The sequence below is a fragment of the Lissotriton vulgaris genome, unplaced genomic scaffold (genome assembly GCF_964263255.1).
Source record: "Lissotriton vulgaris unplaced genomic scaffold, aLisVul1.2 SCAFFOLD_3088, whole genome shotgun sequence".
NCBI classification, from domain to species: Eukaryota; Metazoa; Chordata; class Amphibia; order Caudata; family Salamandridae; genus Lissotriton; species Lissotriton vulgaris.
The window spans coordinates 1-276,220 of NW_028252834.1; the positions used below are offsets into that span (position 1 = coordinate 1).

Below are 276,220 nucleotides of genomic sequence, written 5' to 3' on the forward strand. Positions count from 1 at the left end.
ATTGTGGCTCAGAGCAGGTTACCCTCACACACGATGTTCTTCTGTTCGATTTCACCCACAATTCTCACCGTTGGAACCTTCTCTGGCCATATATAACCTGACTCGCTCTCCCCCTATTTCCGCATTCTATTCTCTTGTTCTAAGGTTTAGTACGATCTAATCTATTTCCTTCTGCTCTCTCTCCCCAGTCTTCTAATAATGCCTCCCCTCACCCATCCCCCCTCTATCTCAGCTTCACCCATCTCGAAGCTTGCCCCTAACTCTTGGTCTATCCTATACCCCTCCCATCTCTCCAAACATGGTAAGAAAACTTCAAACGCAAAGTTCTCTGCCTCCATCCAGAAACCTCATTTGCTGATCACCATAATAGGGTAGAGGGGGGGCGAGGGGGGTTGCTTTCCTATGAAAAAAAAACCTCAGTGTGACACAGGTCGTAGCTGAAAATTGTGATAGCGCGGAGCTTCTGGGGATAAAAATTTCTTTCAAATCCTCTTGCATCATGCTGGTGGTAGTGTACCGTCCACCACAGAGCTCTCCAGACTTCAATGAAGCCTTCTTGGAGTTCTTAACGGATCTGGGCTCCGGATACAAATCCCTCATGGTGGTGGGGGACTTCAACTACCACTGGATAAGCTACCCAGAGACCCTACAGAGGTGGAGTTTGATAGCAACCTCTCCTCGCTTAACCTACGGCAACTAGTAGTGGGACCCACGCATGTGAAGGGCCATACGCTGGACTTAATTTGGTCCTCCATGTCTCAAACAGAAATAACCGAGGTTAGCCCTTGTATATGGTCAGACCACTCCTTGATCAAGTGCTGGGTCCCAGGGGACCTTTCACCAGTAACGTCCAATCCGTTGCGGAGAAAGGTTCGACCATGGAAGGAGGTGGAGGCAGACTCTTTAATCTCTACGCTTCTTTCCATCACACCACCTGAGAGGAGTGAGAGAAGCTTAGACTCTGACCCACAGCCCTTATGGTCTGGATCCGCGCTGCTCTGGACATGCTAGCTCCTGAGCGGTTGGAGAAGACCAGAGCCAAAGGAAAGGGAGCACCGTGGTTTGACGCCTCGCTCAGGGAAAAGAAACAAGTTCTTCGCAAGGCGGAGAGAAGGGGGAGACTCAGTTACAGTCCAGCTGAGTCGGAAACCTATAAAATACTTCTGTCAAAATACAAGGCGGACATCCTGGCGAGGAAGGCAGCCTTCTATGAGGACAGAATTATAGGTGTTGTGAACATACAAAGGGAGACATTTGCGATCCTCAGGGAGCTAACGCAGCTGGATGGGAAAATTCCTGCAACCGACCAACCGGACTGCGAACCCTTTCAGAGGTTTTTTCTCCAGAAAGTGCAAGACATTATCAGGGATATTAGGGAGACCCCAGCGGATCCTCTTCTGCCATCTCGCCCTGCTTGCCAGGAGCTGACAGGGATGCTGAACAGTATCCCATGTTCAGATGAGGAGAGCTTGGCTGTCATCGCATGCCAAATAAAATCAGGATCTAGCACGGATCCATGCCCTCTGCGAATTTTTCAAATGGCCTTGCCCGGCATTCAAAGTCAGCTGTTGAGCCTATTAAATGAGTCATTAGAAGCGGGCTATCTCCCGTCAAATTTGAAGGAAGCTAGGGTCACACCACTCCTGAAGAAAGCAGGAGCGGACACCAAGGTGTTAAAGAACTATAGGCCCATCTCTCAATTGCCATTTCTGGGCAAGATCCTTGAAAAGCATGTCCTGAACACGCTGGCCGGCTACCTGGAGGAACATGGTCTACTCCGCTCAAGGCAGGTGGGCTTTCGGCCTCAACATAGCACAGAACTGGTAATGGCCACAGTTGCTGAGAGTCTGGGCAGACAATAAACAGCCTTGTGCCCTGATTCTATTGGACTTGTCTGCGGCGTTTGATACGGTCAGCCACACCATTTTGCTCGACCGTATAGTGAAGCTGGGAATAACAGGGCACGCGTTCAAATGGCTTGAATCTTTTCTTACAGGTCGGACCCAGAGAGTGCAGTTGGGAGACCAGCTATCGGAGGCAGGTGCTGTGGCCTGGGGTGTACCCCAGGGGTCAGTACTATCCCCCCTGCTATTCAACATCTACCGCTAACCTCTTGTGGAGGAGTTAATGCCTAGGAACTGCCAAATCTTTAACTATGCCGATGATACCCAGCTACTGGTTCAGCTGGAGGATTCAAGGGAAGCGCAGGAATCGGTAAGGAATCTGCTTAGATTCACTGTAAACTGGATGACCAACAACCTCCTGAAAGTGAATGCCGAACAAACTAAGGTGCTGGCTGTGACCAATCAAGCAAACCCCTGGTGTGATTTGTTTTGGCCCCCAGAATTAGGGACTACACCTATTCCTGGAAGGGTGGTCAAAAGCCTGGGGTTGAAGATTGATGCAGACCTTTCTATGGCTCCCCAAGTCTCGGCAGTGGTTGGGTCTTGTACTGGGGTGCTTAGGCAACTCCGGAAGTTAGTACCCATTCTATCGGTCCCCACACTGCAATCCATAGTGTCAGCCACAGTCATCTCGAGGCTGGACTATGGTAATGCCTTGTACCTAGGCCTTCCGCAAAAGCTTTTGAGGAAACTGCAGGTTGTACAAAACAACGCAGCCAGGCTGATCTACTCTCTACGTAGGAATTCGCATGCAACCCCCTTGCTCCGGAAGCTGCACTGGCTGCCCGTCAAATTCAGAGTGCAGTTCAAATGTCTTTGCATGGCCCATAAAGCCATTTTTGGTAAAGCCCAGGAATATATTAAACAGCGTTCGAGGAAGTACATTCCAGGTAGAGCTTTGCGCTCAAGTAAAGCCTCCAATTTGATTCAACCCAGATTTAAGTTAAAATCCAAAGGGGGCAGAGCTCTGTCCGTACTTCTCCAGCAAATCTGGAACGAGTTACCAGCCAGCCTGAAGGAAGACTCGCAACTTCTGTCTTTTAGGAAGAACTTGAAGACCTATCTGTTTAAAAAGATAACATCCACGCCCTAATCAGGGCCGAGGGCGGAGTGATTCAGGAGGCAGCAGGTTATGTACCTTTTCTGTGTGAGCGCTTAGAGACCAGTGGTGATTTGTGCTATACAAAAACGTTTTAACATAACATAATAGTCTTAACTCCTCCATCATCACCAACTACATCTTCTTCACCAAACGCCCATCTAAATGGAAAAGCCAATTCTCCGACACCCCCCTATCACAAATACCCGCAATATCCCATACGGTCTGAAACTCTCCACCACTCCCTCTCCCTCCTTTCATGGTGAGATATCTCCATCTTCAAATCTGGAAACATTCTCATCCAAGTATCTGAAAACCAGCTCCACATCTTTGAACACCACTTTAGCGCTCTATCCCAATCCCTCACGCAGTCCTTTAACCCCTCCCTCTCACCCCCTCCACCCCTAGACACATCTCCTCCCATCCCGTCCTCAGCCCCCCTGTCACTTCTCTCTGATTCTCTTCTCCCTGTTTTACCTTCCTCCTCTCTTACACTGTTACCCTTTCCCAACCGCATTCTACCCCCCTGCCTCTATCACTATTGCAAACACTGACTCCCCTCACCCCCTCACTCTTCTCCTCACACTATTTCCCCCGACTCTTCCCCAATCATGATTATATATCCCAATCCATAACACAGTCCTCTAACCCTTCCCTCTCTTCCCCTCTTCCCCTAGACCCATCTCCTCCCATCTCGTCCCCAGCCCCCTGTCACTTTCTGATTCACCCCAACTCCTAGTTCCTTCATCACCCTTCATTTCTCCTACCCCTATCTCTTCTCCCTGATTTACCTTCCTCCTCTCTTACCTCCAACACTGTTACCCTTTCCCAACCGCATTCTACCCCCCTGCCTCTACACTATTACAAACACCGACTCCCCTCACCGCCCCTCTTATTCTCAATCACTACTTACCACCCTCGCTCTCACTGCCCCCCACACCCTGTCAACAGCTCCCACGTCTCCTCTACCGATACCCCCTCCTCACACTCCCTTGTTCTCTCTTACAACCCACAATACACCAGATACATCAAACCTCACTGTCCCTCGACCCCATTCACCCAATGGTCTGCCGAATATGTATGCCTTCCCTATGTCTAACTCCTGTAAACCCCCTCTCCACAAAAATGTTCCTCCCCTACCTATTAATTCCACCCTCCTACCCACCCAGGATCCCCCCCTTCCTCACCACATTATCCCCATCCCAGATAACTCTTACTCTACCAACTTCCAAAAAACTAACGATCCACTTCATTCCTCACTTCTTACACAATCTCTCCTCAAGGTTGAACTATTCCTGTCGTCCCTCGTCTTAGAACTCTCCTCTCTCAGAATTGATATCTCACTCCTTGCTAAAGCCCACTCCTCAGATCAGGCACACTCATCGATCCCCTCACAATACACCTTATCGTCGCACATCAACTCCCCATTTATTTCTCCCACAAACTGCCCGCTGAGCGTTATTACCAACACCAACACTCCACCCCTCCCCTGTATCTACACAACCCCATCCATACCTGCTGAACCTACCTCAATTGTGCCTCCTTGTAATGACAACACAACTCCCCCTCCTCAGCTCGATACCTGCCCAATGACCTTAGAAGCTAACTTTCCTACTAACCCCACTGTCTCTCCCACACCATCCTCGCCCAATATCCCCCTTACCCGTCAGTCTACTATCCCAGTTCTCTTAGGAACGAGCAGACTCCCCCTTCTTCTGGCATCACCCAGACCCCGCCAACTACTTAGACCTATCCTCCTCTGTCCCCCCACCCAATTGCTTGACCCCACTCCCCTCTCTTGCATGTTGATTAACTGCTGATCCGCCTCTTGCCACGCTACTGAATTTGAGGAGACCATTCTCAGTGAAAACATAGACATCGCTTTCCTAACTGAAACTTGGCTCAACACCCACTCCACTCCCATCCTCGACTTACTCATTTCCCCAGGCTATTCCATCATTAAGAAAGAAAGGATAGATCAAATAGGAGGAGGCATGGCCCTAATCTTTAAAGATGAACTTAACATCTCGCCAGTCCACCGACAAGACCCTTACACCTTCGAATACCTTTGCGCCGATCTCACTATTCCTGGCTGCCCCACCATTTGGTTGCACACTATTTACCACCCCCCTGGAAACTGTATCTCCTTTACTGAAGAGATGTCTGATCTTATTATTCAAGCTTCGCTCTCCCACTCCAAGAATCTCTTCTTTGGGGATTACAACATCCACTGGAATAAAAATGATGACCCTGCTGTCATCCTATTTAAAGACGCCATGGACATCACTGACCTTACCCAACTCTGCCATTCCCCTACTCATATCAAAGGTGCCACCCTCGATGCCATTTTGTCTAGCAAAGATCTGGCCTCTCTCTCTAATATCCTTCCCGTTGGCTGGTCTGATCACCACCTTATCCTCTTCTCCTTGAATAGCTCCATCACTCGCCCACCCCTACCGGCAGCCTACCCATGAAACCCACTCGCAACCTTCACCTTATTCCATCTGGTGAATTGGAGTCCACGATTAAAACTCGCTTACTTCTCCCCCCTGTCTCTCACAGCACCAACGACCTAACTGAACATTACAATAATTCTATTCTTGAAGCCCTCGACCTAATTGCCCCAATCGAACTCCAACAACAACTAAAATCCCTCCCAAATCCTAGTTCAATGCTGAACTCAACAATGAAAGACGGGCCCTCACACAATCAGAACATGCCTGGAGGAATCATCCCACCCGTAATAATCTAGCGCTTCTTAGAAATGCCAGAGCCCAATACAAAAAACACATCTTCAATGAGAAAGCCTCCTTTCTCCGGTCACAACTTGACCAGGCTAGAAACCATCCCAGAGAACTCTTTAATATCATTAAAAAATAAACTTCCTCAGGCCCTCCTAAAATATTGGCCCCTGTTAATAGATGCGAAGAAATTGCCAGCTTCTTTACGAATAAAGTTAACAAGATCGAACTATCCTTCTCTTCCCCCCTCTCTCACTCCAACCTCCCCTTAACCAACACAGCCTCCCTAACATGCCTATACACCTCTGTCCTCTTTTACCCCTCATCACGATCCCTCTCAACGCTTCTCTACTCTCCCCCAACTTGACTCCACTCTTATGGATCACCTTGCTAAAAATAATGCTTCATGGAGTGAATTTAGTCTAGTATCAGAAAACACTATCATCAACATCATTTCTAAACTCAAACCATCCCCTCAGTCCAAAGATCCTCTTCCCGCCCACTTAGTTTAAGAACTCAAATACATTATTGCCCCAATATGGACCAACATCATCAACTCCTCCCTTTCCACTGGCTGTGTCCCCGCCTCCCTTCAGCTAGGTCAAATCTCCCCCATTCCTAAAAATACCTCTGCTGACCCTAATGACCTTAACAATTTACACCCTGTCTATAACCTTCCCTTCCTCTCCAAAGCCTTTGAAAAATGTGTCCTGTCACAATAAGATAACCACATCATCTCCTTCAATCTCCTCGACGCCTTCCAATCCGGTTTTCGATGGGTGCAGTACCGAAACTGCTATGCTCAATATTACAGATGACATTCATTGCTCTCTAGACAAAGGTGAATCCCCAATACTAATCCTCCTTGACCTCTCGGCTGCATTTGACACTGTCCGCCATCCCACCCTTCTTAACACTCTCAAAGTTCGCTTTGGTTTTGAAGGCACTGTACTCAAGTGGTGCTCCTCGTTCCTTCAAAACAGATCTCAACAAAATAAGCTCAGTCACCGCCTCTATAAACCCCAACCTGTCTCACTTGGTGTCCCACAAAGTTCTATCCTCTCCCAAACCCTATTCAATCTTTTCATGGAACCACTCACCCTCATTCTCAAACAAGCTTGTGACGGGTGGGTAGTGAGAGGCCGGAGACGTCGTTTAGGTAAAGAGGGCTTTATTTTCCACAAAGGGTTTCTGTGTCGGAAAGTGAGTCTCTCTCTTGCAAACTAGGATGGATCCGTGGTGACTCTGTCCTTTGTCTCACTCCCACTATCTTCGCCTCTTCCATCCAAGTATGCTCTCGGGCGGCTGGTACCCTCTTGTCGGTTTTGCAGTGCAATGGGGACACAAACAGAAGGACTGTTAAGTCTCACGTCCTCGTACTGTTTACACCCGGGGAACCTGGGGAGTGAGGGGGTCACCGCTGGTTCGTGCTAAACACTTCAGATAGTGAGGGTTTCATAGTGGGGTTAGAGGTGTATGGAAAAAGGAGGTAGACGAGGATGGAGGGTATCGGGGTTATTTACACGCTATGTACAGCTAAGACAGTAGAGAGGGAGTGTTCCCTTGATCTATGGCGGTGCAACACCCCGCCCAACTCGCAATCCTCTGCCGTACCTGTCTGAGCTACACTCCTCCCTCGGGAGTGTGGCATGGCGAAACGCGGGACCGTTGGCCTCCTGGCTCGTCTGCTTCTTTTCCTCGGTTGTTCTGTTTTCCGCTCTCCTCTCCGTCCAATCTTCTCCTCACTCCGTCTTCCTCCTCGGTGTCGTCACACGCCGTCTGCTGGTCTTTCTGGATTTTCACCAATGTGGAGAAGCCGACGTCATGCAGGGGTGTTTCCTCCTCTCTGGTATATGCCCACTTAAAGGTGCCGCTTTCGTCCTCTCCGCTGTCTGACAGCAGTTGCCATGATTCCTGATCGTCCTGAAGGGAAGGACGGGAGGGGTCAGTGACCCACCATTCAGTACCTGGGTCGTGTTCCTCCACTTGGGGACGCTCCGTGTTACAAAGCTAAAATCAGCTACCACATCTACGCCGACGATACCCAACTATACTACAAGATCAAATCACACAATGACATACTTCACATCAACGATACCCTGAATAGAGTCCAATCCTGGTTCCATCCTAATCATCTCAAACTGAATCCTAAAAAAACTGAAATCATCAATTTCACCCCCAAAAACAATTCCCTGCCCATTCAACTCTGGATTTATGAAATCAAAGCTCTTAACTGCTCCCTCTCCACATCTCATTCTGTCAAATCCCTAGGCATCAGCATCGATCAGAATCTTACTCTCATCCCCACACATAAAAAATACAGTCAAAAGTGCTCTTTTCACCCTACACCACCTCAAAAAAATTAAACCTTTTATTCCAGCCGATGACTTCAAAATCGTTGTCCAATCGCTGTCGCGCCGCGCCCGGGTTGAGTAGGTACCAGGGAGCCCCTGCGGCCCCTTCGCCCTGCAGGGGCATGGTTCCCCCCGGTCGCCCTGTCCCTTGTCCCTCACTCGGCTGAGCCCTCGCACCCCCCGTGTTCTGGACCCCCAGCCCTTGCAACAACAGTGGCGCCATTGCTTTGCAACATTCTTGTATGATCGTGCTAATATGCTCACCATTGGCTGGCGTGTCGCTGGTCCCCTTGTCTGCCCCCGCTACCGCCGTGCTGGCTTCAATTGGCTGGGTTCTTTTTGGCGCTTTCTTGGTCGGTGCTGCATCCGCTAGCTTCGCGGGTGCCTTCCTGCTTCTCTTAGCCGCGGGGGGCATGGTCGCCTTGCCCCGTCCCCCGCTCGTTCCTTCGTCCGAGTCGCGGTTGAGATGCTCCTGCAGCCATCCGTCCCCGTGGGCCTCTGATGCTGCGCGGATCTTCCGCAGTAGGTCGTTCAGGTCGTCTTGGCTCTTCCTTGGGCCCCCTTTCTTGCCCAAGCCTTATTGCTTTGGCTGCCCTTGTTCCTGTTGTTTTCTGTATGTAAAGCGGGGTGCTGCCGCTAGCAAGTTATGCACCAACGCCCCCTCTTGTTGCTCTCCGTGGCGGGGTGCAGCCGCCGCAAGTTATGCACCAATATCACTGATCCTGCAGGAGCTGCCCTGCCTCCGTTGTTTGTGCTCTGCCTGTAATTCCTCCTTTCCGCCACCAGAGGGCGCCCACCGGTTTCCTTGTCTGCTCCCCGGCTGCTGAGCGGACACTCGGTCGGCTCTCGGATGACCCGGGCGGGCTCCGGGAGTCTCCCCGTACCGGTAAGTCCGGGGACGCAGCTGGCGGTGGGCCTCACCTCACCTCAGCTCACCTCTGATTTGCCTGTGCCTGCCGGTGCCGTCGGGTGGGCTCCGGCGCGCACCGTTGTTGTGAACTGGCTTCGGGGCACGCCGGGTGGCTCCGGTCGTGATGCTGGCCTGGAGGCTGCGCCTGGTCGTAGGCCGCGCCGGGTAGGCTCCGGTCGCGGTCTTCTGTTATGTATTGCCGGGCGGGCACCGGCTGTGCTCCTGTCCGCCCCTGGCACCGAAGGCCCAGGCTAGGTGCAGGCCGCGTCGGTTGGGCTCCGATCGCGGTCTTCTGTTAGGTGCAGGCCGCGTCGGGTGGGCTCCGGTCGCGGTCTTCTGTTAGGTGCAGGCCGTGTCGGGTGGGCTCCGACCGCGGTCTTCTGCTCTGTAGTGCCGGGCGGGCACCGGTTGTGCTCCTGTCCGCCCCTCGCACCGATGGCCTAGGCTAGGTGCAGGCCGCGTCGGGTGGGCTCCGGTCGCGGTCGGGGGCTCGCCGCATGGTTATAGCGACGGCTCCCTAGCCCCTACGGGGGTCCGCCTCTGCAGAAGCTGGTCTCTGGTCCAGCTAATAGAGCCTGTGTTATTCAAATGAGCAGGGGGACTGGCCCTGGGACCGGGCCAGGCGCGAACGGGCGCAGACGGGCTTTCCTTTGGCGCGCCTTCGGCGCGCCATCGAGGCACCCGCTGCGCCAGCCCGCTGCGCGAACGGGGAGTCCGTCGATTTTTATACATAGCGAGGAGGGTGGGAGTCGTCCAAGAGCTGGACCGCTACCCTGCCTTCCCCTAATATGGCGGCAGCTGTTCTCAGCGTACCGGCGTCAGCACCTCAATTCGGCTGCGCCGGTAAGCAATGCAGTGAGGGTGACCCTGGAGGCGACGTGAATCTCACCTTCAAGGGTCGTGTTGCCAGGAAATTAAAAATGCACAGGGTAAAATATTTACAATTTTTAAAAATAAATGTCAGCACTAATCAGGTACAATGATTATCAGAGAGGGGAAAGAGAAGATCGCCCCCGGCTTCCGCCTCAGGGGAAATGTGATACCACTTCATGTGATTACATTTGGGGCAGTGGGCGCTTTACATCATATCTGCCACGCCAATCATTTGATTAAAATTATACCACATGTAACAGGAGGAAATAAACGGTCAGATTCCAAAAATCGGCACTAATCACAATAGTATTATTTCACTGCGTGAATATTAGTCTCTGAAATTCTTGCCAGTTGTAAGAGACACAAGTAATATAAAATTGTTGCTCCAAAGAGCATTAAATGGAAATAAAAAATGAATATGCGGGAGATCACGAGCTTGGCTTGTGTTGTGTAAAGGTTGTAACCTGCTTCTGTAATACCCAGATGGCTAGCAACATTAACCTTAATTACAAAGTCCGGACCATGCATGCTGTTCGGCGGCAGTGCAAAGATCCCGCGCTCTAAGCAAACGCCTTATAGGCTGTGGGACTCAGCTTTTCTGCTGGCCAGGTGGAATAGGCGATGGGTCTGGCTACATCTTGAAAGCTTTTTCGAGACAGGTTAATCATGCTGTGCCACTGTCGAGTCACCCCACTGCATTGCTATGTCATGCCGTGAAGTGGCCATTTAAAAGTGTATGGCACGATATGAGAAGCATGGGCCTCGGGTCTCCCATAAATAGCATTCACTTTGGGATGCACACAATACTTTAGATTTGAGGATATGGGCTTTTGTAAGTGTCTTTTTAAAATCAGGCAGAATGCTTCACACAGGTTAGCCCAGTCTTTCAGATGCTGTTTCAAGGAGGAAAAACAAGGTTTGCTTGTAAAGTTTAAATGCTGCACAAAAATGAGGCTTTCTTGTGGATTTTGAGTAATGTACAAATGAGGCTTTCCAATGCACTTTCAAATTGATACAAAAATTAGGCTTCCTTATTAACTTTGCTGCACTTTGAAATCCTTTCACTTTCCCCAATTGTGCAGCTCTGGAGTTTAAGGGCAGTTGGACTTTCTAGTCCGATGTGGCACAGTGCCTGTTGATGCGCGGGCCCCACGGGGTGCTGGACGGACTCGGGACGCTGGTCGGGCAGAGCCGGTCCGGCTGGGGGCAGACGTCCTATTTGTGGCAGGCAGCTCCCCTAGAGGCGGCAGCGGCACAGGGCGGCCTGTACTCGAGTACAGTGCGGCCCTGGGGTGCGGTGTGGCCTCGGGGACACGGTGCTTGTCAAGTGGTACTCTTCACGCGTACAAGGGCCAGATGGTATGCTTCACGCGTACGGCGCGAACCTCAGCACACTCCCGGGCAGTGCGAGTTGTACCCGGCCGAGCGCAAACACCGGTACGGCTCGCAGGATCAAGGGGGAAAATGCAGCTTGTTCCTTAACGTTTGCAGGAAGATGCGAGGCATACGGCCCCAAGGCAAGGCGGTACGTCTCTTGGGGGTCACAATTAAAATAGCAGGCAGATGCAAGGTGTACGGCCCCAAGGCCAGGCAGTACGTCTCGTGGGGGTCACAGCAAAGGCGGGAGCCGTTGGGTATGCTCCTAGCATAAGATATGTGGGGCACTGGGGCCGTGCAATGATGTACGCTTCAGGCGTACGGGGGGCAATTGCTGGGCTGCAAGGCGGAGTGCGAGTCGTACACGGCCGGTCAGAAGACGCCGGTACGGCTCGCAGGAGTACGGGCAAGGCTGGTTGTGGCGCACTCGTAGGACTTGAGGCACGTTGCGCACACGGAGTGCGGGAAGAACTTTAGCAAGAGTGCGGGGCGAACTTTCAAGGCAGGTACGAGGCGTACGGCCACACGCACAGGGCGGTATGTCTCGTAGGGGGCAATGAAGGCTGGTGCAGGGGCGGGACTTAAAAAAAGACCCAGAAACGCCCACGAATCGCGTTGTGATGGGGGAAAGAGTGATTGACAACCATCTCTTCCAATGGCTAGCCTCCATTTATGGAGCTAGCCAATGGAAGAGAGAGGCGGGACAAAGCCCCGTACTGTCTAACATAAGATTTCGCCTGCGCGAACACTGCTGCGCAGTGGGCGCCAGGCGAAACCTAAAAAGAGCCACGGTAGAAAAGTGACAAACTGAAAAGAGAGTTGTGACAAGTGTGTGTAGGCGGCAAATGGGAAAGAGTGTGGAAGGAGCTGCTAAAGGGACATAGCAGTGATGGGAGCCAGGGACAAGGCAGCAGAAGTGCTGGGGGACAATAAAGGAGAAAGGGGGTTTGGGACCTAGGAGGAATCCCGGTGAGATTGGGCAGAATAATTTAAGGAAGGTTCGGGGTATCTACACAGGATGAACCACGTTCAAAAACACAAGCTATGAGACTTGGGTGAATAAAAGAGGGGAAGCATGAGAAAACTGGTAACACATAGCAGCAATGGCCTTTCCATGTATCCAATGGTAGCGAGAACCAGGAAAAAAACGATTGGGAGAGATTTAGAGGGAAGATGAAATAAACACGAGGAGGAAGTAGTTTGCAGATTGTGACGCAGATCGGAGAGTGAACATTTTTGGAAAAACAGGGGACCCCTACTAATAATGCGTTTGCTACACGTAGGGAATAACAGTCATTTGAAAAAAGGAGAACTGTAGCAAGCAGATTATATCTTATATGCCATATCCTATAAGGTGGACTTCTGTATCAATACAGTACACATGACAACATGAAGAAACAAACAATAACTAACTAAATTTTATAAAAATATATTCTGTTTATTTATATTTTCTTATTTTATCTTCATTCAATTATACTAGATTTCAAAAATTCATGTCATATCAAGTAAATCTGGTCAACAATAAAAAACATACAAAAGAAAACATAAATCAACATCAAATGACTAGTTGGTTAAGGGACTATTGAAGTTGGCAATGCGGTGGGTTGGAACACTACGCGCGTTTCGGCCACTGCCTTCATCAGGAGACCGTCATTTGCAACAAAACAAAAAAGACAACACTGCAAAATGTATAAAAAATATATCAAAAATTCAGTTGTGTACATTCATGTTAAACAGTATTAATATATACATTTGTATTCCACCTCTAGGCATGGTCATTTTTTTTTAATATAAACAGCAAGGCAATATTTATAAGTTTATATTTACAACAAGCAGCTAAAAGTTTCACAGTCCATTTTAAATTGATACTATTTTTTTAGGACTAAACATTCTTGATTTTGCAGTTATAAGGTAAATTGAATTTCCATTTTGATTATCATTTTCTGTTTGGTGTTCGCTTAAAACAAGTTCTATTTGTAAACATGGACTTATTGGAAAGTACTAGAAAATAGTTCATTAACCCCTTCGCTGCTGGCCCGTTTCCGCCGCTGTGCGGTAAACAAACGAACAGGGGCGGGCCATGACGAACCCCAGCCGTCATCAGCACACGAGCACTGTAGTGCATGACGGCTGGGGTTCATCACCAGCATACAAGGGGTTAACATGACCCTCACATATTAGAACTCCATCAACAAAAATAATAGTGAATTCCCAGAGAGAGATAAAAGAAACGAAAATAGAAAAAGAACAAAAGCAATCGTGAGTTCATACTGCTGAAAATTTCTGCAGATTCCTACTATATGGCTGAATCGCTATTACCATTGAGGCATATTTTAAAGAATTTCTAGGTTTTTATTTAGTTTTATATGCTTTAAGGGGAAGAATTATATAGCGGTACAGGGTAGATTTACTCGTGACAAGTGTAAGATTGATATACACCCGCATATATCATCACAAGAGTTGTATTTAATATATACAAATTCATATATGATAAATGATCATTCTTGATTATAGCCTTATAGCCCGCCGTAGAGGGCTATACCGACTATTAAAGGCCCTCTCCAGCGTTAAAGGCCCCGAGCCGAAGGCGAGGGCCTTTAACAAGGGAGAGGGACTTTAATAGCGTATAGTCCATATACGAAGGGCTATAAGGCTATTAAAACATTCCATCACTAGTGGACAGAATGTTCTAACAAAAAAACAAAGCCTTTTGGAACCGTGAGGGGATTGGAATCCCCTTATGCTCCCTGAAGCCTTTGTTCACAGCCAGAGCTGTGAACAAAGAAACATTGGAATGTTGGAGCTCCAGACTTATACCAGCCATTATAAGCCCAGAGCACTCCATTGTTTTCAATGGAGCTCCCAACATTCCAATGTTCTAATATTTCATACATATTATCTGTATAACGACAGAGAGAGAGTAATGACATACCATTATAGCATTTCAGATTTTAACGAGGTAAGAAAAGAGAGGAATATCAAACACTGATCAGTGACTTACTCGGTTTTTGCCCCAATTATGTGTGGGCTTTCAATGATCAAAAATTCGGACTTCCTCTTTAGTTATACTGGACTGACTCCGATAATGTCTAGGAGTAAATAGTGCCTTAGTTAACACCTGATTTGTGGGCTAGACATTGGTGTCTCAAGAAGTTACGCTATAGGTTGTTAAGAAAAGTTATTTTGATTTACTAGTATATTGTGTTACGGCATACTGCGTGTTATCGATACACCAGATGTGATGAAGCGCGGCGTCTGAACTGCTAGATCACCAGTCAATTACTAAATTACTTTGGATGATTTCCTATATACAAATGACATAAACGAACATGCCTAACTGCATGATATTATTTAGTTAAAGAACGGTTCAGTCACGTTATGCTAAATGACCGAAATATATACCTGCAATGAGTAAAAATTATGTATATATCTTTAAATCGTCCAGCATAATATCATTTCAACAGCTCTAACGTATTGAGAACACGGCGTCAAGGCAGCTACCACGTCGGTCGATATTTGATTAATGGGTATGATTCCCTATATAGATGACATAAATAGGAATACCAATATTAGCGATATATGCGGTTAACTGTATGGTATAACCACTGTGTGTCATAAGTGAAAAACTCCAAAGACATATACCTTAATTAAAATGGTAGCTGACTTTATGAAGGATGTCTTCTAATAGTTATTTAGCGACCGCCGTCGTTTGTGAAGGCCATCGTATATATCGCGGTGTTCCAGACAGCTGGCATACAAATAGAAAGGTATATTAGAAGATAAGAATCTCTGAGGCGATATCTGTCAAGAAGCTTATATCGTTAATCTTACCTTGTAATTATATTCTATGTAGCTGGGATTCTAAAATGCAGGCGCCACCATCCGCAAACGAAAAAAGTGACGAGCGAAGCCAAAAACCCAGTCTATTTAAATGCTAAACTAGGATTACAATTGAAACCCGGTGTGAAAAAACTAAAGCTCGATGCAGTCGCTTTGTTTGTGACGTACCCAACTATGTTCAAAGACCACGATAGATATCGACATAGAAATAGGACTGATATGTGGATGGTTCGCTCATACAGAGTTCTTTCAAGACATTTAATATTACCATCATTAAAAATTTTGAAATATTAAGTGGAAAAAATATTGGTAGTAATTTTAAAAAAAAGGCTCATAATGCAGTTAAAGAACGAACCTATGGCGTGTCCTAGATATAAAAAAAGGACTACAACTTGCTGTTATATTGGATGCGAAAAAGAGAGAAGACGACTGTTTATATACGGGAAAATGAGCAACCATAGTGCAATTGAAACACGTATGGTTATATGAAAATCAGCCATTAAGGACGAATGCACAGTCATTAAGTATACAATGTAAATGATGATTGCAAATATTACAGATGAAATCATGCAATATACGCTTCATATAATTGCCTGCTCCCATGGGATATCTAAATTCAGCCCATTTGCCACTGTGTCCAAGACAAAAACCAACTAAACTTCTCGCTTTTTTTGGATTTTATCTGGGCAAAGTCCCTCTCTTGTTTGTATATTTTCCAAAATGAACCATTGTAGGTCTTCTGGTGAGTGCTCATTTTCTACGTAATGAGATACTATAGGTGCACTCATCTTTTTTGTTCGCACTGCTGACTTGTGTTCTGTGATTCTTTTTCCTATGGCCCGTGATGTTTCGCCCACATATCCTTTGTTACATGGACAAATTAGTAGATAAACTACATTTTGGGTCTTACAATTGGTCATGGTTTTAGATGTGACTTTCACATTGTTGAATATCAATTTGCTGCCTTATCTTACTTGTGGGCATGTTTTACAATTACCACATTTGTAATTCCCAATTATAGGATTGTCACCTATGATACTTCTCTGTACAATTTTTTTGGGGCCCGGCATTCTAGATCTTACTACCAAGTCCTTTATATTTTTGTTTCTTTTATAGGCAAAAAGGGGTCTGGGAATCTTTTCATGTTCAGATCTATTAACATTAAGTATTTGAATATATAATTTGGCGTACCTTGTCATTCAAAAGTGAATGCCTAGTTACAAACACTAGATGATCATCCTTTTATGGGTGAATAAAAGAGGGGAAGCATGAGAAAACTGGTAACACATTGCAGCAATGGCCTTTCCATGTATCCAATGGTAGCGAGAACCAGGAAAAAAACTATTGGGAGAGATTTAAAGGGAAGATAAAATAAACACGAGGAGGGAGTAGTTTGCAGATTGTGGCATAGATCGGAGAGTGACAAGCTAGGAGAGAAAAGAACGCTTCCAACAAGCTCTCGACATTCCGTGGTGGGGGCGGGAGAGCGGCATTGGGTGGCGGGGGCCGGGGAGCGGCTACCTTTGAAGTCTGATGCCGAGGCTCAGACAAATGATTGGGGGAGCGGCTTGCTTTGAAGTCTCAGACAAATAGTGTGGGATGTGGCTGGCAATGGTGTGGGTGTGCGATGTGCGACGTGCACGCGCCTGGCTCACATGAACTGTATGCGATCACAGCTAGGTAGACTTTTCGGACCGCTTACTAGAATCTCGCCTATTATCCCTACAGGATATAATAGCCGAGACCTAAAAAATAAGTGGGGGGACGCTGTCACTGGAAGTGACGTCACAACAGGAAGTGTCGTCACGACAGGGTGGCTTGCTACATTGGGCTCATTTGGCCTCTCTGGGACGAGATCGGAGCTCACAGCACGCTGCACATGTGCTGGCTTCTCAGATGCAATCGCCTTAGATGCGATTGCATCTGAGAAGCCAGCATGTGTGCAGCGTGCTGTGAGCTCCGATCTCTTCCCAGAGAGGCTAAAGAGTGAAGTCCAGCTGTTTGGCAGGGAGGACGGTGTCCGCCCGGTAAAATAAGTGGGGGGACGCCGTCCACCCGCATGGTACCCCGACTCGAGCCCTGCCTTGTGGCCAGTTTTAAAAGCCTTTAAGGAAAAAAAAGAAAATCTGAGATATTTGATGCCAAATGCCAAGTCAATTAAAATGTCTTTTTTTTGTTGTACGTAGCTCAAGGTAGACAAGGCATGTCTCTATTCACCTCATTTTAGAAGAATTGTGTTCCATTTCAAAGAAGTAATGGGTGTACAAATTGCTAAAGCACCTTTAATTTTTCTTCTCTGTAAGGGTCTGATTTAACTGAATAAACTGCACTTGGTCCAGGTGAAAGATTTAATATGCATCTTATGCATATCTTTAGCATTATTTGAAAACAACAGAGACCATACAAAAGTAGACTCGCCTGACAAAATGTTGCACCAGGGGCAGTAAATTGATTTCTAGCCCTGACAACTATGTCAAAACGCCACACTACTAACGGCTCTCTGACACTACTCACAGGTAAGCAGGCAGACATTACTGATAGCACTCTCACCCCCCACAGATAAGCAGTCTCACACTACTCTGATCCAGAATTGATAAGTAACCCCATGAGCCTTCAGCCTGCCCGCACATGTTAGCTACCGGTGGCGCTCACAGTCACAGCAAACATTCAGACACTCCCGCCGCACAGGCAAACACTTCTTGCTCTGCTGCACTCGCTCCCACCTACAGATGCCTCCGTCTTCTGTTAAGTTAGTTTTGTTTTTAGCGCCAAGGTGCCCTCTTGGGTAAATGTTGTATTGTCATAAATATGTTGTACTCTCTTACACTCACAGCACAGACCCCAAAACTCACAGAGGTGGACACCCCCATAACAGACTCAGACATTGTAGGGTCATCTGCAGACACCCAGTGGCGCAGTCATGTGTAATACGGCCGGCCCCCAGTGGTGCAGCGCAAACTGATGCCCACTCGAACTTCACTCCCCCCAATAAAAATTAAAGAGGCCACCGAGCCTCCCATATGATATCTGACAGATATTCACTGCTAGATGTATACAGGTTCTGTCACATATGTAAAGGTGCACTACTCATGCGCATGTGCAAGGAGGAGGAGGAATCGCGTTAGTGGTTCATGGATCACAGCAGCTCGTTAGCAGCTCGTTAGCAGTCCCAGGAGTATCGGGAGTATCGGGAGCCGCGGTAGACGCGCCAGTCGCGGAAAGGAATGCGGTTAAGTGCGGAAGAAAGCCTTGAAGCCGCAACAGTATACTAACAAAGCGGAGAGAGAAAAAAACAGACGGACTTTCGATCGTCCGATCCGCCGCGACGCTGTGATGGAGGAAGATCGAGTGAGCAATGGCGGCAAAACAGAAAAGCAGCAGTGGCTGTGAGCGGCACCAGTGTTGGTCCAGGCTCTTGGCACTCACATTACCGCCTCACTGCCTGGGGTTTCACTATATCGCCGTGCCACGTACGCCTCTGCATGCCCCTATACCCCTGCATGCCTCGCAAGCTCTGCTCAGCCGGGTACTATCGATAAAACATTACCTGCCTCCACGATCTCCACGATCCTGCGGCTGTAAGAGGTGACCCCGCCCTGCCCGGACCTGCGGGAGCACGGGAGTACGGGTCCACAGACCATCGGCCTTTCTTGGCCCACGGACCCCACTGAGCAAAGACGTGCGAGTGCGAGGTGAGAGCCGGGAGGCCAGCGGCATTCAATCGGACTGCAATCAGCAACCAGTTCCTTGTGCCCCCGGTGACAGGGGGGCCTCGCAAGTTTTCAAGTTGCCAAGGTGCTAAGCTGCCAAGCCGCCGAGAGTCCGCTGAGGCTGCTGAACGATTCACTGGAGCCTCCTCGGTGTCCTGGTGTCCCGGAGCTGTACTAAGCCAGATCACAGAGCCATAAGGAGAGGTGAGTCCTCGGTCTTGGGACCGCGAGCGCGGCTGCCGTTAGAGGCAGCTGCCAAGTAAGAGCCGGAGGACGGTGAGTCAGACAGGGCTGACTAGATCAGACTCTGCCCGAGACCCGCCCTTGTGCGCTCCGCTCGCCCGCACCTCGTTTCGCCTCTGCGGTTTGCTAGCGCTACCTCCGCTAGAAGGCCTGGTCTCTCACAAAAGCTTCTTTACAAAAGTTTCTTACTAAAGCCCCCGAGCACCAGAGTAACAGAAAACCACAGAAAATCACTAGCAACCACCAAAAATCACCGGAAATTTCTATAACTGCGGGCAGTAACAAGATTTCAAACTTATTAATCACCTCTTCTACACCTTTAATAACTAGAAGTGACACTCGCTCCCTCTTTTCTCAGTAACGATGCGCACTAGGAGCAGCCTTCAACTACAAAATATTCACCGTCCCCATAAGTCCGCCAAGCGCCAGAAGTCTAAGCTGCTACATCCACAAGAGGCAGGACGGGGCCTTCAATCTCCTTCCCACCAATTGCACCTTGAGCGAACAGAAGAGGTGGATGAGAGCCCCTCAAAGCCTTCACCGGGGCCTCTGAAGGGTGATAAAATCCCAATTACTGATACACAACCTGCTTGTTCTCAAAATCTCCCAAAAATAAAAATAAAAAATAATAGCTGTCGATATTAGAGAGCACTTTTTTCAGATTAGCAAACTAAATCAATTTGTTCCTCACTTCCTACGTGACGCGAATGCAGCATCCCCCCAACAATCAACAATCTCATCAGCCACCCCATATCTGATCTCGCTCTATGCCGAAATAAATATTCAATGCAAGACCCCAATCATTCCCACCGCTTCTGAGCTGGAAAAATGAACATTAAGACGCTCTGACCCTGATCCGACATTATCTCTGCCCCCCTCAGAGTACCAACCCCCCCAGCTAAGCACCCCCAAATCACCCGAAAATCTTTGCCCCTTGGCAACGCCAGCTTTCTTTGCTTTGCCGCCCACTAAGAGCCGAGCCAGCGTCTCAGAGCCTGAGAAAGAACGTCCAACTCCAGAACTAGAAAATGGAAACTGTAAACATAATGACCAAAGCGTGGCACGTGGTAACGATGACTCTATAATCTGGGTCTCATCAACTAACCCTATAACCAGGGCCTTAAGAATTTCACCATTGAAACTCGGACTAGAGCGTGAAGACGCAACAAGCCCACTGAAGGGCCTTTTGAGCGCCTCTCCACAAACAAGCAGTTTCGATCTCCCATCACAAACATCTACTCCGTTTCTTAGTGGGGTACCAGACTTTGCCTTTCTAAGAAACAATGTTCTGCCCGAGGGGGTCCACACAACGAGCTCACTAAAAGTGCCATCACTAACTAGCAGCGGCCGCAACGCCGCCACCAAAGACTGTAGTTTCCCCTTAAGCCCTAACAAAAACAATTCAAAGGAACAAACTAACACATTCATCAACTCACCCTTGGACCATAATTATCCCATTGGAAAAAATCTACATGCAATGGATCCTGGGTACGAGGTCTCCCAATCCAATCCAGGAATGCTCAAAATTGAAGGACTTCTGGCAGCTACCAATCGAGCCCTGAGCGTAATGAACAGTGTTGCTCACATGCACGATGATAAACTCGATACCCAGATATCCATTTTACAATTAGTCGCCGACTCTATAATGGGAATAGATTCAAAATTAGATCAACTAAACTCGCTAATACGAAGAGCGCAAAAAAACGTGGCCCACAATCATGCCCTTGACGTGAATCCAGCCTGGAACCAACTGGAAATGCAACTGCTCACTTAAATCATGTTCAAAGTAGCTGCATATACGAGTCTCTTTTAAAAAAACTTGAAAATGTACCCAAAATTATGTCCACACTAATAGAAGACCTGAGGCTAAGAACCAACCCAGATCACAAAGTCTTAGTACTCCCTCCATTCAACTCCGTTGTCCGAATACCCCTAGACTACCAGAACCTATCTCCAATGACCAAAACTGTCTCAATAACAATAGCATCGGTTCAAAATTGGAACAGCTTCCGCTTAAAGCTGCATTTAATAATCATCTTGAACAGCCCTCCCAAGTACCTCCGGACTCTATTACCAATCACCCTCCACAAACATTGAACGTTGCAAAAACAACTACGCAACCCAATATTGAAGTATGTCCATCTACTTGACCAAGCCATTGCATTCCTATAAGCAAGACCAATCAAGATCCACAGGCAGGAATTTTCCTATCCAGAAAGAAAAAGAAACTGAAGAAACTAAACAAAGCAAAGAAAAAGGGTAATGCGCTAACACAATGACTCGGAACAAACACGAGCGAATCATCCACTGACCTGACTAATCAGGCCGAAAAACCAGCTGTACCCCAAAAAGACAAAACTGAAAACCAGGTAACCCCATCAACTTATGCGCAGCAATTAGCAGACCACTAGTCTCCCGGCAATCGCCTGAAGCAATCTGAAAATTCCATTAAACCCTCTGAAAAAAAGTTCTCTTCTCACAGTTATTGAAACACACAATCTCGCTCCCCATGAGTCAAATCTAAAAGCAAGAATAACCATCGTGGAAATCTCATTGCCACGATCAGAAGAGGAAGAGAATCGCCATACAGCAAGCATGGGCGTGGTTAGTATTGGTAATAAGACGTCCTCCCCCCAAGAACCTCTAAAGGGAAGAGATCAATTAAGAGGGGCTTGCCCGTGAATTACAAAATCAAGCACACAAAACAACCTGGAGCTCCCGGGCAACGACCCCGCGGTACCCAGTATTAATCAGGCTCCATCGCAACAAGTCCCCTATCCCGGACAACAACAGCACAGAAAAATACTGGCTTATCCGGAGTATGAATCCCAGGGACAATGGGACATTTTAAATAGGGGTAATATCCTAAAGTTATGCTCGAACCTGCCAGGCTTAGAAAGCGTGAACTCTATGGACATTGAGACAGTGGCCTTTATAGACCCAGCTCTGGGACAAAGAAACGAGTCTACATTGGTAACCTTCTTCAATCCAGAATGGGGGGAAACACTGATGAAGAACACAAAACAACTGAATGAATGGGGCATTCAAGCTAGCCCCTATATTGTTACCAATTACCCGTCTTTTTTAAAAATCTCACCTGACATTACAATGACCACTAAAATCAGACAAGATTTAAAACAAGAAAAGCACTTAACACAGCCACCCCCGATGTTGCGGGCCCTACGACAGGAGCCAAAAACAGCTTTATGGATTGGGAATCCACTTCAAGTAACTGCCTCTACATCAGGAGGTTCACACAAATGCATATTAAAACCGCACAAATCTCAAGATTGTTCTTGGCGTTCCCAGGCGTTAGGGTAGTGTGCCGCCTTTTACCCATGATGACAACCCCTCTCAAGAGAAAGTTCATCACTTAAACATACGCTCCGGGAACACCCGAGGCCCAACTAAGGAGAAAGTAGAACGCTTAACTTCGGGCCTGCAGAAGACTCACGATGAGAAGGTTCACCATTTAAACATATGCTGTTGGAACATCCGGGGTCTAACAAAGGAGAAAATAGAACGCCTAACCGTAGGCTTGCAAAAGACCCATGACATCTTCGCTTTCCAAGAGAACTGGGCCTTGGAAAATACCATCTGGGAGGATTTCACCGTAATAGAATCTACCGCTACTCCATCTAAAGCAGGTGGTCAAGCATGTGGGGGTGTGCTGATCGCCGTAAATAACTCACTGACTGCGAAGATAGAAACTCTCCACAGCGGAGCTGGCGATTATATTTTCATCAGAACTGAGATCGAGAGCCAAGTAAATGGGACCTCAAAGCAAAAATTGATCCTTGGATGTATCTATCTACACCCAACAAAAATGAGACAAGAGTCTACTTTGAGTAACATATTACCACTAATGAATAATCTTGAAGTCCTATACCCAAATGATCTGTGGTTGATAATGGGCGACTTCAATACAAATCTGATGGAAACCGATCTCACCCAATCCTCTCAAATAACATCACTTAACGTAATATGGGCAATCCCGGAGATAAAATCCCAGTACCACCGAAAGGATGTCAACGGAATAAAACTAGCAACAAAGTTGAATCATCTTGGTTTGCGCATCCTTAATGGAAGGATCGTCACAGATCAACCGGCCGCATATTCTCATGTATCCCCTTCTCGAATGGCCACCCTAGACTACATATGGATATCGCTTATGGCTTTCCATCTGGTATGCCATTTCGCGGTAACACCGTCTCCTGATAGCGATCAAGCTATTTTAACATGTAGTATTGCGCTTCGCCCATTACACCGTCCAAACACAAATCCGATAGGGTTAGCATCAAGTATGCAGAATGTAAGGAAACTCCGATGGTCTGAAAGTAACAAGGATGCAATTGAAGAAAAGGTAGACAAGCTTATGACCGGATGGCCCCCGGCTGGTACCAGCCACGCGACGGTTCCCAGTTGGGAAATTATACTGACCAACTTTAGAGAACATTTTACTTCAAAACCCATAAATAATCTTTTGAATGACACTTCAACTATGACAATTTTGTCAGTGCAAAAACAGAACAGAATCACTGCAAAGCGTAAATTAAATAAGTTACAACGAACAAACGCTAGTAATGAAAGTGAACATAAATCTTTGAAGGGGGCCATTACGGCCGCACGAAAAACCTATAGGAAGGCTCGATTTTCCTTAAAGAAACTGGAAGAAGAGCGGCATTGGGTAACAGCTTTTGAGATTATAAAATCTAAAGACCAAAGGAAATTTTGGAACTGGGTCAACAAGGCCAGCAAAGCTACTAAACCCCCTACCGCAACTAATATTACCCCCGAGGACTGGGAGACCTATGTCAAAAGGCTCTATACAGCGCCGCATGACCAGATCATCAATAGCACGGCCTCCCTTGATCATCTAGTTAGTCAGGACGGAACCTTCCCCACCGCTAATATATTAACAGACCATATAACAAGAATAATAAAGAACATGCGCTCTGGCGGTGCAATTGGCCCTAACGGTATTCCGACCCAAGTACTTAAAGTCTCTGCTGGAAAATGGGCCCAGATACTGACACCTCTTTTTGAAGCCGCAATATTGGGCGGCCCCATTCCGGCATCTTGTCAAGGCTCACTTCTTGTTCCCTGCCATAAGAAAGGCTCGGATGATAGCCCTTCTAGATGTGGACGGGAAGGCATATGCCAGCATTCTCCTAACTGCGCTCACTAGGTGGGCGGAAACTAGCAATCTAGTCCCCTTCACCCAAACCGGCTTTCAAAAAGGGTGCCACATCGAAGACAATTTGATCTGTATTGCTCACCTGATGGAAACCACCCAAGCTGTAAAAGGGAAATCGTTACATCTTGGATTCATTGACTTTCGTAAAGCATTTTACAGCGTAAGCCGGCCAAAACTTTGGAAAAACTTGTAAGATGGGGCATTCTGCAGTCACTACTGAAAGCATTAATTGCTTTACACACTGCCACCTGGGTCAAAGTGAGGGTTACATCAAGATGGTCCACCTCTAACAAAATCTATACCACCAGAGGTTTGAAACAATGCTTTTCAACTTGTACCTCGCAGACCTCCCCGAATGGTTGTCACGTACCCGTGCTTTCCCTCCGGAAATAGAATCAAGGAAGATTCAAACTCTACAATACGCGGACGACACCATTCTGCTAGATCAAACTCAGGTGGGCCTCCAAAGACTGTTTAATTCCTTCGCCCAGTATTGCAATATGAAAACGCTCGAAATAAATGTCAGCAAAACTAAAGCAATGATAATATCCAAGGGAAAAACCAAAAAGAACGCATGGTTTATTGAAGGGAAGAGACTGGAAACTGGAAACTGTCACTGCTTATAAGTACTTAGGTGTGTGGATCGATCATGTGGATCGATCATCCTCTGTGCACATAACTGAAATGCAGGCTGTTGCTCGAAGACTAGGAGGGGCCTTCATAAGAACGAAAAGCACTTTGCACTCCCAGGATTTAGTACCATTAATAAAATTGATTACTGCAAAACTACTCCCCACAATCTCCTTTGACGCAATAATCTTCAAGGATAAAATAAATATTTGGCTGGACAGAGCGCAATCGTCTTGCTATCGCAGGGTTTTCCGACTGCCTAATTCAACTGCTCATGCCCAAATTAGAAAGGAATTCTTGCTATCCTCCCAGCGATGGATTATGAGTGCACGCTTCATTAGCTATTGTTTGAAAACTAAACATGCCAGCCTTCATACCCTAAAGAGCTCCCTATGGCTGGTCTTCAGTAATCCAAAAACATCCCGGAATAAATTCTTAATGTCATGCCTCGAATCCCTTAAAGCAAAAGACATATGGCTATCCTCGCTGCCCATCAAGGCGAAAACTAAACTTTTAACAAAGCAAGCAAAAATTCTTTCAAATGATCTTGATGAGCAACGGGTCAACCAGCTCTTCCATGGCTCCTGGGCCGCCAAACTATACACCTCGAAAACCCTCCCGTCGTACTTTGCTTCTGCTGTGAAAGTTCATATAAAACTCCAATTAATGAGACTACGCTTCGGATTATTCCCGCTGATGGCATACAAGTTTGGCCATGGTTACAGGAAAGAAGCCCTCACACAATGCCGCTTCTGCAAACAGGACGAGGAAAATCGTATTCATATCCTGTGCATTTGCCGAAAACTCTGAGCCCAAAGAAACTTCTGGCTGCGCCAAATTTGGCTTTTACTAAACATCAGGACTTGTCAGGAAGCACTAGACGCATGCATGAGGGGAGACTCACCGCAGTTGGCAGCTCGCTTTGTTAAGTTTATCACAGAAATCAACTCCCCGAATTTTCCTACTGTTAAAGCTTGAGCTCCCTTCTCCCCTGTGACTTTCCTGCGTCTTTTTAACTACATTTGCAATCTCTCTGTTTTAAATTGATTTTATATTGCCTCCTTTTTAAACTTTTAACCCTCAAACGTTATTTTCCTACTGTGTATCGTGCAACGATTTTAATTAATTGTGAAAATAAAATTCTTTACTTTTACTCATGCCTATGTGGTGCAGTGATTTAAGTAAACAATTTTCTATCATTTTTCTTTTTTTTTAAATTTCGTTAGTTGCTCAATGCATCAGCACAATTATTTATAATAAGAACAACGAACTGAAAAGGGTTCTTCTCGACACGTTTCTTGTGTCTAATTCATTGGGAATGTAATATATTTTGATCATAATATTCTGTTTCTCGTGAATTCAACGTGAAGTGTCCAATGCGTGTTCCCAGTGCATTTCGGGAATCCCTTCGCCAGGGGAACTCCGGTCATCACTCGACCCGAAGTATCAGGTTAATGGGTGTCTTCAGCCACGATCCACACGTTCGCGCTGCTGATTAAACCAAGAAAGGATTGTGTGTGACTCCCTATGTTTCGCTGTGCACTGTGGCCGCGGGTCCTGAAAGTTTTAAAAGATCTCCGGCCACAACCCACACGTCCGGGTTGCAGTTTAAACCAGGATTGGGTGACTCCACGTGTTCCGCAATGTGGTGTGACCGCGTATTCTGCTCGCGTTTTTTGACTGCTTTGACAGATATTGCCCCCCCCCCCAGAGTTTGTGAGACTAAAAGGTTGGCCCTCCACCGCAGGAGCTGCAGGGGCCTGGTTTACACATCTGCAGGCACCTGTAGGGGCCTGGTTTACACATCTGCAGGCACCCCCAGTACTAAGTACTGTTGCTCCCAGCTCAGATGCATACACTCTGAGGTCATATATTGATAATCCCAGCTCCGCTGCAGACACGCCTTGCTCTGCTGCACACAGTCACTTCTAGGGTAGGTGAAGATCTGCCGAAGCCGATCGCAGCTCCCCCACAGACACTCCTTGCTCTGCTGCACATAGGCCCAGGTTAGAGGCAGACGCTTCGGCTCTGTTGCACGCGACCACAACTCCTCCACAGACACATACTCAGCTGCGACACTCTCGGTGCAGGTGCAGCAGCGAGTGAAGGTGGGAGGGGCGTAAGGAAGGCGGAGGGACAGACACTCCCACTTCACAAACTGAGAGAAATAAATGAAACGTAACTTCACCACTTCCTCTCGGGCAGGAACATGGCTGCAGCAAACCCGCTCCGGAGCCTGAAGGAGGAGGCTACTTGCTCCATCTGTCTGGAATATTTCACAGACCCGGTGTCCGTGGAGTGTGGACACACCTTCTGTCAGTCCTGTATTACTCGGTGCAAGAAGGGGATGATGAAAGACTTCTGCTGCCCTCAGTGCAGGAAAATATCTCAAAGTAAAACCCTCCGACCCAACAGACACCTGGCGAACATGGTAGAAATCCTTAAACAGCTTCAGGTACCGAGTGCGACCCCCGAGGGGGCGAATCTGTGCCGAGAACACGAAGAGAAACTGAAACTCTTCTGCGCAGATGACCAGGAGCCCATCTGTGTGGTCTGCAGTGTGTCACGTGATCACAAGCAGCACAGGGTGCTCCCCATTCGCGAGGCTGCCCAGGAGCACAAGGTATGTTTGCTGCAGAGCTGGGTCAGGGCCCAGGGTGGAACCGCGCTACTCGGTACTCCCATTCTAGAGGTTATTGTTACTAACAGCTCATTTTCTATTGAAATAGTCATTACATTTGCACAGCCATGCAGTTTACTGATAGAACTATATAGCACACAAATGATAATTTGCGGAAATCGAGTTTGTGAATTTTTATTTCCTCATCACCAAGTAAAGTGTCTTGATCCCATTAAAATCTATGTTTCCATCACTCTTCAGAATTAAAACAATGCGCTTGATAGGTGCTTTCCGAACTGGTGATATACTTTGAAACATTTGTACAGTTAATTTACATGTGTTAATATTGTCTTATGTGTTAGAAAAATAATTGACCCTTCTACAGCCTTTCCTTTCACACCCCCTTGCACCCTAGCAAGATTGTCAGATAGTTGATTTTACAAAAGCCTCTCACTTTGTAGCAGAAGAAAAAAGTAAACACCAATCTCCATGTCCACTTTAGAACAGGGAGTGGGGTGGGGGCCAGGCTTCCCATTCGAGGTGCTGCAGAGGAGTAAAGGTATGTCCACAGCTGCCAAGATTCCCAGGGCCATGCGTGACTAATCACTAGTCCTTGATCCAGGAAACTTGGCAGCTTTGTATAATTTGTGCTGGAGGGGTGGTTCCGGGACAGGAGGAGATTCAGGATGTTCTCTTCCCCATGTGTTTAGATAAAGAACAAGTATAATAGTAATTAAAGGAACGGAAATCACTGCATCTGCAACCCCTTCCTCATGGACGTGCCCTGCACCAGTGGTCTTTAGACTGTGAGGCGCCCCCTGCGCCGAAGGACCTGAAGATACTTGAGTGGGGGCTCCAGGCTTTGGCTAAGAGAAGTACATTGTCGGAGGCCATATTCACTGGGCCTTGGGGCAAGCAGCAGTTACTGGGCAAACCAGGGGTGGTTGAGGCCTTTGCCTCCTGATGTCCCAGGGCCCGGCCTAGTATGGAGCCTGCTCACCTGGGCCAAGCACCCTTTCGGCATCTGACCGTCAGTTCTGTAGTGTCGGACAAGCAGTCAAGGCTCCTTTGAGGGGGAGCGCAGATACAGATCAGAAAACGCAACTCATAACTCAACGTGCAAGCAGTGCAAACAATAAATCAATGTCCAATCAAATACTTGTTTCTATATAAAAATGAATGTTTTAATTCAAATTATACACATGCAACGAAAACCACATTCAAAAGCAATAATACAATCCTATACTTATCTAGTAGTTGTCAAGCTACTGTCTGTCGGACTAACTTTAGTGCAGTGGGGGGTTTAATGTTATTCCCCATTCACTGATGACCACATCCACGGAATGCAAACTATAAGGCATATTCAAGAGTTTTCTCCTCCAACTCCTTTTGGAAGTTATGTCACAAGAGTCTAGGGGTTGCAGTACCGACAGCAATATGTCCCCTGGGGACCCAAAGGTCCAGTTCATGGCTTACCTGCTCTGGGGGTATGGAACCCTTCAGTGGTGCAGCAAAGTCCTGCTCCGGATTGGCTAAGTTGGCTGCACGCTGTCACAAGAGACAGCACCCAGCAGGCACAGCCTCTCTGTTCTGAGCCACGCTACCAGCTGGTTCTAGCTCTCGGTGTTGTTCCCAGTCGGATGATTGCACTGTAAGGAACACTTCCCTTTGCAGGGAGGTGGGGGGGGGGGGGGGGGGGGGGTTGGAGAAGGTTGATCTTGCTCTGACAGGGCTCCCGTAATGTTCTTTGGTCCTTCGGTGCAGTTCGCAGTACGTGGACCGGACCCCTTGGTCACAGGAGCAGTTTCTTGGTCCCGGGCAAGGGCCCAAACTCTTGGCCTCCGCATCTAAGGCGGACCCTCCTAGCATACAGGGTCTCACAAGTCCATTCATACTGCTCTAGATTTGATGTTCATGGTGGCCAGCTCTCTGGCACACGGGCCACACATTCCACTGGGCCATGCACACAACCCTCTCTCCTCAGCTTAGTCTCCGACGATACTTCCTTGAACATGGGGGTTGCAAAACAATCGAGCTCACAGGCTACGAATGGCCCGATCAGTGCAAGAGCAGATTCCTCGCACAGGAAGTCTTCTCAATAGGATTTCTCCCTGGACCTTCCTCCTTGCAACGCTCTTCTCTTTCTCTCAGGCCACACTGGTTTTGGAGAGCAGCCTGGTGCTGGTCCTCCAGGGCTTTAGGTCTTGGTTTCCTCGGGTGATGTCCCCTCATCCAGGGTTAAGATTCATGTATAGGACCATAACACCTTTTGTATGATTGATAGTAGGGGAATAGAATACTTTGCCCACTCAAAGCTTTTGTAAGGAATGTATATATTTATAACAAGGTGTGTTTCCTGCAATAAAGCAATGTGACATTGCAGCCTAGTTAAACAAGTCAATACTCTTTGTTTTTTGATAGACCTTTAATATCCCATGAAACACTACAAAGACTGCTCATTGTAAATACTTCAGAGTAAAATGTATATCAGCAAAGCAAGGACACAGAGAAAAAAAAGGTGAGTAACTAAGAGACAGACCAAGATTGTACAATAAAAAGTGTATAAGAATACATAGAAATTATCAAATATATAGGCTGTGAACAAAAGGCCAAGAAGACCAGAAGAAAAAAGTGGAAGAAGTATTTTAGAGGGAAAAACAAGGGGAGGAAGGAGGGAGAAGGAAACAACTGGGGAGGAAGAAACTCCCCTTGATAAGTGAATAGTAGATGGTCAGAAGTTCAAAGACTAAACATGAATGGGGGAAAAAATAGAAAACAATAAACGAAGAGCTGCGAAGTGCAGAAACTGAGGGCCTGCCAGGAGTCTGTCCCTCCGGAACGAAGGGGCATCCATAATAGAAGAATGGAATAAGAAGGGGCTAAACATATGAAAGATAAGAGATGCCAGAAAATGAGGGAGGAGAGAGGAAGCTGAGGAGGAAACATTGAACAAAACAATATAAGGAAGAAGTTTAACACCTTGGCTGCGGCTGGAAATCCGCCGCAGTGCTGGACAGTCCAATCGCGGGCGTGGTCGTGACGGCTCCCGGCCATCATCAGCACACGCCCACCGTGACTCATGACGGCCGGGGGCAGTTATGAGCACCGAAGGGGTCAAACACTAACCAGACAAGCACTGGCGTTGCCAATAGGTCTTGCAGTAGGAAAGTTGGAGCTATTGGTTTTGTAAATGACATTTTATATTTGTTTTATCATTTACAATGCCAATACTTTTAACTTTAGCATATATGACACTTTTAGTATTTGTAATGTCACATGTTTTGTATTGCCTTTACTTAGATGTCTTGATATTACAATTAACATTGGCTTTTATATTTTTAAAATAATTAATACTTAAATAAAAGTGATTGTAATTTTTAATGGCAATTGCTTAAACTTTTGTTAATAACTGTTGTGAGGATTATGTTCAGTGACTAAAATCCAAGAACAGAAGTGAAATATTAACATTTTTTTGTGACATTTGCAATAAAGCTTCAAACATTGAGAGAACATATTTGAACCAGTGATGCTGTGGTAGTGCTGAGTGATGTTGTGGTGGTGCTGAGTGATGATGTGGTTGGGCTGAGTGATGTGGTGGTGTATTAGAGTGATGTGGTGGAGTCCCTGAGTGATGTGGAGGTACCCCTGAGTGATGTGGTGGTGTCCCAGAGTGATTATCCAAAAAGGACGGTGCGCAAAGGAGTACAGTTCAACCAATCTCCAAAGGTCTTCAAAAAAACGTTATTGTTCAATTTCTTGTTTGAAAAAGCCTCAGCATCAGCCAACGCGTTTCGTTCCTGTGAAACTTCGTCAGGGCTCATGTATAGTATTGTGAGATTTAATTACAGGAAATCACTAGTCATGGTAGGCCACGAAAATTGATATGTAGACAATCTATATCCCTTTATTCAGTTTTTATGGCAGATAAAAGGTGAATGTACACCACAAAATTCTTAAATCACGGCAGGTCCTCTCATTCGAATTCGTCAGATCAATGAAAGTTATACTGGGACCAATAATTAAATCGTTAAAAGGGTAGCAGAGCGAGTTTTGAAGGTAGGGTTTGTTCTGTATATTGGTATTCAAAATCCCCGGTATTTGCACATTTACACACCAGCACCTTCTAACATCACTTGTGCTGGAAAACTTTTTCGGTTCTGTATTGAACGCTCTGCAGGCCCAGATGTCCTCGAAATGTAATGATACTATCGGATTAATAGATCCGAGTTACATCCAGAGTCTAAAGAGGTATCCCCAATCTGGTTTGTTAGTGCTTTCAAATTCTCAAGAGGAGAAGAACATCAATTGACCCCTCATGTATATGGCCATTGTTCCTTAATATTGCTCCACGCGACCCCTAATATTAGTACCTGGTGTCTGTGAGTGATGTGGTGGTGTCTGTGAGTGATGTGGTGGTGTCTGTGAGTGATGTGGTGGTGTCTGTGAGTGATGTGGTGGTGTCTGTGAGTGATGTGGTGGTGTCTGTGAGTGATGTGGTGGTGGTGTCTGTGAGTGATGTGGTGGTGGTGTCTGTGAGTGATGTGGTGGTGTCTGTGAGTGATGTGGTGGTGTCTGTGAGTGATGTGGTGGTGTCTGTGAGTGATGTGGTGGTGTCTCAGAGTGATGTGGTGGTGTCTCAGAGTGATGTGATGTGGTGTCCCTGAGTGATGTGATGTGGTGTCCCTGAGTGATGTGATGTGGTGGTGTCCCTGAGTGATGTGGTGGTGTCCCTGAGTGATGTGGTGGTGTCCCTGAGTGATGTGATGTGGTGTCCCTGAGTGATGTGATGTGGTGTCCCTGAGTGATGTGATGTGGTGGTGTCCCTGAGTGATGTGGTGGTGTCCCTGAGTGATGTGGTGGTGTCCCTGAGTGATGTGGTGGTGTCCCTGAGTGATGTGGTGGTGTCCCTGAGTGATGTGGTGGTGTCCATGAGTGATGTGGTGGTGTACATCAGTGATATGTAGTCTGTGAGTGATGTGGTGGTGTCTGTGAGTGATGTGGTGGTGTCTGTGAGTGATGTGGTGGTGTCTGTGAGTGATGTGGTGGTGTCTGTGAGTGATGTGGTGGGGTCTGTGAGTGATGTGGTGGTGTCTGTGAGTGATGTGGTGGTGTCTCAGAGTGATGTGATGTGGTGTCCCTGAGTGATGTGATGTGGTGTCCCTGAGTGATGTGATGTGGTGTCCCTGAGTGATGTGATGTGGTGGTGTCCCTGAGTGATGTGGTGGTGTCCCTGAGTGATGTGGTGGTGTCCATGAGTGATGTGGTGGTGTACATCAGTGATATGTTGGTGTCCCTGAGGGCTGTGGTGGTGTCCCTGAGGGCTGTGGTGGTGTCCCTGAGGGCTGTGGTGGTGTCCCTGAGGGCTGTGGTGGTGTCCCTGAGGGCTGTGGTGGCGTCCCTCAGTGCTGTGGTGGTGTCCCTGAGTGGTGTGTTGGTGTACTTGAGTGCTGTGGTGGTGTCCCTTAATATTTAACACAGAAACTGTAGGAATGGCCCGGACTAGTGCTTTAAAGACTAAAACCTACCTATTTATTAGATTAATTACGATGTAATACTTGCTGTTTTACAGCTGAGTTTACTGGACTTAATATGTATTGTTAGTGTTGCTGGGGCTGTTATTAAATTGTTCCTTGTAATAATAGCAGAGATCCTATTAACAGCATGGGCATAGTTCACACAGACGATTTACATGCATGCATTAGTGGTGCAGCAGGCGCAGTGACACTAAGACGCATAAGGACAAGGGGCCTGGCCAACAGTATTTTAAGTAAAGTTAATGTTTTAATGTACATTTTTTTTGGTGATGTATTTTACGGCTTTTGACAGAGTTTCCTGGGTTTGTTCTATTTCTAAAATATCGGTAAACATGACATTTTATTTATCTTGACGACTACAAAGTAATAGCATTTTCCGTGCATTTAAAGGTATGCGAAGAGGGAGTTGTGTTTTTACCCCTTACTTCAGCAGTGACTTTTTTTTTTTTTTTTTTTTTCAGAGCTTATCTTCCTGCTGTTAGTTGATGTACATCTCACAGATGCTGCCAGGCAATAGATTACAATCTTTACAACGCAGCTTAAAGCTCTAAAGTATCCTGTTCTGGTTTTGTTTCCAACTGGGGAAAACGTGTGATATTTCACACGTCTTGCAGTCTTTCGGTCTGTGTTTTCTGTCTGAACTAAATGGCAATGCATTACAATAGCTTAGCCCAGTTACAAAATGAACATACGCAAATTTGTTTATTTAAATTGTTTAAAACTTATAGCGTAAAACATATTATTTATTCTGAACACAAAACTGCTTTTTTTCTTTCATTACACGTTTAAAAAAGTAGCTACAAATGTTTTTATTAGTACTGATTTTGTCAAGAGAAAAAAGTGCCTAGGTTCTAAATATTTTGCAGCTTAACGCAATGTTTTCAGCTTCATGGATTATATTCTTTTGGTTAGTTTATGCTATGGAGAGCATATAAAGTATACATAATGTGGTTTTAATTAAAATTAAAGTGTTACAATATTGGCTGAAACTACAAATAAATAATGGCTTTGTTCCATTTGTTTTTATAGTGCTTAATTTGTAGCTATAGTGGTGCAGGGGCTAACATAACAAGAATGAGAAGCGGCGTCTAATATGGCCGTTACGGGAGGCTTAGGAACGAGAGGTGAGCTGTGACGCAGTTATCAATGCAGAGGGATGAGGTGCTGTAATGCCACATGATGGGTGCCCTGGTAGGAAACTGAGGGAGCTGGCAGCATTAAATACACTGTTGGTCTTTTAAAATAACGCGTGCGAGCCAGGAAGTCTGTAGCTGAGATGCAACCACTTGTGAGGCTCAGCAGGAGCAAGTGGGAGGAGGGAGTAGGAGAGGGGAAGAGATCTAGATCAAAGCGCTTTCCTGGTGTCAGTGCCACAGGCTGCCAAATGGAGAGCGCGTGCCCGTCACATGCACTGTGTCTGATCCGGAGCAAGACTGTTTACATAGAGCGCATGAGGGATGTAAGCAGTACACAAACAGTGGGCTGTGGTTGAAACCAAACTACGTAGACCTAGGAAAGATGAAGGCTGAACACGGAGCAAGACTGCCTGCAAAGAGCACATGAAGACATGGGTGTAGTGCAGGAAGAGTGAGTGTGTGTGCAGTCCACTTTGGAATGCTCAAAATAAATAAAATCCTGACCACTAAATGATTCTCAAAAATATTTTATGAGGCATGTAATGCGCGGTTCGAATTTGAATCACAACTTTAGTGATACAATTTCAATAACAGTAGAAAAAACAGCATTTTTTTTAAAGTGAGTCGGAATGGCGATGTTCCTTAAATTTAAACGGAGTTCACAAAGGGGAGATTCTTCAATGTATGTAATGAAGAAAGAATAATATACGTGCTGATCGGTGCACAAGCACCATCCAGAACAAGCAACTGGCTGTCTAGAACAAGGGGGAAAAAAACGAGTCTTTTCCATTTTTGCCATCCGGCTGGAATGAAATACGAGACAGAGCAAGAAAAATAAGTTTAAAAACAAGGTAGAGAGCAACACGAGTGGTGGGGGAAAAGCACTCTTAGTCAAAAATAAAGACAAGTAAGGGAAATGCAAGCGGCGGGGGTTCAAAAGGGAGAGAACAACACGAGTGGTGGGGGAAAACCACGAGGGAGACAGCAACACAGGAAGAAGTACGCAAAGGAGGCAGCAACACAGTGAGTGGGCAAAATTCAGACATGGCAGACAGCAACAGTCAAGAGAACAGCGTAGGGGAGAGAAGCATATGGATGTGAAGGAGAGAGTGGGGGCAGAGACGCAGACATACGAGGGAGCGCAATACGGAGGAACAGGAGAGATGCACACAAGGGAGACATCAGGCAAGCACATGCACTCTTGTGGACTTAGTCAAAAATAAAAAATAAGCAAGTACGGGAAATGCAAGCAGTGGGGGGGTGGGTTGGGTTCACAAGGGAGAGAGCAACACGAGTGGTGGGGAAAAGCACGAGGGAGACAGCAACACAGGAAGAAGTACACGAAGGAGACAGCAACAAAGGGAGTGGGCAAAATTCAGACATGGCAGACAGCAACAGTCAAGAGAACATCACAGCGTAGGGGAGAGAAGCATTTGGATGTGAAGGAGAGAGTGGGGGCAGAGACGCAGACATAGGAGAGCGCGCAATACGGAGGAACAGGAGAGAAGCACACAAGGGAGACATCAGGCAAGCACATGCATTCTCGTGGACTTCTTAGTCAACAAGTTGTGATTGTAAGAAGGGACAGAGAGGAGGAAAGGTGGGAGGGAACACGGCCTGGGGGAAGCTGGCTGGGGAGGGGGAGGAGAAATGCAAGTAAAGGGTGTGCGCAGGGAGAGAGAGGGGAGGTGCTGGAGCTGGGGAACAGATGGCCGTGCAAGTTTATGGCCCAAAATCGCGTGCCTGTGGCCACGTGAACTCGAAGAAAACCGCACGAAAAAAACAGTGGTTTCACGAGTATTTTGAGCACTTGAATTCTCGCCATTTTCCATTCCATCGGAATGGAAAAGGCGAGACCTAAAAAACAAATGGACACATATGTTTGACTAGACAGTGGGGCACTTAAGAGAATATTCCAGAAACCATATTGTATATATGAAACCTGTGAAAAAAGACGAAAGGGTTTTACAACATCATAAATAACAGGACTCAAGACAGTCAAGTTAACAGCAAGGAAGTTTTGTAAACTCAATGCGACAAAATGGCACAGCAGTTCAGGTTTGGCAAGATCCATTGGCTCTCCTTTATGCACTTCAAAAGTATGGGATCATTCCTTGTATGTAACTTTGAAGATGCAGGGGTGTATAGGACAATATTGTGCGTTCATCGATCTCAGGGCTTAGCATAGATCAGGAATTCCCCTCCATCTTAGAGCCGTTCAGCAAGCTATATCGTGGGTGATCAATCAATCATACATTTGTAGAGCGCACTACTCACCCGTGAGGGTCTCAAGGCGCTGAGTGGCAAGGGGGTTGCTGCTACTGCTCGAACAGCCAGGTCTTGAGAAGTCTCCTGAAGGTCAGATGGTCCTGAGTCTGATACAGGTGGATGGGGAGGGTGTTCCATGTCTTGGCGGCGAGGTGAGAGAAAGATTTGCCACTGGTGGTCGTTCGGTGCATGCGTGGACAGCGGCGAGGGCGAGGTCCGCAGACCGAACCTGGTGGTTCGGGGTGTAGAAGGTGAGTCGTTTGTTGAAGTATGTATGTCGGGCATTGTGGAGAGCTTAGTGGGTGCGGGTGAGGACCTTGAAGGTGATCCTCTTGTTGACGGGGAGCCAGTGCAGGTCTCAGGTGGGCAGTGATGCAGCTGTGGCAGGGGATGTCGAGGATGAGGCATGCGGAGGCGTTCTGTATATGTGAAGTCTTTTCTGTAGTTTGGCTGTGGTTCCTGTGTAGAAGGCATTGCCGTAGTCCAGCCTGCTACTGACGAGGGCCTGGGTGACCGTCCTTCTGGTTCCAGTGAGGATCCATCTGTAGATCTTGTGAAGAATGTGGAGGGTGTTGAAGCAGGAGGAGGAGACGGCATTGACTTGCTGGGTCACTGAAAGTGATGAGTCCAGGATGAACCTCAGGTTGAGTGCTTGGTCGGTTCGAGTCGGTGCAGCTCCTAGCGTGGTCACCAGCAGTCGTCCCAGGCAGAGGGGGTGCAGCCAAGGATGAAGACCTCCATCTTGTCAGAGTTCAGTTTCAGGCGACTGTTTTTCATCCATTCGGCGACTGCCTTCATTCCTTCATGGAGGTTGGTTTTGGCGGTGGCGGGGTCCTTGGTGAGGGAGAGGATCAGCTTGATGTTGAGGTCGTGTGATCGGACAATTGTTGGCAAGTGGTGCAAAGGGTCGGGCTGAAGGATGATCCTTGGGGTACGCCGCAGGTGATCTTGGTGGCTTCGGATCGGAATGGAGGGAGGCGGACTCTCTGCGGTCTGACTGTGAGGAAGGAGGTGATGCAGTTCAGGGCTCCAACGTGGATCCCTGCGTTGTGGAGGCGTGTGCATAGGGTGTGGTGGCAGATTGTGTCGAAGGCGGCCGAGAGGTCCAGGAGCATGAGGGCTGTGGTTTTACCGTTGATGTCGTCGGTGGTGGCGATGAGGACGGTTTAGGTGCTGTGGTTGCTGTGGAATCCGGATTGGAATGAGTCCATGGAGTTGTTCTCCTCGAGGAAGTGGGTCAGTTGCCTGTTGACAATCTTCCTGATGACTTTCACCGGGAACGGGACCAGGGAGATGGGCCGGAAGTTCTTGAGGTCCTTTGGGTCCCCCTTGGGTTTCTTGAGTAGGGCGTTGATGTAGGCGTGTTTCCAGCTCTCTGGGAAGGTGGCGGTGTCGAAGGAGCTATTGACTATCCTCTGGAGTTTGGGCGCGATGACGGAGCTTGGTTTGTTGAAGACGTGTTGAGGGGAGGAGTCGGACGGTGAGCCGGAGTGGATGGTCTTCATGATTTTGATGGTGCCGTCATCATTGACGTTGTCCCAGGAGAGCAGGGGGCCGGTGAGACTGGAAGGCAGTGAGTGTGGGGAGTCGGTGGCTGGTGGGGTGGGGGGGTCTGGGTGTTTAAGCTGTTGTGGATGTCTGCGATCTTGCGGTCGAAGAAGGTGGCTAGGGAGGTCTTTCGGCAGCGGGATGTCGCTGGAGTCGGCGAGTTCCTTCATGATGTTGAATGCATGTTGTGCATGTTGTTGTTGATGCGTTCCTTGAAGGAGGTCCTTTTGGCGGTCCGAATGTGTTGGTGGTGCTTGCGGCTGGCATTTATCGAGGGCAGGGCAGTTGTCTGGTGTCCTCGTGTGGCGCCATTTCTGCTCTAGTATGCAGCAGGTCTGCTTGGATGCCTAGTGGTCGGTGGTGAACCAGATGGCCCTCCTGTCGGTGCGTCTGATAGAGGGTTTCTTGATCAGGGCAAGAGTGTTGGTGCAGTCGTCGATCCAGCGTCTGAAAATGCGGGCGGCTGTGTCGGTTGGTGGGTCTCTGGCTGGTGTGATGATTAGCTGGTCTTCTGTGACCTTGTTCAAGCTGCGGTGCGAGATTCGTTGCATGTGGTTGTGCGCAGTGTGTTTCTCGAAGGAAAAGTGGACGCAGGGGTGGTCAGTCTAGTGGAGTTTGGTGGTGTGGCTGAAGGTGACGTGGTTGCTTGCGGTAAAGTTGGGGTCGAGCATGTGTCCGGCGGAGTGGGTGGGTGTTATGACTAGCTGTTTGAGTCCGAGGTTGTTGAGCAGGGTTGTGTAGTTGCTGTCGTAGGCGTTCTCGAGGTTGAAGTTCAGGTGTCCGAGGAGGATATAGTCTGTGAAGGCAAGGGCGTTCGTGCTGACGACGACTGTGACGGAGTGGCAGAATTGTGGTCAGGGTCCAGGGGGTCTGTAAACAAGGGTTCCTCTGAGGGTGGTGTTGGGATTGATGTGGATCTGGAAGTGCAGATGTTCGGCAGTGCTGATGGTGTATCCGGTGCTAGTCGAAATTCTGAGGGTATTCCTGTAGACGATGGCAATTCCTCCTCCTGGTCTGTTGGTGCGGTCTCTGCGGGTGATCTGGATGGCTATGGCAACGTCGGGCGCTGAGGAGGGGTTCAACCAGGTCTCCGTTAGGAAGGCGACATCTGGGGAGGATGAGTCGAGTAGGTCCCAGAGTTCGATGGCATGCTTGAGTACGGAGCGGGTGTTGAGTAGTATGCACCTGAGATGGTTGCGGCCTGCCCTGGTGGTGGTGGGGAGGCAGGACATGCAGGTGTTCGCTGACTAGTGAAGCTTCTGCTTCGGCAGGTGAAGGGTCCATGGGTGAGCTTTGGGGTGGCCTGGACGTAGGTGGGTGATGGGCCAGGGTTGAGTTTGTGGATGATGTTGGCGTCGTAGCGGCATCGGGCATCGTGGTGCTCGTGGCGGCCAGAGTGATGAAAACCCTCTGGCTTGACCAGATCATTTGTTTGTGTTGTTTAGCGGCAGAGAGCACTGTCATTAGAAAATAGGCAACCATACCTATTGAGTGGGCAGCCAAGGATTTGGATGGTGAGCCAACTCGATACTTTCTTTGAATGTGGAGCAATCCTTTAGACCCAAAAGTTTAGGAATAGTATGTTAAAGGTAGGTAATCATCTCTGATCCCTCAAGTCCATCAGGTAAGTCATAGATTCTGAGGTTCTTGCGCCGATTGCAGTTTTCCAAGTCTTCAGTGTGTTTTTTAGGTTGGGAAATTTCCTTAGACATGAGATTCACATATGCCATAATATCCTGAGCATCACTGTTTCGCTGTTAAATAGCAGATACTCTAGAGTTCAGATGTAACCACTTCTCTTCTATCCTCTAAAGAGTAGCATTTGTTTCTATGACAAGAGGTTTCAAGTTCTTGGTTTCATTCATAAGGTTGTCTAATGTAAGAGTCAAAGGAGACTTAAAGGGAGAAAGTAGGTCCTTTTTTGCCTTCTTGTTCATGTTTCCAGTTCTAGTTCTTTTCTAGGTGCAGAGTAGGGGATGGGCAATGTAAAATGCTTACAGCACCGGTGGGTCCATGATGAAGGACAAAGGCAAAAAGCCTGATAATGTATGATAGCACCATTCAGTTGAGAAAAATGAAGATCAGCAATAAGAAACAGTGAGGGAAATGAATAAATGTGGTGGCAAATTTCTAATGAGTGAAGATGAAAAAGTCCAATAATCCAGAAATGAATGGGAGCATATATAAATGAATGCTTCAAAAATTGCACTGATAAACGTCTAAAATTGTTCTTGGGTGAAGGTCAATGAATTGTGAAATTATAAAGAAGACCCCTCCTCCACATCCATCCGAGGATGTAAAAAGATTGTCTCAGCACACTGCCAAGTCTGCAGGATGAATCTGTAGAAAATGGCAGCCGCAGATGCCCGGCATGAGGAATGGTGTCAGATGTGGGTAAGCATTGAAAAAGACCATGAAAGAGTCTGGAAACGTACCACTCTGCTCCCCTGCTGCTATGGTTTCACCACATACCACTATCAAGTTGGTAGATGCAGTAAAGCGCCCCAAAATTGACCTGCGGCTACGGGGATAGTGGGAGGCTCCAAGTCCAGCTGCCGACTTATTGCACTTACTGCCTTGGGTGCGTTTTAAAATCGGTGAAAGCCATAATGCCTCTTGGAAGGTCTTAAACACAGGTCTAAAGCATTTTTAATGTTTTGGCTACCAACATTAGATTGTCTTCCAAATGGACATCTCCCAGTTCTGAAATTGTGTGTAGATGGTGTAAATATGCTTCAGAGACTATCACTTATGTTTTTTATATGACCCGCACTTTTTAACAGACCGAAGAACGCTGCTGTACCAGTCTTTTAGCTTAATATATATCCGCATTTGTAGACAAGCAGTAATCTAATCATTCAGCACAACAATTATTAACTTGAATTTTAGAGTCTGGCAGAAAAAAACTAACCGGCTTAAATTTGCTGACTGCTACCGATACTTATTTTTTAAATGCACAACTTTGAATAATCTCTTGGAAAAAAACACTTTTATTGTATTGTTAAATATTTGGCTTTTAAAATGAACTGCTTCCAAGAGATTAACTAGAACATTCCTTCTACTTTTGTATTCGTACATACAATGGTTTTAAATAATTATGCATGAATAAAAAAAACTTTGAAAACAATTTAATAACAGTACTTCCTCAGAACAAGTGGCAGTGCCAGATCTTTCTCTCGCTCTTGACCTTTGCAGTTCACCTGTGCATCTCTGCGTATGATGTACTCTACCTTACTGGTTGTCTGCATCGTGCCACAGTTACGACTGCCTGTGACTTGCTCTACTGTGAGTCTACTGTCTCAAACAGGAGATAGAACTTCTCACTTGGGTGTCAGTCATGAACCAGCCAGGTAATTTTAGTTCAATACCGTATGTCAATGACCGAATCAATGCAGCATTTGAAATGCATTTCTCAAGTGTTGATCTGTGAAAAGAGGAGTCTGTGAAAGGCTAAAGAATAAAACAAGTACACATCTGGAAGCCTAAGGGCTAAACATCATTCTTTTGCTCATCATGCCACCCCAGTTTAGACCCTACCATATGCAAATCAGTCTTGATCCTGTGCCTCATGGGAACAGTCCAGCCAGAACCACCAAGCCAGGTCCTCCGTGGACCGGAAACAAGATCCTAGGGCCAGTTTTAGGGTTTCATCCCTCATCGGCTAGGATAGCTTGAATTCAGTGGCACAGTGAGCCTGGGACCAACGTGAGGGTATGCCCTGCGCATGTAGGGCGAGAAAGCAAAAGATTTACAATTGATGGACGGAATGCAGAACAAATCAAAGCATTCACCCCCAATCAGGAGATCTGGATTAAATCCAGCTGGGTCTGAACTGGGGGTGAGTGTCTGAAAAGTTTCAGCACTCCATCCATAATGTCCATGTGTTTGCTTTGTTCGCCCTAAGTTGGCAGAGTATGCCCAGATGTGGGTCCCTTGCTCACTTTGCCACTGGATTCAAGGTAGTCTGGCTGATGAGGAGTGTTATCCCAAAACCGGACCCAGGAAGCTTGTTTCCAGTCCAGGGAAGAGCTGGCTTTGCACTTCGTGCTGGAATGTTGCCATGAGGCATAGGGTCAGGACTGATTTGCATATAGCTGGGCTGAACTGGGGTGGCGAAGTAAGCTAAAGAACGATGATGGATTCAACCCAGATCTATGACTGGGGGTGAGTGTCTGAAAAGCTTCTGCTCTACGTCCATCAAATCCTTGTGTTTGCTTAGAAAAGGAAGAGGCAGCAAATAACAAATCATTAAAATATGCATACATTGAACATCCTTTCAATTGAAGATATGCTAACACTAGCTCCAGTACCTTTGTGAAAACTTTCAGGAACATTGCTAGACCAAATGTCAGAACTGTAAACTGGAAATAACAAGCAGCCACAGCAAAACGGTGGATATGTTTGACTGTCTTTATGAATAGGGAAATGGAAGTAAGCATCTTGCAAGTCCATTGTCACCAAGAAGTCACCTTCCGCTATCAGTGGAATTATTGACTTTCATCGGGAGGGGGGTGAAGGTGGACCATCTGAAAAATGTTTTACAGGACATACTTGTTCAATGGTTTTAGATTTAGCCTTGTTCGAAAAGCAGAAAAAGTGTAGAGTAAAACCCTTGGGTTTTCTTTTGTGGTGGAACTGGTATAATAGCTTGCTTCTCCAATAACTCCTGTTCCCCCATGAGCATAACTCTTTGTTTGTGTTCTTTTCTTGGCAATACGTTAGAAACATACTGGTCCTGTGGGGGATTGCTCATAAGTGGGATAACATACCCGATTTTTATGTTTGTAAAAACCCACATTTCATTGATCCATTCCTTCAACAGATGGTAGAATAGTTGCAATCTTTCCCCCACTCTGATATAGTCACTTTTGTGACTGTGACTGTCCTGGATCCTAAGGAGGGTCCATGGGTCCGATTTTGATGGTGATCACAGTCCCTGACCACTGGCTCTGCATCAGAAAGGATGCAATGCTTGTCTTGGCGTTAGAATAGTTTTTTATTCAAAAATGGTTTATTTCTCAATGCGAGGTTTGAAATGATGCAGGATCTTCGTATCCTCCACTGCTTCCCAGACCATCACATCCAGATCTGCTCCAAATCTTTTGGTCCCAAGTGAAAGGCAATTTTGGAAAAGAGATCTCTGTGCTGACTCCAGTTTCAAGAATTTCAACTAAAGTATGCAACGCCCCGTAATGTTTGCACCTCCAGATGATGTAGCTGCCCATAAATTGTCAAAGGGTACATCTGAAAGAAATTTGGACAGCTGTTCCATATGTGCTTTACGAGTGGTTGGGTCCTCACTAACGTATATGCAAACAGTTGCAAAGTGTTTTTTCAGAAGAACTTGTGTAGCATACGCTGTGTAGGAACTCTACCTGATTGAAAAATTGTTTGCAGCACATGCTATTTAAAGGCAGCTTCTAACTTTCTGTCCACTACATTCAGAAGAGAGTCACATCTTCAGAGGCCAGGTTTGAGGATGATGCCAGAGATGCCAATATAGGGTTCATTTTGGGGGTTGGAAGAAAATCACCCACAAAACCTTGCTGTAGGTACCGCTTATTCAAAAAGCAAGGTATAGAGGCTTTAAGAATGTCCTTCCATTCTTTCTACACCATATTTTTAAGGAAATCATGTAGAGATAAATCATCCACTGGTGTTCTACTGTATTGGGAATAGAACTTTAAGGTTTCTCTTCAAACCCCTGTGAATCTCTAATATGCTTAAGGAGACCTTTCATTTGAAGACCTTGAACATATTTTCTCCTTTAATCTGTATCTTGATCCTCCTCCTGATCCTTTCGGGTGTTTGGCCTGGGCCTCCACCAAAGTGGAATCCACTTATTTTTCGCGTAGAACTCTCCACCATTTGGTGTAGTGTAGTCAAAGTGGAATCTGAAGTGCACTTCCTCAGATGAGTATACCTGCCTCTTACTCAATATATTGACACTCTTTCTTTTGACATGTTCCACACATACGGAAGCAAAAGCCTTTGTTTAATGAAGACTGGCAAATCTTTTACATGGGTGAGACCTGGATATGCACTTCCCCCTGGAGGAAACAGGGGGAAAAGATCTAACCCTTCACTACTTGTCACACTGCCACCCCCCACCAGTCCCACAAAGCCCCAGTAGAGAAATTGTAGCAACTCTAAAAAAAAATTTGGGGCATTCCCCTTGACTTCTCCAGGGTCTCACATTGTTAAAGCAGGGACTGCCCTCATTGGGCTTGTGCAATTTAGACGACCATTGAGTAAAAACTAAAAGTGACAAACCCCCACCGGGTAGGGCAGCAAAAGTACAAGGTAGGCATAATGCATATGTATAGTCAGTAAAACACAAAAATAAGGAAAGGCAGAAATATCGCCAAATGCATGAAAACAAGAGTATAAAATAAAATTTAAACAATTAAAAAAGAATAGTAACATAAGGTAGCAGTTGCCAGGTAAAACATTGTGTGACCCTAGTGAACAAGATGACTAGCAAGCTAAAGCTAAGTAGAGGAAGGAATGGAGAGCATAAAGAACTATACACCAGCTAATGCATAAAAAGAGGGAGGATCATATTTTGCAAAGCAAGCAGGGAATCCTTAAAAAATAAGTGATCAGGTAAAATAGTATGATAAAGAGGGAAGCAAGAAAGGGAGAGGGGAAGGCGATGAAGCAGATTAACATGCGTCCTGGGTAAGACCGGTGAGAGTCTGCCTAACATGGAAAAAAGATTGTGGGAAGTTCAGCATCACCCCTAAATGTCAGCCACGAGGGTAATGGAAAGGCAGAAATCAACCACTACAAATCAGTGAAGCATTTTAAAAGACTAAGGGGCACATTAGGATGGCGGGTGGGCTTTGCCCGCCCGCCCGCCACCCTAGCGCAACTCGGGACCGCCCGCCTAAAGGGCTGGGGTCCCGACATTGCCATTAGGATGCGCCCGCCACTGTGGCGGGCTCATTCCTCAATTTAACATTGTGGCGGGCGGTGCTCACTGCTCCGCCCGCCACAATGTTAAAAACAAAAGCGCGCCTTTGCACAATCGAAGCGGCAGGCACCGCGCGGTGCCTGCCTCTTCGATTATGCAAAGGCAGGGGGGTATCACAGGTACCCCCCCTCCTTGTGCCACCCCCCCTTTGGCCTTCACTCTGGGGGCCCACACCGCCTGCATGTTACTTGTTTTCCGCCCCGGCCGCAAGGCGACCGGGGCGGAAAACAGGCGGGCGGTATTTTGCACCGCCACCTTCCCCCTCCGCCATCCTAATATGGTGGGGGGGATTTGGGCTTGCGATGTCGGGCGGTTTGCCTCCGCCAGGCCGGCGGTGGCCACCGCCAGCCTGGCGGAGGCAAACCGCCCAACATCATAGTGGACCCCTTTGAATTTAAAAAGAACAAACTCATCATCCCAAATCATGTGCTGGAGAAGATAATCATAAATCCAGTGATTGCTAAATAGTCACCACAGAATATCACAACATTCTGAGGTTCCGTGACAAATGTAAGTGGTGCATTTGACTCGCACGAATATAGTCGAGTCTGGTATCTATGAACCGCAAATGACGAGTTTGGTGGGTGTGTGCAGTTTCGCTGTGCTAACCTAAACCGTTCGTCTGTTACGTGGGTATTTCTATCTGTACCCACGGGTTCCATCTTAGATACGGCATCCATTTTGTCTCTTGCCCTCAAGTAGCCAGCGAACGGACGTTGTCCGCTTCGCGACCCTGGGACTCCCAAGATATTTGCGGAAGACACATGTTCTTTGTAAGTGTCTTTATGACGAGGGGGATGCTACTGTAAGGCAGATGGCGCCGCTCGAGGCTCATCTTGCCGCACTGACTTATTGTCTCAGCCGTGCATCTCATTAGGCACGTCCCTTTGATGCCTGTATCTCGTGTTTCCCGATACCTCCCCTTTTACACCCTTTTCGATCTCCCCACTGTCTCCGTCTTCCTCGGCACCTGTCCTTGTTCCTATTTCGATCTGTTTTACTGTTGATTGGAATTCGCTAATGATGGGAAGATGGGTTTTTACAGTTGGGAACCGCCAAATGTTTCCGCACTTATGTTCCGGACCTCATGTGTTTCAAAGTGACCAAAGCGACCCCTCTGGGGGATGATGGTGGGAACCGGGTTGTAAACCTTTGTGTATCATGTTGTCGTATGGGTAAAAACTGTATAAAAGGAGCGATCCACAGAACCAATTTGAAGCAGTCTCCCCAAGTTGCACGTGGTGTACTTGTCGTGACTTCTGTGTTCCCTGCAGCAAATAAACCTTGAATCTTTGACGCCGAAGGAAGTGTCCCGTGTCTCTGTGATTCGTACGCCGGAGCAGGTTACCCACGAAGGTTTCAGGTGTTGTGCCCTGGCACCGCTGGGTCTTAAAGAACCCAGTCCTTCAGTTGGCGCCCAACGTGGGGCTGCATCAGTGGTACCGGTCCAAGCCCGACGATCCTGAGGAACTTCGTGTGAAATCTCCCAGGGAAGGTGCACTCCGCTTCATCGATCCTGTTGTCGAAATAAGTGGCCCGAAGACTTTTCCCGCGAAGATTCCCGCCTCCTGACGGCTGCGACGGACTGCTGCCCTGACTGTAGACCTGTTTTGGCACCTGGCGTAGACCTTGGTATAGCGAGACGACTGACGGGCCTTCCTGGTGACGCCATCGATCTTTGAGTTAAGTATTTGTGGGTCGCTCCCAGAGTTCTTGGTTGTGGTTACTTAGTGGTTGCATGGTTCCATTGCATTTGTGGTTCTTGGTACTTTGTTGTGTTGTTTGACGACTGCAGCCGCCAAAAACCGAGGGTTTTGTTCTTTGCTGGGACTTGGTAAATCCCGTAACCCTTGAAGTTTGTGAAACTCGGCTAGTGTGCAAGATGCCTGGTCGCAGTACTTTGTTTAGTTGTTTCAGACCTTGTGGTGCGGATTCCCGACTGGAGGACTCGTGTCCGATACCTCCGGTTGGAACTCCTACTTATGACCTGTATAGTAAACATGGGCTAGGCCCAATTACCTTTAACGATTATTGGATTAAATATACAAAGAAGGACGGCGACCTTCGTTGGCCACCTCACGGTAGCTTCGACGCGCCGATCTTAGATAATCTAGAAATTAAATTATTCGAACGAAAATCAAGGCCGGCCATGTTTGATGCCTTTCGGTTGTGGCGCAAAGAAGCCCGACAGAAAGAAATCAGACAGAATAAACGTACTCCGCGAGATAATGTTGCTACCATAGTGAAGAAAGCTGAGCAGTTCCAGCGTGATAAGGAGGATAAGGATAAGGAAGTGTTTGATAGACTACAGCGTATGACTATAGATAAATGTTATCCTGCTTTGCCTACGGAGTCGGAAAAGAAGGAAGAGGCAGTTGAGGATCCTTTAATGTCTTATCTTATGAAGTCGCCACCTCCGTACGTACAGGGTACCGCAGCTCCTGCGGTCCCTGCCGTACCTGTTCTTCCGCCTATTCTTCCTCCGCCTGTTCCTCAACCTGCACCCGCTCTTCCGACTGTTCCTGCTCCTTTGTCTGTTGCTATCCCTACTGCTCCTCCGCTTCCACATACTCCTGCTCCCGCTACTGCTCCTGTTTTGTTAACCCCTGCTGCCATTACTGTTTCTACTCCTTCTCTTGTTAGTCCTGTGTCGTATCTCTCTCCCTCTACTCGTGGTCGTGATTCTCCCCTTGCAGCTAGTTTCTCTCATTCACTCGGACCTGTTCCTGGGTCTGCTGGTTCCGATGGTCCTCAAAGACATAGTCAGCTTCCTGGAAACAGAGAACGTGTTGCGCTCTATAATATGGCAATGGGTTGGATGGTAAACCCTCTTAGAAATCCACCCCGTGTTGTCCTTGAAACGTTTTGTCAATTCAATATACCAACCCAGAGATATGTGTTTAATGAAATGTGTAAATTCCTTCATGATCAGATAGCGGCCGATGCGCCTGACGAGGTGCTGACCGCCCTGTCTGAGCTTCAGCTTCAGTTCTCAAATGGACTGATATTAGATACTAACGTTCGACGTGCTATTGAGCGGTTGCTGTCTTTTCGTCCCGCTCCAATACCTCATGCATTGTTTGTCGAGGATATTGAAAACCAACCAGACGAGTCTGGCCAATATCCTATGCGTGAAGTTCCGCCGGTTTGGATACCACCTAATCCTAATGCCGCTCCTCCGACTACGGTAGGGCATTTCCAGAGAATATGGATACATCTCCCATGGAAACGTTCGGAAGTGCTACAGGTGAAGCAATCTTTGCCTGATCCGCGCAAAAATCCTACTGGGTATTACAAGGAATTATCGCAGCTCGTAGATGCTACGGTAATGAATCTTGCCGATATCGACATGTTGTTCGGCAATGTCGTACCGCAACCGGTATGGGCAAAGATTCGGCAGGAGAATCATGCGACTGAATTAGGCGGTGATTGGGCTGCCATTATAGCGGCAGATGCTGGACAAGTGGCTGCTACCAAACCCGACCAATTGATTACTGCTCTTCCTCAGCGAATAATTACGTTAATGAAGACTCTTATGCCAGCTATGAGGGTCAACTGGGACAAATTGTCAGCTTGCAAACAAAAGAAAGATGAGAGTGTTTCCGACTTCTTTACGAGGTTTGAGGAAGCATTCATTGACCATAGTGGACAGGATATGGGTACCGAGGGTGGACAGAGGTTGTTTGTGGATAAATTTGTTTCGAACTTATTGCCCGATTTGAGCAATAAATTGAAGAATTCGGAAAGTGCATGGGCCGTTTCTACCTCAGCTCAGATATTGGCTACGGCACAATATTATGAGAATAGGGAGAAAGAGGAGAATGACCGTGCTGACAAAAAGACGAAAGAGCTGAAAACTAAAGAGCTGTTGCAACAAGCGTATCCTCCGCGTTCGAATCAGAATGCACCCCAACAGAATAGATCGCAGTCGCAATCGAATCGATCGCAGCCGCGTAATGATTCCTCTTCCCAAAGATCATCGTTGGGGTACAATCAATGTGCTTATTGTAGACAGGAGGGACACATTAAATTCAACTGCCCTGTTTTAAACGAACGTAATAGTGGTAATTCGTCTAGAGGAGGCCGTGGTGGTTCGCAGCAGGCATCACGTGGTAGAGGTCGTGGTGCTCAGAACGATCGTTCAGACAACTCATCTAATTCTAATAACTGTTTTGATCAACGTGGATCGTCGCAAGGGCGATCTGCGCAGTACAATGTAGACGATTATTACGTCGATCAGGGAACTGACGACAGTAATTACTAGGACCGCCAAAGACAAGGAGAGGGAGTGGTATCAGTTCCGGTTGATCAGAGAGGGCCTTACGTCGCAGTTGCTACATCGGGCGTCGTTGAGCCTTTTCTGTTGGACACTGGTGCAGCGAAAAGTTCTATCATGCATTCGAAACTCCCTGGCGCACCTTTGTCTGGCTTAACAAATGTATCCGTTGGATTCTCTGGCGCCCCCGTTAGCAATCCAGTCTCGCGCCCTTTGCCCCTTACCATAGGGCCACGTGAGCTAGAAGCTCCGTTGATTTTGACTACTGGTTGTGGTGAAAATCTTTTGGGCCTGGATTTGCTTAAACGTTTGTATGCAACTTTGTATTGTTCTCCTGCGGGTGTAAAGCTTACGTTAGGAGAGAGGGTTGTCTCTCCTATGTATCTGTCTCTCGATAAGCTTCCACCGGAATTGAGTTCTCTTCCTGCGTCTTTGTGGGCGACGGGTCCAAATGACGTGGGCCTACTTGATATCTCCCCCTATGTTGTTCAGTTGAAAGCTAATGTGCGATTGCCACGTATTCCCCAGTATCGTATCTCTCTTGATGGTGAACGAGCATTGTTAGCGATCATTTATGATCTGATTGAGAAAGACGTTATTGAAGGGACTCGGGGAAACGTGTGCAATAGCCCTGTACTGCCCATTCTTAAACGTACTGATCCTTCAAAACCGCCTGTTTATCGTTTTGTTATCGATTTACGGGAGGTGAATAAAATTGTGGTTCCTCAATTCCCTGTTGTGCCTGACATCACAGCGCTACTGACTCTGATTCCAGCTACTGCATCGTGGTTTTCGGTGATTGATCTGAAAAATGCGTTTTTCAGCATCCCGATTGCCGAAGAGAGCAGAGACCTTTTCGGTTTCTCTCTCGGTGGACGTAGCTTCCGGTTTAAACGCGCTCCTCAGGGCTACTGTGAAAGTCCATCGATTTACAGTCAAGCCTTGAAGGGTCAACTGGATGCGTTTCGATTGCCGGTTGGTGCGGCCTTAATCCAATACGTCGATGACTTATTGGTGGCTGCTGATACTCAGGACATTTGCAAAATCGCTACGGTGTCATTGCTGCAACATCTCTGTAAGTTGAATCATAAGGTGTCCCCTTCTAAACTCCAATATTGTTGTCAAGAAGTAACCTATCTAGGTCACTTATTGTCAAAGGAGGGAAGGAGGTTGACCCCAGAGAGAATTGCAGCGATTGCGCGAATGACTGTGCCAAAAACCCAAAGAGATGTGCGTGCCTTTCTAGGTATCACGCCGTACTGCAGGCAGTGGATTCCTAATTTTTCATTGCTAGCGAAACCATTGGTGGCTCTTACGTGCAAGGATGTTTCAACTCCTTTACCATGGACGGAAGAATGTCAGAAAAGTTTTTCTGAATTACGTGATTCATTGTGTTCGGCTCCTGTGTTGGGTACTCCCGACTACAGCAAACCGTTTACATTATATGTTCACGAGAGGGAAGGTTGTGCTTTGAGTGTCTTAACGCAACCGTTTGGTGGTAAACAGCGTCCATGTGCATATTTTTCCTCGACCTTGGACCCAGTAGCTAGAGCATTGCCGAGTTGTTTGAGAGCAACTGCGGCAGCTGCGGTCTCCATCCGACAATCAGCAGGATTGGTCATGGATAATATGCTTACGGTGATGGTTCCGCATGCAGTCGATACTCTTTTGAATCGTACGAAAACTCAGCACTTGACGAGTGCGAGGTTGTCTGGGTACGAGTTGACGTTATTGGCAAGTCATATTCAGATAAAACGTTGTAATGTTCTGAACCCGGCAACTTTATTACCGATTCGTGCAGAGTCAGATGAAGTAGCAGAACATGATTGCTACTTGAGGACCGAGGAAGAAACAAAAGGTCGAGTGGACCTTAAAAACACCCCATTGGAAGAACCAGATGGTACATTGTATGTGGATGGGTCATGTTTTAAGTTGCCGAATGGCGATGTGACTACCGCTTATGCTGTTGTAACGTTGAATACTGTTGTTGAGACTGCAAGATTGAATCAGAATTCTGCCCAAGCTGCGGAGTTGATTGCTCTCACTAGAGCATGTGTGTTAGCAAAAGGGAAACGTGTTAATGTGTTTACCGACAGCCAATACGCTTTTGGCGTCGCGCACAGTTTTGGACGATTGTGGCGAGAGAGAGGTTTCTTGACGTCGCATGGTACGAAGATTCAGCATGGACAACTTGTGAACGATCTTTTGGATGCACTGACGTTGCCTACGCAAGTAGCGATTGTTAAATGTAGTGCGCATCGTAAGGTGACGGATGATGTTAGTCGTGGTAATGCGTTTGCGGATGAGATTGCTAAGGAGACTGCCTGGAACCTTAACACTCGAATGTATGTGACGAGTTCGGTTAGGTGGCCTACAGAATCGAGTTTGTGTGAAGACACTATTGAAAGCGTGAAAGAAATTCAGAATGAGGCCACCGAGACTGAAAAGGCGAAGTGGAAAGAAAGCACCGGAAAGTTGGATGCGAGTGGTTGCTGGATTGATTTGTCGGATCAGAAAAGATGGTTGTTGCCCGATGCTTATGTGCTGGCCGTTGTGACAATGGCACATGGGTTAGCACATATCAGCGTGAAAGGTATTTGTAAATTGTTGTCGCCTGTATGGAAGAATGATGGCATTACGAAATGTGCTGAACGTCTGGTGAAGAATTGTATGGTGTGTATGATGTACAATCCTGGCAAAGGAACCCCAACTCCTCCTGGCAGTTTTGCTCCCCCTTCGTATCCCTTTGAGGTGATTCAATTGGACTTCATCCATATGGAGCGATGCAATAACCTGAAATACGTTTTAGTTGTGGTTTGCGCATTCTCCCGATGGATCGAGGCCTATCCTCTCAAAGACAATACTGCTTTGTCGACTGCGAAAATCCTACTGAAGGAATATTTTCCTCGGTACGGAATGCCTAGAGTCGTGTGGTCAGATAACGGAAGTGAGTTTGTTGGAAGTGTGATGAAGAGTGTGTGTAAGGGCCTTGGAATTAATCAGAAATTCCACAGCGCCAATCATCCCCAGTCAGCTGGATTAGTTGAGGGGTATAACGGCACCCTTAAACTAAAGCTAGCAAAGATTCAGGCTACGACTGGTCTTTCGTGGCCTGACGCTTTACCCTTAGCATTACTGTCAACTAGAGCGACTGTACACTCCCGAATAGGGCTCAGTCCCTATGAAATAGTGTTCGGCCGTCCTGCGAATGTGTGGGGGGTTCCTAGGCCAGGAATGTTTTCTGATCTTGAGTATCCAATGTTGATTGACTATTTACATGACTTGACTGCTAAACTGAGGTTAATTCACCAACAGGTTTACAACGCATTGCCGACGCAGCAGGAGGGTCCAGGCCACCAGCTCCAACCCGGAGACTGGGTGGTGACGAGAAACTTTTCACGCAAGAATAATCTGGACCCGAGGTTCACCGGACCTTATCAAGTGCTCCTGGCCACGAGGACTGCCGTTCGTCTCGAGGGACGTAAAAATTGGGTGCACGCCACCCACACTAAACGAGTCCCCATCCCTTTGCCGGCAGACCCGTGGGTAAGGAGAGGCATTGCGTCAATAGAAACAGAAACATTGCCGGCGTTTGTACCTTTTAGTGACGCACAGCCTGTTGGAGAATCCTCAGCGCAGCAGAAAGGCATTGTTGAACAATTGTCATCAAAAGACTCAAGACCAGAACAATCAACTGATCAGCAGGACGCTGTCTCTTCAACGGATCCTTTGTTCGACGAGCAGACACGTCCTGGGAAAAACCGATACTCTTTGCGATCTCGCACTAAGGACAAATAAAATATTTTGCTTTGCTGAATTGACAACTGCATTATCCCCGTTTTCCGTGATCAGTTTTTGAACATTCGTATTATTGTAATTATTCCTGTACATATATATTGAGCTTCCTTCCTTGTACCTTTTTTTGCTTCCACAGTTGAGAGACTTTGTGCTTGCATATACATATTGTGCATTTTAAGGCCGTAGGGCCGCGCGCGTACTTCCTTCTGGATAGTAGGTCTTGACGTTAGGTTAAAGGCCGTCGGTTCCTGGGAACTCCTAGGGATTGACTATTGCTACACAGAACGAAGTGCGTCAAGAAACGTTGCGGACGGTCGTAGGGAATGGCATTCTCGAAGCTGAATGATTTGGAGGGAGCTAAGGCGCACAGATTCAAGCTGCAGCGACTCAGTCGTACCAAATGTTTTATATTTCAACTGTTTGTATTATTTTTGACTGCTTCTGCACTGTTGGCGGGTGGGGTGTATTACACGATGTCTTACTTCTTACCTGCTACACCTACTCCTACTCCTGACCCTAAACTTGTCTCTACTGTTTCTCCTCATTCCTTTCACATGTTACCGGAACACGAGCAGGCTAGACGTGTAGAATTCCGCAACAATTCCTTTATTCAGCTCCTTCATCAGCATCAGTTAGTGGTGAACACTACTAATTGTTGGGTGTGTGGGTTGATGCCACATACCACGGATAAGGGAATTCCATATCTGGTGTTACCGTATAGTTCCCAAGGGTCAGCTCGAGCATTCCAAACAATGTTTCGAAGCGCACTGGGTTTCCACCCCATTCGAGAACCACGTTCCCCCTACTCTGGTCCTACCTCGTATCAAAAGCCTTTGTCGATAGCAATAGAGGATTTGGATAGCGATATCTATGATCCCTCGCTCATTCCCGAAGAAGAGGTACAAGCCTATAGAGTCCTAAGTAGAGGTGAATATAGTGTGTTCAGCAGCGAAAAACAGCTTAAAAACTCGCCTCCAATATGGGTCGTACCCCACACTGGTAATTTTTGTCTCATGGGTCGCGGCCGAAGATCGAAAGCCCGACTTGGAGAAAGTGCTTGCACCGAAAATTACATGCTGCCGATGGTCTCGTCCCCTGTGTTTCTGGCTGCCAAGGGTACATACTTTATCTGCTATGATCGTGCATATGCATGGTTGCCTGCTGACTTCATGGGCTCATGTTTCATTGCAAATCTGTTGCCTCCGACGTTCACTGTAGATGCCGATTATCATAAGACTCGAGTTGTACGAGGCGTAATTAGCGAAGAGGATACTGCCGGTCAAGAGGCAGGAGACTTTTTCAAGGGTTTCCTCCCGTTTTGGGGACCTATGGTTAATAGTAGGAACCTGAGACAGTTGACTCGAGTGGTAGAATCAACAGCTAACATTACCGCCAGTGCCCTTGGTAATATCACCACAGAACTTCAGGCGGATAGACTTATGACGTTACAAAACCGTATGGTTTTAGATGTCATCTTAGCAGATCGAGGTGGGGTATGTAAGGTGATCCATTCGAGTTGCTGCATTTTTATTCCAGATAATGCTCCAACTGTCTATCAAGCCATCTCGAGGTTGCATAAGATCTCCGAATCCATACACGTGGATGTAGGGGATTGGACGCTGCTTGGATGGTTTTGGGGCCTGATGTCGACTTGGGGTTGGAAGATTCTGATGATCATTGGAGTTGTTGTAGTGTTCCTGTTCACGTGTTGCCTTTGTGTGCAGTGTGGTCCTGCCTTATGTGGCCTCTGTGCTACAACGTGTATGAGACAGCCGCCTGTTACCAATGGGACTCGGTTGGACAGAGCTATGCTACAGCAACATCTCGATGGTCTGATGAATATCGAATATGATTCCGACTAGTGCTTGCCTACATGAGGGCAAAAGGAGCGTCTGAGGTTCCGTGACAAATGTAAGTGGTGCATTTGACTCGCACGAATATAGTCGAGTCTGGTATCTATGAACCGCAAATGACGAGTTTGGTGGGTGTGTGCAGTTTCGCTGTGCTAACCTAAACCGTTCGTCTGTTACGTGGGTATTTCTATCTGTACCCACGGGTTCCATCTTAGATACGGCATCCATTTTGTCTCTTGCCCTCAAGTAGCCAGCGAACGGACGTTGTCCGCTTCGCGACCCTGGGACTCCCAAGATATTTGCGGAAGACACATGTTCTTTGTAAGTGTCTTTATGACGAGGGGGATGCTACTGTAAGGCAGATGGCGCCGCTCGAGGCTCATCTTGCCGCACGGACTTATTGTCTCAGCCGTGCATCTCATTAGGCACGTCCCTTTGATGCCTGTATCTCGTGTTTCCCGATACCTCCCCTTTTACACCCTTTTCGATCTCCCCACTGTCTCCGTCTTCCTCGGCACCTGTCCTTGTTCCTATTTCGATCTGTTTTACTGTTGATTGGAATTCGCTAATGATGGGAAGATGGGTTTTTACAGTTGGGAACCGCCAAATGTTTCCGCACTTATGTTCCGGACCTCATGTGTTTCAAAGTGACCAAAGCGACCCCTCTGGGGGATGATGGTGGGAACCGGGTTGTAAACCTTTGTGTATCATGTTGTCGTATGGGTAAAAACTGTATAAAAGGAGCGATCCACAGAACCAATTTGAAGCAGTCTCCCCAAGTTGCACGTGGTGTACTTGTCGTGACTTCTGTGTTCCCTGCAGCAAATAAACCTTGAATCTTTGACGCCGAAGGAAGTGTCCCGTGTCTCTGTGATTCGTACGCCGGAGCAGGTTACCCACGAAGGTTTCAGGTGTTGTGCCCTGGCACCGCTGGGTCTTAAAGAACCCAGTCCTTCAATGCGTCTCGTCATAAATGCTCCGCCAGCTACTGTGCCCATCATCACAAATTGTATATCTGAGAACATGTCAATCCTCACGATTCCTTTGCTATAAAACATGCACAGCATCATAGACCCTATACTACCTAACCCGTGCATTGTAATTCCTTTAGTAACAGACCAATCACCATATCCTCGGTGCAGAGAACATGCCAATGATAGAAATTCTCGTCCCAATGACTATACCTGTCATGAATAATCATGTGCCTGATATGAAAGCCCATCATCAACTTTCTTATGCTAGAAATATATAAAATCACCCCAATATGGCATCTAAGCATGTCGGTTATCAAAAAAACGAAAAACTTTTCTGGTGAATATCAATAGTCCCTTGCAGAGACCAACATGCCATGAGAAGTGTTTGCCCAGAGACTATGGCTTACAGAATTACTGCCCAGATAAAATCTTGTCAGATGTACTGCCCAGATAACATGCCACAGGCGTTACATTCCCTCTGATAGAGGCATCTTCATGTGGTTTGGCAGTAACAGATAATTTTATTAAAAGACCAATATAAAGTATGCATCTCAACCTCTGAAGGATAGTTGCACAATATGTTTATGGTTTTGAACGTGTGGACTTTCTTGTTTTAGGAGAAGTTTCTGAGTGATCTTGATGGATTGAAGAAAACGATGGAGGATATTCTTGAACTTCATCGCTACGAAGAAACGAAAGTGACAGAACTGGAGGTAAGGGAACAGGAACTGATATATCATTAGGGGGGAGCAAGCACCCTATCAAATGCAATCATTACAGTGGCAACACCCTGCAGGATTACTAGTAGTTATCAAATGTCATACCGAAATATCATATCCAGGATATTGACTAACATGAAATGGTGTAGGAATAAGTAAGTATAGATGTACCATTCTTTACTCCATTTCTACATATATCTGAAAAATAAATAGATGTGGAGTTTAGAATGTAAATAAAATTATACTCGCCTACAAATAGTTACCACTCATGAAGTGGCTAAACCTTCTGTATTACTTACTGTCCTGCTGTGGTATTGGGTTCTCCAGGCCTACATACTCCGCATAATACCCGCTACACCATAAGAACAGTTGGCACGGAAACTAGAAAATGTAAAAGACAAGTTTATTAAGACCCCATGGGGTGGTGGTACATTCCTACAGCACCCTTCGGCAATGCAAGAAGTATCACCACGAACATCAGTGTAAGTCCTTCTTTTATACAGTTTTACAGACATTAAAAGATGGGAGGTACATGGTTACAGAGTTTTAGGTACATATATGGTCATTTTTGGAACACAGACAACTCATGGGTGGGGTTACAACACCACTGGTCAGTTTGGCGGAACATTCCTAAGTGATGACTGGTCAATCGGAACTGCGCATGTGCGGGCTTGACCGTTACTAAAAATAGCCTGTTGCTGGGCAAACTCAAGTGGTCAGTGGCACGGACAAAGGACTAAAGGGCACGCTGACCACGAGGCAGCCCGTTCTCTAAAATGGCCGCCGTAATCATACAAAATGGCGTTTAACACTAAGGCCAAGATAAGGAAAATACGTGTAGCAAGAGCTTAACGCTAACCCAGTCATTGTCAATTTACGACAGACGACCCTTTTAGCGTTTAGCTACCTCATAATGGCATAATCAGGATACTCCTCCTATATCGATAGACATAATTTGGGCCACTTCTTTACGAATTATTTGTTCATTTTGGGCAAAAGCTCGCCTGGATGGAATGTAAGCAGATAAACACATAGAACATAATACAGGACCACATTGAATACATAAGCATAAGAAGAAGAATATCCCAATTATTATACATAAGATTGTCAGTAGCTTCCAGCCCCATGTACTAAGCATTGACCAGAACCACCCCGAAAAGGTCCATGTACCATTGTCCGGATGTATCTCCGCAGCAATTTTATGTAATTTGGATATGGCATCATATACGGATGGGGAATTGTCTGGCACGTAAACACAGCAACTACTTCCGATAATTCGGCATGCCCCCCCCCCCCCCCCCGATCGGCTAGAACTACATCTAGAACCGTTCGGTTCTGAAGCGTTACAATTCTAGATATTTGAAGTTCTTCAGTTATATTCCCCAATGCAAAAGCAGTATCATTGGCAACAGCTTCAACAACACGAGTCAGTCGTCGTATTTTCCGACTGTTCAGAGCAGCTCCCACAAAAGAAAACAAACCCAAATTGAAATCTACATATTGTTGCAGTGCGGTATCTGTCTGGTCTATGTCTTCATGGACTACTGCTCTTTTGACTCTGTTCAATACAAAGTCATGATACAAAACATAATCATTATGATACATTGGCGGGGCAATAAATACAGGGGGCAATACAAAAGAGATGTAGCATGTTCCTAACCATCCTAACGGGAGACGATGATAACCTTTATTGCCACATATGCAGTATGTATTTCGGGAGGCTACAAATGAAATGCCATTCGGGCTATCAAAGGTAAGTGTGGTGTTACATTCACTTCTGCCAACTGGGATTGTACCTTTATTACGTATACAGAGATCAGCCTTTGTATCAATGACATTAATAACATGAGAATTGGACATGTTAATATTTCGTTGGTTGCTGTAAATTCGTGGTGCAGATACATTATCAGGGCGGTACTCCTCCCATTCGAACCTAGTACCCTCAGCTTGTGGATAGCCGTCCCGATCATTGTAGCATATTTTATTTAAACGGAAAAGCAACCCCCCTTTTGTTGGCAATCGCAAAGTAAACAGGAGAGTGTACCAGGCATTGCAAGACCCGTTGTGGGAAAACGGGAGTGGGATGAGCGGTGTGCCTCCTTTCTTTTGGTGTCCAGGCAACATCCCGCATACCCAACAGTTAGAAGTGTTCGTCATATTGTGGGTGTGATGCAAGATTTGAATGAAGCTATTGTTCAAGTAAGTCTGTTGGTGCCGTTCTTCATGATATGGTAAGGTGAAATGAAAATGTTCAGATGGAGCCGGGGTAGTCGGCAACAAATGTTCTCGCACAGGTATCACAAGTTCTACTACCCAGGCTATCGCAGCTATTACCACAATTGTCAACACAAATAATACAGCACCAAGGATTCTTTTGTCTCGTGCTGCAGAAGACGCCATAGTTCAAAAGTTCACAATGTCTCAAAATGTACAACTAAAAATAAAAATATGAGTGCTGAGCTCCGAGGTAGCCGTTGTTTTCTTCTCCGGGGTCAAGACGGGTGTCGCTACTCTTGGCAGAACTGATTTCCCCCCCCCCCCCCCCCCCCCCCTTGAGATTCCCGGCTTCCATTTCACAAACCCCAGAGCGGTAACTCAACCAGTCTCGCACCAAAAAAAAAATCTTCCTCTTATCGTGGTCGCAAATTGTATCTTTGTCGTCCAGAAACAGTGTGGTCCGGGAAGGCTCCCTCCAATTCGGCCGACGTCACAGCTGGGCTCTTTTCCTCATCCAAGATATCTCTGTAGTCAGATAGCACAGTAGGATTCACTAGGTCCGGAGAGACACGGCGGCAGTGAGTAGAATGCACCCACCGCTTCCTGTTGGTCACTCGCACCGCCGTTCGGGTTGCCAGCAGTACCTGCTCGGGGCAACGCCACCTCGGTTCCAAGCTGTTTGTTCTCTCGAAGGACTTGATCATCACGTAGTCCCCAGGACGAAGATTGTGAGCCTCTCCAATGGAGTTGTTAGGGAGCGCTTCTCGAACCTGTTGATGAATAGAAAGCAAATCATTTGTTAATCGTGCCAAATAATCGTTCATCATTATACAAGGCACATCATGTAACAATCGAGGCTTAGGAACTCCCCATATATTCATCGGCCTTCCAAACACCACTTCATAAGGTGTGAGGCCAGTTCGAGAGTGCGGCACTGATCTGATAGAGAGTAATGCTAACGGCAAGGCATCCGGCCACTTCAAAGACGTGGATGCCACAATCTTAGCCAACTTTAGTTTCAAAGTAGCATTGTACCGTTCAACAAGACCTGCGGACTGAGGATGGAACACAGCATGAAACTTTTGCTGGATCCCCAATCCCTTCAACACGTACTCCACAATTTTCCCAACAAAATGGGGACCATTATCGCTCCACAAAAATTTGCAAACGCCATATCGAGGGAAGTACTCTTTGAGCAAAACCTTAGTTGTTGTCAACGCTGTATTATCCTTCGTGGGGAAGGCCTCAACCCATTTGCTAAAGGCACACACCACCACTAAGACATGCTTAAGGTTATTGCAACGCTCAAGCTGGATGTAATCCATTTGTAGTACCTCGAATGGTGCAGAAGGTGGAACAAACCCTCCTTTCGGAGTATGCGTCCCTTTTGCAGGATTGTGCTGTAAACATATCAAACAGGTCTGCACTACTCTCTTGGCCGTGTTAGCAATCTCAGGATGCTTCCAAACCCGCATTAACAATCGAAGGATTGCAAGAGCTCCAACATGTGCCAACCCATGTGTCATCTGGACCATCGCTTGCAAGTAAGCTGCAGGCAATTTCCATCGTTCCATATCTTTACTCCTCCAACAACCTTCATCATCCAACACTCCCTCTGTTGCCCAGGTTGCGAGTTCTGCTTCAGACGCTGATTTCTGAATGTCTAATATCTCCGCTCTAGCATCATGCCATCGCTCAGCCTGCGACTTCACTACATACATTGGGAAGTCATTTCGTGACATAGCCGTTTGTCTCGCTATACTGTCTGCAAAAGCATTACCTTGTCCCACTTTGTCAGTGACCTTTTTATGTGCACTGCATTTAATTATCGCCACTTTCTTTGAACAAAGTAACGCGTTTAGGAGATCACGCACTAGCTCTCCGTGCATAATATGTACTCCATGCGAAGTCAAAAACCCACGTTCTCTCCAGTAGGCCAAAGTCATGCGCTACTCCGAAGGCGTACCGGCTGTCTGTGTAGATGTTCACACATAAGCCAGCACTCAATTCGCAGGCTCTGGTCAAAGCTATTAGCTCCGCTGCTTGGGCCGATTTCTGTGGTATTGGTGCTGTTTCTACCACTGTCTTAAGTGTCGTGATCGCATATGCTGCAGAAGTTGTGCCATCTGGCAGCCTCAAACACGATCCATCAACCCACAGTTCCCCATCCACATCTGGAAGTGGCGTATCCTGCAAGTCGACACGACCCTTTGTTTGTTCTTTGGTCAGGAAAACACAATCATGGTGTTCTTCCTCCTGGCCCTCAGCAACCGGATACGGCAATAAAGTGGCTGGGTTCAGGGTAGCGCATCTTTTCAGTGTGATATGTGGCGCCAGAAGTGTGAGCTCATATCCTGTTAAACGTGCGCTCGTAAGATACTGGGTTTTCGTTTGGTTTAACAGAGCGTCCACTGCATGGGGAACTAACACCAACAGTTTGTGTGACAAAACTATTCCCTCACTCTGCCGTATAGCTACTGCTGTTGCTGCAACTGCTCGGAAACACCCAGGTAACCCTCGTGCTACAGGATCAAGAATGGCTGAGAAGTACGCACATGGCCTCTGCGTATCCCCGTGTGTCTGCACTAACACTGATAACGCGCACCCATCTTTCTCGTGCACGTACAACGTAAAAATCTTTGTGTAATCTGGTGTACCTAACACGGGTGCAGAGCAGAGGGCCTGTCTCAATTGTTCAAAACGCTTTTGGACATTCATCTGTCCATTCAAGGGGCATTGGTGTAGTTTTGGACAATAAAGCTAACAAAGGTTTGATAATGTGCGAAAACCCCATTATCCACTGTCTACAAAAGGACGTTAGTCCTATGAAGGCGCGTACATCTCTCTGAGTGCGGGGGACTGGTGTATCTAAAATCGCTTGAATTCGATCAGATGTTAATGCACGCCCCTCCTTAGACAAAAGATGACCGAGGTAGGTCACCTTTGGTCTACAGTATTGTAGCTTTTTCTTAGAAACTTTATGATTATTCTGAGCCAAAAAGGAGAGCAAGGCAAGAGTACTTTCCTCACATTGTGCATAGGTGTCTGCAGCCAATAGGAGATCATCAACATATTGAATAAGGGCTACTCCAGATTGCAATTCAAATGAATCGAGCTGTCTTTTTAAAGCCTGGCTATAAATGCTAGGGCTCTCTGTGTAACCTTGAGGAACACGACAACATCTATACGATTTATTATTTAACGTGAAGCCAAATAGGTATCTGCTGTCAGGATGAATGGGAACGGAAAAGAACGCATTTTTAAGGTCAATAACAGAAAAAGTCGTTGCAGTGGGGGTGACCAAAGTAAGTAATGTTGTGATGTTAGACACCACCGGGTACTGGGGAATTGAAGGACTGGGTTTTTCTAAGACCCAGCGGTGCCAGGGGACAACACCTGAAACCTTCGTGGGTAACCTGTTCCGGCGTACAAATGACAGAGACACGGGACACTTCCTTCGGCGTCAAAGATTTCCAGGTTTATTTGCTGCAGGGAACACAGAAGTCACAGGAAGTACAACACGTGTAGGTTCGAGGAGACTGCTTCAAATTGCTACTGTAGGTCGCTCCTTTTATACACATTTTGCTCATAGGTTAACATGGTACACAAAGGTTTACAACTTGGTTCCCATCATAATCTCCAAGAGGGGTTGCTTTGATGCATTCAAGGCCCGGAACATAAGTACGGAAACATTTGGTAGTTCCCAACTGTAAAATCCATCTTCCCACCATTAGTACATTCCAATCGGCAGTAAACAGATCGAAGAAGGAACAAGGACAGGTGCAGAGGAAGGCAGAAACAGTGGGGAGATCGGAAAGGGTGTAAAAAGGGGTGGTATCGGGAAACACGAGCTGCAGGCATCAAAGGGACGTGCCTAATGAGATGCACGGCTAAGACAATAGACCGGCACGGCAAGATGTGCCTCGAGCGGGGCCATCTGCCTTACAGTGTCATCCCCCTCATCATAAAGACACTTTCAAAGGAAACGTGTCTTCCGCAGAAGTCTTGGGAATCCCAGGGTCGCGAAGCGGACAGCGTCAGTTCGCTGGCTACCTGAGGGCAAGAAACAAGATGGATGCCATATCTAAGATGGAACCCGTGGGTACAGATAGATAAACCCACGAAACAAACAAACGTTTTAGGCTAGCACAGCGAAACTGCGTACACCCACTAAACTCGTCATTTGCGGTTCATAGATACCAGACTCGACCATATTCGTGCGAGTCGAAAACACCACTTACAATCGTTACGGAACCTCAGACGCTCCTTTTGCCCTCATGTAGGCAAGCACTAGTCGGAATCATATTCGATATTCATCAGACCATCTAGATGTTGCTGCAACATGGCTCTGTCCATCTGAGCTCCTTTGGTAACAGGTGACTGTCTCCTACACGTTGTAGCACAGAGGCCACATAAGGCAGGACCACACTGCACACAAAGGCAACACGTGAACAGAAATGCTACAACAACTCCGATGATCATCAGAATTTTCCAACCCCAAGTCGACATTAGGCCCCAAAACCACCCAAGTAGCGTCCAATCCCCTACGTCCACGTGTATGGACTCAGATCTTATGCAATTTGAGATGGCTTGATCGACAGTCGGAGCGTTATCTGGAATGAAAATACAGCAGCTCGAATGGATCACTTTACATACTCCACCTCGATCTGCTAAAACAACGTCTAAAGCCATACGGTTTTGTAGCGTCATAAGCCTGTCCGCCTGAAGTTCTGCGGGGATATTACCAAGGGCACTGGCAGTGATATTAGCTGTCGATTCCACTACTCGAGTCAACTGTCTCAGGTTCCTACTATTGACCATAGGCCCCCAAAACGGAAAGAAACCCTTGAAAAAGTCTCCTGCCTCTTGACCGGCAGTGTCCTCTTCGCTAATCACGCCTCTCACAACTCTAGTCTTGTGATAGTCTGCATCAACGGTGAACGTCGGAGGCAACAAATTTGCAATATAACATGTGCCCGCAAAGTCGGAGGGCAACAATGTATACGCACGATCATGACAGACAAAGTACGTACCCTTGGCAGTCAGAAACACAGGGGAAGAGAGCATCATCAAGACCTACGTCTCGGAGCAAGCACTCTCTCCAAGATGAGCTCTCGGACTTCGGCCACGACCTTTTAGACAAAAATTACCAAGGTGGGGTACGATCCATATTGGAGACGAGCTTTTAAGCTGTCTTTCACCCACGAGCGCACTATACTCAGCCTCACTCAGGACCCTATAGGCTCGCACCTCTTCCTCTGGGATGAGCGACGGCTCATAGATATCCCTATCTAGATCGGCAATCGCTATGGCCAAAGGCTTGTGGTACGGACCAGGACCAACGTGCGGAGGACGTGGCTCTCGATTGGGGTAGGAATCTAGTGCACTTCGAAACATTATTTGCAATGCTCGAGCTGAACCCCTGGGAACTATAAGGAAGGACCAGATATGGAATTCCCTTATCCGTGGTATGTGGCATTAACCCGCACACCCAACAATTAGTAGTGTTAACCACTAACTGATGCTGATGAAGGAGCTGAATGAAGGAATTATTTCTGAATTCCGCACGTCTAGCCTGTTCGTGTTGGGGTAAGATATGGAAGGAATGAGGGGACACAGTGGAGGTAGTTTTAGGTTCAGAAGTAGGAGTAGGTATGGCAGAAGGTAGGAAGTACTGTATCATATAATACACCCCACCCGCCAATAACGAGGAAACAATTAGAAACAGAAGGAACACTTGAATCATAAAGCATTTTGTACGAGTAATCTGTTGCAGTTTGAATCTTTGCGCCTGAGCTTTTCCCAAGTCCATCAGCTTTGAAAACGCCATCCCCTAAAACCGTCCGCAACGTTTCTTGACGCACTTCGTTCTGTGTAGCAGTAGTCAATCCCCAGGAGTTCCCAGGAACCGACGGTCTTGGACCTAGTGTCCAGACCTACTAACCAGAAGGAAGTACATGCGCGGCACTACGGTTCACCTGGATGCAAGGTATTCTAATTCACAAATATATATACAAAGTCTCTCAGCTGTGGAAGCAAAAACATATGTATGGAAAAAACTCAATATTTACAAAAATCACAGTTATACGTGTGTTTTGACTGATCGTGGCAAAGGGGTAACGTATATGTCGAGGGACAGAAACGAAAATTTTATTTGTCCTTTATTTGTCCTTGGTATTAGATCGCAAAGAGTAGCGGCTTTTCTCAGGACGTGTCTGTTCATCAAACAATGGATCCGATGAGGGAACAGAGTTCTGTTGATCAGTCAAGTGTTCAGATCTTGAATCCTGTGATGGCAAATGTTCAACAATGTCTTTCTGCTGCACTGAGGATTCTCCGACAGGCTGAGCGTCGCTAAAAGGTACAAAGGTCTGCAATGCTTCAGCTTCAGACGAGGCAATGCCCTTCCTCACCCACGAGTCCGCTGGTAAAGGTATTGGGACCTTTTTGGTGTGGGTGGCATGCACCCAGTGTTTTCGAGCTTCCAAACGGACAGCAGTCCTCGTGGCGAGAAGGACTTGGTAGGGTCCAGTAAAACGAGGTTCAAGGTTTCTTTTCCGGCCAAAGTTCCTCGTCACCACCCAGTCTCCGGGCTGGAGCTGGTGGCCTGGACCCTCCGTCTGCGTCGGCAGTGCTTCAAAGACCTGTTGGTGAATTAACCTCAGTTTAGCAGTCAGATCATGAAGATAATCGATCAACATTGGATATTCAAGATCAGAAAACACACTCGGTCTAGGGACCCCCCAAATATTCGCAGGACGGCCGAACACTATTTCGTAGGGACTAAGCCCTACTCTGGAGTGTACAGTCGCCCTTGTTGACAACAGAGCTAAAGGCAGAGCGTCAGGCCACGAGAGACCAGTCGTCGCCTGAATTTTTGCTAGTTTTAGTTTAAGGGTGCCATTATATCCTTCTACTAAACCTGCTGATTGGGGATGATTGGCGCTATGGAATTTTTGAGTAATTCCAAGGCCCTTACACACATTCTTCATCACACTCCCCACAAACTCACTTCCGTTATCAGACCATACAATTCGTGGCATTCCATACCGAGGAAAGTATTCCTTCAGTAGGATTTTCGCAGTGGACAGGGCAGTATTGTCTTTGAGAGGGTAGGCTTCAATCCATCGGGAGAATGCGCAAACCACCACTAAAACGTATTTCAAGTTATTGCATCGCTCCATATGGATGAAGTCTAGCTGAATGACCTCAAAGGGACATGAAGGGGGAGCAAAATGGCCAGGAGGTGTAGGGGTTCCCTTTCCAGGATTATACAACATACATGTCATGCAATTCTTCACCAATCTCTCAGCACACTTCGTAATACCATCATTCTTCCACACAGGAGACAACAACTTGCAAATACCTTTCGCACTAATATGCGCTAACCCGTGTGCCATCGTCACAACAGCTAGCACATACGCATCTGGCAACATCCATCTCTTATGCTCCGACAAATCAATCCAACAACCATTCGCATCCAACTTTCCCGTACTCTCTTTCCACTTCGTCTTTTCAATCTCGGTGGCCTCATTCTGTATCGTTTTCACACTCTCCATGGTATCCTCACACATACCAGTCTCTGTAGGCCACCTTACCGAACTCGTCACATACATTCTAGTGCTAAGGTTCCGGGCAGTCTCCTTAGCAGTCTCATCCGCAAACGCATTACCTCAACCAACATCATCCGTCACCTTACGATGCGCTCTACATTTAACAATCGCTACCTGCTTAGGCAATGTAAGTGCATCCAAAAGATCATTCACAAGCTGTCCATGCTGTATCTTAGTGCCATGCGATGTCATAAAACCTCTCTCTCTTCACAATCGTCCAAAGCTATGAGCGACGCCAAAAGCATATTGGCTGTCGGTAAACACATTCACACGTTTTCCTTTCGACAACACACACGCTCTAGTCAAAGCGATCAGTTCTGCGGCTTGGGCAGAATTCTGATTCAATCTCGCGGTTTCCACAACAGTATTCAAAGTTACCACAGCATACGCAGTCGTCACATCACCATTCGGCAATTTAAAACATGAACCATCCACATACAAAGTCCCATCGGGATCTTCCAAAGGAGTGTTTTTAAGGTCCACACGACCTTTTGTTTCCTCCTCAGTCAGCAAATCTCAGTCGTGAGGTGCTACTTCATCTGATTCCATACTAATTGGCAATAAAGTCGCCTGATTTAGGACATTACAACGTTTTATCTGAATATGACTTGCCAACAGCGTTAATTCGTACCCAGACAACCTCGCACTCGTCAAGTGTTGGGTTTTAGTACGATTCAAAAGAGTGTCAACTGCATGCGGAACCATCACCGTAAGCATATTATCCATGACCAATCCTGCAGATTGTCGGATGGACACCGCAGCTGCCGCTGTTGCTCTCAAACAACTCGGCAATGCTCTAGCTACCGGGTCCAAGGTCGAGGAAAAATATGCACATGGACGTTGCTTACCACCAAAAGGTTGCGTCAAAACACTCAACGCACAACCTTCCCTCTCGTGAACGTATAATGTAAACGGCTTGCTGTAGTCGGGGGTACCTAACACAGGAGCCGAACACAATGCGTCACGCAATTCAGAAAAACTTTTCTGACCTTCTTCCGTCCATGGTAAAGGAGTTGGAACATCCTTGCACGTAAGAGCTACCAATGGTTTCGCTAGCAATGAAAAATTTGGAATCCACTGCCTGCAGTATGACGTGATACCTAGAAAGGCACGTACATCTCTCTGAGTCGTTGGCACAGTCATTCGCGCAATCGCTGCAATTCTCTCTGGGGTCAACCTTCTTCCCTCCTTTGACAATAAGTGACCTAGATAGGTTACTTCTTGACAACAATATTGAAGTTTGGAAGGTGACACCTTGTGGTGTAAGTCACAGAGATGTTGCAACAACGACACTGTAGCAATTTTGCAAATGTCCTGAGTGTCTGCGGCCACCAATAGGTCGTCGACGTATTGGATCAAGGCTGCACCAGCCGGCAACACAAATGCATCAAGTTGGCCCTTCAAGGCTTGACTGTATATCGATGGACTCTCACAGTAGCCCTGAGGAGCGCGTTTAAACCGGAAGCTGCGACCTCCAAGAGAGAAACCGCAAAGATCTCTACTCTCTTCAGCAATCGGAATGTTGAAGAACGCATTCTTCAGATCGATCACTGAAAACCAAGATACAGAAGCTGGAATCAGAGTCAGTAGAGCCGTAATGTCAGGCACCACAGGGAACTGAGGAATCACAATTTTATTTACCTCCCGTAAATCGATAACAAAACGATAAACAGGCGGTTTCGAAGGATCAGTAAGTTTCAAAATAGGCAGTACAGGGCTGTTGCACCCGTTTCCCCGAGTCTCCTCAATGACATCTTTCTCGATCAGATCATAGATGATCGCCAACAATGCTCGTTCACCGTCAAGAGAGATGCAATACTGGGGAATACGTGGCAGTCGCACATTAGATTTCAAGTGAACAACATAAGGGGAGATGTCAAGCAGGCCCACGTCATTGGGACCTGTTGCCCACAAAGATGCAGGAAGAGAACTCCATTCCGGTGGAAGCTTATCGAGAGATAAGTACATTGGAGAGATTACTCTCTCACCCAAAGTAAGCTTTACTCCCGCAGGAGAACAATACAAAGTCGCATACAGACGTTTTAGCAAATCCAGGCCCAAGAGATTTTCACCACAACCAGTGGTTAAAATCAAAGGAGCTTGCAGCTCACGTGGCCCAATTGTAAGAGGCAAAGGGCGCGAAACTGGATTGCTAACGGGGGCGCCAGAGAATCCAACGGAAACATTTGTTAAGCCAGACAAAGGTGCGCCAGGGAGTTTCGAATGCATGATGGAACTTTTCGCTGCACCAGTGTCCAACAGAAAACGCTCAACGACGCCCGAGGTGGCAACTGCGACGTAAGGCCCTCTCTGATCAACCAGAACTGATACTACTCCCTCTCCTTGTCTATGGCTGTCCTAGTAATTACCATCGTCAGTTCCCTGATCAACGTAATAATCATCCACATTGTACTGCGCAGACCTTCCTTGCGATGAACCACGTTGATCAAAAAAATTATTTGAATCTGACGAATTGTCTGAACGATCATTTTGAGCACCACGACCCCTACCACGTGATGCCTGTTGCGGACCACTACGACCTCCTCTTGATGCACTGCCACTATTTCGATCACGTAAGACCGGACAATCGAATTTCAAATGACCCTCATGTCTACAATAGGCACACTGATTGTACCCCAACGAAGGTCTCTGCGAAGAGGAGTCATTTCGAGATTGTGATCAATTAGACTGAGACTGCGATCGATTACGTTGTTGCGAATCATTCTGATTCGAACGCGGAGGATACGCCTGCTGCAACAACACTTTAGTTTTGAGTTCTTTCGTCTTTTTATCGGCGCAATCATTTTCTTCTTTCTCCCTATTCTCATAATACTGCGCCGTAGCCAATATTTGAGCAGAAGTAGAGACAGCCCACGCACTCTCAGAATTTCTCAATTTGTTGCTCAAGTTAGAGACAAATTTGTCCACGAACAACCTCTGACCACCCTCGGTACCCATATCCTGACCACTATGATCGATGAATGCCTCCTCAAATCTCGTAAATAAATCAGAGACACTCTCGTCCTTCTTCTGTTTGCAAGCTGACAACTTATCCCAGTTCACCTTCATAGCTGGCATAAGCGTTTTCATTAGGGTAATGATTCTCTGAGGGAGATCGGTAATAAGCTGTTCAGGTTTAGCACCACCAACTTGCAAACCATCCGCCGCTATAAGGGCAGCCCAATCACCACCTAATTCGTTTGCATGATTTTCCTGACAAATCTTTGCCCATACCGGTTGCGGCACGACATTACCAAACAGCATATCGATATCGGCAAGATTCATTATCGTAGCATACACGAGCTGCAATAATTCTTTATAATACCCTGCAGGATTTTTGCGAGGGTCAGGCAAAGATTGCTTCATCTGCAAAACTTCTGATCGTTTCCATGGAAGATGGATCCACACTCTCTGAAAATGTGGCAAGACTGCAGGATTTCGAGTAGCATCACCTGGCATCCACACTGGTGGAACTTCATGCATGGGATACTGACCAGGTGCATCTAGCGGTCTCTCAATGTCTTCTACGAACAATGCTCGAGGCATTATAGAGGGACGGAGAGATAACAATTGCTCAACAGCGCGTCGAACATTAGAACCTACTATCATTCCGCTCGAAAACTGGAGCTGTAGATTAGTCAAAGCAGTTAATACATAGTCAGATGCATCAGCCAATATTTGGTCACGTAAAGCCTTGCACATTTCTTCAAAAACATATCTTTGTGTCGGTATATTGAATTGACCAAACGTATCCAATACCGAACGTGGAGGATTCCTAAAGGGGTGTAGCATCCATGCCATCGCCATATTATACAGCGCGGCACGTTCCCTATTACCGGGAAGCTGACTACGTCTTTGTGGACCGTCCGAACCAGCGGACTCAGAAATAGGTCCACGAGAATTAACAAAGTTAGCAGCAACTAAAGGGGTACGACGTCGGGTAGATGGAGAAGTATAACATAGGGTATTAACAAGAGAAGAATCGGGAACAGAAGAAACAGCAGGAGTAAGTAGAACAGGAGCAGCAGCGGGAGCAGGAGTATGAGGAAGTACAAGCGGAGGAGCAGTAGGAACAGAAGTAGGCAAGGGAGCAGGAACATTCGGAGGAACAGGTACAGGTTGAGGAACAGGTTGAGGAACAGGTACAAGAGCAGGTACAGGAGGAACCACAGGAGCTGTGGTACCCTGTGCGTACCGAGGTGGTGACTTCAGAAGATAGGACAGTAAAGGATACTCAACTGATTCCTCTTTCTTATCCGACTCCGTTGGCAAAGCAGGATAACATTTATCTATAGACATACGCTGAAGTCTATTGAAAACTTCCTTTTCCTTTTCCTCCTTATCATGCTGAAATTGATCTGCTTTTCTCATCATGGTAGCAACTCCATCTCTCTGATTACGTTTGAACGATCTAATTTCTCTTTGTTTAGCTTCTTTACGCCATATTCGAAAAGCATCAAACATGGCCGGCCTTGATTTTTTCTTAAACAATTTAGCCTCGAGGTTATCTAATATCGTGGTCTCAAAACTACCATGAGGTGGCCAACTAAGGACGCCGTCCTTCTTAGTATAGCGAATCCAATATTCATTAAAGGTAATCGGACCTAACCCATGCTTGCTGTAGAGCTCATAAGTGGGAGTTCCAACCGGAGGTATCGGACACGAGTCCTCCAGTCGGGAATCCGTACCACAACGTCTAAAACAACTGAACAAAGTACTGCGACCAGGCATCTTGCACACTAGCCGAGTTTCACAAACTTCAAGGGTTACGGGATTACCAAGTCCCTGCAAAGAACAAATACCCTCGGTTTTTGGCGGCTGCAGACGTCAAATATTACAACAAAGAACCAAGTACCAAGAACCACAAATGCAATGGAACCATGCAACAACTAAGCAACCACAACTAAGGACTCTGGGAGCGACCCACAAATACTTAACTCAAAGATCGATGGCGTCATCAGGAAGGCCCGTCAATCGTCTCGCTGTACCAAGGTCTACGCCAGGCGCCAAAACAGGTCTACAGTCAGGGCAGCAGTCCGTCGCAGCCGTCAGGAGGCGGGAATCTTCGCGGGAAAAGTCGTCGGGCCACTTGTTTCGACAACAGGATCGATGAAGCGGGGTGCACCTTCCCTCGGAGATTTCACACGAAGTTCCTCACGATCGTCGGGCTTGGACCGGTACCACTGATGCAGCCCCACGTGGGCGCCAACTGAAGGACTGGGTTTTTCTAAGACCCAGCGGTGCCAGGGGACAACACCTGAAACCTTCGTGGGTAACCTGTTCCGGCGTACAAATGACAGACACGGGACACTTCCTTCGGCGTCAAAGATTTCGAGGTTTATTTACTGCAGGGAACACAGAAGTCACAGGAAGTACAACACGTGTAGGTTCGAGGAGACTGCTTCAAATTGCTACTGTAGGTCGCTCCTTTTATACACATTTTGCTCATAGGTTAACATGGTACACAAAGGTTTACAACTTGGTTCCCATCATAATCTCCAAGAGGGGTTGCTTTGATGCATTCAAGGCCCGGAACATAAGTACGGAAACATTTGGTAGTTCCCAACTGTAAAACCCATCCTCCCACCATTAGTACATTCCAATCGGCAGTAAACAGATCGAAGAAGGAACAAGGACGGGTGCAGAGGAAGGCAGAAACAGTGGGGAGATCGGAAAGGGTGTAAAAAGGGGTGGTATCGGGAAACACGAGCTGCAGGCATCAAAGGGACGTGCCTAATGAGATGCACGGCTAAGACAATAGACCGGCACGGCAAGATGTGCCTCGAGCGGGGCCATCTGCCTTACAGTGTCATCCCCCTCATCATAAAGACACTTTCAAAGGAAACGTGTCTTCCGCAGAAGTCTTGGGAATCCCAGGGTCGCGAAGCGGACAGCGTCAGTTCGCTGGCTACCTGAGGGCAAGAAACAAGATGGATGCCATATCTAAGATGGAACCCGTGGGTACAGATAGATAAACCCACGAAACAAACAAACGTTTTAGGCTAGCACAGCGAAACTGCGTACACCCACTAAACTCGTCATTTGCGGTTCATAGATACCAGACTCGACCATATTCGTGCGAGTCGAAAACACCACTTACAATCGTTACGGAACCTCAGAATGACAATTTTGTTAATTTCTCTCAAATCAATAATAAATCAATAGACTTTGTCGTCAGTGTTTTTCTTAAGGATCGTAAGAATAGGGCTGTTACAGACATTGTAAGGAACTTCCTCCACTACTCCTGCAATAATCAAATCCTGAACGATATGCGTCAGGGCAATTTCACCTTCTCTAGATATCTTATACTGCGGTACACGTGGCAAAGATACGCCCTCCTTGACAGTAATTCGAATAGGCGGGATGAGCATCTGTCCCACATCCGTATCTGATGTCGCCCATAACGTGTGCGGGAGAGAGGCTAATGCTTCAATTTCCTACATGGTACAAAGTCTGCCTGAATCTGGGTAATTGTCATTCAAAATAACCCGCACTCCTTCTGGAGCGCAGTGTATCGTTGCTCGAAAATATTTGAGCAAATCAATGCCCATAATGTTGTCTGGAGTATGGGGTGACAACAAAAATGGACAAAAACCAAAAAATTTATCAATGCAAAATGCAAGAGGTCGTGATAATGGGCTTGGAGAGGGTGTGCCATCGAACCCTGTACATGTAATCGTTTCACCAGACAGGGGAGCCCTTGGAACCAAGTTTTTAGACAAAGCACTACAAGTAGCTCCTGTGTCAACTAAAAACTGATCAGTAGAACCCAAAACGCCCGCTGATACATAAGGACCTCTTTGATCTACTGGCACTTCAACCGATTCCACACCCCATCCTACGCAGTCCTATGCATGCACATAATCCTGACTCTCCACGTTCTCACTCTCCGATATCTGATACTGATTTCGCCGATCAAAAGCATTTCGTTCATCCTGACCACGACCCCTTGCTTCAAACCTACCACGATCACCTCCGCCACCCCTCGCTCCAGAATAACTATTCCGTGACCTTCCACCACCTCGACTACGTTGCTCACGGAGCACCGGACAGTCTTCAGCCCAATGCCAAAACTCTTTACAATATGCACATTGGTCCTCAGCAATATCGGTACGACCATATGACGTATTACCCCCTCCTCGCCTGCCTCTATCATTCCCTCTAGATTGTGCACCACGAACCTGTGCCAACATCACCTTCGTCTTCAACTCCTTCGCTTTCTTATCAACACTTTCTTTAGCCTCTAATTCCTGCCGCTCGTAATACTGAGCCATAGTTAACAAAGACGCAAGGGTCGCCGTGGTCCAGGAACTTTCACTTGTTTTCAACCACTGTGCAATCTCCTTGAAAAACAACACACCTGCCTATGCTGAGCAGTTTTTTTCGGAACAATACTTAGAGAGATGTGCATGAACAATAATCATGAACAATGGCTTTAGAAATTGCAACGTTTCTTTTAATTCTTTTGCAGACTATTTTGCTTTTTAGTCTTTGCTTGTTTTTTATGGCATGAGAATACAAAAAGTTGTGAAGAAAAATACTATACATTTACATACAAACAGGAAAAAACAAACTTTGGTATGTACATGATTCACTCAAACTCACATTCAACACATTCTTGGCCATCCAGTCATACAAAAAACATTCATACTGGTCCCATCATCATAACACAGTTTGTGATAATGCAAGAAAAATAATAACAATTGTGAATTTCAAACGATAGTAAAACTTTTTTTCAGTTCTTTAAAAAGAGTAATAATCCATCAATTGAATGGCACAACCATGACAAAAATGATGACACGGGACCGGGTCAGGTCGACGCGTTTCGAACCCTATCCTTTCACGGGTTCTCTTCAGGACCACAGTGTTACTAAAAGGGGAAGAGGAGAGCAACAATCACTACACCAAACCTGAGAGATCACCGTCTCAACCAAAGCACCGCTAGACTCAGCCTACCTCAATACGTGGGTCAAAGCTCCTCAAGTGGTATAGGAAGACAGATGTATTCCCAGCATAGGGGAGCGAAGAAGTGCTGCGAAAAAGAACACATACACTCAATCATACAGAGTCTCAACAGACTGACTGTGTCTAGACTGGAACGAAGCTAGTGAGATCAGAGGAAGGTTGCGTGTGCTCACCTTGCATGCAGTGCGTGTGCGCTCAACCAATGCTTGTCAATTTGATGACGCTCGGTCCGCGGAGAGTGTGGATCCGGCGCCTCTGGAGATTGAAAAGTGGAGGTATACATTTAAAATCCGGCATACGGGGGGAAGCGCATAGTCAGCCGCCGTAAAATCGCGCTCCGGTGTCGGCTTACCGTGAAAACAATTTCGAACACTCAGAACAGTGTTTCAAACGTCCTCGCTCCTCACCCAGCGATCAATTGCGGGTTACTGAGGCCGTGCTGCCGTTTCTCAAGTAGGGGTATACGGATTCTTGCTCGCGAGGTTCTGGTGGGCAGAGAAGGAGCTGCCACAGGACTAATCCTGTTGTACCAGTATTTCATTTTGTGTTTGCGGTGTGGGGTGTAGTTTCCCTCTAATTTTCTTCATTTTTTTGCACATATTTTCCTAAATCCCTTTTCCGCACGTGTGTTCAGTGTGGGTATGGCTGAACAGGACACGGTAGCTTACACAGAGGAACATATTCAAAACCTGATCAGAGATCCGCCTCCCTTTGCTTCTGCAACCCTCAGTGTTGCGGCCAATACCGTCAACGAATCTGATAAACTTATACGCTTACGAAAAAAACAAATTAGGACGGACCTCCATGGACATTTTTTACTCCAGCATTTAAAATCAGGCACAATCCCCGCAGGACTTCAAATTCGTAACATCCCGGTCGTGTTTACGGACGACCCTGAATACAAAAAAGGATTCAGTGGGGTTGAAACAAAGTGCAGTAGGGACCTGATGGTCCTTACTATTGAGACCGCGCACAGAATTTCAGTGAAAGAACTCGAAGAAATTACAAAACTTGAGAAAGAAATTCAAGACAATCAACTCATAACTGATTCTAAAGGATTCCTGGAGAAGGTTGAAAAAGAAATCGGCGAATTTAAGGATTTCACGGTTTCCCAAAAAAACAATAAGTTTGAGCTGGACAAGAAAAATTTCTCTTTGGAATCCGTATACCCCTACTTGAGAAACGGCAGCACGGCCTCAGTAACCCGCAATTGATCGCTGGGTGAGGAGCGAGGACGTTTGAAACACTGTTCTGAGTGTTCGAAATTGTTTTCACGGTAAGCCGACACCGGAGCGCGATTTTACGGCGGCTGACTATGCGCTTCCCCCCGTATGCCGGATTTTAAATGTATACCTCCACTTTTCAATCTCCAGAGGCGCCGGATCCACACTCTCCGCGGACCGAGCGTCATCAAATTGACAAGCATTGGTTGAGCGCACACGCACTGCATGCAAGGTGAGCACACGCAACCTTCCTCTGATCTCACTAGCTTCGTTCCAGTCTAGACACAGTCAGTCTGTTGAGACTCTGTATGATTGAGTGTATGTGTTCTTTTTCGCAGCACTTCTTCGCTCCCCCATGCTGGGAATACATCTGTCTTCCTATACCACTTGAGGAGCTTTGACCCACGTATTGAGGTAGGCTGAGTCTAGCGGTGCTTTGGTTGAGACGGTGATCTCTCAGGTTTGGTGTAGTGATTGTTGCTCTCCTCTTCCCCTTTTAGTAACACTGTGGTCCTGAAGAGAACCCGTGAAAGGATAGGGTTCGAAACGCGTCGACCTGACCCGGTCCCGTGTCATCATTTTTGTCATGGTTGTGCCATTCAATTGATGGATTATTACTCTTTTTAAAGAACTGAAAAAAAGTTTTACTATCGTTTGAAATTCACAATTGTTATTATTTTTCTTGCATTATCACAAACTGTGTTATGATGATGGGACCAGTATGAATGTTTTTTGTATGACTGGATGGCCAAGAATGTGTTGAATGTGAGTTTGAGTGAATCATGTACATACCAAAGTTTGTTTTTTCCTGTTTGTATGTAAATGTATAGTATTTTTCTTCACAACTTTTTGTATTCTCATGCCATAAAAAACAAGCAAAGACTAAAAAGCAAAATAGTCTGCAAAAGAATTAAAAGAAACGTTGCAATTTCTAAAGCCATTGTTCATGATTATTGTTCATGCACATCTCTCTAAGTATTGTTCCGAAAAAAACTGCTCAGCATAGGCAGGTGTGTTGTTTTTCAAGTTATTATTGGCTCAGCCTTGCTGAGTTTTGAGTCAAGACCCTCTACTGTTATTTAAACTGTGCAATCTCCGGCAGGAGATTAGCCACATACTTGTCGACAAACAGATGCCTACCCGTATCATCCGTTAACAATTGCCCACTGTAAGCATGAAATGCTTCTTCAAAACGTGTGAAAAAGTCAGATACCGACTTGTCTTGTTTCTGTTTACACGAGGCTAACATAGTCCAATCAATCTTTTTAGGGGGAACAGGCGTTTTCAATTTATTCAAAATAGCTGTTGGAAGATCTAAAATCAATCGACAAGGTTTGCATGCAGGCTCCCTGTCTAAATCAGCTTGGCTTATATCTTTCCAAGTTGCTCCGAACATGGTTTGATCATCGAACTTACGGATCACTCTCCACATATCAGGGGGAAGAATTAATCCGAAGAAAAGGTCTATATCAACAAGCGTCATAACACAAGAAGAAATAGCCCCCTCCACTCCTTCATAGAAAGCTGCCGGATTTTTACGGGGATCAGGTAAAGCATTTTTCAACGCCATAACATCCGCTCTATCCCAAGGCGTACACACCCAATTATATATAAAATACCCTTTTGCATCCCCGGACGTTTTATCATCACTGGTACCTTGCCCTTTAGGGGGAACATACAAAGGTGCAGCTTCACGCATGGGCATAACATGCACTTTAGAACCCTTATCTGTTCCAAGGATAGAACACTGTTTGGACTGCTCCGTCGACTCCGGCACGGGCTTCTCTGATGCCTTTCGTACTTCCCGCAATCTGGACGCCTCATCCCGTAGCTGGACCAATCGTAAGAAAAAGGCATCTGCATCTGCAAGAACAAATAAACCTTTACGCATATTCTCATGATGGACTGACATATCCTTGGGTTCTAAATCCTCTGAATTCTTACGTAATCGTTCAATAACTTTGTGACGGGGCACGGGAGCCGGAACCTCAGACTACTGCAGAATGGTGGACAGCCACACCTCTTTTACCCCGCCCCTTGTCCCCACAGAATACCGCGGCCTCATGGAGTGAAGAGGATGACTCAGGCTGGATTCCGATTAATGCTCCGGAAGGCCCCTTTAAAACTTTTGAGGCAGGTAACGAGACTCCACCCCCTGTGGGCGTAGCGGGGTCAAAAGACGGAGAAGCAGAAACCTCGTCGGACGGCGTTTCCCAAGGAGCGGAAGCCCACGTGGAGGACGACAGGAGATCCCAAGACGCGGAGCCAACGGAGAACGACAAGCCAGGAGGCCAACGGTTTCACGCTTCGCCCCGCCACGTTCCCACGGGAGGAGCGTGGCTTCAAGAGGTACGGGGTCGGGTAGCGGGTTGGGTCGGGCGCAAGAAACAGTAGTGAATGTTTCTGTAACGAAGCCCTCTATCCTCTGCCTCTGCAACTCCCCTACCCTTGCACGAGCACTTCTCTCTTTCCTCCGCAGTTAGGGGTAACGAACTATTGCACGAATTCACGACGGTTACTCCCTCACTCCCTGACCCTTGAACGTATTAAATTATTATTTGGTCCTGATCCTTGTTTCCCTTCCTTTACCGGTACCGGAGCGGAACCAACCGACGAATCCTCGGTGAGGAACTCTACCACCTGACGCCCCGAAGACGAAGAGTTTAAAACCGGAGGATTCCTTTCCTTGTTTCTATTCCAAAGACTGAGTTTAATGAAAAAGACTTACGTCCCAATAAAGCCTTCGTTAAAACCGTTATTGAAGCGCCTGTGTTCCTCTTTTCCTCACCCCCATCGGTAGAACCGATAACCCAGAGTGCAAACCCCAACGTCCCAGCACCCTCGGGACAAACTTCATCTGCAAAGGTATTTAAAAAACACATCTGTTCTCGTTCCGACCACTTATCCCTTTCAGCTATAACCTCTGACATAGTTATTCTATTCAAATTCAGTTTTCTGGCTAAACCACGTAATTCCGCGGCTCTATTAGCAGTTAACCTCGTACTCGCACTATCTCGGCCATCATCACCAGAGTCCTCTTCCAGAGCCGTAGGTTGAACATACGGAGGCGGAGATCGATCTAATAACGAAAAATCATCAATTTCATTAGTAAGGACAGGATAAAGCGGACGTCGAATAGGAAATTGACCGGTCGTTTGCAAATTACGTTCCCGTGCCTCCCTCTCTTTCTTCTCCTGTAACTCCTTCTCCTCCTGCTGTAAAGCTTTATCTCGAGCAGCCTTGTGCTGCTCTTTTTCCGCCAAGGCAATCTCACGCTTCATACGTTCACGCACTGCTTTCTCCCACATTCGCACACAATCAAACATATCCTGTCTAGACCTGCGCGGAAACCAACATTGCTCCACAGACTGAACCTTTCGTAAATCAAACGACCCATGTAGTGGCCATTGCGACTCGGGATCAGACTTGGTTTTTTTTTTTCCATAATTTACTGTACAGTATAGGGGGAAGGCAAAACTTTATATACATCTCACGATTAGGGGTCCCTTCTGGGGGAGCCGGCTGATATTCATTTAATCTATACGTGGTACCATTTCCAAGACAGCACATCCCTCGGAGCGTGCTTAAAACAGGCATGTTCAAAAAGTACCACGAAAACGTGATACTGTAAAAATGGCACTTACTATACTTCACACAAATGTGCCGCTCAAAGTACAAACTAAGTTAGAGAAACATCTCTACATGCCTGCCTATGTGAAGTGCACTACACATATAAAATCAAAATCACAAACTCAAATGTTAGCTAACTCAAATCATAGTCCTATTCATAGAACCACAGTAAGCGTCCGCAGACTACCTTACCAATCACAATTCTTACCCAAATCTCAAATATCCAGGTTCCAACTGCCAAGGTCTTTGATCAAATCAGCCAAACAGGCACTGTACAGCAACGCAGACGAGCAGGATCTCAGTCGGGGACCGGCGCCACCTGGAAGGTCAGATCAGAAGGAAGGGAAGAAAACACCGTGGGTGCCAAGACTCAGGTCACTCAGTGGCAGCGTACGCGTCCATGGCGAGTTTCCAATCCTTCGTCACGACCTCTCCTTCGGGCATCCGAGTCGCCGATGAGTCCCTTCGTGGTCGCCAATTTGTGGTATTGGGTTCTCCAGGCCTACATACTCCGCAGAATACCCGCTACACCATAAGAACTGTTGGCACGGAAACTAGAAAATGTAAAAGACAAGTTTATTAAGACCCCATGGGGTGGTGGTACATTCCTACAGCACCCTTCGGCAATGCAAGAAGTATCACCCCGAACATCGGTGTAAGTCCTTCTTTTATACAGTTTTACAGACATTAAAAGATGGGAGGTACATGGTTACAGAGTTTTAGGTACATATATGGTCATTTTTGGAACACAGCCAACTCATGGGAGGGGTTACAACACCACTGGTCAGTTTGGCGGAACATTCCTAAGTGATGACTGGTCAATCGGAACTGCGCATGTGCGGGCTTGACCGTTACTAAAAATAGCCTGTTGCTGGGCAAACTCAAGTGGTCAGTGGCACGGACAAAGGACTAAAGGGCACGCTGACCACGAGGCAGCCCGTTCTCTAAAATGGCCACCGTAATCATACAAAATGGCAATTAACACTAAGGCCAAGATAAGGAAAATACGTGTAGCAAGAGCTTAACGCTAACCTAGTCATTGTCAATTTACGACACTGCACTACAGGGAGGAGCTACTTGAAGCCTGAGCTATGCGTTTGAGATCCCTGTTTTAAGAAATCTTAACGGTGTGTCTTGTGCAGTATCCAGTTCCCTCCTTGTATTTGGTGGATTTTCCTGCGAGTGTAATTTGACCGTGGTCACTGGGGCATTCTGCATTCCTCCAGCTTCCACCGCACCTCCCTTTCGTAACCTCCAGTATTTTAAAAGATAGGTTTATCCTCCTTTGGTGTAAATTCACCCATAGGTGTTAGTGAAGGCAGGTGGCCAGCAGGTGGGTACTTTTCGTCGTCATACCGGGGCTGCAAAAGGTCACTTTTGAGGAGATCTTGTTAATTTGGTTGCCGTCAGATGAGTGCGAAGATGTCCAAAGTGGGGTGATGAGTGAACTGTGGTAGTGGTGAAGTAGAACTGACTAGGCATCTTTATTTTGTAGACTCCCCTGTCAGATTAAAGGATTGTGAGTGCTACTTCAAGGGTTAGTTTGATTCAATGTGGGTCAACATGTTTCGTGCCTCTCTGGTCTATGCAAGGTCTGCAGCGCTTCTTCAGGCCCAAAGGAAATGGTGAAATAGTTTCCCCACTTTATATCAACATGCTAGGTTCCCCCTATGTGGGTGGTATCTATATGGTCTGTGCATAGATATCGTCCCACCGTGAAGATGGGCAACCAAGCCTTCTGGGTAGAGGCAGGCAACGTTCACTCTATGCGGGGTGCAGGGCTCCTCGTGTTGTACACCTTCCCTGTTCCTCTGCTCCTATAGGAACAGTGACCCCCAGGTCTTTTTTCCATGTCACCTGCTGTTTCACTGAAAAATATTTCTAATTATCTTGTGTACTCTTAATAGGCATTCGAGATTCATCAGCTATCTGCTCATATTAGTTTATCATGTATATAATTTGTGAAAAGTTACTTGGAAGGTTTGGAAGTTTTTCAGTAGTAGTTTATTCGAAAAATATATGGTCATAAAACATATTAATAATACAAGTACATCAAAGTATTTACAGAGAAAACGATACAAACAACATCAGTTTAAAACATATTTCCAAAAACCAAGTCATGAAATTCTCACTGGGATTTCTTATCTAAAATGTAATACTTTCCTACCGTTAGAGTGCTCGTGCTTAAGGTACATACAAAATAAACCATACGTCAATGGTCAATAGTGTATGAGGAAACTAAACATTTTTAGACCAAATAGTTCAAACCATTAAAAACTTAATTACTAAAACTGGGTTACCAAGGTCGAGTGTCCTTCTATACAAAAAAGTGTCTCCCTTATAACATCAGTTAGAATTCTGGCACAATGTTTCAGTCTCTACTTTAAACAAGTTATACATTGGAACGCGCACTGTTAGTCAAGACTGTCCTGGCGCGGAAGAGAGACCTAGTGTCAGCTGAGAGCAGGGGAGCTAGAACGCTTGCTGAAATAGATGAGTTTTGAGAAGTTTTTTGAAACTAGTCCGGTTCGGCATGTGCCTCGGAGCGTCTGGTAAGTTGTTCCACAAGGAGGCAGCTCTAACCGCCAGAGATTGACCACCTAGACGAACCCTCTTGAACCTAGGAATCCCCATATGTTTGAGGGTGGCCGATCGCAACTGACGTGTTGGCTGGTAGAACGCAAATCTGGCCCTTAAGTAGGATGGGCACGGGCCATGTAAAGCTTTGTGGGCCAGTACCAGGGCCTTGAAGCGCACTCTTTGGGCGACAGGAAGCCAGTGGAGCTCGCAGAGCTGCTTGTGCACGCTTAGCCTCCTGGGGATATCAAAGAGGAGCCTCACTGTCGCGTTCTGGACCACTTGCAGTTTGCAAATCAGAAAGTCTGGGGCACCGATATAAAGGGCATTAGAGTAGTGCAGGCGTGAGAGTATAAGTGCCCGAGTGTGGTTAGGGTGCCAAAACATGTACCCGACAGCCTCGTGATTTGTTTGCGAAAGCACAGATCAGCTCCGAACCCAATCCCCAGGTTTTTTGCAATCCCACAGTCACCCTTGGGGCCACCGGGAATTGGCCGTACAGGAGTATTTCAGACTTGTCCTCATTACACTTGAGGCTGGCCCGGGCAAGCCATACAAATACCGAGGACAGGCATTGCTGGACACCCTCCGTATGAAGATCACCATCGTCCCATGTGAAGAGAAGTTGGGTGTCATGGGCGTAGGCCATTATTTTGGCCCCAAACTCTCCGCCAGGTAGATGAGAGGGGTCATATAGACATTAAAAAGCAGGGGGCTCAAGGTGGACCCCTGGGGGACTCCTGTTTTCACCTTATTGGATGAGTGGAAGGGGGGCATCCATACTTGTTGGAAGCGGTCTGTGAGAAAAGATTTAGCCCAGCTTAAGGCCGCGCCCGTGATGCCAACATCCGACAGCCTAGAGAGGAGCTGGGAATGGGGTACCGTGTCAAACGCGGCAGAGAGGTCCAATAAAATTAGAGCCGCCCTGCCGCCCCCGTCCAGACATTCTCTAATGGCCTCTGTGACCTCCACGAGCGCTGTCTCTGTGCTAAAAGAAGTTTGGAAGCCAGATTGGTCAGGGTGAAGCGCCCCGGAGGACTCCACGAACTTCTCCAGCTGTCTGAAAGCAGCCTTCTCACAGACCTTAGCTAATGCTGGGAGCAGTGAGATGGGCCGGTAATTGGAGGGAATCAAGATCTGCCAAGGGTTTTTTAATCCGAGGGAGGAGCTTTGCGTGTTTCCATTGGTGAGGCATTGCGCCTGATTGTAAAGAATCGTTAACCAAGGCTGTCACCAAAGGAGCAATTCCGCCACTCCGCTTAAAACCCTGGCAGGTCAAGGGTCCGCAGGGGAACCGGACTTAAGTGCTTTTAAGATGGACATCATATCCTTCACCTCGACAATGTTAGAAGTGGACATCACGTCCATCGCCTCCGCAATATTAAAAGTGGTAGGGTGCTGGAATGGTTCATTATGGTCCTGGTCAACCGGAATGGGAGGAGGGTAGACCAAAGCGGGAAGCTTAAGGCTGGCTTGGATCTTTTGAATTTTTTCTATAAAGAACGTGGACAACTTCTCGCACCAGCCGGCAGATGTAGGGGCCGACGAGGTTTCTGCCGCTGGGGCCGTAAAACTCCGCACAATAGCGAAGATTTCTCTACTATTGTTTTTGGCCTTGCTAATTCTAGCCGCAAAGTGGTCACCTTTGGCGGACTTAATGGCGGCATAGTACTCTTCTTGCGCTGCTCGGAGTTCCGCCTTGGCTGCGGGGCAGTATTCCCGCCGCCAGGCCCGTTCCCGCTCCTTACAACCAAGCTTTAAAGTTTTTAAATGTTCCGTATACCTGGGAGAGGATGGAGAGGCTCTAGAACGCCTATTCCCTGATGGATGAGGTAAAGTGTTTATAGTGGAGCTTATCCAGGTTAAGAAGTTCTCAACTGCTTCCTCTATATTATGGGCCTCGGCAGGGTGAGTGTGTGCCAGTGCATCTGCTAAGGCAGGGATACTAATTTTCGGCGGGAGGGGGCCATGATACTCCTTTCCCCGTATGCGGGCGCTGTCAATATCCCATGAGAAACAAATCAAAAAGTGGTCAGACCAAGTGACTGGGCGTGGGGTTTCTAATGTTATATTAAAGTTGGAATGGACAAGATCTAGACAGTGGCCTCCTAAGTGGGTAGTGTCATGAACCTGCTGGATTAGGTGAGTAAAATCACAGAGGTCCCTCAGATCTTTGGTCCCTGGGGCTGTCAGGATTTCCGCGTGGATATTGAAATCTCCTAGTAGTAGAAATGTAGGGAACCTCAGTGCTCTCTGGGTGATCACCTCCTCTAGTGATTTAATGAAGGAGCCAGGAGGACCTGGGGGGCAATAGATCAACATACCACCCAAGGTAAATTGCGGAGAAAGAGCTATCGAAAATTCCAGAGCTTCTCTTTCAACAATAACCCCTGTGCATTCCTTCATCAAAGACCATTTGTCCCTGTGACAATTCTATGTCAACAGTGCCTAATACTCAAAGTGAATATGGTTGAAGCCTATGTCAGTCATATAGGTGCTTACGACCGCTTGACTGGAAGAAGCGTAGAACTGTACTGTACGAAAGTTACATACATGCCGAACAGTCCTCATGTGTCGGTCAACCTTTTCAGTCTTTAGACCAAGTAGTAGAAACAATCCTGCTCCGACTGCCCTGTATATAGTTTCAGCAAAGGGCATGTGACCTATATTTCTGCCTTATTGAATTGTTACAGGTGAAGCCTTCTACAGGACCGGGTTGTGAACAACAGCATTAGCGCAGTGTAATTGCTTTTTTGCTGCTGTAATCCTGTAAAAGAAAGAGCTATATTGGTATTTGAGGAATAAGAGAAGATTTCAGAGTGCAGTGTGCACAGGGTAGGAATGTAACCTTTAAATGCCCATGCATAAAGCCAGGAATATGAACATTTATGATGTTTTATCCTTTTTTAAATCTTTTTTTTCAATGAATATATCTTTATTGTCATTTTAAACAAACATGACCAAAACGGCAAGGACATTCTCAGAATTATACAATAGGAATCATGAAATACTCATGAACACGAAGTTGAGTGGGGCAGGTACATTCTATACGTATATATTTAACTAATCTTTGAGAGCCAAGTCCCATCATCAATAATTTCTCTTTACCGATTCCCGTCCCCATGAGGCGTCATTTCTTGGTTCATGTCTCCACAATGTCCGAAATCAATCCTGCGATTTATAAACCAAACTTCAACCTCCCTCAACATAAACTTACGTTTTTTAATCTTAATTTCATAATAATGTCTTTTAAATATTTCGGTAGGACGTAATGGTTGAATTCTGGTATTCCACTACCCTAGTGGCTCACCCTTAGGGGTGATGCAAGTGGAAATTTGTTTAATATTCTTAAGCTGTTTTGAAAGTCCAGTAAAGATACTCTAGATACTATGTAGCAGAGAAGATGGCAAGTGCTTACCATACAGCTTGATTACTGTGGGTGGGAATGATTTCAAAGTTCATTATTCATGAGACATTTGCATCTATATAGTGCTTACTGTCCCCTGACAAGGCGTTGGCATAGAATTAGTGCATACAAACACATACATCTATTATCCTTTCAGGGTTTGGCCATTAGGACCTGGATTGGAAAAGTATTAGGCAAACCAATCCAGAACTATTTTCACATCATGCAAAATGTTGATGAAGGAGTAAATCCTGAGTATTTTGCTTCTTTCTCCTCTGCACCATGTCAAAGGAGGCACCATACCCTTGAATGGCTTTGAATCCATCCTTTAGACTGTACCTTCGGGACCATCGGGAGAATCTGCATTGTATGAGCGGGTTCCAGCTCCTTGAGCCTTCCTGTCCTCGTTGATGTATTTCCCAGGGCCTGGACATTTTTTTTCTACAGACCCCTTTAAAACAACTAGTCGTATTTTGTTGGAGAAATGAACAGTGTCTAAAACTCTATGCGTATATAGTGGAAGCAGTCCGCCTTAATCAGTCACATAGGTGTTTGTAGCTATGTGTTTGAACAAGTGTAGAACTTTACTGAACAGGGGTGAAGTATCTACCAGGCTGTTATCATATGTATGTGGTAGCCAACTGATTCAGTCTTTACCCGAATAGCAGACCCAATCCTGCTCCGACTGCCTTGTCTAAAGCCTCCCTAGTATCTCAAGATAATAAGATAATAAAAAACCCTAAACGATGTAGAAAACAACATAAAATGTAATAAACAAAATTATATCAAAATGACAAATCCAATAAGTAGGACTGGAGTTAATAATTTTAAAAGTTTTAAGGAGAAATATCACCAAGAATCACAAAGTGCCAGTGATAATCGATGGTCGTGGAAGAACAAGACCTAGGCGCAATTAGACACTGATTGTGAGGGATCGCTTGTTTGATACGCTAACTGGGTTCAAACAGATTCATGATTTTTTTTTTTTTTAAATTTTTTTTTTTTTTTTACAGAGTTTTATATAGCGCGAACTTGACCAGAAGGTATCGGGTATCAGAGTGCTTTACATAGCACCAGTTGCGTTACATGAGGACCATTCATTTTTGTTAGGCACAGGGAGATTAAGTGATTAGCCCAGAATCACAGGATGTTCAGCGACATTGCCGAGACTCGAACCTGGTTCCCCAGATTCGAGGTCGTCCGCCCTAGCCAATCCACCACAGGAGTACACAGGAGTACACTTCTAAAAAAACACTTTGTCAGACAGAGACCAAAGTGCAGTGTTAAGTCCTGGTCCAGTTGTTATTGGGTAGCTGCAGTGAAAGGCCTAAAATAACTTGTAACCCCGTAGTTCATATAGAAGGTCAGCCAACTGACCATTGAAGTCACTTCTGGGGCCCTGTCTCCAGGGCAAGCAGGTCCAGTCTTCCTTCAGGGCTTTCAGACAATAGGGAAGAGCCCCCAGCCCATTCTGCCATGGGAACAACAACACCTCTATGTACCAATTCTCTTTGTCCTAGGACTAGAAGCAACACACATTATCTAATGGAGGAGCCATCAACAGTCCAGCGGTAGCTGGCAACTGACAAAACCTTTCCAGAAACTTTAGGCAGGGAAATTGCAACTTTTTAGAAGTGTAATTTCCAAAGTAGTAAATGAAAACCTTACTTTACCATTAAAGTAGTTTTTACATTTCGATTCAAATGAGTCCTTAAAATATTTTCCTAGCTGCTCTCAAACTGAATTTAGCATTTAAAACATGTAATAAGATAAACCAGTGTTAAACTATGGGAGAGCCAGCCTTAACACCGTGAAAAACATTTGAGATATTCCACTGCCAGGACATGTAAAACATTAAACATAATGTCCTAATTTGTAAATACTTTGCACACCACTGTTGAAATTCAGGGCCTACCTTAGGAGTGACTTATAAGTATTAAAAAGGAAGGTTTAGGCCTGGCAAAAGGTCTATTTTGTCACGTTGAAATGACAGTTTTAAACTACACTGCAGGCTGCAATGGCAGGCTTGAGACATGTTTTACAATGTCTATGTGCTTCTTCCCTAAATTGGACCATGGTGAGTACTTAGGTACACCACAAATTAGATAGTGGTGTATCCGTATTGGATGTATGACGGTACATAGTGAATAGTATAATTTACTATTCTAACACCAGTCCCCGTGGATAGTAGGGAAGGTGTTGGAATAGTAAATCTACTATTCCTTATCCTTTAGCGCCCTCCAGTGCACGTTGTGGTTACGACTTGCGTTGTAAAGGATGCGCCGTAAAAGCACTGTGGGGTAACATCCGCGTTGAAAAGGATGTTCCCCATCCCTATTATTCCCTAGTGTATGCTACTAAGGTACCCAGGGCATACATACACCAGGGGGCCCCCAATGGACTGAAGCATGTATTGTGCCATCCTTGGAAGACCACTCAAATTGTGACTACAGGCCTACCATTGCAGCCTGTGTAAGCTGATGCTAGCCCCACATACCGCAGATATTAGTTTTCTTATATCTGAGGTCACTGCACTTAAAACCTATGTCACCCCTAAGTCAGGCCTTCCAATCCTGAAGGCAGTGAAGAACCGGAATAACCCACTCACTTGGTCTCGGCGACGGGGGAACCGCCCTAGTCTTCCATACCTTGCATACTTAGTAGAAAGGAGACACAGGAGCCTTCGTCTGCAGGAGGAACCCAGATTTATTTCAATAGCCCGGGCTATGGAACAGCGTCCCAAGCCAGCCAGAGACAAAATCCAGGAGGCTGCTACTTCACTCTGTAGCTTACAAGCCTTTTATACATTTCTCATACCATTCTTTTGGCTGTCAGTCCATTGTCCAATAAGGGCAGTGTTTGTAGTTGATAGCTTGATCAAGGTGATGCTTGTAGTTGGTGACCTGGTCAAGGCTTGGTACACAGAGCATTGTCCACTCTGCTTTGATCGGGGCTCTTACTTTCCGGTCATTGTTCAACTGCCTGATCAAAGCCGGGTCTTTCAAGTCATTGTTTACTCATCCTGATTAGGAGCCAGCAGTCAGACCATTGTCCAGATAACCCGATCACGGTGTCAAGGATGTTTATCGGGCTGGGAGCAGGAGATGGAAAATGAATCATTCACTTAGTGTGTGAGTGTCTTGTGGCTTTCAGTTGACCTGCAAAGAACAGGGGGGGTTGGGTGTGCGACAGTTCCTGGGCAGAAATGCAGGCTGCAAGATGGTTTTTGTCGTGTCAGTTTAGAATTTCCTCAGGCATCAGCAGAAAATGACCAGGTGGGTTGTGTGGAAGTGTTTGACACGAGATGGCAATGAAAAAGCAATGGAGTCCTGGTACAAATTATGCCGATCAGAAGAACACTTTTCCTCAGCAGGTTGCTTGGTTGTAAGTGTGAGGGCGCCCTGCTTGAAACTGGACAAAGGACATGGGAGTATCCTCCACACTGTCCAGCCCCTTCTGTGGGAGGGATCCCTGAATCGTCCCAACCCTTTCCTTAGGGTACTTAAGGGCTGACCTGTGGGTGGTTCCTTAGATTCGTCATGCAACAAGATTCAGATCCGAAATCACTTCTTCTTCAACCATCCTGTGTTACAAGGGGCTCGGAGCCTAGTCTAGTCTTCCCACCCACTTCTACTTAAAAAACCATGCGAACGTACAGCGTGTGTTACCAGGGGCTCTGAGCCTCTGACCGAATGTGTTACTTTTTGCTGCTAGTGCGCTGGTTCTTGCTTTTATTTTAAATTGGATCTGAGCTTTTATCTACTTATTTTAAATTGCTTTGTGTGCATTGCTTACATCTAAGCTGTAATTTCCCGCCGACCCGCGGTGTCCGTCTCTAAGAGCGGGCCCGCCTACACCTGGGTCAGCGTTCTAGTATTCCCGCTAACTTCTACTTTAAAAACCACGCTGGCGCGGACACGCAGATGGCGCGCCAAATGCAAGCCTGTCGGTGCCCTGAGCGCGACCAGCGCCAGAACCCCTTGTTGTTCTGGGGTTCAAGTCTACTCTAAAGACGCACTACTGAAACTTAGTGGAGCCGGCTGCGGTACACGTAATATGTCTCTCATGGATGGTAAGAGGGTAAAGCCTTTCTGTACAAACTGTACCTACCAGTTGAATGTGGGTTCTGATAACAGTATCAAGCAGAAGGGTGGCGTAGCGGGGGGGCAGAGAGGGGGGAGGCGGGCGGAATCTCAGCTTTGTGATAGAACACCACCTACTGTACAAAAAGCAGATTTTCCCCAGATATCCTCAAGCACTGCTTGGCGGTGGTCGCCTTTAATTCTCTCAGTAATTACCAAATAAAGAGGCGGGTGCTGGACCTGGAAAGCAGGCAACAAGTTTATTTATTCGAAGGAAAACACGTCAGATCGGACAAGCAGGGTGTCGTCTCGAGGTGCTCTAACTGTACCTCTGTGGCCTGGCCTTTTATACACATTTGTAACGTATTATTGCAGGGTAACACATTCCTGACATTTCTTTAATGTATTGTAAAACATCTTTGGAATCCCCGCTTCAGGCCCGCTCCCACATACCCAACAGCAAAGGTCCCCCACCCCAATCTCAGCAGGGGATGGCTATTGCGCAGCTGGGCATTCCGGCAGGAGCTGAAATGTGCGCAATCAGTCGGATCTCATGGGGTTGTGGCATTGATTAATTCCGGCTCCTTTGATGGGAGGCGAGATCCTACTGTACAGGGGCAATAAACTGTATCCGCAGGTGTTGGTTATGGCCTGTGATCGGATCGAACAACCAGGTGCAGGGGAAGAGGTTATCAAAGGGGCCTGTCCGTGCGCGAGGGATGAAAGGGCATGTGGGTTTGGCACAGGAAGAGGCTCTGGGGCAGGGTCGCGCTGAGGATATTTTATGGCTCTAGCAGGGATGCTTGGGGGCTGCCAGCGCGCGGGGGATGATGGCGAGGTCAGGGAGACGTGCAGGCGATCGGCAATGTACGAAGTGGCCATGGTGTCTAAAATGGCTGCCGCTTACGCGCTCGTACGGGCCTAGGTTGGACAAGATGGCGCCGGTAATCTAATTTTCAACAGTGCACCCTTTGATATAAACTGACAAGCTGGCTACGATATGTTCAATGTCCATGATACTCTGTACCTCTCTGTCATACAGAGCTCTCGTATTTTCAAATTTAGTGTCCAAAGTCTTAGGGCAAATAGAGTTCAAAAAAACACAGCACAGATGCGGTATGCATTGTATCCCCAGGCAACAACCACATATTATAAAAACTGGCACCAATATTATCATTAACAGTTTCCCACCCAGTCTTTCAAAGTGTTCCAGAACCAACTTCCAAGTGTCCAGCCTTCTTGCTCTTGGTGGATGTCTGATGCCAGTCGGTGAGTAGCGAGCTATCAGGGACAAAGGTGCAACAGCTGGCTCCGATGATGCGGCATGCTCCTCCACGATCTGCTAGTACCACGTCCAAAACAAGACTGTTCTGTAGAGCCACCAGGCGGACCGCCTGTAGCTCAGCTGTGTTGTTCGTGAGGATGCCAGCCGTGATGTTCAATGCTGTTTCGATTGCCTGGGTCAGATGTTGGATGGCTCGACTGTTTGCCATTGGACCCCAAAGAGGGATGAGTCCTTTTGCTGCATCGAGGAACTGTGATGCGGTGGAGTCTGCTTGCTCTGTGTCTTTGTAGCGCCTTTCTCTGTGGTTGTCTGCCAATGCTATGTACATTGGAGAAAGGACAAAGGCAATGTAGCAGGTGCCGCCCCAGCCTTTTGGGAGCCAGGTGTAGGCTTTTGTACCGCAGACAAAGTACATATTCGGGGATGCAAAAAATGATGGGGGATCAGCAGTGTTCAGAGTCCTTTTTATGGGGCAGGAGCTATGGCCCACCATTTTCGTTCCATGGCCCTCAATGCAAACAAGGCCTGAGACGTTCACCACAGACAGGGCCACAGTCGGGGTTGCAGCAGTCCGTTTTCGCAGATATGAGAAGGTGGGTCTGGCTGGATTGTTGAACACTTGCATTTCGATTCGCTCTTTTTCCGGAATGTTCATTTGAAAGGTTGTGTTTGAGGTCAGAGGGCAAAAGGGAGCAGAGGTTTTCCCAGTTTTGTTCAGCCATAACTCGTTGTAGAACTGCGTGATCGCTCCATCGGATGTAGTATTGTCTTTGTAGCTCTCTTTCAGGAGCATTAACCAGGCAAGGCAGGACCCAATGAACCGAGAAGGGTAAAGGGATGAAGGGAATGGAGTGCTCAGTTGCATGCGGTAGCAGCCCACAGATCCAACAGTTCGTGGCATTGGCAGCAAGATTGTGTTGGTGCAGCAGTTGTACAAAAGAGTTATTCCAAAACTATTTGCGTCGTTCTCGGAGATGGGGTGACAGTGAGACCAGATACTGTTCCTTCTTGGTGGTGGGCTGCATTGTGGGTATCATTGTCTTGTGAGCGGGAGCACTTTCTTCCATGATCCAAACTGTGACCATTAGCAAGAGGCAGAGGAGGGATGAATGATAAGTACAATTGTCTTTGAGCCACGCAGTTTGGCAGTCTTGGGGTCTTTGTGGTGGGTCTTCGGTCAACCGGGATCTTCCATCACCTTCAAGAGGCTCAGTGACTGGCAGGACCACATACTTTGTCTGGCGTCTCTCCTGGTAGCCTTTGTAGTGTTAGCTACCGCTCTGAGAATTTTTACTCAGTTAGTGGTCTGCTTCGCCGAGGCACTCTCCTTTCGTCGCAAGTTGTACCCTTTTCTGGATGGCACAGTGGGATCGAGAATGTCTGCCAATTCGAGTGTCTCTGTTTCTGGGTAACAACTCAAGGCTGGTCGATCTTTGGTCAGGAACTCTTCCTGGACATCCACGTCTTCGTTCGTTGCCAGTGTTGGTGATATTTTCTTACAATGATGTGTGTGCATGCAGCAAATTCTTCTTTCCTTCCACTCGGAGTGCAGTTTGGGTGGTGATCAAGACTTGCCAGGGGCCCGTCCACCGGGGTTCGAACGCTTCGTCCTCTGGAAGTTCCGGATCAGGACGAAGTCCCCAGGTTTGATATTGTGTCCTGGGCCCCTGGATACATCTGGTATGGCTTGCTGCACCTGTTGGTGGATAACAGTTAGTTTGTTCATTAATTTGTGCAAGTAATCGGACATTAGAATGTCCGGGACATCATGGATGGAAGTTTTCTTCAGCGCGGCCCAAATGTTCATTGGCCGGCCAAAGACAACCTCGTACGGAGTCAATTGGTGTCTGGTTGGGGTGGAGCTCATTGATAGCAATGCCAGTGGAAGGGCATCGGGCCATTTCAGTCCAGTGGAGGCGACTATTTTGGCCAGTTTCAATTTCAGAGTGGCTTTGTGTCTCTCTGCCTGCTGACTGAGGGTGGAAAACGGCGTGGAACTTTTGTTTTATTCCTAACCCTTTCAGTATGAGTTGGATAACTTCGGCTACAAAGTGGGGGCCGTTGTCGCTCCACAAAATCCTACAAAGGCCGTAGTGTGGGAAAAACTCTTTCAACAACACCTTGGCAGTGGCGGTATTGTCACGGGTGGGGTATGCTTCCACCCATTTGCTGAATGCATACACAATAACTAGGACGTATTTCAGACCATGGCACCTTTCTAACTGAATGTAATCCATTTGGAGGATTTCAAAGGGATGGTCAGGGACCCCAAACCCTCCCCGTGGTACTACTGTCCCTTTCCCCGGGTTGTGTTGTAGGCATACCATGCATTGTTGTACTAGGCGTCTTGCTGACTGCTATCTTGTCATTATGCCATACCCTAGTGATCAGTTCGGTCATGGGGGTGGATCCTATGTGCGTGGGTAAGTGTGCCATGGTCAATATGGGGATCAGATAAGCGTTAGGTAGCAGCCATTTGTCTTTGTCTTTAGTCCTCCAGCAGCCTTCGTCTTTTAGTCCAACCCGAGCCCATTCAGTCAGTTCGTGTTGTGTACTTGTCAGTTGGATATCTCTTATAGTGGTCCTAGCGTCTGTCCGTTTCTCTGCTTGTGACCTGGTCACATACATTCATGTCGTCATTCTGTTTTTGGCTGTGGCTCAGGCAGTAATGTCAGCTAGTGCATTTCCCTGTCCTACAATGTCCGTTACTTTCTTATGTGCTTGGCATTTGATTACTGCTAGCTGCTTGAGGAGGAGGACTGCTTCAGACTAGATCTCCATGTAAGATCGGTGTGCCATGCGAGGTCAGGAATCCTCTTTCTCTCCATAGGAGCCCAAAATGGTGAACTACCCCGAAGGCATACTGGCTGTCCGTGTAGATGTTTACTGTCATCCCTGCTGCTAAGATACATGCTCGTGTGAGGGCAACCAGTTCTGCTGCTTGTGCGGATTGTTGGGCAATTCGGGCTGTTACAATAATGGTTCGGGCTGTGGTGACGGCATATGCCGCTGAGGTGGTGCCATCGGGGAGTTTGATGCACGAGCAATCTACCCATAGATCTCCGTCAGATTCTGGGAATGCAGTGTCTCTGAGGTCTACTCTACTCTTGGTTTGTGCGTCGGTAAGGGTTACACAGTAATGAGGGGAGTTACATTAGGGTCGTTTTCAGGCAGTGATAACAATGTAGCCGGGTTCAGAGTGGTGCATCGTTTCAGGGTAATGTGTGGTGCCAATAGGGTCAACTCGTATCCAGTCAGTCGTGCACTAGTTAGGTGTTGGGTCTTGGTCTGGTTCAGGAGGGTGTCGACAGCATGGGGTACTAACACTGTAAGGGGGTTGGAAAGCACAATTCTTTCACTTTGTTGTATCGAAACTGCTGCAGCTGCTACAGCTCGTAGGCAAGCTGGTATTGCTCTGGCTACGGGGTTAAGGGTGGCTGAGAAATAAGCGCAAGGGTGCTGTTTAGGGTCAATTGATTGTGTCAGGACAGATAATGCACATCCCTCTCTCTCGTGAGTGAAAAGGGAGAATGGTTTGGAGTAGTCTGGGGTTCCTAGAACGGGTGCCGAACAAAGGGCGTCTCGCAGTTCCTTGAAAGACGGGGGTCCAAGGGAGTGGAAAGGGAACATCTTTGGCTAGAAGGGAAAGTAGGGGCTCAACAATGAGACTAAAGTTCGGCAACCACTGTCGGCAGAATGAGATGAGGCCTACCAGAGAGCGGACTTGCTTCTGGTTCTTAGGGATGGGGGTGTCTAGGATAGTCTGGATTCTGTCTGGTGTTAGTTTCCTTCCTTCCTTTGATAAGAGGTGTCCTAGATATGTCACTTGGGATTTACAAAACTGCAACTTCTTTCGGGAAACTTTGTGGCCATTCTCTGCAAGGAAGTGTAGGAGCTGGATGGTGGCCGTGACTGCAAGTGGAGTGGTGTCAGCGGCTAAAAGGCTATCATCTACATACTGTATCAACACCACTCCGTCTGGTAACTGAACTGGTGGCACGACTATCTTTTTGATCTCTCGTAGGTCGATAATGAAGCGGTACGCTTTCTCATCTCCCTCTCCTTGTCTTTTGATGATCAGCAGAATTGGGCTGTTGCAGATATTGCTTACTACTTCTTCTACTACTCCTGCGTCTACTAGCGACTGTATTATTTCAATTTGTGCCTTCTGGTGATATCTTGTACTGGGGTACTTTCGGTAGGGTTGCGTCTTGTCGTACGGTCACATGCACTGGGTCTATCATCATTCGACCTACGTCTGAGTCAGCTTTCGCCCATAAGTGCGATGGTAAAGTATCAAGTAGGGACATGTCAGCTTCAGTAATGGGGTACATGTGTCGTGAAGGGCAAGATCTGAGTAGGTTGGGGTTGTCCTGTAGGATGACTCTGACTCCATCGGGCGAGCACCTGATAGTGGCTCTAAAATGCTTCATTAAGTCCAGACCCATAATTGCATCTGGGGTATTAGAGGAGAGGAGGAATGTTGTGTCAGTGATATTGTTTTCAAGATCAAAAGGGATTGGTTTGGACAAGGGGTTGGTGGAGGGCGTACCATCAAATCCTATTGATGTCACGTGTGAGCCAGACAAGGGTGCCCTTGGAATCAGTCGTTTGGATAATGCACTACGTGTTGCTCCTGTGTTTACCAAAAATTGAGACTTCGTGCCTAGGACCCTTGCGGTAACATAAGGGCCTTGCTGGTCAACATAGAGCTCGACTGGATCCCTCCCTTGCCCTTGGCAGTCCTATGCAAAGTCATATGCATTGTCGCAGTCAGATTGTTGGTACTGATTCTGTCGGGGACGTTCAAATGTATTCGTTCTACCTGGCCTTTCGTCACTAGCGTCGTTTGTGTACCCTCGTCCGCGTCCTCAAGTTCTCGGTCCATTCGCTAATTCTCTTGTCTCTTTATTCCTATTAATTTCTAACAGGACCGGGCATTGAGATTTCCAATGTTCGTGCTCTTTACAAAATGCACATTGGTTCTCGCCTAAGTCTCTACGTCCAGCGTAGGGTGCGGGTGCGGGTGCATGGTTTCTGGGCGGTGGAGTTCTAGGAGTATTCTGTTGATAACCTCCCTTATACTGTTCCTTCCCTATATTCACGCTTTGTAACTGAGCTATCATAACTCATTCCTTTAAATCTTTCTTTCTCCTTTCAGAAGCTCTATCGCTTTCATTCTTCTGGTGTTCGTAATACTGGGCCATCTCGGGCTTTGAGGCAGCCCAACTGCTTTCACTAGTTTGCAATTTCTGCGAAACCTCCGGTAACAGACCTTTAACGTAATTCTGCACAAACAAGTGATGTCCGGTTGCAGTGGTCATGTCTTGTCCACTGTAATCGGAGAACACCGTTTCGAACCGGGAGAATATTCGGAAACGTCTTCTTGGAATTTCTGGCGGCAAGCTGTTACTATAGACTAGTCTATTTTTTCTCGGGGATTAGGGTCTTTACTTTTTGTACAATCTTATCTGGGAGGTCTAGTATGGCTTTCAGGGGTTTCTGTCCAGGGTTTCGTTGCTTATCTAGGACATTGAGTTGTTCCCAGTTATGTCCAAGCAGATCAGTGTGGTCGACTTTCCGGATTTGCTTCCACACATCAGCTGGCAGACATAGCCCAAAAGAATAAATCAATGTCGGCAAGGGTCATGATCGTCGGTAGGGGAAAAAAAAGCAAAGTTCATAGGTTGCAGGGCGTGCTGCCTCATCTCTCGGGACCAGTTCCACTCACAGCATGAAGGCGCAAGCTCCCGAGCTCGTCAGCTCAGCGGCTTTAAACTATTAGGGGTGTGGGAGCGCACCAGACACGCCCCAACGTAATTACCTCTTGCATGATGGTTCATGTAGTTCATAATTTCTTGCTTGATGCTCAATTCAAAGTGTTCATAGCCAGTGCTGTCTTATTTATTTCCAATTCGTATCCCTAGACACGTGTTTCATGATTCCTCAATCGTCAGTAAGGAAACAAAAAAGCAAAGTTCATAGGTTGCAGGGCGTGCTGCCTCATCTCTCAGGACCAGTTCCACTCACAGCATGAAGGCGCAGGCTCCCGAGATCGTCAGCTCAGCGGCTTTAAACTATTAGGGGGGTGGTAGCGCACCAGACACGCCCCAACGTAATTACCTCTTGCATGATGGTTCATGTAGTTCCACTATTTTAGTATATGGTTTCGTCTCCCCTGGAGACCACAGTGTATTTGTGCTACTTACTTGTTATATTACTAAAGGTTTGTGATTATATCCCTGGGTAGGAGATATTGCAATGTGTTAGTGAGTGTTTATAATAAATACATATTTTTATAACTACTCTGTGTGGTTCTCTTTCACTTAACCTACACTATATGATTAGTACTGGTAAGCAAGCTGCCTTACACTCCTTCTGGGCTAGGCCTGAAAGCCGCTCTCCATAGCTGCTACTTAGAGAGCTTTCAAAGGTTGTCTAAGACCACTATAATCACCATAAAGGTTATCTGGATTAGTGCAGGGTGCTACACTTACATATATGAAAACAACAGTTTCAAAAAGGGACAAGCAGAAAGCAGAAGAAAAAGAAACATTTCATACAAACGTAAAGAATAATTGATACATTTAAAGTAAATTCAGCAACGTAATACACAAATCATAGAACATTCAGGACATATGATAGCAAAAAAAAAAAAAACAAGTATTAAGACATTAACATTCCCCAAATCCTTTCCACTTTTAATTTAGTTTGGAGACCCCTTATTGTTGCTAAAGCCTGTTCCATATTATATATTTCCTTTACAAGACTCCACCATTCCAGAACCGTTGGTGGGTTATGTTGAATCCAGACCCTAGCTATTATTAGTCTAGCACATGAAATTAAAATATTCGACAAATCACACGGAAAGCTGTCCGCCCGGGAGTGCCCACAAGAACGTCAACACATGTCGGTACTATTGGACTTGCCAGTTTTGTAGACCTAACTTTAGTTACACCATTCCAAAATCCACTCAGTTGCGGACACGTAAAAAACATGTGAGTAATATCAGCTGATCTTAAATAACGTTTTGGACATTTCGTGCGTTCACTAATACTATTACCATTTACCCATTTAAGAATCCTGTCTGGCGTATAGTAGAGTTGACAGATGGTTTTAAATAACTGCAGCTTTAGACTAGAGGAGTGAACGGAACAATTTAAACTATCTAAAGAAGAAGTGATCAGGTTAGGGGTCACATCAATACCCAACTTCCTACTACATTTCTCGGCTAATTTTGTAGAATCGTCTTTTCTATAACGAGTAAAGATTTTATATCCAATGCTAATCCATGCTTTATCAGCTTCTCTATAAATACAGTTCCATAAATCAGAATCCAAAATATTAGTGAGTCCTAGTTTCCTCAACAGATAATCTCTAATTTGATAATACTTAAACCGGGCCCCCTCTGTAAGATTATAGCACACCTTCAGCCTTTCAAATGTACAAAACCCCTGATGGTCATATAAATCTCCCAATTTTTTAATACCGGAATCAAGCAACGCTAAACCAGCTGTATCATAGATTCCTGGTAAACCCGGATTAAGCCACAAAGCGGTGCTGCAGTGGAAAAGAGAGGCTTTGCACTTAACAAGAATAGAGCGCCAAATGCTAACAGTATCTCATAGCGTCTTGAATTACACGCGTTTAAAATAGTTTGGGGTCATTTAGTCTGTAAAGGAACATATTAACATCCTCACCCAACATAAATTTGTGAAAGTACAAACATTTATCGGGGATTATCAAACTTCAAAATCGAGTCAAAAAAGTGGACCAATAATAAGATTAAGGGCCTGATGTAGGTAATTCTATTTTACCGATTTTCATAAATACCGAATTTAAAATAGAAATGGGGAGATGTAGGTGAAATCGGTAATTGAATTACTGATTATGTAACAATCGGTATTTACCGAATCGGTAAATACCGATTCGGTAATGCCCATTGATTCCTATGGGCATTGAAGCCCATAGGAATCAATGGGCATTACCGAATCGGTAAATACCGATTCCGGCAAGGGTGCAGGGGGTGTCACTTTGACACCCTTTAGCACCCCAAATACTGGCATGTGTGCCATGTGGCACACAGACATGCCCTAAGGGCATGTCTGTCTGTCACATGGCATAGGTGTGCATGCACACATGTGCATGCACACCTGGATTCGGTATTTTACCACCCAATTGGATTGGGTGGTAAAATACCGAATCTGTAAGTCCATTGGGACTCAGAAGAGTCCACCTACATCTGCAAGTTACCGAATCGGTAAAAATACTGATTCGGTAAAATAGGGCCCCTACATCACAAATGACCATTTACCTGTCGGTAACGGCCGCAATCGGCCGTTACCGGTCGGTAAATGGCCACCTACATCTGGCCTTAAATGTCTGGTAAAGACAATCCTCCCTGATTGAATGGGAGTTTGAGCAATGTAACAGCCCGGTGAGCTTTCTTATACCCCCAAACAAAGGTACTAATAATACCATCTAATTTATTGAAATAGGAGTTATTAATCCGTAAAGGAATAGATCGAAAAAGATATAAATATTTAGGCAGTATCTTCAGTTTGAACAGATTTATTCGGCCAATAATACTTAAAGGTAACTTGTGCCATTTCTTAAACAAAGCAGTAGTTTCTTTTAGTAGCGACTCATAATTTAAAGCAAATATTAAATTATGATTCGAGGAAATTTTAACCCCCAACTAGGTGGCTACATCACATACCCCTGTCACTAAACTTGGTGGTTTATAATTCATAACAATTTGGGTCTTACCTGTATTAAGCCTGTATCCCGAGACCAAGCCGAATTCCCCTGCCTCTGTTATAATGCCCTTCATTGCTTCAGAAACATTAGTGGAATAAACCGCGACATCGTCAGCGTAGACGGTAATTTTAAGGGAGTCTGCGCCATTTACAAAGGGAGATATCTGATCTTGGTTCTGCAGCGCAATCCAGAATGGTTCTATTATAAGGGCAAATAATAAGGGTGATAAGGGACACCCCTGTCTTGTCCCACGTTTGATCGAAAAGGTGGGAGAGCTTTTGCCCAAATAACAAACTTTACCAATAGGCTCATCATATAATGATTTGATCCACTTCAAAAATTGACCTTTTATACCAAAAGCCAATAATGTGGCCCACAGAAAGCCCCACCCCACTCGGTCAAATGCTTTCTCTGCATCTAATAAAATCATACCGAGTGGGGTTGACTCAATCCGTACAATATCGAAAGCCATAATGGCCATATTAATATGCACCGTAGTATCTCTCTTAGGGATGAACCCGTGTTGCTGGGGTGAAACCAATTGTGACATTAATGGTGCCAACCTATTTGCTAATATCTTTGCAAATATTTTAGCATCATTGTTTATAAGCGATATAGGTCTGTAAGACCCTCTTTCATACGCATGTTTGCCTTTCTTTAGAAAAAAAAATAATTTTGGTAGAATTCCAGGACTTTGGCGCTTGCTCCCCATTACTAATAGCTTGAATAACCTTAACTAATAACAGTATCAATTCTTCCGTACAGGTTTTAAATAATTCTAAAGGAATCGAATCTTCTCCAGTAGCTTTGCCAGATGCCAAAGAACTAATAGCCATTCTAATTTCTGCCGGTGTAATATCCCGCGTTAATTGATCCATTGTTCTTCCTCAATAGTAATTACTTTATTTAATGTTAGATATTTTTTAATATTATCTTCGCTGACCGCACATTCCGGTGTTTATAGCTCTTGATAGTAATGAGCAAATTGCTGCAGTATTGATTTAGGCTCCTGGAATATTTGATTATTAGCCCCTTTTAATTTCTCTAATAGCCATTTGAAGAAGAAAAAAAAAAAGAAAACAACAGTTGATGGACAGAATGCAGAACAATGTCATACATTCACCCCAGTACAGAGATCTGGGCCTAAATCCATCGTTTTTTTGCTCACCATGCCATTCCAGTTTGAACCCAGCCATATGCAAATCAGTCTTGACCCTGTGCCCTATGTGAACAGTCCAGCCTGAACTGCCAAGGCAGGTCCTCCATGGACTGGAAACTAGCATCCTAGGACCAGTTTCGGGCTTTCAGCCCTCATCAGCCAGGATAGTTTGATTCCAGTGGCATGGAGAGCATGAGACTCACGTCTGAGCATACCCGTCCCACTCGGGGTGACAAATGCAAAAACAACAGATGTTCTGCATTCTGTCCATCAACTGTTCTTTTTGCATTCGTCAACCCGAGTGGGTCTCTGTGTGTGGTGCAGGAAGGGAGGCAGGCCAAGAAAGAAAGAACGCTTTGTGGGTCACCAATGCAAACGAGACACACCTATAAAGCCAGCTTCCTTCCGACACATTGCTGAGGAAGATAGAGGTTGAACGGAGTGCACTGAGAAGAGGGTAGAAACAGCAGCAAGTGTGCGGCTCAGTGAGGCTCCTGAGCTGATTATGTCTCAGCAAGCGCACAGGTGACTCGGACTGCAAAAATCAAGGGGATTAGTCAGGTAAAATTATCTATTAACCAACGCACAGCACAAATTTAAAGGATGATAAGTACTTATCTTGACTGCGAGCAGCAAGAAACGAGAACTTGTTGCTCCCAGTCAAGAATTTAAGAGTTGCTTTTACATTATTGTTGTTGCCTTTGTGATTGCATGCTGTAGTTACCTCTAAGCAAGATGGGAACTGTAGTTTATCCTTGGCTGCTATTTAAATAAATGCAAGATAATAAAGCATAATAGTGGCCTTCGGTCTTGTAATTGAATTTGGGCAAATACCACACCAAAGATGGCAATTTGTAACAGTTGCTATGTGATTTATGGTTCAATCTCTGTTCTCAGCCATTTGCTCTTTGACGGGGTGGAGCCTTAGCTTTAGCCTTACAACCACCTCGATATTGACTTCTTGCTCCACCCCGCCCACTAGCCTGTCTGCCCCTCTGAGATTATCACCCTCACTGTGAAGTACAGCCAGGTCTCCGAGGACTGTCCTATACCAACGGTCTGACCAGTATGCACCTGCTCCTTTTATGCTGCTGCTCATAGGTCTAGTCCTGCTTGGTGGCAAAGTGAAGTGTATTGCATCTGGACATTTGAGAGGCAAGATATACCATCTGGAGCAGGGGTCTCGAACCAGTAGCTCGTGATTCTAGAGGCACACACAGACAATATGTAAGCAGCATTCTTAAAGCAAAGTTAACAAGCGTTTGCAATGCAATAGGTCTCGCATTTGTAATGTTTAAAGTTGTTGGTATTGTAAATGGCAATGTTTTTTGCATGGTCTGGTCTGTTGTGCACCCTCAGACCCATTGAAAAGCCCCCCCACCCAAGAGCATGGTCTGGTCGGTGGTGCACTGGTTCACTCAGACCCCATGAAAAGGTCTTCTCCCACAGAGAGCATGGTCTGGTCTGTTGAGCACCATCAGACTCCCATGTGAAGCCCCGCCCCCCACCTGAGAGCATGACGTGGTCTCTTGTACACCCTCTGCCCCATGTGAAGCCCCTTTCCCCATCTGAGAGAAATATAATGTGGATATTAACGTTCACCCCAACGGGGTCTCTTGGCACTGAATAACAGATGTTTATTGCTAAAAAAAAGTAATAAAAGCGCCACTTGTGAGGTATCTGGCGCCTACGTCTAGGCCTTCGGATTCAGAGCTCCTTGTGGCGCAGAATAAAAAAGCAAGTGGGTGATCTGGTGCCTTAGTCTGTGGATAGACCCGCTCTGCCCCTCCCCCTCTTAGCAGTGGGTGTTCCCAGAACTGGGTCCACGAGGCCTGGAGGGACACCCCCCCCCCCCCCCCCCCCCCCCATAAACACACACACATGGTTACACAATACCTATTTACTTATGACAGCGCTGAGGAGGGAGAAAGAAAGAGGACGGATCAAGAGATGGTATTGTATGGCGTAAGTGATAGTGAGGCAGGAAGCAGGAGACTGGAGTACGGGGATTTGAGTGCGCTAGAGGAAAGAGGGTAGCCAGCAAGAGACAGGGTAGAGAGCAAAAGATAGGGCTAGATAGTATGAGACAGTGGGTAGGGTGCAAAAGACACTAGGATGGAGAGCAATAAAGAGGTAGAGTGTAAGAGAGGGGTGTAAGGAGCAAGGTACACTGGGGTAGCAAGAAGCAAAGTGTGGGTAAGAGACGAAGGGGTAGAGAGTAAGAGATCGAGGGAGGGACGAGAACGGTCTACCCGAAGCTGTATATAATGTCCTTTCAGTTGTTACACTCTGTCCTTCAAACCATTGAGGAAGAGGAACTCCTGGAAAGAGGAGACGGGACAGGTGGGCACCACACTTAGCTTTTGGGGGGAGGCTGGTTTACTTAACTCTGGCGTGCAGCCTGAGGGCTCTTCACCAAGGAGAGCATGTGAGCACTGTGGAAATGCATCCAGCTGAACTTGGGGCATGTGGGTGTGGGGGGAGGGGAGACTAGGCACCTACAGGATTTGGATCAAAGAGCCTGCCGAAACCTACCACAAGATCGGGTGCAAATCTCCCCATGCGAGGATGTTGCGGCCTGTAACTTGACCCACGCACCACACAACCATGAGGCTCTTCTGGAAACTTTCGTCAGAGGGAGTTAACAAAAAAAACTGAAACCGAAAGCGCGTGCCCCTGAAGTGGACACTGCCACCCCCCAAACCAGTAAGCCAATAACAGCCTGCAGGAGACATCTGGGGAAAGAGGAGTGAGTTGCTGCAGCAGAATCCAGGAGTTTGAACCAAGCAGGTTAGGTCACCGGAAACCTCAATGGTCAATGCTACAGGTCTTGTATACCAGCCAATACAAGCTCAGACCTGCAACGCATCGCCCACTACCTGTCACCCGCCTGAGACCATCCGACCAGACAGGACGGGCAGCCGACTGACTCTGAAGTGTACCACCTCAAACACCGCTCCTGCGCATGCCTCAGAGCGCTGCTGCCCCATACCATGCTGTGATCACGGCCATGCTTAGTAAGACGGCTACAAATTCAGGCAGAGCTCACGGTCCATGAGCAGCATTGCAGGGAGTATTGGACGGTTGACAGAAATCCACAAGTACACCAGCCCGGGTCTGACCATCATTCACTCACCACATGGGGTCAGCCATGCTGTAAAGTGCAACTGCCTCTGAACAGCCTCCACTCCACTCCCAGAATGAGCAATATGAATATGCATACATAAAAGAAATAGTAAGAAGCACCGCGCGAATACACCGGTTTTGATGTGCACCGTAGGAAAGTTTGTGGGGACCCAGTGGCAAAAACAATAAACATTATTTCTTAAGAGCACACAAACTTTGATGCGCAATTAAATTATGCTAATGAAATGGCGAGGCCATACACAAAAAAAAAACTGTTACTGAAGAAACAAACCTAAAAAACCTGGAGACTGTTCGCAGCCTGGCGAACTGCCATTAGGAACATAACACGAGTTAAGGCAATTAATAGGACCAACAACAAAAAGAAGCATCGCAGCACCCGTGCTCCACATCCCTGCCGGGGGGTAAGGGGGGGTGCGAGGCCTGCTCGCGCATGCGCTGTCCCTGGATCTGCGGCTCGTGCCCAGTTGCGGCGCGGCAGACTTTAAATGCCGCCGTACTTCAGGGAAGATGCTCGACTCATGCGGCCTAGGGAGGTGGCCGCTAAAGCACCCATGGAAAAAATAAAGCAGAAGGCCAGCGAGAGCCTACCCCGCCTTCGTGAATGCCGCACGGCCAAAGCAGGATTTCTGGCGGGGCTTCTGTGATCAAGACTGAGCCCCGCGTGGTGCTGCAGTATGCCGATAAAGACACGAGACCAGCGCAAAGTCCCCACAAGAGCTCGTAAGCGGGGTATGCTGTACATTTAAAGCATTTAAAACAAAGCTTACATGTTGAATGCTGTGTTGTTTACATGTGCACTAAAAGCTTGGTGTAAGTGCAATGTCGACTCGAAAGTGAAACTGCATGCTTTTGCCTGGGAAGCGGGACAGGGGATGTGCGCGTGCGCATCCGCAGACCCCAATTGCTGCGCGTGCCCTGGTCTGTAGCCGCATGAGAGGCAAGTCGATAACAATAAGTCTCGCTAGCGACAGTGCTTCAAGCTGCGTTGCCAGGTGCGAAACCTAAAAATCAGAACTACTGGCCAGATTGGTAGAGTTATGCATACTGTCTAACACTTGTGAATGCTGACAGTGTATGACATCTTTTCAGCTAAAACAGACCCCATGTGTTTTCTTTATAGACTCCTACACCCAATCCAATAGTTTTCCGCACCCAATCCAATAGTTTTCCGCTGTTAAAGGTCTAGTTCTTTTTAGGCCTACATACATGCCTATGCAGGAAGTGTACAGCATTCTCTCCAGAGGCTCCATAACATAGATGCGCTGGTCCTACCAGTTTTTTTTGCGGGACCTGTCACAGAAGAGTTTGAGAGATCGACAAGACTTATGGCTCGATAGGCAGTGGTACCACACAGTGCACTTTACAATCCAGCATTAGAGAATGTATAAACACTGTGGTCTGTGTATGCATTCGTTCTCCAAATGATACCAATAGTGTAATTGAATTCATTGAGAAAAATATTATATTTTTTCACTCATTGGTAATGGGTCTCCCTATCAATGATACAAGATATGCCATGTTCCCTTCATACATACTAAGGGGTCGATTCCGATTCGGGAAAAACCGCTCCGAATAGCCGTACGGAGCGTTTTTCTCGTACGAATCGTACCCGTAAACGTCCCCGTACCTATGACGAAGTACGATTCGTACCAGGAGCCGGACTCCGTACGAATCGTACAAAGACCGCACGACTCCAATCGCCGCATGATTCCCCCTCGGAACCTGCTGTACGTGTCATCCGTATGGTTTGAAGCAGGTTTTCCCGAGCCAGCAAGTACGATCCGTGTCGGGTACGCACCGTACGACAGTGCGTACACCCCATGATCGCAGGGGTACGGTGCGTACCCCTACGATCTTGGGGGTACGCACCGGACTGTGTGTGTGTGTGATTGTGTGGTTGTCCATACGTTTCGCCCTTACCTGACGGTGTCCGTACGAATCGCATCCTCGTACCCTGGTCTGGATCAAACTTGTCGGGTCGTACGGCCTTTGTACGAATCGTACAGTAAACTGTGGGTGTACGGTTCATACGGATTTGCTCCTGCTTCTCGTACAGATCGCACAGATTTGTACGCATTTGCTCAGTACGAATTGTACTACGCGAGTCGTACTGACCTGTACCGCGTCGCGGTTTTTCCCGAATCGGAATCGGCCCCTAAGTGTGTAAATAGTTTTTTTCAATGCAAATAAATGAATGGTATCTGAGGCATTGACTATATTTTACCACTTGTTTGTAGGTTAATACCTAATGATTTTTTAAGAGCCTTCCTGACCAATAGCGAGAGGCATCCGAAATGGGTTGAGGCGATATTTAAATGAAAAAAACAAATTGGTATTTGTTACAATATTTAGATTCTCTCTTAAAATCCCACAATAATATGAAGATTATTGAAAACACATCGAACAATCAACATAGGAGTATTATTGCTACAAAATAAAGACACAAACTCAAAACTAGATTGATCATCACTAATAAAAACTCCTTAGCACTTTGCTGTGTATGAGGTGACACAGCACGGAGAGTTGTGTTGTGATACGATTTACATCTTGACTACACACTTAGCTCCAGAGTGTTTGTCCCTGTTGCAGGAGCCAAGTAGAAATAACTCTTTCAACTCAAAGAACCAGACTGACAATTCAATAAGGGTGTGCATGAAACAAGGGATGGCAGTTTAATTTACTCTGAAATATATTAACCAGTCCACCAGCCCTACCAGACATAGTGTAGCCCACCCTGTCTTTGCAAAAACTAGACTGGCAGAGGCCTCAGAGCTTTACGCATTAACACATTGTATTCCAGAAGTACAGGAATAGGACTGTGGCAAGCAGTAGCTGCATAAAACACAACCATTCTCTTGTGTCTTCTACTGACTTTGGAATGCAGCAGGGAGGGTTCAAGGTCGGAGAAGGCATGGCACTGCCTGGGCTGCTCTGTGCAGGAGCAGTATTGAAGACGGTGCAGGATGAAGGAGTGGGATGTTTAACCTTTAGTAATAAAGAGACTCCTTCCTGCTGTGAGTTAAGCTCCTTGATGTGGAACCTGAAGGCCTTTATTGTGAGTTGGGGGGGTGATGAACAGAGTGTCTGAATTAAGCAGACCACTCTTACCCAGTCCAAAGATCAGGGCTTGATCCATCACCGTTATTTATCTCACTGCACCATCCCAGCTCAGAACCTGGCTATATGCAAATCAGTCTGTCCCTGGCCCAGTGCATCATGGGCGGCCCGGCTTGCTTGAATCCTGATGGTGCAGTGAGAAAGGGACTCATGTCTGAGTATACCCTACCACACCTATAGTGGCCAAAAACACTTACATACACACTCACACTCTTTAAAGTGCAGGACCTATTAGCTTTGTTAATGCTTGCCTCATGTAGCAGGTGCTTAGGTTTGTCTATGACCTGGATTTGTAGATGGACTTTTAAGGGATTCAACTTGTAGCCCATGTGGTTAGAAATAATTAATTTACTGTGAAATCTCTGAATTTTTGCCAGGCATGGATGAGTGCAGATCCATAGGATGTGAGGTTTTTAGGAAACAGATCGCTGTCCTGAGTCAGTTTTTATCTGGTATTTATCATGTATTGTAAAGTGTGTATGAAGAGAAGAACAGGTGAGCTTCATGTAGGTAAAAACACTACTTCTATGCCTTCTGCTGTCCTACTGGACACCCCTGTCTCTGGTATTACAGATATGATGGCCCTCAATCACCCAGTTGATGGCAAGAAAACCTATGTCACCCCAGAGTCCCTTGATAAACGTATTACACATTTCTGAGGTGCTAGCAACGTGAATATATGAATTATTGCTATGTTGCAGGCCAAGTTCAAGAGCCAGAGAGAGCAAATCACTAAGGAGTTTGAGAAGCTCCAGATGTTTTTGGAGAAGGAAAAATCTCGCCACCTCAGGAACCTAGAGGAGGAAGAGAAGAAAAGTCTGCAGAGCATCAAGGAGATAGTAACAAAATTAGAAGAACAGCAATTTGTCCTAAGAAGTTGGATTACTGAGATTGAATTGAAGTGTCAGCAGCAGGATGTGAAGTTATTGAAGGTAAGAAAAGGTTATAAATCTAGAGAACACGTAGATCAGCAAGCCTTCATTAGTGGCAGAGCACCAATACTGTAAGCCTGATCTAGTGGGAGCGATGTATGCTTCCACAACTCTCTGAACCCACTACAAAAAATACACAAAGGAATATGTTGGTTAGATGTAAACCCAGGGAAAAGGAACTGGGATAAAAGATAAAACAGATCACAGGATATTGATACTCTGACATGTAACACAGCTGTATACTGTCTTCAACTGGAGCAGCATTGCAATCTGAAGATGAGACAAAGTCTTTATCAATTTTATCAATAATGCTTCAGCACCTAATATGTTATATGGTCTACCTTTAAACAACCCATATGTCCAAATAATGAAACTCTTGGTCCGATTTACATTTTGGCAGACTGAGTATTCTCCTTTGGCCTGGTGGACGAGTTAATGACCACCAGACCGAGCGTACTCCACCCACCAAATATAGATATTTTTAAAACATTGGTAGGGGTCTCTGTCGCAGCAGTTCCTGCCAATGCTTTTTAAACTTGATGCACAGCTCCGTCAACATGACAGTCATCCGTCTAACTCAGTTTTTTATTCTTCCCATATGAGATTTTTTGGGGGGAAAGAAAATGCTTCCCTTGCCATGGGAGTTCTCTGCTATGGTGAGGGAGACATAGAGCAGTTTTCACTGCCAGGGTTTTCCTGGCAGTGATGGGTAGTGAAAACTGACCTGAACATCCGGCCATCTAAATTAGGTGGGTGGACATAGTAGAGGTCAGCCTTCGATGGCCCTTACTCTGTCGGACCATTGAAGGATCATAACCATGGCAGATATGGAGTAGTCTCCTCTGTGGTTTCACCAATGATCTGTTTGCTTCTAAATCTGTCAGCTGTAGTGCCAGGGTTTCTGCTCTGCAGAGTGAAGCGAGGCTGCCACATGTATCCACACGTGGACCTTGCCTGACCACCACGGTGGCTCCTGGCACTGTCTTCGCTCAAGAATGTGAACTGAGTTCCCTTCGATTGGTGGGGATAATTAGGACTGCACCTGAGCTTCATTCATGCTTCTGCTGTAACTACTGGGGGAACCAGCCATCAGGAGTCATCCAGGTTGGGATTAGCTGGTGGGGGCTTGACAGATGTAAAGCCACAAGGGAGAATTGTAATCAGATCACTACCTTGTATATCAAGTTCAATTTGTAGTATTTAATACTACTCCGTGATTAAAAAGTACTCTCTTTTCTTAAAAGACAAGTACTTGACTTATTATGTCTCTGACACCAGTGGCAGACGACCTCAAACCCTAAAAGGAGACCCAGAAGCCCCGGTCTGCCTTGTGACCTTCCCGAGTGGGTCTGAGAACCTGTAACAGAGGCCTTTAAAAAAGGAACTAGGTAAAAGGTTTCAAGTCCAAATGAGAGGTATGAGGCTCTCTAGGGATTCCTGTTCTTTAAAGGTCCAGTAGTATCAGACTATGTAGATTGATATTGGGAGATGAAGACAGAGTCTGTGGTCTGCTTCTAGCATAACATCTAGCTGCAGCTGTGTTATCAGAGTAAAGATTCAGACGTCAACATTACCGTTCTGTTTACAAAGCAGTGCAATAATCTGACTTTCAATTTTCATGAAACTTTACTGTCCATTTGTCACTTCCTCTAACACCTCCGCACACAGGCAACATTGGCATTAGTTGATGTTGGATGGGGCTTGTAGCTTAGTTTGTCTAAGAAGTTATGTCACCCTTGCTCAGTCCATTGTTTGTAGCACAAAGCCTTTTCTCATTGAAGCATTGACTAAGGTAATAGCAGCCGGTCCTGTTGACTTTCATGAACCAGGCTAGACCAGATCATGCAGTGACGAGGAAACTTTTAAGGAACAAAAACGTAGCAAAACTTGTTTAGTGATTAGCAGAGTGCTCAAGGATTCCAGCGCACCAGGGTTCAGGATTTTGTAATGATCTTATCAATTTTCTGATCTAAAGATTCTGCTACCCCTTCGCAAATCCTGGGATGGATTTGTCTATTGGCTGCTTTCAGGACTGTGATTAGGTTTGAGTTTACTAGCCTAAGATGTCTGGATTAGGATAGGTCTAATGTTTCTTTGTTTCCTCTCGGGATCGAAAATTTGAAAGTTTTTTTTATTTTTGGAAATGCCAAGTAGATATAATGCACCCCAAGGGAACTGTGTTAAGCAGAGTAATGGGCAACATGTATGTCCAGTATTCCTAGTGCAATAGATCTGGAGAAAATAGAACATTCTACAGTGGTCCGGGTTTCTTCAAGGTGTGAGAGAGGGCCTGGGACACTCGTTTAGCCCAGAGAGAGCCCTGAGAGGTTTCTGATTGAAGAGAGAAGAAGAGATGTTTCTGGCCTGGAGCAGAGTAGGCACTCACAGCTGTAGAGTCTGGACCCAGTAGTAACTGTGAGGTCTAAGGCCCTCTACAGCAACACCATTCAGGTAGAGGAGCACAGATATGGAGGGGACTTCTCAGCACATTTTGTTTTGATAGTAGATTGAAGCACAGAAGTTATGGGACAAGCAGAATCTTGTATGCCACTGAGAGCTGCCTAGCTCATAGAGACCAGACATTCAATCCTGTCAAACAAAAGAGAGGGGGACCAGGAGCTGTTATGCTCCAGTGCCCGTGCTCTAAAAACAAACGTTTTAATGAAAAACGGGGCCACTGTTCCATCGGTGAATGTGCAGTGACATTACATACACACCCCGAGCTAGGAAAGGAAAGGAAGAAAGACGGGAAACCTTTAGAAGGAGAGGAAAAACTAGGTTCGGTTTAGGACCCTCTCAGTGTACACCCAAGGGAGGGAGGGGAAAGACACTCTTTGTCTCTTGTTGCCCTCACACACCCCGAAGGATGTCATGTTTCATCATCGGGCGGTGCTCCTCGTTGGGCCCTCCCCTAGCCATTTTTATTAACTCACCACGTACACCATCACTTGATAGGACCCCCCTCCATATACCTGCACACATCTTACGGCTGTTCTCTTAAAAGATCTCCACCAAAGCGACCCTTCGGGGGACCCGTTGGGCATTTCAGCGCCTGCCCAACGAGGAGCACCGCCCGATGATGAAGCATGACATCCTTCAGGGTGTGTGAGGGCAACGAGACAACGAATGTCTTTCCCCTCCCTCCCTAGGGTGTACACTTGTGACATTGGCCTTACAAACATACCCCTTCCTGGTACGGGCTGCCAGTAAGGGAGTTTTATGTGCACATGAAGCATGTGCACATATCTTTCTCACTGAGGAAGTATATATTTGTCTCTCCCTCACATTCTAGAGATTGCATTGTTTGCCCCACCAATGTCTGTCGCTAAGAACGCAAATCCTTCAGGTTTCTGCCTAAGAGTTATTAGTGTTAAGTGACGTGTTGTTAAGTTCTTTTGTGTTCTTTCGTGCTAAATTACTGAGATGTCATTGGCTTTATGTACATAGAGAGTATCTCAATTCACCTGTATTGCATTACTGTCAAAGGTTTGTTTACCCTTTTAATCCCAGTGTGAATATTCTTCATGGGACCATAGTCCATGATGTTTATTGGTATAGTCTGGTTGTCCACCCCACTGACCAATGTGGCACAAACATTGAGTAGTTTGGTTGCAGAGCAGTCTTAAAATTTCCACAGTTGATTACCACAAATGTACTGACCATTCCGACTGCAGGATCGTGAGTGGGGCCACATGGAGCGGCATTGGAAGGCTTAGATACCTCATGCATTTATATCCGAAATCCGTGGCTGCTCCTGTGCCTAGAGAAAGAGGTGCCCTGCTCCATACGGAGTCCAAGGGTCCTGGAAAGGCTGGGATACTGATTACACATCATTTACTTCGCCTCCATACAATCTTCTGCTTTTAATGTATGTGGTCTAATTTTATATTCAGGAAGGACCATTTAACACTTAGGTAAAAGTAGTGTACTTTACCATTACAGTAGAGCTCCATTGGATTGAATGCTTTCATGGGTTAATCGAGTAAATCTGTGCTTGATACTTCATAAGCGAAGGTCAGTATTAGAAATGTGTGTTCATTATTAACATATTTGTTTATATTTTGTATATAGTTACTTGTAATTAGTAGTCAAGTCCAGTCCAGAAAATCTTGATTCACAGCATTTCTGCTGTATAAAAGAATAAACATACAAATACAATTCACAATAGAAGCATACATTAACATTATTTAAAAGAGCTACAGTCTCTGATGTGCAATAGAACAAAGCCAATCAAACAGTATCTTATCATATAAAAATGTTATGTAAGTAAAGAACTTGTGAATCTTTTCAAAATGTTAATTTTACTGTGAACGTAAATTGTATTGTCACTTGTTGATCTGTTTATGTTTCACTCCCTAGGATGCAAAGACCGTATTGAGCAGGTACAATTATATCTTTTATTAGCTCACAATATCAAAACATTAAAGGGGAGTCATTAAAATGAATTATATCACACTTCAGTCTTTATGTATTTTTGCCCCTCGTGCGAGCCCATTTTTCAATAGCTCACTATCTTCTAATTGGGTGCGAAGAGCAAAGCGACCATGCTTACTTGGAAACACGCTATTCAACAGGGAGATGTAGGATGATATTTTTTCTTTATAGTTAGTTTTTTTAAAATAATTTTACCGCCCTCCATAGTTTTTGTTTTCTCCATCTCCATCTTATTCATTTTCTTTTTTTCCATTTATTTGCCCTTTTTGTGTTTATTTTTCCATTTATAATGTTCTTTTATTGTTTCATAGTTTCCTTTACTAGTTTATATTCTATTTTACTGTCTCCTTTATGTGCCTCTGGATGTTTTGGTTTTTTGTTGCATTCTGTTTCCTTTAAATTCATGCACTAATTTCCATTCTCTTAATGTGGTCCATAAACGTCTCTTACAGAGGTCTGCAAAATAGTGAAAACCTGGCTCTTCAACTGAACCATCTTGCATAGTCTGCACCTACTCAGCGCCTGCGTACCCTCATGGGTGACACGCTCAAGCTCTACAAATCCACATTACATTTCAATACAGTACAAAGATCAGAAAGGGGCAAATAATGTATACAGTGGGGATAATCAAACTGTCAATTGATCTGTACAACACTAAATATGTTAATGATTTATATGATATTTAGTAAATGTGAGTAAATAATATATCAATGCTCTCAAAGTTAAACAGTAAAGAAAAAGTACATGTTAGAAAACTGACTAATATTACTGTTAATACAGTGTCATTATATAGGTCATCATAACACACTTCTACTGTTTCTAGGTGCTGTAATAATTAGGGTTAGGAACCATTTTATTATTATTTAATTTCCCAAAGCCATAAGAAGGGAAGCCTGAGTCTGTGGGTATTTAGAATACTGCATGGTTCAGCATCAGCCATTCAACCCATTAAGCCATATAATGAATATTTAAATACTGATTTATAATATAACATATGCAAATTGAGAGGAAAAACACAATCCAAGGAGATAATTAATGTAGAAAAGAGAAAACTGAAGAAAGAGGTCAAGAAAAACAATGGCAAAAGATAGACTAGAAACAAAGAAAAAGAGTAGTGTATAAATGAAGGTTGAAAAAGACAGAAGTAAAAAAGCAATATAAACAATAAGCAAAAAGTAATGGCTGTCCTAATGTTCGGGGTGAGGTCATTCCAGGATTTGGCTGCCAAGTAAAAGAAAGCCCTGCCTCCTGTCTTGCTTCCATGGATACAGGGATGTGTGTGTGTGTGAGGGCGAGTGATGTCGAGTGGAGGTTCCTGGTTGGTTAGTGGAAATGTAGTCGTGGTTGAGGTAGGTGGGACCCAGGTTGTGTAGTACCTTATAGGGTTGGGTGGGCATCTTGAACTGGCTGTGTTTCTGGAGAGGGAGCCTGTTAACTTGCTGGAGGAGAGGTGTGATGTGCACGCAGTGAGGACATTTTGGTACTAGCCTGGCTGCGGCGTTTTGGATGGTTTGCAGCTTGTGCCGTAGGTGTTTGGAGGTGCCATTGTAGAGGGCATTGCTCTAGTCCAGTCGGGTTGTGATAAGGGCCTGGGTGATGGACTTTCTGTTGTCCGGAGGGAGCCATTTGATGATTTTTCTGAGCATGAGGAGTATGTGAAAGTAGGCTGAGGTGAGCGCAAGGATCTGATGTCTCATGGTAAGGGTAATGTCCAAGATGATGCCCAGGTTTCTTTTGTGGTCGGAGGGCATGGGGTGGGGCCTAGTTCTATGGCTGCATCTCATTTCTTTATTTGACAGTATAGATTCTCAGTCATATACTTCAGTTTGGGAGATCCTTCTGTTTATTCCATTGACCCCAGTGAACTCCTTATGCATTCCTTCACAATCCGAGGTCATATAGTCCTTATTCATCTCACATCACAACCAATACCCACTCTTATCTTGCAGAGAAGCTGGTCATCTTTGGTGGTTCTCAACACAACCACAGCCGGACACCATCAGACTACAGATTAAGAAGTGCAAAAAACCATGTTTTTCAAACAAGGCAGCAAGCACTTTCCATACCCGCACCCAGGTTCTGGAACAAAATCTCTACATTCTCCTATTCCTCATTGACTTTATTCTTGTCCTTGACCAAGTACTGCGTTTCGCTTCCTTTTGGCTAGGATTATGCAATGGAAATACCATATACATACATACATCTCTTTTTGTTTCTGCCTTGGCATTCCACTCTTCGTTTTCCTCTGAGTGAATAGCCCTTACCTTTTTTTCATATTTATTTGACTCCATGCATAATTACTCTTCTATCTATACTTTCTGAGCAGATATGAATTTCATAGCATTTCCACCTGTCTCTTTCCAAGGTATGAAGATATGAAAGATCAGCAAACTGACTTCTATACCTTAGCAGAGAAGGAAGAGGAGGCGGAGGAGGAGGTAGTGGAAGAGGAAGTGGACCTACAGATAAAGATAATTGAATCATTGGGTGAGAAACCACAAACTTGTCATTAGTGTTAACTATAAGAATGTCTAGTAAACTGCGAATATTTACATTTATAAGCTAACTCTGACTGAACATATGAAAGGTGTTGATGAATGCCTTTCTACCTGAGCCTCGCTTGTAGTAAATTCTGGACAGCCAGGCACACCCTCGAGATACAGGAGTGATACAATGACTTTGGAGTTATGTTGTGCAGCCCTTCAATTTCACGTCAGTAAGAAATCCAGGCTTCAAATGTGATTCTACCTGTCTTTCAAGCCGCAGATTCGAGCTGTTTCCAATAGTTGTTTCCTTAAGTTAAAATCTCCCAGGAAGAGGCTCCATCTGGTTCCTGAGGACAATCTCAAGACCATCATCCATGCCTTTGTTACTTCCAAATTTACTTCACATATAGTCTGTACCTGGGTCTACCGGCTTACTTGCTGCATCGCTTGCAGATCCTTCCAAATACGGCAGCACGTCTGATTTTGAAGATCCCGGCTCGCTCATCTGTAGCTGCCTCCTTACGCAGTCTACATTGGGTGCCCATTGTCAGCCCCAATACATTCAAGGCATTCATCTTCGATCATGGAGCCTTTGAGCAAAAAGGCCCTTTATATTTATGAAGTAGATGGTCTGCTACCACCAGGGCAGATCGTTGCGATCCAGCACTCTAAAGCTTCTGCGCCTTCCCAGGGTTCGCAAGACACGAAGAGGTGGCCGTTCCTTTTCTTTTTTGACTGCCAAACTCTGGAATTTCCTGCCGACTGCTCTGTTTCGCGACTTCAGAATCCGTTTTTCGTAAACTATTTACGGACTTCATCACCCCACACGCCCTCCCCTCCAAAGATTACATCCTTCTGGGAGACCTCAACTTTCACCTTGAAAAGAACAACGACCGCAACTCCACCACCCTTCTGGACAACCTCGCCAACCTCGGACTTAAACAACTGGTCACTTCCCCCACCCACATCGCAGGTCACACTCTCGACCCTATCTTCACCTCCAGCAATCATGTCTCCTTCAGACACACTACGGCTCTCCTCTGGACTGACCACAGCTGCGTTCACTTTACCTACAACAAGCCCAAACCCAACAACCAACCCCAACCAACTCTGCAAAGAAACTGGAACAAAATCACCATCGACCAGATCTCCTCATCGCTTCTTCTAAACCCCCCAGCCCACTCCTCAAACCCCGACCAAGCCGCCACCAACCTCACCCTACGGCTTTCCAACAGCGCCGACATCCTAGCACCACTGAAAAAACGACAAAGCAAACTTGGCAGCAAGAAGGCATCATGGTTCAACGATGATCTTAAGAAATCCAAGAAACTCTGCCGCTCCCTTGAGAAGGCCTGGAAAAAAGACCCAACCACCAGCACCAAGGACGCCTTCAAAAACGCCACCCGCATACACCACCAACTGATCCGAAAAGCCAAGAAAACCGCCTTCAAGGAACGACTAGATAACAACGCCCACAACAGCAAGGAACTTTTCAACATCGTCAAGGAATTTACCAATCCCTCGGCCAACTCTAACGACATCACCCCCTCTCAAGCACTCTGCGACTCCCTAGCCTCATTCTTCCACAACAAAATTGCAGACATCCACAACAGCTTCGACAACCAACCCGAAGACCAACCCACCCAACCATCTACTGAACCTCCACCCCCCTCGAACATCCTTAATGACTGGAACCCAATCTCCACTGAGGACACCATCCGCCTGATGAACTCCATCCACTCAGGATCCCCCACAGACCCATGCCCTCACCACATCTTCAACAAAGCAGACTCCATCATAGCACCGCACCTCCGAGACGTCATCAACTGCTCCTTCAAATCCGCCACCTTCCCGGAAAGCTGGAAACACGCTGAACTCAGCGCCCTTCTGAAGAAACCCACAGCAGACCCCACCGAACTCAAAAATTACCGCCCCATCTCGCTCCTTCCATTCCCGGCCAAAGTCATCGAGAAAGCTGTCAACAACCAGCTCGCCGCCTTCCTCGAAGCCAACAAATCCCTCGACTCCTCACAGTCCGGCTTCCGAGCAAAACACAGCACTGAGACCGCCCTCATCGCAGCAACAGACGACATTCGAACTCTACTGTACAATGGAGACACAGTCGCCCTCATCCTCCTCGACCTCTCAGCAGCCTTTGACACAGTCTGCCATAGCACCCTTCTACAGCGCCTCAGAAACATCGGAATCCAAGGAAAAGCTCTGGAATGGATCACCTCGTTCCTCACCGGAAGAACCCAGAGAGTCCGCCTTCCACCATTCAAGTCAGTGGCCACTGAAGTCATCTGCGGCGTACCACAAGGATCCTCACTCAGCCCCACCCTTTTCAACGTATACATGAGCCCTCTCGCGGCCATCGCCCGCCAACACAACCTCAACATCATCTCCTACGCGGATGACACTCAACTGATCCTATCACTCACCAATGACCCTAGCACCGCCAAAACGAACCTACACGAAGGAATGAAAGAAGTAGCCGAATGGATGAAACATAGCCGTCTGAAACTGAACTCAGATAAAACAGAAGTCCTCATCTTAGGTACCTTCCCCTCCGCATGGGACGACTCTTGGTGGCCAGAAGCCCTTGGAAAAGCACCCATCCCGACAGACCATGCACGGAACCTGGGCGTCATCCTGGATTCCTCACTTTCAATGAACAGACAAGTCAACGCCGTCTCCTCATCCTGCTTCAACATTCTGCGCATGCTCAAAAAAACATTTCGTTGGATCCCCACCGAAACTAGGAAAACGGTCACCCACGCTCTGGTCACGAGCCGACTGGACTATGGAAACACCCTCTACGCCGGGACTACCGCTAAACTCCAGAAAAAACTCCAACGAATCCAAAACGCCTCAGCCAGGCTCATATTAGACATCCCGCGTAAAGAACATATCTCTGGTCACCTGAAAAACCTCCACTGGCTTCCCGTCAATAAGAGAATCACTTTCCGGCTCCTTACCCACGCACACAAAGCACTCTACGAAATCGGACCAGAATGCCTCAACACACGACTGTCCTTCTACGCCCCCTCCCGCCAGCTTCGATCTTCCAACCAAGCCCTTGCCAATGTACCTCGCATCAACAAGACCACCATGGGAGGTAGATCCTTCTCCTACCTGGCAGCTAAAACCTGGAACTCACTTCCCACCTACCTTCGCCTTACCCAGAACCACCTAGCATTCAGAAAGCAACTTAAAACGTGGATATTTGACAAGTGATTCCCTACCCCTCCTTAAGCGCCTTGAGACCCTCTGGGTATGTAGTGCGCTATATAAATTCTCTGACTTGACTTGACTTGACTTTTATTTTTGATACTTAGGCTTTCTATATTGGGGTCGGTTAGTTCTTGTTTGTTCCGCTCTTATGCCGCTAGCTCCGGGACCCTTCTTCTGAAGCAGCCGCGTGCTTTACAAATTCTATTGTATTGTATCAGTGGGTGTTGCAAGCAGCAATGCAGCAACAAGATATATTCTTGGCAGTTGTAGAGAGAAGCCCAGTGTGTGGCTCCATGCCATTCAGCTCAGACTCTTAACAACGTCTCCCCCTCAACATAAAGTGGGATGGAATCGGCAAGCTTCACTGACCCACCTCACACTGTCATGATGTGGGGATGGCAGACTTCAGAAAGGGGTCCCGCCTCCAATGAGAGGAGAAAGGTACAAGTGCCATGGACATCATATCTAGGCAGCTGCGACCCCTGGCTTCCTACTAGTGACCCCTGCCCTGCTCCCTGGGACCCCTAACACTGCCTTTCCGACCCCTGGTGTGACAGGTCCCATAGGCAGTGACAGGAACTAAAGGAAACGTGGTTATATGTGCCGTTTAGTTTTTATCAATCAATCAAGGAATTTATAGAGTGCACTACTCACCCGGAGGGTCTCAAGGCGCTTGGGGGGGGGGGGGGGCAGGAGGGGGGGGGGGGGTGCCGCTACTGCTCGAACAGCCAGGTCTTGAGCTTCTTCCTGAAGGAGAGGTGGTCTTGGGTCAGGCGAAGGTCGGTCGGGAGGGTGTTCCAGGTCTTGGCGGCCAGGTAGGAGAAGGACCTTCCTCCTGTTGTCGCTCTTCGGATGCGGGGGACGGCGGCGAGGGCGTGGTTGGTCGATCGGAGGTGGCGTCTGGGAGCGTAGAAGTTGAGGCGGTTGTTGAGGTAGCTCGGGCCTTGGTCGTGTAGGGCTTTGTGTGCGTGGGTGAGGAGACGGAAGGTGATTCTCTTGTTGACGGGGAGCCAGTGCAGGGCTCTCAGATGTCCGGAGATGTGGCTGCATCGGGGGATGTCGAGGATGAGTCTGGCTGAGGCGTTCTGGATCCGCTGGAGTCTCTTCTGGAGCTTGGCGGTGGTTCCGGCGTAGAGGGCGTTGCCGTAGTCCAGTCGGCTGGTGACGAGGGCCTGGGTGACCGTCTTCCTGGTCTCGGTGGGGATCCACCGGAAGATCTTCCGTAGCATGCGCAGGATGTTGAAACAGGACGCGGAGACGGCGTTGACTTGTCTGGTCATGGAGAGGGAGGAGTCCAGGATGAAGCCCAGGTTGCGTGCTTGGTCTGTCGGTTTGGGTGCGGTGCCCAGGGCGGGGGGCCACCAGGAGTCGTCCCAGGCGGAGGGCGAGGAGCCCAGGATGAGGACTTCCGTCTTGTCTAAACTGGGGCATTTTAATTCATTTGTTTATATCCTCAGTGTCTCTAGAAGGGAGTTTCTAGGGGGCACACAAGGAGGCCACAGATTCAACTGAGTGGGCCCCCTACAATGTGAAATCATGAGGATGATGCGCATGTGCATTTCATAAATATATTAATTTATTGATCAATAAAATAATGCAAAAGGTTTCTAAAGCAGTTACTAGAAATGCATTTGTTTATGTACTATGTGTGTGTGTGGTTAAACAATAGATTAATATCTGCTTTAGACTCCTGTTGCAATATTTTATTAACCTTGCTTCAGCTGTCACTACTTTAATGCCATTATGTCAAAGGTCATCCAGCAGCCCCTTCCCTAACATCACCAGGGTCAAAAATAAATGTGCCGTCACTTCCTGTGATGTCATCAGCAGCTGAATGTTTAGATGATGTCACTTCCGGTACTCCTGGCATTTTTGTGAATCAACACCAATGACTAGTGCACGTCAAGCCTGGAATGAAATGAAAAACACAAGTGCTGCGAAGCGGAAACAAAAGTCGTACTGCCTGCTTGAATGTAGAGAAAGCGGCCATAATGATTCTAGGCTGTGGAGAGAACCAAGTCTAGCTTGAGACGTCTGCAGCTGCTAACCCGTGCTAAGGTCTGGAAAAGAAAATGCACAATAGACCGATTTTACATTAGGGAAAAGTAACACATTTTGCAACAATTGCCATTGGCTTCGCATAGACAGCAAAGTTGTTCTGTCACACCCACACCCTCTATGATATGGCAGGAATATTAAGTACATAAAGAATACACACCCCCATGACCATGTATTACAATTTAATGCTGCCCATGTCTGTTAATGCCCCTTCCAAAGTTTACCAGCAGCCACTGCTATGACAAGGGATGTGTGACGTCAGTTCCCATAAATAAAATGGACATTGCACTACATCTCTCAGATAGTCTTGCAGCCAGATTTAGGCGAGGGCTGTCCCATCACCCTCCTTTCAACAGGTCGCCTCATTGGTCTCGGGCAGAAAACGTCCACAGATATCCACCCAAACTGTGGATAAAGCTCCCGGCGTATGGTGGATATTATTCGTCGAGTTTTTTTTCCCCTCAAAGCGGCAACTTGGGGCTCGTTAATCCTGAAGTTATCCACTTCTAGCCTGATGCATGAAAGCATTTCACACTCACAAAGCCTCCAATGCACCATATCTCTGGCCTAAGTGCCAGGTTTGGTGACCCCATTGTTGCACAGAGGGACTTGCAGGATTGACCCTTCGAGGCCGCTCAGCGGGAGGCCGCTCAGCGGGAGCTCTGCACGTTCTAGAGGGGCCCAGACAGACATATTCCTTCCTGGTTGTTGACTTCTACACAGTAGTCCTAGAGGCTGCACAGAGAGGCTGATGGGTGTTCAAGAGCGGTATAGAAGATGCACTTCTGTTGAACTTTGAGAAAACCGTCACCCATTATCTAGTGCAGATGGAAAGTGCCATGACTTGCGGAGTCCCTATAAGATCTTCTGGGGACCTTCTTCTGGATTTGTCCACTCGTTTTCACCGGTCTAGTGCACCTATACTCATGTGTGTTGTGGTTGTAAAAAGTACGCATCAACCTTGTTCCTCATGTTCTTGAAAGCCGTGTCCTAATTCTGGAAGGAGTTTCTGCAGTGGGTCACATAAGGTGCCATAGTTCGACGTCTTCCTTTTGTTTGTTTTCATGTAGTTCTACCCCCTTAACGGTATGCTTGTATTTGTGGCCAGATGTTGTTAAGGGGTGACCTCCTTGGGGTTCCAGGGATTGGAGCTTCTGTTTTTCTGACCTGTTGAGGTAAATGACTGGACAGATCATTCTTGTTTTTTATTTTATTTACCTTTAATTATAACAAAGCATTAAAACGGGCATTCCATTACAGTTGTTGAAAACACGACTAAAGATTATTACAGTTAGTCATAGGTTGACCTTCGTTTGTTATCTTCTGGCCCAGACACTGTTCGCCATCTCATAATCATGTATCGCATTCAGATCATTCCTGTTTTGAGTTTGATGCTGTTCGTCAATCGCGTCCCTGGTGCTACTTGTTTCATCCTAATCTGCATATTCTGTCTGGCTGTAGTGGAAGGATGTGGCGCGCCAGTGCTGGTTTGGTATGTGGTGTGCTGCTTCAGCTGATCAATGTATACATTTTAAAGCCTTCTTGGCTTTCTTCTGTGGAAAACCTCGACAGTTCTAACTGATGACGGCTACAGTTTGTAATAATAACGTTAGGCAGGTCATTACTGAGTCTTGCTAACTGATCTGTGGTTACTTCAGAGGCCGCTTTAGTTTAGTTCTGTTGTCCATCGTTCCTGATTGATGCCTCCCGACCTGGAGGCAGGTAACCTCAAAAGGTTCACTCCCCAGCGTGCTGTGTGTTTCACCTGTGGATATATGGTGTATTGGACATTCACATTTTTATTTAGTTTAGTAAGTGATGTTGTCACATTGTATGACTGGCCATGGTAGCGGGTTCTTCATCTTTCCTTTTTGTTTCGCTAGTTGCTATTGTCCTTTGATCAGAGATGAAGGGTACTGGGATGAGTTCAGCCTAAGATTGGCTCTTTTGCATTAGAGTGAGCCAGTGAATCTTTTAACATTGGATGCCCTTGTGCTCAATTTTCTCTGTGGCTGATGGCGGTCCATCACTGTTCTTGGTGGCCCACTTTCCCCAGGTGGTTCTGTAGCCTTGTGTTCACATGATATTTGCTGCCATTTTCTGGAGTTGATGCTTATAAGTTTTGGCATCGTTTTGGGTATGATGCAACTTCCTTTAAACATTTATACAGGCCAATAGATCCCCATTTGCGTGCATCTTTGAGGGAGCAGTTATCTTGACTCAGTTACCAGGATGCTGTTTGTTGTGTGCAGGATTGTGGACTTTGCCTGCTCAATGCAAACATCCTTGACTCTTTGGGCTCTGTTGAATGTTTGAGGATCTAGCAGCTGCTGTATTTTTTCCTTGTTGCTTTCTGGCTTTCCTTTCTGCTGGTTTTACTTCATGTTTGAACCTGTGTTTGGTCCACCATTGAGATTCCTTTTGTTGGTTGCTGCCTTTTGTTAGCATGACCAGGCTCCCTGCTGGTTATATGTCATACCTTGAAGTAGTGATTGTGATTGTGTTTGACATTGTCTTCTTCCGATTGACACCAGCCGAAGGTTTATGCTGCATCTGAATTTCTGCCTCACTGATCATTGCGCGTTTATTACTATTTTGAAACTGAATTGGAAACTGAATTTTTTAACTAATTCGTGAATCTTTTAACACTGCACCTTGCACTTATTTAGTTGTTATATTTAAATGTGTTGGACAGTACTTAAATATACTAGCACTTCCGTTATGATTGCGCTTATGACTGCAAGTTAAGGAAGCTTTCTCACCTATTTTAGTCTCCAGCACCGGCCCCGTTCCATCGCGGCTGGTGCCGTTTGTGTGGAGGGCTTGGTGAACCGGAAGCAGCTCTGGGTCACTTCTGGATCAAAGGGGGCAGCTGGTAGTCTGCGTGCCACTTCACCTGCTCGTTGCTACATAAGCAGGATGCCAGAGCGGACGCGCGCAGCGGGCGCGCCGCCGGTGCGCCAAAGTCAAGCCCGTCTGCGCCCGTCCGCGCATGGATCGGACCCAGGGCCACCCCCCTGTCTGTTCGTCACCAAGTATAGAACCTATTTTAAAATATACAAGAGACACGCTTATAAATCTTAACCCCCAAATATAGGAACGAACCTTGTCCACAACTTGATCTACTGAAAGAGCCTGAGGCCTGTCCTCTGTGCGGCATAAAGTTCTGCTTTACAAAAACCAGATGCAACCTTAGAGCACATCGGGCCTCCCAACAACAAACAGTTGCACAAAAATCCCTGCGAGGCTTACTCCTTAATACACGTTCTTTGATCAAACACAACACTGTTTTTGCTGAATTACTGGAAGCTCACGATATAGATGTGGCATTTGTTACAGAGACTTGGGCAGATGATACATCGGATTCGGAGCTTTCATTAACTATTCCCAAAGGATACCTTCTAATTAGGAATGATACAGGATAAAAAGGGAGGGGGCATAGCGATCATCATCAAGGATACTCTGACGTTAAATAGCCCTACTTTAGGAAGTGCCCCGATTGCGAATTACTCTAATTTGGAATCACTATTAGTGAAAATTATACATTCAATGGCGTATTGCTATTTAGGCCACCAGGAGCTAAGAATAAGGTTGTAGAGATAATTGGTCATATCATTGAATCTAGCGTTGACTATCAGGAATTTTCTATTTTAGGTGACTTTAATTACCATCTTGAAAATACCAACGTTCAACATACAATCTCGCTTTTAGAGCTGATGGGCAGTGCCTCGATGACACAATTGGTCAAACATCCTACTCATAAGGCTGGATACATTTTAGATGGCATATTTACATCTAACCCTCAACTGAAAGTGCAGGAGATCCTGCCAATTCCTTGGTCCGATCATAAGGCTATCCAGTTTCTACTTACTTCATCCCATCATCTCACTCGCCCTCACTCTGCTTATAGGTCCTTTGAAGGGAGAAACTGGAAGGAAATTAGTCCACAGCAATTGCAATTAACCTTGTCTGCCTTCAAACCGATACGCCTGAAGTAAACACAGCCACTAATATTTTTAATAATTGGATAACGACTGCGGCAAACACTCTAGCCCCTGAAAAAACATTTACCAGCAAATGATCGAAGAAATCAGAACCTTGGCTCGATGACTCATTGCGTATTCAGAAGCAAAAATGTAGACTTGCTGAGAGGCGCTGGAGAAAATCTTATGTGGATGCGAAAAAAGTGAGTTATACCCAGTCATTGACTGTCTACACAAAAATGATTTTAGACAAAAAATGTCGTTATTTTTCTAAAAAAATTGAGCAGGCGGGTAAATCAAGTAAAACACTTTTTTCAATGCTAAAGGAACTAGTGACGTTTCCTACTCTACCCACACCGAACAGCAATACTGTCTTCTGCAACCAATTGGCAGATTTCTTTAGGGACAAGGTGCTCTCTATCAAGAAGACCTTCTGTGGAAAAAACAAGGAGTCCCAAGTGACCCAACCTTCCCTCCTTCTGAGACAGTCTGATCATGGCTTGAATGCCTTTATCCCCCCCAAATATAGAACAGGTTTCGCAAACAGTCAGATTGGTGAAATCAGGGGCTCGTACGGATCCTTGCCCTCCAAAAGTATTCCAACATGCAGTTGAGGAGATCAGCGAACAACTCTGTCTGCTTTTTAAAGAGATCTTCCAATCCGGTACTTTCCCAGAAGCTAGGAAGAGGGTCCCTGTACTTCCCCTGTTGAAAAAACCTGGTCTGGATTGTAGTGATCATAGTAATTATTGACCTATAGCTAGGATCCCGTTTCCAGCTAAAGTTCTGGAAAAAATCATAAACCTCCAACTTACGTCCTTCGTCGCCTCCAAAAATTTGCTGGACTCTTCACAATATGGTTTCTGGAAGGGGCACGGCACGGAGACAGCCCTGGTCATGGCAGCGGAGGAGCTTCGCTCTCCGCTGGATTCCGGTGCAAAGGCCGCCTTGATCCTCTTGGATCTTTCGGCGGCCTTTGACACCGTGAACCATGACATTCTCATTCTAAGGCTTCAGAAGCTGGGAGTCTCAGGCTTAGCTTTAAGCTTGATCAAATCCTATCTTAACAATAGGCGACAGTTTGTTCTGATTGATGACTCGTGTTCGAAGCAATTCTCACTTCCTTGTGGGGTCCCGCAGGGCTCATCTTTGAGCCCTACATTGTTTAATCGGTATGTTAGCCCCTTAGCGGATGTCATCAGGCAGTTTGGCTTCTCTCTAGTGTCCTACGCCGATGATACCCAGATCGTAGTTTCCATCTCTGGCAAACCAGATGAAACAGTGGCTCGCTTCAATCGGTGTATGACCTGCGTGGATCACTGGATGAGCACGAACTACCTTAGGCTGAATGGAAGTAAAACCGGGGTGCTTCTCCTGGGCTCTGACCCTCCATTTGGTCTGAGAAATGATGGCCTCAGATGATGGGAATGCCTCCCAACCCAGTGAAAAAAGCCCAAAACTTAGGAGTCATTTTTGATGACAGGCTCACGTTTCGATTTCAAACCAATAAGGTTGCCTCGCAGGTGCATTTAACTTTAAAACTAATTCAGAAGGTGAAACCTTATCTTCCGCCCGCCGCAAACTTCTTCAGGTACCCAAGTTCAGGAGGGTGCGCTGGGAAGGAAGTAGCTTCTTTTTCCACACGGTCAAATTGTGGAACACACTTCCTATACTCACAAAGAACAGCACAACTCTTCTTTCCTTTAGAAAGGCGTTAAAAACCTGGCTTTTATCGACCTAATCTATTTTCATTTCTGGCATTTTTTCCTCCGCTGAAGCGCCTTGACGCCCTCGGGCATATGAGCGCTATATACATTTTAAATCCCTTCATTCATTCATTAAGAAGGGTTGGGGTTTAGAGTGTTCTGCTTTCCTTCCCTTGGAATAACTTTTGCTTTGTTGTTGGCTTGCTGACTCCTTCTGCTTATTATCTGCCAGACCATTGCTTCTGGGTATTACTGAGCATTACTGTCGAAGTGTCTGACTGTTTTTCTCCTAGGAGTTTCTATGTTACGGCTGTTATTGTTCTGAGGTGTGCAGAGGGTTGTCCGTTGGGTAGGCTTCTGGCTTGTTTTGCAGTTGGTGGGACCGCTACCAATCGATCTGATATCCAGTTGCGTCTTCCACAATCTATTTCTTGTCTGTCAATGCCCAGTGTACTTCTCTCCTCAGACCTGTTTTCAGGGTTTACTCTTGAGTACTGATTCATAAGGTGCAGGATCCGCAGGTCCCTCGCTGCCCCCTTGCCTTGGATAAAAAAATTCATATTTTTGGTAACACACTTTCTGATGGCTGCTGTATCTACATGCAGATTTCTTATCATTTCGCCTGTGACTAAGGAGTGGTTACCGTGCTGGTTTTGTGCACTGCATTTCTTTAAGTTTGTCAGGTTTGTTCCTGCTTCTAAAGGCGTGGGGAGAAGGGCAGAGAACTGATATCAGCTTGTTAGATGGCACTAAATATGGTTCTGTGCCTTCCCATCCAGGGAGGTGCAGGAGTGGGCTTGGTGTCATGGCGCCCCCTTTTGTGCAAGGGGACTTTGCAAATTTTCTAGATCGAATCCGGCACCTGGAGAAGACTCATAAGGTGAAGAATATGTAGGTAGGTAAAGAATCCACCAGAGCGATGGTTACCAAAGGTAAGAAATATTCTCTTCAGGCTCTCAGGAAGTTTAGGGAGGCAGAGCTTAGCTTCCAGCGTTGCCCCAGGAAGGGTATAAGAAATTAGCTGGTTAGCGTCCTGGTCTACCCTGGCATTTTCTTGTGCCCACACTGTGGGGGATTGTCTTGGGCACCTGGACAGTGGTATAATATGTTAACTACATGCGCCGGCCAGTAGGGCAGAGACAGTGCGTGTTTACTCCTGCCATCCCAGACACTAGTTAGGAATACATTTTCATATACCTGGTAGTTTATGTGCCTCAAGACATCAAAAGAATGTATAATCTCAGACCTACATAAAAAGATACAGTTGGGCATGTTTATTTTTCTGTGTACTGCACACTTCTAGGTGCTTTTGAAAAACTACCAGGTTACTTTTTTATGAATGAAGGTTCCACAAGACTTATTAAGGCAAAAATTGGGCAGATATTAGCTGTGCGCACCACCCCTGGCCGAAACCTCCTCTCATCATCCGCTCACGTTATAGATCAACAATCATTCAAGAACAGGAAACAGATTATGGAATGGCATCGCCTCTTCCTTGAGATCTGATCCCAGCCCTTTACAATTCTGGAAACTGTTAAAGCCAGAAATATCCAGATGTGATTTCTAATTGAACCCCTCACAGACCAAAGGTTGTGATTGTTGAACTTCGGATACAGGATCCAGTCTTTAGATTGGACTCTCCGCTGTCATTTCACTTGTTTTTATGCTGTCAGCTGTGAAGTATCCGAAAAGCAACACACAACACTATAGAAAACGCACAATAAATTAATAATAACTTTGTTACTTTAGCTCTCAATGTCACTACAGATTTCCAAAGACATTTGTCTTCTAGGCATGGTACTTGAGGTTACAATAAGCTTACCTTATGTAACAGGCTCATTTCCCAAGAACTAACGGCACAGATGTCATTCGTAGTGATAAGTAGGGTATATTTCTTAAGCACGCATGAGACCATCTCTGTACCGGGTGAGCACAGGAGTTAATAAGAACTTTGTTTTACTCTGCAGCTTATGAGACTTTGGGTGCAGACATTATCCAGTCAGAGACTATTCTAGAGGCTTGGGCTGTGGCAGTGAAGTGTCCATCTCTTCTGCTCTTGCATTTGCTTCAATAAACCACTTGCAGGTTGAGGAAATATTTATGAAAGAGTTGTCGTCCTTGCACCACTCAGTGGGACACAAAGGCGGCGCAACTCTTAAGTTAGATTGATCAAGCCACGCTAACCCACCTTGCACAGCCTTGTGAGGCCTGATAAATTGGGACTAACACAGCGCAAATAGCTGTTACGTTACTGTGCCCCAGGGAGGCGTTCCATGGGTGAAGCTTGGGTGTTCCCATGGATTTTGCCACATTCCCATATTTATAATTTCTGGTAGACCTGGGAATGCCTCCAAAGGCGAGGCGTAACAGGGAGAAATATCTTTATTTCCCCTCGTTGCTTCCTCTTTCTATATGCGCTGCAGTGTGCAGTGTCGTCTTCTGCAGTGCACATAGGAAGAGGAAAATGCCACAGAGGATTGTTTTTGTTCAAGAAGGTGACCCTTCCTGCATAACAACAATCCTTCTTACATTGCAGACACCCGTGCACCATGCTTCAAGAGTGCCTGCATTGGGGCTACGCAGCATATTGTGCAGGGAAAAGACAGGAATGCGCTGTATAATGTTATTTTTTAATAAATATGCCCCTTAGTTCAACTGAGTGATAAGTGATGGAGGCAGACACTTGCATATGATGCACAGGAGCTCAGATGACATTCTGGTCTTGATTTATATGTTTGCGGCAAAGGAGTTCCTTTGCCTCAAAATTCCAATGAAAATAAATCCTATGAAAATTAGGACCAAGATAAGTCAAAGTGAAAATGCAGAAATGCACTAGCAAAAAAACCAGGGGATTCAAGGGCTACCCCCATACAGCTAGGCGCCCAGCCGGAGTGCCAAAGTGCAGCCGTGCATTGGTGTGCACAGAATTGATGCAGCATCATGGCCCAGGATGGCGAAGAGCCACGCTAAAGTTAAACATGCCTCTTGCTGATCAGAATATTACTTTCTGCTTATGTTTATTCACATGAGTCAAAAGCCCAACCTGAATAGAGTTAGGCTAGTTTATGTTTATGGATTGGGATTTGACTAAGGGGTGGGGAGCAGTTGGAGTTTGGGATTGGAGTATTGGTTAGGGGTAAGGTCAATTGCCTTTTTAGTGAATTAGATTACAGAACATTTCCACATAAAATATATCTTTATAATTGTAAACCCTAATGTTTATCCAGATTTGTGTTTTTTCCATGTGCGTTTCTACTGTTTTAATTTCCTTTATTTGTATTCTAGAGTGGAGATGGGCCCGCGGCTTTGCAGGTAACTACAGATTGTCCTTCTTTTGGTTTCCTCACTTATTTCTCATTTGTTTTTTCTTTTTCTTATGTGAGTGTTTTCAAGGGTTTGAATCTTAGTCTCTATGTTCATTCGTTTGATATCATTCAATTATTAACAATGTGCAGCATGTCGGAGGGTCTCTGCTGTTAGGTAGATGGACTCTTCTTTCTTGCTTTGGTATTATTCGTGCTTTGGCAGTAGAGCACATCAGATGTCGCAGCAGCTCTTTGGGAGAGAACAGGCAATGAGCACTGCTGTAGGAGTCTGTAACTCTGCTGTGGTTTGTGTCATTGCTGAGGTTTGTAGCAGAGTAGGGTCTGCTTCCTATGGTCACCCCCACTTTTTGCTCTGGTACCCTGGTTTTTCGACTTTAGTGTGGCTGTGGGCCTGCTAATCAGACTCTCAGCCCAGCTGTTCTCTCTCTGAATTGATACCATGTACTTTAGGTACATACCTAATTGGGAATTGGGTCACCTTTATAAGCCCCTCTATAGTGTACCATAGGTACCCAGGGCATAGGTGCATCCAAGGCCTACCAGGGGCTGCAGCATGTATTATGCCACCCCTTGCTGGCCATCCAAATTGACACCACGGGCTGATCACTCAGCTGGGGCAAGGTGGTGTAATCACGCCTTGCTTAGGTATAGTATACCTATATTTATCTTATATATAGACACATAGTAACCTATAAGTCACTTCTATGGCAGGCCTTAACAATCCTGGAGGCAGAGTGCTTGGTTTTATGTGAGAGGGTGCCCTAGCATGAGCTGAGTCCCTCTGCAGCTTTCGGAACCATGTCCTTATAGCTGTTCTATGATATAGCCATACCATATACTCTTAAGTGCATTATAATCCTCGCGGTTAATGCGAACTTTGGTTTGGCTTTATCAAAACATGTTGTGTAAGTTGTCAAACACTTTCGAATACAACCCCCTCGCCAGTTCTGGCGACGGGGGTAACATTCCACCCTACTAGAGGGAGAAGACATGTTGCAACTACTTTACCTGGTTAAAGTTAAACAGAGCCTCGGCATCACAAAATGGATGCTGCTGCCACAGACACGAGTCTGACCTCCTGCAGCTGGACAAACCTCCCGCAAGGGAGGCCTGGACAATAGGTTTCCTGTCGAGGGAGGTGCTTGCAACTCCCCAGACAGCCTCATGTGTATTGGGGCAGGGTGAGTTGAAAGGAAACTGCAATTCCAGACACTGCCTGGGGCACACAAGGTGTCTCATGCATATCCCGGTTCAAACCAGTTGCTGGTGAGCTCCAGCCCCAGCTCTGGCGTGAAACTGAACAAAGGAAAAGGGGTGTAACCACCCCCTTCCCTGGTTCCACCCATAGGAGAGACCTAGCAGGTAATCCAGCCCCTTAGTTTAGTATATAGGTAGGAGCTGAGTCTATAGACTTGAGATTATTCTGGAAGAAACTCTGAAACAAACTCTTGGACCTTCGACGTTCCATTTTGACTGGAAGACTTAAGACATCTCCCTTGTGGTCAAGGAGTGACCACCATGTGCAAACAGGCACCAACAGTGACCAGCTGGTTTGCTTTGTCGAGGCTCCCGCCGGAACCCGAAGACTTAGCAGCACAAGAACTGGACTTCCAGACTTCTCCGACTCCGACTCACATCTGCAAGCTGAGACCCGTGGTGGACACGAGCGACGTGGGACCGGACAGCTTGATCAACTTGCTTTTTGCTAACTGTGCAGCTTCTGAGGTACCCTTGAAGTTGTGCATTGGGGATTGAGAAGCCCCAGACCCGAGCAGCATTTGCACCGAAGCCTAGCCCTCCACACTCCACGAGTGTCGCGTGGGGCCTGTTTCTGCATTTCAGCTCGACGAGCCCTTCTGGTTGCTAGCCCGTTGGCTAGTGAGCCCTCTGAAGGTGCCATTTTGAAATCACACCGCTTGCCTGGTTGCTCCGGGCTCGCCCTAGCTTCTCTGCAAAAGAGAAGCTCCCCAGACCTTGCTGGTCTGAACTGAAGCCGATCTCCACATCCTGCGTGGGTTGCGTTTACCAAGGCTTGTTGGGTCAAATCCGGATACCGACACCGCAGTCGACAAGATCCTTCATTGGACAGCTCGAATCCAGCTCCTGGTCATCGTCAACGCCTCCTGGTCCTCGTGCCTGCAGAGACAAGCTTCACCTTCTTCACTGGAAGCACTCGACATCACCTGGTTCCATCCTGGTCACTGGCTAGTGACCCAGACTCTGTCCCCTCTGCTTTCAGGTTCTTCACATCCTCGATCCACTCTTGGATCCACCCGGACACTTTTCTTCTGGTCACCTGCAGCACTTCTTTTGCAGCTCTCCATAGGAAACAGCGAAGAAACCCCACACGAAAACACACCTATGCACCCGGCTTCCCTGGGTGAGGTAACTCGAGTACTCCGGTGCTCCCGTGGGTGTTGACTATCCTAGTGTTCTAGTTTAAAAGGGTTTTACCGTAGTCCATCAGGAAGTGTCCCGAATCAGCACCATTGTAACTCAATGCTAACTTGCGTCTGTGTTTAGACACTGCACGCGTCTCCCGTGGGCCTCCTACTTCCAAGCCATTTTTTGATCAGTGTAGCCCTAGCGATTCCCTAGGCCTATTTAGTATTTCCTCAGTGGTCCTTATACCACTAGTATATGGTTTTCGAGGCCCCTAGGGCAAAACTGTATTTGGGCAACTTAGCGTATGCTATTTAAGTAACTTGTAGTGTGCTTTGACCTCTGACCTCGTAAAGAGTGCAGAGGGGTTGTGTTCAGAATAAATACATATATATTTGATATATACCTTGTGAGGTGTCCTTTCATTTGGTATTCAAGGAATTATTATTGGTAAAACTGGCTTCACATGCTCTCTGAAGTGTTAGCCTAAGACTGCTTTGTCCATGCTACCACTAGGATAGCTGGTCTATAAAGTTGACTTTACAACCATCACCATAAGGGTTGCTTGGACTTGTAAAGGGTGCCCACTAGAATAGTGGACATCACATACCAGGCCAACTTCTCACAGGGTTTTCATTGCTTCTAGGATCTGCACCATTGCTTGGATCTGCACCTCTGCTTGCATTGCGCCTCTGTTGCTTCTGCATTCTACTGTGGTCTGTGCCACTCCTGGCATCTGCACAGCTCTGGGGTCTGCACTGCTGCTTGGACCTGCACCTCTGCTGATATCTGCACCCTTGCTTGGATCTACACCTCTGTTGCGGTCTGCATTCTGCTGTGGTCTGTGCCACTTCTAGGATCTTCACACTTCTGGGATCTGCAGCAAGGCAGAAATTGTGATCTGTTGATCTGTAGAGCTGCTTGGGCCTGTGCCACTGCTGGGGTCTTCTCTTCCGTTGACATGTGCACCTCTTCTGGAGTCTGCACTGCTGCTGGGATCTGTAACCTTTCCTTGGTCTGCACCTTTTCTGGAGTCTGCAGCACTGCTGGGATCTATACTGCAGCTGCAGTTTGTGCCCTCCTTTCTGGAGTCTGCACTGCTGCTGGATTCTGTAGCATTTCCTTGGTCTGGACCTCTGCTGGAGTCTGCAGCACTGCTGGGATCTGTGCTGCTGCAGTTTGTGCCCTTCTTGCTGGAGTCTGCACTGCTGCTGGGATCTGTAGCATTTCCTTGGTCTGCACCTCTGCTGAGGTCTCCACCGCTGCTGGTGTCTGTAGCACTTCTGGGTTCTGTATTGTTGCTGGGATGTGTAGTGCTGTTGGCAGGGCCGGCTTAGCATTAGGGGTGCCCTCTGTGACAATCTTTTCCACCCTCACCCCCATTGACCTCCTTCTTCACAGGTTCCCTCCCTACCACCCTCCACGGGTGCTCCTCGTCTCCCCTTAGCCCCTCTCAACTGCTCCCTCAACTCCGCCACCTTCCCGGAAAGCTGGAAACACGCAGAACTCAGCGCCCTTCTGAAAAAACCCACAGCTGACCCCACCGAACTCAAAAACTACCGCCCCATCTCGCTTCTTCCATTCCCGGCCAAAGTCATCGAGAAAGCTGTCAACAACCAGCTCGCCACCTTCCTCGAAACCAACAAATCCCTCGACCCCTCATAGTCCGGCTTCCGAGCCAAACACAGCACTGAGACCGCACTTATCACAGCAACAGACGACATTCGAACTCTACTGGACAATGGAGACACAGTCGCCCTCATCCTCCTCGACCTCTCCGCTGCCTTCGACACAGTCTGTCATAGCACCCTTCTACAGTGCCTCAGAGACGTAGGAATCCAAGGAAAAGCACTGGAATGGATCACCTCGTTCCTCACCGGAAGAACACGGAGAGTCCGCCTCCCACCATTCAAGTCAGAGGCCTCTGAAGTCATCTGCGGCGTGCCACAAGGATCGTCACTCAGCCCCACCCTCTTCAACGTATACATGAGCCCCCTTGCGGCCATCGCTCGCCAACACAATCTCAACATCATCTCCTACGCGGATGACACTCAACTGATCCTATCACTCACCAAAGACCCTAACACCGCCAAAACCAACTTACACGAAGGAATGAAAGAAGTAGCCGAGTGGATGAAGCACAGCCGTCTGAAACTGAACTCAGACAAAACAGAAGTCCTCATCTTAGGCACCTCCCCCTCCGCCTGGGATGACTCTTGGTGGCCAGAAGCCCTTGGAAAAGCACCCATCCCGACGGACCACGCACGGAACCTGGGCGTCATCCTGGACTCCTCACTCTCGATGACCAGACAACGCCGTTTCATCATCTTGCTTCAACATTCTTCGCATGCTCAAAAAAACATTTCGCTGGATCCCCACCGAAACTAGAAAAACGGTCACCCACGCACTGGTCACGAGCCGCCTGGACTACGGAAACACACTATACGCCGGTACCACCTCAAAACTCCAGAAAAAACTCCAACGCATCTAGAACGCTTCAGCCAGGCTCATACTAGACATCCCGCGTAAAGAACACATCTCTGGTCACCTGAAAAACCTCCACTGGCTCCCCGTAAATAAGAGGATTACTTTCCACCTCCTAACCCACGCACAAAAAGCACTTTACGAACTTGGACCCGAATGCCTCAACACACGATTGTCCTTCTACACCCCCTCCCGTCAGCTACGATCCTCCAACCAAGCCCTTGCCACTGTACCTCGCATCAACAAAACCACCATGGGAGGTAGATCCTTCTCCTACCTGGCAGCTAAAACCTGGAACTCGCTTCCCACTCACCTTCGCCTTACTCAGAACCACCTAGCATTCAGAAAGCAACTTAAAACTTGGATATTCGACAAGTAATTCCCCACCCTTCCTCTAGCGCCTTGAGACCCTATGGGTATGTAGCGCGCTGTATAAATCTCTTGACTTGACTTGACTTATAGCTCTACACATCCCAGTGTAGACTGTCAAAGCACTTTCCATCACAAACCTATTATACTGAGACAATGAGTCATACAAGTGTGTAAATCAATGTATAGGAAATATCTCTTTAGACAATGAGGACGGCAAGGTGTAGGAGTCACGTCATCCATCCTGGTATGCATGGTTTGTTAAAAGTGGTTCGCCTGTAGAAAGAAGGGGACAGATTGACTACGTTTCCACGATGCACAGTACCCAGAGTTGCTGTGCTGCACTGCATGAAAAAGACCGAGCACAACAGCACCAAATCTACTAAGATATATTGCTGTTGTTCTCTCCTTTGGTGCTGGTATACTGTAGTCTACCGTGCCCCAGGACACACGTCCTTGCACCATGGAGGCGGGTTGTGTGTGTGATGTCAATGCATAGGTTTTAGACTGGAAGGATACCCCTCCAACACACAATTCTATGCTTATACAAAGTTTAACACTTTACCAGTTTGCACAGAACACATGTAAAGTTGGAAAGGTTTGAAGAAAATAAACTTTACACCTGCATCGAGGAGTTGTAATTGTTTTTATGCAAAACCCCTTTCAATGAAAGTTAGTAGATAGGGATCCACATCCATCTAGCACCCATGGGACACATCCTTGATACAGCACTTTGTACCAGGTGTGCGTCCCTGTTTTACCGCAAACCAGGCCAAAGTATCAGTAAATCTACCTGTAAACTCGGGATTTAAAATGTAACACAATCAGTGGGGGTGTCGTATTTGTTAAATTGTATTTCTACTCAGCCAACATTTTCTGGCAACTGTTGGATAACTAAACACTGAGGTAAATAACAATAAGATTCTAAACCGATGCCTTTCAATTTCTATGCAGCTCACTGTGCTATAGTAGAAGGATTCTAACTGGTGAACTCCAACTAACAAAAGGATCTCTGTCACTAAAGCAATAATCCAAAGAGTTATCTACATAAAATTCTAATCTGGGATCTGCATGTTACACATTGAACTTTGCGGTAGGAACAGATAAGCCCTACTTGCAACTTTATCACTAGTCAAATGTATGACTAGACAAATGGTGCATTAACCAACATGATGTTGCAACTACACCCTGAAAAAATGCCATGCACAGAAACATCTCTGCAGACTGCCTTATCTCGCCAGTCATACAAAGAGCGTTCACTTGAGCTTGGTGTGTGGTGCTGCGGCACCGGTTGCAATGCCCAAAAGCCGACCCTGCCTGCTGAGATCTACATCGCTGCTGAGCTCTTTACCACTGCTGGGGTCTGTAGCACATCTGTGTTCTGTAGCACTGCTGGGAGCTTTAGTGCTGCTGTCGTATGTACTGCTGCCGAGGTCTGCACCATTGCTGGCATTGCATATTTGCTGCAGTCTATAGTACTTCTGGGTCTGTAGCGCTGCTGGAATCTGAGGTGCTGCTGGGATCTGTAGTGCTGCTGAGGCCTACGTTGTTGCTGAGCTCTTTACCGCTGTTGGGATCTGTAGTACTGCTGGGATCTGTAGTGCTCCTGGGATCTGTAGTGCTCCTGGGATCTGTAGTGCTCCTGGGATCTGTAGGGCTGCTGGGATCTGTAGGGCTGCTGGGATCTGTAGGGCTGCTGGGATCTGTAGGGCTGCTGGGATCTGTAGGGCTGCTGGGATCTGTAGGGCTGCTGGGTTCTGTAGTGCTGCTGGGATCTGCAGTGCTGCTAGGGTCTTTAGCACGGCTCTGGCGGACAGCGCTTGTGGAGTTTGGAGCACTGCAGGGTCCTGGTGCACTTCAGGGATCTGCATGGCTGCTGGGGTCTGCACAACTGCTGATGCCTGATCTGCTGCTGGGGTCTGTAGCACATCTGGGGTCTGTAGCATTGTTGGGCATTACATTGCTGCTGGGGTCTGTAGCACATCTGGGGTCTGTAGCATTGTTGGGCATTACACTGCTGCTGGGGTCTGTAGCATTGTTGGGCATTAAGTTGCTGCTGGGGTCTGTAGCATTGTTGGGCATTACATTGCTGCTGGGGTCTGCACTGATGTTGGGGTCTATAGCACTGCTAGACCTGTGGTGACTGGTCCATGGAGCTCCTGGTATAAAACTTTGATTGCAGCCATTAGAGCCCCTGACATTTTTGGCTGATGTTATTTTATTTTATGTCCCCGGTGGTAAGTTAAGGCAGTGCTTGGTGCAAACATCATCTACCACCATATTATGAAGGAACGTTTCTGGATGTCCCAATGTGTGAAATTAATGTGTATGCATATTTGCTGTGTGGCATTTTGTTGTGGCGGTGATGTGTTCTGTTCTTTGTACTGCCTTCTTTTTGTGCTGCATTACTGCAATGTGATGTTATTGTGTTGTATTGTGGTTGTTGCATTGCATTCTGCTTTGACTGGTTTTCTGTGTTGTGCTGTTATTTGTGTTTTATGTTGTTGTGTGTGTGCTATTGCTGTTACATTTCCAGAAAAAACAACACGCTTTTAACTTTCCCATACTAATCAACCACCCACGGTGCCAGAGGTAGTAAAATAGCGCTGCTTCAGCTCTTCAACTATTCACGACATTATCCAGGCCAAAACTGTGGCGGAGACTGTGTCGTAACTTAGCACTTGCAGGGTTCACTTTATGGAATATGGTCCCCACTCTCTGCGGGGCTCTACGCTCCTTCTAGAGCTCTTTCTACCCCTCCTCTCTTTGCCCAGCCCTTCCCTCTCTACACTTCCTGTAGAGCTCATCTCTCTGCACAGCTGTCCACTCATAGATCTTTTTCTCATCACAGCCCTTTACTCTCCACACTCCCTCCAGTGCTCCTTGATCTGGACAGCCCTCCACCTTCTACACTCCCTCTGGAGCGCCTCCTTCACCTGCACAGACCTCCATCCTTTACACTCCCTCTGGAGCTCGTCCTTCACCTGCACAGACCTCCATCCTCTCCACTCACTCTGGGGCTCCTCTTTTACCTGCACAGACCTCCATCCTCTCCACTCCCTCTGGAACTCCTCCTTCACCTGCACAGCTCTACACTCCTAGAACTTTCTCTCTTCACAGCGCTTCATTCTCTTCACTCCCTCCAGCGCTCCTCTTTCTCCTCAGCCCTCCACTCCCTCTGGAGCTCCTCCTTCACCAGCACAGACCTCCATCCTCTCCACTCCCTCTGGAGCTCCTCCTTTATCTGCACAGACCTCCATCCTTTACACTCCCTCTGGAGCTCGTCCTTCACCTGCACAGACCTCCATCCTTTACACTCCCTCTGGAGCTCCTCTTTTACCTTCACTGACCTCAGTCCTCTCCGCTCCTTCTGGAGCTCCTCCTTCACCTGCACAGACCTCCTTACTTTACACTCCCTCTGGAGCTCCTCCTTCACATGCACAGACCTCCATCCTCTCCACTCCCTCTGGAACTCCTCCTTCACCTGCACAGCTCTACACTCCTAGAACTTTCTCTCTTCACAGCGCTTCATTCTCTTCACTCCCTCCAGCGCTCCTCTTTCTCCTCAGCCCTCCACTCCCTCTGGAGCTCCTCCTTCACCTGCACAGACCTCCATCCTCTCCACTCACTCTGGGGCTCCTCTTTTACCTGCACAGACCTCCATCCTTTACACTCCCTCTGGAGCTTCTCCTTCACCTGCACAGACCTCCATCCTTTACACTCCCTCTGGAGCTCGTCCTTCACCTGCACAGACCTCCATCCTCTCCACTCACTCTGGGGCTCCTCTTTTACCTGCACAGACCTCCATCCTTTACACTCCCTCTGGAGCTCCTCCTTTACCTGCACAGACCTCCATCCTCTCCACTCACTCTGGGGCTCCTCTTTTACCTGCACAGACCTCCATCCTTTACACTCCCTCTGGAGCTCCTCTTTTACCTGCACTGACCTCAGTCCTCTCCGCTCCTTCTGGAGCTCCTCCTTCACCTGCACAGACCTCCTTACTTTACACTCCCTCTGGAGCTCCTCCTTCACATGCACAGACCTCCATCCTCTCCACTCCCTCGGGAGCTCCTCCTTCACCTGCACAGACCTCCATCCTCTCCACTCCCTCTGGAGATCTTCTCTCTGCACAGCCCTCCATCCTTTACAGTCCATCTGGAGCTCCTCCTTTACCTGCACATACCTCCATCCTCTCCACTCCCTCTGGAGCTCCTCCATCACCTGCACAGACCTCCATCCTCTCCACTCCCTCTGGAGCTCCTCCATCACCTGCACAGACCTCCATCCTCTCCACTCCCTCTGGAGCTCCTCCTTCACATGCACAGACCTCCATCCTCTCCACTCCCTCTGGAGATCTTCTCTCTGCACAGCCCTCCATCCTTTACAGTCCATCTGGAGCTCCTCCTTTACCTGCACATACCTCCATCCTTTACACTCCCTCTGGAGCGCCTCTCTCCTCAATCTCCTCTTTACATTCAGAGTCCTTCACTGTCTGCACTGTCATTCCTCCCACCACAGCACTTCATTCTCTATCGATCCAATCAGTGACCAGCTAAGCCCATTCCAGGCCTGGCTTTTACTGTTTAACCCTTCCTCCTCTTCAGACTCACTCAGACCCACTCTGCACAATCTTCTGTTCTCTGCAGAGCTGCCCCCGTACAGGCGGCCCTGAATCTGCCCAATCTACTATTCCGAGCCCAGCCCTTCACCCCCACAGTTCTGATACGATCTGGGGGTGTCCTCAGATCCGAGGTGTCAGATTTCTAACCCTCCGATGCAAGGACTTCGTTCAATGCATCAACATTGAATTAGAAAGCCAGTTGGACTGCAGCCTGAGCCTCGCCCACTGAGCAACCCTGTGCACGCAGAGTTTTCTGGTTACTGTTGGTCACGTGAGGTGAGTTCAAGGGACACACTGGAAATCCGGATAATCTTTTGTTTATAAACAACACCAGCAAAGAAAGCAGCAAGAAACGGACTTGTAATGGTAAAATGTTATCTGAACTCGACCTTAGAAGCTTAATACCAACCTGTACGACAATGGGGCATAACGTGATGTCAGCGTTCACTACTAAAACAGTCAAACGTCAGCCTAGATAGCAGGCAGCCCTGATATCCGCATTTTGCGTGTGTCTGAGAACTTTACACTTTCTATTAAAGATAAAGAAAAGCTAAAAGCAGCCACGGCATGACTAAGATGGGAGCTGTGTCTGTGTTCACGACAGTTCCTTAGACTCTGCATATCTCTCCCCTCTATGCAGGTCCCCACCTCCAGAATAGCCCACCACATAATGTACACAAACATCTAAGCAGTTCTGCGCTCCCAGCACAATCACCACTCTCTAGAGGCCATCTGCACAGAGCCCCAGTCCCTGCACACCCAGAACACCAAGCAACCCACTGTCCGCACAGCCCTACAATCCCAGAAGGGGTCCACCCTGTATGCATCCCTCTATACTCGGGCATACTCTTTGCACAATGTAACACTGTCCACAATTCTTCGCAGTATATAGTCCAATCTCTGCACCACAGGCTCATTCCCAACAAAACTATCAAATCGCTGCAGTGCCTCAACCCCAACACAGCAGGATCAAGTCTCTGCAGTGCCTCAGCCCCACACAGCAGGATCAAGTCTCTGCACTGCCTCAACCCCAACACAGGTATAAAAGGATAATTGTGCCGTCAAGGGTTTTGTTGAACTGTAGAGTATTCAAAATTATATATTATTTTGTGGTCCTAAGCATTTGACACCACTGATGCACAATTTGTGTCAGACAAAGTTTTTAAACAAATAGAGCTAATACCAAACGGTAATAAAAAGAGAGAGCAATAGCAGGGTGTATGCAAAAGTTCTGTTTGTTTTAATTATTCACAAAACAAAAATAAAATGTACATGGGTATACCATTTGTTGCAAAAGCTACAATAGGAAAAAATATCAATAAAACAGCCTATTTGCAGCAATTGTTGTAGCTTATCCACCTATTTACAAGTTATATCATTAAAAGCAGTGGAATAAGCGCAGTCGACGTTTCGGTCTCTAGACATGCGTTATGGAGACCATCCTCAGGACAGACAAATCAAATCATGAATACCCTAAAAAACAGTAAAAACGATAATTAAAAAACTGTTTTATTCCCATTCAAGGGATTTGCATATATTATCCAAAAAACCCTAAGCTCTCTACATGATTTAATAACAAACTATATTGCTTTTTGATTCATAATATTTCATTCAATGACACCTTAATACTCAGAAGAAAGGAGATTGTCAACATAATTCAAGACCTATTGCGGCATCATTATCTTTTGTACAGATTTCATTATTATTTTTTCATTCTTGATGGTATTGTCAGTTAACCAACAACATTGTTCGGTTATACATTGTAACACTCGATTCATCATATAGTGGATATGGTCTGTATAGAAACACAAAACAATCCAATTGCAATTAAGAAATAAAATTCTAATCCATTTAACCTGGTCACAATTAGTAGATTCAGCGGAAACTTTTACCTTTCTTATAGATAAATGAAGCTCAAGGAGTTTTAATGGGCCTCAAATTCAAGTAGATGGTAGCGATGAGTACAATCATCTGTTTTCAGAAAAGCAAAAATAAACCATAAGTTGTTTATAGAGTATATATTATATGTAACCCTTGTTCATGGTAGAACAAATATCAGGATAGACTAATTAATGCATTCATATCGATCCTTTAATTGAAGTGTAACTTGAATGCATTATTTGAAGATTAGGGCCAAACTATTGCTGATAAAAAGTTATTTTATTTTTATTAAAGTTGAATGAAGGAATCAACACATTAGATTCTCAAAAAAATCATATTCTTGGCCTTATTTTCTATTTACTGCAACAAGGGTATGGCTACCTCTCGACATTATCATGTGTGTTTGGTCGACCATATATTACATTCTGGTCCAAAGGATCTTCAATATTTGTCACATCTGTTTGTTATGGTGGGCAAACTGATTACATATCTGTATACATATATGAAACAACAGTGTTGTTGCTGTAAGAGATGCAGAGATTCTCAACTGACACATACGGCTCACATTAAAAATTATCATGTCAGCCATTATTTATATCAGCCACGACATGGGGAACAAAGGTTTACCTGTAAAGACAGGAATCTACTGATTTTATATCTCCCTGTGTGACTTTGGAAGTGGCGCTGCTGATGAAAATGCACAGATAGTCTATACTTCAGTTTTCTAATGGAGATAAATCAAGGAGAACTTGTCACATATCATTTCAACTAAGACTTTTTATCTCAAATGTTAAAGTTACCACATACGGAAAACTAGCCTAGTAAGATATCGATGTTAGAGGACTAACATACCTGTGTATTTAAGCGATTTGCAGGCCCTCGATCACTTTTAAATGAAATTCACTTAAAACGGCGGTCCTACAAATGATAATAAGGAGATCACCATAAATATTATGAGGTGCCCAGGCTTAAACTAGCTCAGAGGACATTAAACTAGTTTCTCAACTATAGATCCTCATTTGTACAGATATACCATTTACCTGGTTAAACAAAGGTCGAAGGCGATCCTCGCAGTTCAACAGGCAGCAGCAATTCGGCAGAGAACTTGTAATTCTCTCGCCTCATGGTTTTTATACCCTGTTCGTTTGGTAGTGGAAATAGGACTAGCGAGTTGTGAAACGGTTGCCGATGCACTCAAAACACAGTGATTAGATTGTTAAGTAACAATACAACAAAATTTTAGCAACATAAATGACAGAAGTAATCCAACAGAACTCCAATGAAGGGTAACTCGTGGAGTCTTTATTGCAGTATACAGCCAGCCGACACGTGTTTCATCGCACTCGCGATTCCTCAGGGCTGAAACAAACAGATAGTTGACAATAGAACATGTGTCTTGCATGGATATAGTTACAACAAGACCTCGGTGTGTGGCCTGTACATGCTTATTCTTAGCTTCTACTGCAGTGAACATATAATGATTCACCTTTATAACGTATCAGTGCCACCACAACACATCCGTGTCGAAAGTGTGCTGAATGCCGATATTATCAGTCAACGTGTTGGTGACTAGTGAGTCTGTGCTGACACGTTCCCTGAGCTGAGTGATATATAACATCATAATTGTCGTAGCGGAAAAAGTGTTCTATCCGTGTACGACTCATTCATACTACATGCTTAGTGAGTTGTGTAAAATACTGTGACTCAATGCACAGAAAGGGCACATACCTAGATGGCTGTGTCAAAGTCAGAAGGTCTGTGTATTCAACATAAGAAATAAACAGGAACAAAAAGGGAAAAACCTCATCACTAAATATCATGGTTGCGAGTAATCAGGCAAGAAGCACAAAAATAGTGAGACTGTAAAGTAAAAGAAAGGAAGCTCACCGCTCAGCTGGTGATAATTCCGACCCAGCCGGGCCCTTGACCGATGATACTCGGTATGAGTGTATACGATGACGAGTAAAATTCACGATTCTGTAACTAGACCAAATGTACTGAGTTACTATACGAAAGTCCGAATTCAAAAATCAGAACTAAAATCAACGGTCATCCAGTTTAAGGATTTGGTATCATGGCTTATGTCAGAAATGCGAAAATCAAAAAGAACATCGTAACAGATTATTAACGAGCATAGATCTGTGGACACTTACGAATCATACCCCAATATTTCAGTTGGGTAACGTGACATATTTGTTAAGTTAGGATCCGGTATGTCCTTCACAAAAAGTATTTAAGAGTTTGATAAAAGACTTACATGTCAGTACTATAGCCGTTTCTTTAAGGCTCGGAGGTCTCCGTATTTAATAGCTCCAATGTTGTAGGAAACGTCGAACAGGGTACTGTTCTGAAAAAATTAGGGGGCCCGGTAAGAGTAATGCCCAATTATACTATATTCGACAGGATCGTGACGGAGGTAGGAAAATTTCACTGGCTTACCTATTAATTGGTTCAATCCTCGTTTTAATGCCGGGTATGGCTCCAAAACGACCGGATACCCCAGGCTGAAATGACACCAAATTTACATGGGGTCAGGCTCCTCGTGTGATTCAACAAGACCAATTCCTAGTGAGGAATGTCATATACGGTATCGATTCTATCTCTCTTTCTTACCTGTGTAGAGCTCTGGAGCGACGTGTAGCGCTTTCTGACCTCCGAGCTGTGTTCCTGTTTGGACACGTGACCGGGTCTCTCAAGACCTTATATACGTCACTGCGCTGCGTGTTCGGTCGACTAGACCGGTTGTGTTTGTTGCGGTCGCGTCCATGTTGGGTTCTCAATTGAGCCCAGATATTCTCATTGTGAAACGCTAGTAAGGAGATGTTGTTATTCAGAAATCAGTATTCTGACGTTCGTGTTTTCGAGAGGTTAGTGGATCGTGTTACGATGTCGAAAGAAGAAAAAACGATCTTGGTGAACCTCCAGATGAGCTGGATTGTGAGCACCGTGAATAGAACTGGTAGTCTCCCGGTGCATATCCCAGTCATACGTGAATATAATTGCATCCAACATACAAATATAAATCACACTCATAGTTGTCAATTCACATATATAACATCACTTAATTGCTCTCAGAATTATATATTCGGGTATCATGAACAAAATTATAGTAGAGTACAGGAGAGTTATCATAGCCTGAAGGATTGTCAATTTTAACATAAGCAATGTAGCTTATTGACAAACACAGATCTACATACAGTGCGGATGTATCACAGTATTTCTTCAATGCCATAGAATTTGACCACTTTGTTGGTCTTATCCTTTTGGCAGGAGGCTACGTGTAAGGCTACTGGGTATTTAGGATCACAATTCAAAATTGCCCTTATGTGTTCCATCATTCTCTCTTTGAGTTGTCTGATGGTGCTTCCCACATAAAACTTTCCACATTCACATTCTATAATGTAAATCACGAATTTGGTAGTGCAATTAATGTTATTCTTAATGACGTAGGTAGGAAACACCATCTGGACCATTGAATTGAGTTGTACCATGTTTGGCCCATTTGCACATGCTGCAGAAACCGCATTTGTAAAAACCTTGGCTATGTTGTGTCATCCAAGTGGTGCGTGTTGTGTCCCGAGGCACGGTAGGACTCAATTTGTTCCTAAGCGTATTGCCTCTTCTGAAAGAAATTTGAGGTCTATCTGCAATGTGATTAGTTAGAGCTCTCTGATTTCAATAAACCCCAATGCTTGGTAAGACTCTTCCGTAACACATCATGGAATGAATTAAAGTCAGTCACCATTCTGATTTGTTCATTTCCAGAAACGGATTAGCTTTTTTATGTTTGATAAAAACTGGTACCGCCAGAAGAAGGGAGTGGCCATGGGCTCAAAGATATCACCCTCGTTTGCTAACCTATTCATGGGCGCTTTGGAATCCGATCTAATCTGGGGCAAGAAGGGTGCTCAGTATATCGACTCCATTATATTCTCGGGTCGATATATTGATGACTGCATCCTAATTTGGTCTGGCTCAGAGGAGCTTTTAAATGACTTCTTCAGACATCTAAATGAGAATACTTGGGAGATCCGATTCACTATGAATTGGAGCAGGACGAGTATTGAATTTCTGGACATTGAATTTTACATATCATCTAACTGTCCACATAGCAGACTTTTCAGGAAATCCACAGCATGCAATGCTGTCTTGCATGCCTCGAGCTCACATCCCCCACATCAAATAAACGCCATACCCTATGGCGAATTCCTAAGGGCGAGAAGGAACTGTAGTGAGGACTGTGAGTTCGGGAGATGTTTGAAAAGCATGAAGGAGAGATTTTACACCAGAGGCTACTCAACTAAAACAATCAAGAGAGCCGAGAAAAGAGTCAGAAAAGTTAAGAGATCCCACACTCTCACCACTACACACAAACCCACCGTTTCTGGAAATGAACAAATCAGAATGGTGACTGACTTCAATTCATTCCATGATGTGTTACGGAAGAGTCTTACCAAGCATTGGGGTTTATTGAAATCAGAGAGAGCTCTAACTAATCACATTGCAGATAGACCTCAAATTTCTTTCAGAAGAGGCAATACGCTTAGGAACAAATTGAGTCCTACCGTGCCTCGGGACACAACACGCACCACTTGGATGACACAACATAGCCAAGGTTTTTACAAATGCGGTTTCTGCAGCATGTGCAAATGGGCCAAACATGGTACAACTCAATTCAATGGTCCAGATGGTGTTTCCTACCTACGTCATTAAGAATAACATTAATTGCACTACCAAATTCGTGATTTACATTATAGAATGTGAATGTGGAAAGTTTTATGTGGGAAGCACCATCAGACAACTCAAAGAGAGAATGATGGAACACATAAGGGCAATTTTGAATTGTGATCCTAAATACCCAGTAGCCTTACACGTAGCCTCCTGCCAAAAGGATAAGACCAACAAAGTGGTCAAATTCTATGGCATTGAAGAAATACTGTGATACATCCGCACTGTATGTAGATCTGTGTTTGTCAATAAGCTACATTGCTTATGTTAAAATTGACAATCCTTCATGCTATGATAACTCTCCTGTACTCTACTATAATTTTGTTCATGATACCCGAATATATAATTCTGAGAGCAATTAAGTGATGTTATATATGTGAATTGACAACTATGATTGTGATTTATATTTGTATGTTGGATGCAATTATATTCACGTATGACTGGGATATGCACCGGGAGACTACCAGTTCTATTCACGGTGCTCACAATCCAGCTCATCTGGAGGTTCACCGAGATCGTTTTTTCTTCTTTCGACATCGTAACACCATCCACTAACCTCTCAAACACAAACGTCAGAATACTGATTTCTGAATAACAACATCTCCTTACTAGCGTTTCACAATGAGAATATCTGGGCTCAATTGAGAACCCAACATGGACGCAACCGCAACAAACACAACCGGTCTAGTCGACCGAACACGCAGCGCAGTGACGTATATAAGGTCTCGAGAGACCCGGTCACGTGTCCAAACAGGAACACAGCTCGGAGGTCAGAAAGCGCTACACGTCGCTCCAGAGCTCTACACAGGTAAGAAAGAGAGAGAGAATCGATACCGTATATGACATTCCTCACTAGGAATTGGTCTTGTTGAATCACACGAGGAGCCTGACCCCATGTAAATTTGGTGTCATTTCAGCCTGGGGTATCCGGTCGTTTTGGAGCCATACCCGGCATTAAAACGAGGATTGAACCAATTAATAGGTAAGCCAGTGAAATTTTCCTACCTCCGTCACGATCCTGTCAAATATAGTATAATTGGGCATTACTCTTACCGGGGCCCCTAATTTTTTCAGAACAGTACCCTGTTCGACGTTTCCTACAACATTGGAGCTATTAAATACGGAGACCTCCGAGCCTTAAAGAAACGGCTATAGTACTGACATGTAAGTCTTTTATCAAACTCTTAAATACTTTTTGTGAAGGACATACCGGATCCTAACTTAACAAATATGTCACGTTACCCAACTGAAATATTGGGGTATGATTCGTAAGTGTCCACAGATCTATGCTCGTTAATAATCTGTTACGATGTTCTTTTTGATTTTCGCATTTCTGACATAAGCCATGATACCAAATCCTTAAACTGGATGACAGTTGATTTTAGTTCTGATATTTGAATTCGGACTTTCGTATAGTAACTCAGTACATTTGGTCTAGTTACAGAATCGTGAATTTTACTCGTCATCGTATACACTCATACCGAGTATCATCGGTCAAGGGCCCGGCTGGGTCGGAATTATCGCCAGCTGAGCGGTGAGCTTCCTTTCTTTTACTTTACAGTCTCACTATTTTTGTGCTTCTTGCCTGATTACTCGCAACCATGATATTTAGTGATGAGGTTTTTCCCTTTTTGTTCCTGTTTATTTCTTATGTTGAATACACAGACCTTCTGACTTTGACATAGCCATCTGGAGAAGTGTGGCTCAGGGGTTAGAGGCGGCAGACCCGGAAGCTGAGATCGTCCCTGGACCAGGGTTCAATTCCCCGCCTCGGCGGGTCTTGGGCTCAAAAAATTCCACAGACTTGATAATTCTCGCTCTGGTGCCTTCTCAACTCATGGGTTCACACTCTGCGACTCTGGGAAATAGCTTACTTAATCTCCACAACGGCCCCTCGCGGCGGGATGCCTGGCTTTCACCTTGTGGATACCCTGCCGGGGTTATCTCACAGGGGAATACCAGGACGGGTTCCCTAAGCAAGCGCCGGGAAACCCTTTGTGGGTAGCTGTGCGCTATATAAGCTCAAATACATTTACATTTACATCTAGGTATGTGCCCTTTCTGTGCATTGAGTCACAGTATTATACACAACTCACTAAGCATGTAGTATGAATGAGTCGTACACGGATAGAACACTTTTTCCGCTACGACAATTATGATGTTATATATCACTCAGCTCAGGGAACGTGTCAGCACAAACTCACTAGTCACCAACACGTCGACTGATAATATCGGCATTCAGCACACTTTCGACACGGATGTGTTGTGGTGGCACTGATACGTTAAAAAGGTCAATCATTGTACGTTCACTGCAGTAGAAGCTAAGAATAAGCATGTACAGGCCACACACCGAGGTCTTGTTGTAAATATATCCATGCAAGACACATGTTCTATTGTCAACTATCTGTTTGTTTCAGCCCTGATGAATCGCGAGTGCGATGAAACACGTGTCGGCTGGCTGTATACTGCAATAAAGACTCCACGAGTTACCCTTCATTGGAGTTCTGTTGGATTACTTCTGTCATTTATGTTGCTAAAATTTTGTTGTATTGTTACTTAACAATCTAATCACTGTGTTTTGAGTGCATCGGCAACCCTTTCAGTTAGATAAGTGGCAAGTTTGTCTACTCAGTCCGAGTGGTTTAAGGTTTGTCCACTCGCCGATCTGCACCTGTAACAATATCATTTGAAACAGTTGTGCGCATGAACAGGCAGTGCACCCGAGTCTAAACTGATTAAAAAGCCTTCAGATTTCATAGGACTAGCGAGATGTCCTTTCTTTATCTCCTCTAAAAGGAGAGTAGCGGCCATCTTGTAATATTCAATTTACCGACCTTAATAGTCGTGAATGGAGGTGATGCAGAATATGTAATTACTCTGTTTCATTAAAAGGGGGGGGGGGAGGCGCAACCAAATCAAATTGTCTATTTAACATAGTGAAAAGGACTAGTTTTGTTTGTTTTTATTTTCTAAAGAATCGACTTGAATGACGACCAATAAATAATTAACAAACGGGCGCTTGTGTTATGTTTGTTTCAGGATTGTTTAGTATCCTACTATTTCGCGATTAAAGTATACATTCAAAAATACTTATTCCTATTATTCTTTACTTATTCTAAGAAACTTGTAAATGTGTAGGTTTACAAATGGAGTTACCTACAATTTATAGAGTAATATCAGCATCTAATAGAAGCAATGATCATGAAATTACAATGTCAGATAGAACAAATTGGTTGGTGATGGTACATGTTTGTCTATAGTTTGTTGAACTCATTTAAATGCTATATATTCCAATTGCCAGTCAGTATAAGACATTAATGTTCTTTATCATTTACCCTCCTGGCCAGTCACCAGTTCACAACTTATGATTCATATTGTACATTGCTTTACATATTGATGTACAGTCCCTCCTGGCTTTATGCCAGTTTACATCTAATCCTAATGTGATGTCCCTCCTGGTGATCTGCCAGTTTACAGCTAATTATCAAAAATACATAGATTTTATCCTTCAGGGTTGCTCATTCTTAGTTGTCAACCCCAACACTGCAGGATCAAGTCTCTGCACTGCAGCAACCCCAACACAGCAGGATCAAGTCTCTGCACTGCCTCAACCCCAACACAGCATTATGAAGTCTCTGCACTGCCGCAATCCCTAAACAGTATAATCAAGTCTCTGCACAGCAGCAATCTCTGCACAGCATAGACACATCACTGCACAGCCTCAATCCCCACACAGCATTATCAAGTCTCTGCACTGCCTCAATCCCAACACAGAACTATCAAATCGCTGCACTGCCTGAACCCCAACACAGCAGGATCAAGTCTCTGCACTGCCGCAATCCCTAAACGGTATAATCAAGTCTCTGCACAGCAGCAATCTCTGCACAGCATAGACACACCACTGCACAGCCTCAATCCCCACACAGCATAGTCAAGTCTCTGCACCACCTCAATCTCTTCACAGCACAGTTCAATCTGCACAGCCCCAATCCATACACAGCATAGTCAAATCTCTGCACTTTCGATCCATATGCAGCATAGTCCACGTTCTGCATGCATTGGTCCCTGCACAAAAGTATGCAATCTGCACATTCTCAATCCCTGCACAACATAGTCTAATCTCTGCACAACCTCAATCCCTCCACAGCATGGTCCAATCTCTGCACAGCGGCCGTCCTTACACAGCATAGTCCACACAGCATAGTCCAGTCTCTGCAATGCCAGTCCCTGCACAGCCCTTGGCTTTGCACTCCCTCATCACCATACAATGGTCGCTACCTCCTCCCAGCGCTCCCAGATGTTTCTTTGCACTGCCTCACCAGTGCTCCACTCTGTGCAGTGACCTCCCTCTGGTCAGGTTTATTCTGTCCTGGGTCAAGAAACCCCATTCTGCTTTCCTTTGTCCAGTGTCAGGCGGACCCCATAATACAGATTGTTCCACGGGTTCCTATGTGAGAGTCCAGTGCCCCACTGCTCCTCGGCTATATCAGATGTGCCCTGCTTGCATTATCGCATTGAAGGAATCGGATATTATGTGAGTAATATCTGGTAAGATTTAAAACATTGCATCAGAGTCCTAATAAACCAGGGCTTCGTGAATCAAAGTATCAGAAATAGGCCTGCCTCGATTGGCCCATCAGTGCAGAAACCAAAAAGTGATGTTTGTAGTGTTTATGATAGAATTTACATTAACAATCCACCAAGAAAGCTTAGTGTAGAAGTAAATAAGGAAAAACATGGCCTTTCAGTCGTTTATATAATACAATTAAATAAAACGTGTTAAACAGGAGGCAGCCATATGCACGTGGACGCCTTTGCTTGTAACATTTCTGCCACGGATTTTACTTCTCCATATTTCTCCCATATTTTGGTTTTCGCTTTTTAAACATCAGCCTGTTTTTCGTGAAAAGTTGTATCATTGGCGACAGAGAGTTTAGCAGAAATGTGACCTTATGGTGCTTATGGCCAAGACTGTGGAGAGGGGAATGACTATTTCACTGCTAAAGAGGGGAACTTGGGTGGATTGAAAATAAAAAGAGGTTTTTGAGCGCACTGCTCCTTTTTGGTGTGTTATGTTCTAACTTATAATTTGTAGCTTTTATCAGTTTCTGCGTGCAGTCAAGGCGGCGCCTCTTGCCTTCGGACACCCAATGAATAATCCAAAAAGTTGTGCTTCCCACTGACAAAGTGGAAGCATCCCCTGACGCACAGCCGTTAAATCCTACTGGGAATCACCCAGAGTTCCTCAAAAGTTCAACACAAATTTTCAATGTTCAAGTGTTTCTTTATTTCTCAAAGAAATTACTTATTTGATTAAATTCATCAATTTTTCACTTTGAATGCATTTTAGTAGTACTCAAGTCCAATGCATTTCGGTCAATTAGACCTTCATCTGGGACCACATGAGCTGAAACAAGGTATAACAGAAGTAGTGTCACAAAACATATAAAAAATAAAATAGTACATACTCTTCAATACTATCATGCTGCTAATAGTGACTTATTGTGAAATACATCCCAGTGCACAACCAGCTTCTGTGTTATGGTGACATTTTATCATAAAAAACGCCTGTACGGGCACTCACAATTGTAGTATTTGTCAACGTCTCACGTATTACACTTGTGATCGCATAAATGAAACTGTCAAGGAAAATGCGTGAAATCAGTTCAATATAAAACCTTCATTCGTAACTGTAACTGGTCAAAAAAGAACTTAAATTCGGTGCAACGTTAGCGTGTTATTAACTCACTTCCTCGATGCATAAACCAGCGTCTCCTCTCTCCTACTCTCAGTTAGACAACGCTGTCAGCAGTCTTCCGGCATCCACTAGACGCCGGTCCAATCATTCTCAATATAACTCTCACTGCGTTATTCTGTGATTGGGCGTTCCCCGGTCATGTGATCGGGGTAACGTCCAATCCTGATCTGTTTCTAGTGCAAATGAGTATTGAGGAGGTATTACAAGAACATAAATATAAAACTGGCACTGTGTAAATTCATCTAACGATGAGTGTTGTGATAATGCGTAACAATGTAAAAATAAACGGTGGGAATAACGATAAAAAAGCAAAATTCATGTATATTCAACAAGAGTATAACTTAAAAATGGATGGCTACTGCATCCGCCAGTATGGATAAGGCATAGCACAAAAAGTGCTTTTTTTCTACGTCTTTTGCAAGTTCATAAATAACACATGAATTCTACCGGGTCATTGAGTCCAAAGGCCTTGTGGGTATTCAACAGATACATCCAGCTATTCTCCCTCTGAAGGAGAAATCTGTTGTTATCACGACCTTCTCTTTTCTCAATTACTTCCAGGATCGTGAACTGGAGTTGGGAAACATTATGCTTAGCTTCGTTGAAATGCAACGCTATTGTGGACTTCACATTAGCCGTTCTTATATTCGATTTGTGTTCGTTTAATCGTGTTTTTATTTTTCTGATAGTTTTTCCTACATATGCCTTTCCGCATGGGCATTTAGGCATGTAGATGGCGTTGGCCGTATCACAGGTAGCATTGACATGTAACTTTATGTTGTGTCCCTTCATGGGATGTGTGATCATGTTTCCTCTTATGATGTTATTACAGTGACCACACTGCAAACATGGTCTTGTTCCTCGGTATATCTCATCTTTAGAACTTTTTTGTTTCAACAGTTCTCCTAGATTTTTGCTTCGAGTGAAAGCAAAGATTGGTTGTTGTTCGAAACTGGGTTTAAAGTCAATTTCCGCTCTGAGAATACTCCAATGTGTCCGTATGATTTTCTTAAATTTGTGACTCATGGTTGAGTATTTAGATACCACTGTCATTCTTTCCTGTTTGTTTTTAGTTCGTGTTTTCAGTAGTTCTGTCCTCGGTATCTTCTTTACTTTCTCAATAGATTGATCGACCAGCATATTGGGATATCCTCTTTTTAGAAATCTGTCGCCCATCGCTCTCAAGGTATGGTCAACTTCACTATACTCTGAGGTGATTCTTTTTGCTCTCATCATCTGTGATATCGGTAGATTCTTTTTTAGTGAGTCTTGATGGAAGCTTTGAAAATGAACAGTATTGTTCATATCGGTCGATTTTCTGTGCATTTCCGTTTGGATTTTTCTTTCTTTTAGATTTATTCGCACATCCAGAAATGTTATCGTGGATTTGGAAGTTTCCCATGTCAGTTGGATTCTATCGTTTCTCCGGTTCAATTCCATTAAAGCATGCTGTAACGTGTCTTCCGTGTTCTTCCATATTAAGAATATATCGTCTATGTATCGGACAATTATTTTCAGATTATTTGTCCATGTTGGGTTATTCAGTATGTGTTCTTCTTCATATGCCTTCATGTATAGATTCGCATATACAGGGGCTGCGCAATTGCCCATGGATGTTCCGACCAGTTGTTGGTACCATTCATCGTTGGCCTTAAAGTAGCTGTGGTATAGCGTGAAAATTGTCAGTTCCATAAGAAAGATTTGCATGGATTTATCATAATCAGTTGCTAGGATAGCTTGTTCCATTGCTTCGATGCCACTTCCGTGGGGTATCGAAGTATATAAGGACTTCACATCCGCTGTACAGAGAATCAGTTCCTCATCTTCTTCAAACTCCAACTGATTTAACTTTGTCAAAAAGTCGGTGGAATCTCTAATGTATGTCGTCATGTTTTGAACTGAAGGTTGCATGTATTTGTCTATGAATTGACCTGTGGCTTCGTGTATGCTGTTTTTAGTAGATATGATGGGACGCAGTGGAGGGTCCCATAAGTTCTTGTGCACCTTCGGCATCATGTAGAACGTCGGGCTGCTGGGATTTTCTTTCAACAGGAATTTTTTGGTTTTATCATTTATAGTACCATTCTCCCTTGCTTTGTTAATTATTTCAGTCAACTTTTTGGTGTATTCTTTAGTAGGATTTAGATTCAATTTCGAATAAGTGTTAGAATCAGCTAGATGTTCTTTGACTTTTTGTTGGTACATGGTAGCTTGCATTATAACAAGGGCTCCGCCTTTGTCAGCCTTGGTACATATTATCTCTTTGTTCTCAGCAAGCTTTTTCAAGGTATCCAAGTCTTTATTAGTCAGGTTTCTGCGAGGTCTTTTTTCAAAATTTATTTTGTTCAAATCTTGTTTGACCATGGTCTCAAATAAGTCAAGGGTTTTGTGACTTGAAGGTGCCATAAAAGTGCTTCTGGCTAGTAGTCCTTTTAGTTGATCCTGTCCAGTTGCCAAAGGTTTATCTACTACATGATCAAAAAAATATCTCAACCTAAGTTTCTGCATGAGTTTAAAAAAACTGATTTCCAGTTCCAATGGATTTGTCAAGGTGGTGGGAACAAAGGACGTACCCTTTTCCAATACTGTAAGTTCTTGGTCTGTCAATTTGTAGTTGGATATATTGATCACTAGGTGGGTTTTGGTGTTGTCTTCTTTTTCTCTTTCTCCTTTATTTTTGTTGTCATGCTTCTTGTGTTTGGAGGTTCGTTTTCTCCTCCCGGATCTCCTTGTGGGTCTGGGCCTTCGACTAAAAAAAGATCCTCGGTGTTACCACTCGCTGCTGAAGTCGTTGGTTCTTCTGTTGGCTTTTCTGTTCCAGTCGTTCCCTTTTTGGTGATCCTTTCTTCATTGGATTGTGCATTCTGTGTTGTTTTTTTAGGCAGATAGTTTCTGTTCGGAGGTGGTTTGTTGGTACTGTTGCTTCCTGATGATGAGGTGTCGGTGTATGGGGTGTACGGGCGATTTCTTCTTCTTTGGGCGTACACATCTGCCCATGTGTACACCTCCCCGAGCTTGTAATCAAGCGTGTCCCGTTTAAATTTTCTCAATTTTCTCTCATTCACTTCTTGAGTATGACGGTCTATTTGTTCTTTTGCATCCTTTAGGGCTGCATCTAGTTCTTCCGTAGTCATCATTTTTGACAAGTCTTCTGTAAGTTCCTCCATTTCTTTGGTCAAGTCTATCAGAATAAGCGAAAGTTCCTCTATAATTAATAGAATGAGATCCAATGAACAACGATTCCATATAGCGTACCATTTATCTTGAAAGGACTTAGAGTTTTTACAAAGGGATGGCTTGAGGGCAATTCGTAGACCTCTGGGTATGCGTTGAGCCTTATGGTAGCGGATAAGTGTACTTGCGTGTAGTTTTTGGTTAATATGGCGCTTAGAGATGTAGATCAGTTGTTTCAAATTTTGTGCCTTTGTCCTACTGGAAGATGTTTGAGTCATCTCTTCCTGAATTAAAGAGTAGATTCTAGAGGCTTCCCCCTCTTGAAATCCAAACGTGTCTGCCCTTGCTTCAGTACTCTTTGTAATCTCTTCATACTGCATTTTGGCAATGTTTTATTTGTTTGTAGTTTTGCGTGCTGCTCTCCTACGTGGCAAGAAATGTTTCAGAACTGACTCACTAAAAAAGAATCTACCAATATCACAGATGATGAGAGCAAAAAGAATCACCTCAAAGTATAGTGAAGTTGACCATACCTTGAGAGCGATGGGCGACAGATTTCTAAAAAGAGGATATCCCAATATGCTTGTCGATCAATCCATTGAGAAAGTAAAGAAGATACCGAGGACAGAACTACTGAAAACACGAACTAAAAACAAACAGGAAAGAATGACAGTGGTATCTAAATACTCAACCATGAGTCAAAAATTTAAGAAAATCATACGGACACATTGGAGTATTCTCAGAGCGGAAATTAACTTTAAACCCAGTTTCGAACAACAACCAATCTTTGCTTTCACTCGAAGCAAAAATCTAGGAGAACTGTTGAAACAAAAAAGTTCTAAAGATGAGATATACCGAGGAACAAGACCATGTTTGCAGTGTGGTCACTGTAATAACATCATAAGAGGAAACATGATCACACATCCCATGAAGGGACACAAGGCCCAGACCCACAAGGAGATCCGGGAGGAGAAAACGAACCTCCAAACACAAGAAGCATGACAACAAAAATAAAGGAGAAAGAGAAAAAGAAGACAACACCAAAACCCACCTAGTGATCAATATATCCAACTACAAATTGACAGACCAAGAACTTACAGTATTGGAAAAGGGTACGTCCTTTGTTCCCACCACCTTGACAAATCCATTGGAACTGGAAATCAGTTTTTTTAAACTCATGCGGAAACTTAGGTTGAGATATTTTTTTGATCATGTAGTAGATAAACCTTTGGCAACTGGACAGGATCAACTAAAAGGACTACGAGCCAGAAGCACTTTTATGGCACCTTCAAGTCACAAAACCCTTGACTTATTTGAGACCATGGTCAAACAAGATTTGAACAAAATAAAGTTTGAAAAAAGACCTCGCAGAAACCTGACTAATAAAGACTTGGATACCTTGAAAAAGCTTGCTGAGAACAAAGAGATAATATGTACCAAGGCTGACAAAGGCGGAGCCCTTGTTATAATGCAAGCTACCATGTACCAACAAAAAGTCAAAGAACATCTAGCTGATTCTAACACTTATTCGAAATTGAATCTAAATCCTACTAAAGAATACACCAAAAAGTTGACTGAAATAATTAACAAAGCAAGGGAGAATGGTACTATAAATGATAAAACCAAAAAATTCCTGTTGAAAGAAAATCCCAGCAGCCCGACGTTCTACATGATGCCGAAGGTGCACAAGAACTTATGGGACCCTCCACTGCGTCCCATCGTATCTACTAAAAACAGCATACACGAAGCCACAGGTCAATTCATAGACAAATACATGCAACCTTCAGTTCAAAACATGACGACATACATTAGAGATTCCACCGACTTTTTGACAAAGTTAAATCAGTTGGAGTTTGAAGAAGATGAGGAACTGATTCTCTGTACGGCAGATGTTAAGTCCTTATATACTTCGATACCCCACGGAAGTGGCATCGAAGCAATGGAACAAGCTATCCTAGCAACTGATTATGATAAATCCATGCAAATCTTTCTTATGGAACTGACAATTTTCACGCTATACCACAGCTACTTTAAGGCCAACGATGAATGGTACCAACAACTGGTCGGAACATCCATGGGCAATTGCGCAGCCCCTGTATATGCGAATCTATACATGAAGGCATATGAAGAAGAACACATACTGAATAACCCAACATGGACAAATAATCTGAAAATAATTGTCCGATACATAGACGATATATTCTTAATATGGAAGAACACGGAAGACACGTTACAGCATGCTTTAATGGAATTGAACCGGAGAAACGATAGAATCCAACTGACATGGGAAACTTCCAAATCCACGATAACATTTCTGGATGTGCGAATAAATCTAAAAGAAAGAAAAATCCAAACGGAAATGCACAGAAAATCGACCGATAGGAACAATACTGTTCATTTTCAAAGCTTCCATCAAGACTCACTAAAAAAGAATCTACCGATATCACAGATGAGAGCAAAAAGAATCACCTCAGAGTATAGTGAAGTTGACCATACCTTGAGAGCGATGGGCGACAGATTTCTAAAAAGAGGATATCCCAATATGCTTGTCGATCAATCCATTGAGAAAGTAAAGAAGATACCGAGGACAGAACTACTGAAAACACGAACAAAAAACAAACAGGAAAGAATGACAGTGGTATCTAAATACTCAACCATGAGTCACAAATTTAAGAAAATCATACGGACACATTGGAGTATTCTCAGAGCGGAAATTGACTTTAAACCCAGTTTCGAACAACAACCAATCTTTGCTTTCACTCGAAGCAAAAATCTAGGAGAACTGTTGAAACAAAAAAGTTCTAAAGATGAGATATACCGAGGAACAAGACCATGTTTGCAGTGTGGTCACTGTAATAACATCATAAGAGGAAACATGATCACACATCCCATGAAGGGACACAACATAAAGTTACATGTCAATGCTACCTGTGATACGGCCAACGCCATCTACATGCTTAAATGCCCATGCGGAAAGGCATATGTAGGAAAAACTATCAGAAAAATAAAAACCCGATTAAACGAACACAAATCGAATATAAGGACGGCTAATGAGAAGTCCACAATAGCGTTGCATTTCAACGAAGCTAAGCATAATGTTTCCCAACTCCAGTTCACGATCCTGAAAGTAATTGAGAAAAGAGAAGGTCGTGATAACAACAGATTTCTCCTTCAGAGGGAGAATAGCTGGATGTATCTGTTGAATACCCACAAGCCCTTTGGACTCAATGACCGGGTAGAATTCATGTGTTATTTATGAACTTGCAAAAGACGTAGAAAAAAAGCACTTTTTGTGCTCTGCCTTATCCATACTGGCGGATGCAGTAGCCATCCATTTCTAAGTTATACTCTTGTTGAATATTCATGAATTTTGCTTTTTTATCGTTATTCCCACCGTTTATTTTTACATTGTTACGCATTATCACAACACTCATCGTTAGATGAATTTACACAGTGCCAGTTTTATATTTATGTTTTGTAATACCTCCTCAATACTCATTTGCACTAGAAACAGATCAGGATTGGACGTTACCCCGATCACATGACCGGGGAACGCCCAATCACAGTAACTGTGTGAACCACGAATAACGCAGTGAGAGTTATATTGAGAATGATTGGACCGGCGTCTAGTGGATGCCGGAAGACTGCTGACCGCGTTGTCTAACTGAGAGTAGGAGAGAGGAGACGCTGGTTTATGCGTCGAGGAAGTGAGTTAATAACACGCTAACGTTGCACCGAATTTAAGTTCTTTTTTTGACCAGTTACAGTTACAAATGAAGGTTTTATATTGAACTGATTTCACGCATTTTCCTTGACAGTTTCATTTATGCGATCACAAGTGTAATACGTGAGACGTTGACAAATACTACAATTGTGAGTGCCCGTACAGGCGTTTTTTATGATAAAATGTCACCATAACACAGAAGCTGGTTGTGCACTGGGATGTATTTCACAATAAGTCACTATTAGCAGCATGATGGTATTGAAGAGTATGTACTATTTTATTTTTTATATGTTTTGTGACACTACTTCTGTTATACCTTGTTTCAGCTCATGTGGTCCCAGATGAAGGTCTAATTGACCGAAATGCATTGGACTTGAGTACTACTAAAATGCATTCAAAGTGAAAAATTGATGAATTTAATCAAATAAGTAATTTCTTTGAGAAATAAAGAAACACTTGAACATTGAAAATTTGTGTTGAACTTTTGAGGAACTCTGGGTGATTCCCAGTAGGATTTAACGGCTGTGCGTCAGGGGATGCTTTCACTTTGTCAGTGGGAAGCACAACTTTTTGAACTTGGGTGGATGTCACTATGGCGGACTGAAGAGGAGGGGGGTCGGGGGGGGACGCTGAGGGGTTCCTGCTGTTTCCGAACTCTTTATAACTTACTTTCATTAAACCATCTTAGTGCCATTGCTTTAAATGAGTTACTTATGCTGATTACGTTGAGAACCTGTTTACTTACATTTCTTATTCTGTTACTCTTGTGGTATGAAACTTTTCCCCACAGTGTTAGAGCCTAGAACCGGCAGTCTAGAGCCGGGCGCGCAGCACAGGCCTCCTCTCGAGCTGGATTGTGTCTTCTTTTTCCAATACTAGAGCATTATATTCCTACTAAAGAAGTCTGCCGAGAAGTGCGAGGACTGTATGATTGTGTATGGAAAGAAGGCTGAGAGGTGTTGTGTTGTTGTGAGCACCTGCCTGTGGGTGCTCCGTGGTAGGGTGAGTCGTAATTACTGCTGTGATTCATTGGCTGGCCTCTGCTTCTCTCTCTCCTGCAGCTGCGGTGACCCTGGATCCGGACACTGCTCATCCATGGCTCGTCATGTCCGAGGGCGGAAGGAGCGTGAGGCTGGGAGACAGAGACCAGGGTCTGCCCGACACGCCCCAGAGATTTACTGAATACATCTTTGTCCTGGGCAGAGAGAGGCTGAGCTCCGGGAGGCATTACTGGGAGGTGGAGGTGGGGGACAAGACTGGCTGGGACCTGGGGGTGTGTGATGAGTCTGTGAGCAGGAAGGGGAAGATCACACTATCACCGGAGAATGGATTCTGGACAGTGGTGCTCAGAGATGGTGAATATGTAGCTGTCACCTCCCCCTTCACCCTCCTGACCCCCCGTGTCCCCCCCAGGGCTGTAGGTCTCTTCCTGGACTGTGAGGCGGGCAGGCTCTCGATGTACAATGTGGATGACTGGTCTCTGCTCTTCACCTTCTCCGGGGCCTCCTTCCCCTTCACCCTGCAGCCCTTCTTCTGTCCAGGACTCGACGAGGGAGGGGTGAATGTGGGGGCGCTGCGGGTCCTGCCGGGGACAGGACGGGAGTGAAGAGACTGTCTGCAGCGCAGGTGAGAGCACTGTAACCAGGTAAAGGAGCTGTGTATAATGTAACTTACTGTCTCTAACTCCAGGGAAGGTTACTGTGTGTATCATTACAGGCGAGTAGTAATATCACATACGTGGGGGCGCTACAGCCATATCTACCGACTGGGAAACCAGGTTCGAGGTCCAGCGTCAGCTTAACACCCTGTGATTCTGGGAAGATCACTAAATCTCCATGTGTTACAGAAAAAATATGACCTTTTCTAGTGTAACCTGTGCTCATGTAAAGCGCCCACTGCTTTTGTGCAGAGTTGGCGCTATCTAAAATTGCAAACACAAACTCAGTGTAGTGTGGGCAGCAGAAGAAAAGAAAACACAAACACTCCTGCTCCTGGAGCACACAGAAGGAGTTCTGGAGCACAGGGGTTTTCTTCCCTCAAACTCTGAAGGAAGGATTGAGTCCGTCTTGGAAATCTACTCGCGTGACTGATGCAAAAGCGACTTGACGCCGTTACTTAATGTTCATTATTTACAATGTCTGAAACAAGAACGTGGCTGTGAAATGTTGTGTGTACAGGTATACCTAATGTAGTTTCAGTGACTATCGCAGGAAAATATGATATTTTATTTTGCAAAGAAAAGGTGCCATTGTCTTTAAATTACTGAGTGGCAGATATTGCGGCCTGTTTATGAGCCGGTTTGCATCGCTCTTGCACTACGCAATGTACTGCGAGAGACGCAAACCTTGCATGTGATTTATGAAGCCATGCATGGCCACTTTGCGTGTCCCTGAGTGGCTCCATAAATCCGGAGTAAGATAATGCAGCGCAAATCACTGCGTTGCCTTACTGTGACCTGGGAAGTCATTCCATGGGCGTTGCGGGGGTGTTCCCATGCAACTGCCAGGGTTTTTATAGACCAATCCCCTATTTACCTGAACTGATAGACCTGGGAATGCACCAAAAAGATGCGCCGTCTCAGGTGGGACGTAACTAGGATACGTATCTTTATTTTTCCTCGTTACTTCCTCTTTCTATATGTCCTGTATTCTGCAGCACACATAGAAAGAAAGCTATGCCTCTCAGGATTGTTTTTGTGCAGGAAGGTAATCCTTCCTGCACAAAAACAATCCTCCATGCTGCTCAGGAACCCTTGCACCATGCGGTGCCTGCATTGGCGCTAGGCCACCAAATGGAGCCTGCGCAGGGGAAAAGGCAGGAATGCGCCATATCCCTGTCACGCAGTGCAGTGCAACAAGATGACTTGCTGCTCAGCACAGCGTGACAGTCTAGTAAATAGACCACCTAGTTTAAATAGACAAAGATGAATACGAATAATTTAAAAAAAGGATAAGATGTGGAAAGAAATAGTAATTGGCAACGTACGCCATCTGTCCACACACTTTGACACAGAAGTTCACATCTCTTTAAGCTAACGTGCAGATGTTATCAGGAAAAGGCTACTACTCACATAAGAAGAGAGCCAATGGCTGAAGGGGGCTGACCCATTCCCCTATATTGTATGTTGCTGTTGGCGGAAGCAAAATATGAATTACAAAAAACAGACCAATTGATGAAGAGCTTCAACATGTATATGTATGTTTGAATGTAGTTTTTTACTTTTATTTTGCTTGATTACAGGAGGCTGACAAGACCGACTTCAAATGACTGATGAAGGCCAGTTAAGAGATGACTACAGAAACAATAGAGAACAAGCATTTAGAAAGCCAATAGGTCCATGCTGGCTGCTAGCCTTTTGGATTTGTGTATGTCTGTTTTGTCCTGTTTATTCTAAAATGTTTATTGTTGGGAGAGCTGCTTTTTACTGGTCATTAATAAAAACATTAGCTAAAAGTAAAGATATTTTTTGGTCTCAAAGTACGAAATATCTTTGCAGCTCTACAGGCAACTACTGTGTGAGACCGATATAGACACTGATATAAGGTGGCGATTGAAACTTTTACGCACAGTGGAGAAGATGCTGCAAGCACAGTGCAGAGCTGCATGTAGGCAAAGTAGCTGTTGTTGAGAAGCCATTCTAGGCACAGTGGAGAACTTGAGGCAATCATTAAAACACTTCTATAGACCCAGCAGCAGTAACGCTCTTGCCATTGTATGTTGACTCAAAAGAGAGACAAATAGAAAATAAAGATGCGGGTCTGATAGACACCAAACCTTCCGGCCCTTCAAGCACACACTCTTCTCGTGCAGGGACAAATATCAGGTGCTTAAGATTTCCACAGGTGTCACTTAGATGTTTCACACAACCTCACGTATAATCTTAGACTTTGTATTTAATTAAAGGCTAGCTTAGCGACTCAGTGGCTTATTTTAATGGTATTTAGGGCGGGGTGAAGCTCTTGGACCTGTTTATCCTGATCACGTAGTGGTTGGTTCAGTTACTGATTTCAAGCCAACAGATGGGACGGCAGTGGAAGGCGATTCAGGCCGCAGCCGGCTCTTCAGCCCAAGGCCATATACTGTAAGGTGAATTTGTAGAGCGCTGCTTATCAGCCATAAGGGTATCAAGGCACCAAGACGTGTCCTAGACAGCACCATCTGTAGGCCTAAGGATTATTCGATTAAATAGCAAATGTATATTACACTCCATGAATATGTATTCCTATCAACTTAATGTGAACTGTAATATGTACATGTGGATTGAAAAACAAAAAAACTCATGACAATTACAATAAACAGGTTAAAAAAAAGCACTGGCATAGCCAATAGATCTCGCCTTCGGGGCCTTATAAGTATTTAGTTATGCAGCACAATATCCTTCCTGCAATAACATCAACTATTGCATGGCTAAACACTTATAAGGTTCCAAAGGCAAGACCTATTGGCTATGCCAATGCTTGTTTAAAGACCTGTCTGGTGTTCTTGTGGCATGCCTGGAGTTTATGAGACATGTTTATTTTTATAGGGCCTTTCTGTAATTAAGGAGATTCCAGGAAGGTTATAGTTAAGATTTGTCTATGTTTCTCGAGACCTACTTGTAGTTGAGATCTGTGTATATATTTAGAAGACTGGCCTGTGGCTTAAGCAATTTCCTATAGCATAGTGAGTTAATGCGCTTGCTGCCAAAATACGTGTGTTTAACGGAGGTCACAGGTTTAAACCCCAGGAAGATTGCTCTGAGTTTTAGGATCTGATTGCAACCTACACCCAGAAAGAAAGCTATGGGTGGGTCTACCTGCTGCAGAGATCCCTGAGCAACAGCTGTTAATCACACTTGCCCACCTTGTGTTACCATTAAAGCGGACAGATTTCTGCAGTTTCAGAAATGTCTATTAGGATAATAATGACATCACTTGACCTTAGACCCGATGAGGACAGCACAGGAAATCACATCACAGGACAGTGGACCCCGATCATAGAAAACCAGCGTGACTTGTCACTTACCGGATTCATCAGAAATAATTGTCATGATTTGATGTGAGGCTTTTGAGCGCAGAGGCCAGCCTTACCCCCACTCACCCATCAGCAATCACGTGAATGCTGTCAGTAACTCCAGGTTTGCGTTTCAAATCCCATGCGAATTTCGGATGTTTCTCAGGAATTCCCTTGTTGTTCATGGAGCTGGCTTTGCCCTTTCAATGAGCTCAATATACCGCTTCCGTGAGGCAGTTAGAGGGATGACTGAGACACCTGCAGGCTGTAACTTTGCTGAAAAAAAGCTGCAGTTACTTCCTGGATTGCTTGGGTAGGGAAGTATGAGAAGCAGCTTAAACTATCACAACATGTTGCAAGCTTTATATGTGTGCATATTTGGGTGCACACCTGGATGCAGTTTGGAAGGGCATGGCTTCTTTCCCGCTCTCTGGCTGTATCCACTTTTTAGTGAAAGTGTGAATGTAGCACTACAGAGTGTCTGCCCTTGCACGCAGAAGTGCCAGTGTGCTTATGGCCTAGTACTACCTATATCCCCTCCTCCCTTGTTAAGACCCAGGTAATAACAATAACAAGAGTTTTTGGATAAGGGGGTCATAGAGAACACCCCAGCTGTATTTATTAACAAAAAATTAAAACAAACTTAAGATTTACAATATTTACAAAATACGCAGAAAACATAATATGACATTGATTACATTGATAAGTACAGATGTCAGATGGCTAACCTTAACATAACTCTAATACAAGTTATTCCTATCCGATTCTAAAATAATCGTAATAGCAGTTACTTTTCTGCGTATCCCTATTTGAGCCCATGGCAAGGTCAATAACTGGTGTCAGATCCTTATCCAATGAAGCCCGTCCTCCCACCGGAGTGCGCATGCGCAGAGGACCGTTTCACCGTAAGGGTACTCCCCACACCCCCCGGTTACCCCCGTACGCTCTGTATACTATCTCCATAAGGGGCCCTTGCAGTTCTGCGCCCTTTACTGGCGCCATTGTGCACGTGTGGGGTGGCCAACCAGCCTAGGTAAAGCGTAACTCCCCCGCGCCCATCCAGCCAACCGGCTGTAACTGCCCCTGGAGTTCTAGGAGAGACCACTTGTCTCTCCCCCTTGGGCAACCCCATTCAAGATTGGCGCCGCCCTCTAAGGACCTTAAATTTACTGCTCACCAATCATGACCTTACCGCCTGACCAAGGAATTGCACTAACTATGACGATAGATGACCTGTAAAAGGAAAATACCGAACCTGGACATAACAGAAGAAAACCGAACCAAGCAAACACAACAAACATTTGCTTTAGGGGATGGTGGGTGGGAAAATAGAATGTTCGAGGCATATGGGCTGCTGAATTCATATGTGTGCATAGATCGCCGCCTAGTGTTGGGTCCAGATGATTGCACATTGTTGTCCTGGAAGAGTCTTCGAAGTATCACAAGATAGGTGGCTCCTCCCCCGGACTACAGTGCGCATGGGCATCCTCTCCATCCTCAGATTGTTTTTTTCCGCCATTGGTTCGGATGTACTTTTCTTACTCCAGTTCGGAAACTTTCTAAAGGCCAAAAGGCCTTCGGGGTCGTCGGTATTGTTTCGATCGGTGCCGAGTTCTTGTTCCAGTTTTCTTGAGCAGGACGTCTAAGAGAGCCGCGTGGCCTTTTCGACACCGGAGGCCTGATCGTCGATGGAACGGAGCCCGTTCAAACAATGCCCCCTTTGTAACTCCAAGTACCCGCACATCGATGTACACCCGGTGTGCAACAAGTGCTTATCACTGGAGCACGACGAGAACAACTGTCTAGCTTGTGCCCGATTCAGGTCGAAGAAGACGCTTAGACTCCGACGCGCAGCAAGGCAAAGGATGTCGAAGCCAGCGCCCGACCCGGTAAATATCTTCGATAAAGGCGACGATGAGGTTGTTGACGCAGAGGATCCGGAACAGCAATCGGATCCCGGTTCAGAGCATGGCTCCGACTACTATGAAGAAGACTAAGACAACGTCTAATTTGAAAACGTCGTTGAGGTAAGGGACGACGTATCCCCCATCGGAGCCGTTGATGACGACTCGAGCGATGAAACAGGCCCAACAGTGGGTACTGGGCCCGAAACAGACACTCAAAGACTTTCAAAGGCTCAGGTTGAGGCATCGCCAGAAGGCCTTAGCCAAGATCGTGAAGAACATTCTATAGCCCCGCGTCAAGGCCCGGCTAAGAAAACTGTACATGAGCCATCGGTTCCAATACTTAAAACGAAACCGAAAGCTATCGAGCCCTTAACGAAACCGAAAGTCCTGAAGACAGTCCTTGGGTCGAAAACCTCGAACCCATTGGAGTCGACAAAGAAATCAGGTGTCGACGACCCTGCGGGACCAAAGGAAAGACTGTCGAACCGAAGTTGGGGCGCTAAAGTCCGTCATTAAAACCAAGCACGTCGAACCGAAGACGTCGATAGACAGCGACATAAACAAGGGACTCGAGTCTCGGAAGAATCTCGATCCGAAGCATCAGGTCGACAGACCCCAGCATATCAAAGGCCTCGAGTCGAAAGTCAAAAGCGCCTCGAAGGACCACGTCGAGTCGAGGCAGAAGAGTGCGCCTCCGACGCCGCAAGCACCGAAGTCGGCGCTCGCCCAAAAAACTACTGGCAAAAGGGCACAGTCGGTCGGGCCTACATCGACGCCAGCGCCGAAGAAGGTCCGTCTGTCTAAAGACACTATGCCACCGATAAAATTCGGACTACCACCAACTGCACGCCCCAAGGCGCTAGATACGAAAACTAGGGTCGAAACCCCCAAACAGGTGTCATTGGGGAAAAGGAGTCATCCTCTGGAAGAGGACGTTCTGTACCAGGAGCCCTCATATAATGACCAGTCCAAGTTACATATAGACTCAGAATCTGGTAAACTTACTATTTATCAGAGGAAAATCAGGTCTGAAAATACTTTGGAATCATACAAAATTTCACTCAAAAAGAAAAGGGATTCTGCAACTTCACCTGTCCTTTTTGAGACTGTGCGGTACTATAGCCAGGACACTTTGGCATATTCACCCACACCCACTACAGAGGATGTTGGTTAAGATGATGAGGAACAATATCATTACCCTGCGGGCACTGATCAGGATGACCAAACTCAAACCTGGGCAGACCCTGCTGACCAGGGGGAATCACAAACTATTCCTGATACTCCCTCTTATCCTGTAAAAACTTCACCAACGGAAGATACGGCTGCGTTCAACGCTTTAATTGAAATGGCAGCACTAAATCATGATGTGGACATGCATGCTGACCCAGTTGAAGAGGACTTCCTGTTTGACACTTTCTCCACTTCGGAAAAACGTTGCCAATGCTAAAGGGTGTCCTTTAACACGCTGGGGACATCTTCAAGGAAACCACTAGAGCAAGGGTTATTAACCCCAGGATTGAAAGGAAATACAGACCGGCGCCTGTGGACCCTACATATATTAAGGGACAGCTGCTGTTAGACTCCTTGGTGGTCTCAAATGCTCGTAAGCGCGCCAACTCACAGACTACGGGTGATGCTCCTCCTCCAGACAAAGAATCTAAAGTACTAGAAGCTTGTGGGAAAAGGCACATTATGACACTCTAGAGCAACTGCTACAACATTTGCCTGAGGCCTACAAGGAGAGAGCAGGGATGCTAATCCAAGAGGGTAAACTCATTACCAACGCATCCATTAAGTGTGCACTAGACGCAGCAGACACTGCAGCCAGGGCCATCAACACAAGCGTCATGCTCAGGAGGCATGCCTGGTTGCGCATCTCTGAGATCCAGACCACATTACTAAACCAACCTGTGAACCCAGATTTTCTTTTTGATCCTTATGTGGACACAATCTTAGAATAGATTAAAAAAGACACAGACTCAGCCAAATCCATGAGTGCCTTGCAGTCCCAAAAGTTTAGAGGAGGTTCCTTTCGTCGCTCCAGTAACAGAGGAGCTACACAAGACCAGGCATCACAACAGATCCCATACAATAAAGGGAGCACGCAAACCACCTACAATAAAAATAATAGAGGTGGATACCATGGCAACAGCAGCGAAGGCAGAGGACGGGGGAATAACCACACCAGATCCTCCGCCAATACTAAACAGTGACGCCTTGTCACTGCTCCCGGACCATGTAACACCGGTCGGGGGGCGATTACAATAGTTCCTGCCAGTCTGGGAGAGCATTACCACAGACAGGTGGGTGAGACAACTTATTCAGTGCGGCTATTGTCTACAGCTAACCTCCACTCCACCCAACATACCCCCAAGACACTGTCCTATGTCAGAAGAGCACATAGACTTATTGCAGCAAGAAGTTATCAGCATGCTGCAAAAAGGGGCCATAGAACTCGTCCCTATACAGGAACAAGGTACAGGGGTATACTCGCTGTACTTCTTAATCCCCAAAAAGGACTGGTCTCTCAGGCCAATACTAGACCTCAGGCCCCTAAACCAATACATCTTGTCAGAACATTTTCACATGCTCACTTTACAGCAGGTTCTACCATTGCTCAGTCAGGGAGATTTCCTCGCAAACGCTAGACCTAAAAGACGCGTACTTCCACATACCATACATCCTGCACACAGGAAGTATCTCATGTTCACCATACAAAACCAGCACTACCAATTCAAGGTCCTACCTTTCGGGGTGACAACAGCTCCCAGGGTGTTTACCAAGTGCTTAGCTACAGTGGCGGCACACCTGAGGAGAAACCATGTCCACGTCTACCCCTATCTGGACGACTGGCTCATCCAAGCAAAGTCGGTCCAGCAATGTGCCAGCCACATGTCACGCACTATTCACCTCCTGCACAGCCTCAGATTCTCATTAAACTACGCAAAGTCTCATCTCCAACACGCTCACATAGAGCTCACATTGTGGAGTGGTGTGGCTCACTGGTTAGAGGCGGCAGACCCGAGAGCAGAGAACGGCCCGGGACCAGGGTTCGATTCCCGACGCGGCAGGGTCTTGGACCAGGATCAGCGGACTCGATAATTCTCGCATCGGTGCCTACTCCAACCAGAGATCACACTCGACAACTCTGGGCATTAGCTTGCCTCATCTCCACAACGGCCCCTCACAAACGCTGGGGATGCCTGGTTTCACCTTGGAGACTCCCAGGAGGGACTATCTCACAGGGAAAGCCAGGACGGGTTCCCCAGCGGTCTATAGCGCTACGAGGCCTGCGGTGCGGGTAGAAGTGCGCTTTACAAGACACTTACAATTACATACAACAGTACCTAGGAGCGACGATAGACACTCTGGTGGCAAAAGCACAGCCAAACTCGGCAAGAATCAACAGTATTCAGTCGCTGATTCAGAAATTCAGACCCCAACACTAGCTTCCAGCACGGGTGTTTATGCAGTTGATAGGCCCTCCTGCATCTTCATAGTCCCTCACGCGAGGCTTCAAGAATGCTTAGCACGGCAGTGGAACCAGGCTCAAGTACTGTTGAAAGACCTAGTGTTGGTGACCGGTCGTGCGTACCACTCTCTGCATTGGTGGAACCCACAAAACCTTTGCAGGGGACGACCATTCCAAGAGCCTGTACCACAAATAGTGCTGACGACGGACGCATCTCTCCTGGGCTGGGGAGCGCATGTCCTCCATTACACAGTGCAGGGACTATGGACGACACAGCAAAGGAAGATGCATATCAACCTGCTGGAACTTATGGCGATCTTCATGCAATGAAGGCCTTCAAAGTACATCTGTGCAACAAAGTCGTGTTGATCCGGACGGACATGACTGCCATGTACTACATACAGAAGCAGGGAGGGACACACTCCACAGTTGTCAAATCTAGCTCAAAGCATGAGGAAGTGGGCCATTCAGAGGAACATCTTCCTCATGGCGGAACACCTCCCGGGCAGGGACAACCAGATGGCGGATCTGCTCAGCAGACACAGCCACCAAATGCACAAGTGGGAGATACATCCCTCGGTGCTGCAACCCTACTTCCAGCAGTGGGGTCACCCAGAGATAGACCTGTTCGCCACAAGGAAAAATGGAAAATGCCAAATCTTCGCCACCAGGTTTCCACATCCGCAGTCTCAGGGCAATGCGATATGGATGAACTGGTCAGGCAGGTTTGCGTACGCTTTCCCCCCAGCCCCACTCATACCACTAGTGGCACGCAAACTGCGACAACACTCCATGACACTCATCCTAGTTGCTCTAACGTGGGTGAGGCAACCGTGGTACACCACGTTCCTAGAACTTTCTGTGGTGCCTCATCAAAGGCTGCGAATAACACCCAGTCTTTTAACTCAGAGCCATGGAGACATTCAGCACCCAGATCCGAAACAGTTGAACCATGCGATCTGGCTCCTGAAGTCATAGAGTTTGGTTACCTGAACTTGCCTCCTGACTGTATGAACATTATCAAAGAGGCAAGAAGACCTACCACCAGAGCTTGCTATGCGGCGAAGTGGAAACGATTTGTCATCTACTGTACCAATAATGACATAAATCCGCTAGATGCATCTACTCAGAACATCATATGTTACCTGTTATATTTACATAGATGCAATCTAGCCTATAGCTCCATACGTATACACTTAGCTGCGGTGGCAGCTTATCTTCAGAACAGGCAACACCTTTCACTCTTCAGAGTGCCTGCTAGTAAAGCCTTTATGGAGGGTTAGTGAGCTACAAGCCCTAACTATTCAAGAGCCATTCATACAAATTCATGCAAATAGAGTAGTACTGCGTACAAACCCATAATTTATGCCAAAGGTGGTATCCCAATTTCACATCGATCAATCTATCGAACTGCCAGTGTTCTTCCCAAATCCAGATTCAGTGGCAGAAAGAGCTCTACATACCCTGGACGTTAAAAGAGCTCTCCTGTACTAAATAGACAGAACAAAACCTTTCAGGAAAACTAAGCAACTGTTTGTTGCCTTTTCACCACAGCATAAAGGCAACCCCATTTCCAAATCCGGTATAGCCAGATGGATATTAAGTGCATACAAATTTGTTATTAGAAAGCTAAACGCACATTAACAGTTCCCCCAAGAGCGCATTCCACACACAAGTTAGGGGCATCCATGGCTTTCCTGGGAAACATTCCTCTAGAAGACATATGTAAAGCAGCCACATGGACTAGCATACATACATTTACCAAACACTACTGCGCAGATGTACACTTCAAACAGCAAGCAGCTGTAGGACAGTCTGTACTCAGGACTCTTTTTCAGGCTGCTGCAGCTGGCACGGGCAACCACCGCTAGGGGGGATACTGCTATACATTCTATGCACAGATATGAATTCAGCAGCCCACATGCCTCGAACGGAATATGCTACTTACCAGTATGCATCTGTTCTTGGCATGTCGGGCTGCTGACATTCATATCGCCCTTCCTTCTCCCCGGTCCCTGTCGCAGCTGTAGCACTCAGAATTATTCTTAGCATTGACATCACTTACTGTATCATACTCCATCCAATCTGAGGATGGAGAGTATGCCCATGCGCACTGTAGTCTGGGGGAGGAGCCACCTATCTCTTGATACTTCGAAGACTCTTCCAGGACAACAATGTGCAATCATCCGGACCCAACACTAGGCGGCGATCTATGCACAGATATGAATGTCAGCAGCCCTACATGCCAAGAACAGATGCCTACTGGTAAGTAGCATATTCCTACAGCCTCCTAGCGAGGCTGGTCTGTCAAGCTGGGGGCGCGAGGAGCAAAGAGGACAATTCCTCTGCTCCCCAGCCTTTTATGTCACTTTAACAGCCAGGCCGGTTCTAACCGGCCTGGCGTTGGCCACACATGTGACCTGGAAGTGATTCTAATCATTTCCGGGGCACGCCTGAGACCCGTGACCAATCGCGATCGAGGCGTGCCGGTCGCGTCACTTCTGCGCGCGACAGGCCGCCTCTATGGTCATCAGGGGCTGGCACGACCGCCATACTTTTGGAGTGTCCGATGCTGGCCCTGTCTATTCTCTATGGCCTGGTACTACCTATACCCCCTCCTCCCTTGTCAAGACCCATATAATATCAATAACAAGAGTTTTTGGATAAGAGGGTCGTAGATAACCCCCCAGCAGTATTTATTAACAAAAAATGTAAACAAACTTAAGATTTACAATATTTACAAAATACGCTGAAAACATAAAATGACATTGATAAGTACAGATGGCTAACCTTAACAGAACTCTAATGCAAGTTATTCCTATCCGATTCTAAACATATCACCATCAATAATCATAATAGCAGTTACTTTTCTGCGTCCCTATTTGAACTTACGGCAAGGTCAATAACTGGTCAGATCCTTATCTAATGAAGCCCGCCCTCACACCGGAGTGCGCATGCGCAGAGGGCCCATTCACCGTGAAGGTACTCGCACCCCAGGTTACCCCCGTACGCTCTGTATACTATCTCCATAAGGGGCCCTTGCAGTTCTGTACCCTTTACTGGCGCCATTGTGCACATGCAGGGTGGCCAACCAGCCTAGGTAAAGCGTAACTCCCCCGCACCATCCAGCCAACCGTCTGTAACTGCCCCTGGAGTTCTAGGAGAGACCACTTGTCCCTCCCCCTTTGGCGACCCCATTCAAGAATGGCGCCGCCCTCTAAGGACCTTAAATTTACTGCTCACCAATCATGACCTTACTGCCACAGGCCAGCATAGTTGACCGGCTATCTGGCTACTCCAATTGCTAACTAGAGGGTCATATCCTGGCGCTGAAGCCCCCCAACCATGCCAGCAGATTCTCTAGAAGGATTTCATTACCTACCTTAGACAAGTGGACACTGTCTTTTAAGAAGCACGGCTCCCCCCGATGCACCAGTGGGCGATCATTGGTAAATGAGGAGCCCTAAACAACCGCTCTATCTTAATATTGATCCTCCTTACTGAGTGATTGAGTGCCCTCACAGACTCCCCTCCTCCATTGAAATCTGGGTACCATCTGTGACCATACAATGGTAAACACTTGGCATGTCGTAGCTAACCAACCCACTTCCATGATTATGGCTTCCACTAGCCCCCTTCTTCCCAGATTTACCAGATCATTCCCTCCCAGGCGCAAGAGAATGATACTAGGGGGAGCCCCACCCTTGCTCAACAGGTCCCTCACAAAACCCCTGAACTGACGAAAGCGGAGACCCCCTTTTCCATGAAATGACACCCTAAAACCAGCCTGTTCAGCTCTGGATTTGTAATTCCCTGAAAAGAAAAATGCATTCAAACGTCTCACATATGAATGGCCAATCATCCAAACGACATTTGGTCCCGATTTCGGTGGATGTGCACGTCCTGTTGATAGTAGCTGCTGATGTGCCGCCGCCAGTTTCCCCCCTGGGTGACAGGCTTGAGAAACTGTTAATGTAAGCAGAGAAAGAACGTGCATCAGCACAAGGCAAATGTCCTACTCACAACATGTGCAGCCGCACGTAGCGTTTATAACAATTGGAGGACCACCTGCCGATCCTTTTAACATTGCTGCTATGAAAACTTCTCGCTGTTGCCTCAGTAGCAGCCCTATTCTGAAAGAATGGGTTCCAAAGCAACTAGGATTCAAACCTGCCTTCTGTACTGCCATATCCATGACTCTCTTAAACTGAAACCTTGTGAGCGGGGTACTGTCAGCATGGATAAACAACCCCCCCCCCCCCCCCCGTACTAGGTCTCTGCTGTAAGAATGCCTCTAAATGTGTTACGGGGCAGCAAGGATTACAATGTTGCCGATGCAGTACTACCCCCTCACCCCGGGCCTCTTGATCAGTTTTGGATTTCCTAATGGATATCAATATGGTGTCGCCTTGTACCTTTGCGTGTTCTAACTGCAGACCCCCTTGCACATCCTGTTTATTCTGGGCCACCGATTCCCCTATCCCAAAGGCCCCATAAAAAGCTAAGCCAATGAAAAGGCAGCTCTGAAAAGCAGAGCTTCCCCTGTGGTGCTGCAAATAATGTCAAGCGCCCCCAGTAGAGATGTTAGCAACTCCATCCCTGTTGGATGTCTCTTGTCTGGTGCTGAACCCTGGATGCGCTGCCATCCTTTTAAGGCTTTCCTAACTGTGAAGCTATTGGTGGGGTCTCCCCTGTCTCTAGTTTGCGCAAAGATAGAGATTGCTGCCACATGTCGCCTGGCTGCTGCTGCTGAGCGCCCCTCTTTGTTTAAGGCACCCAAGTAACGCAGTGTCATCCCACGTCTCTGCCCAATCCCTTCCCAAAAAAGTTAAATATGCCCAGAACGCCCCTTCATAAGCTTTCCTGGTCCTGGGAGCTAGGCTAGCTGCCACGAGGTTCGGTAGTTGGGGGCACCAATCTGCCAAAGTACCTCTGGGAAGGATGTTGGAGTCACTCCTGCTGAGGGGAGGTGGGCCCTGAAAACCTGCATCTTGAAGCGAAAGAGCGCGTCTGCAGCATAGTTTAACACCCCCAGCACATGTTTAGCTTTAAACTGCATGTTCAATGTAATAACAACACTATCTCTTCCAACAGGCGGAGAATCATTTTACACCGTGCTACTTGTTGGTTGATGCATTCGACTACAGTCACGTTATCAAACCAAAACACCACTGATTGATTACACAATCTTTCAGGCCAAACTGTCAATGCGACCCAGATGGGAAACAGTTCCAAGAATCCAATGTTAGCTGTCACCCCATTCTGCACCCACCATGCCGGCCAATGCTGCGCCACCCACTCATTACCGAGTATGGCAGCAAATCCCATACTATCCGCAGTGTCAGTCCATAAACCTAACTCCGCAGAAGTAGTGGGTGGACCAGGCCAAACTACCCTGCCGTTGAAGTCCTGCAGGAATGCCATCCAAATCCGCATGTCCTGCCTATCCTCAGCCGACAGCCTGGTGTTGTGGTGCTTTTCTTTGAGACTGGCCATGGCATGGGATATGAAGCTGGAAAATGGTTGTGCCATCGGTATGACTCTCAAGGCAAAGTTCAACTGCCCCACTGTCTGCTGTAACTGCTGCAAGGTAACCTTATCTTTTGCCAGGCATTACTGCAATGCTGTCCTGAATCTTTTAATCTTGTCTGCCGGTAACCGGAAAAACCCTTGGACTGAATCTAACCCAATGCCTAAGAATTCTATTGTTGTTGTAAGTCCTACTGTCTTTCCTGGCGCCAGGGGAACCCCAAAAGCCTGCATGAGCGTGCAAAATTCCTGCAGTTCCCATACACACTTCCGGGAGCCCGCCGACCCCACGATAAGAAAGTCGTCCAGATAGTGCATGACAAACTGATGCCCTGTCACCTGTCTAAAACACATTCCAAAAATGAACGGAATTTCTCAAAGCAAGCGAGGAGACCTAACAACCCCTGGGCATACACTTATCCATGTAGAATTTCTCCTAGAATTTAAAACCCAGAAGGTGAAAATCCAATGGGTGAACTGGTAACAAATGAAAATATCAGATTTTGCCAGCAATGCACCAGGGCCCAAGCCCCAGAGCATCTCCACCGCTTTGTCAAAGAAGCATATTTTACACTACAAATCTCATCACTGATGGGGTCATTCAATGAGCTACCCTTAGATGCTGATCGATTATGTATCGACCTGAACTCTCCATCCTCTTTTTTTGGGAACCACGCCCAAAGGAGAGCAGACAAAATTGTGTACCGGAATGCAATGAAATGGCCCAACTATTCTGCCCAGGCGTAGTTCTCTCTCAATTTTTGCAGCCGCTATGCCGTGATTGGTCCTAACAGAGAGTTGATTTTTGCATTTAGATGCCCCCACGTAGTCCGGTGCAGGGATCCTAAACCTATACATGAAACCTTCTAGCAACGTCCTAGCAGTGGAATGATAAGGGTACTTGTTCAGCCAAGGAGTCATAGCCATTATGTTAATGGGTGAGCGTGCCATATGTTGTGCCCTCCCCTCATTCCTGTTTCCTCCTTCCCTTATCTCTTGATTTCTTAAGACACTTGGACTCTGGGTGTGATGGGTTAGCACAGATAGAGCATGCATATTTAAACTTGCACATGCCTGGGGCCTAGTACATGATCGCCTATTAAAGTCTCAACATGTCCCTTTCTGTCCACCGCTACCCAAACTAGGGGCAGGGCCTGTGGTTTGAGGTGGCCGAAAGGACTGAAAGGATTGGAATGACTGGCCCCCGTTATTGGACTGCGCTCCCACCCCGAACTGTTCTAACCACAAGATTGTGTCATCGTGGTCCCAGGAAAGGGATGGGTCAGCTGCCTTAGCTTTCCTAAAGTCTTTATCATACTCCTTCCAACCAAGGCCCCCATACTTATCATGAGCCATAGTAATCCGGCTCTGGTAACATGCCATCTCTGCCTGTATGTTAGGAAAACGTACAGCATTCACAGCCATGAATACTGAGAAACCTCCAATCCAGTTATTCAAGTTCTCCTCAATCCTGAATTTCAACAGTTCACTTGCCCATTCTCTAGGGAGCATCCAGTCCTTCTTTTTCTTTGCTTCCTCCCTTTCTGTTTCATCAAGGAGCAATGAGAACATACTAACATAACTCCCTGACCATATAGTTTCTTTCACCTCTTGTGTTATTTGTCTTGCCAAATGCTCTCGCCCGGTGCGGGATTCACCCACACCGGCAATGTTAACTGCTTACCTACTGGAGCTGCTCCAGCTGGCTCTATCAACTTCTCCTTTGCCAGGCTGTTCACTGTCATTTCCTTGTTGGATTCAAGTGGAGGTACCCCACTGGTTGGATTGGGAAGGGAAGGTGTACCCAGCCCCTCACCTGACGTACCCCCGGTGTTGCAACAAACTGAGCTACCATCCTTCTTGCTTCTGCCAATGGCTCCTCCAACAATTCCTTCGCCCCAACCGATGCTGACAACATCCCCACCTTCCCTAACCATGGAAGAACTGTGGCTAACTCTGCCACTAACTCATGTGGAATCGGGTAAGAGCCCGCAGGAACATCCTTTGGGTCCCCACCCGGAGCCACTGGATCCTGTGCACCGCTTCCTGCCGGGACCACCCCTGCAGGGACAACTAGGGCCGGGGTATCTGACTGACAACCTCCCAGAGGTACCACCCCCGCAGAAACCTCCTGATGGACCGTGTACCTCCCCTTCAGCCCTGGGCCGGGGGACCGGCACAGGTGCTTTTGGCATATTCTTTTCTTTTGTAACCCCTTTCTTGGGCCAAGCCTGCCTGGGAAGGGGGGCTAATTCTCCCCTGGGCTTGGGGGCACTATGGTTTGCCTAGGCCTATCCACAGTATCACCTTGTCCCTCTACCCTCTCTCTGAGCTCTGCAAGGTTCTGCCCTAATTTATCAACCTCCTTCCATCTCCTATCCATAGTAACCATCTTGCGCATCATGTATTCCTTGCGAAGGCGCTTTTCTCCACGCTTTACTTTACTGGCCATTGCTTTTAACCAACTAGAGGCTTAATCTAAAAGTGCTGGCTACTTCCACAGCGCACACAATGCTATCCCCACTTAATCACGTTCACTCGAGCAGTGGCCTACAATGGAAACACCCCACTGTACTTCCAGGCCTGGTACACTGTCCAGGCCCTTACCTTATAATGCTGGAGGTACACGACTGGCCGTAAGCACCCACGCAACTAGAGCCGCGCCACACCAGCTAATCCAGTGGGTCAGGCGAGTAATCTCAAGCTTGTGCGGCTCCGAGAAGCGGTGGAATGCAGGCCTGTCAGTGTCTCCTTAAGCGACTCCATGTGCTGCACCAGATATTCCAACAGAGATGGGCCTTCTCGTGCTCTTGTCCCGGTTATTTAAGCTCTTGTATTCTAAAATCAGGACAAGAAAATAGATCAGGTGAAGCGCCTCCCCCCACCGGTCAGCACCACCAAAACAATTGGCGTGACTCCCAATACCACACGTGCAATCAATACCCCCAAGTATGACTGTATCTACATATAATGACACCCTACACTACTACGGTAATAGCCCAAGTTACCCCTTGACGCAACCAAAGCAATTCACTGCTGACAATGTGGCAATCGAGCTGTCCCAAAAAAACCTCTCTCCTGGTTCATGTATGATTGTGCGCACAGCTGGGATTTAACCACCCCCACAACAGCTTCTATGTTAAAATGAGCCCAGCACCGTGCAAATATGCCTCTCTTTCTTTAACGCTCTTACCATGTGGGGAAAACAGCTGATTCCTAATGCGCGAGAGCGCGCGCTGCCCGGTAAACAAAGGTAACAGCTGGAGACGGTGCCTCAATTTAAGCGCTGGTAAGCAGTGCGCCCAAAAATACTGTGCTGATGCGGTGATCCTGCCACCAACGCTCCCGCTCGAAGATCTGTTAACAGCTGCCTGCCTGGACCAGAGCCCTGTAGTAACAGCGACACAACTTTGCTCCTGCCGCCTGACGATCCTTCGTGATGAAGCCAAGTGATTCGAATGCCTCCACCCTAGGCCGCCGCATTCAATCCGAGATTGCGCCGTCGAGCAACCTGAAAGATAAAACAAAAATAGAATTACAGCCTCCTAGCGAGGCTGGTCGGTCAGGCTGGGGGGCGCAAAGAGGATGATTCCGCTGCTCCCCAGCCTTTTATGGTTCGAAACAGCCTGGTGTTGGCCACACGTGTGACCCGGAAGTGATTCTAATCACTTTCGGGCACGCCTGAGACCCGCGACCAATTGTGATCGAGGCGAGCCTGTCGCGTCACTACTGCGTGCGACAGGCCCGCCTCTATGGTCGTCAGGGGCCGGCATGACCGCCATACATTCGACGTGTCCGATGCCGGCCTCGTCTTTTCTCTTCTGGCAAGTGGCGGACTTCTGACGAGAGTCCAGAAGACGCTGAAAACACATCACTCTGTTCTATTGCTGCAATGCTTAGAGTGAGAGGGACCAGGGAATTCCCAAGCAAAGAATGTCACTGGGGTACCACATTTCCACTTCTGAGCTGTTATTTAGAAGATCAGCCATGGCTCGGCACACTTTAAAACACTGAATGCTAAAGGGAAAGCCAAGACTGGACCCTTGTGACACAAACCTATCTGATAATCCCAGGGGGCACACAACCATCACCCTTCCCTATGTCAAGGGGAAACTTCTGTTTCAATCAACAACACTTGGCATGCAGGGAATTCCTGGCCTCTGCACGCAGAGATTTTGCTTGGTCAGTGACTCATCAAACCCAGCTCTCATCTTTTCATTGCATTCTGGAACTTGGTAGTCCCATTTATCTACAAGTACCAGAATGCAAAGAAAAACTGTACTTTCTGAGCCACACGTGCATGGAGTTGGAAAACCTGAGAGCTCTGGTGCTGTTGACATACAGCGCTGCAATGTGGCGTATATCTCCGAGCCATCAGTCAGAGAACCTCTGGTTACACAACTGGATGTTGATAGCTTTGCTCAGCTGTTAATGCACGTGCTGCAGGGATCTCTGTGGATTGGGGACGGTAGGACAATGCTCGGTGGGTGCAGTGAAAGTGCTGTGGAAACCCATGTGCACTGTGCAGGTCGCAAATTCATATTCTAAAAAGTAGTTCATTCGTCAATTCTCCCGTCTTTTTGCCATGTGTGTGTGTGAGGGCAGTTTTAAAAATAAGGTACTTTTTCCTCTACTTACTCTTAGAAACCTTTTATGTTTTATCTTCATCCCTCTTACTTTTTGTGATACAAGTCTGAGCAGGAGGCCGAAGGGGGTTGTGTTTCTCTCACCCCTCTGTTCTAGTGTGTTCTGGTTTAAGAGCTGTTACCAGTGGTCAGCACACCCACTCTCAAAAGTGCTCCTGCACCACTGAAGCCATGGGCATCGTGTCTTATGCACAACCACAGCACTACCACGGGCCATTTTCTTCCCAGGAGAAATGCGCAGTAGTGTACACATCGTGACAGTGTCAAGAAACTGAGAACAGGGAAAGGGACATGTGTCAGCCGCAGCAGAGCCAGTTTTTCATCTGCGCGGGTGTTTTTCAGCATCAGATTTTGACCCAATGCAGGCGAGAGAGAGAAAGTAAGAAAAGGAGAAAGATAGAGTTAGGAAGAACAGTGCCAAATGTGCAAAGCAGAGATGAAAAAGAAACTGCGAGAGAGGGAGATAAACATGCAGCATTGTACGGCATGGAAGGGAGAGACACTAGAGTGGCGCCCTTAGCTGCATTGGTAGTAGATTCAGCAGTGACCGCTCGGTAGCAGGAGGAGGGGGCCTGCGCCGGTTTCCCTTGCGGGAGCGAGCAGCAAGGCTTGATAATTGCTAACATATGGTGCCGCTGCTCGCTCCCGCAAGGGAATCACCAAACGTGCAAGCGTTGCCATTGAAATCAATGCAACGCATGCACCTTTTTGGCAGAACAAGGGAATTGATTGCTAAAGGTCTTTTTCCTAAGCAGCGCATGTTCCCTGCATAGATCGGCGAGACCTAAAAACTCAAGCTACTGGACAGCCAATATTTGTGAGTACGTGAATCAGTTATTTCAACCTCAGATTCAGTATTTACCTCAAGCAAAAAGAAAAAATCAATTTCTAATGGGGGGCATGGCCAGCAACATGTCCAACTAGGTCGAGTCTCCCGGTAGCTCAGGCGAGCCGACGCTGATCCGACTACCTACTGGTGCCCAGAAGTCCCGTAATTGCCTCCCAGCGCACCCTGATGCCCATGTGAACTTGTAGGGAAGAAATCTCACCGTGTGCTGTCCTGGCGGCAGCTCTGGAGGCAGAGGACGATCTGGTGCGGGGTCCGTGAGAGATCCAAGATGGCGCCTATCTCCAACTAACGCCCGGAGAGCTCGGCTCCCTACGGACCTGCCGTGATTTCTGGCGGTGAGCGAGGGGGTTGCAGGGCCTGAGGCCGCCGAGGACGCTGGCAGGTGACTGCCCCTCCGGACAGCAAAGACTGCGGGAGCCCGGGACACCATAAGCTGTAGTCGGCACGGTCCGCGGTGGAGAGAGGGACCGCGCCGTGTCGGACCTGCTCTGCGGGGGGCGCTCCTGCCTCCGGCCTTCCTCTCTCGTCTCCTCTTTCCCCCCACCCCTGGGGGGCCTTCGCCTGGAGCACTGGACGCGGAGACTGGCGGAGTAACAAGACCGGTCTGGTGATCTCCGGTGGTGGAGCCTAGCGAGACGGCGGCCGCCCGGTGGGGGAAGCGGATGTGCCAGGATACGGCGGGCTAAATTGAGACCGAGGCGGTGAGGCCTGAGGAACTCCGCTGGCTCCCGCGAACAGAATCAGAAGCCAAAACGACCTGTAGAACCCGGTGAGGGCCGGAGTCCGGTGAGTGGGGCCGCGGGACTGGACGCCCCGAGACAATAAAGATCTGCCCGATCCCTGGAGCTGCAAATGGAATGAGGGCGACCGGGCCTCAGCGGAACTGAACATCGGTGGGGCCACGCAGCCCTGCTGTGGCATAGTGCACCGCTCACCCTGGGGAGGCAGCCGATGGCGATTTGGAGGCCCGGACACAGCGTGGGGTACCTGAACAGTGTGCAGCAGCGACCTCGGCCCTGACAGGAGGCAGTTCATTGGAGGCCTGGCTGGGGGATGGTGGAGAGGCGACCTGAGTGGGGGGTCGACGGAGACGGCAGCCGGGGGGGGGGCCTAGTAGTGGGAATTGACTTCGCGCCGGAGGAGGTGGCCAGGTCTGGCGGCGTGTTGAGCAGCCCGTTCTAGGGGCTGGTGCTTGCGGCTCCACAGGGTGGCGGACAGTGACCCCTAGCATCTTCCCAGGATGGGGAAGAAGGAGGCAGCGGCCAAGAACCCGAAGCAGGGGACCCTGGATAGGTACGCCACAGGCCCACCCGCAGCGGAGGCGGCTACACCCCCCAGCGTTCGGACACTGCCTTGCTCATGGGGGCCATCCAGGCTTCCAGAGATGACATCCAGGCTTTGCGAGCGGCCCTTGAGGTCAAAATCGGAGAGGTGGGTTCGGAGGTGATCCTCCTGCGTCAGGACTTCCGAAACCTGACGGAGAGAGTGACGGCTGCTGAGACTAGGCTGGGAGATGCAGAGGATGTCATCCGAGGGCTCAAGAAGGACGTGGCGGACCTTTAGGCCGCCCATAAAAGCCTTCAGTGGAAAGTGGACGATGCGGAAAACAGGGTCCGACGCAACAACCTCCGCTTCGTGGGCTTTAGGGATGGAATTGAGAGTAGCAGCATGGAGACATTCCTATAAGAGTGGCTCCTGAAAACCTTCCCGACGGTGCACTTCTCTAACTGCTTCATCATAGAGAGGGCACACCATGCATTACTGGCGAAGCCACCGGAGGGGGCCCATCAGAGGCTCTTGATAGCCCGCTTTCTGAACTTTGCGGACCGTGACACAATTTTGAGAGAGGCCCGTAGACTGGGGGAGATCAGACTGGAGATTGTGTCCATCATGATTTTTCCAGACTACAGTCAGGAGGTCCAAAAACAACGACGTTCCTTCGACCAAGTAAAAGCGAGGCTCCGAGACCTATGGTTGCAATATATGCTCCTCTTCCCTGCGAAGTTGAAGATTATTTTTCAGGGGAGATCGCACTTATTCACCCATCCGGATGATGCCTGGCAGTGGCTGAGGAGCGCCCACTGCGGCGGGATCTGGAGGCCGAGGGCGAGGCAGGGACGAGTAGGCCGGTGGAGGGGCCACAGTGGAGGCAGCAGAGATCCCAGAGACCCAGGGGATTCCGTAGCTCACGGAGGAAGCAGTCGACTCCCTATCCGACTCATGCTACAAACCGAAGGAACTTGTCTTCGCCAATGCGGAAAGTGCACACCAGCTCCAGATACAGCTGCCTAGCACGGAATGCAAGGTCCGAGGGGGAAGAGGAAGCGGGTGGGCGCTACTCTGGCGACGAGGAGGCACAGACTCCGTCACTGCATCCCTTGGTGGTGGCAATCAACGAGTTGGAGAAAGAAGCGGATGAGGGGGCCGCGGCATCACCGGACGACCTCCAAGATTCACATTTGTGACGTGGGAACTTCTGAGACACGACTGATGCAGGCTTGAGACCGGACTACACGCAAGTTGACATACCCCTCCCTGCATTTCCTTCCTTCTTTCTTATTACTTACATTTTTTGGACAGTACATTGTCTACAGGTGTTAGTATCTAATTGAGAAGGGAATTCGGGGCTCCAAGTTTTCTTTCAGGTTGGAATTCTAAGGGGGTCCTCGAGGGTGGGCGACAGACCCTTTCCTCCGGGCAAGTCCTTTTGGTGCCACCGGGCCGGAATGGGACAGACGGGGGGAGGAGGTGGGGTGGGGGGGATTGAGGAGGGGGGGAGTTGCAACCAGTTTTGGGGAGTTGGGTGGGGAGAGGCGCGGATTGTTAGTTCCTCTGGGGGGGCTGGAAGTTTGGGGGGGGGGGAACTGTTTTTTGCACGTCATTTCACTCTTGAGGTACTGACTCAATGGGCTCACATCATGGCACCTCTGGGACACCGCCCTGTAATTTTAAAAGGGTGGCCTACGGGAGGTCCAAAGGATTAAATACCACTCTGAACCCTGAATGAATATCTCACAGATAAATCAACACATTTATATTATCAAAACTATTTATTATAGATTATTATTCATTTTTTTCTCATTTTCGTTTTATATTTTAGTAGTATAGACAAACATGTTCAAAAAGGACAATTTATAAATATACAATGATAAAATATTAGAAAAAAGGATTGATTCCTATTCATAGCCCATATTCCCACGACACATACCACCAACACACAAACACAATCATTCACACTTCATACAACCCTTCACACATGTGGATTCGGATCCCCCTGTCCGTTTGGGTCATTTGAAGTACCTACGATCGATTGGGCATATGGCCATTCAATTTTCAATCTTTAGTTACCTCTTGTTGTTACTTTCTTCCACTCACTAAGTTTATATGCATTTATCATTTTCTCTCGTCTATTTTTAAGTTTTGTACCTCCTTAGTTTTGCTATTTATAAATCAGATCATGTACACATATTCTATTGGCTGCTATTCTAGCTATCTATCCATCCTTTCCAACATGTCTGCGCCATTAGAGGCTTCCTTAGGATCCGCTATTCTATGTCGCTTATCTGCCTTTCATGACCCTCGTTGAAATCTAGCGATATTTCGCCCGGGTCACACTTCCGGCGACTATACTAATAGGTCCTCCGAAGCGACCTCCATTACCCGCCCAGTCCCGAGTGTGCGTCCTGCACGGCCAGCCCGAGAAGGGTTTTTCGTCATTTGATTAGTTAAGAGAGCTACCACCCCTTTACCTTGCCTCTGCCCCCGCATTTGACGGTTATCGATCGCTGTATTCTCTACTACGCCTTAGGACACATAAGAGCTATCTCTAATCATGTATTTGGTGTTTGTTTAGGAGGCATCACACCTGTACCTGCCGCCCTTGCCGGGAGTACCTAGGGGAACTTGTACCTATCCCTCCGCTTCCACCTATTTTGGTAGGTTCTACACACGTGCTTTGGACCTTATAATGTTGGTTATTCCACGCTACTGGGCCCCTGTATTCCCTACTAGCGACCCGTAATTCAGCACCAAATGGGGAACGTTTATTGTTTTTCTAAAAAAAATGTATCTGTCCCCTAGGTGGCTCCGTTTTTTACCTCTCCGACCACTATTATAAAAAGAAGCCTGCGCAGAGCCGATTGTGTTCATCTAACTCGGTAAGTTCTGAAAATGTATCCCGGATCTCTTTGCACACAGCTAATCCCGAATTTGGCCAGCCGACCAATCAGTGGAAAACAGTGGTATATAAACTATCTCCGCTAGGTATCCCATTTAGCCGGTTAATCTATGATGTCAGCTACCCCCTTGATACCTCGGTTTAAATGCTGTCCCACCCTGCACATTAAACCTATGAAGAGACGAAATTGGACATATTGAATCTTCATCACTGTCTGCCTCTTTTTTCAAGTTGGTTCCCTTTGTCTTTTTATTTGTAGCATTACCAAACTTTCAACGTCCCAAAACCTGGAACCAGAACCTGAATTTCTTCACCTCGTGGACTCCCTATATCCTGAAGCCCACCAGCCTCGTTATGGTGTGAGTGAGCCCCCTCTGCCTGTAGGTTTTATGAATCGATTTGGGATCCCATCCCTAACCCTTAGGTATCTGTTTTATACCATCTAGCTAAATTTTCTGGTGAATTGGACTACCTAGCGAGCAGGGAATTACAGCTCGTCCAGCTTTTCACGTCATTTTTAAGGTATAATCTCCGCTAAAATTGGCCCCCCTATGTGTCAGGAATGTGTGAGCCTTCTGTGTAAACCATATGTTATTGTAGTTCTGATATAATGTTTGTATTGGCCTAACTAGTCGCTGGAACCCCTGGATGTCGTTATTTTATACTATCCTTTAAAATGTAATTGTTAAAAAAAAAATTGAAAAACTCTGAACTCCTCTCTGGATGTTCTCTAATTAAATGTTATTTTAAACATGTCGTCCCTACAGAAAAAACTTGTCCCATCTGTGGCCCTTTCTCCTTCCACCTCACTTCCGCCCTGATGAAGGTGTAGCCCGTGGCAGGCTATACACCGAAACGGGCGTCGGTGTTTGTTCCACTCCAGGAACTTACAAAACCACCTGGGACTTTATGTCATCTGTCCCATATCCATCTTATGCATCTGTGGCAACTGTGTGAAGTGTTGTATGAAGTGTGAATGATTGTGTTTGTGTGTTGGTGGTATGTGTCGTGGGAATATGGGCTATGAATAGGAATCAATCCTTTTTTCCAATTTTTTATCATTGTATATTTATAAATTGTCCTTTTTGAACATGTTTGTCTATACTACTAAAATATAAAACGAAAATGAGAAAAAAATGAATGATAATAATCTATAATAAATAGTTTTGATAATATAAATGTGTTGATTTATCTGTGAGATATTCATTCAGGGTTCAGAGTGGTATTTAATCCTTTGGACCTCCCGTAGGCCACCCTTTTAAAATTACAGGGCAGGTTCCCCTCCTTGTTTGATACTTGTGCTTTCCCCGTCTACCTGCCTTATATTGATGTGTGGTCCCCGTTTCTTTGAAGTTTTTTCACAGCCTTGTGCTGTGGGGGTTTTGCTTTTGCAATCTCATCAAAACTCCAGAGCTGTTCCTTTGATCTCCCTGGCCTTTTTCGTGTGTGTATATGTTGAGCACTGTGTCACACATATTTCTTTCACATCTGACAGTTTAGAACCTACGGGTAGCCTCTTTTGATCATGGAGAGCATTAAAACTTTTGGTTATTCTGAAGAGGAATTCGCCAAGATGGTAGGCACCCCATTGGTAATGGTTCTACCTTCACTCTATCCAAAGGGTTGGAAGGAGAATGGACCAAATTACTTAATCTCTGAAAAAAATCTAAACGAACGGAATTTCATGCCAAGCTCATACTTGATTACCTCAGAGCAGGAACCATCCCTATCGGACTAAGGGTGCGCAACATTCCCGGTCTCTTTGTTGAGATCAGACAGTTCCTGGAGAAATGGGCCCTCATTTCCAACAGTTGCTCCAGGGACTGGATGATGCTCATCATTGAGACCGCGCGGGAGGTGATAGCTATCCTTAACAAAGAAATTGAGGCACTTGAAGAAAAACTTAAATCTGATAATTCTGTAGACCTTGGTAAGAAAAAACTGGAAGAGATTGAGGCCGATCTCGACTCATTTTCTGAATACCTATTAAAAAGAAAAACTGAGAAATTCCGTAAGGACATCCGCTTTTTCTCTCAAGAGAAATCTTATCCCTACCTCACTAGCAATTTCTATAGCTCTCAAGATAGCTCCAACCAACAGAATCCCAACCCCAGATGGGGCAATCGACGGGTGACCACATTTTCGGATACGACTGATTCGGATGGTGAAGGCCCCCATGATTCCAACTATGACCCTAACTTTGATTATGGCCATCAGCAACCGGCAAGACAGGAAACTGTAGACCAATCCACCCGACCCAATAGTTTTTTAGGGAATCGCCGGGGGGAATGTCAGACCAAGAACTCGGAACCCCCAGGGGGGAACTACCATCAGGGTCAACCACAAATGTATGTCCAAACCAGACAACATCAGTATTGGACAAGGTAAACAACATTCCAGTCTTTAACCTATATAACACTGAAATTGACCCAGACACCGTTGTATTATTATCCAGGGGTCTGTCATTCGTCCCTACCGCTAATTTCAACAAGTTTGAATTTCTGAGAGACTTGTACTTATTCTTCAGGAAAAAAAGACAAAACATTTTTTTATGACCCGCTCATCTACTGAACTTACCACAAACAAATCTGGTCTTAAACCTCCTTTCACATTCACCCCCAACTTGGAGGAGATTGGAAATGAGGTTGATATTTTTGAGAAAACTGTCACCCTCAAAATTAATAGTTTTGAAGTTTGTCCCGATGGGACCCGCCAATCTTACTAGAACGGAAGAAGAGACCCTGAGGTCACTTAAAAATAACAATGCCCTAACCATCAAACCCTGTGATAAAGGTGGGGGCATTGTAATCTTTGACACTCCCACCTACATTAAAAAGATGAATGAACTACTAGCCTCATCTGAATACTATCGAAAAATTACAAGAAACCCTGAGCGGGCCCTTAAAAATCGCATCCTACGTATGGTGGAAAGAGCTGTTGAAGAAGGATTCATTTGTGATAAGGAGGCTGAATTCTTGACTCCCACCTTTACCAGGATGCCCATCATTTATGGGGTTCCGAAAACCCATAAGAAGCAACTGGATCCTCCCCTAAGACCTATCGTGTCCACAATAGGATCCGCCACTGAACCGCTGTCAAAATATATTGACCAATTTCTCAAACCCCTGGTCTCCTCTTTGGACTCTTTCATCAAAGACACTAGTCACTTCATAGCGAAGATTGAGGGAACCCATATCACTCCAACAGAGAACTCCTGGTTACTCTGGATGTCAAGTCTTTATACTCCAACATCCCCCAGGATGGAGCCATTGAAGTTCTGCAGGAAGTTCTTACCTCCAACCCTGAGATTGACAATTCTAGATTTATCATGCAGTGTCTGGATATTGTCCTACGAGAGAACTATTTTGAGTTTAACAACAATTTTTTCCATCAGGTCGGCGGAGTTAGCATGGGTGCGGCCTGTGCCCCCAGCATTGCCTGCCTGTATATGGGTGCATTTGAGCGAACCCATATCTACAATGAAATGGCCCCCTTCCATGAAAATGTATCCATCCTTTCCAACATGTCTGCGCCATTAGAGCCTTCCTTAGGAACCGCTATTCTATGGCGCTTATCTGCCTTTCATGACCCTTGTTGAAATCTCGCGATATTTCGCCCGGGTCACACTTCCGGCGACTATACTAATAGGTCCTCCGAAGCGACCTCCATTACCCGCCCAGTCCCGAGTGTGCGTCCTGCACGGCCAGCCGGAGAAGCGTTTTTCGTCATTTGATTAGGTAAGAGAGCCACCGCCCCTTTACCTTGCCTCTGCCCCCGCATTTGACGGTTATCGATCGCTGTATTCTCTACTACGCCGTAGGACACATAAGAGCTATCTCTAATCATGTATTTGGTGTTTGTTTAGGAGGCATCACACCTGTACCTGCCGCCCTCGCTGGGAGTACCTAGGGGAACTTGTACCTACCCATCCGCTTCCACCTATTTTCGTAGGTTCTACACACGTGCTTTGGACCTTATAATGTTGGTTATTCCACGCTACTGGGCCCCTGTATTCCCTACTAGCGCCCCGTAATTCAGCACCAAATGGGGAACGTTTATTGTTTTTCTAAAAAAAACTTATCATCTGACCCCTATGTGGCTCCGTTTTCGACCTCTCCGACCACTATTATAAAAAGAAGCCTGCGCAGAGCCGATTGTGTTCATCTAACTCGGTAAGTTCTGAAAATGTATCCCGGATCTCTTTGCGCACAGCTAATCCCGAATTTGGCCAGCCGACCAATCAGTGGAAAACAGTGGTATATAAACTATCTCCGCTAGGTATCCCATTTAGCCGGTTAATCTATGATGTCAGCTACCCCCTTGATACCTCGGTTTAAATGGTGTCCCACCCTGCACATTAAACCTATGAAGAGACGAAATTGGACATATTGAATCTTCATCTCTCTCTGCCTCTTTTTTCAAGTTGGTTCCCTTTGTCTTTTTATTTGTAGCATTACCAAACTTTCAATGTCCCAAAACTTGGAACCAGAACCTGAATTTCTTCACCTCGTGGACTCCCTATATCCTGAAGCCCACCAGCCTCGTTATGGTGTGAGTGAGCCCCCTCTGCCTGTAAGTTTTATGAATCGATTTGGGATCCCATCCCTAACCCTTAGGTATCTGTTTTATACCATCTAGCTAAATTTTCTGGTGAATTGGACTACCTAGCGAGCAGGGAATTACAGCTCGTCCAGCTTTTCACGTCATTTTTAAGGTATAATCTCCGCTAAAATTGGCCCCCCTATCTGTCAGGAATGTGTGAGCCTTCTGTGTAAACCATATGTTATTGTAGTTCTGATATAATGTTTGTATTGGCCTAACTAGTCGCTGGAACCCCTGGATGTCGTTGTTATTTTATACTATCCTTTAAAATGTAATTGTTAAAAAGAATTTTGAAAAACTCTGAACCCCTCTCTGGATGTTCTCTAAATAAATGTTATTTTAAACATGTCGTCCCTACAGAAAAAACTTCTCCCATCTGTGGCCCTTTCTCCTTCCACCTCACCTCCGCCCTGATGAAGGTGTAGCCCGTGGCAGGCTATACACCGAAACGCGCGTTGGCGTTTGTTCCACTCCAGGAACTTACAAAACCACCTGGGACTTTGTCATCTGTCCCATATCCATCTTATGCATCTGTGGCAACTGTGTGAAGTGTTGTATGAAGTGTGAATGATTGTGTTTGTGTGTTGGTGGTATGTGTCATGGAAATATGGGCTATGAATAGGAATCAATCCTTTTTTCTAATTTTTTATCATTGTATATTTATAAATTGTCCTTTTTGAACATGTTTGTCTATACTACTAAAATATAAAACGAAAATGAGAAAAAAATGAATGATAATAATCTATAATAAATAGTTTTGATAATATAAATGTGTTGATTTATCTGTGAGATATTCATTCAGGGTTCAGAGTGGTATTTAATCCTTTGGACCTCCCGTAGGCTACCCTTTTAAAATTACAGGGCAGGTTCCCCTTCTTGTTTGATACTTGTGCTTTCCCCATCTACCTGCCTTATATTGATGTGCTGTCCCCCGTTTCTTTGAAGAAACCTCTGGGACACCGCACACAGTCTGATGAGATGGGTGATGCTAGCTCCGTCAGGGAATGACCCATCCTCTGGGAGGTAAAGATCTTGACTTGGAACGTCAACGGCCTATGCAACAAAATAAAGAGGGGGCTAGTAAACATTTACATTAAGAGACTGAAAGTGGATGCGATTCAATTGCAAGAAACTCACCTACAAGGCACTTGTTGTAATGTTCTTGCTAGAGGGCAATATCGGACGCTGGCACATGCAGGCTTCACTTCAGGCTCAAGGGGGGTGGCGGTCCTCTTCCTGAAGCAGCCTCCGTTCCACATTACACAGACATGGGTGGACCCACAGGGGAAGTACGTAGGAGTGAGGGGCGGTGGAGGAGAAGAGACTACACGCTCCTTTTGATGTACACCCCACCCAAATTGCAAGCAGGCACATTGAATGCTGTGGCGGATATCCTAGTTGCAACGTCCGACACGATCCAGATTGTAGGGGGGGATTTCATTGATGTTATGGACCCCGCTAGGGACAGAACTGGAGGGGGGACCAGGCTGCCGACTACTACATTACTGGCGAGGACAATGGCAACGCTGGGCCTCACGGATGTGTGGAGGTGGCGACACCCAGAGGTGGCGGAGTTCTCCTTCTTCTCTGGGGCGCATAGGGTCTACTCCAGGTTGAATTATATCTTTATGACCCGGGGGATGCTGCAAGTCACAGACAAGATAGACTACCAGGCGAGGGGCATATCGGATCACTCCCCTCTCTTAGCCGATATTGGGGTAGGTCGAGGGAAGCCGATGCCGGACACGTGGGATCTCCAAAATGTGGACATCGTCCGTGGCCTCCGGGCTGACGTGAAGGTGTACTTAGCCGAAATGAGGGCTCGGTGCAGTCCCGAGTGATGCTTTGAAAAGCGCTTAAGGCAGTTCTACGGGATAGGGCCCAGAATAGGGTTGGAGGTGAACGGAGGAAGACAGAGGAAGAGGTGACCGCTCTTGAGGAGCGAATCCTGGCTCTGGATTGCCGGTACCGCTCCGGGGTCGACCCAATTGTCCTTCGACAATTGTTGGATACGCAACGCCAGCATAGGCACTTAGTGACGGGCGAGGCGCAGGCCCTGGCGACGCTCCATCGCCTGTATGATGTCGGAGACAAGTCCGGTAGACTGTTAGCATGGCTTAGTAGGAAGGAACGGGATAAACGATGGGTGGAGAAGGTGCAGGATGGCCTGGGAAACTGGGTGCAGACGGATGACCAAATAGTGAAGGCCTTTGCGGGCTATTATGGTGCCTTCTAGGAGGCCAGAGCATTGGGGTCGGTAGAGGATGCGATGCAGTATATGGCCCCTATAGACCTCCCAGAACTCGACGAGGCAGACCGATCGGGTCTGGAAGCGGACTTTACAGTAGAGGAGGTCAGAGAGGCACTGTCCAGGCTTCGGGTGGGGAAATCTCCGGGTCCCAATGGCCTCCCGGCCAAATTTTTTAAGAGGACGGCGGACCTGCTGGCCCGTCACCTACTGGGCCTGTTCGAGGACGCCGTTGAGGAGGGTGAACTGCCGTTGGACCTCCGCCGGGCCACGATCGTTCCTATCTATAAAGAAGGCAGACCTCTGGGGGACTGCGCGTCCTATAGGCCCATCTCCTTACTGAATGTGGAGGTCAAACTCTTCGCGACGCTCTTAGCTCTCCGCCTCCGGGGGGTTATCTCAGGGCTGGTTCACCTGGACCAGACGCGCTTCCTGCCAGATAGGGCAACCCGGTACAATCTCAGGCAGACACACAATTGGCTGATGGAGGTTTGTGATCGTTAGGACCCTCACCTTTTCTTATCCCTTGACGCCGAAAAGGCTTTTGACGCCGTCCAGGAAATGGGTGAGTCTACTGTATACGGACGCCAGAGCACGAGTCAGGGTAAACGGAGTGTTGTCTACGGACTTTCTGGTTCGACGAGGTACTAGGCAGGGGTGCCCTTTGTCCCCTCTATTGTTTGCCCTGACCATAGAGGTCCTCGCTTGTGCAAATCGCCAGAACGAGGAGATCATAGGGTTTGACCTGGGTGGGTAAATCGTCACACACGAGAAAATATCCTTGTATGCGGATGATATCCTTCTTTATATTACGCATCCGGAAAACACGATCCCAGCGCTGTTTGCGGAACTGGCTAGGTATGGAGCCCGGGCAGGATACCAGATAAACTGGCACAAATCGGTTCTATATGACCCCAGAGATAGAGGGGACTGTCCTGCCCTTCCAGAGATGCTCCAGACGACATGGGAGGGCTTTAAGTATCTAGGGGTATTCATGACCACGGACGGTGCCCTCTCTTATGATACGAATATTAAGAGAGTGTTGGCCAGCTTTTTGGCCGACGTGGCATGGTGGAGACTGCTCCCGTTGACGCTCCAGGGCCGAGCAGCCATGTTCAAAATGATTACTTTACCAAAATTTTTATATGCCCTCAAGAATTAATACTTCCCCTTTCGGAGATCCGTCTTTCATGCCATACATGCGGAGGTACGTGCATTTCTGTGGCTGGGAAAGCAACCCAGAGTAGCATTATCCACCTTACAGAGGCATCAATACGATGGAGGTATATCTCTGCCCAACCTAGAAGCCTACTACTGGGCAGAACATTTGACTTCAATAAATGAATGGATACACGCACCTGCACATCACCCTACTTATGCCCTGGAACTGCATGCGCTGGGTGCACATACATTTATGCACTTTCTATATGGTGGCAGGGGTAGGGACAGGCTGCTTCCGGCCACGCAGGTCACTTTAGGAGCGTGGGCTAAGGCAACAAGGGCCACGGGGTGGCAGGGCAAACCTACTCGTCAGACTTCCCTGTGGAAATGTGCCTGCTTAAGGAACTGAACAAATTGAAGGGCTTCGGGGCTTGGGACGCAATAGGTATCACTACTCTGGGAGATGTGATGAAGAGCGGCGAACTGCAATCATTCGCAGAACTGCGGAGGGAATATGGTCTTGGTCTCACGCAGGCTTTTAGGTATGCACAACTGAGACATGCCTGGAGGGCAGAGGCGGTACTGGTGAACCCACTCCCGGATTATGCTCCGCTGGAGGGTCGCCTCCTACAGGAACAGATCCCACACAAGGCGGTTTCCCTAAGATACAGGACACTAATGAATAACATGCCTAACGGGCTGGTGAAACTGCGGGAGATTTGGGAGAGAGATGTGGGAAGTATGGATGAGGTGGATAACTGCAATCATTCGCGGAACTGCGGAGGGAATATGGTCTTGGTCCCACGCAGGCTTTTAGGTATGCACAACTGAGACATGCCTGGAGGGCAGAGGTGGTACTTGCAAACCCACTCCCGGAATATGCTCCGCTGGAGGGTCGCCTCCTACAGGAACAGATCCCACACAAGGCGGTTTCCCTAACATACAGGACACTAATGAATAACATGCCTAACGGGCTGGTGAAACCGCAGGAGATTTGGGAGAGAGATGGGGGAAGTATGGATGAGGTGGATTGGGGAACGGTACTAATGCATCCACGTGAAGTAGCGATTAAATCTCGCCTAAGATTGATACAATTCAAGGTGCTTCACAGGACTTATTTTGACAGGATGAGATTACATAAAATTGGGAGGGTGCCTGACCCCTGTTGTTTGCGCTGTGAGTATGAAAGGAGATTTTTTTCACACAATCTGGGCATGCCCGATTATCCAGGTTTTCAAGTGAGAGGTGCTTAGTGAATTGGGAGCGGTGCTGGAGACCGCTCTTCAGCCTGACCCCAAGTTAGTCCTACTGGGAATGACAAATGATGTTGATGTAAGCCGCCCACAACTGATCTTCCTAGCACTGGCCTTAGTGGTTGCCAAGAGGGACGTGGCCAGGAAGTGGGGAGCCCCAGAATGCCCGAGGTTGGAGGACTGGCGCAGTCTCCTGGACTTGTATATGGCCGCAGAGAGGGTTACTTATAAAGCACGGGGTGCCCAAAGAAATTTGGGAGAGTATGGGGGAAATGGCGCCACTACCATGGTGGTCTCTGTTTTTGGAGAGAAAGGGGACAATACATCCTGTGTTTTTTAATACTGATATATTTACAAAAACATTGCTATCTTCGGGCGAGCTGGCATGCAAGAAAGACCCAAAGAAGAAGAGCAAAAAAACATTTTTAGCTAGTCTCAAAACATTACAAACATAGTAATAACCCCACCTCACTAATACATATTATAAACGAACCCCTCCCAACCTTAAGCCCCCACATCCTTCAATCAATCAGTCCATTTGTAAAGCGCGCTACTTACCCGTGAGGGTCTCTTGGCCCTGTGGGGGAAGGTGTGGCTACTGCTCGAAGAGCCAGGTCTTGAGCCTTCTGAAGGTGAGCAGGTCTTGGGTCTGCTGCAGATGGGTGGGGAGGGTGTTCCAGGTCTTGGCGGTGAGGAAGGAGAAGAATCTGCCGCCGGAGGTTGTTCGTCGGATGCGGGGGACGGCGGCGAGGGCGAGGCTGGCGGAGCAGAGCTGGAGGGCAGGGGTCTAAAAGTTGAGTCTGTTGTTCAGGTAGGCTGGTCTGGTGTTGTGGAGTGCTTTGTGTGCATGGGTGAGGAGCTTGAAGGTGATCCTCTTGTTGACGGGGAGCCAGTGCATCTCTCTTAGGTGGGAGGTGATGTGGCTGTGGTGGGGGACGTTGAGGGTCAGTCAGGCGGAGGTGTTTTGGATGCGTTGTAGTCGTTGCAGGTGTTTGGCCGGGATTCCTGCGTAGAGTGCATTGCCGTAGTCCAGCCTGCTGTTGACGAGGGCTTGGGTCACTGTTCTTCTAGTTTCGTTTTGGATCCACTTGTAGATCCTACGAAGCTTGCAGAGGGTGTTGTAGCAGGAGGAGGAGATATTGTTGACCTGTTTCGACATGGAAAGGGCTGAGTCGAGGATGAATCCTTGGTTGCATGCGTGCTCCGTGGGTGTTGGAGCTGTTCCCAGTGTAGTCAGCCACCAGGAGTCGTCCCATGCAGAGGGGGTGGGGCCTAGGATGAGGACTTCCGTCTTGTCCGAGTTCAGTTTCAGGCGGCAGCTCCTCATCCACTCGGCGACTGTCTTCATTCCCTCATGGAGGTTGGTTTTGGCAGTGTGCGGGTCCTTGGTGAGGGAGAGGATGAGCTGGGTGTCGTCGGCGTAGGACATGATGTTCAGGTTGTGCTGGTGGGCCACTTGTGCTAGGGGGGCCATGTAGATGTTGAACAGGGTTGGGCTGAGGGATGAGCCCTGGGGTACGCCGCAGATGATGTCGGTGGCTTCGGATCTGAAGGGCGGGAAGCGGACTCTCTGGGTTCTGCCGGAGAGGAAGTACGTGGTCCAGTCTAGGGCCTTCTTCTGGATTCCGGCTTCTTGGAGGCGTGTTCATAGTGTGCGGTGGCAGACAGTGTTGAAGGCGGCAGACAGGTCCAGGAGGATGAGGGCTGAAGTTTTGCCGTTGTCTAGCTGGCGCCTGATGTCGTCTGTGGCGGCGATGAGGGCGGTCTCGGTGCAGTGTTTGCATCTGAATCCGGACTGGGATGGGTCTAGGATGTTGTTGTCCTCTAGGTGGCGGGTCAGCTGCATGTAGGCGATTTTCTCGATGACCTTCACCGGAAAGGGGAGCAGGGAGATGGGCCGGAAGTTCTTGAGGTCTTTGGGGTCCGCCTTGGGCTTGAGGAGGGCATTGATTTCGGCGTGCTTCCAGCTTTCCGGGAATGTCGCTGTGTCGAAGGAGATGTTGATGACCTTCCGTAGTTTGGGTGCGATGGTTGCGTCAGCTTTGTTGAAGATGTGGTGTGGGCAGGGGTCTGACGGAGATCCCGAGTGGATGGAGTTCATGACCTTGCGTGTCTCTTCGTCATTGATGTGGGACCACGAGGTCAGCTGGTTGGTGCAGGTGGCGTTCGGGGTGGGGTCTGTTGCGGTCGGGGCGGATGAGGAGTTGAAGCTGTCGTGGATGTCTGCGATCTAGCGATGGAAGAAGGTGGCCAGTGAGTCGCACAGATCTTGCGAGGGCGGGATGTCGTTGGTGCTGGGGATGGAGAGTCCCTTCACTATGTTGAAAAGTTCTTTGCTGTTGTGTGCGTTGTTTTCCAGTCGGGTTTTGAAGGACGATTTATTGGGTGTTCTGATGAGGTGGTGATGTCTGCGAATGGCACCCTTGTAGGCTGCGTGGCTATCTGTTGTGTGGTTGTGGAGCCATTTCTTCTCCAGCTTCCGACATGCACGTTTGGAGGTTTGGAGTTCTTCAGTGAACCAGGCGGCTTTCTTGCTGGGGTGGCTTATGGTGGGTTTCTTGATCCGGGCGAGGGTGTTGGCGCAATTGTCGATCCACTGTCTGAATGTTTCGGTCGGCGGCGTCTGTGTTGGTGGGGTCGGTGGGTGGGCTCTGGTCGAGGGTGGAGGTCAGCTGGTCTTCGGTGACTTTGCTCCAGTAGCGGCGAGGCAGCTGTTGGATGCAGTGGTGGGTGGTTGGTTTCTTGAAGGTAAAGTGGATGCATCGGTGGTCGGTCCAGTGGAGTTCGGTGGTGTGGTTCCGGATCGCGTTCGGAGTCCTTCCGAGCGAGATCGGAATAGGCCCCTAAATGTGACTGTCGCCATAATACCCATGCAACCCACTAAATGCTAGCTCCATAACCTCACCACCAATTTCTTTACTAGGAGCCATCCATGTTGTGTTTCCTTGCCACTTTCCATACCCCTCTCAATTATCATTTCTGTCCAAACTGTACGGGTCCCTGACCAAGAACTTGCATTCAGCCTCTGTAAGGAAATGTCCCTTTTTTCATAATCAGTTTAACATTTAGCATTGTTACTGCTAGTTGTTCGATTCTGAGAGTGCACTAAGGCCTGCCAGCCAAACCTCCTTGTCAGTGCCTTAAGCTACGTGAAAAGATATGTTTGATTGGCTGTACCCAATAAGTATAGGTTAACTAACTTATAAGCCCTTAGTATGTGGTGCCCAGCCTTTAAGTTAAACTGTCACTCCAGGGCTGCAAGCACTTATTGTGCCGCCCTGCGAGTGACAATGTAAAACGTGAACCCCCAGCCTGCCACTTTAGACTGGAAGAGCTGCCTTTTGACTGAGAACTCGACTTTGCCATTTCACCCATGACAAAGTCAACATATCCTCTTCAAATATATGTAAGTCAACCCAAGTTCTGCCTGTCAGGCCCTCAAGCAGGGTGCTGTAATTAGTAAGTGGAACATGTACCATTATATGTTCTAACAGCAAAGCCACTAAATTGTATAAGAGATGGTAGCTCCATTGGCTAAACTCACTTCTAAATGGGGCTACATCAAATAATGATTCCTGATATCAAAATATTAATTACATTAAACATGACATGTTGCCCAGGTTGAATTTAATTTCCATATTATGCCAAGCCAACTTGTAGAAAGTTGCCACTCTGTTGACCATGCAGACAACTTTTTGCCCTAATGGGGAGTAGGGTAAATGACTTCTAGGCACAATTGAGGCTTACAGTTGAGCAAGGTGTTGCCTTTTCTGGGCTGGGAGCCACACAGGTTGTGCACCCTTAAGGTGAGCTTCAGAGCAAAGCTGCCTTTGAAGAGCAGATGGTGGACACACTTGAGAGGGGCTACTTCTTTGTTCAATAAGACAGATTGGCATCAGGAGCAGAGAATGGAAATCAGTTGCCAAATCGATTTTTACATGGGCATGTAGCCCTCAGGAAGCCATACCTCTGGGTGGGCTACCAAGCTCTTTACAGGCAGAGGGGTCCGATATCTGGAGAGTGGGCGGAATATTGGACTCTAGGTTAGCTAGATGCCACACATTGCCGGAAGTTCCGGAGCCTGGCTTTTTTGCAATGCAATACTCCTCATTCAATAGCTGGCATTTACCCAGCATCAAGAGACTTCTCCCGTGTGTACGTTGCCTATAACAAATGACCTAAATAAAGAAATTGTTCCATTCATGTGCTTGATCAATACACTACAATTTTATAACTAATCTGCAGACTGTGTTGGACACATTTCTTTTATCATTGTAAAAAGAGCCGACTAAACTTAAAAAATGCTATCTGTGAAAACCAAGGTGCAACACCTTTTCTAAAAAAAAAATTAATTAAAGCATGAATAATTGAGTTACGCAGGCAGCAGCCTAATGAGGCTGAAAAATGACTCTTTATAGGAGCCAGCAGTTGCTTTTGCACAACCTCAGGAGTGTTACCTTATTGACAATATCATTATGTTGTTCTCACCAGGAAGTATGATGAGTTGGACAGTTGTTTTTGACTTCTTTGATATTCCTATGAAGGGGAAGTGGGTTGACAAGTAAGTAACTGTCCCATTAGTGTTATCAATGGTACGGGGGTTATTATTGTCAGCTATCTCAGTGATGTGGTATTTAGTGACCTGCACTACAATCAGGATTATGTGCAGGCAATCATGCAACATGGATACCTAAAAAAACAATGCAATTGTATTACACCAGCCCAGTTTGATGTTATAGCGAGGCCAGCAGGACCCGTACCTGTATCTGTCTCCCAAGACCATCACCTTTGAGTGCAACACCACCTAAACACCTGGCTGAACAATGGCAAGAATTTCCTGCTCTGTAAATATGTAATATATAATGGTCCAAGCCTAATTGCTGTTAAAATGTAATCCTGAGTGAATTTGCAATTGGTATATATATTACTCTCTAACCAATAGTATATGTAGTAGACATTTGTACTTACTACCATTCCTATTTGATTTTAGCGTTTCTGTTTGTATCGCTTCCTTGAGTGACTTTAGAACTTGTACATTTGCAATGTTTCCCTCCACTTGTATATATAACTCTAACCACTAGCACACCGGACGATGGACACTGTTTTTCCTTGTCTCCCGGTTGTGTTTCTTTTACCCTCCCCCTCATCTTTCCCTCTTTCATTCTTTGTCTACCTCCTCTGCTTCTATCCCCTCTCCTCTTAATATCTCCCCTTACCTGCGTTTTCCCTTATGTATGTTTTTAGCGCATGTAACTACGCTCAGCAACTTGTAACTATGCTCTGACACTGTGTAACTTATAACTATGTAATTTGTAACTATGCTCTGAAACAATGCTCGTCCTCATGTAAAGCTCTCTGATACCTCCGGGTCTAGCCAGCGCTATATAAAAGTTCTTAAATAAATAAATTTGTATAAAAAAAATAAATAGGTGGCTCAGATTTATTGACTCTGTGTTTACAGTAGCTCAGTATTATGGTAAAGGGCCCGTTATCTCTGGGACTTTGTGGTTATTTAAATTTCCATGGAGAAACCAATAAACGACGGAATTTAGGGCCAGATGTTCTAACATTCGGAATTGCGATTTCCAAATTGCAATTCTTACCAAATCGCAATTCAGAATTAGGAATTCACAATTCCTAATGTATTAAAGTTTTATTTTTAAAATAGCCATTCCTAGTGGGTCACAAAGCGGCCAACCTCATGAGTATTGATGTGGAAGGTCAAATATTGCGACCCATTAGGAATGATAACCATCACAGGAAAGGTGGCCTGCTGGTTTCAGCAGACCAACATGTATTTAACTGGTTTTAAATAAGGCAATCTTTTTTTTTCTTTTTTTTAAAGCAGCCAGTTTTACTTAAAGTAAAATGGATAGTGTTTCAAAAAATAAAATGAAACATTTAAGTTTAATTTTTTAAGAGAAGTCAGTGTTCCTTTGGACCAGTGCCTGCTCTTAGAAAATATTTTATTTACATTCTTAATGGGGAAGAAGGCCCACAGGTACCCCTTACCATTTGCGAATGGGTTACCACCGGTTTTCCAATTGGTGGTATTGTATTATGTAAATACCGAATTGCAAATGCAAATTTGTGATTTGGTAACAAGTTACAGAATCTCAATATAACATATGTACATTTAAAATGTCATTTTTACGATTGTACAAACTGGGGCATTTGTGACCTTAAAATACCTTTGTACATCTGGCCATTAGTGTGGGAATTTCATCCCTCCAGTATCTTCCACAAAACAAATCCGTAATGAATGCCTCAGAAGGATATTAACTTGAAAACAGCTAAATAAAGCCATAGCAACAATTTCAGATCCTTCTCTAAATTTCTCGCTTCTTCCTTAATGAAACTACCAACCTTTTAATGGTCTAATAAATGTCAGTACATTATGATAGAAACAAAAAGTCCCTTTGTTCTGTGCGCAGAAGGAAAGGTTAAATGCACCTCAGTGCAATATTAAAAAGGTAAAGAAATAAAAAGAAAGTTATGTCCCTTCAAGTGCTTTACTAGTATATATAAGGGCAGATTTACAAGAAAGTGACACATCTGTAGAGATGCGTCACTTTCCCTGCGCCACCATGCAAAACCCTTGCGTCACCATGGATGTGCTGTATTTACAATACGGCGCACCATGGCGCACTTATTGACAGATATGCCAGAAATTCTGATGCATCTGTTGACGGAAAAGTCAAGCATTGCTGGAGTCGTGTCGCCAGCACAACGAAACTCCAGCAATGCATGTTGCAGCCTATTCCCAATACACTTCGTCCCTCCTTACGTCTGCTTCAAGCAGGCGTAAGGTTTTGACACAGCGGCGTCCTAAAAGTCAGTCACGCAGTGAAATCTTGTACATTTCACTGTGTCACTTTTATGAGGCTTTCCTATGTGGGAACGCCTACCCTGCATACATTATACCTGACGCAGATATAATGTCACGCAGGGCTTTACTTCGTGACGCATCTCCCTAGATGGTTCACCTTGTAAAAAAGCCACAACTTTTATGCTGCGTCACAAAAGTGACGCAAAGACGGCGCAAAAGTGATGCAAGGGCTTGTAAATCTGCCCCTTAGTCTTTAATATGTTTGCAGCAGAGGAAATGGCATCTATGTGGACTGGAGGGTATTGACAAGTCTCTGTTCACAAATCGGGCATCAGTATATGGAGCCAGCCGTAGAAAGTACATCTGCTAAAAACGTTAGATTTTCCTTTTGTTAAGAAATTATTGCAATTTCACTATTAAGGTAATCAATACTGAGCAATAGCAATGAGATGCACTTCAGAAGCCACATCTGACGTGGTTGCTTTAATACATTCATATGTCTAAGCGTACCCCTCTGTAGTTATGGTTATGTGCACTTTCTACTGAAAAACGACTTTTTCATTTCCATAATAATAATTTAAAGTAAAGTGTCTAGCTTAGTTTTGCTTGAACAAGTTTAAAGTAGGAGCTGCCGGGGATTAATGGTTAAGGGGAAGTAAAAAAAGAAGAAGAGTCTGTTTCATGCCAAATGGAAACTGTAGGAAGCTGTCTCTCTATATAGTGCACTAAAACGAAGTACACTGTGTAGAGTGTCCAGTGAGACCCAGATTGGTATACAGAGGCAAAAGTAGATAATACTAATGCTCTTTTTGTGGTAGTGTTGGCGAGCAGTTAGGCTTATCAGAGGGAAGTGCTAAGCATTTGTTGCACTCACAGAGGCAATAAATGAGTCACACACTCAGAGAATACATCGAGACCAATTTGCAAAAATAATCCTTCTTTTTTATATACAAGACCGGGAACTTAGTTCACGGGTAAGTACTTATTTTATTATGAATTCGTTCAGAAAATAACTCCCAATTGTGCGCAGTTACTCACGACTCTCTATGGTGAAAAATAGCAAAATATTTATAAAATCATACAGTTGGTTCTTGGCGTTCACCTTCAGGTTTTAGCAAGGCCAGGTCCAATGTTCCCATCAGATTGTCTGGAGCGTCCCTGATTCGGCCGGGAGCTGGGCGCTGTAGTCGTTGGTAGCAAGCGCGCTACGAACCAGGGGGACACCTCAAGACAGACTGTGCAGAGACACTTCTAGTGAAGTCGGAGGGACCCCAAATGAGGAATCAAGTTGCAAGGGCCTCAGGAGTATGGGAGCATAGCTGGTTCATCGGTACCCAGGCCGGGCATGCTGGGTGCAAAGCAGATAGGTCAGCCAGGCTCTGTGCATCATGATGGTCTTTGTGGTCAGGGGCAGGTGAATTGCAGGGTCGATATCGGGACAGCTGGGCCACTCACAGTGCAGGTCTCAGGGGTCTCAATGTCCCTTCGAAAGGTGCTTGCTTATTGGGCAGTTGAAGTTTGGATTGGACTCTTGGGCAGTTGAAGTCCAGATTAGACTCCACGTCTAGGTGTCAGTTGCAGCGGGTCCGGTACCCTGGGCATTGCTACTCCACGGCTCCGGTAGGTCCTGGTGGAGAGACAGATCTGACCCTTCAGAGCTGATGTACTACTTGTGGTTTGGTTGCTGCGTCACAAGGGAGGGGCAAGTCAGTAAGCCGGACTCTATGGGTGCAGTGCCTGTGGACTGCAGGGGAGTATCTCCTCTACTCTGGTGATTGCCAACGGGTTGGAGGTTCTCCAGGGTTCTTGGTGGCCTCACAGCAACAGACCAAAACAGCACACCATGATGGCCGAGTCCTTGAAGCAGCAGGCAGGGTTTCGGGCAAATATTCTGTAGCAGGTACTCAGTTCTCAGGTTCCGCAACTTTTCTTTGTCCAGTTCTTCTTTAGATCTGTTAAATCTGAAGTGCAGGGTCGAGGGGTGCCACCTAAATACAACATTTGGGGGCATCACAGGGAGTGACAGGTAGTAACCGTAGGAATACCTACCTTTAGGGTGTCTACACTGTCAATGTGACCACATCCTGTGTGGAGTGGGCACAACCCTGACCCTAATTGGCTAATTCTCTCCAACACACGATGGAGGAATATGAAAAGTGGGGTCCACATCACCTGCCCCACCTTAGGGGTGGTGCTGGCTGAATGTGGGCCTGTGGGTCCCTTTTTAATGTAGGACCGCCAAAAACGGGTTCAGGACACAGGGTTGGCATTCTCCACTAACTGGAGGAGCCTGGGTTTTATTTCAAAGGCGGAATCGCCTTTGAAGCTTCCTGGAGTGCAATTCCTGCCTGGAGGAGGTGTGAAGTTCCTCATCCCAGAGCAGGCATTGCTCCCGGCCTCAGCGAGCGAAGGCTCTCATGTTAGGAGGCCAGGAATATGTCTAGTGGTAGCAGGCTGGCTCAGATAAGTTGATAGCCACACTAGTAGCTGGTAGGTTTCAGGTGACACAATTAAGGTGTCCTCTGTGTGCATTTAATAATAAATCCATACTGGCATCAATGAGGATTTATTTAGACAAGATGTTTGGTACCAAACATCGTAAGGTACAGTGAAGCTATCATGAAGCTGTGGAACTCGTCATGACGAGTGTCCAGCCCATATATTCTCTATTGCTTCAGTATGCACTTACAATCTCCAAGTATGGACTCTGGAATTGTAGGGCCATATCTGCTCAGGTATATATGCCCACATGTGGGGTATAGTGCACCCTGCCTTAGGGCTGTAAGGCCTGCTGTAGGGTTGACTTACCTATACCTCACGCAGTGTCTGTTGACATTGCCATGTCGACTCTTGAGCTTTGCTCCAAGACATTGAGCCTACAATGGCAGTTTGCATGACCTGGGTAAGAGGTCCCTAGGGTGGCACAGTTCGTGCTGCAGTCCTAGAGAACCCTCTTTAGTTCCAGTGCCCAAGGTACCAGAGGTACCATTTACTAGGGACTTGTATGTTGGATGAAGTTGTTCCAATTGTGGTACAGTTTTAGGGAAAGAAGACTGATACTGGGAACCTGGTTAACAGGGACCCAGAAACCTCAGTCAAAGTTGCATCGAAAACCAGACAAAAAGTGGGGGTACTACAACAAGAACCCAGTTTCCTACTCAAGCCTTGACCCCCCCCCCCCCCCTCTCCCCTCCCAGCCCACAGTCCAGGAGACTCAGCCAAGCCTGGGAGAGTCTTCCTAGTTTGTTAGTCTAGGAAGAGTAGAGAAACAGGCTGTATTGTTGCAGGGCCTACTCTGCCTTACATTATCCTGTTTAGGTCACTCCCTCTGGGAAGCTGACCTACCTCAACAGTTTCAGGGCTCAATTTAAAATGCCCTTTGCCTATTTCCTTATTCTTCCCACCCAATCATTTTGGTTTGGGATCAGAGGTGCCCGCCTCTGCTAATTCTAACTTAGCCAGTAACCCCCAGTTTACCCAAAGTGGTTACCCATAGTTTGAGTAACCCCACCATGACCAACAGGGTCAGGGGGCCTAGCTTATTATTTGACATGGAGTCAGACCACCATGGCAAGAACAGTGCAACCATAAAGAGGTCACCGACAGCGGTCAGTGCCCAGAACCACAACTTTAGCTCTTAACTGACGGATATATGATGTTACAACGCATACCATTTCAATGCAAGTTTTTGCAACGCAGATTTTACAAGGCACCTACTATTACAACGCATTTTTTTTACAACGCATATCCTTAGAGGCCCTTTAAAGGTGCCATTACTACGCATACCATTACCACGCATACCATTACAACGCATACCATTACAACTCATGTTACTAAACCTATCTCTCTGAGAGCAGCATCTGGATTGGTTGGGGAGTCTGTCGGAGGGACTGTCGGGAGCTACAGGCAGAAAGGAGCACCCAAGCGTCAGGCGGGGTAGGATCAGGTAGGTGTTTTTTTTTTTTATTGAAAATCCTGCCACCCCCGATCCAAGGCTGCCGCCCTGCAACCCCCCCACTGGATATTGGCAGCAGTCATGACTGCAAATCACAGTGCAAAATCCTAGTAGGCTAAATCAAAGTCCAGCAATAGAATAAAGGACAAGTTATTATAAAAGCCAATAGGCAGTCAAGAAATAAAAAACAAGAGCCTCATTAAGGGTCACAGTGAGTCCGGTCTCACCGCCATCGTAAGGCCATTTTACGCCTGCCAAATTACAATGGCGAGCAGTTCCGCGGTGGTCGGAAACTCTGACCGCCACGCATCGGTGGTGCGTCGGAGGTCTTATCCCTAAAATGGTGGCGGTGCCTACCAGGCACTGCTGTAGGAATGAGGATGGTCCCTTTCTACTAGCTTTTTCCATGGCAGTTCTCCTGCCATGGAAAGGCTGGCGGGGAGGGACATAGGGGGCCCATAATGGGCCCCCTTCTTCCCGGGTCCTTGATTGTGGGTTTGGGGGAGCACCTATGGTGCACCCCAACCGATCCCTGTACCAAGGGACAGGTGCCTATCACGTAGTACAGTGATGTGTTACACATCCCTTTTCTCCATTGCGGTGGGTGCTGCAGCCAGCAGCACCCACCACAACGGAAACTCTGGACAATGCAGTTCCATTGTAATTTGTCCTGTGGAACCCCCGAAACTGTCCGGCAGCCCCAATCTCTGTTAGGGTGCCAGGCAGGCCTGAGTCCGCCCGCCATCATAATCACGCCCTAAGTTTTTTTTACAGGTTATAAGTAGTAAACATTTCTATTTATATAATCTCTAACACAAAATTACTTTTCCTCCCTTGTTTTACAGACAAATACTATATGGCAACAGGAAGAGATGCAACCTACATCAAATCTAACAGAGGCAATCGACTGCCAAAGTACGGTGGCTACTTTTATTGTAAGGAGAAATACCTGAGCCCAGGAGTCATTGGAGGTGTGTGCAGTATTATGCTGCATGCATCCAATTGCACAGGCAGACCGTTTACTCTTGGTGACACTGTTGAAAAGTGTCAGTCCACGCACACTGCCAGCCAAGCTCCAGTCCAAACACACTGCCAGCCAAGCACCACTCCACGCACACCACCAGCCAAGTGCCAGCCTACACATACTGCCATCACACTTAGCATTTTTTATACAAAACAGAAAACACAAACAAATTGCAAATAGATACAAATCTACTAGCACAAAATCTGAAACTAAATACATTGCACAAATGCCAACCTTGAAACTGAACAACAAATATAAAATAGAGCCCAGGCAGTTCACTTTAGCACTCAAGGTTGCTCCCAAAAATTATTTTGCGTGTGGTACATTCTAAAACAAGCAGGCACACACAGCGCAGGGTTAGAAAGACACTCGGGGTAGTACATACGAGTCTCCTTCCGCATACCTATTCGCCAACAGACTCTACATCTTCTACTGGGAAATTATTTTGAGGGTGTGGGAGGAATGTTATCAGGAAAGTGGCGATCTTTCAATCTAGCCACATCCTCCACCACTCCAACTCTAGGAACACTTGCCTGTTCCACTAAAACAAGGCTGCCTATTACAGCCTCCTGAAACTCAGCAAAACTCATCTTTGATTCAGGACAAGAATCCATCCTTGAATACAACAAAACCATTAAAGGTTACCAAGTGGAAAAGATGGATAAACAACTTCTTATACCAAATGTATGCCTTATGAAGAGCAGCGTAAGGTCAACACCACTCATGTGCCTATTATAGTCTAAAATGCACACAGGTTTGCGCGCTTCAGCAACCTGACCCCAAACAGTCACAGGTGAAGTGCTTTCATCATGGATGGTAGTCAGCATGTAGACATCTCTCCTGTCTGAAAACTTCAAAGCTAGAAGTTCCTCGCAACGCACTGCACAGTCCTGCACAAGCTTTTGACAAACTAGTTCCTTAGGGAAACTTTTACGGTTAGAGCGGATTGTGCCACAAGCAACAGTATCCACTTTGGCCAATTCCCTGAACAACCACACACCAGTGTAGAAGTTATCTACATATAAATGGTGACCTTTATTAAAAAGTCCTTTACCAATTTTCCACACAATTTTCTCAGTCACGTCAAAAGTGGACGGACAACCAGGGGGTGAATCCTAGATTCCTTACCGTTGTACACCCTGAAATTAGAGACCTATCCAGTCCTACTGTCATGCAGCATATACAGCTTAATTCCATAGTGAGCCCTCTTACCAGGAATGTATTGCCTAAAAACCAAGTGGCCCTTGAACAAGACCAAAGACTCATCCACTGCTATTTCTTTCCCTGGAGTATATATCTCAGAAAATCGATCTACAAAGTGATCATTGACAGGCCGAATCTTAAAAAGACATCGCACTCGTGTTGATCTTGTGGCAACGCTAAACCATTATCGACAAAATGCAGCACCCGAAGCAGAAGCAAATACCTATCACGACTCATGACTGACAGAATAAAGCCGTTGCCATCAAGGGGCTAGCAGACAAATATGAAGACATTGATGGCTTTCTTAGCAAGCCCATCAAAAAAGTCAAACCCAAGAGCTTCTTCATCTCTTCCAGATTTGTGGGAGTCCTCTGGGTAGCTCTAGAATGGGGCTTAAGGCTGGCACTGTTGTCCCTCAAATGCTGTTAGTCATACAAATTAGTCTGCTCAGCAATCTCGCCAAAAAAACACATCGTCCATAAACAACTGAAAAAATGTATTGGCAAAACGTTTTCTGTATTTGATCTACGCCCTGGAACACCAGTAAAGTCTAGCAATGCCGGCTGCACCATGCCTGGTGCAACCCAGAGGTCATCACTTTCAACTGGAAGCCTTGCAGCCCCAGGCTGCAACCCAGATGCCTCTTGCTGCACTATCGGCACATCAATATCCTCCTCTAAAACAGGCACTTCATCGGCACTAAAAGTCGCCTCATCCGCACTGAGAGTAGCTTCATCATTCGATGATCCATGTGGAGAGAAGACTCACTGCCTTAATCTTCCCCAACCTTCTCTGCCTCAGATGCAGAGTCAGTCTCTGAACCATGGTCCGAGGAAGACTCAAAAAGCATACCAACAACCTGCTGAGCAGTAATCCTGCGGCTAGCCATTATTCTTACTAAGAAAGGAGACTGCATAAACAAGTCAACAAGAACTAACACTGTGCAAAACAAGTAAGTAAAAAAAAAGATGTGCCTTTGTCACAAAGATCTATATACTCAAAAACGATACGATTCACTTGCAAGAGACACCTACACTCACCAGCACCTACTCTGCAGAGAGACAGCAAAAACCAACGATCTCCCACTAGAAAGAAAACAACAAAACCAATTACTCACAAGACAACAAAATACACATCGAGCACAAATGCAAAACGTTTTTGACACTCAAAAAACAGAAGCCAAACATACTGCTATTATTACACCATTTGCAAAAAACACATTCATGCAGAAAAATGAAAAACATTTACATTGTACAAAAAAAAGTCTCTTACCAAACACATGCAATTACACAAACAGCAGAACCACCAGCAACAAAACCGCAACTTGGAACAGTCTAAAGAGCAAAGGCCTTGAACTAAAACAAAAAGGTAGAAATAAAGCATTACAATTGCAATTTAAAAGGAATAAAACAATTAACATTATAGCACGCTATGTTACTACCCGAATGGTCAATCTCCCAGATGGGCCTTCAAATAGGACTGAGTCAAATGGGGGGTGATTTTTCCCAAACGATCGGGTGAGGTTGTCTGCCAGGCCGATCTGTCCCCCAGGTGGGGCAGAAAACAACATGCAGAAATGTGCCCTCCTTGCTAAATAAATAATTCTGTTGTGCCTAGTAGGGATTTCTGTCTCCCCCCTCCTGCCTAGGGCAGAAAGGCCAAAAATGGGTCAGATCGGTCCCCAGGAGGGGCAGAAAAAACATTAACCAAATGTTACCCCCTTGGAAGCAACGATGTCGCTTCCATTACACACAAAACAAAATCCCTGGTGCCTAGTGGATTTTCCGCACCCCGACCGCCCCTTGGGGCAAAAAGGCAAAAAAAAACAGGGCGATCGGCCCCCAGGTGGGGCAGAATACACACACTAAAAACATCTCCCCCTGGAAGCTACCCTTGCCTAAGGGGTCGCTTCCAGTTTATTTATTTTTAAATCCCTGGGGCCAGAAACATCAAAAAATGCAGGCGATCTGTCCCCAGGGGGGCAGAAAAGTCTTCAAAAATATTATCCCCATAATGGAGCGACCCTTGCCCAAGGTGTCACTTCCAATTCAATTAAAAAAAATCCCTGGTGTCTAGTGGGGTTTTCGCCCCCTCCCGGGGGCAGAAAGGCCAAATAAACAAACAGGGGCAGAATATACTTTTTTTTTTTTAAATGAGGGCCCCTGGAAGCGACCCTTACCCAAGGGGTCGCTTCCAATTCAATTTAAAAAACAATCCCTAGCTCTAGTGGGCTTTTCTGGCCCCCATGGGGCCAGAAAGACCCCAAAAATCAGGTGATCCATCCCCAGGGGGGGGCAGAAAAGTCTTTAAATTAAATCTCCCCCTAAGGAAGCGACCCTTGCCCAAAGCCCCTCTATGTGGCACAATGTTGGGCTGCCCATGGGGGGAGTGCCTGCGCTTCCCCCGAGGGTGGGTGCCATGACGGAGCGGTTCCGTCATAAGCACACACCCACCGTGGCATATGACGGAACCGCTCCATCATAAGCACAAAGAGGTTAAAGAGCACATCAACTGCAGCAGTACATGAGCAACACCGATCACAAGCTCGGAAACTGCAACTGAGTTTGTTAAACAAGGCGCTCAGCAGAGGGCGTGGGGGCCGAGGAACTTCAGCAGGCAGACTTTGAGGAAGAGACCGGGAAGGTTTTGGGGCGTGCCCGGCGGCATAGAGACCTGAATCAGGTTTTCCTCTTGGTGAGTCAGCGTCAGGAAAGAATAACAAGCAGACACGAGCTGAAAGCATATATGTTATGCTATGTGCTAACCTCCCCTGACAAGCATGTGTGCGCAGTCTAAAGGGAGTAATAAACAGGGCCGGGGCTAGGCATGGGCAGTGTGGGCAGCTGCCCAGGTTCTTGCGCTCCGCTGAAAGACAGGGGGCCCGCTTCACTGTGAAATGCCACACTTTCACAGATTGCCCACCTGCTCCTCCAGGGCCCCCTCCCCACACAATCAAGTCAAGTCAAGTCAGAATTTATATAGCGCACTACATACCCAGAGGGTCTCAAGGCGCTTGAGGAAGGGGGGGGGAGGTTACTTATCGAATATCCAGGTTTTAAGTTGTTTCTGAGGCTAGGTGGTTTTGAGTAAGGCGGAGGTGGATGGGGAGGGAATTCCAGGTTTTGGCCGCTAAGTAGGAGAAGGATCTTCCCTCCATGGTGGCTTTGTGGATGCGCGGAACAGCGGTGAGGGCTTGGTTGGACGAACGCAGCTGGCGGGTGGGGGTGTAAAAGGAAAGGCGCGTGTTGAGACAATCAGGTCCAAGTTCGTATAGGGCTTTGTGTGCGTGGGTGAGGAGACGGAACGTTATCCTCTTGTTGACGGGGAGCCAGTGAAGGTCTTTCAGGTGAACGGAAATGTGGTCTGTGCGGGGGATGTCTAGTATGAGTCTGGCTGAAGCATTTTGGATGCGTTGGAGTTTTTTCTGCAGTTTTGTGGTGGTACCGGCGTAAATGGTGTTTCCGTAGTCCAGACGGCTTGTAACCAGTGCGTGGGTGACCGTTTTTCTTGTTTCGGTGGGGATCCAGCAAAATGTTTTTTTGAGCATGCGTAGGATGTTGAAGCATGATGATGAGACGGCGTTGACTTGTCTGGTCATCGAGAGTGAGGAGTCCAGGATGATGCCCAGGTTCCGTGCGTGGTCCGTCGGTAAGGGGGCTTTTCCTAGGGCCGTTGGCCACCAAGAGTCGTCCCAGGCGGGAGGGGATGCACCTAAGATGAGGACTTCCGTTTTGTCCGAGGTCAGTTTCAGACGGCTGTGCTTCATCCACTCGGCTACTTCTTTCATCCCTTCATGTAGGTTGGTTTTGGTGGTGATTGGGTCTTTGGTGAGTGAGAGGATCAGCTGAGTGTCATCAGCGTAGGAGATGATGTTGAGGTTGTGTTGACGTGTGATGGTTGCGAGGGGGCTCATGTAGATGTTGAAGAGGGTGGGGCTGAGTGATGATCCTTGCGGGACGCCGCAGATGACTTCGGTGGCCTCGGACTTAAAAGGGGGGAGGCGAACTCTCTGAGTTCTTCCAGCGAGGAACGAGATGATCCAGTCCAATGCTTTTCCTTGAATTCCGATGTTTCTGAGGCGTTGTATCAGGGTGCTATGGCAGACTGCGTCGAAGGCTGCAGAGAGGTCAAGGAGGATGAGGGCGACTGTGTCTCCGTTGTCCAGTAGAGTTCGTATGTCGTCTGTTGCTGCGATGAGGGCGGTCTCGGTGCTGTGTTTGGCTCGGAAGCCAGACTGTGAGGAGTGGAGTGATTTGTTGGTTTCGAGGAAGGTGGCGAGCTGATTGTTGATGGCTTTCTCAATGACTTTGGCAGGGAATGGGAGGAGCGAGATGGGGCGGTAGTTTTTGAGTTCGGTGGGGTCAGCTGTGGGTTTCTTCAGAAGGGCGCTGAGTTTGGTGTGTTTCCAGCTTTCTGGGAATGTGGCGGAGTTGAGGGAGCAGTTGATGATGTCTCGGAGATGGGGTGCGATAATGGAGTCTGCTTTGTTGAAGATGTGATGGGGGCATGGGTCTGTAGGGGATCCTGAGTGGATGGAGTTCATCAGGCGAATGGGGTCTTCTGTGGTGATTGGGTTCCAGTCGAAAAGGTTATTCGGAGGAGGTACAGGTTCGGAGGTGAGTGGGGTGGACTGGTTTACGGGTTGGTTGTCAAAGCTGTTATGAATGTCGGCGATTTTGTCATGGAAGAATGAGGCGAGGGAGTCGCAGAGGACTTGAGAGGGGGTGATGTCGTTTGAGCTGGCGGTGGGGTTGGTGAATTCTTTGATGATGTTGAAAAGTTCCTTGCTGTTGTGGGCGTTGTTGTCTAGTCGGTCTTTGAGTGCTGATTTCTTGGCTGTCCGGATTAGTTGGTGGTGTTTGCGGGTGACGTTTTTGAAGGCGGCTTGGGTGATAGTGTTTGGGTCTTTTTTCCAAGTTTTCTCAAAGGGAACGACAGAGCTTCTTGGATTTCTTAAGGTCATCGTTGAACCAGGGGGCGTTCTTGCTTCCTTGCTTGATTTGATGTTTTTTCAAGGGTGCTAGTTTGTCGGCGGTTTGGGTTAACCATTGTGTGAGGTTGATGGCGGCTTGGTTAGGGTTCGTTGAATAGGCAGGGGGTTTTTGAAGAAGCGATGTGGAGATCTGGTCGATGGTGATTTTGTTCCAATTTCTTCGCAGAGTTGGTTGAGGGTGGTTGTGGATCGTGGTCTTATTGTAAATGAAGTGGATGCAACTGTGGTCCGTCCAGTGGAGGGGTGTGGTGTGAGTGAAGGAGATATGCTTGCTGGAAGTGAAGATAGGGTCGAGTGTGTGTCCTGCATAGTGTGTGGGGGTGTTAACAAGTTGTTTGAGTCCGAGATTGTCGAGATTGTCCAGAAGGGTGGTAGTGTTACTGTCGTTGCTCTTTTCCAGATGGAAATTGAGGTCTCCCAGTAGAATGTATTCTTCCGAGGGGAGGGCGTGTGGGGTGATGAAGTCAGTGATGTCTTCGCTGAATTTTGTACGGGGTCCTGGTGGCCTGTAGAGGAGGGTGCCTCTGAGTGTGGTCTTGGGGTCGGTGTGGATCTGGAAGTGAAGGTGTTCGGCGATAGCGAGGTTGTCTTCTGAGCTGATTGAGACGCGGATGGTGTTCTTGTGGACGATGGCGATGCCTCCTCCTGTTTGAATGGTGCGGTCCTTACGGATGATCTTGTAGCCGTCCGGGATGGCTATGGTGATGTCTGGAGCTGAAGAGGCATTCATCCAGGTTTCTGTTAGGAAGGCGATGTCCGGAGAAATGGTGTCGAGTAGATTCCAAAGGTCGATGGCGTGTTTGTGAACCGAGCGGGTGTTGAGAAGGATGCATTTAAGGTGGTTGGTGTTGGATCTCTGTTTGGTGTTTGTGGGTTTGGTGTGGGTCTTGATGCAGGTGAATTTGCAGGAGTGGCAGGTGAAGGGTCCATGGGTGTGTCCTGGTGCTGCTTGGGCGCAGTTAGGAAGTCGGCCGGGGTTAAGTGCTAAGAGGGTGGAGGCGTCATATGTAATGCGGGAGGGGCGGGTGATGCGGAGACCAGGGGGTCTGGCGCTGGGCACGGTCCAGGCGCGGACGGGCGTAGACGGGCTTACCTTTGGCGCGACCGCTGCGCGTGGACGCTGCGCGTAGGTCCATCTGTCATAAATGGAGAGTGGAGGGGCGGAGCGTGGGAGGGTCAGCTGGGAGGCGGGAGCGAGGTGGAGGAAGGGCCAGGGACAACAAACAAAATGGCAGCAACAACAACAAACACTGATTGGGGCACCGGCAGTGGGAGCAATGGGGCGCTAAGAGGGCGAAATATAGTTAGGATAATGCAGCAGTGGAAGCGGATTGAAGAGCAGAGTCAAAGCGCTATGAAAATATGCAAAAACAATACAAATTGCACAGCCAAAGATAATGCCCAGAAGTGCGCGCTAGCGATACAAATTACGAATGTGGAGTCAAGCGCTACGATATAAATAACGATTGTGAAGTCAAGCGCTACAATACCACAAGTATCAGGAGAGGAGGAGGCGAGGGGAGCGACCGCTCGTGTGCAGGACAGGACGGTCACAGCTCTTCGTGAGTGCGAGGACGGCCTGTAGCTTCAGTGGGTGGGAGGGGCAGCTGGGAGGCGGGAGCGAGGTGGCGGAAGTGCCAGGGACAACAAACATAATATGCGAGACATCTCGAGTCTACCTCGCGAGACATCTCGAGTCTACCTTGCTGATCAGGACGTGTTGGCATACCTGGGGGTGCAGGGGTGGGGGGGAGGGATAAATAGAGTGGGGAAGGCACAGTAGCCAGGCCAGCAGTTATGGCTCACAGTGTCAGGGGCGGGGCAGCCCCACTGTTAAGTAACAGCCATTCCCTTTCTGCATTTTGTTGATATGTGACAGTTGTCCCCTTTCTTTCCAGGACCAATCAGACACAGGTAAGGCGACTGGGTGAGGGGAGGAGGGAGTAACCAGATCAACTGGCTTTTGTTAACTATTGCATCACCCATTTTATTTTAATGGTAATGTGTATTTAAAATGTATGCAGAACTGCTGGTTGTGGTATTCCATGACTCGGTATGATATGGAATTATACTATGTCACATGGAATGCTTTGGGTTGATAAGCGAGTCAGTTGTAGCTGACGAGTTGGGAGAGATCGCTTGGTGCTTCTAACTGTGGTTGTCAAGCTGTTCTTCTATCAATAAATCCTATCTGGAACTCAACCTTGTGGAAGTCTATTACTACACTGTGTTTTATGAAATGCCTTGTTACTGCTTCGAAGGCCCAGGGGAGGGGGCCACCTTTCCCTGGGCCTCTAAGCACTAGCACACTAAGCACTAGAGCAAGCTGCAAGGTCTAGGTGTAGGGGCCCCCTTCTCTGGACCTTGTAGCAAGTACTCCCTCTTTCATTTCCTTTGTTTGTTTCCCTGTGAAATGAATCCACATAATAAAAACACTTTTACTGGAAAGGTCATCTTTTTTCTGAAATTTTTTGCCTGCTTATGTGCAGCCTTGGGATGGAGAGAAATAAAAGGTTCAAAATGTGAAAATTAAGTGGGTCGAAAAGGGGCCAGACTGATTTTATTCACACCAAAAACACATTAGTGCCACTTTACAGAGTTTGCCAGTAAAGCGCTACTTTTGTTTTCTTGTCTTTCTCTGAACAGCAGTGTTTTCCCTGGGTGGGTAAGTGCACCATTCCTGGATGTACTGCAATACCTGCTTCATGGGTGGATTGGAAAACAAAAAGCATACCGTGGCTCTGTATTCACGAATATGGTCTTTTTAAACCATATTGCTTACATTTTGTAAGGATATAAGCAATGGACATTGAAACTGGTCCCTTCCGGCCATGTAGTCATGGCCTTAACTTTTCATGCAAAAGCACTCATTGATTTCTGAATAATAAGTGCAAAAGCGTTAAGGTAACCATATTGTTCCTGCTTGCATTTCACATGCTTTTACTTAATCTTACATTCCTTAGGAGTCTTTGCTTTTTCCAGGATGTTGTCACTTTTATTTTTTTGGCAGCATATTGCTCTCATCTAGTGCCTAATTTGAATTGAGTCGCCTCCAGGTGTTTATAGCGGGCGCAATTGGGCTGTAGTTGAAGGCAGTGCGAATTTCTCTCAGTGGGGCAGTATGGTGTTCATTGGGGGAGAAGATCTGGCACTATGGTCAGAGCTGCCGAATTTGGAACTGGGGAACCAGGTTCAGCCTTCATGACCAGTCCACCGGACCACTCTCCTGAGAGAGTACATTCCCATGGTAGACCTTAGAAGACCCTGAAAGACCTTAGAAGAATGGTGTCTGAGCACCAGCAGGTGGACCATAGCGGTGGCAAGTGTGGATTAACCTTGAAGGCCTGTCCACTACAACCCCTATTGAAGTTCACCTCGAGTGTTTTGGGCAGGCTAACGAAGAAGGACACCCTAGAGCAACAGTGACTCTGTCATTGAGGTCACAGGACCCTTGAGCAGGAAGGCTCTAGGGTGTGCGACCGATGAGATCGCACTGAGCGCTGACTTCGGCTAGGGGAGTCATGTTTGCAGGTATATTATGTTTCTAAAAGCACTTGCTGGCTCCTTCCTGTCCAGCAATTTTGGCAACAATAAAAATGTCATGATAACGCCAGTGATTAATGTTCTTCCTAGAGAGAGATGGAGTTTTTTCGAATGGAAGTTTTGACTTGTGGAAAGGTGGCGCAGAGGGTTATTGTGCCTGCTTCAAAGAAAATGTACCATGCAGATCACTAAGTCCACATAATCTAAATAGGGCAGTGGGTTACTGCTTTTGTCAGAGAGATCCTATTGTTACTTGCAACTTATAAGTCAACATCCTAACATCGAACAATGAGCTATTGTAGTAATAATCTCAAGGAACAGCTTAAACGATGAGTTGAGTTTAATCTAGAACAGCTACACAGCAGAGACAGCAAAGAGATGACAAAACTCTTGGGTTCCAACTGCTCTCTCCATTCAAAACCTAGAATCCAGTGACAGGCAACCACTAACATTCCACATGACAGAGCCTGGAATGCAGTACACATTAACTAAGCACAGCCGTGAACATTTTAAAGAACTATTCGGATAATATCACATATCCTCTCTTCTCAATAAATAAAAAAAGCAAAAAAAACATAAGAACATAAAAGCATAACATAATACCAAAATCCACAATTGATAACTTTCAAAGTTCACATTTGATACCTTTTAGGAATCACCTTCGATCTTGTGCTCCTCCTAAGAGGAACTTGGAGACCAAACGTATTGGGAGATAAAGGTACATCTGAAGAACACAGAACAACTTTTTTAACCTTAACAATTTTTCCTACATTCCACCAGTTGCCTCCCTCAACCTGTACAGCATTTTTTCCCATCCGGGTGACCAAAATAGGTGGACCAAACTCACTCTCATCCTTCTTAACATGAATGGAAGATTTAACATGGACAAAATCCCCCACAAATACAGGTACAATTTTTGCAGACTTCTTCTTGTCAAACCAAGTTTTTTGTTTTAATTGAGAATCAAAAACATTTTCTTTTACCGCCTTCATAAGACTGTTAACATCAGGAACAGACTTGATCCACTTATTCATCCACGCTGGTTTGAAACTAGTGTTCGCTTTTCTCCCTCTCAATAATTCAAATAGAGAAATTTTAGTCGTGGAGTGTGGAGTGGTCCTATAGAACCTAAGCATGCTATTTATGGCGCTGACAACATCACAGTTAGAAGAATTCGCCCATCTGATGCAGTCTCCCCCCACCCTATTCAGACGTTCCACAAGACCATTGGACTGGGAATGGTAAAAAGAACTTTTTACATGCTTGATGTTGCATTATTGCAAGAAAGATTCAAACACAGTGCTGGTAAACTGTGTACCATTATCTGTCACCAATGTTTCAGGAAAACCTTCCTGCATAAAAACATCCTTTAAAAAAAACAATCACACTTGAAGAGGAAATTTCTTTAACAATTTTTAACTCAGGCCATTTAGATGCATAGTCTATTAACACCATAATGAAACAAGAACCTCCAGGTAACATTTCTAAAGGACCAATAATGTCCAACCCCAACTTGAACCAAGGTACAGAAGGACATTCAATGGGTGAAGTTGCTACTTTCAACCTTCCAGAAAGGTTGCATATAATGAGGCAGGACACGTTCTCTTGGCCAACCAGCCATTACATACTCGCACACTTGCTGCAAAACTTCATAATTGGACAGTGCCTTCATCCAACTTTCTTCAGTGGCGAGGCTATGCTCAGGTAAATCAATATCAGCAATAAAACAGTCATCTGAATCCTCTTCACTACAATCCGCAACACAGGACTCTTTTCCATTGTCACACATGGGTAACTTAGATAAAAAATCAGCTATTAACTGTCATCTAAGAGCTGCATGCAACCTGCAAGGTATAAATTACAGTGTTATGGTTTTTCCCCCAGTCTTTGATTATCCTAATGTTGCAAAAAGGATTCTTTTGGACAGAAATCACTTCTGGTTATTGAAGAGAACCCCCAACCATGGTATTACGTTCTAAATTCAGAGTTTGTGTTTCTCCAGATCAATCACTATTAAACTATACTGCCTACTAGTATGACTGTCATGTGACTCCTAGTCCTTTGTCTTATGTAACATTACCTATAGTGATTCACACACATATGATTGATTGTCTGTGTGTAATGTGTGATATAAAGTTCTCTGACACCCTACACTGGTATCAGTGGCGCTATAAATCAAATTAAATGCATCTGAGAGAGAATGTGGTTATGGAGACTTGAGGGGCAGTGTTAAAGGGCGGATGTGAGGGAATCCGTGGCAGAGCGAGTCATTGGGGGGCACCAACATTGTCACACAGGGCTCCACCAGCGCTAGAGGCGACCACTTCTACTTCCTACAGTTCTAACACCAAATCAGAAACATTGATTTGAAAACCCCTTGAATCTGAAGCATACCTTCAAATCAATGTATGATTTAGCAGTGGTCTCGGTTGTTCTAAGTCTTTTTTTTAATTTATGTACAATCTTTATTTGTTTGCAATGGTGTCTTGTAATTTTGTACTATATGTGTTGTGTTTTTGCACTTAACATAATTCTGGCGAGTAATGAGCCCACACACAAAAAAGATTGTCCTATGTCTCTTAGCAGGTGGGTGTGAGATAAAGGTGAGAGGATTTACTTTAAAACAAATTGCGAAGTATTAATGTCATCCTACGGTAGCACAATAATGACACAGAAAGATAAGGGAGCCTGTTGAAATTTGCAATTATATCCATAGTGTGAGAGGTTTTCTCTTGTCATTTTATATTTTGAATGATCCCGCCCCCATTACCCCAACAGGATCTCCCCCTTTATGAGACAGAGCTGGAAATTGTATCATGCACTCATCTGGAAACAATCGAGGAGTAAATATCATACATCTTTGTGAGACCTGCACCTAGCTTTTCCATCCAATGTGTCAAATGTAATCCATTTAATACAGTTTTAAGATATATGGACTTATTTCATTTGTATATTTATATCTTTTTGTCCGCGTTACTGATATCCATGTTAGGTCTCTTCATTGATGCCAAAGAAGATTAATAGTCCTGCAATGTCTCTTTCTGTGACGTCACCAAGGGCGGCTCCTCCACTACGGGGAAGGAGCGTCGCCCCACTGTTTTCTCACAGTGCTAGAAGAAGAAACACAAAATGCTAAAAGTACCATTTTATGTTTCTGCTTTTCACACTGCGAGAAAGCAGAAGTGTTTGGTTGAGGGCGGGTGGGTCTTCTTTAGGGCAGGGGAGGAGTGCCTTGCCCACTGCTAAGGGCGCTGACTGTTTGGTCGGCCCTCTGGGTCCAACCAAAACAGTCATGCATACTCTGGCTTTTCTCCATGAAGGCTGCAATGCAGCCTACTTAGATAAAATGGCCTCCCCATAGGCGCCTGGCCGGTCGACGTCCCGACCAATCAAAATGCTGCCATTGCATCGTTGTGATTGGCTTAGGGGAGGGTAGGGAGGCTGCCTGCTTCCTGTTCCTGCTAGAGGCAGGAAAGCAGGTAAGGAGCAGAAACAAAGCGAGACCCAGGAAGGTGTGTTTATTTTATTTTTAAATTAACGCCCACCACGAAACCCCCCAACCCACAAGTCATGCCGGCCGCAACTGGATGTCACATGCAAACTAGAGGGGCCTCACATCTTCCCTTTCGACCGGAGCCCCAGAAGTTCTAGGACCGGCCCTGGTAATAAATAAGACTGCCCACCCCCTATACTCGACACATCTATCAGACTACCTCATCCTCCCCACCGGATGACTGGCCCACGGCCTTGGTCTTTCGCGATGCCCCTTCCCTGGCCTCTCAGACACACTCCAGTCTTCCAGATGTCCCACTTTATTTGTGTCATGGCCACGCGCATCAAGATACGTCATGAGCCTGGCAATTAGCACAATAGTGCTTTGTCCTGTCACTCAGCCTTCTCCAAAGGTGAATACTGAAAGAGGAGAGGCCTGAGCAAATATAACAGCCATATTGTAATGGGTGCCTACCGGGTGCCTACCGGTCCGAGGTGATGAATACCCCCTCTTGACACAAGAGCATGAATTAACAAGTCAGCAGTTACATTTAAAACAATTATGAAAAATTTAGAAAATGAGAAGTATAAATGTTAAAATAATATTTAGGAAAAAGAATGTTACTTTTGGGAATACGTTGTAAGTTTTTTTTTTTAAAGAAACAAAGCTCTGTATAAATAGTCCCTATGGAATATGCTACAAACACCCTTTTGAAGATAGGCATACTTTTTGGCAGTATAATCTGTGAAGATTTCAGCCTAATCCTCTCTTCCAATGCGTCTTTTAATGGGAGCTTGGTTTGTCTCTGCAACGTCCAAAGGGGAGGAGGGCCATCACACGCTGTACAGTGTGATGGCCAGCATTTCTGAATGCCATAGATAACAACCAATGGCTATCGGTGGGTGTGCCAGAGCCCATATAAGAGGATACACAGGTCTCTGTTTAATAAATTACATTTGTCTTACCTGACCGCAGCTTGTCCTTGATTCCAGTCTTGACCACAAAGCTCCACCCACTATAGGAACAGACACACAACTGCCCTTAGGGCCTCATTAGGATGGCGGTGAATCCGCATCCTCTGGGCCGGCGGAAGCCACTGCCGGCCCAGAGGATGCGGATTCACCGCCCCGGCCAAAGAAAACACCCACCGCCAGATTAGGATGGCGGTGGGATTGCGGTGGGACCAGCGGCGGACGGCAGGTCCGTCCACCGCTGATCCGTGGAGTGTGGAGGGCTATTTGGTGGCGGTGTCTGCAAGACACCGTCTGCCAAATTAGGATTTCCACTGCGGCTTTTCCGCCGTGGAAAAGCATGTCGTCTTTGGTGTTTGGGGGCCCGTTGCGGGCCCCCAGGATGTCGGGGTGGGGGGTGCCTATGGTACCCCCAAGCATTTACATGCACAAAGCGGCAGGCACAGCGCGGTGCCTGACGCTTTGTGCATGTAAATGTAAAACATGCATTTTTAACCTTGCGGCGAGTGCTGCTTTAAACAGCACCCGCCGCAAGGTTAAAGATACAGGATGTGACCGCCAGGGTGGCGGTCAAATCTTAATTGCACCAGAGGGACCGCCGCTGCCCCTGCGGACGGTCCCTCCACCTCGGGGGTGGTGGACGGAAGCAGGTCCGTCCGCCATCCTAATGAGGCCCAAAATACTTAAATGTAAGTGGGAAGCATGATAGGTCTGTGACAGGGGAAAATAATACTCACACTAAACTAAATCAGCATGGTCCATCAGCATTAAAAGTACACGAGGGGTACCAGCAGTGGCTACTGCTCCAGGCAGTCCCCGCGCCAGAGTCCGGGGCGCATACAGCAAAGAGGATGCCCCGAGATGCCGGAGCGCACGTTAGCAGCGCCCGTGGGGGGTCTCTCTCCTGTTCATCATCCCCGCTAGGGCCAGCATTGAAGCCGCCGTCTGCAGAGCGCTCGAGACTGGCTGGGGGTACGAGACCGCAAAAATTAGTTTTTCGCCGTCAGCCTCTTGCTTCCGAGAGGCAGCGCTGAATCCCGCCCCGGCGACGAAGTCAGCCCCGGTGCCTCTCAGTGCAGGACGGAGGCAGAAGGTGGGACCAGAGAGGCTGAAAGTGCGCAGGCGCCATGTTGGACTTGCAGCCCTTGGATTTGTGAATGAAAGTCAGTGTTATGTTTGATACTTACATTGGACATCTTTAATTGCAAATGGTCGATGTACATTTTAAGCACTTTTCCCAAAGTTCAGGAGTAAACAAGCTGCAACACACAGGGGCTCCAGGCGATGCACAGCTTGGAAAGACACCCAAAAATGTGGAATCCTATCAAAAGACACCTGTTAACACACCAACAGCTTTCTCAGCGCCCAATCACAAAGCCGGACTGGCGCATGCAAGGCAGAGTGACGAAGCTTCTGATAAGAAACTTCGTCACGACAGCCGTAATGCAGGCGACCATGTACGGAGGGGCCGTTCCAAAAGCAGACAGGGCAGCAACGGAAAACCCTCCTTTCTAATGGGAAGCCAGCGTTTACCATAAACGCTGACGCTACCCAATGGAAAGGAGGGGCAGGGCTTAGAGTCCCTCTTAGAATTTTTTTTTTCAACAATATCTCTCACAATATCTTTGCTGCCACGCCCACGCCAGGCCTAAAAGGACAATTTCTCCCATTGATTTCAATGAGAAAGCACGTACAAATTGCTTTAAATAGGTTATAAAATTTCTGTTCAAAAGATTTTTTTTAATTATTTGCTCTGAAATATGTTGACATTTTTTTTATTTTTGAACCACTATTAAAATATTTATTTTATTAAATAAATGTTGATATATGTTTTGTCTGTTCTTAAATATTTCAATAAATGTATTAAATAGAGCGTACATCTCTCCATGTTAAACATCTTTTTTTACTTTGACAATGAATTATTAATTATTTTAAAATTGATATATGTGGTATTAAAATAATTACCTGAGTGTTAATACACTCCCCACCCAAATACCCCATTTCCCACACATCCTGTGCTAGAGGGTGGGTGTTACACACCCAAGAGTTTTTTTTAAATTAATATTGATAATATTTATATTTCAAATTAAAACAAATTAATACCCGGATATCAAAATGAATACTTGAGTATACAAACGACCCACCAGCAAAAAACCTGTTCCCCCACACCCCGTGTACGAGAGAGGGTGTACAAACCAACTTTTTTTTTTGCTTTTAAATTTTTTTATAATATGACAATTAAAATATATGAATACCCATGTATTAAAATTAATACTGGAGTATTGATACATTCCCCCACCCAAACCATATTTCCCTCACAACCCGTGCCAGAGGGTGGGTATTACACACACACAAGTATTTTTTTATACCTTTTTAAAGAGTAATAATATAAAAAAATAAAATAAATGATTGCCCTGGAACTAAAATGAATACCAGTGTATTAATACACCCCCACCCAAAACCCCTATTCCCCTCATATCCCATGACACATGGTGGGTATTGCACTCCCAAGAATATATATTTTGTTCTTTTAGAAACCCAAGTATTAAAATGAATACCTGACTAATAATACATTCCCTCACCAAACCCCTATTTCCCTCACATCCCATGCCAAAGGGTGGGTGTTCACCCACAAGAGTATTTTATTTAAGTTTAAACCAAATTAATAATAGTATTATAAATTCAAATAAATTAATACACAGGAATTAAAATTAATACTTGAATATTTATATATTCCCCCACCCAAAACCCCTATTTCCCTCACATATCTTCAATATTATATTTTAAAATTTATTTTAAAAATCACAAAACTAGAAATAATTCAACATAAATTTTAATATCATTATTCCAATATAAAAAGGTACCTCTTATACTTACCTGAAAATGTGTTGTAATGGCATCTGCGTTGTAATGGCATCTGCATTGTAATGGCATGCGTTCACTGACAGGTGAAGGAGCTAACTTACAGGTTTCCTTGGGTTCTGTTTGCCTGTCTGCTGCTTTACTACTTCCTGTAGTAACCAACCTTCATCCACCCTCTTTTCTCCCTGACTAGTCAGTACTTATTGTGGGACAGGTAGGGCTACACCAGTGCCATCTTTATAATTCTCCCCTACTGGTGGAGACTCTCCTTGGCTCACTGGAACCTTGGCTAAAAGTTGTCCACCTTTCCTAGACTGTCTCTTATTGTTTTTCTGTTGGGGCTTACTTGCAGTAGCTGCAGGGTTAGCACCCCCAGAATCCTTGGGTGAGAACTAGCACTGGACCAGTAACTCTTTTTGGCTGAGACCAACCTCTGGAGGGTTATTTCCAAGAAAGCAGTCCAGGGGGAGGTCTTTACTTACTACCACCCTTCTGCAACTAAGGGACCCAGCTTTATAGGGGCACTACAGCCACATGTCTAACAGTGACCTCCCCTGGGATAACCTTTACCCTTTTAGTCTCACATGGGATGTACTGGTTTGAGAGTATCAACCCATCATTCACCACAGTGTGGCTGGCACAGGTATCTCTCAGGGCAGCGGGCAGGTTTCCATTCAACAGTAGGTGGTGGAAGTGTCTACGCCCCACTGGAATCTTCAGCTCAACATTTGGGCACACTTCCCAGTTAAAGACTATGAGAACCCCCTTATCTGAGGAGTTATCCTCAAAAGCTTCACTAGCAACCACTGGAGGTGTACTAGGAGGTTTGTTTTAGGACTTCAAGGATCCTTGGCTAGGTGCCCTGTCTTGTTACGGGTGATGCACCAAGTCTTCTTGGGGTCCCAGTTCGGATGAGGAAGGGTCATAGGACCACTGAATCCTATATACCTCCATTTGTTAATTAGTTTTACTGTCACCACCCACTCTGCGAATAAAGGGATACCTTTGATTGGTTGAGGGGTTTTTAATCTTGAGTTACACCCCCTAGTTTCTTTTCTAATAGGAGTTCCCTGGAACATGGCCGAGCCCACCCTGACCTTTGAGTCGGGGTGAACTGGATGATGAAGCATGACACTACTAAAGTTTGGAAGGGTAAGTAATGTTTTCCTTTCCCACGCCTAGTACTGTGGAGTCTAGTTGGGGCAAGCACTTCCTCTCATCACGTATAGTATCATGAGACTAGGTGGAATACCTTTGAGTGTTGTACATTTAGTTAGGGAGGACGTATCCCCCTCTCTCCTTTCCTAGGGTAGAAAAGATCTCTCCACCCACCAGGACTGGTCAGTGTTTATTACACTTCCATTTCTCGGTTTACAAAAGTCCCAGTAGTTATCCTCTACACACTTTTGGTTTGTGAGATGTCTCGGGCCCACCTTTCTGGGTCGGTGTTTGCAGGTCAACAGAGGACTCCTTACTTTTAAGTTTTTCAAACTGGTCCACTTTCTTCTCTTGGGGGTCTTTTTGGCCACTTTCTTTTGGTCACTCCCACCATGTCTAGTTTTGGACACACTGGTTCTTACCCAATGATCACACTTCTTCCCCCCAACTCTTGGGGTGAGACTGGGCCCAGGTCCACCAGGTATTGATGCAACGTTTCCTGCCCACAATTCCTTAACAGGTTTTCTTTCATAATTACATTATGAAGCCCATCATAATCATGTACATTGTTACCGTTTAACAATCCACCTAGTGGGGGAGGAGCCAAGATGGCGACCGGAGCGGACGTGTAGGCTCTCGGCTCCGCCGGCCCTTGAATCCCGCACCAGCATCCTGCTTGATATTCTGAAGCAAATCACCTGCGGGACGTGCGGTAAGGTGTGCTGACCTAGCCAGCGTTCCTCCGGGTCCTCCGACTGCCCGGTGACCGAAGATATCCTGGAATTGCCTAACTGCCCTGGACCCCAGCTTGTATCGCTGCGCACCGCCGGACCTCTGTGGCTCCGTTTCGGCCGGGCTGCTCGCTTGGAGCCGGAGTGTGGGGAGCGCTGCCTTTGCTCAGGACGTAGAATGTCCTGCACAGTCTGCCAGAGATTACATCGCGCATTGAAATTGTAGCGTGAGTGTGTGGGGCGGACGCGTTGGGTGATAGACTCCTTTTTAAGGCGCTGACGGAGTGCTGCCTCGACCCCATCGCTGTTCCTGCCTGGCATCGGCGAGCCCCCTTCCTCCGCCCTGACTAACCAACTACGTTGATGCGGCTCCATGCGAAAAACCGCTGGCAGTGAGATGACCCTGGAGACACCGAGGGCTTGCATTGATCATCAGTAGTGCCTCGCGAACCCCCCAGCCACCAGCTCCAGCGCTATATTGTCGGCAAGATGGCGACGCCTGTTCACTTGCATCGTGGGGAGGATTGCCCGTCCTCGCCCTGGAACTGCGAACCCATGTACACACAGGGGGCCAGATCGCATTCATCCTCCTTTGATTTGGAACTAAAGGAACAGCAGCCTGCGTGGTCTATTGGTGATGTTATGGCTGCTCTGGGTGAATTGAGATCGGCGCTGGAACATGGCTATGGTGCACTGGGCGTGAAGCTTGATGCCATTGTGATCGACCTGAGGCGGGAGCGGAAGGTCTGTCCCCCACAAAGTTTGGATCTGCCCGTACAGCTGGCTGACTGGGATACAATGTCTTCGAGGGTTCGTAGCAATGATGTTACTGTTTTCACCGGAGCTTGTAGCAAATCAAGGCCACCCGTCGGACCGGTTGGTGCTACTTTGTTTCCCTTTCGTTCCGAGACTGACTTTCAGCCTTGTTCAATATCGCCACTGTTTCGGGCACTAGCTACATGGCCTCTTGCCCCCTTGCTTGCTCTGCTTTTGAGGTTTCCATTCTCTCAGTTGTGGAACTTTTACCTTCTGGCTGTGTCGGGGAGACTTTCAACAAAGGACAGTGAACTTTTTGGAGGCTGGCGACGTCCATTTTGCGCTCATGTCCCTCCCCCTCTCTCAATGTGGCCATTTTGTTTCTTTGTCTCCGAAGGTATTGGATTTTCGCGGGGGTGGGTGTGGGGGGACATCCACGATCGGGCCAGGGCTAGGCGGCTTCTTTAGTGGAATTGACATGCCGGCGGGCGGGGACTGGGTTGGGACTGCTTTTTGCCTGATTTGTCTGCATATCCAGAAATGATTCACCCCATTTGCAGTATTGTTTGCTATTTCTATTGTGCTGATGATAATTGGGGTGGAGGATGTTTATGGGGCCGGCGGTGACCGGGAGTATGTGGAACTGACCTCCTCTCGACTTGTTTTTCTTTTATGAGAGTTATAGATTAGAATGCTCTTTTCTTACTCCCTATATTTAGATGTTATAATTCTTCCTTATTCTTTTCTCCTCTTTCTTCCTTGTCCTATATTTCGGGTTTATTGGGCGACAGACACACTGCTGGGGGTGGGGGGTAGGCCGTAGCCTCTGCATGCGTGTAGGGTGGGGGGTTGGGGGATGGGATTTTAGTTTTCTTATTTCGGTTTCTATGGTGCCTTGAATTTTTTCCTTTGTTTTGTCTCTCTTTCTTTATTCTATCTTGGGTCCGTGTTTGCTGCAGCTTTGGGGCGGGTGGCGGTGGACATTGATATGGTGTTTGGTATAACTCCTGTTGCATAAATTTCGAGCTGCCATGCTGCCGTGAGGGACTTGACTATTGGGTAACTTGATTGCGTGGCACACTTGCTGCTACTGTCATTTCACGCCTGCTCGGACTCCACTTTCTTAGCCTTCTTTTTGTATTAAAAAAACTAAAATGTCGAATTTCAATAGCTGTTATTAAAATGTAAAACAAACCTTCATTACTCCTGGGACGCGGGATCACAAGTCTTCCAGTGTAAATTTAAATGCTTACATGTCGTATTAATGTGATACTGTGTCACCGTATTGCTTGCTTTGGTGCAACAAACGTATCCGTGGCCGGCTGGATGGTTGTGGGCCCGTATTTGTTCTTTGCCTAATGCACAATAAAGGTTTACAAAAATTTAAAAAAAAAAAAAAAAAAAACAATCCACCTAGTGTTTTTACTGAAATGTCCACAAAATCAACCCAGGACTGACTGGGGTCTTTTCAGTCTCCCTGAATGCGATTCTATACTCTTCAGTGGTGAGTCCAAAGACCTCAGTCAGGGTTCATGAGGTCATAGGGCTCAGCATCTTACTCGTTCAATGTCAGGAATCTATGCCTGCATTTACCAAAGAAATATTACCAGAAGAGAGAGCTCCAATTCTTCTTGTTTACCCTTTTACTGAGACAGGCTCGCTCGAAAACTGTAAACCACTTGGAGATGTCATCATCTGTACATTTGGGGACATTCCGATTCGGAATTTTAGGGTCAAACTATTCCTCTCTTCCCCTACTTAGCCATGAGCCAGTTTTAATAATGTAACCTTTACAGAGAGCCCTTATCTGAGAGTAGGAAAACTCCATATAGGGTCAGGTTGCGCTCCTGAGACTGGTTCTCTGTGTAACTCATTATAGCACTAAATTTGGGACCTTTTTGGAGAGGTAAAAAAACCTTAACAAAATGCTTTTTGTCCTAGCAAAAATATAGTCTTTTTAAATTCTAACCACTAATTTCAGGGACTAAACCAAGGCCCTAGCAGTTAATTTTAGAAATATGTAAATATAGACCAATTGAAAAATACAATTAACTGAGGCAATTTTTTGCATTCATTCATGTGGTCACTTACTGACAGAGTGGTATCAGCCAACGCAAAGTCGTAGACCCCACCGCTGATCCACCAATGTAGGAAGCTGGCTCTCTATATAGTGCAATAAAACAAAATACACTGTGTAGAGTGTCCAGGCAGACCCAGATTGGTTGACAGAGGCAGAAGTAGATAATAGTAAACCTCTATTTGTGGTAGTGTGGGCGAGCAGTTAGGCCTATCAGAGGGTAGAGCTAAGAATTTTTTATACTCACGGGGGCAATACATGAGACACACACTGAAAGAAAATATCAAAACCAATGTGCAATAATATACATATATATATATATATATATATATATATATATATATATATATATATATATATATATATATATATATATATATAAAAAAAGACCAAGAACTTGGTTCACAGGTAAGTACCTATTTTGTTATGAATTTTCAAAGTTCGGAAAATAACTCACAGTTGTGGGCAATTAGGCACAATGAATAGCAAAATGTCTTTAAAATTGTACAGTTGGTTCTTGGGGTTCACCTTTGTGTTGTAGGATAGATTCAAGGCCAGGTCCAATGTTCTACCAGTAGATAGTCTGGAGTGTTTCGGATTTGGCTGGGAGCAGGGTTCTGGAGTTGTTGGAAGCAGGCATGCTACAAAGAAGTGAGCCACCTCAAAATAGGGTGCACAGAGGGATTGTAGTCAAGTCTGAGTAAGCCCAAAAGAGGGATCAGTTAATAAGGGCCTCAAGAGCATGGGAGCGCAGCTGGTTCATCAGTACCCAGGCTGGGCGGGCAGTGTGTAGAGCAGATAAGTCTGCCAGGCTCTGTGCATCAAGATATCTTCCTGGTCAGGGACAGCCAGGTGGCAGGGATGATTTGGGGACAGCTGGGCCACTCCCGGAGCAGGTCTGACTGGTCTTGACGTCCCTTAATGGGTGCTTCCTGGGCAGCTGGAGTCAGGATAAGACTCTTTGACTCTGTGTCGGTTACAGGGGGTCTAGTACCCTGGGTATTGTTATTATTAATTAGCATTTATAAGCGCATGGCTACCCGGAGGCATGCCAGCGCTAGCGGCAATTAGGCAGGTTATGGCACGGCTCCGGTACGTCCTGGGGTCTTCACACTTGGTGGGGATACATATCTAACCCTCTGAAGCTGGGGTACAGCTTCTGGTTCAGTTGCTGCGTCACCGGGTAGCAACAAGTTCGTAAGCCGGACTCTATGGGTTAGGTGCCTGTAGGCTGCAGGGAAGTAGCTCCTCTACTCCAAAGGAGTACTTTTGCAATTGTATGTAAGCCGTGGTAGTACGTAGACTGGACACATAAATATATCAATAGAAAACCAATCACCAAAAGCACATTGATAAAGGGGAATTATTGTTCATTAAAGAAATACTTATCATTATGAAAAAACATTGATATTCCCGCCCACCCCCCAAAAAAAGCTTCAGTTGAGACATGGTTTTCCTCCACAGGATCTCCATTAATAATTATAAAAACACTTAATAATCCAGCCATGCCTTGAATCCCAGAGCACTGTCATCAATAATTTTTAAATTGGTATTTTGCTTTAGAAAACAGCACAAATTAAAACCAAAAGTCTGTTTTTGTAATCTATTAGTAGACTATTGACCGAATGTCATTTAATTTTTTTTTGTGTAAAATTATTATTTATAGTATGCAAGGTGAAAAATAGAAAAGGGGAGGGGAGCAGAGCAAGGGGATCAAGAAAGAAAAAAGGAGAGAAGAAACAGGCGACATTCCACCACATAACCCCACACAGGGGGTGCCAAAAACATGATCGCAAAGGGAGGGGCTATAGGGCATCAAAGCCTGCATCAAAAAAGGCTGTAGTCAGGTAGAGCAGCAGAAGTGCGGACAAGAAGGCCCGTCCACCACAGTGTCCAAATTATGCCTGGCAATTCCAACAGGTGATGCAATGTCCCCAGCTCGGGAAGAGCAACCCAAGCCCCATCTTAGTCATAGTGTCCATTCTCGGGAGTACAGCAAGTCGCAACAAGAGAAAAAACAACTTCCCCAACTACCACCCCCTACCCACCTTCCCTCCCCACCACCCACCTCCCACCCAGTGGCGGCGACCAACATTCACACAATCCGCAACAGTCACATCTGTAATCAAATTTGGAAGAGATGAAGTGCCCGCAGCGCTGACGGGCAAACTGCCGAAGGCAGGCCTCGGGACAAAAACCTCACCAAGGGGCCCCAGTTAAACATAACATTTTTAAAATTCCCCAGGAAGATGTCCGAGAGCCGCTCCAAACTCAAAAGGCGCCACAAAGAGACGGCGGGGCAGAAGGGCTTTTCCAAGCAGCTGCCAGAGTCAACTTGGCCGCTCCCAAGCATAACCACATAATGCGCTTATCAGCCCTAGTCTGGTGTTCAAGCAGTGGGTCCCTAAGGCCCAGCAAAACAAAGTCCATGAAATTTGGGAGTGGGTACCCCAGTACATCTTTAATGTGGGAGAGAACCTCGGCCCAGAACGGCCGGATGGTGGGACAGTCCCACCATATATGGCTGAAGTCCCCCAACATCCCACATCCCCGCCAACACCTATCTGAGGCCGTCGGAAATATGCGGTGTAGTTTAGATGGGTACAAGTACCAGTCGAATAGGAGCTTCATATGGGCCTCCCTGAGGTCGGTAGAGTGGTTATGCACTGTCACGTCCCACCACAAGCTCCTCCACTCGCTGTCGGAAATGTCCCTCCCCAGTGTGTTCTCCCAGTGATCCTGATATCGAGGCCGTGGGGACATAGCAGTGTCTAACAGCAGCCCATATAGAAAGGAGATCGCCCCCTTCATGGTGGATGTGCGGAGGAGGAAAGTTTCGAATTTCGACAAGGGTCTGGTAGCGGCATCCACCACTCCAGGCGACGTCGCCCAGTGCAGGAGCTGAAGGTGTCTAAAGCGCTCCGCCGGCAAAACACCATAATCCCTCATACAGTTATGGAAAGTGAGGGGTTCGGCACCATGGAACAGGTGGGTGAGGGCTCTACAGCCACCCTCCCTCCAAGTCTCAAAGGGACCCTCCGTCAACGCCGGGGGAAAGGCCGGATTGAAATGGATCGGGGTGAACGGGGACGGGAATGTGGTCCACCGGTCATCGCTACTCACCGTGTCCCAGACCTTTAATACCGTGCTGGTTGGAGTGCTAATGTACGCGTTTCTGGGCCGGTCCACCTTAGGCTTCCAGGCCAGGTCCCAGATGGAACGACCCGCAACGCTCCGATCCATATGGAGCCAGTGCTTCTCCGAAAGCTGTTGGGACCACTCCACGAGGACTCTCAATTGGGCAGCCTTATAGTATAAATGCATGTCCGGAAAGCCCACTCCACCCTCCAGCCGCGGGCGTCGGAGAACCGTAAACGGAAGCCGCGCCCGACCGCCTTGCCAGACATATTTCAGCATCACGGTCTTAAGCCGACGAAAGTAGTCCAGCCCTATCGGGATAGGCAAGGCCTGAAAAAGATAAAGGAGCTTGGGTAGGAGAACCATTTTGAGTGCATGAATCCTACCCAGCCACGAGATAAATTTAGGCTTCCACCAGTCCAGTTATGTACGAATCGACGCCAGCATCGGGGGGAAGTTAGCCTGGAACAAGGCGCCTATGGTAGAGGTCAGCCGCACGCCCAGGTAGAGCAGAGAGGATGACGTCCATGAGAGCGGAGTAAGCAGCCGGATCTGTTGCACCTCCCCCGGCGGTAAGGTCAAATTCAAGATGTAGGACTTGTCAAAGTTAACCTTAAACCCCGCCACTGTTTCATACTCAGAGAGCACCGAATGAACATGGGGTAGTGACAGCGCCGGGTCTCGAAGGGACAACAGGACATCATCAGCGAAGAGCGAGATTTTATGCTGCTCGCCCGTAAAGGGGAGCCCTAGGATCCGCTCATTTTCCCGTATCGCCAGCGCCAATGGTTCTATGCTAAGGGCGAAGAGAAGGGGCGAGAGTGGACAGCCCTGGCGCGTTCCTCGGGAATGACGAAAACTCCCGGACCTATGGCCATTAACCAACACTCGGGAGGTAGGGTTATTGTAATTGGCCTCAATCATTCTTATAAAGTGGGGCGAGAACCCGAAGGCCACCAACGTTCGGTGCAGGAACCCCCAATCAATGCGGTCAAAGGCCTTCTCCGCGTCCAGCCCTACCAACACCGTTGGTATGCGGAACTGCTCCGCTTTTTCGATTAAATGGACGACGCGCCGCAGATTATCATGAGTTTGCCCACCCTTAATGAAGCCAGACTGATCAGGGTGGATCAGAGCAGGCATCAGGTCTTGCAGCCTGCCTGCCAGGATGGAGGAATACAATTTAGCGTCCAGGTTAAGGAGCGCTATCGGACGATAAGATGCACAGGATGTAGGGTCCTTGCCTGGCTTGGGGATAATAGTAATCAAGGCCTCAGCCATGGAGTCCGTGGTTCTACCGTCAGTGGCCATCGCGTTGAAGAGTGAGACTAAGTAGTAGCAGATGTCGGGCGCAAACGTCTTGTAGAACAAGGCCGTATAGCCGTCAGGCCCAGGCCCAGGGGCCTTATGCAGTTTCAAGGCCTTGATAGCATCTAAAACCTCCTCCCTAGAAATGGGGGAGGACAACAAGTCATTCCATTCACTGGAAACTCTCAGCAGAGGCAGACCTCCCAAAAACTCGGATTGAGAGCGTCGCTCGAATAGAGCGCTTCATAGAAGCGACCAAATATGGCCGCCTTGTCCGCGTCTTTATGCTGAACAGAGCCAGCGTGGTCACGCACGCCCCCTATATAATCCCTTTCGCGTTTGTCACGAAGCTGCCGAGCAAGGTGGCGCCCAACCTTGTTGCCCTGGGAGTAGGAGGCACGACGAAGGCGCAGAAGGGTGAATTCCGCCCTGTTGTTATAATGGGCCTTTAGTTTCCCTCGCACCGCCGTCAGGGGGCGCAGGGTCACCCTGGAGGGGTTCGCCTTGTGCGCCTGTTCCAAAGCGGCAAGCTCCGTCTCCAGAGCTTCCCTCTCTTCCCGCCGAAGTTTATTAAGGTTCGCGTTGAGGGCGAGGCACGTGCCCCGAAGGGAGGCCTTGCACGCGTCCCACGTGTTATACACCGACGTGTCAGAAGGCGGATTGAGGACAAAAAAATCACCAATAGCCTTCCTCAGTGCCTTACAGGACACCTCATCCCTCACCAGAGCCGCCGGGAAGTACCACTTTCGCCAGCCGTCTCCCCCGCGGCCCAATGCAGCCCCAGAACCACCAAGCTATGATCCGACAGCGAGAGCGGAAAGATATCAGTCATTCGTATATCCCCCCTGAGAGCCTGGCTAACCAAAATATAGTCTATGCGGGAATACGAGCGATGAACGTGAGAGAAGAAAGTATAGTCCCTGGCCTGTGTGTGGACAAAGCGCCAGCTGTCTACCAGTCCCATTTCACCCACTTGACGCTGTGTCTCCTCTGAGAAGACGCCAGTGCCCCAGAACTATCCAGGTCCTTGTCCCACACCATGTTGAAGTCTCCCAGCATGATTAAGTGCCCATCCACAAAGTCCCCCATCTTATCTAACAAACATTGCAAAAAGCCATTTTGACCTGCATTCGGAGCATACACCACGACAAAGGTACACAAGCGATCATACTGCGTCCCCTTCACCATTAGCCAACGACCCTCCTTATCAACGCTCACCCCCAGGGGCTGAAAGTGGAGGGAAGCCCGGAAGAGGAGGGCCACCCCTCTATGCTTCGTGGGTGCAGACGCCCTGTAGATAAGGGGGAACTGCCTATGACGAAGTCTCATTTCGTCCCTCCTAGCCAGGTGGGTTTCCTGAAGAGCGACCACGTCCAGGTGGTGGTCCGAAATGTACTTCCAAAGCTTCTGCCGCTTCTGCGGTGAATTGAGGCCCTTCACGTTCCAGGTGCCTATACTAACAGGCATAATGGGGATCCAAAACTCCACGCTATGTACGCGCCCAAACCTCCACACTCCACCCCTAGATCTCCGTCACACACCAGATCCCAATCACATCGAGGGCAACTACTCATAGGGAACCAAGGAAAAGTCCCTAGCCACAACCGCACAGGAGGGACCACACGCAATCCCCCCCAGCATCCCAGAAAGGACTCTCCTCTATAGAGCACAAGAGCTGAAGGAGCACCATCATAGAACCAAGGAAAAAACGCAAAGGTAAATAGCACTGAAGCCACCCACGTCACGCATCCATCACACACGGTCGCCACCACACCACCCCCTTCCCCCAACCCCAACCGCCCTGCCACCGTACCAACACTCAGAGCACCAACTGTCCCACCCCCCTGCAACAACCCGAGAACCAAAAAAACAGAGCACAAGGCCCGTAACCTGAACCAAGCATTCAGCAGTTCCAATGGGCCACAGGTCACAAGGTCCACATCAGACTGGAATCGAGGTGGGGGCACCAGGTTGGGGGCCCCCAGGGCCAAGGCCCGGGGTGTCTTCTCCAAAAGTACCATAGTACCCCAGGGCCGTAGGGACAGAGACCCTCCGGCGCCCGACCATCGAGGAAGTCAGGGATCATGCCGCTCCAGAGCTCTGCTGAGTATCTGCAAGCGTGGCCGAGGCCACCGATGCTACCGCTGATCTTGTCTCCTGCAAGCTAACAGAGTGGTCCAGACGCAACCGGTCCGGGGAAGAGCCAACCCGGTGCCATGATGAAGAACGACGCCGTCGTCGCGATGGTGAGGACTGTGCCGTTTGAGAAGCAGGGTCGTCCTCCAGCCCCAGCAGCTCCCTCGCGGCCTTCAGGGAGCGAATCTGTGCCAGTCTGTTCTGCCACCGAAATATAATACGGAAGGGGTGCCCCCAGGAGTAGGAGATTCCACGCTCCCTCAGAAAAGCAGTCACTGGCCGGAATTCTCTCCTTTTTTGAAGCGTGGACGCCGCCAGGTCCTGGAACAGCTGCGGCTGATGGCTACGAAATTGCAAGGTGGTGATGGCCCTAGCCTTCCGGAGGATGCGTTCTTTTGTTTGGAAGTCATGAACACACGCGAGGATGTCCGGGGGGGGGGCCACCTCCTCGCCTAGGCAGGCCAACTCTGTGCACCCTATCCAACTTGATCTCCTGAACGTCTTCCTCATCCAACACTTGTAGGAATAGGGCCTGCACATATTCTCTCAAGTCTCCAGCCTCCCCCTCCCAAGGGACCGCTCTGATACGGACGTTGTTTCTTCTGGAGCGGTTTTCCAGGCGTATGCTTGCAGATTCAGGTTCTGGTCAGTAAGGCGAAGAACATCTTGTTGCAATTGGTGAACGTCATTCGCCATACTTAAGTCATGATCTTCCAAGGTGGCCACCCGCTCACCAATTCCGTCCACATCTCTCCGGACCTCCCGTAGGTCTGACGCCAGCTGGGCTCGAAGCTCGGAGATATCCTCCTTGATAGAGGCAAAGAGCTCCGTCATGAACGCCTTGGTGGCGGGCGCCTCCTCGTCCGATTGTCTAGTCGAACCACTAGCCCCGGGGGAAGACGGCGGCTGCGATGTTTTAGAAGCTCCGTCCTTCAATGTCCTCCCCTTGCGCGGCAAGTTCGACATCGTGGCGGAGTCGTGGATTCAAGGCCACTGGGGATGTAGGCCGCTTAGGAGCACCTGCGTCACGGACCGCAGCCGCCCGATTAGGCGTGGGAGCTTCCCGCCAAAGACCCAGAATGTCGGCGGCAAGCCCGAAGTCCCCGTCTCACACAGCCGGGCCACGAACGCAGCCACTCGATACCGCCAGAGCACCACGTAGTCCACCAGCACCGGACAACGTGGGCCGGGCAATAAGTCCGCAGGGCAGGGTAGGCCTCTGAGTCCAACCAACGTCCAGGCCTGGGTGCTCCGCGCAAGGCCAACAACTCCGAGTCGCAGGCGGTGCAGGGCACGGGTCCACACCAGGTGGCACGGTACACACAGGGACGAGGAGGACCCTCCGACCCAGCAGTGGTCGCTGAGGGCGCCGCCGCGCCGTCCAGAAGTAGCTGCGGTCAGATCGCACGGCCCCGCTAAAGATCCGGGGCCCACCCTCCACGTGGTCGGCCATCTGCCGAGCCTCTCAGCCCCTTACAGCAAGGAGCCCGCTATCAAACCAGTGTCCCGGCGTAGAGGAGGGACCTCGACGGCGGGGGAAGGCGGAGGGCGACCGCCACTCCGTGATGCCACGCCCAGCCGGCGCCGAGTCACTGCACTCCAAGGCGGCTTCTCTCCCACGCAAGGCCGGTGCGCAGCAGGCCCGAAGATGAAGTGCACCTAGTGGCATTGTACGGTCACTCTGGAACCCGCTGGGAACACCGGACCACTCCGCTCGATGCTGCTGGCCCCAGCGGCCGTTTCAGAGCCGAGTGGCGCCCCGAAGGCGATGCTGTACAATGCTTAGCAGGTCGGGCGCCGGAGCGACTCGAAAGCACGTCTTACTCCGACGCCATCTTGGCCACGCCCCCCGTCATTTAATTTTTTACACTTTAAAAATGCCACTAATTAATGTCAAATGTCAAGAATACTCTGTCACAAAATTCATAAGTTGACATTTTTCCGCTGGATCAATCTGTGTATAAAGATCTTCTATGCCCTCTCCATGAAGGAGCCCTACAAGGTCATTGGTGCCTATTCCACCAGTAAAGGGTCCCTTCTTCAGTGTTGTCTCAGGGTGTTTTGTGTGGGATATTTGCAGAGCTGCCACATAGACTTTGGTCCACCCTTTCACTAGCTGTCACTGTCTCAACTCGAAAGTCTGCAACGGTGACTGTTTTACAAACTATGCATTGCAGGACTTATTTGTCTTGGTTTTATCATATTATCAGACCCACCACCTGGTAGGTACTGCTTCTGTACTGATTCAGAAGGGTGAGGAATCGGTAAGTAGAACTATGCATCAGACAAATAACTTACCTCTGGTAAGGATTTTTTAGGTGATATCGCTCTACCTGCAGATTCATCCTCATACTCACCTGCTCCATGTTCTGAGGACCGATCATGTGTCTTTTGTATATACATTTAAGATATATATATATAATATAATCTCCAAACCTTCCCCACACCCGGGAAACACGAGTCGCACACTTGACTTTTCTTTTTGCAATTTTATTTCTTTGACGGTCAGCATGTGGCCTTTTCCTTATGCATTTCGTTCATTAACTTGAACTTCCTCAGAGGAGCCGACACCACGACACGCCGCCAGCAACCACTGCCAAACTGCCTCAATCAACTTTTTTTCCCGTCCCCAGATGGACTTTATATGCTGTTGCATTATGGGGCATGTGGTGCTTCCATAGCGTGTCTTTTTGAGAAAACCCTCCAATGGGCGGTGTCATCAAACATGCTGTTGCTGATTTGATTTACCATAGTTCTTAAGTGGTATTTGCGCAATAAGTCAATTTAATTCCGCCCCATTTTCAAGAACGGATTCAAAGCCCTTACCAAAGACAGTCCTTGGTGACACCGTCGCTGCTATGTGTTTCCACGTCTGCAAAAGCCGGTTCCTTGGTGCAGCGTTATGGTGTTCTTTGCGTGGTGCGTAACTCCACGGCAGAGCCAAGCCGTCATATGTCCTCCAAACCTTCCCCACACCCGGGAAACACAAGTCGCACACTTGACTTTTTTTTTGCAATTTAATTTCTTTGACGGTCAGCATGTGGCCTTTTCCTTATGTATTTCGTTCATTAACTTGAACTTCCTCAGAGGAGCCGACACCACGACACGCCGCCAGCAACCACTGCCAAACTGCCTCAATCAACTTTTTTTCCCGTCCCCAGATGGACTTTATATGCTGTTGCATTATGGGGCATGTGGTGCTTCCATAGCGTGTCTTTTTGAGAAAACCCTCCAATGGGCGGTGTCATCAAACATGCTGTTGCTGATTTGATTTACCATAGTTCTTAAGTGGTATTTGCGCAATAAGTCAATTTAATTCCGCCCCATTTTCAAGAACGGATTCAAAGCCCTTACCAAAGACAGTCCTTGGTGACACCGTCGCTGCTATGTGTTTCCACGTCTGCAAAAGCCGGTTCCTTGGTGCAGCGTTATGGTGTTCTTTGGGTGGTGCGTAACTCCACGGCAGAACTAAGCCGTCATATGTCCTCCAAACCTTCCCCACACCCGGGAAACACGAGTCGCACACTTGACTTTTCTTTTTGCAATTTAATTTCTTTGACGGTCAGCATGTGGCCTTTTCCTTATGCATTTCGTTCATTAACTTGAACTTCCTCAGAGGAGCCGACACCACGACACGCCGCCAGCAACCACTGCCAAACTGCCTCAATCAACTTTTTTTCCCGTCCCCAGATGGACTTTATATGCTGTTGCATTATGGGGCATGTGGTGCTTCCATAGCGTGTCTTTTTGAGAAAACCCTCCAATGGGCGGTGTCATCAAACATGCTGTTGCTGATTTGATTTACCATAGTTCTTAAGTGGTATTTGCGCAATAAGTCAATTTAATTCCGCCCCATTTTCAAGAACGGATTCAAAGCCCTTACCAAAGACAGTCCTTGGTGACACCGTCGCTGCTATGTGTTTCCACGTCTGCAAAAGCCGGTTCCTTGGTGCAGCGTTATGGTGTTCTTTGCGTGGTGCGTAACTCCACGGCAGAGCCAAGCCGTCATATGTCCTCCAAACCTTCCCCACACCCGGGAAACACAAGTCGCACACTTGACTTTTTTTTTGCAATTTAATTTCTTTGACGGTCAGCATGTGGCCTTTTCCTTATGTATTTCGTTCATTAACTTGAACTTCCTCAGAGGAGCCGACACCACGACACGCCGCCAGCAACCACTGCCAAACTGCCTCAATCAACTTTTTTTCCCGTCCCCAGATGGACTTTATATGCTGTTGCATTATGGGGCATGTGGTGCTTCCATAGCGTGTCTTTTTGAGAAAACCCTCCAATGGGCGGTGTCATCAAACATGCTGTTGCTGATTTGATTTACCATAGTTCTTAAGTGGTATTTGCGCAATAAGTCAATTTAATTCCGCCCCATTTTCAAGAACGGATTCAAAGCCCTTACCAAAGACAGTCCTTGGTGACACCGTCGCTGCTATGTGTTTCCACGTCTGCAAAAGCCGGTTCCTTGGTGCAGCGTTATGGTGTTCTTTGGGTGGTGCGTAACTCCACGGCAGAACTAAGCCGTCATATGTCCTCCAAACCTTCCCCACACCCGGGAAACACGAGTCGCACACTTGACTTTTCTTTTTGCAATTTAATTTCTTTGACGGTCAGCATGTGGCCTTTTCCTTATGCATTTCGTTCATTAACTTGAACTTCCTCAGAGGAGCCGACACCACGACACGCCGCCAGCAACCACTGCCAAACTGCCTCAATCAACTTTTTTTCCCGTCCCCTGATGGACTTTATATGCTGTTGCATTATGGGGCATGTGGTGCTTCCATAGCGTGTTTTTTTGAGAAAACCCTCCAATGGGCGGTGTCATCAAACATGCTGTTGCTGATTTGATTTACCATAGTTCTTAAGTGGTATTTGCGCAATAAGTCAATTTAATTCCGCCCCATTTTCAAGAACGGATTCAAAGCCCTTACCAAAGACAGTCCTTGGTGACACCGTCGCTGCTATGTGTTTCCACGTCTGCAAAAGCCGGTTTCTTGGTGCAGCGTTATGGTGTTCTTTGGGTGGTGCGTAACTCCACGGCAGAACCAAGCCGTCATATGTCCTCCAAACCTTTCCCACACCCGGGAAACACGAGTCGCACACTTGGCTTTTCTTTTTGCAATTTAATTTCTTTGACGGTCAGCATGTGGCCTTTTCCTTATGCATTTCGTTCATTAACTTGAACTTCCTCAGAGGAGCCGACACCACGACACGCCGCCAGCAACCACTGCCAAACTGCCTCAATCAACTTTTTTTCCCGTCCCCAGATGGACTTTATATGCTGTTGCATTATGGGGCATGTGGTGCTTCCATAGCGTGTCTTTTTGAGAAAACCCTCCAATGGGCGGTGTCATCAAACATGCTGTTGCTGATTTGATTTACCATAATTCTTAAGTGGTATTTGCGCAATAAGTCAATTTAATTCCGCCCCATTTTCAAGAACGGATTCAAAGCCCTTACCAAAGACAGTCCTTGGTGACACCGTCGCTGCTATGTGTTTCCACGTCTGCAAAAGCCGGTTCCTTGGTGCAGCGTTATGGTGTTCTTTGGGTGGTGCGTAACTCCACGGCAGAACCAAGCCGTCATATGTCCTCCAAACCTTCCCCACACCCGGGAAACACGAGTCGCACACTTGACTTTTCTTTTTGCAATTTAATTTCTTTGACGGTTAGCATGTGGCCTTTTCCTTATGGATTTCGTTCATTAACTTGAACTTCCTCAGAGGAGCCGACAATAATAATAATATAATCTATATTTATAAAGCACACACATATCACCCCTGAGGGTCTCTAGGCGCTGGGGCGCTGTCGTGGGGATTAAGGGTCATATGTATCAAGAAGTCATTTTGCGATTCTTAAATAGCGATTTTTGGGGAATCGGTATTTGAGAATCGCAACATGCTATGTATGTAGGATTTGCAATAAATTTTGCGAATCCTACATATTCCTTAATTGCGAATTGCAAATTGCGATTCGCAATTAAGGAATACCTCCCCATTCATTCCTATGGGCCTAGAGGCCCATTGGAATGACTGGGAAGACAGTCTCAATTTGCGATTCGCAAATAGCGAGTCGCAAATTGAGAATGCGATTTCAAGGGTGCAAGGGTGTCAAAAGGACACCCTGTTGCACCCCTGAAATAAGCATGGGTGCACATGTGGCGCACATACATGCCCTAAGGGCATGCATGTGCTTCACATTGCACTCTGAAAAATGCAAAAAAGTGCATCTTTGGAAGAAATCGCAAGTTACCACCAACTTGAAGTTGGTGGTAATTTGCGATTCCTTAAGGTCAAATTGCACTTTTTTGGTGCTTCTTACATTGCATTTAAGGAATCGCAAAATTTGCAATTCCTTAAATGCAATCGCAAAGTAAGGAATCGCAAATTTTGCGATTCCTTATTTTGCCTTAATACATTCCTTTTGGCAAAATTGCATTCGCAAACGCCGAAATTCGCAGAATTTCTGTGTTTGTGAATGCAATTTTGCTTGATACATATGGCCCTTAGTGAGCTATTGCCCAGAGTCACATGATGCTGAGCTTAGCTGGCACTGGCAATCGAAGCGTTCAGGAGTCAGCCGCTCTGGCCGGTGTGCCACACCTCTCCCAGGTTAGTTTTGGTACACTGCAACTACTGTAACTGTCTGTCAGCATTATCTCGGACTGTGTGGAAATAAGGATGGGCAGGTGATGTCTGTTTAAGCTGCTGTTGCCACCCAGTGGCACAAGAGAGCTATTTAACACTTCGGGATCAAGTCTGGCACCTGCAGGAGATTCAAGATCTGAAGATAAATAATCTGTGAACCAAAGAGACTGTTACCAAAGGTAAGTAACTTGTTGGTAATATACAAAGGAAATTATTCGGGACCTGAGAAGAACCTATTTTATTGTTGGGTCTGTAAAGGCCCTCCCCATCTCTCCACTCTAGCTCTGCCTGGCCGTTTAAAGAGATCCCTGAGATATTCCTTACTGACTTAAGTGCATCTGCCTGTGCGAATGCACTTCTGAACACATCTGTCTTAAGGTTTTTTTTTAAATTAGTTGACCAATACATTAATCAGAAAAAAAGGCAAACCATCCTCTGCCACATCATATATGTTTCATTATAGACATTTCACACATCTGTTACCACCCTTAAGCACAACAGGCATTGGCAGGCCTCAAGAGAGGAATTGGAGAAAGCCAGCAGCAAAGCATGAACAGTACTGGACAGCTTTAAGACCTATTCCCAGCTAGAGCTCATTCTGGATGAAGACTTCGGTCCATTTACACCTACCGCATCACACGCCTTCTTTATAGTATAGGAGTGATGCAGGGTCTCGCATTGGACACTAACAGGCACATGCATCAAGCGAATAAGGAATCGCAAACGGTGCAAATCGCAAAATTCGGCCGTTTGTGATTCCCAAATCACTATTTGGGATGCATCATCCTAAAAGTGAAGAAATAGCTATTTTAGCGATTTTTTAAAGTGCGATTGCTTTAAAGGAATCGCAATTTTGCGATTCCTTAAAAGCAATGCATGAAACTTAAAAAAATTGCGATTTCGCAATTAGAGAGAAAAAATTACCATGAGGTTGGACCTCATGGTAATTTAGCGAAATGTTAGAAATATGCAATTTTGTGCATATTTTTAACTTTCATGTTGTGCACACACATGCCCTGAGGGCATGTGTGTACACAACATATGTGCATTGTTTGATTTCAGGGGTGCAACAGGGTGTCCTTTGGACACCCCTGCACCCTTGAAATCGCAATCTCCCCCCGCCCGTCCCAGCACCAGGACACCTCTGGGTAGCAGAGTGCTTTAAAAATCTTATTAACATAACATAACATAACATACTCCGCCGCAGAGCTCCGTGCCCTGGGCCCTGCAGGCAACAACTGCTGCCTGGCCTCACCATGCACCACAGGGGGACTGTTTACCTTTATCCACTGTGGCTTCATCACAATCACCACCCCGTTGAACAGCACCACGTCAACCACAGAAGCTGACACCCCTCCAACTCAACTCAACGGCCTCCTGATCAAATCCAGATGACTCTGAAAACAGGCCACAGAGATCTGGAACATCATCTCCACCCTCGCCCCGATGTAAACTTCCTCACTGAGATTTGGCTCACCCCCACATCAGCCCGTCATTGCCATTGCAACCCCCACAGGGAACAAGATGAAACACTGAGACCGCGCCAGCGGACACAGAGGAGGCATCGCCATCATACACATGGAACCCATCATCTGCACCATCATCATGATGACGCCATGCCCAGAAATAAATACATGAATTTTCACACACACCTCCCTCTGGAATGACTCTTGGTGGCCGACAGAGCACTCAGTCCCACCCCACACCGAAAGACCACGCCCGCAACCTCGGCATCGCACTAGACAGCAAACTCTCCCTGAAAGACCAGGTAAACACCATCACCTCTGCCTGGTTCCACAAGATCTGCATGCTTTGAAAGATCTTGAGATGGCTCCCCATCAGCGTCAGGAAAATGGCACAACTTCCAAGCTTGTGCAAAGACATCAGACAAACCAAAACACAGCAGCCAGACTTATCCTCAGCCTCCAGACTCCTGAAATACGTCCACTTGCTCCCCGTCCAGAAGAGATGCCAGTTCTAGCTCTTGACCCACGCATACAAAGCCCTCAACAACATAGGCCCACACTACATGAACCATCGCCTGACCTTCCACCAACAATCCAGAAACCTTTCCTCTACCCACCTCTCCCTCACACAGACTCCATGCATCCGCCGCAGCCACACCGGAGGACACTCCTCTCACCTCGCTGCCAAAGCCTGAAACACCCTTCCCCTCCACCTCCGCACCACACCTTCCCTAAACCACTTCAGGAAAAAACTCCAGAGTTGGTTCTTCAAATGAAACCTGCATCACAACCCTACAAATATCTCTTGATTTATTGACTGATCCCTGCACGAAAAACGCACTTGTGTTTCCTGTGCCTGATCCACACAGAGTATCTCTGAAATGCAATTGTTTATATACCTATACACTCTGTAGGTGGTTATCCCTTATTTTGTTTAAAGGTAGAGAAATTCGTCCGACTAATTTTGTGCAGACACAAATCCATTACTTCATTCAACAATCTATCCTTGGTTGCAGCCAGAGCAGCATCATGCGGTGGCCAATGGCCTTTCTCTAATAATTGATCTCTTGCTTCACTCAGCGCCACCGATCTTAGTAACTGATTCACATACACTAAGTTAGACTTGTAACATTCAAAAGTAGTCTGCATCTCCTGACTGACTCTCCAGGGGGTTTTCCTGATTTTTGGGAATTCTTTCTTAATAATAGCTAGGTTTGCATGGAAAGGGTGAGGGGTCACCTGGAAATGTATATATTTGTTCTACGACTTCCCTGTCCAAACCCCCCTCATCAGATTTGGCTGTGGTGTTGTGGGTCGAGTCACAACTCTAAGACATGCAGTGAGTGTGCATCAATGAAACTGAAGGCCATACAAGACCATTAGGTGAAGCGTTCCATCACCCTGCACCAGAAAGCTCCTTGACAAGACCGGTGCAAGACAAAAGTTTGGTCCGGTCCCATTCCAGATCCAGAAGTTGCAGAATTTGTTTCAGATGTTGGCCTTCATCAAAGTCATTATGTAAGTTGAAGAAACAGCACAAGAAATGTAAGCATGACTAGACCACTTCCTGCCACTCACACTCTCTTGAAAATATGCGGGGAGCAGCACCACGCATCTCTATTCCACTCATAAAATTAATCGACCTCGAAGCCTAGCCCGCAAGTTATCCTGGCACATCCCAAGTTTCCAGGGGCATATGCTAATCCTAAAAAGATCGAAGAGTTCTGCAAGGCCATTTTCTGACTCTCTGGAACCTTGCCGTCAGACCCCAAGGTGTCAAGAGTTTCTCCAGCTGAAATACCACTGGTGGGTTCACCCTCAGTGCCAATTGGACCCGCTGAGACAACCTCCACTCTGCCTCCATGATCCACAGTGGTTCCTAGCAATTTGATGCGGATGCAGACTTCATTGACACCAGAAGACAAGGTACCTATTATCTTCTCTGATACTGAATCAACACTGGTTAAACCTTGACCAAGGGCGCAGTTTGCTGAAGAGGCATTCATTCCTCAACTCAATCTGCCGCCTCCACAAGGGAGAACACATGCCCTGCTTTCCCTGTTTGGCATAGATTCAGACAATGACTATGATGGCGGTGACACTATACCACTAAGAATTGGTATGATGACATATAGTAAGCTAGTGGCCTTTTACCTCCCATGAGTCGAGGCTCCACACGCCGCCTGGTCCTGCCACAAAAGAGAGAGCTTCTTACACCATGGTGATGCATAGGGTGGCTGAATTACTTGACCTCCAGCTCACTACCTTGGAGATCAAAACCAATGTTCTGACATAAATCCTGCAACCGGTAGCAGACATTCACTGAACCCCTCTTGCCTTTTAACAAGGCACTTACGGATACCATCATAATAACTTTATTCTGATCTCCAAGATCATTAAAGTACAACATATATAAAAACCTCTTTGCAAAGCATAGTAGGTGTTATCGGGGATCCATAAGATGTGTGCATTAGTAGAATACATTGTCGAAAAGCCACAGTCAAAATCTGCGTAACACTATAGGATTAAAATTCCATATTATGGAATACATTTAAAATGGAATTGTAAACCACTGAAATTGTAAGTGCTCAGTCGATACAATACCATATACACAGAATATTAAAATGGAACTAGGGGGAGAAGAATGGTGCCAAGCATTAGTCGACAATAGAGAAGTGACCCATCAGAGACAAGATTGCGAACCCAAGGGCCAGAATTGGCAGTCCAAAGAGTGTCATAGTGGCATTCTGGGATGGGAGCTAACCTGGGCCTACAAGTGAATTTCCCCCTGTTGGAGGATGTGCAAATGTACAATAAGGTGGTTAAACAATATTCCAGGATGCTAAATACATTCTTCTAGATCATTAGTCAAAGGAAGATCAAATTAACAATAGAACCATAAATGGGCTGTCTTCCTTTCAGCAAAATGGTATCTATTGTGGGATTTGAAAAGCTCTACAATTTCCTAGACTACTTATATATGCTTGCTACGTCAAATCCAAACTGACAATAAATATCTAGAGATTGAAAAGACCATCAGTATACTTGTTTCAGGGCAGATAATTATATATGCCTCCATATATTGGCCCATGCCCAAATTCCTAGAATGGGAGGCTACCCCCCTCATTTCTTTGGAGCTAGCTGATACGCAGGGCACCTTGATGGGGGTGTGGACCAAACTTTGCTCTGGCCCCCCAGGTCAACAGGCAGATCACAAGCCGCCACCATGCTGCCCTTTCTTTTATCTCAGCACCCCTCTCTTGAATGGTTGGTGGTGTAGGTGTCTATAAACAGGTCGAAATTAACATGTTTCTAACTATGGTTGGAGACATTTGTAAACAGAGCCTTCTCATCCACCAGTTTGGATACTAGATCAGTGAATGCCAGCTGTGTTCTGGGGATGCTATTTGGGTTAGGTGGCTCATGTCCTCTCAGGTGTGCCTGAAGATCTCCGAACTGTCCTCGCCTAGGCTATACAGGACAGACATAACGAGTCCACGTTCGCAATTCATTGTGGCTTGGACACCACCAATTCCATTAGGTCCCCCGGTTTTTCAGGTGATTTCCATTTGTCCCTCATGGACATGCATTTCGACATGACTCGTCTGTTTGGGAACAGGACAGATTCTGTTCTAGAGGAGTTCACGGAGAGTAGGGCCACAGCACACTCCCTGGTTTATCTCACTCACCTCGCCTACTGCATCAGCCCTATAGTTCTTATTGCGGCAAAGGCATCCCGTACCATTAGCCAGTCCAACTTCAACATGGTGGTCAGCAGTTTTGTGGTTAAGTATATGGTGCCCACTGCCCATGTGATCAAGGTAAATGGGCCTCCCAGTCCTCTCCCTCCACTCGTAGCATCACATGTCAAGCCCCTTTACTATGCCTTTAGTGGAGCACAGCCACCCAATGGGAGGCAGAATCTGACGATTCTTGCCAGTTTGCCATAAAATCAGACATGTTGGTCCTGCAAATTGTTCCTTTCCATTCCACCACAACTTTGACCGTTCCCAGCTACTGACTGGGGCATCAGCTGTTTGTTTTACAACAGGAAGTGCAAGCCCTTTTGCCCAATAGAGAGGGTGCCTGCGCCTGAAACTGGTTGTGTTTGTTATTTCCTCTACTTCCTGGTTTCATAGAAGATGGTGGCCTTCATCCTATTTTAGACCTATGCCCTCTCAACCACTTCCTCTGGAAGGAAAAGTTCAAGATGCTCACGCTGGCCCAGGTCTTGTCTGGCTCTTGGACTGGATGGTGGTGTTAGAGTTGCAGGATACCTATTCCCATATACCCTTCCTGCAGGCATTTGGCGCTACCTATTTCTTGTGGTGGGACAGGAGCGTTTCCAGGTTGCTGTGGCCCCCTTTGTCCTAATCAGTGCAGCTCAGGTGTTCACAAAAGTGATGGCAGTGGTGGCAATGAACCTTCAGGCATCAGGGGCCTCAGTCTTCTCCTACCTCGACAACTGCCTGTTGAAGGTGGACTCGCTCCAGGCAATTATCAACTACCTCCAGAAGGCGGCAAACCTCAGCTTTGAGGTTCACTATCAATGTGCTAAAGTCACACCGGACTCCTCAGATTCTCTCCTTCGGTACTATTCTGAACACGGTTTACCTCCTGGCATTTTCTCCAGAAGAGGAGAGTTTGAGACAGTCAGGCTATGCGCACAATCTTTCAGCCTCAGTCTTGCAGTTCAATGAGGTCGTCTCTGAGGGTGTTGGGACTGATGGCTTCCTGCATCCTGCTGGTCAAGCATGCCAGGTAGGTTATGTGGGCTCTGCAGTGGGATCTAAAGTCTCAGAGAACCCAACATCAATGGGACCTCTCCATCGACATTCAGATTTCGAGGAAGACTGCAAAAGAGCGGCAGTGGTGATTGTTGCACCGTGATTGGATCAGCAATCAGACCCATCTCCATTCCTCACCCAGAGCTAACAGTGGTGACTGATACATCGCTCCTGGGTTAGAGGGGCCATCTGGGAGAGGTGGAGATCAGAGGCCTCTGGTCTCTGGCAGATTCCCAGCTCAAAATCAACCTTCTGGAGCTGAGGGCCAACCTTTTGACGCTGAAATCACTCCTTCTATCCATCAAGGGGATGAATACATCAGTGCTCACAGAAAACACCACCACCTTGTGGTATTACAAAAAACAGGAGGGGTGGGGTCACAGACTGTGTGCTAGGAGGCCCTGCACCTGTGAAAATGGTTGGACCACCTGAGAATTTTCCTGGTGGTGCACCACCAGGGCATGAGCTCAGCTGTCCGCGCCTAATGGATCATGAGTGACATTTACACCTTGTAGTGGTGCAAGATCTCTTCTGAGAACGGGGTAAAACTTGGTTCGATCTGCTCGCCACTGATTGAGTCTCCACCAGAAAAAACATTAATGAAGATAAGTAGATTGTCCATCTTCTCTGGACTTTACGCTATCTCTAGAGCCTACTTGCTCTTTACCAAGGGTTGCATCACACTCACCCGAGTCTTGGGACTCCCCGAGACCTACCTACCAAACACAGTTTAAACCGTTGTCACCTACCCAGACACGTCACGTTTGCTTTGCATACCCACTCCTCAAGTATTAGAATAAACCTACACAGATATCACATATATGTGTAACCATGCCAACGCTGTATGACTTGTTTGGTGCGTCGAGTGCTGGGCTGTGTTTAGGGTCGTTGTGTAGGCTCTGGACCAGCTATCTACCCACCTCAGGCAAGCGTAAGCGGTTCCTTGCCAAGGCACCAGATTGTCAGAGAAATGGCACAGAACACCCAAACACCCATAAGAAGTATGCATAAATGTATTGAGCAAGTTAGGCAAAGTACAATATTAGTATGCAGAGTGACAGCATGTGTCCCTGAGTATTTAACTCTAAACCCTCACTAATTTGTAGGACTTTTAGAGATTTTCTTCATACATTGCTTCGAATTGAGAGCATGCATAATAGAAAATGAAACGGGATTAGCAGGTGCACAGCTTTCTCAGAAGAATGAAAAAATACTTTAAAGAGCTTCAAATAATGTAAACTCTCAGATGATTACCTAGTCCATTGTTAGCTATTTTTAACCTCGCACCCAGTCCGATTTTTATGAATTTAAATGGGGCAAGGGATATTACACCCTCAATTGACGGCCTTCGCCTTAAATGGAGAGGAATTGACTGTGGGGCCATTATAGACACGATTCAGGAGGCACATCCTGATTTACTGAAATGCCTCTCCTCCCCAAGTACAAATAATGTAAAATTGATTACAGATTTTGAAGCCTTATGCTCTAATATAAAAACTCTCCTCTCAGTCCCAATCCCTATTGAACACAAAGAGCCACGGTGGTTTGATACATCTTGCTCCGTGGCCAATAGAGAGTTAAGAAAGGCCCTCTCTGCTAAACCCAGGTGTAATGATGTAGTCCGAGCTGCCAGGAAAAACTACAAAGACAAAATATCGAAAAGGAAGGCAAATTTGCTCTCCGATCACTGGGATAAGCTGGTTATCAGTGCCAATCTGGGTGGCAGCGCCCCATTTTGGTCGGCAGTCAGGAGAACGAGGGAAATGGGCAAAGAGCTTACAAAAATTAGCTGCAATATAACCAGTGCAGCTTGGGAGACCCATTTTTCTAATATTTATGCCGCCCCTTCTGATGAGGAACCTCTCCCTAACATGAACCAAACAGAAGGCTTAGAGATCTCGGACCTAGAAGTCAGGAAAGCCATCAAAGAGAGCCTAGGTAACAAGGCGCCCGGGCCGGACGGCCTCCCTATTGATATTATCAAATTTAACGCTGCTCTTTGGACACCGATACTTTTAAACATTTTTAACAGTCTCCCACACGTAGCCATGCCTGCCACCTGGGCTACTAGTATCATCGTTCCCATTTACAAAAAGGGAGACAGATCAGACCCAGCAAATTATCGTCCCATTTTCCTCCTGGATAATACTCTAAAAATACTAGGACGAATAATTTATAACAGGGTACTGGAATGGGCGTCTGATTCTGACTTTTTAGATCCCTGCCAGATGGGGTTCAGGAGCAGGGTAGGAACAGTCGAGCAATGCTTAAATTTAAAACTGATAATCGACAAATACTGCATTGCTCGCTCATCCCCCGTCTACCTAGCTTTTATGGATCTTTCATCCGCATTCGATCTTGTGAACAGATCCAAGCTATGGTTAATTCTCCTGTCAAACGGTCTTGATGCCACTCTTGTTAGATTCTTAGCCTATCTCCATACTGACCTGAAAGCACGGGTACGTATTGGGACGGGCGGAGAGGTATCGGGAGCCATTAAGATAGGGAGGGGGGTGAGACAGGGGTGCTAAATCGCACCCCTGCTGTTTATCATCTATATTAATGGTCCGTCCAACTGTTTAAAGAAAGCTACCCCTGATGTCCCAATTATTTTAGGAAACCCCTTACCCGTACTTTTATATGCAGACGACGCTGTCCTTATGGCACGTACACCTAACGCCCTACGTCTGCTTGTACATAGTTTTGTTAATTTTATGGAGGGACTGGATTTGAAAGTTAATTTTAAAAAGTCTTTTACTATGCCCTGTGGGCCGGGCAAAAGGAAACTCGGCACAATTCGAATTGGAACAGATAAACTCGAATCAGTCCATAAGTTCCCTTATCTGGGGTTGGTTTTCGCTGCGAACGGCTCGTGGAGTGGGCATGTGGCCCACGCCATGAGCAAGTTCTCGAAAGCCAACAATTCTGTTCTGAGTCTCCCCCGCCCTAAGAAAATCGGCGCCACAAAAGCCATCGCAAAAATTTTTAAACTACAGTGTTCCCCTGTTGCCACGTATGGAGCCGAAGTTTGGGGATCGGCCAGCAGCATTAGCATTCAAAGAGAGGAAAACCGTTTTTGCAGAAAACTGCTGGGAGCACCAATCTCCTCTTCCAATTTCATCTGCCATAACGAACTTAACCTCCCCTTCATAAACGACTTTATTAAAGCAAGACCAGCACTCTTCTGGATCAGAATCTGGAGGAATGAGGCTGCTGTCCTTACGCAAAACATCATTAAGGACTGCCTTAATTGTGAAAATGGCATGCAGATCCCCTGGTTTAAAGAAGTTTTTAAAATATTTAATGAAATTGGTAGAGGCATTTTGTTTACTGAGCCAACGGCTATTGAATTAAAGGATAAATCTGAGGTCCAAAAGGCACTTTATGCACTTTACCGCAACGAACGGCTTGGAATTGAATTACAGAAATCAGGGGTCAAAAAATACATTGGTAACGGTCTCTGTATGCAATTCATGCCACCCTACCTTTCACTTCCTATGTCAAATTGGGAGCGATCTCTACTGTTTCGTCTAAGGGCAGGTACAGTGAAATTTTTGCTGTCTTTTCCTCTGGGGTATCAACACCATATAGATCTTACCCCCTGCCCTTGTGACGGTACAAGCACTCAAGATGATTTGCACTTTCTGTTTTTCTGTAAATTTTATGTGAGATATACCAAATGGCTTTCAACCCCATATTTTAGAAAATTTAGACCTCTCACACTCCAGGAATCCTATATGTTGCTGCTCACCTTGGACACTGATGAACTGACATTTCGCACTAGCACTTTTTTAAGACTAGCCATACGCGCACGTAAGACTATGGAAAGTCCTTGAAATCAGATTCAGTCATAAAGATACTACTGCTAAAACTTTATAAGATAATGAAATTTATTGCCTAACCACTGTATGAATTGTTTTGTTACTATGGAATGTTATTTATTTAACTGTTTTGTATTATGTGTATATATGTGCTTTGGTGTGTTCGGTACTTTTATGAATTTTATCAAATTCGAATAAAGGTCTTTTGAACTTGAACTTTGAACTGATTACCTAGTCATTTGTGAATCCTTGGTCAGAGGTGCCAACCTCTAAAAGGAGGCTGAATGCGTCAGAAGCAAGAAGGCTTATCAGGGCTTTGTATAACATGGGCACAATTCAAAAATAAGAAAGTATCTTAACAATTTATCTTGGTGTTGGCTCTTGTTATGATTTTAAAGCATTTTTGTGCTGCTTCTCAATGGTCTGTATCACTAACTATGCATCATTTTTTAGGCTGCACAGACAGGCTGTTGGTTGTTACAGGGCTTGGACACATTAGAGATGCACTTCTGTTAAACATTTACAAAGTTATCATATATTTCCTAGCACCGATTGGGAGTGCCATATCTTGAGGAGTGTTTGAAACAGCTTCTTAGGTGCTTTTTGGATAGTCCTCTCATTTATACCCGTCGAGTGCATTGCACATGCCTGTGGTGTGGGAGTGCAAGATATTCCATCTGCCTTGTTCTTTACATTAGTGTGTACTTGTTGGTGAAGCCTACAGCCATCCAGGCTCTTAACTCAAAATACCCACAGTAACTACAATAATGTCATTGTCCAAGCCAATACTTCTTTAGTAAGAAAAGCAGTATGTATTCTGCAAACACAAAGAGCACTCTAAGTAAGTCCCACATAATGTCTCCCAAGGCTAGCACCTTGGTGCTGATTCGGGCTATGTTCCTCCCCGCTATACAATGTGCCTCAGACAGACCTTTAATGGTGACCCCGGAGGCGCTGCCTGCACTAGCAACAAGCATCACAAATTCAGTTCTCCGACTTCTAATCTTCAGAGCTCATGCAAGTCGCCTAAAAAGGCCTGCAGCCCTGCTTCGGTCTTTTGGAACGAGGGCCTTCCAAAGAGTTCGGAGCCGGGGTGCTTATTCCCATGCTCCGGGGATGAGCAGCAGCACGCGGCATGCCGAGGCAGTTGCAGGCAGCGACGGCATCTGGGTGCATCAGCTTTTCTTCCTTCCCAGTTCCTGCCAGTAAATTGGTGGAGCAGCGGTAATGCTGCAGGACGGCTTCTGACCTTGCTTCTGAGTCCCTCCTCCAGTTATAAAGACTCCTGGGACATGAAGGCTTCTGACCATGCTTCCCAGTCCCTCCTCTAGGTACAAGGACTCCTTCAACAGTCTCAATGGTCCTTGTCGGCCCCTCCTGACAAACAGGGGCCACAGGCATGGCGACAGCCCCAACAAGGTCAGATTCCCCAGGCAACTTTCCCACTGTCCTAGCATACAGGGGTCCTGGACAGAAGCAACGGTCCCAGAAATGCCCATTTCACTTGACAACGGCAGACAATTTTACAACGGACCCGAAAGGGGTTATCGACTTCTGCCAGAGCTCAGACAGCGCTTCAGCAACACCAGTTCCGACTGAGCACCTCATACTCTACTCACCAGGAGCCACTCACCACCCTCTCCCTCTTCTCAAAAAGGTACATTGATCTTGACAGGCGGGCAGAAGGCTGGTGCTCTAGACATAGGGCAAGTGTTTTTGGGTTCCTCTGTGATGGTTCCTCACCCAGCTGGCAGACTGTCAGACCTTCTTGTTATATTCCAATGTTCTCATTTATTCTGTATTATATTCTCTTTTGTTATGGCTGTGATGCAACATGCACCAACCTCATCTAAAGAATTAAAGTAACATTTACTTGTACAGTGTTAACAAGGGAGATTGGAATGATTTTGAGACTTGGGACGGAACATCCTAATTTACCCTGATCTCTCCAACCTAAAATGTTGTAACCTTTTTTTGCAACATAAACTTAAGTATGAATGAGTCTATCTTTAAATTGTACATTTCCAGGAAAATAACTCATTGTGTCAATTTCTTGACCACCAAAAGCAACAGTGCGAATATCTGGAGGAAACAAATCTATGCCATTCCATTCCTTTATAAAAAAGTTGATCAAAAATAATGGTAATAGGAGAGCCAGAGTCAACAGTGACTCTGGTATCCACATTCCCAATTGAAAAGATTGCAAATGGGATCACCTCCATCAGGAACAGATTGAGTTACAGTTTTAATCATATCAACAGATAATAACATTTTCTTACATTGAGTATCCTCATAATGTGAAGTAGGAGCAATCTGAGAATAATTTGTGTTTAAAACCATAACTTTGTTAATATTTCTACAAACCTTAGTAAAATGACCAATTTCCTTACAATTTCAACACGTTTTACCAAGAGCTGGACATTTGGGAGCATTGGCTAAGGGGAACTTTCAGCCACATCTGAAGGATTGAGGATTTCTATCGGTTTTTTTAAAATCAGGTTTGGAAGCATTGGATTTATTATTATTAGACCCAGAATTAAAAGTAGGCTTTTGAATAATTTTGTTCACTGCTTCAATATTAAAGCCTTTATCCTTACCTAATTCTTTAACAGCTGTAATTGAACGTTCGATTCCTCTGGCAATTTCCAGCGTTTCTGTTAAAGAAGGATTCCTGCAACATAAAATCCTTTCTTGGACTTAAGAATCATAACAATTTACTACAATCTGAGCTCTAAGATATTTTTCAATAGGACCTATAAACTCACAGGAAGAGGCTAATACTCTTAATCCCTTCGATGCTCATGACGGAACGGTTCCGTCATGAGCGTCGGTTGGCCTGTGCTCATGGCGGAACCGTTCCGTCATGAGCCCGTTGGCTCATTAGAACCTTCAGCACAGCGCAAGAGTGTTAACCCAGCCAGAAAGGTATCAATATTTTCATGTTGTTTACGAGTAAAACATTTGTGTCTCTCTACAATGATACTAGGTTCATCCTTGAAATGCTTTTCTAACCTGGCTATTGCTTCAGCAAACTCATCCCAGTCATCAGAAGGAGGACAAACTATGGGTGGTTGGTGATCAAAAATCCTCTGAGCTTCAGAACCCCAACAATTATGAAGCATGGCATTCTTCCTAACAGTGGAAAATTTGACGCCATCAATAGCTAATATGTAGCTATTAAAGGATTTATACCATTGGTTCTGATGGAGAGGTAATTTCTTCTGGTAATTTCTCAATGCAAAACCCTCATGCTACCTCTAATTTACCGCTCAAAAGGTGTTGGGCCCTTCACACCATGTAATACCTTCAGGAGACTTTAAATAAAGATGAACAGTCAAAAATGCAATTATTATTTTAAGCCAATAAAGAGAGTTGTTGAGTGTTTAAAGGGTTTTATTTTCTAGTAAAAAGTTAATTTTCTCTGACCCTTTATTCATTAATAAAATATCAATCAGGTTACAGAATTTGAAAACCAGGAAAAATAGCATTAATACAGAACACATTACAGTCTGCATATAGGCATAACATGTAGGAATGTGGCGCAAAATGTCATTCAAGACTCAAAGAGTTTCTAAGAAAAATATAGTCTTGCAAGGCTAATCAAAAATCAAATAGTTTGCAAAAATCTCCCATTAAGAAAAATAAATGCATAAGTCAAATTAATCTTTTCAGACCTAATTAATTTGTCTAAGCATAACTTGAAGTTTAGCATCTAATTCTATTTAATCAGCTGTTCTTCTGCATCTGTCTGTGTCTAAAGAGCAGGCAGGGAGTGAGATAGCCCGCCCTTCACAAGACCTCAAAGGAATGTGGCCAAGATATGACGTGGAAGCAAGAAACCTCCCCCTGATTCTCCTCGGACGCAAACCCTCAGCAATCTCCCGGGACGTTTCTCGTACCTAACCCATAGAAGCCTAAGCCAAAATGAGCAAGAAGCCAGCTGAGCTGAAAAAGCCCGCCCCTGTCAGTTTTTATACACAAAATTTTGGCAGACTACACAAAATGTTGCATTTCAGGAAAACCTGTATGTTGATTGGTTAGTCATTGTGGCATGAGTTTTCATCACCCTGACGCATTCTAAAAACCTGACCATGCCAGTTTTTAACAAATGAAGCATACATAATAAATACATTTTATAAGTTTGCAACAATTGCTAGGGAAAATTTTCAATAGTCTTCCTTCCTTTTCTCAGCGCAGTAGGACGGATACTTTAGTTAGCTGGCACATTGGCACAATCAGAAGAATGTACAGTTCAAGCTGTCCTTCACTTCTTGGCATGAGGAAAGCTGCCACAGTCTGCGCATGCTCCCTTCTCATTCAAAGCAAGCCATAGCTTTTGATGGTTTCACAGGCAGCCATTTAATGGTAGGCCCCAAAATAAAATAAACACAAAGATAATATTAGTTTCATGTAAATCAGCACATTATGTTTCCAAACTCCATACTAATACTCATTATAAATGTTTTCCTAGCCAAGCTACTAGTGTAAAGCAGCTTTTCTATTATTTATGACAAAATGCAAAATAAATGTGCAATGTGCAACAAAGAGAAAGAGGTGTTATTAACTGAAAATATTTATCAAAATATGCAACAAGTCAAAGTATTTTAAGACAGAAATAGTGGATTTAGATTACATGGGATGCGCTGGGAAGAGAGAAACACATTCTATTAATCTTCAAAGCTAAAAAGGCCACTTTTCTCTACATTGCAAAAACACATGTTAATTCAGCAGAAGCATTTCAGACTAAATTGGCCTCACTTTCATATTGTGCCATGTTTTTAACTTGCACCAAAATGTGCGTGGCAATTTAAATGCAGTCTGTCTGAAGCACAAAAATAAAACAATGCCTGACTGCAGAGGAAATCTGCTCCATCAATCCACCCTTCTGATAATTCAAATCATAATAAAATGATTTATAATTAATCACACATATTTCATTTTCACAAGTGACATTTTTTTTTTTAAATTGCAAAAGCTGAGCATATAACAAATTTAAATCTATTTCTAAGGCAAACACAAGTCTATCTGTAATCAGATCATATATAACCAAGCTCAAATGTTTTAGTGCAGAGTTCTGTAAGTAGCTTCTTGGAACAGTTAGTGTTCTTTAAAATAAATAACTAAAATAATAAAAAAGAATTCAACAGGACAGTTTCAGCATTTCTTTTCTCTTTGTCATCAGCTTGCCATCAGAATGGCTCATTGGCATTCTGTACCTTTTTCAATGCAAATTAGACTACTTAGGTGCTGAGAAACTCGGACAGAGCACCATCAATCCTTGGCACTTTTTCAACCAATGCCTTTCACTCTTATCTTCACTTTGATCAGATTCAGATGATTCACCACTTCATCTCTCAGACCAAAGCCGTTGCACCATCCATTATGCAGATCTTGTGTAGCAGCTGCAATCTGGTGAGAAACTGCACACTGTACATCAACCAGACCTACACAGCCATGGCTAGTGTTCTCCTCAGTGTTTTCCACAAGTGCATTTGCATATGCATTTTCAAGCCACTTTGGTGTTGGTGAGACACCGTCTTTGGCAAAAGGTAACTCAGTGCTGCCATTGTGTTGCTTTATTATGCTTGACACTTCAGGCAGATAGCTGCAATCCATTCCTTGTCCAATCTGTTGTTCTGCACTCATTATCTTTGTGACCACATTATGATCTGATTTCAGAGAAACTGGCAATCTATACCTGGGCATCAGTCTTTGCAATAACACTTTTGCCACTTTGCATTTGTCACTTTTCCCAAAAATAGTTCTGATACAACCCTGTTGTGCTGCTTCAAAAACATTTTCTTGAGCCTCTTTTAATTCACCTGTTAATATTCCATAGAATGTGCATGCTAACAGAACACAAATGTGTGCAACTGAATTAGCATTTCTCTCTCCCATGACAACAGTGACTCTCATTTGAGCAGATATACTGCATGTTATGGTAAGGGCAATCAATTTCGAATTTTGGACTGGGGCAACTACTGAAAGCCATGAAGCTTTGACAACATCATGTATAAGGAGCACAGCATGTGCTGCTCTTAATGGGTCACCTTTCAAACATGGGCCATCTACAAAATGGACATTGTTGGGCTGACTCAGACATTCATCATTAAAGTCTGAATTTGGCTTTATGCATATTTTCATGATATTTAGATACTCATATTCAATATCATTACAATTCAAATCATTTGCTGACATTTCTGTGAAGTTAGGGTCAAAGGTCATTGGGCAATACATCACAGAGCGTTGAACACAGTCATCTTTTTGAATAGGCAATGAGAGAGTGCAGCCCTCCCTCTCACTGCAAATTGGTATATTTTCTTTTAAATAAACTTTCATTCCTAGTGCTGGGGCGCAACATTCTTTCTCTTTCAACTCTAGGAATGCTTTTGTGCAATTGTTGTCCAATGGAAGCGGATCAGACACACCTTTGTGTGTCAGCCTCAGTAAAGGCTTAGCCACTAGGGAAAGGTTTAGTAACCACTCTCTACAGCAGCTAACCATTCCCAAAAATGTCCTGACTTCTTTCTGAATTTGAGGTGGATTTTTCTTGGAAAACATTTCCACCCTCTCTGGTGACACCTTTCTACCTCCCTTTCCAATTTTGTGTCCCAGATATTCATCTGCTTTTTGACAGTACTCCTGACTATTCTCATGCAATGGCACTGTTACATGGACTTTGGAAAAATCAATAAAAGTAAGCCATTCTTCAGCACATGGAATGTGAAAAAATATATTGGCTGGATTCGGTACCACAGGACAACATGGAAAAAATATGCTTTTAATCTCCTGCACTATTCTGTTCTTTTCATTTATTTTCTGTGAGCCTGTGATCAGAAAGTTACACAAACTCCCAATCGATTCCATCAAAAATCCTTTTATTGGTAAAATTTCTGCAACTGATGGTGTACCTGAATACATGTCATCTGGTTCTAATTTTAATAAGACATGTTCTGCACATTTTATTAATTTGGCATCCTTCTCTGTGAACTCTCTTATTTCTGTGTTTATTCTTTTTTCAAAATCAGAAGGTAATTTTTCAACTGTCTTTTCTGAAGATAAAGCTACGGCTGTTTCTTGTTGGGCGATTTTAAAATGTACATCCTCATCAGGAATCTGAAAATGAACATTATCTGATGCACAGTAATCTCTGCTGCTTATTTTGCAAAACAATTGTTTTTCTGCTAGGCCTGAATCACAGACAACAGTTTTGCAATCTTCCTCAAATGGGCCTAATTTTGGTGCACATTTTTCTAAAACTGTGTTTGTAATTTCTTTGTTTAAACCTCCTGCATTTAAATCTGGACTTTCCACTACCTTCACAATGGACTTGGTAAATTCAGAATTGTGAGTGTTAAAACTCTCATTTTCAAACACAGCAACCTGTTGGACTGGGTTCTGATTTTGCCTCTGGAAATAATTCACATTTGCTCTGGACATCTTATTTAAATTAATTTTAGCATTTTCCATATTTTGTGGGACCATCTTTGCTTGGAAAATTCTTGCCATAGGTACCTGTTTCTGAACTGACATTTGCATTTGCTTAGCTTGCATATTTTGCATCTGCATTTCTCCATGTTTTTGTGCATCAAGTTTAAATTTATATTTCTTCTTCCAATGCTCAAATCTGCTATAAAGATGGCAAAAGGACATATTTTCCCGCAGTGCAACATCCATACCTGAATTTTCACAAACCAAAACACCTTTACTTCCATCCTGTGTTCTGTAAATCTGTACCCAATCAACATCCTTTGCTGGCACTCCACCCTTCAGGAAAATAATCACTGCTATGTTTTCCTCCATAACAACAGAAAATGATGGTGCATTCATGCAAACCCTTCTCATTGTCTCTTCACCTGGCCTTTGAACAACTTTAGATTCAAACCACAATTTAGTCTGCATGGCAAAGTAAAAGAACATTTCCAAATTAATGCACAGCTCTTTTAAAATCTCAACAAAGCCATCAACTTGTGGGTACCCCAGCATAAATGTGTCTCTCAATTGTGGGATTGTGTTCAGAAATGCTGCAAGTTCACTTTTATTCTGTAGCATAGGAACATGCACTTCTCCCACCATTTCTCTCAATGAGTAAGCAAAAGCGTCTCCCTCATTCTGCTTATTATTTTTCTCAATTAAATCTGGTGGCTTCTTTTCCTTATCCAGTTTCCTAGCTAGGTCTGGTGGTTTCTTTTTCTTCTCATGTTTTCTTTCCCATTTGTCTCCTAATTTCTCAAACCCATTGCATTTAAAAATATACTTTATTTCTGCAATGTGCAATTGCATTCCTGAAGAACACATTTTCTCATTTGCTTCATCATCCATATGTACCCTAGAACTTTTCTGAAATGGGAAACTTCCTGAAACATCAAATTCATAATTTTGAGCCAAATCTGTCAGGCCATTATGGGTAGTTAATGCACATGCAACTGTTTCCTTACTCAGGGAAATTAATTCTTTTTCCTGACACTTGTTCACATTTTCATTATTTAAACAGCATGGACTGTTATTTTCTCCATGTTCAAGTGCTGAATTTAAAACACTACGCTGTTTCTCTTTTTCAGGGCCTGTGTTAATATGTTCTCCCATGTTTTCTATCTTTTTAATCACTGCTGCTTCCTCTAAGCAGGTTTGAAAACTAACATTTTCAATTACATTTATTTTATTTGGGGCTGCAGATGTTGTAAATACCCTGTTTCCCTCACCTTTCAGTGCTTGGGGTAATTTCTGTTCAATAATCTGTGTATTCTGAGTTTCTGAAATAAACTCTACCATAATCACTCCTTCTGCAGTTCTTTGAACCTTTTCAGTAGGGACCATATTAATTGGGACAGTCATAATTTTTCTATGCATTATCTGTGCATCTGCAGTTAGCAATTCTTGGACTGAATCAGGCACATTTGAAGCAGTAACACCTGGAGGTATCACTGTCAGTGCTGAATCAACAGGTAATGGGTCAATATAAAATGTTTGCACAGTTTTCTCAATCTGTGTTTTTCTCTGCTCAACAGAAGCAGTAGCCACTGTAGTGCTTACTAGTACACTATTTTCAGTATTTTTAATGGGAACCACATAAAGTGGTGGACACTCAGTTAACAATGCATCCATTATTTCATCACCTGAATCATTATTTATTTGAAGCTCTTTATCATCATTAATTCTCTTCTCCTGCATTTGGTGCTTTACCTTTTTATCCTCACTTGCTTTCTCTCTTGCTACCTTTTCCCATATGCTTAAGGCCTCAAATTGTGCAGCTTTAGATGGTGTATTTATTTCACATAACACTTCCCTTAATTTGTCAATAATTTGCAATTCAAAAGTACCATCTTTTGGAAAGCTCAAAACACCCTCTTTTTCAGTAATCTTGCACCATTGGTGAACCCACATACATGTATTTTGTCCCAAATTGGTAGACATAAAATGCACAGGTGTTCCTTCAGGAGCATCATCAATAAAAAACGAATTTTTCACTTTACCTCCTAACAGCTTCTTTAAACCTTCAAACATTTTCATTTTTGCAATAGTTCAATGCAATTTCTTTTTTCCAAAGCTGTCAGTCTCAATTTCAGTCAGTTTTACTCCTACCACTAACCCTCCACAAAACCTTACTGCAATATTTTCTTAATCAATAACTCTATTAGTAACAACATAAATACATTCGCTACTCTGTCTGTTGTGCTAAATAAAGGATAGATTTATATTCACTGCGAGTAACACATTCTGCTTACCCTTCACAAAGTAAGACCTTCTGTTTACTCTTCAAACACTACAGGTAAATCCCTTCCGCTTACCTGTCACACAAGCTCAGAAGAACCTGCTACTCCTTTGGCCTTATCCTTCAGGATATATCTTAGTCCAAAGTTTCACCAGCGAACCCTTTTGCTGTCAATCAAGCACAGAAGAACCTGCTACTCCTTCAGTGTGACCCTTTCTAGGTGATATCAGACTAAAGTTTCACCAGCGAACTCTTTGCTATCAATCACTCACACAGAAAATAGTCCCTAATTTAACACTGCCAGCCCTACCTAGCTTCTCAGTGCTATTCCAACAGACGAGTAACCTCAGTGCAGTGTGGCTTCCATTTACCACCCGCTATTCCTTCCCGGGATTCCACAGGTGTGCATACCTGCGTGTTCAGACAACATGGAACACAACACTAACTTAACATGAAGAGTTAAAACATGTAATCAATAACCAAAAATTATGTCCTATGAAATTACCAATATAATCAATAACACCATCAATTCAAAATGAGCAAAATGTCACCAACAGTAAAAACCCTTACTATTTTCAACACTTCAAAAATACATACATGCTAGCATATTAACAACATTTCACAACCCTGTTCATACTCACACCACTTCTTGCATCACCTGCCAGTACTGCTTTGCCAATCTTCAGGTTCCGAGCATTGGAGTCAGGAATCAGGACTTGGACATTTATCTAACTTGGGCAATTATTTTATTTCCCTTCTAAGGTCAATGATCCATTAGTTGAGTAGTTGATGGTGAAATCAATAATCATTAATCACCAAACTAATCAATAATGACCATCCTCTGCTTACCAAAAACTGATGGAGAGGTAATTTCTTCTGGTAATTTCTCAATGCAAAAACCTCATGCTACCTCTAATTTACCGCTCAAAAGGTGTTGGGCCCTTCACACCATGTAATACCTTTAGGAGACTTTAAATAAAGATGAACAGTCAAAAATGCAATTATTATTTTAAGCCAATAAAGAGAGTTGTTGAGTGTTTAAAGGGTTTTATTTTCTAGTAAAAAGTTAATTTTCTCTGACCCTTTATTCATTAATAAAATATCAATCAGGTTACAGAATTTGAAAACCAGGAAAAATAGCATTAATACAGAACACATTACAGTCTGCATATAGGCATAACATGTAGGAATGTGGCGCAAAATGTCATTCAAGACTCAAAGAGTTTCTAAGAAAAATATAGTCTTGCAAGGCTAATCAAAAATCAAATAGTTTGCAAAAATCTCCCATTAAGAAAAATAAATGCATAAGTCAAATGAATCTTTTCAGACCTAATTAATTTGTCTAAGCATAACTTGAAGTTTAGCATCTAATTCTATTTAATCAGCTGTTCTTCTGCATCTGTCTGTGTCTAAAGAGCAAGCAGGGAGTGAGATAGCCCGCCCTTCACAAGACCTCAAAGGAATGTGGCCAAGATATGACGTGGAAGCAAGAAACCTCCCCCTGATTCTCCTCGGACGCAAACCCTCAGCAATCTCCCGGGACGTTTCTCGTACCTAACCCATAGAAGCCTAAGCCAAAATGAGCAAGAAGCCAGCTGAGCTGAAAAAGCCCGCCCCTGTCAGTTTTTATACACAAAATTTTGGCAGACTACACAAAATGTTGCATTTCAGGAAAACCTGTATGTTGATTGGTTAGTCATTGTGGCATGAGTTTTCATCACCCTGACGCATTCTAAAAACCTGACCATGCCAGTTTTTAACAAATGAAGCATACATAATAAATACATTTTATAAGTTTGCAACAATTGCTAGGGAAAATTTTCAATAGTCTTCCTTCCTTTTCTCAGCGCAGTAGGACGGATACTTTAGTTAGCTGGCACATTGGCACAATCAGAAGAATGTACAGTTCAAGCAGTTCTTCACTTCTTGGCATGAGGAAAGCTGCCACAGTCTGCGCATGCTCCCTTCTCATTCAAAGCAAGCCATAGCTTTTGATGGTTTCACAGGCAGCCATTTAATGGTAGGCCCCAAAATAAAATAAACACAAAGATAATATTAGTTTCATGTAAATCAGCACATTATGTTTCCAAACTCCATACTAATACTCATTATAAATGTTTTCCTAGCCAAGCTACTAGTGTAAAGCAGCTTTTCTATTATTTATGACAAAATGCAAAATAAATGTGCAATGTGCAACAAAGAGAAAGAGGTGTTATTAACTGAAAATATTTATCAAAATATGCAACAAGTCAAAGTATTTTAAGACAGAAATAGTAGATTTAGATTACATGGGATGCGCTGGGAAGAGAGAAACACATTCTATTAATCTTCAAAGCTAAAAAGGCCACTTTTCTCTACATTGCAAAAACACATGTTAATTCAGCAGAAGCATTTCAGACTAAATTGGCCTCACTTTCATATTGTGCCATGTTTTTAACTTGCACCAAAATGTGCGTGGCAATTTAAATGCAGTCTGTCTGAAGCACAAAAATAAAACAATGCCTGACTGCAGAGGAAATCTGCTCCATCAGTTCCACTTAATTTTAGTTGTGCCAAGTTCTGATTAAAATGGAGCAGGACGAATGGCTGTCTGAAGAGCCATATTAGAGTGAAATAAGTAAATAAACAATAAGAAAATAAAGTACAATTCAAAATGTGTAAAGTGTGACTGTTGAAGAGAAGGTGTGCGCGTCGTTGTGCTTGAATGAAATGTTAATAACGTTTGTATATTATGATGGAAACCTTGAAATGGAAAATTCCCAAAAATGTGAGTGTAAATAAAAATGTGTGCACGTCACCGCGCGTAAAGTACTCACCAAAGAAATAGAGAAGACGAAACACCTTAATAATAGGCAAAGAAAAGTTGTGTGTATCACCGCACTTGAATTCCAGGGTTCCAGTCAGATCTATGAAGAGGTGTGTGCCTCACCACGCAAATTATTGAAAAGTTGCGAAACTGACAAAAATGTGAAAGTTAAACTCTTAAAGGTGTTGAAGCTTGCCTTTAAAATTGGTGCGTAGAGATAGTCAGCGATTCTAGAGTTCCAGTTAGATCTGTAAAGAGGTGTGCGTGTCACCGCGCAGTTTATTGAAGTGAAGAAACTGACGAAAATGTTGAAGGCAGAACTCTTAAAGGAGTAAAACTGTGCCTTTAAGGGTGGTGCGTAGACATCATTAATGAAACGTCAGATGCGTCCGACCTCAGCTGTAGTTTGAGCTGAGGACAATCAGCGGTGATGGCGATCTGAAGATGATCGCCTTGTGAAGAAGAATCTGGAAAGCCAGAAAATTCCAAAGTTCGACATTGGTGCTCACAGAGGTTTCAAAGGTTAACCATGTCAACGCCAGCACTTGAAATAGCGAAATGCAGATAAATGTAGGTAATAAAATTGTCAGTAGTAAGGGAAATCAGCAAGTAGCACGAAGTATCAATCTTAAATGGTAGAGAGCACGATGTTGTATCCAAATTTTCTAGGCAATTCTCAAACCAGTCACAGAAGAATATTGCTGTAGGAGATGAATGTACTATGTTGTGATGATTAAAAATAGGCTACATGCGCTGTTTTAATTCTATCTCCAGGAATGCATTTGATTGCACAGTTTGTCCTGGTGTGACAGCAGGCCGCCAGCAGGAGCTGGTGGCTATCCTCTTAAACTGAATAAAGACTCTTTAATCTTACCTGGCTGAGTCTTTTAAACACTGGCGACGAGGGTGAGATATTACAAGAACAAAATTTATAACTTTGTGCCTGCACCTCCAAAAGAGACATTCCTCTCCGTTATCAGATGTAACTAGAGGACGAGATCAACCTTATAATGTTTATGCTTCACACAGATTTACTCAAGTGCTAAATTTGCTTTATCATTGTGTTTTGTTTGACAAGTCTGCCATCTAGTGACAAATTGCAATTCTATTTCAGGACAGGAGGCTCCGATTATGCTATCTCATTTCTTTAATGAAATGCCCAGCAGCCATAGAAACAATAAACTACATTACCCAGAAACACATGGGCAACAACCATAGAGTCAGGGGTATATAATGGCATATAGAAAGTCACTCTTCCTCTTTCTTTGCTGCTCCTTAGCCAGTTAAGTGCACTCTTGATTCTACTTACGATTTTGATGCTTAATATTGTATTGGTATTTTGTGCTGTGTTCGCGCTGTGTGCCGCGTTATTTCTCGTGCTTTGTTGTGCTTGTTGTGGCTCTGTTTTCGCGCTTTAGCGCTTCTGTTTCCTTCGCCGGTTTTTCTTGCCAGCGCGTTCGGGAGCGTGTGCTCACCTCCCTTTAAACAGTCGGGCACCTCGCGCCTGCATTGTTCCTTTGGTGGAGTGGAATTTCGGGGGTTTGTAGACACTCGTGCTGTCTGCGCGAGCTGTGCCCTTCCAGCGAGGCAGCCGGTGCCCCGCGCATGCGCATTGTGGCATTTCCGGCGCTCCGTGTTTGTTGACGAAACCGGAGCTTACAAAAAGGACCTCCTTCGTGACAGACTCGCCCACAGCCTCCCTGTTAACCCCTTCTGACGCCGGTTGCTATTTACAGGCTTCAGGCAAGGAAAATAAGGATAGGCTCTGCCTAGAGTGTGTTCTTTTGGTACGACAAGCCTTCCCTCCGTGCTTTAATTGTTTGGTGAAGCATTCTTTTCTTGCTTCTTGGCTTGCTGTGGGGTTTTTACACTCCCCCTGATTTTTGCCTGGGGCAAATTCATTTTGTGTCATCTTGTGGGCAATTAATCGTTCTGCTTCTCAATGGCAGACTCTTATTATGCAGATGACAATGAGTATGGTGAGGAGGCCTCTGATTCGCTTGAACAGGGCTTAGTTGAGGCATTGGATAGGGGTGTCCAGCACTCTATGAATAGGGCCTAGGTTTGTGCCATTACTCCTCTTAAGCGCCATCTGACTAAATATGCGCAGCAGCAGGGTTGGTTCCCTGCTTCCCAGAACTATGCCTCTTCCCCTGGGAATCCACATGCGTCTGACTTTTAACGCTTGGCCAAGTCCATGTCCACTTCAACTTCGAGAAAGAGGGCCCTGGAGGCCGAAAGTGAGGACCATCTCTCTTCTTCTTCCTCCGAACATCTTTCCCCTCCTCCTAAGAAGAGAAAATGTAAAGAACACTTTGTGGATGCCCCTAGTCACCCCCAGGTTCTCTCCTTTGATCCCGCTGACATAATCCACCCTAATTCGACGGCATGGCTTCCGTCCTCAGCGGTGGCGGAATATGTACAGCAACACATTAGACAGTCCTTTGACAAGGAGGTCCGTGCGCGCCTCCGTTCTGAGTGTCCTAGGCCGGACCTTGCTGATAATTTAGCGGATACCCCTGAAGTGGATCCTACTATGCTAACCTACTTACGGAATTCACTAAGGATCCCAAGAAGGGCTTAGACCGCTCATGGAGATCCTATCAGGATAAGGTCTTGGACATGCTGGGCCCCCTGACTAAGATCCTGGATCTTGGATTTATAGCTAAAGAGTCTTCGACCATGGTTGACCCAGACGAACTCATTGAGTGGGCTCAGCGTGCCATTTGCCAACTCGGCAATGCGAACTGCACACTCTCAAGTGAGGGACGTCGTTCAATTTTGTTGAAACTTGACCCGAAGTTGGCGGAGCTCTCTAGCTCCGACTCAGGTCCAGCTGCGCAAGATTTGCTTTTTGGGCAACCTTTTTTGAAGGAGCTGACCCAATTTGTAAGTACCTTCAGCGGTTTGGACAAGGCGCAGATGACCATCCGGCGAGCGTTCCGTCTGGTTTTTGCCAAGGCCGGACGTGGTAGGGGACTCTCGTTCGCCCGCGGTCAGTAGCAGCAGTCCTCTCAGAGAGGTTATCAGACCAACAGAGGGGGTCATCAGGACTCCAAATTGCACTTTTTTGGTGCTTCTTATATTGCATTTAAGGAATCGCAAAATTTGCAATTCCTTAAATGCAATCGCAAAGTAAGGAATCGCAAATTTTGCGATTCCTTATTTTGCCTTAATACATTCCTTTTGGCAAAATTGCATTCGCAAACGCCGAAATTCTGCGAATTTCGGCTTCGCGAATGCAGTTTTGCTTGATACATATGGCCCTTAGTGAGCTATTGCCCAGAGTCACATGATGCTGAGCTTAGCTGGCAATGGCAATCAAAGCGTTCAGGAGTCAGCCGCTCTGGCCGGTGTGCCACACCTCTCCCAGGTTAGTTTTGGTACACTGAAACTACTGTAATTGTCCGTCAGCATTATCTCGGACTGTGTGGAAATAAGGATGGGCAGGTGATGTCTGTGTTTAAGCTGCTGTTGCCACTCAGTGGCGCAAGAGAGCTATTTAACATTACGGGATCAAGTCTGGCACCTGCAGGAGATTCAAGATCTGAAGATAAATAATTTGTGCACCAAAGAGACTGTTACCAAAAGTAAGTAACTTGTTTGTTATCTACAAAGGAAATCATTCAGGACCTGAGAAGTACCTCTTTCATTGTTGGGTCTGTAAAGGCCCTCCTCATCTCTCCACTCTAGCTCTGCCTGGCCGTTTAAAGAGATCCCTGAGATATTCCTTACTGACTTAAGTGCATCTGCCTGTGCGGATGCACTTCTGAACACATCTGTCTTAAGGTTTTTTTTTAATCAGTTGACCAATACATTAATCAGAAAAAAAGGCAAACCCTCCTCTGCCACATCATATATGTTTCATTATAGACATTTCACACATCTGTTACCACCCTTAAGCACAACAGGCATTGGCAGGCCTCAAGAGAGGAATTGGAGAAAGCCAGCAGCAAACCATGAAAAGTACTGGACAGCTTTAAGACCTATTCTCAGCTAGAGCTCATTCCAGGATGAAGACTTCGGTCCATTTACACCTACCGCATCACACACCTTCTTTATAGTATAGGAGTGATGCAGGGTCTCGCATTGGAAACTAAGGGGCTTAGTTAGAGTTTGGTGGATGGATACTGCATCCCAAACATGGCTCTATCCTATGAGTGCATTTCAGCCTATGGTACTAGTAATACTATGGATGGGACACCTGCAAGGTGTTGACGGAGCATCCCGTCCGCCAAACTCCAAGTAGGGCCCTATATTACAAGCGCAGGGCTAAATTCCAATCCTTGTGCTAGCGCCTGATCATTTCTGGCAGATCAACCACACTGAACATTATTGGAGGGAAAAGGCCTGCACAAAAGGCGAAATGTGTGGGTTTTGGGGTGTTGAATGCAGAGTCCACATGTTATGCCTCTTTATCCCATTGATAATTCGGAATAGGAGGTATTTATCACACATGGTAAATTCCTCACCCTTGGGTAATGATATTTAGCATGTGATAAATATCCCACTCTGTTCCAACAAACTTGTAATGCGAGTCCTTGCTTGATAAGTGCTGTGATGACAGGTCGAATTCCAGCTTCTGGATGTGTAGGATAGTGTGGGATACGAGGTGATTTCTTCCTAGGGTTAATCCTATTCTTAACGGGATCAGCTGCGAGCAAAACATTCTATATCATCATCATGTTTAGACCACAAATACGAAGGCGCTTGATTGAGAAATTCCTCAGGTAACAGTACATTACAGGTTTTAGTTTTCTCCTCCAAACCAACCTCATTCACATAACACAGACGATCTTTAATTCTCATTTCATTTGGGCACGTTAAGAAATACCCCATTGGATGTGTAATATACAGTCCAATTCAGCACCACTCTCTAATAGGTTTGTAGGTGAGGTTGGACTCAACAAACAAGCTTGTCGGTCAGTTATAAGCTTTAAAGTGATAAAACAGGATCAAGAAAGTGATGCAGGGAATGGGATGCAGCTGTTGCCATGGCAACTGCACCAATGGACACGCCCGAGAGAGCCACAGAAGGAAATTCGGAGGTCATTTCACATATGTGGTTTATTGTTAATTACATACTTTATGTATGGGCTGTTTTTATCAGCCGGAATCAGGGCATGGGCGAGTTGGCGCCTCTCAGACTGTCCTAATACTGTAGGTACTGAGACTGTGTTATGTGGGTAAATGCAGCAGAAGAGATGAAATTAGGATAGTAAGGTGCCAATGACCAAATTTATCACATTTGAAGCAGGAACCAGCTGGAGGGGGCTTCACCTTACCATGGTCCCTTCCCCCTTCTCCCAATCCCCTTTCCCCCAGTTATCCCCTCCCTAGATTTGCTTGCTGCCCTCTTCCCCTCTGTTATAGTTTTAAAGACATTTGCTGGATTGTCTGTTTTTCTCCTGCACAGACATGCAGTGATTGGCGATTGTGACTAGTTCTACTACACCCTTTGTTTACTATCCAAAACAGTTAGTACCCAACTGTTCTGAGTCTTCAGTTACAATCCTTGTCCAGTTACGTACCATTATGTCTGCGCCTGGACCACACCCAACCCCAGGAACCCTGGCCCCCGCCCGTCCCAGCACCAGGACACCTCTGGGTAGCAGAGTGCTTTAAAAATCTTATTGTGGGAACAAAGAAGGGGTTGTGTCCTGTTCATGCGCTGGGTAGGACACGTAAATGTATAAGAGAAAGGAGGGGACCCAGACGCTTTTTGGTTCTGCCAATAATTTTGTTTTAGGCAGATTTTTCACCCTGTTGTGTTTAATCAATGGGTGCTTTTTTGATTTTTATATTCAAAATTTAAGGATACTTCAATTAAAGATGTATTTATCAAAGTCCAAGGACTTGCTTTGTCATACACAGATTGGTATTAACTATGTACACATATATTGCATTTAACACTAAACAAATACTTTTGTGATATTTACAATACAAAAAAACATTACTTTTCAAAAAATGACATTACATTTAAACAATAGTGCAGATTGTACCCTGCTAACAGATTGACAAAGCAAGTCCTTGGACGTGTCTTAAAAATCTTATTAACATAACATAACATAACATAACATACTCCGCCACAGAGCTCCGTGCCCTGGGCCCTGCAGGCAACAACTGCTGCCCGGCCTCACCATGCACCACAGGGGGACTGTTTACCTTTATCCACTGTGGCTTCATCACAATCACCACCCCGTTGAACAGCACCACGACAACCACAGAAACTGACACCCCTCCAACTCAACTCAACGGCCTCCTGATCAATGCCAGATGACTCTGAAAACAGGCCACAGAGATCTGGAACATCATCTCCACCCTCGCCCCGATGTAAACTTCCTCACTGAGATTTGGCTCACCCCCACATCAGCCCCTGTCATTGCCATCGCAACCCCCACGGGGAACAAGATGAAACACTGAGACCGCGCCAGCGGACACAGAGGAGGCATCGCCATCATACACATGGAACCCATCATCTGCACCATCATCATGATGACGCCATGCCCAGATAGAAATACATGAATTTTCAGCTCCACAACGGTGCCAAAACCACCATCCGAGGCACTCATAGCCGAATTCATCACGCCTCTTGCGGTTGAATCCGAACACTACATCTTCCTCGGTGACCTCAACTTCCACCTTGACGACAACACCAACACCACCGACCTCATGTAAAGACTAGACAACATCAGCTTTTAACTGATTGTCACCGACCACACCCACAGAGCATGACATATGCTAGATCCTGTCTTCACATCCACCAACAGAATAAGCTACAGCCACACAACAGATCTCACCTGGCCCACCACGCAACACCGCCACCCGAGACGACGCACCCTACCACAGCTCGAGCAAAGTAACTCAGCAGCAATGGACAGACACCCTCAGCCATGCCCATCTAAACATCACAGCCAACCTGGAACTTCAACACCTGGATCACCAACACGGCAAACCAAGGTGCCCCACACAAAAACTCCTAAAAGGAACAAACCCACCAAACAAGCCAGCTTGTACACACCTGAACTATGCACATCGAAACACAAATGTAAACAACTAGAAAGGAAATGGTGAACCAGCAACAGCGACACCCACCGAGCCAGCAACAAAGCAACCCTCAACGGCTACCACTGCTTGCTCAAAGTCGCAAAGGAGAAACCCTCACACTCAACATCAAGACCAGTGCCAACCAAACCAAGGAGTTCTTCACCAACATCAGAGAATTCTCCTGCTCGTCAGCCACAGAAAACGCCATCCCTCCCTCACAAGAGCTCTGCTACTCCCTCGCCGATCACTTCCATAACAAGTTAGCAAACATCTACGCCCTATATCGGAAGCAACCCATCAAAGACAACCAGCAACCATCTGCTAACCACATGGAAACAAGTCAGCACACCAACTACTACCACCCTAATGAAATCCATCCACTCTGAAGCACCCACTGACCCCTGCCCACATCAGATCTTCAACCTCGGAAGCAATTAGATCAGCTACCAGCTCACTATCATCAACGCTTCCACCACTACAACCATCTTCCCTGATGCACGGAAGCACACGGAGGTCAGGCCCCTCCTCAAGAAACTGTCAGCAGACCCAAGAGATCTCCAGAACTACTATCCCATCTCCCTCCTACCAATCCCCACCAAAGTCCCGGAGAAAGCCATTAACATCCACCTCATTGATTATCTGGAAAGAAACCAAGTCCTGGACACACCTCTCAGTTGGGCTTTAGAATCAATCACAGCATCGAGACAGCCCTCATCGCAGCAACAGGTGACATCTGAGCCCTACTCGACAAAGAAGAAACCGCCGCCCTCATCCTACCCGGCCTCTCCGCAGCCTTCGACACCGTCTCCCACTACACACTCATCCAGCGACTTCGCCAGATCGGAATCACAGACAACATACTCGGAATGGGTCCTACCTCACAAGTTGCACCCAGAAAGTCGCTTCCTCCCTTTCACTTCACACCCCAAGAGTGCTATTTGCAGAGTGCCCCAAGGCTCATCCCGTAGCCCCACCCTCTTCAACATCTACATTTCACCACTTGCAAACATCCTCAGAGCACACAAAATCAGCATCATCTCCAACGCCAATGAGACCCAACTCGTCCACTCACTCCATCCAGACAAAGACCAACTTCCAAACTGAATGATAAACGTCGCAACATGGATGAGAGACAGCTGCCTCAAATTGAACATTTATAAGATGGTAGTCCTCACCTTGGCACACACCTCCCTCTGGAATGACTCTTGGTGGCCGACAGAGCACTCAGTCCCACCCCACACCGAAAGACCACGCCCGCAACCTCGGCATCGCACTAGACAGCAAACTCTCCCTGAAAGACCAGGTAAACACCATCACCTCTGCCTGGTTCCACAAGATCTGCATGCTTTGAAAGATCTTGAGATGGCTCCCCATCAGCGTCAGGAAAATGGCACAACTTCCAAACTCGTGCAAAGACATCAGACAAACCAAAACACAGCAGCCAGACTTATCCTCAGCCTCCAGACACCTGAAATACGTCCACTTGCTCCCTGTCCAGAAGAGATGCCAGTTCTAGCTCTTGACACACGCATACAAAGCCCTCAACAACATAGGCCCACACTACATGAACCATCGCCTGACCTTCCACCAACCATCCAGAAACCTTTGCTCTACCCACCTCTCCCTCACACAGACTCCATGCATCCACCGTAGCCACACCGGAGGATACTCCTCTCACCTCGTTGCCAAAGCCTGAAACACCCTTCCCCTCCACCTCCGCACCACACCTTCCCTAAACCACTTCAGGAAAAAACTCCAGAGTTGGTTCTTCAACTAGGGTGGATAAACTCCTACCTATCACTTAGAACGCAGAAGGTAGCACTTGGGACGTTCTCTTCCACACCCAAAATTCTTGGCTGTGGAGTCCCGCAGGGATCGGCCCTCAGCCCCCTTCTGTTCAACATCTACCTGGCTCCTCTTTTCACGTTAATTGCCAACTGGGGTGTCAAGGCAATTTCATATGCCGACGACACCCAGTTAGTATTTCCTTACTCGGAGATGACGCATGATTCTTTCTCAAATTTCAAAGGCTGTCTCCAGGATATAGCACACTGGATGAACACTAATAAACTAAAACTGAATGCCAATAAAACTGAAGTCATCTTCTTCAGCAAGGGTCCCCCCCCCCCCGCCCCTGAACTCTGGTGGCCCACGGAGATGGGCCCGCCCCCTTCACCAAGTCACTCGGCAAAAAATCTTGGAGTGAGATGGGATGATAACATGTCCTTTTCATCCCATGTCCAACAAGTGGCCGGATGCTGTCTTAGCAAGCTGAGAAACCTCCGAAAAATCCTAAGGCTCTTACCGGAGAGTTGTAGAAAAACGGTTGTCCACGCGACTGTCACCTCACGGCTGGACTATGCCAATGGTTTATACCTGGGCCTCCCAAAATACTTGACTCACAGGCTTCAGGTAGTTCAAAATGCGGCTGCGAGACTGTTACTGCGAATTCCTTTCAAGCAGTCAGTCTCTCCGCATCTTCGAACCCTGCATTGGCTACCAGTAGCCAACAGGATAAAATTCAAAGCTTTGACGCTTGCGTTCAGATCTCTGTATGGCTCCTGCCCACAATACCTGAAAAACCGCCTTCCTAGATACTTTCAAAGCCGTGCACTACGATCCAATGACCGTGTCCAACTGGTCATCCCGCGGGCAAAAAAGGCCCGGCTAGGCGGTCGGACCTTTTCAGCCAACGTCTCCGCTTTGTGGAACTCCCTGCCACAAGTTATCCAACAGGCCCCCTCCGAACCCTGCTTTAGGAAATTGCTAAAGACCTGGCTTTTCTCCCAGCCACGCTAGCTCTCCTATTTTTATGCCTAAGGTTATCAGTGATCTACTAGCGCCGGGACACCTCCTCGCGAGGTAGCTGTTCGCGCTGTATAAAATCCAGTATTATTATTATTATTATTAAATGAAACCTGCATCACAACCCTACAAATATCTCTTGATTTATTGACTGATCTCTGCACGAAAAACGCACTTGTGTTTCCTGTGCCTGATCCACTGGTCAGGCAATACCGGAGTATCTCTCAAATGCAATTGTTTATATGTTATGTTATGTTATGTTATGTTATGTTATGTTATAATATGTTATGTTATGGACATTTATTAGACGCACAGCTGCTCCAGCAAAGGAGCGTCCCGGCGCCTGACAAGGTAACAACATAACACTAGCTTAAAAGGGCGGACTAATGGGAAGAACAGATCTAAGGAAACAGGAAGGTCTTAGCAGCCCTACGGAATGAAAACAGATCAGCAAGGGTACGTTTCTCCAAAGGGAGGGCATTCCACAAGGCTGCAGCACGTACACGGAAAGAGCGACCGCCGGCACGACTACGCTTGAACCGTGGAACTACTGCCAGTTCAAGGTCCGATGAGCGTAGTGAGCGGCCTGGAAGGTAAGGAGACAGAAGGTTCAAAAGTATCTGAGCAGGGGAGCCCTTAAGGATCTTGTGGGACAAACAAAGCACTTTAAATTGAATCCTCTGCTTAATCGGTAGCCAATGAAGAGAGCGCAAGGTATTGGAAATGGAACAAAACCTGGGTAAGCCTACGACTGCTCTAGCGGCTGCATTTTGCACGCGTTGAAGGCGAGTGAGTTCGGCCTGATTTATCCCTACCAAGAGGGAGCTGGCATAGTCGAGCCGAGAAATCACCGTCGCCTGTACCACGAGCTGCCTAGTCAAGGCGTCAAAGAATTTTAGCACAGGTCTTAAGCTGCGCAGGATGCCGAAGCAGCAGGCAGCAGTACGCTTAGTGTGGCAGACAAAGCTAAGGGTAGGATCTAGCCACACCCTGAGATTTTTTATCTGTGAGACCGGAGTAGGAGTGGGACCAAGCTCTGAGGGCCACCACATATCGCCCCAGAGTTCCGCTTGCTTGCCGAAGATCATAATTTCCGTCTTTTTTGCGTTCAACTGGAGACAGTTGGAGGTCATCCAGCTGGCAACCGCCCGTAGTCCATTCTGGAATCTTGGGGCATCCAACCCTGAATCCCCGCTGATCGTGACCGCCAGCTGAGTGTCGTCAGCGTATGACACCAAGGTCATACCCCACTGCTTGACGACCTCAGCCAGCGGCCTCACGTAAAGATTAAACAACGTGGGGCTCAGCGAGGATACTTGAGGGACCCCAAGGTCCAGAGGGTGAGATTTAGACTGATGGGGCGGAACAGCCACGCAAAAAGATCGGTCAGCAAGAAAAGAGCGGAACCACTGAAGAGCAGGGCCGACAACGCCCGCTTCCTCCAGGCGCTGCAGAAGAATCCCATGCGAGACGGTGTCAAAGGCGGCGCTAAGATCTAATAAAACAAGCACCGCCGTTTGACCCGCATCAAGCACCGCGCGCAGATGCTCCACCATGAAAAGGAGGGCTGTCTCCTTGCTGTGCCCGGCTCGAAATCCATTCTGCGTGGCGTCCAAGACGTTGGTGCGCGTGAGCTGGTCTGTAAGGGCAATGTTAACATGCGCCTCCGCGACTTTAGCCGGCCAAGGAAGGAGCGATATCGGACGATAGTTCTCAGGTTTGCTGGTGTCCAAAGACAGCTTCTTCAAAATAGGCATGACCACTGCCTGTTTCCACTTAGGGGGAACCAAACCAGATGCAAGCGAGATGTTAATCAAGGAGAGTACCGGCAAAAGGTTGAAAGATGCCGAGTCTCTAAACAGCGCCGGCCTTAACGGGTCTGCCGGAGACCCAGACTTGACTTGCTCAGCCAATTTCTTAAAACTTTCCGGTGTAAGGCAGGGAAAAGAGTATAAGACAACCTGCATTGGAGGGCTAGGGGACCCTTCTCCAGAAGGCCTGGCCGTTGGAAAGGCTCGATAGATAGTTTGGACTTTTTCCAGAAAAAAAGCCGCCAGAGTTTCACAATGTGCAGTGGAACAGGTTTCATTCGCAGAGGCCTTTTTAGCCACAAGATCCTTGAGGGCCTTAAAAATGGTTTTAGATGGATTAGTGCTATTGCGAAATTCGAGGGCATAGAATGGCACACGAGCTCTGCAGACAGCGCGATGGTAGGATTTGACGGTGGCCGTATATACCTATATACTCTGCAGGTGGTTATCCCTTATTTTGTTTAAAGGTAGAGATATTCTACCAACTAATTTAGTGCAGACACAAATTCATTACTTCATTCAACAATCTATCCTTGGTTGCAGCCAGAGCAGCATCATGCGGTGGCCAATGGCCTTTCTCTATTAATTGATCTCTCGCTTCACTCAGCGCCACCGATCTTAGTAACTGATTCACATACACTAAGTTAGACTTGTAACATTCAAAAGTAGTCTGCATCTCCTGACTGACTCTCCAGGGGGTTTTCCTGATTTTTGGGAATTCTTTCTTAATAATAACTAGGTTTGCATGGAAAGGGTGAGGGGACACCTGGAAATGTATATATTTGTTCTACGACTTCCCTGTCGAAACCCCCCTCATCAGATGTGGCTGTGGTGTTGTGGGTCGAGTCACAACTCTAAGACATGCAGTGAGTGTGCATCAATGAAACTGAAGGCCATACAAGACCATAAGGTGAAGCGTTCCATCACCCTCCACCAGAAAGCTGCTTGACAAGACCGGTGCAAGACAAAAGTTTGGTCCGGTCCCATTCCAGATCCAGAAGTTGCAGAATTTGTTTCAGATGTTGGCCTTCATCAAAGTCATTATGTAAGTTGAAGAAACAGCACAAGAAATGTAAGCATGACTAGACCCCTTCCTGCCACTCACACTCTCTTGAAAATATGCGGGGAGCAGCACCACGCATCTCTATTCCACTCATAAAATTAATCGACGTCGAAGCCTAGCCCACAAGTTATCCTGGCACATCCCAAGTTTTCAGGGGCATATGCTAATCCTAAAAAGATCAAAGAGTTCTGCAAGGCCATTTTCTGACTCTTTGGAACCTTGCCGTCAGACCCCAAGGTGTCAAGAGTTTCTCCAGCTGAAATACCACTGGTGGGTTCACCCTCAGTGCCAATTGGACCCGCTGAGACAACCTCCACTCTGCCGCCATGATCCACAGTGGTTCCTAGTAATTTGATGCAGATGCAGACTTCATTGACACCAGAAGACAAGGTACCTATTATCTTCTCTGATACTGAATCAACACTGGTTAAACCTTGACCAAGGGCACAGTTTCCTGAAGAGGCATTCATTCCTCAACTCAATCTGCCGCCTCCACAAGGGAGAACAAATGCCCTGCTTTCCCTGTTTTGGCATAGATTCAGACAATGACTATGATGGCGGTGACACTATACCACTAAGAATTGGTATGATGGCATATAGTAAGCTAGTGGCCTTTTACCTCCCATGAGTCGAGGCTCCACACACCGCCTGGTCCTGCCACAAAAGAGAGAGCTTCTTACACCATGGTGATGCATAGGGTGGCTGAATTACTTGACCTCCAGCTCACTACCTTGGAGATCAAAACCAATGTTCTGACAGAAATCCTGCAACCGGGGCAGACATTCACTGAGGCCCTCTTGCCTTTTAGCAAGGCACTTACGAATACCATCATAATAACTTTATTCTGAACTCCAAGATCATTAAAGTACAACATATATAAAAACCTCTTTGCAAAGCATAGTAGGTGTTATCGGGGATCCATAAGATGTGTGCATTAGTAGAATACATTGTCGAAAAGCCACAGTCAAAATCTGCGTAACACTATAGGATTAAAATTCCATATTATGGAATACATTTAAAATGGAATTGTATACCACTGAAATTGTAAGTGCTCATTCGATACAATACCATATACACAGAATATTAAAATGGAACTAGGGGGAGAAGAATGGTACCAAGCATTAGTCAACAATAGAGAAGTGACCCATCAGAGACAAGATTGCGAACCCAAGGGCCAGAATTGGCAGTCCAA

General features: G+C 46.2%; 1 protein-coding gene across 2 annotated transcripts; it reads left to right on the top strand.

Moving 5' to 3' along the window:
- The first annotated feature begins 27,062 nt into the window (after positions 1-27,062).
- LOC147661250 (E3 ubiquitin-protein ligase TRIM39-like) lies at positions 27,063-161,490 on the top strand. 2 transcript variants are annotated; one of them, XM_086951199.1, is made up of 8 exons: positions 27,063-27,501; positions 56,479-56,574; positions 107,463-107,693; positions 112,053-112,075; positions 114,493-114,614; positions 128,880-128,906; positions 159,103-159,667; positions 161,282-161,490. In XM_086951199.1, exons 1-7 carry the CDS (start codon positions 27,088-27,090, stop codon positions 159,645-159,647), a joined length of 1,458 nt encoding a protein of 485 aa, XP_086807325.1. In that variant the 5' UTR covers positions 27,063-27,087; the 3' UTR covers positions 159,648-159,667; positions 161,282-161,490. The 2 variants fall into 2 exon arrangements, with proteins under 2 accessions (XP_086807325.1, XP_086807326.1); XM_086951200.1 differs by lacking the exon at positions 107,463-107,693.
- The last annotated feature ends 114,730 nt before the right edge of the window (positions 161,491-276,220 follow it).

Bases quoted from the DNA above. Each gene is read 5' to 3' on its own strand.
- LOC147661250 (XM_086951199.1), top strand. From the start codon at position 27,088: ATGGCTGCAGCAAACCCGCTCCGGAGCCTGAAGGAGGAGGCTACTTGC. The intron at 56,575-107,462 runs GTAAGGGAACAG...GCTATGTTGCAG, and splicing joins CGAAAGTGACAGAACTGGAG to GCCAAGTTCAAGAGCCAGAG. The intron at 107,694-112,052 runs GTAAGAAAAGGT...TTCACTCCCTAG, and splicing joins AGGATGTGAAGTTATTGAAG to GATGCAAAGACCGTATTGAG.